Raw genomic sequence first — 243,309 nt, 5'->3', positions numbered from 1 at the left:
AGCTGGTGTGACCCAGCTTCAGGGGGACACGTTGCCTCTGACCCCTTCAGGCACTGTATCCACGTGGTCGCACAGACCCACATAGGACGCATGATTAAAATAAGTAATAAAATGAAAAAAACGTGAGACCCACAAGGCAGTGCCCTACCTATTCCAACCCAGATGTTTGTATGAAGACATTGGGTTGCAGAGACAACTGGTTGCAGACACAGAGGGAAGGTCTCTAGGGATTCCACAGGAGGTGGCCATCAGCAAAGCCAAGGAGAGGCCTCAGAAAAACACCAGCTTGACTACACCTTGAGCGTGAAACTCCAGCCTCCAGAATGGAGGAAACTTTGCTGTTATGCAGCTAAGCTGATGGACACAGCCGCCTGTCCCTTCCACATCCCAGGAACCCCTAGATCGTGGCCACATTCCTGCAATATTTTCCTCTGCCTTCTGAAACCCATAATGCCCTGTTCTCTCCTCCACTGAGATGCCAGGGTAGCACCCAGATGCCATCGGCAGCCTGGCTGGTGGTGTGCGCACCGTGCTTGGGGACACTTGTTACACAGGCCATGTTCTGACCCTGGTTCTGTTCGGTGGGTGGCAGGAACCCCACCCTTCTTCACCCCAGCTCTGCACCCGTGTATGGCCAGGACAGCCCTGGATGCTTGCTGGCTTGTTTGCTTATTTACGGGATAGCTTCCTTGAGGTTTGAAATAGCCACAAAGCCTCTCGCCCTGTCCGGCCAATGGTAGGGCCAGTGTTCTAAGACAGACTTCTAGGTTAGAAAGCACAATTCAGGGCTGGAGACATAGCTTGGTGGTTAAGAGTGCTTGCTGATCCTCTAGAGGACACAAGGTCCTTTCCCAGCACCCATGCTGGGCAGCTCATGACTGGCCATAGCCCCAGCAGACATGACATCTTCTCCTGTCTCTTCAAATACCTGCATGCACATTTGTATACACATATAGAAACACACACACACACACACACACACACACACACACACACACACAGGGGCTGGGGGATAAAAATAAATCTAGCAAGAAACAAAGAAACGGCATCTGGAACAACACAGCATCTGTTTTGCCGCTTAAACACCACTCAGCGGGCCCTGAGCTGCCAGGTGGATTCCTGATACTTCGGTCAGATCAGAAAGGCACCTGCTAGACTGCGGGCAGTGGAGGAGGGGTGCAGTGAAGGTTGGCCATGAAGAGGTGGTTGGGAAAGTTGACTGAAGTCACTCGCAGGAGGAGAGCTGTGGCCCAGCAGGAGTGTCCCGAGTCCAGTGCCCTGTGTGTACCAAGGCCCTGGAGCATGCTATACCTGCCAAGTCTTGAATAGCACTCAGGCTGGCACTCAGAGTGGGCACAGAGGAGTTCTCAGACCCTCAATTAAAAAGATCCCCAGGTTCTGTCCCTCGCCCATGCCCTTGTATCCCTAAAAACCCAGAGGTCTGGCATTGGATTAGTCCATGGGCATTCCCAGAAGAGCCAGTGCCCGGGGAACCTTACACAAGTGTCTCCCCACACTGAGCATGCTCGACCAAATGTACCTAGAGAGAGCAGAGTGCTGCAGGAAGCAGGGGACACAGGGAGGGTCCTTGGCCGAGAACGACTGTCCTACAAAGCTAATCTCCTGATGGACGCCTGTCAGACAGGGAATGGAGGGTTGTGGGGTGAGAGGGGTCAGCTCCCTTCTCCTTCCTCTCCTCTGTCCCCGCCCCCATCCTTCCTCCTTTCATCAGGCACCAAGCCTCCATCCCCCAGTCTAGTGTTCTGAGTTCAGGTGGCCTCAGGAAAATCCCTGCCTGCCACGAATAAACCCCCAGTATAATGGGCACATCCACGTCCCTCCATGGAGTGGCCACTAATCCTGAAGGATGTCTGAGCTTGATATAGGACAGATATGGGCTTTGCTGCCTCTGACTGGCCTGCTTGAGAGGGGCCAGGAACAGGTGACTAGGTCAAGCCTATCCACAAAGACTGATCGCTAACCGCAGATTGGCACCTGAGGGTCTGGACTGTCTTGACTGCAACTGTCCACTGCATGCATGCATTGGTCACCCCAAGAGGATTGCTCAGCACTAGAACACTGACACCCAGGAGAGCCTCAGACGTTGTTTTCAGGGATGCAGTGTTGGCTCTGGTCTCCCAGTCTCCATTGCTCTACAACAGCCTCCCGTGGGGCAGCTGCCAACTTATCCCCACCCTACTCCTGGAGGAAAACACAGACAGACAGACAGACAGACGGACAGACAGACAGACAAAACCTTCTCAACAAAGGTTTGTGGGCCAGTGCCAGATGGGACAGATGGGCTACCCTGTGTCACTGAGGTGGAATGGGTAGACAGAGCAATTGACCACTCGGAAGTAGAGTTCTCAGAAGATCAGAGGCTGCTGGGGAAGAGAACCCACAGTCAGGCGCCCCTGCCTTCTGCTTGCTACTCAATACTCTGCTGTCCTGGGGAGGCTAAGGAGCCTGAGGAAGCCAAGAATGCAAGGGAAGCCAAAAAGGAAGGGAGGAGGCAGAGGAGGCAGAGGAGAGAGCTCCATTGGGTCGCTCCGGGTCAGGGACTGGGGCTGCTCTTATGGAGCTGGCTCTACCCATAAAGAGCCAGGGCTTCTGAGGCTCTCACTCCCCAGCCTGGTTTGCAGCTTAGACTACAGTAGGACCTGCCCTTCACATTGGCTGGGCAAACCTCCCTTTCAGCCTCTTACTGTCCTGACATGGCACGTGAGTGTCTCTCTTAGAGACCCAGCCACCTAGGACAGGGTCACAGAGGGTGTATAGTGACCAGCCATGGGCTCTTACTCAGGGCTGGGGCTTATTTCCAATAGGCCCAGGGCAGCTGGGGAGTGCTCTAAAAAGAAAAATAGCAGTTTCTTAGGAGGCTGGGATAGCAGGGTGGCCTCCTGGAGCTACAGAGAGCATATCTTCAGGACATGTTTGTGACGGTGACCATGCGTGTGCTCAGTCCCTCTGGCACAGAGACCCCTGCTTTCAAGATGGCCCAAACCCCAAATCACCGATATCTTCAGATGTGGCGCGAGACTCACAGCAGCCACTCATAGAACACCACTGGACACAGAAGAGTAAAGAAAAGGAGGCGAATCAGAGGGGTGAAGAGAAAAGCCAGGCAAGGGGGTTATTCAGGGTGGGGCCGGTAAGGTGCTTGCCTATCATGAACAGTGTCCTACAACTTAAGACCACAAGTTCGTAAACCAGGCGATGGCCCATACCTAAGTGCTCAGGAAGTGGAAGCAAAGGACCAGGAGTTCAAGGTCAGTCTAGGGTAAACGAGAGTGTAAAAACAAGGAAGGAGGGAGGGAGGGATGGAGAGGGGGAGGGGAAGGAAGGGGGAGGGGGAGGAAGGGGGAGGGGGAGGGAGGGGAAGGAAGGGGAGGGGGAGGGAGGGAGGGAGAGAGAGAGAGAGAGAGAGAGAGAGAGAGAGAGAGAGAGAGAGAGAGAGAACTGGTGTTGATTCTGACCACAGAATATTCTAGAAAATGCAAACACGGAGACAGAGCAGAGCAGGTCTGCGCAGGGCCTATGGGGCAATGGGGCTGTGAAGACTACCCTAGCAAAGTGTAAGCTGTCGCAGCACCACCTGGGGCCAATTCCAGGTCTTTCCCTTCCAGATGGAGAGAGGCACCGCAGAGGTTTGAATAAGAATGGCCCCTATAGGCCCATATAGTTGAACGCTTAGTCGCCAGGGAGCGGAACTCTTTGAAAAGCTTAGAAGGAGCAGGAGGCATGGCCTTGTTGGAGGAAACATTTCTCTGAGGGTGCTGCACTTAAGAGTTCAAAAGGGGTTGGGGATTTAGCTCAGTGGTAGAGCGCTTGCCTAGGAAGCGCAAGGCCCTGGGTTCCGTCCCCAGCTCCGGAAAAAAAAAAAAAACCAAAAAAAAAAAAAAAAAAGAGTTCAAAAGCTCACACCAGGACTAGGTTCTCTCTCTCTCTCTCTCTCTCTCTCTCTCTCTCTCTCTCTCTCTCTCTCTCTCTCTCTCTCTCTCTCCCTCTCTCCCTCTCTCCCTCTCTCCCTCTCTCCCTCTCTCCCTCTCTCCCTCTCTCCCTCTCTCCCTCTCTCCCTCTCTCCCTCTCTCTCCAGATCAGAATGTAGCTCCCCACCATGATGACTATGGACTAAACCTGAAACCTGTACAATGCGTTCATTTATGAGTCGCCTTTGTCAATGGTCTCCCTTCACAGTAACTAAGACAGTGTTGGCTGCCTTTGGCCCTCGTGCCTCCTAAGGAGAAGGAACTAGGTCAGAAGAGGCTAGGAAACCAAGCGGCCTTCCAGGAGGAACATTAGGCATGAGGTAGGATCGGAGAGCACGTGTCCTAGAGATCAAGTGATGTCAGAAAAGAGAGGTCCTGAGGTCACCCTCTGTTATCTTCCCTTTGCATCCCTGAAGGTCCATCCCTTGGCCCTCAGCCCCGAGGGCTCGTGGGAACAGACTCAAATGCCCCCAGGGTGTCTGCCTCTGGCCAAACATACTGTGGTGTGCCTTCACCTCCCTTCTGGCCCTCTGCCTTCACCCCTCTGCAGTGTCTGGAAGGTGTATGAACACACAGGGTTCGGGCCTTGTGTGGCATTTGGAATTCAGGGACAGTGGATGTTCAGGGAGCAGAACCATGGGCTTGGCTGCGCCCCAGGGAATCAGAGTCACTGCTCTGGAGACTGACTGCAGCTGGGATCTGTGCGCTAATGAAAAAGCCTAAGTTGGAGAGGAAAAGGAAAGCAATTTGCAGCCTAGAGAAAGCAACCCTCTGCCACCATATCCAATAGGATGAACCCCGAAATCTGGAGTTAAGCAAAAGACAGCAGTAGCAGCAGGCAGAGCCCACAGTGTACGACCTTCATGGACCAGACACTCAGCAAGGAGAGCACCCAGGAGCCCATGGAGATACTGCTGCTTGTGAACAGCGCAGACTGGGCCTTGCCGGGGTGGTGGGAGTATAGTGGGGAGGGGAGTGGAGATGGGGGTGGGAGTAATGGGTGGGGGAACCTGATTTAAAATTTTTCTATTGCATCTCTCTCTCTCTCTCTCTCTCTCTCTCTCTGTATTTTTGTTTGCCTGTGTGTTTCTGTGTATGTGCAAGTGTTGCACGTGTGTCTATGTGCATGTGTCTGTACATGAATGTGTATGTATGTCTATGTGGTGTGTGTGTATGTGTGTATGTACATGAGTATGCATGTGTGTGTGCATGTATGTGTATGTTTATGTATGTGTCTGTGTCTAAGTGTGTGTGTGTCTATCTGTGCATGTGTCTCTATGTATATGTGTGTACATATGAGTGTGATGCATGTGTGTGCATGTGCATGTGCATGTGTATGTATGTGTGTGTGATGCGTGTTCAAGTGTATGTGCGTGCGTGTGTGTATGTGCATGTGTGCATGTGTTTGTGTGTGTGTGTGCATGTGTGCATGTGTTTGTGTGTGTGTGCATGTGTGCATGTGTTTGTATGTGTGTATGTGCATGTGTGCGTGTGTTTGCATGTGTGTGTATGTGTGTGAGTGTGTGTGTGGGGGGGGTCAGAGAATAGAAAAGCACAGAGAGTTGGTTCTCCTCTTCCACTATGCAGGTCTCAGGGATTACACTCTGGTTGTCAAGCTCAGTGGTGAGTGCATTTACCCGCTGACCAGTTTCACCAGCCCCACCTGAGGTTTAAGGGTACAGGGAGTAGCCAGGCCTGGCAGTGATGCCTGTGGTTCCAACACTCGGGAGGTAGAGGCAGGAAAGTCAGGGGTTCAAGACCAGTCTCAATTACATAGGGAGGTCAGCCTGGGCTACTTGTCTTTAAAAAACAACAACAAAAAGGCTTAGTGAAAGCAAGCGGTCAGAGCATGAGCACTGCAGACTCTAAACTGGAACTCATTCTGCACGTGCACAGAGGAATGTTACTAGAAACTTCATTTTTAAAAAGCAATGCAAATATCCCCCCCACCCCCGACAGATACAGGTTAAGTTCCCTTCCATTCAATTCTGAGGCCACTTCAATGGCAAGTGCTAGTTTGCACTGAGGGAGCAGTTTCGGGAGGAAACCTGGCTAGCCACATCAGTGACTAATCAGATCATAGAGCTTAAACTCCAAGAGTCTCCCAAATCCTTCTAGGTGCCTAGAACACCAGTCATCCCCTCAGCCAGGCCTGCTGAAACCTCTGTGATCGAGACACACCTGCAAACAGCCCACCCACAGGAGGAAGGGCGGCGGCACCCTTGGTGTGGCTGCGAAGGTGGAGTTGGAGGCCCCAAGGGAGGCTGGCCAGCAGGCACCAGGTTCTACGGCTACCCCTTCATGGCATGTGTCAGCTACAGGCAACAGAGTATTCAGAGTGTTCTAGAACATGAGCACGCCATCCAAGCCGATTTAAAGCTCCCTTTAAAGCTCCCTCCAACACCAAAGAAAGCTAGATGGAGCGAGAAATTACAAAGCAAACAGTGCTCAGGCCTGAGGGAGCTTTTCTAGTCTCTGCCTCTGTTATTGCCTCTGTGGTTCAGGCACCTGCCGCCCAGGCCAGCTGCACTTCTGGCTTCCCATACTCAAAGGAAGTGAAATTAGAGTAGATTGCTGAGGAGAGCAACTCCTCAAGGAGGGTGAGCCTCCAGCCCCATCCTCACAGTCATAAAGAAACCAGGGGCTGCCCTACACACTGGCCCCTTAAAGAGAAAGTGGTTCCAGAAGGGGCTTCCCCACCCAGGCTCTCAGGATGCCTGCCTCTGTGGGTCATTGAATAGTGTGCCGGGTCGTACAGAGACTGGACTCTCCCTTGGAGAACCTTGGTTTCCTGGGGCTGAGGGACCCAGTCTTGATGTAACAGTAGTCAAGGGAGATAGGACTCGGTGCATGAAAGGAAGGGTCACAGACACCTCTAGATCCACCAATCTGAGTTAGGCCTGACTGGAAAATCCCAGTCCTCTTACAGCTGCTGGGTAATGTTGCTGAGCCTCTGGGTGATGTGCAGCAATGCTGACACTTGTGTCTCACCAGAGGCCGAGTGGGTTCTCCGAGGTCACAGGCAGGCCTCGCCTATCCAGGTGTTCAGCAGATGTGCTTCCTGTGTGGTTTGCCGAATTTATTTCTGTTCTGAGAAGCACCTTAAGAAGCAGTCGTAGAGTTTACCAGAGGTGTAAGCGAACCCTCAACATGATGAGGACCCCAATTCTAGCCCAGCCCTCCCATGGGATTAATTCCCCTGCCCAGAGACCCAAAAGCAGGCTTGTCCTCTCCGGATGCACATCTGATGATCACAGTCCCTGTCCCGGATTTCCACGTGTCGCCCAGCCACGGGCTGTATCACCTGCTCTCTGGTTCTGAGTTTGCTCAGCCCCACCCTGCGCTGGGCAGGGTTGGTGGCCAGCACTGGACTGGCTCACCTGTCACCCAGGTGAATGGTTCCTGCTACCCACCCTTACTAGATACACCTCACTTGGGACCTAGAAGCAGAAGTTGGTGGCCTGCCACTTAGCTCACATGGAGTTACACATGTCCCTGCAGCCCTAATCTGGGACTTACAGCCCTCTTTTATGGGTTTAGTGATTAAAGACATCAACCTGCAGGCCCTATCCTTTCTGTGTAAAGTGAGTTGCTGTGAGACTCATCTGTTCATCCGTCTGTCTGTCCACCCATCCATCCATGATCCGTCCATTCATCTTTCTACCCAGCATTCATGGAGTCTCCTAATCCAGGAGAGGAGGCAGCGTAAGTGGCTCCTTGCCTCCCATCTCCACAGCCTCTGCACCCCGACTCTCAGCTCTCTGGCTAGACTGCAGATTCTTAAAGGCCTGGGAAGAAGGCTGCCTGGAGCCCCAACCTGGAATCACTCAGCCACATCATCCGGGAGCTTGGATGGACAGCTGTCTTCTGCAGTTTCCAGAAGGCAGAAGCAAGGCCATCTTGACGTCTGGGCACCCTGGCATGGGAAGATTGTGAGGGAACAGGAGGGAGCCCCCAAGCTCTGGCATAAAGCTAGGTGCAGACTGCAGCCGGCCATGGTTTCTGCAGGGAAGCACGGCCCCTCAAGCTCTTTGCAGCCACTTCCTTCCACACTCTTTATCTATCGGACCACCCAGTGCAGAAAGCCACAACCAACGTCTACTTCCCCACAAACACCAACTGCCCTCCTGGGGGCATAGCGAGCGGATGATCACCCCCAGGTGCTGGGGCAGCCCCCCCACTTGTGAGCAACTTTCTTCTCTTTCAAACCCCACCTCCGTGAGACCCGCTGATTGGAAAAGTATGAGGACGGGGCAGTAAGCAGTTCTGGGCCTCCTCTTGAAAGCGGAAGTGTCCCATCTGCGGCCCCGCAGGTGCAAGCCAGGAACATCTGCCTCAGAGCTGGTGGGGAGCCACCCACTCCCACCAGCCGCACCCTGGGTCTACCCTGCCACCTCATGAGTGAGGGGCTATGTCCCCAAACCCCTCACTGTCCCTGATCCAAAACCTTCCTTGGCTCACTCTCTGTGATATATTGGGGGGCTGTGGCTCACTGCGCTGGTTCCGGGGACTCTGAGCATACACACCTCTCTGTCTCTGCTCTCCAGAGGTCCAGGAGCCTGGCTCTGGCAGGACTGTTGGCATGGAGAACAAAGTGACACAATCCAGTACCCTCAGTTGATCCCATGCTCTGCCCTCACCAGAATACAGGGAACAGAGTGACACTGATAGACTGTCCTAATTCACAGCAGGGTCCTCTCTCCTCAAACCCTGAAGAGTGCCGTCAGCCAGCAGGGTAGAAGGGGCAAGCAGACCCCATGTTCCAGAAGTCCCCAAGTCAAAGCCTACGCATGCAGCTTGTGGTACTACCCTTAACTTCAAGGCACCCAAAGGCCAGGACGATGACATCCAGACATGAAAACATGGGTTTTTTTTAGTAACCAACTTTCTACAAGAACAACCTAAACCTTAAATCAAAGCAAAGCATAGTGATCCTACTAGCATCCTAGGACCACGTCTGGGAGCCCCTACCAGGTTTAAGAGAACACTATTCCTTCCCAGGAAGCCACCCAGCGGTTTCATCTCTGTTCAGTAAGTAGCTTTCTCTGGAACCTATAACAGCATTGTTTCTGCTGGGAGTCAACTAGAAAGGGGCCTGGAGTTCCTCCCAAGTAGACGGCCTTTCCAGCAAGTTCCGGGCTGCCAGGCAGAGAGGCCAACTGCCCATGTGTGGTTTGTTTGGCTTGAGTTTCCCCTAGAGAAGCTAGTAGAGGACTGTGTTTCCACCAGCCGGGAGACCGTGACCCTGCTCCTGTTTGAGGCCAGGCACAAGGTGACAATGGAAACTCTTAGAGGAAAGAGGTGACCAGAGAACCCCCGATGGTGCCACAGAGACCAACCGGAGCCATGGGTGGACAGGAGGCTGGTCAGAGTCCTGACCATGCTCACTCCTGACTCTGTTCCCACAGGCCTTTCATTGGATGGAAAATAGAAGGGGGTTCTGGGGCAAAAAGCCTGACTGAAGGCAGGCACAGTGGGTGGAGTCTCTGGACCTCCCAGGCCACAGGAAGGGCTATGCCCCATAGGAAGACAGACAGTTGAGCCAAAGGCTCTGGCCAAGATGGACATTACCCCAGGGTGGAGGAAACACACTCCATGAGCCACACCAGACTGGGCCCAGTGGGAGGTCTCAGGGCTACAGGCAGGATTAGGAGGAAGTTGTTGGAAAGTCAGACCGGAATGGCATGGCGGAGGGAGAACCGGCAACCGGGCAGATGGTTCCTGCGGAGGAAGCATTGGGCACAGCTGCAGGCCCCCCCGACCCCCACCGCATTATCACGGCGACACAGCTGGCTGCCTCACCCCTGAAGGCTGCAGGAGGACCTCCCCCATGCTGTCCCCAAGCCCGCCCCATGTCACATGAGGCCCTGAAGCCTCCCACCCGCTGTCCAGGGCCACAACCCAGTTCTGCTGGCTGCAGTGACTAGAAGGGCCTGGAGCCTCTGAGGAACAGAGGCACAGGCCCCCACACGACTCCTCCTGTTCTTTCCAGACCCCGAGAAATCAGAAAAGGTACTTCAGGGTGGGCTCTGGAGGCCGGCCATCTCACTCCAGCTGCAGGCACCCATCAGTCTCCTGCTTCCTCGGAGGCTCCATGTCCCAGGCATCTACCACCCTGGAGAGTGGGGCACTCCTGCCAGGACCCCGGGGTCTTCACAATGGAAGTCCAGGTAAGAGGCTAGGCAAGGGGATGGGGAAGATTAAAGGGACAGAAGCTGGAACAGGTGGAGCAGGTGACAGGAAGGGGACATCTCCAAGCTGCTGTGTGTGCGCGTGTGTGCCCGACTTTGTTGACAGCGTGGCTGTGTTGACCTACCTCAAATATCAACACAGTCCCCCCCACCGACAGGGAAGCGTCCCTCACAGCTGGGGCAGGTGGCCCTGTAAGAGCACCAGGTGCCAAGCCTGAGTCCTGGCCCCACCCAGAGGCAGGTGCATGGCTCTGTGTAGGAGGGAATGGACTGTGTCTTCCCTAGTGGGGGCTTAGACTCAGGGGTGCTCAGAGGATTCTAGGCAGGATGGCTGAGGAGGTCAGGGCAGGACAGTGCAGGCCCAGGTACATTAGTTTTCAGCAGAGCTGTGGGCGGAATGAGGACCTGTCTCACCCTCAGGGGTTGCTGGCTTTAAGGGTAGGGGGAGGCTCCACAAACTGTCATTTCCCCTACATCTCTAACCTCACTCCGAGAACCTCAAGGACTCAGAGATGCAAGCAGGTTGCTCCATCCCCAGCCCACGGCCACATGGCCACACTCCAGGTAGCCTTTGGGCCCTGCCTGAGCCCACAGTTCTGAGTCTCCTGGTGCTTGTACTGTGGCAGTCAAATCCATGTCCAGACCCCCGGCCATGGCACCCTTTTCTGCAGAGGGAACCATGGGAGGCTCATCCAAACCTTCGGCTTCCCCAAGGCCCAGACATCCAAACCCCATGTCTCCAGAAACACACACAGTACTCAAACGATGGTGGCCCAACTTCCCCCCAACAGCATGTGTCATTCTTGGCTTTTGCCAGGTGAGGGGATTCTATTCACAGGCCCAGGCGTGATTACCCTGCAGGTGGATGCCAGGGGACTGCCTGCCCCAGAGGATGTCCTCATAGACCCACTGCCCTGAGAGCTGCAGCCAAATCTGTCCCCGTTGCTTCCTGCCCTGAGCCAGGTCCAATCTCCCACACGGCTCCTCTGAGACTGGGAGGAAGGCAAGAAGTGCGCCGGAGGTGGAAGAAAGGCCACCTTTGGATAGAACAGTTTGGGTGGCCCTGAGCTCAGGGCCACAAGATGTGAACTTGGTTGTGCCTCCGATATGGATGTGGTGTTGGTGGAGTGGAGGTGCCCAGAGCAGTCTGTATATGTCCCTGACAGAATATCCACCCACCAGTATAATGTCCCCACTTGGTGCATGCCAGTAACTCCCTAAAAACCCCACCCAAGGAGACAAACGTGAGGTTCTGCAATGCCAGAAAGCACCACTAGGGGCAGCATGGAGCTGGGCCACTGTGGCCTGTGTAGACGATTAAGGTGGTTCTGGGCTGTCTTTACCCTCCAGGAGCTGGAAAATGGGTTAATTGGCTTTGTTGACTGCCAACAACCTCTTGCCCTACAAAGCCAATACATGCAGAACAGCTAAGCCGGGGTCATGGTTAACGGCAAGAGGGTAGTAATCTGCTGTGAGCTGAGACATGGTGGGCTATGGGTGAGGTGGATAGCAAGGGCAAGGACTTTCACCATCCCTGTGACAGAGAAAGTAACAAAGGGACAGAACTGCACAGGGCCACCCCACCCCTTGGAGTGCTGGTGTGGCGTTCCTGTCTGTTGCAGATCCCAGAGTGCAGAGGGGCGGAACAGACCACATAGTGTGTTTTCAGGCTTGTGTGCTTATTAGGCGTCGACCGAGGACACTAAACATAGCATGGGCGCTGTGGGTCTTGGTGGTTTGCATAGGACGGTGGCTTGCTTCCGGGGGGGTGAGGCCAGCAGGGTGCCGCATAGGGAGATCTTGACCGCTACCCATGGACATTGTAGCTAGAGGATCCAGATGGACTTCTCCCCTTTCCCCATCGGGTAGAGACTAAGTCAAATTTGCTGGTGTGGACTTAGGGACACAACCTTGGGCCCGGTTTGTTGAACAGGAGGTAGAGACTGTCACTGAGTGGAGGAGCCCAAGCAGAGGCAAGAGGGACAAGGTACAAAGGGACATTGGCAGCAAGGACCTGGGGCTCTCGGCCCAGAATGAAGTTCTGAGACCAACCCTGGGCCAGTTGGAGTCCTACTAAGCACTCTCTCTTCCCTCACCCCTTCTCCCTCTCCTCTCTCCTTCTCTCTGCTCTGCCTCCTCCTCCTCCTCCTCTTCCTCCTCTTCCTGCTCCTTCTCTTACTAGTCAACCATGGGCCCCTTCCCCATGCGTAGATTAGAGTCTACAAACCCTGAATAGAAAATATTCCAGAAAAAAACACATCTGAACTGGGCCTCTTGTGACTGTTCCTATAGGTCTATCTGCTTATGTTAGAGATCACGTCACCCAGCTCACACAGGACGCGCACACAGGCTCTGTGCAGATGTTGGGCCACTTTGTAGGAATGACTTGGGACCATGTATTTTGGGGTTCTGGTGCAGCCAGCCCTGGAACCGTCCCTGTGATAACAAGGGATGAATGGGGGCGCTGACACAGTAGCCATAGGTTCTCTCACAGGCAGGGACCAGGCTGTCAGAGGGTCAGTCACGCCTCCCCTAGAGCATCCAGCCTGCCTTTCCCAGCTCCTGCTGGATCTAGGCACCCCTCGTCTTTGACAGCCTTGCCCACTCTGCCTGCATCTTTCTAAAGCCACCTCTCTAGCAAGGACACCAACTCCGGGATTTCAGTCATCCTAGTCTGGGTGTAGGATAGAGGGAATGTGTTGTCCAGGTCTGCTGTAAACTGCAGCTACCACTTAAAGGAAACCGGAGCCTTACTTTGGTTTCAGAGAACATCCCAGGGCAACCACAGCAAAGACCAGCACAGAAGCCCACGTATATTTCTGCTTCATACTTAGCCTCCGTGTAGGCTGCCAGCCTCTGTGCTCGTTGGTGGGAACCAGCTTTGCCAGGGATGAGGTGACTCACAAAGGAGGCAGGTTCCCAACAGACGAGAGAAGACTAATGGTGGGGGAAAATGTCTGAGGTGACATGTCCCAAAAAGTGGAACTGTGGGGCCCATGGGAATCCGGAGAAAGCTAACAATGACCTTTGGCCCTCATCTGCTGGCACGATGGTGACCTTTGGCCTGAATCTGTGTGAGTGACTGTGATCTCTCACCCACATCTGCTTGAAATGAGGTGACCTCTGACAATATCTGTGTGAAGTAACAGTGAACCCTGACCGGTATCTGCTTAAGGAGATGGTGGCCTCTGACTCAAGTTTATATGATGTGAAGATGACCTCTGACCCATGTTGTGCCAAAATACCTTCATAGAGACCTTCCTGTTAGACTCACCAGCTCAGGTCCTGTGCTCCACCCTCAACCTCCAGCCCTTCTCCTTCCTCCCTTCCTTCCTTCCTTCCTTCCTTCCTTCCTTCCTTCCTTCCTTCCTTCTTTCCTTCCTTCCTCAGACCTGATGTGCTTAGAAGCCTAAGCATTAGGTTGTGGTCCTGCCTCCATGTTGTCCTCTGTCTTGCTGGCCACATGGTCTCAGGAGCTTCTTTCCGTGTGAGGCTGTGCCTTGAGAGATAGCAGAAGAGGATACAGAGGCTCCCAGGAGCACCCAGCATGCTTTGCTGAGCCTGCAGCCTAGACTCAGGGGCACATGTGATCAAGTGCAAGGATCTCTCCTGTGGTAAATGACACAGCCCCCCAAGCTCAACAAGGGCCAGCACTGGAGCCTGGGGCATCCCTCGGTCCTACCTGGAGCCAGAATTAGACACACGGGAGGAAAAGTGAGAGACCAGCTTGCAAAAGTCAGGCAGAGGGAGGAAGGCAGAGACCCCAGCATGAGCAGGAGAGAATGGAGGGATATGGAGGCTAAGTGGGGGCCCATCACCCGACTTCTTCTTCCTCTTGCTGTCATGATGGACAGTGTCCCCATCCACTCACACAGAGTCCAGGTAGGGTAAGGCAAAGAAAGGCCTCTGCTGCCAATCCTAGTATTCTCTCCTCACACCCCGGGGACAAGAAGACAGTTCCTCCTTCCAGACAGCCCTGTCATTCCCACCCGATGTATCATCTACAACAGTTAGACAAAGATGGAGACCAGGAAGATGGATATCTGTGCAGGGTGTGTGAAGGGATAAGGTGCAGTCCGGGCCAGCTTCCTAGTGAAAGCATCCCTGAGGGGCAGCGGGCGGCTACTCCTCAGGCAAGGGCAGCTTTCAGTTCTTCCTGCAGGTTAGGCAGAAAGCTTGGTGGGCAGGCTAACCTATATAAGCCTCAGGTCTCTGATCTCTGAGGTAATGTCCGTCCTGTGCTTCTTCTAGAACTATCCACCACCTCAGTGAGGGAAGCCAGGGGAAGAGAGAAAGTGCTCTCTCTAAAAATGATCCACCCACATGGGAGCTGGTAAATTCTCCAAGAAATGCCCAGACGCATGAATGCCCAGCCCAGGAGGGCCACTCTGAAGGGCAGGAACCTCGCCCAGGGAGGCTCTAGCTACTGTCTTAACTGAGCAAGACTGTTTGCTGTCACTGGAAGAGCGATGGATCTGGCAAACACGGGCACCTGTCTGGCTGCTGTGAAAACACCCAGGGCCTTTGCACAGTCTTTCCAGCAGCTGGTCCTTGCACTTCCTCTACCCGATCAGCCCCATGCTGTTTCCTAAATTTATCTGCGGCGTATTGTCTGCCCTTCTCAGTTGCATTCGGCTCCATAGGGTTGGGTCTCAGGCTGTCTGGACTGACAGAAGGGTGTGCCTAGCGCTGGTAAGGAAGATGGGCTGTCCGTGGACATTCAGCTATGACAAGATCACGAAACGTAGCTTAGTTTGTGAGTGTCCCTAGATGCAGGAGGCAGACATCACCAGGGGCTGCAGTGCTAGTCGAGAGGGAGAGAGAGAGAGAGAGAGAGAGAGAGAGAGAGAGAGAGAGAGAGAGAGAGAGAGAATGACTTCTTGGTCATGGCTGCAGGGATGCCCCTTCTCCTGTGTCTGCTGTTGGCCTCCAGGTTCTAGCTGAGATGCAGCCTGGAGACACATTGAACCTCTTAGGAAGCAGGTCCCAACCTCCACCAAGGTAAAGCGACAGGAGGCACAGTAGCCTCCTGCAGTTGAGGGACATCTCCCGGGGAGGATATAAGGGGCAGCCGTAACATGGTGATGGTAGTGTCCTTTTGAGGCCCAAGAACACAGTAGACTTTACCTCAAGCTTGGTCTCTCATTTTCCTACCTTCTCATTACCACGTTGCTCACAGAGGAGGACACAGAACCATCGAGAGGAAGTGCCTATGCGGCAGTGAGCTGACACCAGGCTATCCCTACCCAACCCCTGCTCCCTTCCTGCCACCAGCACACAGAAAGGCCAAGTGACCTGCCCAGGCTCAAACAGCAAGTCCTGGTCAGGGTGGACTCAGGGTCCTCCCTGTGGGGCTCATCTATAAGAGAAAAACATGAAGAGGGGTATAATCTTAGGAAAGGGACCTCTTGGCTCTGACTCCTCTGTATGGGAGTCCGTCTCAGCAGCAGCTTGGCTCTAGAAGGTCTCTAGAAGACCAAATAGAGGCAGGTGAACAGAACTGAACTTGGGCCTCTTGAAGCCAGGCTCATACTAATGATGTAGCTTGTGTCCTGGCTCCATGGGCCAGGCTTAGCCCATATCCCGGGGCCCCGCAAGCTTCAGAGACTCTGCAAAGAGAAAGCCACATTGTTTCCATATTCTGTGAGCTGGGCTTCCGGGCCTATAGAGTGTGAAGGTGGACCAGACTTTAAAGATGGGAACCAGTGCCACCTGCCCCCACACCTGACTGGGACACAGATGGTGACAAGCCCGCTCAGAGAGCTTGCAGTGAAACTGGGTGAGGAGAGACCCATCCTGGTACAGGGCCTGGCCCCCTCGTCTCAGCCCCATCTCTCCCTCATCACTTCCTAGGGTTCCCAACTCCCACCCCACCATGACTGGTCCTGAACATATTGGGGAGGAGCCACAAGGCCGTGCCAGAGCCAGGAGGAACTGGGAGTCCACCCCACCCTCCAACCCAGGTGCATTCTGAGTATCTGGAAAGCCCCGACTCTGGAGGGGGAAGGCAGAGGGCTGGTGGAGGGGGTCGGGTGGCCCCGTGCTGTGTCTATGCAGCCTCAGGCACCCTTCACTTTAACCCCTGGGCCAGTGCACCTGTGTTCCCAGGACAGCAGGGCCTGCTGGGCATGTATGGTTCTACCAGAACCCAGAGGTCTTCAGAATGTTCTTTAGCACCCACTGCTCCATCCTATGAAGAGAGAAGGAGTATGGCTTCCACACGGACCCCCAGGGAAAGGAGTAGAGGCCCAGGTGAGGCTGCTGTGTTTGCTGTGGCCACACCCTGAGGCTTGCCTTCCCAGCTACACTGTGGATCTCCCATCTGTTCCGCTTGTTCTGTGGAACCCTTCTAATGCTCTTGACGGCAGGCAGGACTTGCAGGATCATCACGGAACCCCCCGTGCCCAGCCAGTATTCTCATTGTAAAATGGGGACAGTAACTGTGTAGCTTCCCCCCCCCCATCCATGCAAGCCACCAAGTGGGCAGCGCCAGCACCCAGCAGGGCATAAGAACCCTCTGATGGACTGGGGATTTAGCTCAGTGGTAGAGCGCTTACCTAGGAAGCACAAGGCCCTGGGTTCGGTCCCCAGCTCCGAAAAAAAGAACCAAAAAAAAAAAAAAAAAAAAGAACCCTCTGATGCTCCCATTCAGTCTACAGCATTCCTCCCAGGCACTGTAGTGTTAACTTGTCACAGGAAGAGCACTATGTCCTGTGCTTTCTGCCTTCTGTCCTGGTTCCCATGGAGGCTGCTGGTCCCCAGGGTGGGCATACCACATAACCCCACATGTTCTTTCTCTGCTTCCCTGTTGAGAATTGAGCCCCTGACTCGCCTGTCACAAAGATGCTCATATAAGAGTCCTTTTCCTTAAGCCCACATCCAAACACAGAGGCCACATCCTGGCCTTTAGCAGAGGCCCAGGTCTGAAGAGTCTATGGGTATTGACTGCTTTCAGGGGAAAGAGGCTGGATTCAAAAGGTGGTGATGGGAACAGGAGATACGCCCCTGGTCTGTGTGGTCCCGTAAGACAGGAATGCAGAGCCACCATTCACAAAAGGTTTTTACTGTGGCGTCCAAGTGCCCGATGAGAATTTGTGATGATCCTGCAAGCCCTGGCAATAGATCCTCAGGCCTGAAGGACTGGGTACTTGACATTAAGTGGGCTGGATGCCTGGCAAGGCTGGGCAGGCTGAGCCAAAGTCAGCCTGTCCCAGGTGTGGGAGAGCCATGGTGGATGCCCAGCTGTGCTGAGCGGGTGGGAGAGGAGCCAAGCGTTCTATGGGCACACAATCCAATTATCAGGCTCTGCCCACTGGCAGGTTACTCACAGATGTCTTCTGACCCTGCATGGCGTAACCTACCCTGGTCACCCTGTTAGTCAACAGCTCCTGGCTAAGTCACTTCAGGGAGACCCAGCTGGTGGAGCCGAGACTGCAGGCTAGTGCACACCATGCTTAGGGACCTGGGAAAGTCTACGTAGTGGCCTGTGGGAATCACCTCAACCCTGCCCCTAGGGCAGACTAAAGAGGAAAGGCTGCTCACTCCACTGCGTGGGTGGACAAGGGGAATTCTGACCTTCCCGTGGATTCTCTGTGCGGGCCCAGGCCTCCTCTCCACAGGCTATGTTTAGCATTGGTCAGTGGGGGAGGGGCTGCCCATTCCAGGAGCCAGTGGTCCTGTGGTGCTTTTTTAACTTTGGACTTGCACGGTCTCTAAAATATTTGTTCACACAGTTAAAAAATGGCCCCACTTAGCTCGGTCACACAAGATCTTCGGCTGTTTCTCTTTTAGTGGACAACAGTGATCCCAGTGTCCACTGGAGGTTTCATGGGTTCATTATGCTTGTGGTTTCACCACTGAGTCACGTAGATCAAGGTGAAGAGCATCTCACACGCCACACAAAGGCATGCACTGACAAGTGCCACACACCCCATAGGAGATATGACAGTATCCTAGCAGCAGCACGCAGGGACTCCGTTATCCAGGTCAGCATCTTGTGTCAAGTATTGTTCTGAACCAGTGGCTGGACGTAGGACCTTAGTGAGGGTGCCCAGTGGAGTATGGGCAGAAGGGTGGATGTATGTTTGATGAGTGTATGATGTGCGTATGAATATGTACAGAGGGTGGAGAGGTGGATGATGGATGGATGGATATGGAGTGGTAGATGGTAGAGGATGATGGTGTGGATAGGTAGTTGATAATGATTGTATCGATGAATAGATGGATGGACAGAGGATGAATAAGTGAATGGATAGATGGGTGGTTGGGTGATGAATAGGACAGATAGATGATGGCAGATGGATGGATGGATGAGTGGATGGATGGATGGATGAGTGGATGGATGAATGGATGGATGAATGGATGGATGGATGATGGCAGATGGATGGATGGATGGATGATGGCAGAAGGATGGAGAGAGGGACAGATGGATAGATGGATGAGTGGATGGATAGTTGGATAGATGGATAGATGATGAATCTTATATTTTTATCTCCAGTTTGGAAACCAGGAAGACTTTAGACCCTGGTTTAAGCAGGATGCTTTTGAACTGAAGATAGCAGATAGCCTCCTCTGGTATTATACACAGTTTACCTGATGCCACATAGCAAAAGCCCAAAAGCATATAGTCCAGCTGGAAGAGCAACGACACCGTCTGGTACCCAGGTACCTTCATACTGTTGACTTTTCCATCCTCACTCTTGAAGATTCCTAGATATAAACTAGCTACTTGTAGCCTGTTTGTGGCCCACGTGTTACCTTTTCACCAGAGCCATGATCCTCTATGTCGGCGCCAGGTACAAAGACACTCTTACTCACCATCCCGTCTGAACTACGGAGCAATGGCTCTCCACCATTAAAGTCTACTGAAGAGGCACACAAAAGTCTAAAGGTTCCAGAAACCAAAGAAAGGTCTATTTATCCCTCCACCTTGCCTCTACCCACTCCCAACCCCAGACTCTACCACAGGTCTCAGCACACACATACACACACCCCAAGACAACTTCTCCTTCCCTTCCTGGAACAGTTCTCCTCCCAGCAGCCACACTGCCCTCAGCTTCTCCCCAACAGTTTCAGGCCCTGCAGTAATTTTAGATCCCAGCCACACCCAGACCTCCCCCTCAGAGAGGTCACCTTGCCTTGGGGAGGCTGTACTCCCTGAGCACCCTTGAACACACAGAGTCAGAGGCTTCAAGGCGCTCCCTGAAGCCCCGCTTTGACTAAGGTGGTATCACCCAGCTGTTTCTCACAGTGTACCTCAGCTGTCCCTCCCAGGCTGTAGTCAGTACAGGCCGTACCTCTGCCCATCTGTTCTCAGAGCAGTTGCTACTTCAGAAAAGAAGCCCTGTTCCCCTGGCTGTCACTCCTTGTCCCCTCCTTCCCTGACCGCTACTAACTAGCTCTCTGCCTCTGTTGGGTTTTCCTGTTGTGGACAGCTCTCCTTTGTAAAAGATTTATTTGTTTATTTTATGTATTCGAGTACACTGTCACTCTCTTCAGACACACCAGGAGAGGGCATCGGATCCCATTACAGATGGTTGTGAGCCACCATGTGGTTGCTGGGAGTTGAACTCAGGACCTCTGGAAGAGCAGTCAGTTCTCTTAACCACTGAGCCATCTCTCCAGCTCCCTCTGAGCATCTCTTATCAAAGACATCATGTGTCTTCCGTTGGTGGGGGGCGGGGGCACTTCTCATTTCTTTCACCTAGTGCCATGTTTTCAGTGTCACCCATGTGTGGTATCTCGGTGCTTTGTTCCTTTATGAATAGCCTCCCACCTGGTGGGCTATGTCTCTTTTTTTAGTTCATCTGCACTTCACTCTGTCTGAGGAGAAGCCATCCCCACCACCTACAGGCTACGTGTCTCCTTCAGTAGGTCTTTGTTTACCCAGTACGCACAGTGAGGGCAGTGGTCATGGCAGAGTGGTAGGAGGTAGCATTGCAACCTGGCTGTCACCTTTACCTACCCTGCACTGGACGTGGAGGGGCACCACTATCCCTACACAAGCTCTGATTCTGTTGACACTCTGTGAACTGATGGCCATGAATCTGGAATAGGGGGTGCAGCCCTGGAAGTCCATAGTGTTACCGAGCAGGCTGTGAGAGAGAGGTGAGGGGTGGAAACATTTCTGGAGTAGTTCTGACTAGGATCCTTCTCCAAGGACAATGGCTGGGTCTCCAGGCATGTATGTAGGTTAAAAGCTCTTCAGGAAAAAGGTGAGTACCTCTTGAGGGTCCTCAAGGGGTCCCGATGAGCAGATGGCTTTGGACACCCCAACTGGAGCTTCAGAGTCCCAAGAGACCCCTATTCCAGGTTGACCCATACCTGGGTGCTCCAGACCTCAGATTTAGGGCACAGCTATGTGCTGTGTGTCTGAGGCTAAAGCAAACTTGGACATGGTAGTAAACGCCTGTGATAAATCCCAGCACTCAGAAGTCAGAGGACAGAAGCTGGCTGCCGGTTCCAAGCTAGCTAGGATACATAGTTCCAGGATTTGTTACTTACTTTCCTGGTTGCAGTAACAAAATACCCGACAAAAAGCAACTTAAGGGAGGAAAGGTTTGCTTTGTCTCACAGCCTGAGGGTGCAGTCTGTCACCGCCAGTAGTCATGGAGATGAGAGAGAGAGGCAAGAGGTGTCTGGTCACATTGTGTCTGCACCCAGGAAACAGAGCTGTCTGCTGGAGTTCCTCTCACATTCTTCCTGTTTAGTCTGAGACACCTGCCCCTGCACCCACTGTGACTGTGGCCATTGAAGTTGGTGGCAGGAGGAGGGGTATCAAATTGTGAGGCAGAAGCTTTCTAAGGGAGACATCAGAAAATGGTCACGACTCAGCAGGGTTTGTCTTATGCATGTGTCATAAGCTAATTGTCCCAGGTAGCTCAGGATTTAGAAACAGACCTTCTTCCTCAGATGCGGGGCATGGCACAGAAGGGGAGAGTTCCAGCTGTTAGCTGCACAGGGGTGGGACTGGGACAGGCCTCCCTCCCCAGCTCCTGGCTTTCCTAATCCTATCCTCCATATGTTCACCTGCCAACAAACATCAACCCGCACAGACAATGCCCCTAAAATCCCAAATGAGACCCCTAAACTTAACCAGACCCATAGACAGCTTCTCTTGTGACATAGGAAGGTATGACAGTCAGCTCTGGTCAGGATGGTGGTGTCCTTGGGCTGACCATCCCTCTGACATCCTCAGGACACTGAGGGAACTAGGGCAATAGAGAAAATGGGTCCCCTGGAGCTGCTGCAGAGGCTGGACTAAGCCCAGACCAGGCGGGGGAGGCAAGTCAGCCCCTCAGCAAAACCCAGCGTTTTGGATTAACATTCACGGGATGTCGTCAGCCAAACAAACGCAAATGTTTATTTTCCCAGCGGTAAATTACAACTTCAATAGACAGAAATTGAGGTCCTGGGCCTTGAAAAGCAGTGACAGGTGCCTTGTCCCTGGATGGTCACACGGCCTAAAAGTGTTGAATCTAAGTGCCCCCGGCTCATTCACAGCTCCCTGCTGCCTTCTCCCCACACCTCAGATTTGTGCAGCCCACCGAACACATTCCCAGGTCCTCAGCATACCCAGGAAATGGCACAGGAGCCCAGGACCAGCTCTCCAGGCACATAACTACTCTATCGTGTGACTGTCATCATCCCTCCACCACTGGCCTTGTCTCCAGCACCCTTAGAAACTCTAAGAAGGACACAGGACAGAAACCACACAGTCCAGTGTGACCTCCCCTGAGGTGACTGGCAGCAGTACCTAGAGCCTCAGCTCTTGTCTCTGGTCCTTTCTGTGCTCCCACTGATTTGGGAGTGCCTAGGCAGAGCAAGAGAGGGAGGTGGGGTCTTCTGCCATTATGTCTTGACCCCTCAGGCAATACCCCAGAAACCCAGCTCTTGCCCACACGTGACCATCACCGCTGCAAGGCACCCCAGTAAGGCAAGGATAGACATGTGGGGTAGCTCCCGTACACTTTGGATGGTGTTTCTCTAAGCGTGTTCGGTTGTTTCACATAAAAACCCTACAGAGGCTCCTGGCCACTTTGGCTACACGCCCCTCTGACCAGCAGAAGTTATGGTCTTATAAGATTGAGAGTCAGGGGAATTGGGTAGAATACATCATGTCCTAGAGAGCTGGGGTGTATGGGGTGCAGGTTTCCTTGAACCTTCCCTTCTCCAAGGCTCAGTTTCCTTACGTGCAAAGTTAACAAATTGTCTGGGGAGCTCTGTGGTCTCTTCATACTGTAGTGAGCATCCCTGGATGCAGGGCATTGCCTGGGACCCCTTTCCTCTGGACCCACAGCTGGGAGTCCAGGATGAGTCTATGGACTTGCTGGGATTACGAGGGGATCAAGTAGTATAGTGAGCATAGGAAGTGACCTCCTCAACTTAGGCACCAGGTACAGCGCTGTCCTTGCTTGAGCAAGTGGGGACATTATTTGACATAGATCAGGCCAAGCTGGGCTGGCGGATACTTTCTTATTCTGTCATTTTTGTTCAGTGGCACTGCCCTTGCACAGTCCCAGTGCTGAAGGGTCCTGACATTTTTTTGCACCTTGGCACCCAGAAGGGGCAGAAAGCCATAAGCTTTGCTGTTGAGGGCCTCCTCTGAATCAAGAAGAACCCACAGATCTGTGCTCCTGGGGACAAGAGAGAGAAAGGTTTCTCAGGGGATCCGTTGAAGCTGGGCAGGACCCGCGTGGAGAATGTACACCTGCAAAATGTTCTAGCTGGAGTGTCTGTGGAACTGGAGCTGGAGGGGTATGGAGGAGACAGCTCAGGAGCTGGGCCTTATCTGGAGCTGGAGGGGACAGCACCAGCCTCCCGTGTCATACTCTCCCATGCAGATGGATGGAGAGAGAAGCTCCCACCACCAGGTCTGGCTCCAGTGATAACAAACGTCCTGTCAGCGGCAGACACCGTGGGTCGGGAGATCATCAGCTGCCTGGGCTTGATGGATGAGCTGTGGTGGCTTCTTGTGCTCCCAGCAAGTCTGTTCCCATCATAGCAGGCGCCGGGTTCCCAGAGCCTCTCGGCTCTGAGTGTGCAGTGGAAGGACAGACAGGTGTGGGTCTTTCAGGATTCTGGGGCTACAAGTGACAGAAACCAGCTCCAGGGAGTCGGGCAGACATATGTGTAACAGGAGGCTCAGCCCTTGTCCTCCTCCTCTGTCCATTCTGCTCCAAGTTCCAGCAGATAACCCTGGGCAATTCTGCCATTACCTCCCTATACAGCCAGAGCCACGGTGGCTTTTCTTGTTAGTCAAAACAATCCCAGGGAAGGACTGTGAGTGCCCCGGTGGTCACCCTCCCTCCTTCTCTGAACCAAGTGCTCACATATGGTCAAGGAACACGGGCAGAGCTGGGGTTGCTGAAATGGCACCAAGGCAGGTGGTCTCATTGATTAGGGTGAGGTGCAAGCTGGAATTTAAAAGCAAAAATAGTACCAGGGCGGCCATTACAGTTGTGCATACCTGTAACCCTAGCAACCTGGACTACATAGTAAGCACTAGGCTAGATAAGACACTAAATAGCAAGAATGTATGTATGTATATATGTATGTATGCATATGTATGCATGTATATGTGTATGTATGTATATGTATGTGTGTATATGTATGTATGTATGCATGTATGTGTATGTATATATGCATGTATGTGTATGTATATATGTATGTATGTATATATATTAACCACAAGATCACAAACAGGACAGTAGAACAAAGCATGTGCATAAAATATTCTGAAAAGAAGACAGAGTTAGAACAGTTGCTGGGGAGCGGTGTGAAGGGAGATGAGGTCCTGGAGCCCTTTGTGAGTGTGGGGAGTGGTACTGTAGGCCAGAAATGGCAAAGCGGGGGGGGGGGAGCAGCCAAACAGGACCCCGGAGCACAGCAAGGAACAGGCAAGCCATGGACAGACCCAGATGAAGAGGGAGGAATCAGGACACAGTGACAAGGAGGTTCAGGGGGAGCCCCAGCTTAAGGCTGAGGGGTGGCCACCCCACTTTATCTTCTTGTGGAACTTACTTATTCATACACTTTCCCAATTTGTATTTTTGTTTGCACTTAATTCATCCATCATCTACCTATTATGCATCTATTTGTCTGTCTGTCCTCCGTCCGCCCGTCCGTCCATCCATCCATCCGTCCATCCGTCCACCCTCTCGGCATGTGTGTGGAGATGAGAACCGTCTTTTTGTGACAGGGTCTTTCATGGGCCCAGAGTTTGCCAAGTGGGCCTCAGTGGCTGGCTGGTGAGCACCAGGAGTCTGTCTCCCCTCCGATGCTGGGATTACAAGCAACTGCCCCCCACACCTGGCTTCCTTTTATTATTGTTACTTTTTGACGTGGGTCCTGGAGATCAAACTCATGTCCTTATGTTTGTGAGGTGAGTGCTTTACTAAGCACCACCTCAGCCTTCTTCTGCTTTCTCGTCCTGGTGTCCTGTATCCTTTAGTCCTTTGGACTCGAGTCCCAGCCTGTCTCTCATCTTTCACGGTGACTCAAGCCCCTGGGGAGTGCAGAAGCTGCCACCATCACACAGTCAGATGTGTTATTCTTGCGCTGCTGCGATGACTTACAACCGTCCCAGACACCCTTGTCTCCTGATGGGCACGGTGTCTTGTACTTCGCACTGTACCCTTTAGCTATGGGAAGCCCATTTTTGCAAGTGAACTGGGAAACACATAGTATGTTTTTTTTTTCACAGTGGGACCTGGTCCTGATATAGTCTGCAAGAGAGCTCCACATCTCTGGGGACATCACATGATACCCGACCATATCCCCACTTCTTGGCATGCATGTCAGCTGGTTGCCACAAGTGTGCTTGGCAGCGTCTCATCGGACGCTGAGCAAAGACAAGAGATCAGGACCTGTATTTGGTCCTCTTGACACATGTATGGCTGTGGCTCCTACTGACCACAGGGCTTACAGTCACATGCGTTCTCTCTCTCTCTCTCTCTCTCTCTCTCTCTCTCTCTCTCTCTCTCTCACACACACACACACACACACACACACACACACACACACACACACACTCACACACCCTCCAGCCTAGAGGAGAGTGAGAGAAGAAACAGTAGCTTGGGAGCTCTCACAGTGCAGAAAGTGTTCCAAAACGAGAAAAACAGAGCAGGCACACAAGGGACACAGAACGCCACTCAGCAGGGCACTCGAGGGACATGCACAGCCACTCAGCTCCATGGTACTGCTGTGCGCCCCCTTTTCCCAGGGTATCCTCTTGGGTCCTCCCTAATCTTCGTCCTGCTCTCTCCTCTTCATTCGGTGCCATAGCATGGCCCCGTTTCTCCTGTGTTCACTAGAGGACCACCAAGGCACAGTGAGGGTCTGCGTCTTGTTTCACAGCCGGCCAGGGTGGGGGATGGGTCTTCCAAGTTCTCTCATTTTTTTAGACAGTGTCAGGAATGGTAGAGACTTGGGTAGGGGAATCCTAATGCATCACTTTCGGGATCAGTCTCCTGTCTCTTCATAACAATGGCCAAAGTGTCCCACAAACGAGCATCACCCTGGGCATTCCTGCAGAGCCGTCTACAGTGTCAGCACCTGTGGTTTTTCCCAAATCTTGTTCTTGCATACAGATGAGAAGCAGAGTCTAGCTACCTCATCCCACGGGTCTTAGCAGACAAGGGAGGTACATGTCTTCCTGCCATCAGAGGCCATCAGTCCCTCCGAGAGAGAGAGAGAGAGAGAGAGAGAGAGAGAGAGAGAGAGAGAGAGAGAGGTCTGTGGAAGCTTCCTCTCTGACGTCAGAAGATCCTATAGGAAGGTGCATATGGAGAGTTCTGGGTGTGGAACAGGAGTTGCCAATGTGAGAGATCTGTGCTGCAGCTACTGTGGTGTGTGCAGTGCCTCACTAAGGCCATGTCTGAGTCACTCCGCCCCTCACCCTTTTGTCAAGGCTCGTCTTTCCAAAAGCTCACACTTGTTCCTTCTGCTATCTGGAAGGGACAGAGGCAGCCATCTATCTGTCCAGCCTCCTTTCTTGAGACCATCATATGTGGTTGGCTGGTAGATGGCCCTAAGGTTATGGGGTGGGGGGGGGTGAGAGCAGCCACAGGGCTGAAGCTGAGCCAGAAAGGTCAGAAGACAGGTGGGGGAACCAACAGGGTGGAGGTTTCTGGGTGAAGCTATAACCCATCCCAGCCACGACCACAAGGCCTGAGTCTCCCAGGGCCAGCTTCCTCATCTGCAGAAAGACATCATTCCCAAGCCAGTATATGAGAAGCGTCTGAACAGGAGGCACTTTCTAGAGCTGCGCTGTTTGAAGTGGCTTGGCCAGAGGCTGTCTTCTGTCCAGCCTAGAACTGGAATTTCGGCTACGTGGACCTGTACACACTATGATCCATCGTTTTACCTAGAGAACCTGACCACATGACCCCTTCATCTCATCGCCCCCCATCCCCCTCATCCCTCCCCCTTCCTCCCCCTCCCCCTCCTCCTTCTCCTTCTCAGTAGTGACTCTTGAGATAGCCCAGGCTGGCCTGGAATTCACTATCTTCCTGCTTTGGCTCCCAAATGCTGGGATTATAGTCACTGGACACTGCCCCTGGCTAAGCCTTGTTGAACAGAATAGAAAGGTGCATCCCAGAGAGAGGAGCTGTGGAGGCATCCAGGTGCCAGACCTGAGCCCACCCCCCTATGCGTTTTCAATGGCCCCATACCCTTTGCTATGTACATGAGGTGTTTAAAATGTCGTTGATGTCTCTGCTTTACTCTCCCCGGCTTTTTAAAATAAAAAAGTAGATTTGATCTGATTGAGCAGATTTGGACTTACAGAAAGACTGATCCAAAGGCAGAGCTATCCCTGGGTCCCCACAACATCCGTGGTGCCCCTTGTGTAGGGCACTGGCACTGACTGAGGAGGGGATAGAGACACTATTACTCACCAGAACTCACCTTTACCGTGAGGTCCACTCTTTGAGTTGTGAATTCTGTGTGTTTAGTTAAATGTCTAACGATGGTATCCACCAGCAAAATGTCACCCTGAGCTAGGAGTCATGAGAAAAGGAGGTGGCTACCCTTTCAGGGACTCAGGATGGCAAAAGCAACCCAGGTGTAGCTGGAAGTGTTGGGCATTGAGATTGTTTTTCTCAGGGAAAGGGGTGTCTGTTCCAAAGAGAGCCCCCAGCTGCAGGTCAAAGCACCTGGACTTGGTGTCGGCTCTGTGCTGTGAGCCTGGCCAGGCGCAGCCGCTCTCAGAGTCTCTCGGGAAGCAGGGATCAGATAAAGGTAGAGCTGTGCTTTACTGGGGAAAGCCACGATGCCATAAGTAAAAGAAAGTGGCTCCTTTGAACTGAACCAAGCCCTTGCCTCTACAGACACAGTAAAAGCTTCAGGCAGCACCTGGTTTCCTGACCCACTGCCTCTAAAGCGTCCACGTAGTCCCTGATGCTCGCTGATTCTTTGTTGTTCTGAAAAGGTGCGTGCGTCTTGCCGATGGACTGTTTACACAGTGTGAGTTGAGAGCTTCCATAAGGTAACCGGAGAATGCCTAAGAGCACTGTGAGCTAGACAGTTCCACAGGGAACCAGTCCTTCCCGAAGTAGCCAGGAGGCCAAGTGGGCAAGAGACTTGGCTTCTCTGAGTAACAAACGGGTTCTGGAAACATCTTTCCAGCTAGTGGAAAATGGAGGGACAACAGCTGTCAGGACTCATAGTGACTGTGTTGCAGTGGGGCCGGCCCACTCCATACAAAGGAGCCCTCAGGGCCTCCACCATCTCCTCCCTATCCAGGAGACATAGCTGTCTCAGGAGAGCTTCCTGGGTGGGAGGTTTACCTATCACATTGAATTCTGTCCCTCCAGCAGAGGTTGTGAGCATCTTTTTTTTTTTTTTTTTTTTTTTTGGCTTTTTTTTTTCGGAGCTGGGGACCGAACTCAGGGCCTTGCACTTCCTAGGCAAGCGCTCTACCACTGAGCTAAATCCCCAACCCCTGTGAGCACCTTTCTTAAGTCCAAACCACACACTGGCCACTTACCACAAAACAGGCATGCCACCCAGGAGCACGAGGTGGGAAAGCCCACAGCCCAACCTGAGGGCCTGGCTCCAGCATCACCTGAGCTCCCAGAGACAGGCTTAAGAGTTCTGCTGTGAAGTCACTCTGCCTAGCCCACTCACTCTGCACGACAGTGTGTCTCTGGAGAGAACTGTCCTCTGTCTCCCCTGTGCACATGGCACTCTAGCAATCACACGGCTGGTGTCCATAATGCCTGCGGTCTCAAGCCATACAGCCAATCCTTCTAGATCCACATTCCTCTCTGAAATGGACTCAGGACCCTCCAACCCTCTATAAGATACGTGGCCAGGTACGACCCTGAAGAGAGATCTGAAATTGTGGACATTTTTATAGGTGCCAGATGAGCATCCTCCACAAAGGGAGCTCTGGGAGATCAAGGAGGCCAGATCCCACCCTGGGGCGGGGGCGGGGGGTGGGGGGGGATGGTGCAGGAACGATTTTCAAGAAGGCAGAGGTGGACCCCTGAGAGGATCCTCACCTGGGGAAAAACAAGCCATTAAGGCAAGCCTGGAAAGAAAGGGGAAAAAAATTTTTTTGGCACAGTGCTAGATTATTTTATCCTTCGCATGCAAATTTATGCCTAATGAGATGAAAATCAAGGCCCCTGCTGATCTGAAGTTCTGGTCCCTTGTCTCTGCAGACAGTGACCCTGGGTCTCTCCATAGTCTCAAAGAAGCAACGTGTGAGTGAGTGAAACATTGGGAAGGGAAGGAAGTGCAGCGAGTTTGCTCAAATGTACCAACCAGAGGAATGCATAGGACTTGTCTCGAGGCGCCTTAAGGGAAAGTGGGGTAAAGTGGGTGGGGAGCAGGCTCAGAGGAAGAAGAGAAAGTAGGACGCGGACAAGCAGAAGCAGCAGCGGCTGGGGGCTTTTCCTCAGGTTGACATTAAAATGAATGATATGCAAACGAATGCAGAGCATATGCGAACGCCGGCCCCGATGGCAGTGGGGAGAGCGGGATCCTGAGCCCACTTGCCGCAGGTCGCCTGGCGCCTTGGGGACCAAGGCCGAGCGCGGCGGGCGGAGCGCGCCCCCTGCCGGCAGAACGCGCAGGTGGCCCGGGTCCCCCGAAGGGCTTGCGAAGGGGGTGAGGGGGGGTGCGGCGGCCGAAGGAGGGGCGCCCGCTTCCCGTCCCGGAGTAGACACCGCGGCTCCGGGAGCAGCGAGGCCGTCGGGCTGCGACTGCTCCGAGGTGGGTGTGCGCGGTGCGCTCAGCTCGCCCGCCCTCCCGGGGCGCGGCCTGCGCGGGGCGGGGGCGCACAGCGAGGAGTCCGCCCCGCACCGGGTTGCCCCGCGCCACACGCACTGGCTACGCACTGGGACTCCTCGGCCCGCTCCCACTCCACGGCCCCGCTCTCCTGCATCCACATGGGGGTCCCACGCGCGGCCTGGCGCTCCTGGGGTCCCTACGTCCTGAGTCGGATCCCATAGCCAAGTCCACCGGGCGCGTCCCGGGACCCCTCGGCCACCGGGGCGGTGGAGGCGGGAGCCGCTCTGGGCGTTGGGCGGCGCCGGGCGCACGGAACCGGGCCTCTCTCCGGCGGCCGGCGCCCCGGGGCGGAGCGAGCGCGATGGGCGTCGGGCTGGAGGCAGGTGGCGCAGCGGCGGCGGGGCGCGGGAGGCGGGGGCGGAGCGCGCGGGGCGGGGGCCGCGGGGCTCCGTGAGACGCGCGGGCGAGCGCGCGGCAGCAGAGCCGAAGGCACGGCGGCTGGACCCGGCGGCCGCCGAGGCCGAAACCGCCCGGGCGGCGTGCGGGCTTTGTTCCCGCGCTGGGGGCCGAACGCACTCGGCATGGCCCAGGCGGTCGCCCCGCGCGCCAGGACCCCGCCGCGCGCCTGAGCCCCGCGCAGCGCGAGAAGACAGCGTGCGGATCGCCCCCAAGTTATGGAGGTGGCGACCCAGTGAGAAGGAAAAGCCACTTCGGGAGCCGGGTTGCGAGAGAGCTACGGTCCTCTGGAGCTCCAGACCGTAAGTGCCGCCTCTGCCCCGTTCAACACCACCGCTGTCACCCTACTTTGCGGTTGGCTGCCATCACGGGGGTCCTCACTGTGCACCCCCGTTCCAGCCCCGCCACTTTACAAAGTTCGTGCCCACGGTAGGGTGGAGCCAACTCTGCCCACTCATTTGACTGAGTGCAGCCACCCTAGGTGAGCAGACAGCTCGACCTGTCCAGAGTGCGTGTGGTTGATCTTTAGGTGGGAGCTGAGTCGGTGGGGTTGTATGGGCTCCCCAACCACCACCCACAAGCGCCCCCTGGGGTGCTGGGTTTCCTGACAAAGACTGGTAGCCTGAATGACAGGGCTCAGAACTGACGGGAGAAGAGGGCAACCTTCCTGGGAGACAGTGCTGGCAGGAGAGGGTCTGCTGCTTTCTCTAGCCCTTCCCCCTCTGATTTTGGTCCCTGGATCAGCCATTAGGGCCTTGGGGCTGAGCATCCTTCCTGATGGTGGGGAGGGGATCCTGACCGCCCTCCCTGGGGTCCTGACAGCCAGGTGCAGGCACAGCCTCCGGCTCTGATCCTTCTCACAGGCTTTGGGAACGGTCCATCTGTGTGTAGGGCAGGCCCAGAGCCAGGCTGTGGGAACAGCGGGGAGGAGGTGTGAGGAGGTGTGAGCACCGCGGAGGGACAGATGGCTGGAGATTCAGCCGGAGTCGGGCTGACTAAGGTGGAGCAGAAGGCAGCCAAGCTGGCAGCTCCTGGCTTTGAGCCGCTGCCTTTCAACTCAGCCCTGAACTTGGTGTGTTTGGGTTTCTTGACCACAGTGCTGGCTGGACCCCCGGTGTCCCCCACCCCCACCCCGTGAATAGAACTATCTGGTCATGTGAGCTGAAGCTGACTCTCAGAGCCCAATTCCTCAAAATAACAGCCGATCTCATGCTCCCGTTTGTAGGGTTGATCCCAGTAACTGTCACACCCCGTCCCTCCTATCCTGAGGCCAGGATGTGGCTTCATTATGTCTGGCTGGGTGTGTGCTTCCTCCCAGTGCTCAGAAACAGGAGGTTCCCAGGCAGCCACTCAGAGGATGGGGCTGGCAGAAGACAAAAGGAGCGGTCACTATGCCCTGGCATTGCCCTTGCAAGTTGCTGGAAGGTTTCAGAAACTTCTCAAGGCTGGGACTCTCTCATCTCAAGACCCCAGGGGCTGGTCCTAGAGAGTTCAGCCTATACCTGGCCAGAATGCACTTGGCTCCTGGCCTGGGAAGAGGTAGGGAAGCCCTGTGAGAGATTTCTGGTCATGTGCATGGAGGGATCCTGATAGGGCTACCCTGGGGTCATGATGTCACCCCATCTCCGTCCACTGAAGGGCGGAAGCCACAAGATGTGGCTGTCCCCAGTTGGCACTAGGAGCCACTGGTAGAGCACCAAGCTGAGAAAAATGCCACTGTTTGGGACTGGTTTTGGGGGTGGGGGTCACAGCCACTCTTGTGCATTGAGAGGGGAAAGGCAGAGAAAAGAGGAACCCTGTGAACAGAAGGAGCAGATGTGGTGCTCAGTGCTACCCGGGAGCTAGTCAGACACAGGGAGGGAGAATATCACGTTAGGACTGATTTTCTGGCGGAATCCACCCTCCTGGGAGGTGCTGTGATCTTGATGAGAGGGGAGAGAGGGAGGACCGTGTGTGCCTGGCACACCACCATCTTTTGCTGTGTGCCAAGCTGAAGCTGGCATATGGAAGACGCCCCTGGACAGTTCCCTGCAGGGTGCTCTGGGGCTGCTGTGGGCCACCCAGCAGTCCTGGAGGTCAGGCCTCTCCTCCGACACTGGGTTATCCATGTCATTGAGTGACCACTTCCAGGAAATCTCTCTGATTGGGTTCCTCACAGTCTCACCTCTGCACGACTGAAAGAAACTCATGTTCCTTTCCCCACAAGGGTCTGGGAGTGTTGGCGGGCTGGCTCACTGGGCCACACAATCTGGAGCCAGTAGGTTTGCCCACCATGGAGGGTCAGGCTTGGCTTCAGTCTCTTCTGATGCAGACAGGAGGGTGTGTCAGGAGAGGCGTTTCCCACCACTTTCTGGAATGGTCTTCCCTCCCCTCTGCTGCCGGATGAGTTTTGGGGGGCTCTGATTCATTCTCAGCCTCCCACGTGCCAGTAGGATGGTGGCGAATTAAACGGATCTAGATATCCTCCACCACCAGGAGGGAAGAGAACCCACTTAGTTCATTCATGTCTGCACGGCTGTGCGTGTGTCCGCCGGGTGCGTGCCCATAGAATCCAGCACAGGACAAGCGGTGTGCGGGTCGCTGGGCTGGCCATGCCTGGGACGAGGGGACAGGTTCTGTGGGTCTTGCATGCTTGGCCATTGTTGTTCCTTGCACTTGCCAGACTCTAGGTCTGCCTGGTGCACAACAGGGTCACCACATCTTCTTTAGCAGTGACTGTGATCTTCAGAACTTAGCCTATTGTCCTATCCGGATCCCTACACCCAGCCAGACAGGCTTGGTGGGGTGAGTTTGATGATAACCCAGCCCGGCTTTGTAGCGCCCCTGCCTGTGTCCTGGGAGCCTTCTGTCAGGTCTTCTCCTTAGCATCCTTAGAACTCTGGGTATATCCCAAGGGCTGCAAGTGACCAGGGTTGGCACGATGAGTGGGGAGCCCTCTGCTGGGCTGCCTCAGGCAAGTGGGGTATAGCTGCCTTACAGTCCTCGGGTAGCCACATTGCTGACATTGCTGGCCTTCATGAAGCTGGGCCAACCTGGTTCAGACCTCAGAGGACTGAGTGGAGGCTAGATGTCAATCAAAACCATCTGGAAACCACCGGGACCGTGCTTGACTATTACAAAGGACACAGACCCACTGCAGGATAAATCCACATCCACTGGGTAGTGTCACACACACACACACACACACACACACACACACACACACGTCCCCTGAAGGTGGTCAGTAGTGAAGCTTTGCTGAGGCTACCCTGCCTGTACATAGCTGTCCCTGGAGAGTGTTTGCCACTGTGGACTAAAAGCATGCTCCATGCTGTGCAGAAGTGAATGACAAAATAACACAGGGGGAAAGTCCACCTCACCTTTGGGACCAGCACTGGCCCGCCTAATCTCACTGGGGCCTCACAGCATGCCCAGAGTGGTGGCCAACGTCACCCACCCACTTTACAGACTCAAGGAGGCTCTTTGGATACCTGAGGCTGAAGGACACTTGGGGTTCCCGTGAGTTCTGGTCCATCAAATGTGTTGGCTTGCAGCCACGCAGAGTCTGTGTATATCTGGGTTAACCAGCTGTATTCCCTAGAAGGGAAGGACTTTGGGGGACCAAAGAGGTGCAGGACTCTATAGGGATAGGCCGTGGGTCTAAGGCTCCTTTCTACAAGGAGACCAGACCAGGGGTACGGGGTTCAGTTGTGACCCCCAACAAAGTAGTCACTTGCTAAACTGCCTTTGTGGTTCCCAGTCTCCTCAGCTGAGTTGAGTGGATATCCTCCTATCCCGGTGGGCCTGTCACCCTTCCTGGACACAGTGATCAGACACAGTTCTGTTTCTGAGGTCCCCAGACTGGAGAGGGGTGTGAGAGCAAGGTTGAAGGGCTTCTCTTGCATAGAACCTGGTTCTTGGTAGAGATGGCCGTCAGCCCCAGTGGACAAGGCTGGGCAGAACCTGGCATCCGGGTGTGTACCTCAGATGATGGGAGGGAGCGGTAAGCACTCAGTTCCTAGTTTCCACATCCGCGCTCAGCCAGACCAGGTGGAGAGCAGCTTGGCAGAGGCTGCCCCTTCCCTTGAGCGACAGCACACTTCCTGAGGCAATAAAACAGAAGTTCAAGCTCTCGCTCTCTGTAATTTGTGGGACCTCGGGGCAAGCCAGATGTCACCGGGAAAGGAAAACAAAGATGAATTTGGCTATAATAAGGAAGATGTCTCCAGGCCAAGACTCCTAGAGTACAGCCTGCAGCTCCTGAGCTTCTCTGCCTCCCTTTCAGCCTCTCGGGGCCAGTTTACCTCCGTGCTCCAAGTCTCCCAGGCAGATCCTGAGGCCCCTCATAGGGGAGACAGCATAGTCAGTTTACTCAAGGGAGAGGCAAAAGAAGGCATGAGGGGACAGGAACACTCCCTGACACACTCTCAGGGATTTGTGTATCTCAGTAGCCAAGGTTGACAAGGAATCAGAAGGAAGTTCACCCCACTGGATCATCCAGAGGACAGCCCAAAGAACACCTGATTTGGCTGTGACAGGTCCCATATTACATCCAGAGAAGGCAAGTGGCAAGAGATTCGGGGGTGGGGGAATACCCTATCTGTGGAATCTCTCTCCTGTCCTCAGAAAGGAAAGGGAGAACACATTGGCTTTCAGGGACTCACGGCTGTGTGGCATGCTTCAAAGTATTTGCCTTTTCTGTGCCTCTGATTTCAAATATGTCTGTTGGGGGAACAGACTGTCCTATCCACTCATAGCACCTAGTGTGATCTCTGGGTCTGAGGTGGATGAGAGCATCAGGTAGCCATACCTACGTCTCCCTGCTCTCTTCCCGACTCCTGAGCTGGATGCTTGCCCTCTTGTTCTAATGAGCAGTATGGCCTTGGCCTCCCGCATAGCATCTCTCCTCTCATGGAGACAGTGGGCGAACATGGAGCTAAGCCTCGGGGCTACGCGTGTCACACCCTTTGAGCACCCATTTAGTGGGAAGGAAACCAGGAAAAAGCTGGTAGAACATTCCCTGAAACTGCTCAAGTAAGAAAGCTACAGGGTGGGGACATGATGCGCTCACTGACCGCTGTGGCTCTGAGGATGTGATGTGTGCTGCAGGGTGTACTGTACCCAGGGACCCAGGTTTAGCTGAGGGCTCTGCCAAGGAGGACTGTGGCCTCCATCCCCACGGCTCTCCCCAAACTGGGAAAGATCTCTGTGAAGAGCCCAGAGAGGCCCCGCAGCATACAGACAGAAGTCACGGGGCAGTGAGCCAGGTGGGATTGTGAAGGGGTCCTCAGATGATAGTTTGTGTGCCTGAGGACCTGGTCAGTCTGTAGCACACATCCGGCAGAGAGGATGCCTCCAGCTCTTACCAGAGTCCATCAACCTGTCTGCAAGGCCCTGTGTGCTTGTATAGAAGATACAAGGGTATGGCTGCTGCACAGACAATGGACAGCATAGACTTTGGGACAGGGCTGTGAGGACCATTGTGTACACGTGTGCAAGCAAGTGCTGGTGTGCAGGGCAGGGGTGTGTGTGTGTGTGTGTGTGTGTGTGTATGTGTGTGTGTGTGTGTGTGCAGTGCAGACACAGAATGTGTCATTTTGGCTTGTGTTTCCAAGCTCTTCCGGTTATAGCGATATCTGCCCCTCCCTCCTTCTATCCCTCACACAAATAAGTTCTCACCGTGTGGCTCTAGCTAGCCCAGAACTCCCTGTGTAGACCAGGTTGGTCCCAAACTCCTAGAGATCCACTCGCCTCTGCTTCCTAAATTCTGAGATTGAGTGTGCAAGCTCAGTCAGGTAGCCATGCGTGTTGTTTCCATCCCTGACTCACGTTACTGGGGACGCCGGGCAGGTTCTGAGGGGTGGACTTTATGGGTCTATATTCCCTGGCTTTCAAAGGATAAACAGAAGAGAAAAGCCGCTTGCCTGGTGGCTAGGGCTGGTTGTGTGGTTACGTGGTCCTCCCTGCCAGGGACAGGTGCCACCCAAGGTCCCCTGCTGCCTTGGGGACGCCTGACCAGTGCCTGTAGGGGGTTGTTTGAACAGTAGCATTTCTGCCTGCAAGCTGTCACCGTGTTTGATTCCACAAACAGCCACCGGGCTCCCAGGCACCTGCTCTGTGACCAGATGTTCTAAACCCGGTTTTGTTCCTAGCCTCTCTGCTTCTACCCTTGCTCCCAAGTCTATCCTGTGTGAGCAGCCGGGGGGGAGGGGGAGGGTTTGCCACCAATGCCAAGCATGTGCACCCCTCCAGGAAGGAAGCTGAGCTACAGATTGTTAGACCACATAACCCTCAGATCCCGCTGGCCACTCACACTGTTTTGCCCCCTCCTGTTTCCCAGATGTGCCAGGCCTGTGAGACTTTCCCTGGTCCCCTTTGCCTGTAAGACTCTCCTCTCCCCATCTTGTCTTCCCCAAATGTCTCTTTGGTAGCCCCTACCCCCTTTCACCTCCTCTGCTCTGTTTTCTCTGTGGTAGGACTCGCCTTACGCTATGCGGTGTCCTTCGAGTATCTGGACACCAGCTGCCATCCAGATATCTCCCAGGGTCAGGCTTTGCCTGTTCTAAACCATTTCACTTGGAGGTGGAAGGCATTCAGCAATAGGTCTTTGTTTACCTGCAGTGTTCCTGCTGGCTAGGAGCTTCCCGCTGGGGGAGCATCGCTTCCTGAATCCTGTATGTTTGTCATCTCTCTGTCTGCACCCTACCTGGCACCTGCAGGGTGGCACTGGCCTTGGGATTTCAGGCCCACCGTTCCAGGAGGCAGCTTGAACTCACTCAGGATGTTTCTGGAACTGTTGACCTCCCAGATAGACATTTCCCGAGGGATCATTCACTCATTGGTAATAGCCCCTACAGGTACAGAGGAAGAAAAGGTGCAGACAGGGAAACCAGCCGCTCACCGAGGACCCGGAATTCACCTGTTTGCATAGATAGAACAGGTGATCTCACAACATGGCTGTTTTGCTATGGTCACAGTTTCCAGGGCAGGATGAGGACAGAGCCCATGGGGATAGCATCCTTGCCCCATGGCCTCTGGGTATTTCATGTCTTGGCTACCAGGACCATTAGTGCATCAGAACCTCAGCCGGGAGCAAACCTGAGTCATGGCAGGTCAGTGCTGGAGCCACAGTGGTTCCTAAGCTGACCTTGGAGTCTCAAAGCGCCTTCCGTGTGGCCTTGGGTAGATGTCTGAGCAGCTGTGCTGTCTGGAGAGCTGTGCTGGCCTGCTGAGAGGAGAAGCAAGAGTCAGGCTGACCTCTGGGCACACTAGGAAGGTCGGGACAGGCTGGGCCTTGGGCATCCCAGCAGTGTCTGCACCCAGTGTGGGTGATGCCAGGCCTGAGGATGAGGTGGTCTGCTGGGGGAGATAAATGTCTGTTCTCCACCTGCCTCTCAGTCTGTGCCCAGAGGTCAGTCAGTCTTGTAGTCACCCCGGAGCAGCTGAGATCCATCTCTGGCTGGTATGCCCCCCCCCGTGGTCAAGGTTACTGAGTCCCTGGCTACCTGGCTCTGACCCCCACCAAACAGGGAAGCAGGTGGCGAAGAGCAGGTGCCCTCATGGCCCAGACCCTCTCCAGCTCCTGGACAGAGGCAGAACCCCAGGACCAGATCTCCTGGGGACACAGTGAGCTGATTAGTTTTTGCTCTCCCCCAAATATGAAAGCAGTGAACCTCTCAGTGTACAGAGTGACGGGGATGGGGGGAGTTACGTACTCCCTGTGCAACCCTCCATGCAGTAGGGGTGGGGTGAGCTGCACGTGGGAACCCTAGCTAGCATGGCTGTGGAGCAGCTCTAAGGATTTCAGGGAGCCCTTGGCTCCCCTCATCTGAGATATTAGCCTGGAGCTCCACCCACAAGCTCACAGGTGGGCAAGGACTCTACGGATGGATGGAGCACTGTAGCCGCCTGTGCTCCACACTGAGACCCGTCCTCAGTTAAAACAAAATGCAGTGGGTGGAGATTGGTCCTCTGACAGTGATTGGCACCTGCTGCCGGCAGAACCCAGCAAATGCTGGCCCTGTGGGACAGCAAGTGGAGGGGTGAGTGATTGAGTCTCAGCCTGGGCTATGGGAGGTCCCTGGCTGGCTCTGCTCTCCTGGTAAAGGAACTGTGCAGAAACCTGCAGGAGGGGCAGAGCCAGTGACCGCTCTCCAAGGGTTTTTGTGGTTATGTGAAGACCCTGAGGCAGGAACATGCCTGACACACTGGAGGAACAGCAAGGAGATTTAGGGTGCAGAAACACTCGGGGTGAGCAAGAAGAGAGGCGTTGAGACGTGCTTGGGAGACCGCCCCGTGGTGGAGACCCTGCTTCAGCAGGCATAAGTCACAACACGTGAAAAAGGAACAAGTGTTTCCTGTTAGCCCTCTTGGCACTAAAGTCCCCAAGGGCCTGGTGTAGTGACCTCTCGCCAATCTCCAACCCAGAAGGTGCTAACGATATGTTTTACAGATGGGGAAACTGAGGTTTGAGGGACTCATAAACCTCAAGCCAGCAGCTGGCTTGTCCCTAATGAAGATTCCTATCTACTAATCCCCCTGTGGTGGATGCTCACAGATAAAGGGATGGGGTCAACCATGGGTCATGGCTCTGACATTACACGCAATAAACATGTGGCCCAAGGCTTGACCTGGTGACTGCCACCTATCACAGGGACCCAAATGGGTGCCCAGATCTTGAAAATTGCTCTGTGGAACAGGGGTCAGACAACACCAGTATTAGGGAGGTCCGGCTAGGATGCTGTGGCCCTCATGCATCCTGAAGGTGGTGGCAGATTGAAGTTTGTGATGTTCTACTGTACGGGAGGACTGAAAGCCTCGGGCTATACCTCAGTGGTGAGCGCTCTCCTGGTGTAAGCAAGCTCCTCCCTCCCACCTGCAGTACAAAAAGGTGTCAAAGGATCCCGTTGCAGCCTTTAAGCCCCAGAATCACCCTGTCCTGGGTGGCAGTGGGACCCTGAGCCCCCAAGAGTCACCAGGTGTATTGACTATTACTGGTTGTTCTTGGTCCCTTCTGCTCTAATATATAACACCACAGCCAAAAGCAGGGTTTCTTCACATTAGCGATTCCAAGTCATAGTTCATCACAGAGGGTAGAAACTCAAGGCAGGGACTAAAAAGAGGCTTGCTTGCTAGTCCACAAAGTATAACCTCCAAGGACGTACAGCTGGAACCACAGGGAGCACTGCTGGCTGGCTGGCCTGTAGGCTAGCTTACAGACAACTAGCTTTCTTACCTGGTTCCGTGCCACCTGCCTAGGGAATGGTGCCTCCCACAGTGGGCTGTACCTGCTCACCTCTGGTGAAACAATCAGGCATGCCCAAAAGCCTATCTGATCTGAGCAACTCCTCAGTGGAGGAATTCCTCTCAGATGACTTTAGGCTATGTTGAGTTGAGAGTTAAAGCTAACCACAATACCTGACCTCTCAGTGTGGGGCTGCTCCCTTCTCTGATGGGAAAAGTGAGTCTCCAGCATGCAGGTAGTGGTTCTTAACCCAGCAGTAGACAAGAGAGGTGTGGGCAAGGTTAAGAGCCTGCTGAATCAATCAATCAATCTCTCTCTCTCTCTCTCTCTCTCTCTCTCTCTCTCTCTCTCTCTCACACACACACACACACACACACACACACACACACACACACACACACACACACTGGCCTCTATCCTAAGAACATCCACATGAGGACTGTGAGACAGACTGCAACATACCGGTTCCTTGTGCTACCCGCTTCTCTGCTCAGAAAAGTGCCCTGCCAAGTTCCCATGCACGCTTGCGTTCCTGGCTGTTGTATGCACCTGTGGGTCCCTAGCATCTCAGTGGAGTGACCTCAGGCGGCTCCATGCCCTCTGTGACACTCTGTTAGATGGAAGCCATCCCAAAGCCGGATGCCTGGCAGGCGCCTCTTCCCAGGAACGATCCTCAAAGGCTCCGCCCCCAGATCTCAAGGTCCCTTGAGAGCGGTTGGTGGGATGAGTCAAAATACCCATAAGGTTCCCGCTGGAAAGGTAGGCAGCTTCGCCAGCCCCACGGCTCCCCCAGAGCAGCTGTACCAGCATCAACACCAACACCAGGCCCATCTGCCTGCTTGGAACCTTCCCAGGGCCAGGAGGGGAGATTGGCTGGGATGGGCAGGAAACAGTTTCCAACCACTGTGGATCAACCCTTGTCCTAAAGCTGGGAAAGGAGAGGAGTGCAGCTCTGGGGTCTCTGTGTGTGTCCACCATGACGTGGTCTACAGCCGAGATGATATGGACGTCCCCACCCTAAGACATGACCAGTGGGAGACATCTATGCTCAAGACTAGCAAATGTGTCTCTCTACACACAATCCCAGGGTCTTTGGTTTAACTGTGGGGATCGCTGCTTGCCGCCCCCCCAGATCCAGGGCTGGGGAGGTGAGCCTGAGTACCCAAGAGGCTGAGGGCTGAGGTGGGGGCCACTCTGAGCTGCAAAGTGAGTTCCAGGGTGGCTGGGCTAGGATGAGAGCGTGTCTTAAATGAACAGCAAATAAAGCAATGATGTTAACCCAAGAGTGGGTTAGTCCACCTCCCGGTTGTGTCCTAGTCCCCAGAACAGGCCTGCACAATGGGCCAGGTAGGGATTCTATTCTCCCGTTGTCCTGGAGAGGTACACGGTGGACCTTAGGGAGCCCAGTACCCATGTTCAGATGCAGGACTTTATGTCAGGGGTCCTTCCCACCCCACAGCCGCTGTACTGACTGCACGTTGCGCTGAGATCAGTCGTGGCGTGCTGAGCTGTGTTCAGAAGTCACAACCTCCACGTCCTGCGATGCACAGTGTGGCTGCAGTCTCGGCGTCCGTGTAGGGCTTGTGCCTTATGGCTCAGAGCAGAAGCAGATCAGACCCTCACACCCACCAGTTGGTGTTTGCAGGAAGTGTGGCTTGCAGCCGCTCCAGACGGGCACTCCAGCTGCAGCTGCTGTGTGATCCTGCAGCAGGAGGCTGATCTGGACCCCTGCAACTGGGAGCTCAGGAGGCACTGCTTAGCTGAGGCTAGCCCTTAGCAAGGGCAGAGAGGCCTGTGTGCCATGCTCCCAGCAGAAGGGAGAGCCTCCTGTTTCCCAGTAAGAATACCAAGGTTACCCCACTCCACGAGGTCAACACTGACTTCAAACCCTGATGCTGTACCTACTCTCCCTCACCTTCCTTTTCCGTGGTCCATCTCAGCCCTGTAGTCTTGCCAAGGAGGGAGAGAGTGGGAAATTTGGTGGGCACCGTTTAGAGCCGGGTAGCCATGTGGACGAGGGCCCGTGTGGACCAGGTGGGCCCTCTTCGCTGTATGCATGGGCAACATCTCACCCTCCCTGGGCTTCTGTTTCCCTATCTCTGAAATGGAGATTGGAAAAGCCTTTCCTGTCTCATCCTTATCATCTGCCAAGCGCAGGCTGGAAGGGATAGATAAGCTAACGTCTTGCCCAGGGCACAGGCTGTGCTGCCAGAATACGGTCTCCCCTCGACTCTGGCCAGTCCTGGGAATTTGACCTTGGATGGGTCTCAGTACTTGGCAAGCCCAGCTTGGAGGTCATGATGGCTCACTGTGATGCTCCCCAGGGGAGGCCAGCAAGACTTCCTCCTTCCTTGAAAACAAGCAAGCAGAAGATGTCTGCATGACGATGAGGTGGCACTGGAAGAAGGACCAGATGGGGAGATGTGGAGCGGAGGACACCTGCCTCAGGTGCAGGAGAGCGTATTCAAATTGTAAGGGCCGAGGCAGTACCCGTGTGCCCATTCCCGCTGGCCTCCGCAGTAGATCAAACCAGGACTAGCTGGTTCCTGCCCTCCAGCCTTCACCATCCAGCAGGATCTGGGAAGCCGTGTGTGTATGTGCTGTCCCTGAGGCCGTAGCAGCAGAGTCCTAGAGCAACAGAGTAGGAATGGCAGAGGCAGCCCAGGCCAGACCCCCACCCAAGACTCTGAAAAAAGGCGCCTGCTTGGCAGCCTCGGATCAGGAAATCCCGGCTGGCAGGGTGCCACCACCTCCCTGCCACCCTGATCCGTCACCAGCCAGACATATTTCGGATCCTTGCCAGGAAAGGGGGAGGGGTGTTAGGGGGAGGGGGAGGGATGCACCCAGCACCCCCTGCTCCATGCCATCCTTGCTGCTGCCTGTGTGTAATTAACAGAGTAATTAAAAACAGGATGAGTTAATTGGCATTCATTTATGTGGCAGATGTTTTTAATTGAGGCAGGAAACAATTTACCTGTTTACATAAACAATGGCAAAAGCGGGCTTGTAAAACACATTTAAAAAATTTTTTTTTCTCCCTCCCCCTGCCTAAAAAGAAGAATTGAAATCACTGGGTCTCCCCTGTGTAGCCCTGGCCTCACAGTAAGAGTGGGAGCCCCGCAGCGGGGAGGGCGGGTGGCTCCGGTCTGCCAGGAGGAAACATCTGTTTGCCGGTTGCTTCCAGCAAAGACTGTTTCCTTAAATTCTGAGAAAGGATGTGTTGTTCCTAGGGTGTGGGAGTCTGCTTGAGGTGACAGCTGTCCAGGTCACTGTGGCCATTGGGAGGCCTGGCAAAGCAAGGCCCAGACAGATCCGGCCACCCTTCTGGGCTGAGAGGCAGGGCTTCCCTTCCTATGCCTGCGCTGTGAATGTGGTGCTGTGCATGGGTCTGTGAAGAGGGCTACTACCCTTCCCCGTGTGGCAACTGCGATTTAGAGTGAAATAGAAATTACAATTCAGTTCTCTTTCCATAGCCACCTGTCAAAGGCTGGGTACCAAACAAGGGCTCTGGAGCAATAGATGTAGAAGGACTTAGCGATGCAGGGGGACTCAGCAACACATGCGGGGGGAGATCACAGAAAGCTTAGCACATGAGAAAGCCGTCACTCCAGAAGTCGCCTGATTACAGAGACACAGTGCTTACTGTATGCCTCGCCTGCTTTCCACGTTGTAACACGCATGTTAATTACTCTAATTCCACATCGTGTTCCCATGGTAACTCCTGAAAGGGGTAGGATGATTCCCTTGGTGGGGCAGAGCTGAGATCTGAACTCCGGGTCCATACTGGAAAACACCTTGGCTTTGTTGAGTGGAGAAATGCCAAGGTAGGGCAGTTGACTCAGAGACATTTGGTCTGGGGGGTCTTGTTCGGTTTGGTTTGAGACAGTTCTCATTTTGTAGTCCTGGTTGCCCGGGAACTTTCTATGTAGACCAAGCTGACCTCAAATTCATGAAGATCCACCTGCTTGTGCCTCCCAGTGCTGGGATTAAAGGGTGGTTTTCTCTTTTTAAAGAGTAAACATGACCAAAACAGCACTTAGCTAGAAATGCCAGAAAGACCCCAGAGATACAGGAACTGTTAGCTGAGCAGAACCTGGTGGAGGGGACAGGCATGCTGTCCTTGTGTCCAAACACCCAGAAGTCATCTACCCAGGTCACTCACATCTCCTCATTGCCTCCTCACCTGCAGAGGAATGACAGCTTCAGAGGTCGTGTCTGAGGTGACACACTGGCCCAAGGCCAAGCAGGCAGCAAACCCTCAAAATGGTCTTTTCACGAATGTCAAGGGCAGAGGGGACCTGAGGTGTCTAGTGTGCTTTTATGGAATCTGGGCTTTTGGAGACCTTCAGCTGGGAGTTTGCAGATCTCTGGGGACACTTAGGGCAGCATAGAGAATAGAACATTCTGGAGTCCATCAAGCATGAAGGCTTTGATTGGAGAAAGTGCCCCAGGGCTCTACCGTAGAGTGACAGAGGATCCTCCCCAGGTCAGCTTGAATCTGGGCTTCATAGACTAAGCCTTACCTGGAGAGCCAGCCACAGCACTTGTTTGTTTGTTTGTTTGTTTGTTTGTTTGGGGAGATCATGAATAGGGGAGTCAGAGGACAGCATGTGGGAGTCAAATCTCCTTCTCCTCCTGGTTTCGGAGTCGGAACTCAGATCACAGGCATGGGGGCAAGTGTTTTTATCCACTGGGCCATCCCACCAGCCCCACAGACATAAATGTTCAGGTCATCCAGAGGACAACATGCTGGACAAACAGCCTGCAGGGGCTCTGGGCCGGGAGCTGAGTAGCCTTAGAAGAATGTCAGACTTTCAGAGCGCATGGTTGGGGATTGCCCAGGACTGTATAAGCCCTGACCTCGGCAGTAGTGTCCTGACAAGCCCCAACAGAGGCCTAGACCCACGTGGTCTCCCTGGGGCACCTCTGCAAGAGCAGAAAGATCATGGGTTCCCTTTGATGTGGGCTCAGACACAGGTCCTAGGCCTGGATCTTGCTGGGCCTTCTCAGGGCAGCCCTCTATCATGGGTATGGAAGGACAGAATGTTCTCACCTGGGCAAGATAGGAGAATGCTGTAGGCCTGTCCCTTCCGGACTCTTGGGCATTTGGTGCTTGTCCTGTGACCGGGTAGATCATGTCCTCAGGTGGACTCTAAAATTCTAAAGTCCTCTGTGGACTCCAGAGTGTCACCTGCCCTTTGCGTTGTCACTGGAGTGAGCATGAGAACCCTCCAGCGCTTTGGGAAGAATTTCTCCCTGTGCCTTTCACGTACAACCACTAGTCCCTGGTCAGCCTTCAGCATCCACGTGAGCAGTGTCATTATTTTAACGTTGCAGCACACCTCTGTGGGTTCAGGGGGTGTGCCACAGTTCACACGTCTTTAAACAAAAGAAAACACTGGCCATCGGTGGGACCTAGGGCTCCTTGCTTGGCTGGACAGGGCAGTCCTGCTGTTGGCCTCTTCTCAGGGTTTGGGTACTGTCCTGCTTTGGGACATCACAGGGACAGATTTCACTGTTGATGCCAGGCAAAGACCGATTGAGCCAGAGAGGCTTGCCTCACAGTGATGGCGAGGGAGTTCCTTGGGTTTGTCAGTTCCTCATTTTGTCTTGTTTTCCTTTGAAAGAATCCGCACTGGTGTACTCGGGTTTTGTTTTATATCACACTGCTCTGCGGTTCTGATGATTGAACTCGGAGTCTTACCCATGCCAGTACTCAACCACTAGGCTACCACCTCCACTACTCATTTATTCGGGACGAGCCTTTGCTATGTAGTCCTGCCTGGCCTGGAACTCACCTATGTAGATGAGGCAGGCTGTGAACTCACAAAGATCTGCCTGCCTCTCTGCCTTCTGAGTGCTGGGACTAGAAGCATGTACCACCATACCTGGCCTATTATTATTATTTTTTTAAATGTGTGTGTGTGACACATGTTAGTGCCATATGTGGACAGGTACCCACAGAAGCCAGAAGGGAATGTTAGATCTCCTGGAGCTGGAGTTATATAGGTGGCTATGAACCAACCACCCAATACAGGTGCTGGAAACTCCGAGCTTTTAACCATGGAGCAGTCTCTCCAGCTGCTTTGAGACAGGGTGTCACTAAGTTGCCCAGGCTAGCCTTGAACTTGCAATGCTCCCCAGCATCCCAAGTGGCAGCTTGCAATCCTGCACCACCAGGCCCAGGTTCCGGTGCGGTACCTATTTAGTGATTTAAAAACTTTTATTTCATTTTTAAGATTTATTATGTTTAATTATGGGCATGTGGATGTGACTGCAGGCTCCTACAGAGGACAGAGATGTCCGAGCCTCCTGGAGCTGGAGTTATGTGCTGTTCTGAGCCACTTGACATGGATGCTGGGAATCGACCTCCATCCTGTAAACGGGGTGCGTTCCCTTAAGCCCTCTTCTCTCTGAGCCGTCTCTCAGCCCAACTTGCAATGATCTGTTCTCGGTTATCACTGTCCCCCTACTGCCTCCAGCCCAAACAGGGTTCATTCTCCTCCACTACCTAGAGGTGACCCAGGCTTGGCACTGCTGGTGACCGGTGTGAATTATAACAATAAGGACACAATTTAATATAGAGGACAGCGGGGAGGCAGGGGAGGTCCTCACCTGTGCTTTCCACAGCAGCTTCTTCCTCCTCGAACACACACCATGTGTATACATAAGGTCACCTTGTGACCAGCCAGGGTGTTGTGCTTTCTCTCTGGCTTGCATGCCCTTCCCCGGAGAAGACGGACATGTAAACACCAGCCTCCACCACCAGTGCAAGCCTGCTCATACATATAGATACATGCACACACATGCATGCATACATGGATGCATGCACACAGTGCATATATACACAGATACAGGCACATACATGCATGCACACACACATATATACACAGATACAGGCACATACATGCATGCACACACAGATACATGCACATATATGCATGCACACACAGATGCGTGCACACACGCATGTATACACAGATGCGTGCACACATGCATGTATTCACAGACGCATGCACACACTCTGTGTGGGTGTATGTTCAGGTATCTGTGACACAGTATGCATGTGGAGGTCAGAGAACAATCTGGGGTATCAGCGGTCCTCACCTTCTACTTTGCTTGAGACAGAGTCTCTTGTCTGACGGGACATATCAGGCTAGCGGGTCACAAGCTTCTGAGGTTATCTTGCCACCACCCCCATCTTGCTCTAGGGACACCAAGAGGTCAGGCATGCATCAGGGCTTCTAGATCTGAACTCAGATATCCACGCCTTTACATCAAGCCCTTTACTCAATGAGTCATCTCCCCTGCCCCACATTTTTCCTTACTGATGGCGTTTTTCTTGTCCCTCCGCTGGAAGGCTTGGTTCTGGTCTCTTTCAGAGACATAGTGAGGTACCCTTCTAAGTGCCCTGGGTCATAACCTAGCTGGGCACAGTCAGTGCCAATGAAGCAGGTGGGAAGTACCCAGGTAGCCACAACCCAACCTCATTATTCCCATTTGTCCTTATTAAGCTGTGCTGGGCTGCGAGGTGACTTCTTGGTGACATGGCAGGAAGGGTGCAGACCCATCTACATCCCTTGAATGCCAGGACCCATGCTGAGTTAAGGGGGCCCTTCCTCCCTGTCCTTCCCCAAGCCTGGCAGCCTCCCCTGGCAGTGGGCGGCCCAGATGGTGAGGCACCTCCCCCACGGCTCTCTGGGAGTTGTTGGCTGTGCAGCCCTAGCAGCTGGGGGAGGAATGTGTTTCCTTTGCGAGCCAGCCGCAGGGTGAGCAGGCCTGGACATCTGGATCCCATTCGCAGGCTTGTGGACAGTATGGAAGACTTTAATTCCAGTGCTCCCCATCCTCCCCTGCCTTTTAACTCTGTTTGGCCCAGGGTGCTGTGAGCACAGAGCATGCCAGGGTTCTGGGTGCTCTCACAGGTAGGCGTGGCCTTCAGCATCTTCTTTTGGGGAATCAGAGCTCAGATTCTTGCTCTGGAAGCATCACAGCACTCTGTCCTGCAGGAGTGCCACCCCATTTTTTTTTGGACTCACTTTTTCTCCACGTTTTTTTTTTCCTGCAGTTAAGATACACAGTGTCACCTGTATAAATTGTCACTCAGGGGCCACTTCTCCGTATCAGTGAATGGCATTTGTGTGACATGCTTATAAGAGGAGTCCTTGAGGTATAGCCACACAGAAGAAAATAGAAAACCACACAGTCTGAAGACAACTCTGCGTGCACACATGATCAACAGACATTGCCTGATGGGCCCCTCCCGTCCAGGGAAAGTACCTTCCTGTCTTTGAACACCATACTAAGCTGTTTGCAAAACGTCATACCCAGGCACCAGCGCGCGGGGTGTGCTCGTTGGAGTCTGGCTTCTTCACCCAGCTGTGTGTTTCTGAGGTGGAGTCATGATACGTTCCTTTCTCACTGTGGTGTGGATTTTGGCTGTTTAGCTATGGCAGTTCTCGATGGTCGGCTTTTTTGGTTTCCATTTAGGCCTCTTCTGATCAATTCTCTGCTCATGAGTTACAAAGCTGCTACGCCTTGGGTCCGCCAGTATGCTTGACAAATGCTGGCCCGTGGGTTTCCAACACAGGATGTCCCAGTCAGTTGTTGGTGTGTAACAAAGCACCCCAGACTGAGCTCTGGTGCTACCACTGATCTCCTGCAGGGGGCGCCTCGGATGAGCTCCTCAGGCTGCTATTCTGTCCTCAGCGGGTGGTGTGGGAATTTTCTCCGGGGGTGGGGGGGTGGGGGGTGGGGGGATGGGCGGTTGAATCTGTCAGGCAGAGTATGCGTGGGGGTTACAGACAGAGAGCATAGCTGTACCAAAGCAGCTGCAGTGGACTGTCTGCACCCGGCATGGATGAGAGCCGCCCCCAGCCACAGAGATCAAATCTTTCCCTAGTCTCCCCCAGGCGATATATACTCTAGCACCCATCCTAGATCCTGAGGTGCAATTAGGGCAGAACAGCATACAGATGGCTAGGGGGTGACTAGAATATCAGATAAGGGGCCATGACCCTCCCGCCCCATCCTCTGAGGGAATTGTCAGCAGTCCCCAGCCCGATCATGATGGATTCCTGTGAGCAGGCACAGTTGATCTGATGAAGATGGCAGGTCTTTTGCTCAGAAGGTAGTGCGACAGCCGGCCTCGTCTTCAGCTCTATGGTTGGCCTGGCGGAGGCTTGCAGATCTTTTGAGTGCTAGGCACTCTGGACCAGCTGGACCCGTGTGTGTGTGTGTGTGTGTGTGTGTGTGTGTGTGTGTGTGCATGTGGGGTGTGTGTGTGTGTGCATGCATGTGGTGTGTGTGTGTGTGCATGTGTGTGTGTGCATGTGCATGTGGGGGGTGTGTGTGTGGGCATGTGCATGTGGGGTGTGTGTGTGTGTGTGTGCATGTGCATGTGCATGTGGGGGGTGTGTGTGTATGCATGCATGTGGTGTGTGTGTGTGTGCATGTGCATGTGGTGTGTGTGTGGGGTGTGTGTGTGTGCATGTGTGTGTGTGCATGTGCATGTGGGGTGTGTGTGTGTGCATGTGCATGTGGGGTGTGTGTGTGCATGTGGGGGGTGTGTGTGTGTGCATGTGCATGTGGGGTGTGTGTGTGTGCATGTGCATGTGGGGTGTGTGTGTGTGTGCATGTGCATGTGGGGTGTGTGTGTGTGTGCATGTGCATGTGGGGTGTGTGTGTGTATGCATGTGGTGTGTGTGTGTGTGTGCATGTGCATGTGGGGTGTGTGTGTGTATGCATGTGGTGTGTGTGTGTGTGCATGTGCATGTGGGGTGTGTGTGGGGTGTGTGTGTGCATGTGTGTGTGTGTGTGCATGTGCATGTGGGGTGTGTGTATGCATGCATGTGGTGTGTGTGTGTGTGCATGTGCATGTGGTGTGGGGGGTGTGTGTGTGCATGTGTGTGTGTGCATGTGCATGTGGTGTGTGTGTGCATGTGTGTGTGTGCATGTGTGTGTGTGCATGTGCATGTGGGGTGTGTGTGTGTGTGTGTGTGCATGTGCATGTGGGGTGTGTGTGTGTGTGTGTGTGTGTGTCTGTGTGTGTGATGCCCCCCAGTGGTCTGAACCTGTTTACCCATAGTTCCACAAGGGAGCAGGTGGGGCTGGCAGCAGGTGACACCAAGCTGTACTGTCTTACGTCTCTTTCACCGCATCCTGATGGCCAGAGCAGGTCTGAGGCTGAGTCTGTTCAAAGGACCAGCAAGTGGCCGTGTCTCTCCAGAACGAGCTGGTGTCAAGGCCGCAGAGGAATGCTGCTGTGTAATGTGGAGTGACCGGAACAGGATAGGAGAAGTATCCCAGTGCCGTGCTTTCCCCCATGGATAAATGGAGTTCTGACACCCCACAGCTTTATCGTGGAAAACGCTCTCTGTAAAGAGGAACCTGTCTAACGTGTCAGGCATGATGAGGACGGCCTTCTTCCTCTGTGGCCCCACCACCCCCATGTACAAGTCCCGCCCACCCATGGTAGGTACTCGTCCTAGACTCTTCTCTATTTCTCTTCCCTCAGTTTCAGTGGTGATGATACCCAGGGCCTACCACATACTAGGCAAGTACTCTTCCACTAACCTACACCCCCAGGTCATTTCTCTATTTTTTGCTTCTGAAACGGGAGTCTTGCTGCATGGACCAGGCTGGTCTAAAACTTGCAATCCTCCTGCTTCAGACTCTCAAGTAACAAGCTCACGGATGAACACATTGAGCCTCAACTCTGAGCATGTGAGTTGGTGCACATGCCCTGCTGACTCTCGTGAGATGTGCTGGGTTCTACCTCCTTGACTTGTAGGTGAGAAACCTGAAGCTCGGTGTAGGAAACAGCCAGTAATGTTCCCACGGTGAGCTGGAACCCAAGTTGCTCCATTCCTGCCTGCCTCTTGTCCTCCCGGACTTTAAAGATGGGGAAGAGTCAGCCTCCCATCACAGGGAGCAGGGCAGACTTGGCATCTGCGAAACTCTTGCATTTGCTGCCTCAACCAGCCTCACCCCAAAATGCGCTCCCATTTTGCTGGTGGGTACCAAAGATCAGAGTTATTCGAGGTAACCCCTTAGTTTTCACAGTTAGAATAGGAACCAGGTCTCCTGCCTTCCAGCCCTCCCCTATTACTCTGGTGACCTTTTGACCTTCATTGTTACCATGGACCAGGGACCATGGGGTTCTTGGGTTCTTCTTGAGATGACCCAGTGCTGGACCAGAGGAAGGGCAGTGGCAGTGGCAGGCAGGGTTAAAACCAGAGAGTGGCACTGAGTCAGACCTCTGAGAGCAAGGCAGGGCCAAGAAGAACCAACCCTGCTTGACTCGAGGTCCTGTCACCACTGGGGCAGAAGGGCTGCCTGGCCAATAGAACACAGAGCAGGAAACACTAATCCCTGTATTTTGGTATTATTACTTATTCATGGCCGTGAAGGCTGATGGAGACCAGATGTGGGAAGCCACTGAAGCAGACACCTGGGACTCATTAGGGCCGAATCCCACCCACTCCCAAGTTCCTTGCCTGAGGGATCAAAGCTGGGTGCTTCTGATCCTAGCCTTGAACAGGACAGGATGGAGCTCAGCCCCTAGGTCAGACTCCTCTCCTAGACACGGAGTCTCCCAGAGGAAGCCCTCAGCTCTTTGCTGTGTCTTGGGCCTGGGAGCCCAGGTCTAACCCAGCCCTTCTGCTGGAGACCAGCGCCCAAATTCCTCCTGTGAATCCCACAAGAAAGCTCCAGAAGAGAGCCAGTATGTCCTCTGGAAGTTTGTCCTGGGTTGAAAAGATGACAGTCTTACACGAGTCCTCTAATGACCAGATGTTGTAGCTAGGCCTCAGTGTCCAGGACAGGAGCCCCGACGTCCCCACACCAAGACCAGGCCTTGGCCAAGGATGGGGGATGGGAAGGATAGACCAACGCCTGTTAGATCAGTGGCCTCAAAGGACTTGTACCCCAGTGGCTGTGCTGCCTATCAGCCAACACCTTTCATTTTCAAAAGGGCCCATCCGAATGTTAGGCAGTTCGAAACCCCTCAGGACCAGAATTGCTGGGACACGTCCGTGATGCACAACCCATGGCTCTGAGTAGTCAAGGAAGGCAACTCTGTCGGTATGGAGCTGCGGTTCTCTAGCTCCCTTTTGTCCCCAGCCTGTGGGCCTCCCAGCATGTCCCTGTCGCATCGTCCTGATGGTCCTGAGGCATCCTGAAGTGCACCTTTGCTGGGTTGGTTCGCACCATGTCACGATCCCACGTATCTGGGCTCCCTGTCCACTGCTTTGCTTGTGAGTGTGCAGAATGAGAGCTTGCTGTGAAGGGTATCCGGTTATCTGTGATTAGATGAGGCTGTCGGTCTTCGAGGGTTGAAAGACCTCTAATCTCCTATGACATTTGTTTATGTAGTGTATGTGTGTGAGGACATACTCCAGGGTGCATGTGTGAGGGTCAGAGGACAACTTATAGAGTTGGTTCACTGACTTGCACCGTGTTGGTTCTGGGGTTCAGTCGGTCTCAGGTTGTCAGGTTTGGTGGCAAATACCCTTATTCACTGAGTCGTCTTGCCAGCCCTGCAAAGCCATTTTAAATGGAGATCTCTAAATGGATGGATGAGTGAGTGGGTGGATGGCACAGGTAAGTGGGTGGATGGGTTGTGTATGAGTGATACATTCATGGGTTAATGGGTGGGTGCTGGTTAGGGATAGGAGGAATGGGTGGAAAAGTAGATGGATGGATAGATGGACGTGGGCGACCGACCAATGGTGGGTGGGTGGATGGATGGGTGGATGGATGGATGGGTGGATGGATGATGGATGGATAGATGGGTGGGTAGGCAGAAGGATAGAGAGATGAATGGATGGATGATGGATGGATGGATGGGTGGGTAGGTGGATGGATGGGTGGATGGATGGATGGATGGATGGATAGACGAAAGGCCTGTAAATGGATGACTGGGTAGATGGATGAGTAGATGATGGATAGGTGGATGGATGGATAGATGGATGGATGGATGAGTAGATGTGTGGATGAATGGATGGATAGATGAATGGATGGTTGGATGGATGAGTGGGTGGGTAGATGGAAGGCCTGTAAATGGATGACTGGGTAGATGGATGAGTAAATGATGGATAGGTGGATGAATGGATGGGTAGATGTGTGGATGGATGGATGGATGATGGATGGGTGGATTGATAGATGGGTAGATGATGGATGGATAGGTGGATGAATGATGGATAAGTAAGTGGGTGGATGACGGATGGATTATGGATAGGTAGCTGGATGGTGGTTGAGTGGGTGGAATGATGATAGGTGGATGGATAGGTGAATGATGGATGGGTGGGTGGAGATGGATGTAAATACTGCCGGAGACACTTTAGTAGCCTGTGTGGGGGCATCGAAATGCTGCAATATTCCAAACAGTCTTACCGTCTGTGGTCTCTGGCAGCCATGGGACTCCCCGCCTCTCAGTTTTCCCATCTTTCCCATGGGAATGCTGTTGCCCAACTTTCGGGAGCCTCCAGGGAGCAGATTCATCAAAACAAAACAAAAGACCACAGTCACGACAAAGATACGAAGGGAGAGAGTGGAGTTCTGGAGGAGGTAGGGTTTCCACAGAAGGACCCTAGCCAGTGCAAAGGCTCTGGGGCAGGAGCATCTGAGGCAGGAGAGTGAGACTGGATGGTGAGCAGAGAGGGGACAGTCAGCCTTAATTGGCAGGCTTGGGAATGTGTCCTGGGGAGTAGCTGACCCTACTGAGTCTGAGGAAATCCAATCATGTGGGTTTACCTTGGCCTTGGTGGCATAGGATTGGACCACTGCCCAGGCAAACGTAGGGACTAGAATCCAGAGATAAGGGCTCTGTGGTCTTTACACACTGTGGCATTGCAGTGACCTCAAGTGACCTTGAGTATTGGGATAATCTACCAAGTTATGGGGATGCATGAGATGGTGATCTCATCTCTCAGGATCTCCTATCTTTGACCATCTCACATTTCCTACAGGATAGCATAGTATCTCTCATGTCTGTCTCTGACATTCTATCTATCTATCTATCTATCTATCTATCTATCTATCTATCTATCTGTCTATCTCTCTCTCTCTATCTATCTCTCTCTCTCTCCCTCCTTCTGTTAGTGTAAGGGAGATGTGGGGAGGGAGTTTGAGTGCACATGTTGTGGAAGCCAAAATTACAGCCCCGCGTGTCATGCTTCAGGTGTCGCCTACCCCTTTTCACGTTTGAAAACAGGGTCTCTTGAAACTCGCTAAGTAGACTGGCCAGCCAGCAAGCCCCAGGAGCCCTCTCTCCCACTCTGCACCCAGTGCTGGAATTACAAGAAGGTGCCACTGTGCTCAGTTCCCAATACATGGGTACTAGGGATCAAACTCAGAGTCTTGGTTTGATTTCCAGTACCAACTTACCCACAGCCCTAGAACACTGTAGGTTCGTGACCGAAAGAGAAAATAGCCCTTGCTAGCACACAGCTTCCTTCATCCAATGGCATGCTGTATACCTTTGAATTTTCACTGGGGTCCCCAAATCATAGATGTAGAAACAGATAGCCCTCCTAGGTCACAGTGTCCTGTGTCTGAACCTATTGTTGCCAAGCGTGCTTTGGTCTTCTACCTTTGATTGAGGACTTTGCTATGGGACACTGGGTGCCCTCCCCCAGTATTGAGGGGTTACATGGTTAGGCCTGGGAGCCTTGATACCTCCATGTGCTTTCAAGCCCCTGCCTGCCCACGGTCAGCCCAGAAGTAAAGAGACAGTCTGGCCCTTTCAGCAGCTTTGTCCAGTCTCCAAGAAGAAGAAACTTCACATCTGACCTCCTCCTGGAAGAGGTCACACTTACTGTGCCTCAGTTTCCTTATCTGCCAACCACATGGGTTTATGGTGGGTGGGGACAGCAGGAGGTGACACACACAGAGCATCTCGGCTTTGACTTTGTGCTCACACCTGCCTCTGAGACCTGTCGATGTACACAGTGACCTAGGTCACAGCAGGGGTCAGTCAAGCCAGGCTCTGAACTTGGTAGGGACAGAAAGGTCTGAAGAGACCCAGCTAGAAAGATTGTCAGCTCCATGCTGGACCTAGGCCAGTTCCCAGCTGGGAGGGCGGGCTGGGAACCACAGCCGAAGGGGACAGTGATGGATGGAGTGGCCTGTTCCGGCACATTCCGTGTTCTTTCCCACAGGCCCCGCCTGGCTTCCTCTGTGGATGCTCAGCATGGACAACACGGGGCTCCCCTGGGCCCGCAAGCAGCTACAGGGCCTGGGAATTTTCTGGAGGGTGGGAACAGGATGGGAAGTAGCAGAGACTGAGATGGGCTGGGGAGGAGCCAGGCCCTTCTCACCCTCTTTCTCCCCAGAGATTGTCCTAGGCTTTGCGGACTTGAGGCACCAGAGGATGGTGCCACTGCCTGCTGGCTCCCTACTCATTCACGTCCCTCAGGGGATCCCCAAATCCCCTCTGCCAGACCCTATATGCAGTTTCTAGGATCCAGGATAGAGAGACTGAAAAGTCCCTTTCTGGGGAGGATTGGCGGGAAGATACCATCATATATATATGTGTGTGTGTGTGTGTGTGTGTGTGTGTGTGTGTGTGTGTGTGTGTGTGTGTATACATATATATATGTATGTATATTGAAAGGCTGGACATGCTTTAGAGACCTTGGAAACTGGCTGGGGTCACCGGGCTGTAGGGCCTCTGAGACCAGCAGGGCAATCTACCCAAACCTAGTTATATTTCTGGCTTCTCAGCTGGGCTTCACTGGACCACTCTGTGCCTTAGTTTCCCAACCTGTAAGGTGGAGCAGGATTGTAGGGTTGAGGGCTGTTGGGAATATCAAATGAGGCTCTCGTAAAGCAGACATTCCTCTCCACAGAGAAGAGAGCCACGTGTTAGACTGTATGATGCCATGAGAGCCTTACCTCCTTCCCTCGGGATGAAGGAGCTGGGCATGGGGCTCCTCCCACAGCATCCCCGACCTGCGACCTGCATAGCACCAGAAGTGAAATGCTGTCCTAAGTCAAGCAGCAAGCACTAAGGAGCTGGTGACAGATGTTCCCCAGAAACCACTCTAGGTGGGGTGACCACACAACCCTGTGTGCTCTCTGCTGGTATGAAGGTTGACCTGGGGGCACGGGCATGGATGTGGCTCCCTGGGCATCTCTGGGCTTTATCCACATGGTTCTCACTGTGGCTGCACCATGCCAGTTGCCTGTATTAAAAAAACAAAACACACATAAAACAAAAAACAAAAAAAAAAACAAAAACCAAAAAACCACCACAGCAATGGCTTGGCTAAGAGCTGGTGCACAGTACCCATCCTGGATGCCCCACCCACATCCGTGAGCCCTGACAGCATCCTTTGGAACACAGGGTCAACAAGGCTGCACCCAAGACTGCTGTGATGTTTACTCGCACCTGCTCACCCCACAGATCCAACTAAACAGGCAAAAGAACCTCTACCCAGCTACCTGGGAACACAACGTAGAACCTGGGGACACAGGCCTGGGCAGGTGGGGACAGAAAGGACAGCACGGCTTGGGACTGATGGACAAGACCCAGCTCTGTACTGCACAGCTGAGTGGTTTTGGAGAAATCACTTCCTGGGCCTCCCTCAGTTTCCCCTTTGTGGAAAGGTGGAGCTGTAACAGTGCCTCTAGGAGAGTGTGAAGGCAGATTCCAGCAGAAGTATGGCTGAGGCCAGGGGGTTGACCTTGGTGGAACAAAAGGGAAGGACACAGCTCCAAGGTGCCTAGATTTCAGCGTGGTCTGGGTCTCCCCAGCACTGCTCTGGGTACACCGACCTCCCACTAGCACTTACAGGCCTGCTGAAAAGCAAGAACTCCCTCTCGGTGGGTTCCCAGGTCATCCGATAGTGGAGTATGGTACCTGGTCAGTTCTTGCCCAGGCTCACGTGGAATGTGTCTAGAGGGTCCTGGGGGAAGCGGGGCAGGAAGATATAGTCTGGGAAGGACAGGTCTATTGGTCTCAAACCTGCCATTGACTTTTCGGAGCCTGTGGGAGCCACGCCGCCTTCCCAGCCACTGCAGCGCGAAGAGGAACAGTAATGGGAATTAACAGTGAATCTGGAGATGCAGCTCAGTGGGTAGCTCCTGTAGCTTCTGTACTGTGCACAAAACCCTGGGTTCAAACCCCAGCACCCATACACCGGCGCGGCGGCACACACTTGTAATCCCAGCTTTCAAAAAGCAGAAGCAGAAGGATCAGAAGTTCAAGGCCATCTTTGGCCACACAACAAACCTCTAAATAAATAAAATATTGGTGGTACAGGTCCCTATGAATGACACCCCCACCTCTTTTCACACACTCACACACACACACACACAAACACGCACACAAACACTCTCACACACACACTCATACACACAAACACACACACCTGTGAGCACACATGCATATGCACACACACACACACTCACACACACCTGTGAGCACACATGCATACGCACACACACACACACTCACACACACAAACACACACACCTGTGAGAACTCATGCATATTCGTGCACACACACACACACGCACACGCACACACACACACACCCTCAGGAAAGTGAGTGACACACACACACACCACCTCAGGGAAGTGAGTGGTTTTCATACTTTAGAGGTAAGAGACTCAGGCTCTGGGAGATGCCTCTCAGAGCCCGCCCCTCCCACCTGACCTACCCAACTATCAGCTGGCCCTTGAGCACTGACCTCCAGGCTCCCTCTACCCTTTCTCTGAGGGTCCTGGCATGGTACTCCAGAGAGATACTTCCTCATGGAATTCCTTCCCTTAGTCATCACCTCCTGGTGGCTACAATCCACAAGGAAGCCTTGCAGATGGGTTGACCAGGGAGCAAGGTGTCTGCAGTGTGGACAGTCCAGGGGAACTGCCAGGAGGAGTTAAGTTAGAGAAGGAAACAAGATACCCAGGGCATGCTGGGAGGTGGATGCCCTTAGGCTGCTGGGGGAAGGCAAGGAAAGTGTAAAGGCAGAGGGGGAGCAACCCCAGACCTGGAGGCTGCTGACCAGTCCGAAGAAGAGGACCAAGTCCCCACGCTCACTAGCTTTTGATCCAGTGTCTATGTGTGCTGTGTGATTTGGAGCAGATCATGACACTGCAGTGTGCCCCACCCTCTCTGTGAAACGGGCTTTGAGTGGAATCAGGGCCTCAAGACTTCTGTGAGGACAAATGACAGCCGTGAAGTGCTGGGAACAGAGCTCTTCTGGCAATAAACATTTCAGGTTCTGAGGCAGAGGGATGACCCCTGGCCTCTAGGATCCACATCCTATAAACAAGAGGGAAAATTAAGCCTCTATAGGTCACTAGGTGACTAGTGACCCTATGACATCACGGGCATGCAAGTGACAGCCAGTATGTCATGGTACCCTGGCCCGTGGCACCAGTGGGCCTATCGTTATGATACTAACTAGCCATTCTCTCTCTGCACATGTGTGCGGAGAGAGAACGGCTAGTGCCAGTGCTGGCCTAGCTGCCTACGGTGCTGCTACTCGGTTGGCTTTACTTTGGAACCTGAAGTTCAGGTGAAGCCACTTCCCCTCTGTGAAAGGCTTCAGAGACACAGAGTGACCCCAGTGTCCTGGGCCTGTGACCAGAGCCAGCCTGGTACTTGAGACATTTGGCCCTGGCGATACCCTCCCGGGCAACCCCATCTGCCCGAGGGCCCAAGGGCAGACTGGACAGATGAAGGGCTGTTGAGGACGGAGCGCTCCATGCCGAGGCAGCCAGTCCCAGTTGCCTTCTTTGGTTGTTGTCACCGGAGACTGGCCATCAGCCCTACAGCCAGGCATGGTGTTGATAGGTCCCCACAGCTGCGGCCACACATGTGCCCAGCCATCAGCCTTTGGACAGTTGAGGGAGGGGAGGGGCTGAGCGCTGGCAGGAGGGGGGCCAAAGCCACAGCTGGGGGACAGCAGGTGCCGCAGCCTGGGTGGCTTCTGTGTGCCATCTGCTCCCCTTCTGCCCCTCCTCGTGGGCCCAGCAAGATGGGGGCTTCTTGCCTCTTCCATACAGACCCAGACACAGGTCATCATGGACCACTGGGTTTGTCTAAAGTGTCTCTGAGCTTCTCTCCCCCCTGCAGACCAGGCAGGGGGCTAGGGAAGGGCTTCACTGTTTCCAGCCTGCCGCCTGGTAGATGTCACTTCCTAATCACCAGCCACAGAGGTGGGGTGACCTAGACTTACATGAGTCTGCCAACGATGGGACCCTGAAATGGGATGCAGGATGGGAAAGGCTGAGGGGTGGTACCCAGAGTTGCAATGAGGACAGCTAAGAGACTCTGTGACTCTGTCCCCACTCTTCCCTGCCCATGGAAGACCCTGTGGGTATAAGCGTGGAGGGCAAGCAGTAATTGGAGCAGAGAGGTCTGCTTTCTGCTCGTAGCAGGCAGAAGCCCGCCATTGCTGTCTCTGGAGAGCTGGGCTGCTTGACAGAGATAGCTCACACAGGTCTTTTCATCTACCCTGCCTGACCACACCTTATGGTAAAAGGGAAGCCCCAGGGGTTACCATGCTCCCCAAAGTATGCCCAGAGCAAGGCCTGCCCTTTGGTCTTAGGTTGAGCCTGTCTGTGAAGCCCTAGGATGTGCAGGGTCCACCTGACCCTCAGTTCACCCTGGCTTTTATTACTATCTTAGCTTCTTCCTACTCAGCTGCCCCTGAGCTGAGCACCTTGATGGCAGTTGGGTCACTCGAACATAGCTGGTAATGGATGTCCTGAGCCAATGGGTCACATTTCAAGGATCAGGCCCTAGGCACCCTGACATCATCCACAAGCCTCCCATGGGGGTCCCAAGGACCCCAAGGCAGGAGATGGTTAAAATAGTGGCTCCACACCCCAAGCCAGTTCCCCTGTCCCCCTGGGCAGATCCCAGAGGAGAGTCCCAGCATCTAGAAATCTGGGATCATCACCCCTCATATAAATATAGATACTCAAGAGTGGATCAGGAGAATTGAGATGGGGCCTGAGCACGGGGCCTGCATTGTGAGCTCCCACACGGACACTAGTCCCGACGAGCCCACCTTTGGCCTGCGTCTTTGCTCCACCTGTGCTCAGATGCTAGCCACCTGTGAGAACACCTGGGGCTCCCACAGGATGGTTGGCATCAGGAGTCCACCTGGAAGCTCAGGCCTCTGCCCAGGTGCTGGCCAGCCTGTTCTGCCCTCGGCTGCTTAATCTCTTTCTCTCTCTTTCTTTCTCCTTAGCTCACAGGAAGGAGAAGGCTGCAGCAATGCCAGACTCCCCGGCTGAAGTGAAGACGCAGCCCCGGTCCACACCCCCCAGCATGCCGCCCCCTCCTCCCACCTCATCCCAGGGAGCCACACGACCACCCTCCTTCACACCTCACACACGTGAGTCTCTCCCCCTACCCTGCCCATACCTCGAGGGTAGAATAGATGGAGTCATTGGGAATTCTGTACTCGTGTGTCTAACGGAACATGACTGACTCTGTGACCCGTTGGCAGCCTAGTCTTAGGCTCAGAGACGGACACCTCCTACTTGCTGTACAACTTTGGGTAAGCTAGGTGCATTAGCGCTCCGGCCTGGCTTCCTCATTTGTAGAGTGGGGGCCTGCTGGGGTCCCTGCCTTACAGCCATTGTGAAAAGGAAGTAAGGTACCAGACATTAGCACCAGCCTACAAGCGCTGATGTCCGAAGGCCCCAGGTACTTAAACTCAGCTCAGCGGCACAGAGCAGAGGCCACCGTGGGGGACTCCAGGGAGCCTAGCGCAGGAGTGTTGTCTCTCTTCCATAGCCACCTCTTTCCCTCAAAAGATTGCATCTTAAACTGAGCAGTTGGGAAATTCCCAGGGTTGGGCCACTAGAGGGGCCAGCGTCCCATCGCCCTCCCCCAAGGAAGAGGTTTAAGAGTTTGCCCCAAGTGTTCTGGTAGGGAGAAGAAGCCATGCGCTGCCGTCCCCATTGCAACCCTTGATGACATGTACCTGAGGGACCCTTCCTCAGATCTCACACTGAAGCAAGATCCCTCTCTGTGGGAGAGGCTTCAGTAACTCAGCCTGGTGTCACCTACTTTCCGGGGCATGTACGCTTCCTCTGGCCTCTTCATCCCTGGACACGGAGCGCCAACTCTGCCCTTCGAGTTAAAGCTCTTAGTGAAGCTTTGCTGCTTAGAGAAAGGCTGAGGTAAGGAAGGAGCAGCTCAACCCCGGGCTAGCCATGTCCCAGGCTAGCCATGTCCCAGGCTAGCCATGTCCCAGGCTAGCCATGTCCCAGGCTAGCCATGTCCCAGGCTAGCCATGTCCCAGGCTAGCCATGTCCCAGGCTAGCCATATCCCTACTGGTGGGGTTCCGGGCTCCTGCTTCCAGGTATAGCCGCATGGAACCAGGTTCATCTGAGAAATGGCCAGCACACAGCAGGTTGTCTCGTGTAGATAACCATATATACCTTCCAGTCTCCTGGGAGGTGCTACCCCCCCCTACTTCCTACAGTTAACCCAGCACCCATCAGTGGGTGAGCCCTGAGTGAGGACTCCTAGCCCTGCCTCTTGTAGCTGGATCTCTCCCCTAAGCAACCTGATGCTCTCCGAGGACAGATGGCCCTGCCAGGTCCTGGGTCTGCCTTTCCGCCATGCTCCTCCAGGCTGAAGATACCTATGCCTGTTCTCACACTCCTCCTCCCTCAACAATGCAGCTGGCATAGCCACCCTGCGTCCCTCCCTAAGCATCCTTCCCTCTGGGCTGAGCCACAGGTAGACTCTGGCCTCGGAGCTCACCCAGTGATGAGGACTCTGAGGGGACAGTGAGGGGATTCTGTGGGATGGCGCCGATGTCACCAGCCAATGCGTTAACCTAGAAACAACATCATCTGTAGGAGATGCTCTCCCAGCCATGAGGCCATGAAACAAGGGTCCTCCAGAGGTTTGGGGGCCCTGAGCAGGAACGAACAGAGCATCCGACGGGCTGCTTTTGGATGATGGGCTATCACCCATCCTGAGGCTGAGCCTTCCCCAGCCTGCGTTTCCCCCTTGGACCAACTCTTATCTCAAAAGCTACCCAGGGCCCCAGATGTTTCTGGTTTAGAGTGAGGATGGGGTCAGCTGGGGCCCAAATCGAGGCTTTGCTCTCCTGAGGTTTGTAAACAGATGCGCCGGTGAGCAGAACATGTGTGTTCCATGGGGAGGGTTTGTGTCCCTCCTGCCCCTCAGTCGCACCCTGGGGGTCGCAGCTTTGTAGAGCACAAGGCTTTTGTTTTTCTCTTAGCGGACACTTCCAGTTGTGTGTGCGTGGGGGTTTCGGGGTTCAGGTCTTGGGGGTAGTTGTTGTCTGAGGCCCAGGCCTCCTGGGGTCACCTCAGGTTCGTCCCTAATCCACGTGGTTAACCACACCCCCCTGCACCTGGCTGGTGGCAGCCCTGGTAAAGCCTCTGCAGCCGGCTGCAGATTCCTGCCCAGTGCTCCAAGCCAAATGTAGAGAACTGACCTTGAACCTACTTGAGGCCTGTGGTTTTCCTGGCCCAGTGACCACCCTGGGCACAGATTGGTCTGTGGCTGGGGAGATAGGCAGGAGGCTGAGTGTGGAGACCTGGGAAGCATTGACCCAGTTTACACTCCTCTCAGACAGGAAGCCTGTAAGTGAGTTGAGCTCCCATCTGCCCTTGCAAGTTTCTGAGGCAGGGGGTTCACTACTCCTGAAGCTACCACGTGCATCCGCTGACATAGCCCCACCTCACATAACAGACCTGACTGAATCTCTGTCGCTGAACACACACAGTCTGGACCCTCAGGTCCCTCAAGGACAGTGCTGAGGGAGCACTTTCTGGGAAGACAACCTTTACAAGTTAAGTGTCCTGCTGACAGAAACCCAGTGCGACCCATTTTACAGAGGAGAAAACTGAGGCCCAGAGGAGTGGACCAGCCCCCAGTGGCAACAGCATGGTCTCTAGGACTGCCACTAAGCAGCAGAGGGAACAGCCGCTGGGGCTCCCTCCTGACAGCCTGTTCTTCTTATTTTGCTTACAGATGGCGAGGATGGACCTGCGACGTCTCTACCCCACGGCCGTTTCCACGGCTGCTTAAAGTGGTCCATGGTCTGTCTCTGTAAGTAGAATAACAAGAACCGAGGGCTTCAAGAAGGCCACCTGGGTCCTTCTCGTGGCCTCTACACTCCTATTGCTGGATCTCCAGCATCCTTAAAGACAAGAGAGGCCCAGGGGCCTAGGGCTAGAGACCGAGACCCTCAGACCTCGTGCTGGAACTGTGGGGCCTTTGCATGCAAACACCTACTAAGCTTCATCCCCACCCCCAGCCCCACCTCCACCAGCCAGACAGGCTGACTGGAGCAGATGCCAGGGCTGTGAGGAGACAGTAGGACGCTCGTCAACGACAAGTCACAATCCACTGTTTTAAAAGGCCCTAGCTCCCACTGTTGGCAGGGTTGCTAACGACAGGAAGGGAACGGTTGCCTGTGCCTCAGTTTCCCCTCCTGCAAAGCGATGCTACCACAGTCTGGAGCGCTGCCTTGTCTAAGCCACACCACATGCTCTGTGGACATCGGTCACTGGTGTATGCTTCCACCAGAGCTCGGGGTGACACTCAGAATACTTGTCCCCTGGCGGCGGCAGCCTTGACTGGGCCAGTTAGCTGTATATCCCAGGTGTGTGCGGCCGGGTTCTAAGAATGAGGAAGAGGTTACATGGGTTGCCTGTGTTCTGTGTTATCTCTCTTGCTGTGCCATGCTTGGCCACACACTGGAGTCTGGCACACAGCCTGACTGGCCATCAACTGTTGGCCGATTCTTGCCGTGGTGATACTGCTGTTCCCCGTGTCGGGGAGAAAGGGTGGAAGAGCTGTTATCGGGGTCTATGTGCCCCAGGCCAATTCCCACCCAAGCATCAAGGCTGAGGGGAGTAATGGGGGTGCTAGCGTGTGCCCCCAAACATCAGCCGAGGACACGTGTACGGTCTAACTTAGTAACACACCTGTTGTGGTAATGAAAACACTTGTGCTGGGGGCTATTTTTGGCGTCTCTTTAGCTGCTGAGACTGCCCTGCAGCCTCGGGAGGGAAGACAGGCAGTGAGGCGAACGGGCCACGGGGGACCCAGGCGCTCAGAGCAAGGCTGGTAAGCGGGCCTCAGGGAGGACAGGGCCAGGCCAGGCTGGGTCCGGTGGGTGGCGTGGACTAGACAATGTATCCATCGGCATGTCTTAGAAACTACCAGAAGGCCCAGAGTCCTGGTGATAGAACCCTCGGTCTTAAGACACAAGTCCACAGTTATTAGTGAGGTCTCCGTGGCAACAAGCCATCTCCTGGCCTGGCTGAGGTGACAGCAAGTGGATGTCATTAGGGTTGACTGGGGCGTGTGTGGCGGCGGTGGCTGCTGCTGTCAGAGCTCACCAGGAAGAGGGAAATCCTCCCAGTGGGGTCCTCTGGATATGGTCTTAAAGAGCCTAGGAGCCTGGAGTCGTTAGGATGCTGTGTGCCGACATCAATGACCACCCCAGAGCAAGAGGGGTGCTTCCAGACATGGTGCTTATGCCTGCCTGCCTCTACGAGCATGCAGTCATTCTGGAACTGACTGTGTATCCTCGGTCCTAGAAGGGGCTCCCGAGATCATTCTGGGGGAGACAAATGGGAGGTTTCAGCATCCGTGTATGCCCCCCCAATACCAGGAAAGGGGAGCCACTTAGGACCAAATGCAGAGGGTTGCCATTCCTGGTGGCAGCATAAAAATACCAGGTACCCTGGATCCTGCACGTCTCTCCCCACGTGCTTTGAAACGTCTGGTCCTCAGAAGCGGCTATCAAAGGGTGCCTCCCAGAATAACCAACATGTAGGGTCTGTCATGGTTGTGACCTCATGAGGGCCGACGTCCAGGTAAGCTGGCGTCATACACAGGCTCTAGAAGCCATGGCTTGGGAAATGAGCTAGACTGCTATGCTCTGACCTTAAAGCCCACCTCGAAACCTCAGAATGGCTTGGGACCACTGGCAGATAGAGAGACCAACACCAGGCCTAGGTCTGACCTATCTGGACAGGTGCTGTCCCCAGACCCTCACGGATTTATGAAATGGGGATGCCTGAGGACCTGTGAGAACACAACCCTTGTAGCAGGTGACTGTCAGACTGCGGGTGAGGACAGAAGAACAGGGAGGGGTGTTCTCTGAGGGAATTATACCAGCAGCCACACCCACACCATGCCAGAGCATCTCTTGGCTGGGTCTTGTCTTAACTCATGTGGAAGGTGGGGTTCCACCCTAGGATAGGACAGTTGGGGGCCACCAGCTGGCTCAACCTACGAGCTGCTTACTTCGGTCTATGAGGATCAAGACGATGTTTGTGGGGGAGGCCACTAGCCCCAGCCCCAGGGGTTTATCTGGGCTAGAGCCTCGGGCAGGATCTGCACAAGATGGAGCCAGCCACTGCACGAGTTAGCAAGAGAAGGCTATACGGGGCCCACAAGGACAGACTGAAAGCATAAGACTGACAGAGTTGGGTTAGCCCTCTGCCCCCCCCATTCTGTAGTGTGAGCAGAGGTATGACAGGATCCTACAAGAACCATAGCAGCCACAGAGATCTGAGGGCCAGGAAGGAGGGACTCCGGTAAAGCCCCACCTCACGTGTCTGTGCCCAGCCCTTTGGCTACCTCCCAGTACACCTGGCTTGTGTACTTTCCGCCAAGGCAGGAGACAGTGGCATATCCCTAAGGTCAGGGGCATAGGACACAAACAGAAGCCACAGTTGTATGAGCCAGAGGTGTGGGAACATGTCTGTACGCCTAGAGGTAGCATTTGTAACCTGTGATCTCTGACCTGTCTGCAGACCCTGCAAATCATAGCGAGGGCCCACCACCTCAGCTTTTAACCTTTGTCCCTCAGGGCTGAGAGGGCTGAGTGGCAGCCCCTGGCCTTGGCCCTGGGACGCTGAGCCAATGACGGGGCTACCCAGTCAGCCAGGGCTTAGTGACTGGCAGCTGTGATCCTGTAGCACGCTTATCTGCTGTCTCGTTGGTCACTTGATTTGTCCTCGGCATGAGTTAGCCCCTGGACACAGTCTCTTGTGTCAAAACCCCCTGAAGAACCCAACCATCTCCCCCTGGGGGGTCTCAGGCTCTGCTGATGTTGAGTCCCATTGGACCGATTTGCTGGCAATGGTGTTGCTCAAGGTTAGAGAGGCTCAGGGTCCAGGTTGGAGAGGCTCTGGGTACATTGCTCAGAGTTGGGAAGGAGATTGGGTAGAAGGTGTTACTTGAGGCTGTGGGAGCAGGGGGGCTGGGTTGCCAGCCTTTTCTTGGGGTGATGGGGGTGACTTCTCATTTCCCACACCATGGGTGAAGACGCCCTGTGGCTTGCCCATAGTGGAAACCTGAGCCAGTTGGGGAGGATGAACTGGGCGTCTGCGGCATCTAGAATATCAGCTGGCCTGAAGGTCAGGCTCAGGGTAGCCCCCAGGGACAGCGTAAGCCAGCTCCACAAATGTCTGTCCCTGTAGACACTCCCAGTGTGTGAGCCCTACCACCCTCCTGTCTGGGATACCTGGGGGTGAGCCCTGCCACCCTCCTTCTGAGGTACCTGGGGGTGAGCCCTGCCACCCTCCTTCTGAGGTACCTGGGGGTGAGCCCTGCCACCCTCCTGTCTGGGATACCTGGGGGTGAGCCCTGCCATCCTCCTTCTGAGGTACCTGGGGGTGAGCCCTGCCACCCTCCTTCTGAGGTACCTGGGGGTGAGCCCTGCCATCCTCCTTCTGAGGTACCTGGGGGTGAGCCCTGCCACCCTCCTTCTGAGGTACCTGGGAGTGAGCCCTGCCATCCTCCTTCTGAGGTACCTGGGGGTGAGCCCTGCCATCCTCCTATCTGGGGTACCTGTGGGTGAGCCCTGCCACCCTCCTGTCTGTGGTACCTGGGGGTGAGCCCTGCCATCCTCCTTCTGAGGTACCTGGGGGTGAGCCCTGCCACCCTCCTTCTGAGGTACCTGGGGGTGAGCCCTGCCATCCTCCTTCTGAGGTACCCGGGGGTGAGCCCTGCCACCCTCCTTCTGAGGTACCTGGGGGTGAGCCCTGCCACCCTCCTTCTGAGGTACCTGAGGTAAAGAGAGTCACCTTCCCTTTACAAGTTCGCCTATCTATAAAAATGTGTAAGACCCATGAGCACAGAATGGTTGCAGGAACAGAACGTCAGCTGTGTAGGACACCGGCCATCATCGTTGTCGTCGTCGTCGTCGCTGTCCTATGGGGCACCGTCCTTGTTGCGTACTTGCAACCACCAAGTACAGTTGTTATACCTTGCCCTCACGCTCGCACACCCACCGCTCTCCTACAGTGATGAACGGCAGCAGCCACTCACCCACGGCCATCCACGGTGCCCCGTCTACGCCCAATGGCTTCAGCAACGGCCCAGCCACCTCATCCACAGCCTCGCTGTCCACACAGCACCTGCCCCCGGCCTGCGGGGCGCGGCAGCTCAGCAAACTCAAGCGGTTCCTCACCACCCTGCAGCAGTTTGGCAGCGACATCTCGCCCGAGATCGGGGAGCGCGTGCGCACACTGGTGCTGGGACTGGTGGTGAGTCTACGAGCTATCAGGCGCCCATGTTCCCCACGACAGCCTCTGCCACTGGCTCTGTCAGGATGGCCACAACCCCCATCATGTTCTCCCCAGCCCTCAAGCCAGACCTGGAACCTCCTCCTCCTCTCCAAGGTGTGGGTGGGGCATCCCGGTCATGCGCGGGAACCTTTAGATGGGGCGGTCTCTCTGCAGAACTCAACTCTGACGATCGAAGAGTTTCATTCCAAGCTCCAAGAAGCCACCAACTTTCCACTGAGGCCGTTCGTCATCCCCTTTCTGAAGGTAAACAAAGGCAGCACCCTCCAGGCAACAGGGACGGTGTATGCAAAGGCCCCAGGGAGGGAGGGGATACGACTGTCTGTATGGCTGGAATCCAGTGAGGGGAATAGTTGTACATGCAGAGGGTGGAGGACGGGGGATGGACAGGTAGGCATGTGGCTGGACGGTGGGTGGGGTGGCACCAGATGCTGTTCCCATCCCCAGGCAGAACCCTCGGAATGAGGACCCGTGTTTGTTTGTGGGGGGTCGCGTGGCTTTTTTGGTTGGTTGGGTTTTGTCGCTCTGAGGGGTGAGCATAGTCTTGTGCACGTTAGGTGGGTTGTCCTACCACCGAGCTGCGCATCTCTAGCCCTTTTGCATTTTGAGGCAGGGTCTCACTAAGTTTCCCAGGCTGGCCTTGAGCTCTATCCTCCTGCCTCAGCATCCAGTAGTTGGGGTTGCAGGTGTGCACTGCCAGGCTCAGTGAGAGGCTGTGTTTTAAAATCTGGTCGTCTATGCATCGACGCCCAGGAATGAGCCAGGCCCTCACGATGGGCCTGTGACTTCACTGTAGCTCTTCACTCGAGAGGACAGAGGGCGGCACGCTTCCAAAGGTGTTTGCCCACGTGACCCTTTTCTGCTTAGACCTCTCAGGGAGATGCCTGCTTCAGATCATATAAGGGATGTGCTCCAAGGTGTGAGCCCCCACCGAGCTACCTAGGGGGTCACTGGGCTGGCTCCTCCCCTCTCTACTCAGCCCCTGAGGCTGGAGTTCTCCATTCTCACAGAGCAGCTACGTCAGTAAGTTTTATAACTGCCCAGCTTAGACCAAGAATGGATTCTAAGGCTCTCTGCACAGATGCCCTGTTGGCCCCCAGAGGGGGATACACAGCCCTGACACTCTCAAGTTAATCAGAACGGAAGCCTTTTCTTTCCCCGCTGCTAGATTCCCAAGGCTGGGTTCAAGCTTGGGTCTCTCCTGTTCAGGGTGCCCACAACATTCACAGGACATGCCCTACCGGCCTCATCCCCTCTGACACCTCACAGAGGGACCCCACATGACACCCATATCCACTCTCCTCCTCCCTCCCACCCATACCTTGCTGGGTTCACACTGGAGCTAGTGACAACAGAGAAGCCGCGGGTGCCAGCGAGTAGGCCCACCTGGCAGTCACTTGGTGTGCGTCGGAGGCGCCCCGTTCTCCTCACCCTCCGCGTGCTGCTGACTGCCGCCGCCTGTCTTTGGGATACCATGCGCCTGCTTTCTTTGTCAGAGCCGATGTTCGCAACAGATGCTCCCTGCAGCATTAGCCACCCTGTCTGTGCCTGGAATAACCCAGCTTCCACTTCCCGTGGTCCCTTCCCCCCAGGATCCTTCCTACCTAACTTAGTGCGGGATCACCTAAAGCAAACACTAGGTGGATCACCTCGCTAGGCTCTGCCTTCTCAAGAGACCTCCTCCATTTCACTTCTCTGGGCCCGCATTGGCTCACCCAGGACCTCAGTGTCTCATTGTGAGGAACACTGGGTGGTAATTCTGTCTCCTCATGACATGGAGCTCCTGGGGTGGAAGGACTATAAGAGCCAAAGGTAAAACCTGAAAATATAGCCTGGCAGCCAGGATTTCTGACGTTGTTGCCAAGATACCAGCCAGAGCCCACTCTGTCCTCTCAAAGAGGCATGGCTACTTTGGGGGCCTATCCCCAATCATCTAGAAACAGAGAAACTAGGGGAAAGGGTCAGGCAGTTCCAGGTGCCTCCCTGCCCTCGGTGAGTGGAGTGCCCTCTTGGCAGGGCGGAGGGCCACCATAGCACCATCCTGAATAGTTATGGATCTCCTGGCTCCAACGGTGGGGCCCTCTTGAGTCCTTTCCTAGGCAAGATAAAGCTGCCTGCCACCCATGTGATAGGAAGCGCTGAGCTAATTCACACAGGGCTCTCTGGAGCCTAGCACACCAAGGCTTCCAGAGCTCTGGTCTGCCGGTGAGTCAAGAGAGCTTGTGTGACCTTCCCAAGACCACACAACTCCTCCGTAGCCCAGCCGGGGTGAGGTGTACCAAATCTCACTCAACAGCCTGTGGTGGAGAGGCTCTGCAGACCAGAGTGAAGCGCCATAAAAACTCAGGGCTTAGTGGTGGTTCTGTGTGTGTGTGCTGTAGTACTCTTTCACCAGAGTCCCATCCAGGCCAAAGCTGGTTTCGATTTTTTTTTTCTTCTGGGCATCAAAATGTCCATGCCAAGTAAAGTTAGGGCCCAGACCACCCTGTGACCAGCTTGATGTGATCTCCGAATGATGCCTGGGACTTCTGCAAAAGAATGAGGACTGGTTCTTTCTGGGCGAGAAGTGGTCCTGTATCTCCAGCCAAGGGCTGCCTCATATCTGGGCGGTACAACGGGGGGCTACCTGATCCTAGGTCCCCTCCACTCTGCCCCACGCCCGCCTCCATGTAGCTGGACGGAGTGGAGCTTTTCAGAAGCCGCCCCACCCGAGGCTCCAGCTCCCAGCTGGCCCCAGCTGGCCAGGACCCCAGATGTTCCCCCACCCGAACAGCAACCAGATGGTGTTCATGCCCAGCCCCCGCCCCACCATGCTGGCCAAGGAGAGGGTGGGGGACTGGAGAGGGAGGAGACTCCCTGGACTACCGAGACCTCCCAGGACCTCAAACCAGCTCATGCTTCTGACGTGGTCGGCAGATGGTGGGCTGGCCCCTGTTCAGCAACAGAAAAACAAGCCCGACAGCCTCACCGCTCAACAAAAAAACGCATCGGCCGCCTGATGCGCCGGGTGGATGCATTGGGTGGATGTGCCAACAGAGGCTGAGGAGGCGGAGGCTGGAGAAAGCTACCCTGGCGCTTTGAAACACATGGGAAAGTTGTAGATTATTTACCAATACTTAGAGCTGCTGGCTCTCCCAAGAGCCTGCCCCTGGGCCCCTGTCCAGCACGCTGAGGGCCAGCCTGCCCCCTCTACCCACAACAGCTCTGGAAGTCCCCTAGCCCAGCACTTGGGAGAAGCTCACAGAGATAGAGTCTGCGAGCTGTGGCTTCGTCTGCAAAATGCAGAATCTAGTTGTGATGTCATGACTGAGGCTTGGGTTCACGGAGGTCATAAGTCCTTACGTGCTGATGTCCCAAGTTCCAGCTGTGAGCTTTGTTCAGGGCTGAGAGAGGAGCTGGGTCAGTAGGGCTTCTGGACAGTGCATTTTGGGGGTTAGAGCAGAGAGACCCTGCAGCAATACAGCGCTCCTCATTTGAATCCCTATCGTCTCCCATCCCCCATCCCTTCCTCTCTCTCTCTCCCCCTCCCCTCTCCCTTCCCATCTCCCTTCCCCTCTCACTCTCATGCATGTGTGCATAGTCAGTTGTCTGCCCCCTCCAAACCTTGCTTTCTTTCTCCATGCCAAGGATGGTATGGTGCCTGTTTAGACGGGGGTACAGGTAGAGAATATTGGCTGCAGACAGCACTCTAGGAGGTAGCAAAATCCCTACACTGCTCCGTGTCCAGTGGGGCCCAGGCCTGTCATTTCCCACTGTGCCTTCGGAAGGAGAAAGGAACCTGAAGGACCCAGAGCAGCCCTGAGTCACACATAAGCAGCTCTGGGCTGTCTACTACGAACAGGCTCTGTGGGCTTGCACCCCAGCTGGCAGTCAGCTGTGCCTAAAGCCCCTGTCCTACCCGCAGGCTAATCTTCCGCTGCTGCAGCGAGAGCTCCTGCACTGCGCCCGCCTGGCCAAGCAGACGCCTGCCCAGTACCTGGCCCAGCACGAACAGCTGCTGCTGGATGCCAGCGCCACCTCCCCGGTGGACTCGTCTGAGCTCCTGCTGGAAGTCAACGAGAACGGCAAGAGGAAAACACCTGACAGGTAGCAGCCTCTCATAGACCCACAGGACGGGAGGTGACCCCAAGGTGGCCTCTTCCTGCCCACCTGCCCCTGCCGCAGCTCTTCCAGACAGCTGGCCCGGTCCTGTTTTGTAGCAGGACTGATCCAGTGCTGCTGACCCTGATGAACGCTGCAGGGACAGGCTGGTGGGCTGACGACCCTGGGTTCTATGGCATATGCTGTTCAATTAGCTGTGGACCCCAGGGCTTCTGGGATCCCTGGAGGTCAGCAGCCCAGGGAGGGGTCTGTCCACAAGAACTCACTTCCCTCTGTGCTGTTTGTAAACCCTGAGAGACCTGGAGCCTAAGGCTTATGGTATCTGGGCTGGGCCCCTTGACTGGCCAGAGGTACTGGTCTTACCACTATACCACAGTGGGGACCACACCGGTCATGGAACCCCATCCATTCCTTCCCTGGAGCCCCAGAGGAGGTCAGAGGTGGGGAGCAGAGCCCAGTGGGGCTCCTCTGAGTTTCTGCCTCCATCCTGTCTGTCTCTCCTCACCTCCCTTATTGTCCTCTATCCAAGACTGGGGCTGATGTCCATTGGCCACCTATTTTCTTGGTCAGGACCAAAGAGAATGGGTCAGACCGGGACCCTCTGCACCCCGACCACCTCAGTAAGCGGTCCTGCACCCTGAGCCCTGCCCAGCGCTGCAGCCCCAGCAATGGGCTGCCCCACCCTACACCGCCCCCGCCCCCGCACTATCGCCTGGAGGACATGGCCATGGCCCACCACTTCCGGGACTCCTACCGACATCCTGATCCCCGAGAGCTACGGGAACGCCATCGGCCCCTCGGTAAGCAGTGTGAGGGTGCCACCAGCCACTTGAGGTCTGAGAACAGCGCATGACCCTGTGTGTCCGTGAGCCTGCGCACATGGATACGCCTGCGTGTGCTTGGGTTGCAGAGAGTTTGTATGTGTTTATTTAGGGGTTCAGTCAGCAACTGTTTGAACCCCTAGCGGAAGACACTGGAGCTGTCAGCACCGCCTCAGATGCCCAGTAAGGAAATGGGTATAAGGAGCCCATGTAGCCTGACTTGCCCCTCCAGAGACAAGTTGTCCCTCCTCACACACAGAATAGCACTACAGCAGAGGACCCTACCCTAGGGACACCCTCCTGCCTTGGGCAGCCTGAGACCAGCGTAGCTGAGAGTAGGACCACCATCAGAGCTGCCTTCCTTTCCTTGAATTCAGAAGTGACCCTCAAGTGGGCCATGCGACCTCTCTGTGCCTCGGTTTCTTCCTTTGTCAGAACAGGGATTGTGTGAGGACAGGGGTATTGATAGAGCACCTGGCCCACACTCCCCTCCAAGGCCCAGCCACCAGTGACAAGGACAGCACCTGACACAGAGCACATGCCACTGAATCGCACTCTGTCATTTCTCAGTCTGTACCCACACCTCAAAGGAAACTGAGGCCCAAGGAGTGCCCGTGGGGCAGCCACAGCTGGGCACAGCACCACCTGCCTAGCCCAAACGTCCTCTGCAGAAACCCAGAGATGGCCACCCCGGCTGCACCCCGGTGTGTTGGAACGGAATGCTAGAAACGACCATCCAGGGTCACTCAGAACACCACTAGGGTCCCTGAGCAGGGTCAGCAGAGGCCTTTCCCTACCCCCACACCATGGAAGCTTCCAGGGCCCGGTCCTAGGCAGCAGGTGACAGTGTCTGGCTTGCCACAGCCGGGTCAGGCAGGTGCTAATTCCCACCCGCTTCTGCTAATGCAAAAATAAACGACAGCTGTCGCATGGATCTCAGCCTCTATTTTAGTTCGGGCGTTGGCACAGGCCCCTCGTGGGTGCTGGATGACGGTTGTGGCCACTCCCTGCCCTTCTGCAACTCAAGGGAGGCATTTCAGGTTAGGGTAGTAGGAGGTCCCTAGGCGCTGACGGCTGCTTAAAAGAGAGGCTTTGCCCCAGGAAGTCTGGATTGGCGCCAGGTCACCTGCACAGCCCCAGTGAAGACACTAGAAGCATTTGACACTGCAGGAAAACCAAGACGGGGCCATCATGTCCCTCACGCCCCAGCCAGTGGCAACCTACACCCCGTTCCACCCCATTTGGCCATTCCCAAGGTTACAGACCCAGACTGGCTTTACACCCGACACTGCCTCCTCCACTGTCTGCCTGATGACTATGGACAGACATGACCCTTCACCACCCTCAGTTTCCTCATCTGTGGTATGGGAGAATGGACCTTCCCTGCAAGGTCAAGGCAGAGAGAAGGGAGCAGTAGTTAGTGCCAAGCACTGCTTGGGGATACCCCTCAAGTTGCTAGGTCAGCTTGGGGCTTTTCTTTCTAACTACTTACTATGCAAGCACTAGGTAGGGTTGGCAAATGAAGGCAGGGAGTGGCGAGATAAGGGCCCCAGGATCCCACCAAGAATGGGCCATCCTGTGTTGGTGCTTCTATCCTGCTGACAGTCGATCCGATCCCAAGACCATACTGGTAAACACCCAGGTCAGAGTTCAGCCTGGGACACAGAGGTAAACACAGCACGCCATGTTTCTCCATGGAGCTGACAGTCTGGGAGTTGGGGTAGTAGTGAAACAGAGTAAACAGGGAGATCTTGGACCTAGAGCCCAAGAGACACACGTGGCCTGAGGAATTCCAAAGACCGCAGCTGTGGAGGGGCCCTGTGGCCTGGACTTTGAGGAATGCATAGGAGGAGAACAGACATCTGAGAGGAAATCATAAACACACAGACGCTGAGCAGCTGCACAGAGGCCCGGAGGTTTCTGGGCCACAATAAGAGAGACCTTTAAAGTGCATTTAAAGCTGCCTGTCAGAAATGGGTGAAGCGAGAGGAGCTTGGTTAGACAGGCTGGTGGGAGACAATGAGTCACTGAGGTAGAACCCAATGACTTGGTTTTAACCTTTTTCCTGACCCTAGGAGTAGGGGCAGGGCTTGGCAATAGGCAAGCTAGCCTTGGCATCCGCATGGGGGCCTAACTATGCATTGCCCTTTCGGCAGCCATACCTGGGTCTCGACAAGAAGAAGTGATTGACCACCGGCTCACGGAACGTGAGTGGGCAGAAGAGTGGAAGCATCTCAATAGTGTGAGTACCCGGCTGGGGTTGCCAGGCCCTTGTGACTCCCAGAATGTCTGCCCGACTCTGGAGCCTAAGGCTGAGGGGTGCAGACCAACACTGACCGAGTTTGGCCTCCTCTGGGTTCAGCATCTCCTGGCAGGACCTACCGGCATGCCTACTGGCTGCCCACCCTTTGATGTGAGCATCATTGTCCGTTGTTAGCCTATCAGGATGCTGCTAAAGGGTAGAGACGAGGACGCTGAGCCATGCACACACTACTATTTCCTGCTCAGAGGCTCTTGCAGAGTAGAGCCCCAGCGATGTAGGGCACCTTTTTTTTTTTTTTTTTCCGGAGCTGGGGACCGAACCCAGGGCCTTGCGCTTGCTAGGCAAGCGCTCTACCACTGAGCTAAATCCCCAACCCCCAGATGTAGGGCACCTTTGTGGTAGGTGCCTGAGGCCCTGGTCAGGCCAGGAGGACCATGCTTTGATGTTCCTAAGAACGGCCATTTCTCTGGCCACCATGCACCTTTCTTGGCAAGGTTCCCAAGGCAGATTGCAACACCCCGAGCCCCCACCCTGCATCCAGAAAAGCTCCCATTCAAGTCGGGTGCCCGCAGGCAGTGAGAGTCATTTCACTGTGGGGAGCCAAGGCAGATTTCTGTGCCCCCACCTTCAGGAATGAGGAGCTGGCTCCCTGACCATCCCCTCCATATTGGATGGCCACATCTGGCCACAGCCCCGGTTCCAACGTACTGAAGGCCTTGCCACCTGCCTGCAGCTCCTGAACTGTATCATGGACATGGCGGAGAAGACGCGGAGATCCCTCACCGTGCTGCGCCGGTGTCAGGAGGCCGACCGCGAGGAACTCAACCACTGGATCCGGTGCTACAGTGACTCTGAGGAGGGGAAGAAGGGCCCCACTCCCATCTCCGCCCGGTCCCTCAACAGCTGCAGTGGCTCTGAGGGGTCTCAGCTAGGTGTGTACCAAGGAAGAACATGGAGGACCTGCAGTGAGAGGCTGCTAGCCCTACATGGTCTCTGTAGGATGCCACCAATGTCCCCAGGAAGCTAGCCAACACTCAGCCTTACTTAAACAGAGAATTTGCCTGGGAAAGGCTGGACCTCCCAGGTTCTGGTAGGTGCAGGCCAAGCTTGGAAGGAGGCAGCTAGGGGCTTCTATTCCCCCCACCCCGTCACGGTGGTGACCACAGAGATGAGGGGGAGGTCCAGAACATGCCCAGATCCCACCTGAATCCACGTTAACTGTTCGTAGGGTATGCCAATTTGAATCCCCCCATTCTCCTAGCGGCATGTGTTTCCCAAGGGGAAACAACACTTCTTGCCTTCAAACCCGGGCCAGAGTGGAAGGGAACTCATTGTGGAAGAGGGCAACTGATGACCGCATTTTGTGTGTGACACTGTACCCTGCCCCCTTATTTCAGATGTTCACCGGGACTTCACCCCCAGGACCCTGTCTGGCTATATGCCTGAAGAGATCTGGAGGAAGGCTGGTGAGTAAGGGCAGACCCTGGGAACAATCGTGAGAAGTGTCTGTGACTCAGATGGTCTCCACATGTAACAAGTTTACACATTGGGCCACACACAGGGGGTATGTACAAAATGCATGTATGTGAACAGAGAGACAGAGAGAGAGAGAGAGAGAGAGAGAGAGAGAATGAATGAATGAATGAATGAATGAATGAATCAGGGTATTTACAGCCGGGTTCACATAGTATATTCTTCTGGCCCCCTGTGGATAGGCCCAAGCAGACCTGTGGCTCTCAAAGCAGGTCCCTCACAGCAGGGACTTGCCTGAAGCCTGCTAGACCATACTGTGGGTAGGGACTCACACTCCCTGAAGATGCACACCAGAGTCAGAACCATGATGCTGGCAGGTAGACCCACAGCTTTGGAAACCCACAGCTCTGTTCCTCGTGACCAGGGTCGCACATGGACTTGCCCACATACCCTTCAGCAAAGGAGTGGAGTCATCGGCTTGTGCCTTTGTGTGCACACACGCAATGTATGGTAGGCATGTGTGTACACAACTGCATTTAGGCTCCTCCTACCCAAGTCACGAGTGCAGAGGGTCCAGATCCCCAGGGGAGCCAGCCAGGGTGACTACTGGCCAGTGTGACCACCATCCCGCTTTTGCGCTTCACAGAAGAAGCTGTGAATGAGGTGAAGCGTCAGGCGATGTCGGAACTACAGAAAGCCGTGTCTGATGCGGAACGCAAAGCCCACGAACTCATCACCACAGAGCGTGCCAAGATGGAGCGAGCCCTGGCTGAGGCCAAGCGACAGGCCTCGGAGGATGCCCTGACTGTCATCAACCAGCAGGAGGACTCCAGCGAGGTAGGGCCAGCCGCCTCCAGGGGCACTGCAGTCTGAGAGCTCGCCAAACCTGGGTTGGAACGCCCCACGTATACAACCTCTAGGCCTCATAAGCTCTCTGCTCTCCGTGAACTCAACTGTCACGGGGGCCACAAGTGAGCATGCAGTCTCCTCAGCTCCAACGGTCAGTTAATGTAGAGACCCGTGAGACCCGGCAAGGTGACCCTCAGGCCTTCCCAACCTGCGGGAGCAGTGACGGAAGGTCTGGGGCCTGACACGAGATGGGGCTCACGTTCCACTGAAGTGTGTTGATGTCAAACCCTCTCTGTTCTTCAGCTTAAGAAAGCAAGAGGTTTAGGGGACTTTTCAGGACCCCACAGCCTGCCTCAGCTTCTGGCATACACGTAGATGTTCAATGAATGGGAAGAAGAGGAGCCAGGAGATCGGATCGTGTGTGCCTGGACGCTTGGTTGTCAGGACATCAGAGAGAAAGGAAAGGCCATTTCAGGAAAGTCATTCATAGGATGCTTTTAAGAAGGGTCAAGTCTCCGACTTTGGAGAAACAAAGCAAGGTAGATCCTGGGGCCCAGTGGTCCACCATATTAACCCAGTTGCTTAACCAATGAGAGACCCTGTCTTTTTTTTTTTTTAGATTTATTTATTTATTATATATAAGTACACTGTAGCTGTCTTCAGACACACCAGAAGAGGGCATCAGATCTCATTACAGATGGTTATGAGCCACCATGTGGTTGCTGGGAATTGAACTCAGGACCTCTGGAAGAGCAGTCAGTGCTCTCAACCACTGAGCCATCTCTCCAGCCCGAGAGACCCTGTCTTAAAATAAGGTTGACAGCGCTCAGGAATGATATCAGATATTTTCCTCAGGCCTCCACATGCATACATATATGTACCAGTGCACACATGCACACACAGGATCTTGGAGCTGTCACAAGAGGGGCCAAGAGCCAACCAGAGGGTTGGGCATTTGGCGGAGAGGATGGTGCCTCACTAGATGTGACATCCAAGCAGGCCTGGCATAAAGAGCCATCTGGGGCTGGAGAGTTGGCTAAGAGGTTAAGAGCACTGACTGCTCTTCCAGAGGTCCTGAGATCAATTCCCAGCACCCACATGGTGACTCACAACCATCTGTAATGGGATCCGATGCCCTCTTCTGGTGTGTCTGAAGCCAGTGTACTTAGATACATTGTAAGGACAGTAGACTTAACATAAAACAAAAAAAACAAATCTTTAAGAGCCTTCCTGGTGGAGGGGCCAGCAAGGCCTATGTGAGCGGAGCAGGTGAACCGGGGAAGAGCGGAGTGGAGAGGCCAGAGAAGGTGAATAGAGGCGAGAAGTAGGCTTTGACTCCTGAAGCAGGAGCAACCTTCCTCCCAGCTCCACAGCCCTGCCACCTTCCAGAGATCTCCAGCCATCCCCTCAGAGAAATACGGTCAGAAAAGGGAATTCTGATCCATGGCCACCTCTCCTCCCAAAGGGACCGGGGAACTACTTGACAGTTCCGTTGCCTCTAGGGGCCTTGAGTAGTTTTTTTCCCCTGGGTCTTGGCAGCTGGGGGTGGATGCATAGCTCTCCTGTGCAAAACACACACACGCATGCACGCATGCACACGCATACACACTCACACTTCTTTTCATCAGTGGGCAGGTTATCTGAGCACATGAGGTCCTTCCTATTCTTACCATCTCCTTTGCCTTCTTCCACATCCAGAGCTGCTGGAACTGCGGGCGCAAGGCCAGTGAGACTTGCAGTGGCTGTAACGCCGCACGCTACTGCGGGTCCTTCTGTCAGCACAAGGACTGGGAGAAACACCACCATGTGTGTGGCCAGAGTCTGCAGGGCCCTGCAGCTGCGGTGGCTGACCCATTACCTGGACAGCCTGACGCCACTGCCAGCCCCAGCGAAGCCGGCTCAGCAGGACCCTCTCGTCCCTGCTCTCCGGGCCCACCAGTCCCACTGGACACTGCTGTGCCCCGCTGACCTCCAGATCTGCCACTCAGCCCCTGGACGCCCTGCCCTGCCAACCCAACCCCGGCCCCACCGTGGTCCACCAGTTGCCTGGAGCTGGCCTTGTGGAGTCACTGCTGCTACTGCTTCTCTCCAAAATAAAACACAGATCCAACAGAACTGCACCCATGCAGCCCCAGCTACCTGACAAGGTCCACCAGGACCTCTACAGTCTCTCTTCGCAAGCACCCTCAGAAACCACCACGGAGCTGCAGACATCGGCGTCAGCGGAAGTGTGGCCAGCTGTCTGCCCCCTCTGTGTCTGTCTGTGACCGTCTCTCTTTCTGCGTCTGCCTCTCTTCTGCGTGTCTGGATGTCTTCGTCTCCTTCTGCCTCCCTGACTCTCCCGTGTCTCCGTCTCTGTGAAGTCCACGTGGGTTTCTCTGTCAGCAGAGAAACCCCAGTTGGTAGCTTTGGTTTTCCATGAAGAACTTTTGGAGACTTTGTTTTGTTTTGCTGGCAGACAAGCTACTTAGAAACGGACAGAGAAGACTGGGGGGGGCTTCTCCCCCATCCCTCCTCGGTAAGGGAAGAAACTGTGATTTTTTTTTTTCTAGCCGGTGTTGCTCTATCTCCCAGCCAGCCCCGGGGGGGATCGGCGCGCACACAGAAGAGATGCCGAGAAACATTTCAGTTTCCAACTCAAGAAGCAGTTTTTGTTTCAGGTTTTATTTCTTTTCTTTAACGTCAAACTCTTTGGCTTTAAGTGAAGAAGAAAAAAAGAGAGAGAGAGAGAGAGAAAAAATCCAAAAAGTTGTTTGTTTTTTTTTTAAGCAAAAGAAACGTACCTATAAACTACCTTACCAGCTAGCCAGCCAAGGATGCCAGACACACCTCGCTCCAAAGGAAACCCAAAAAAAAAAAAGCAAACTCAAAAAAATCAAAATCCAAAATTTATTTTTATCACTGCCAAAGTATTTTTTTCATGGTCTCTCCACCCTGGGTTGGTTTGGATGTCAGTCTTTGATTTTGGTTTTGATTTTGTCAAGGGGAGGGGGGCGGGTGTCGGGATACTGGGATTTGGTGGGTTGGGCCAAGAAGAAACCTTTCGTTCCTTTTTGACCGGTGGGCAGCATCCTGGCTGGGCAATGTGGTCGGCAGCGAGGCCCTATGGCCCTCAGCACCACATCCAGAAGCCCCAGTCAGCATGAGCCTGAGCATTGTGTGCCCAAGGGCCACGCCCGTGCGTCCCTACACGCAAGGGTGACATCTCCATCTGTCCCCACACCTTCCTGGGACTTCTCATAAGTCATTTCCACTTGTGAAAAAAAAAAGTGCTAACGTGTTCTCCCCAGAGAGAGCACACTTCCTAAATGAAACTGTGACAATCTTTTGGGTTGATTCTTGACTGCTTTCGCGAGCATAAGGAGACGGCAAATCATGCTTTCTCAGTTTCCCTCCTCTACCTCTCTGCTTTTCCACCCCACCCTACCTCCATCTCAACCCCGTCACCCCCGTCCCCAGTGTCTTGCTATGGCTACCCTCATTTCTTTCAAACTTTTACAGAAAAAAAAAAAGAAAAAGAAAAAAAAAAAAAAAACACCACAAAAACCAGCCGCCACCTCACCTAGAAGACTCAAGCCCACCTGTACATAGCCCCAATGTTGGTCTCCAGTCCTAGGGGTGATGGTGTGGCTCGCCCACCTACACTCCAGCCCTTGCCCGCCCTGCCCTCCACCCGCTCGACTCCCTCAAGGATTCAAGGAGGAAATGAAGGAAGAGGGCTCATGCCTGTACCAAACAAAGAGAGACAGCAGACAGAGTCCGGGTCTGCGCCCTCTGTGTGGCTGCAGCAAGCTGCAGGCCTAGCGTGCAATATGGGGGACTGCTCCTGAACCCTGGGCCCAGGGGGCCCTGCCCAGAGCGAGGTGTGCAGCGTGTGTTAATGTGAATGTAAATAGGTCTCCACAGAAGTCCCAACCATGGCATCAGTACCGAGGAGATGTTTGCCAAATAAAAAAAAAAAGAAATTGAGACAAACCACAGACGTGTGTGAAATTCAGGAAACACTTTGGAAGGAATCTGTGGAGGAGCTGTGGTCCTAGGGGCTTGTTTGATGGCTGGTTATCTCTTCACAACTGTGTAATCGTTCTCTAACAGAACATTCTATGGAAGGATCCTGTTGGCCATCATCAACCCGGTGCTGTCCCGGAATGGAGCCTGACAGCAACCCTTGCTCTGAAGGCCGAGGTAGATCTCATTCCCTGGAAGGTTCCTGAGGCCACAGCTCTTCAAGGCCACAGAGGTGTGTTTTGGTGGGTTTCAGAGAAGCCAGGACACACGGCGGCCTCCCAACTTCTAGTGGACGACCGGTCCTCCTGAGCGTCTGCCTTCGAACACTGAGTCCGTGTGCTGGTAGAGACCTGCCTCACGTCACAAGAAGCCCCACTGGATTGATTTCGTTCCCAGCTGTACCCCACGCAGGGCTTCTTGTCTGTGCTGCCCCATAGCACACAGCCTCCTTGACCCTTCCAGAAGGGCAGGCCAGTGACCACTGGCAAGAAAGAGTTCTGGGTGGGGTGGTGGGCACCATGTTTGTGGAGGGGGAACAACGTTAGACCCTCAGGTATGCTGAGGAGCTGTAGTCTCTAGAGGTCTGGGCCAGGAGTCCTGAGGTGGCGTCCCTGATGACCTAAGTCCCTGGTGTCAGGACTTCAGAGTGCCTGCTCCTATGTGGTCCAGCCATTCTGAGGAAGGTCGCAGAGGGCCACCAGTTTGCTTTAGTTGAAATACCTCCTCTCCTCATACCCACCTTTTAGGAACGAGAGGGCTCACCACAGACAACAAAATGCTGCCTAGCCAGATTTGTCTCCATGTTCCAGGCTACATATTTAGGGTTCAGCTGAGAGCCCCATCTATATCCTAGCTGCTGGGAGCGATAGCCCCTCAAGGCAGCTGTCAGATGGCACTGGACCATGTGCATGAGATTTGGCCAGCAATTGTAAACATCAAGGGTGAGCGCCTAGCAGTTTGCTGGGCAGAGCTCAGGGGTCAAGGCGGCCACAGAATCAGGGTGGCAGGGAGAGAGGGCTGTGAAGGGTTGGGTGAGGAAACCAAGGGCTGGAAGCAGCAGAAGGGAGTCCCAGGTGTGTTGATGAGTTCTGGCTGGATGTCAGCAGTGTCGCCTGAGGCAGTGTGGCCTGAGGCCAGGAGGTGGAGGGTAAAGTGAGGTTGCTACACCAGGTCCTGAGGCCCTGGCAAAGCTATGGGTGCTGTGTTTAGACTCCAGCTCTCCAAAGACCTTACAACAAAACCAAACAACCTCACAGCTTTGGAAAGAACAGGATCCATGGGCGTTCTTCACTGGGAGGTATGCCCTGGGTGGCCATAACCACAGCATGCCCTTGGTTTCAACCACCAGTCTGCCTGGGGGCTCTACACAGAGCTAGCAGGGAGGGGCATGGTACTCCATCCCTGACTCCTGCTACCTCCTCTAGTTCACAAACCATGGACCCAGGAACTACCTGCCAGGCCTGCTTCTTGGTAACCCGAGCCAAACATGAACCGGCTCCCTGGAGATGTGGCTCTCACAGAGTCTTGCTCCCCCAAAACCCCAAATTAAAAGGCTACTTTTCTTCCTATTTTATGGCCAAAGCTAAACCAGGAAGGCTGAGTGAGGAGGGCAGGTAGCAGGCAGAACTCTCCAACCCCCCAAGGCCCAGCCCAGATCCCGTCTCATGACCTTATGGCTTCTTGGCACAAGTCCTGTCTCTCCCACCACTCCTCTCATCAACTTGCCCAGCCCTGCCTCAAACCCAGACTGGACTTTCCCCAAGGGCTACCTAAGAGGCTTCTCTCCAGCTCAGTCCTCACATTTGCACAGGAGTGGAGGTCAGTGGCTCTCGTCCCACGTGTGGTCACAGCTGTATAGGATCAGGCTGGATGGTGCCACAGCTCAGGTCCCACTGCCTGACAGGGTGCCAAGGTGAGAAGAGCTAGCTCCCACAGGAGGGCCCAGAAGGAATCAGTCAACGGGGACATCTGTCAGAAAACCTGAGAGGGTCTCTATTGACAGAGAAGGCCAAGAATGGGAGGCAGGGCCTTGGGCAGTTGAGGACACAGTGGACAGGGATCAGGATGGGCCTCAAAGTTCTCATTTAGTTCCTCCAAATAAGCATTAGACTGACACCAAAGTTTCATCTCTGGCATCCATTCTTCTACTCCTCAGCCTAACCTCACGGATAGATCAACGCTTTCCTGAGCTTGTCCTGACTGACACAGCCTCCGCCCATTCATCTTCCTCCGCCTGACCTTCCAGTCAATCACCCCTGTCTGTCAACCTTGACCCATCTGCAAATCCATCTTCCCACCTGTCCATTGCTCCATCCACACTGTCTCTCCACCCCACCATCCCAGCATACCATTCCTACATCCAAATGCCTTCCAGCCCCATGCACACAGCCACCCCCAGGTCCATCATCTCTCTGTCCCTGTATTCAGAGTTTTATCAGCTCCCTCAGTGTACCAAAGACACCAGGTCCTCCCATGCCCTAGACTCTGCTTGCCCTAAACCGGCCAGGGCTGCTCCAGGAATCCCCTACCCATGAGGCAACATCCCGCATCCCCTACCCCAGCACTCTGCCTCACCATGGTGTCCAGACAGCAGGCATTGTGGACAGGTTGGACACGTTCTTGTGGCAGCTGTGACACATCTGGAGCTGCTTGGGGAGAGAAGGGAGTGAAAACTGTGCTGGGAGCGGGTCTGTACATCTGCTCACAAGCTCTGGGAGGCTGCCTTAGGCAGCCCTGTTCCCTGAAAGTAGGGCAGTCCTTGTTTCTAGGAGTCTGTCCAGAAGAGGGATCTCGGAAGAGGAAGGCAAGCCAGGGCCGGCCTCCCTTGGGATAGGAGTGCTGTTAGCCTTGTGCCCCAGGACCCTTGTCTCATCTTCTCTGTTAGGATCCCAAGGAGCTCAGAGTCAGACGTGTCCAGCCTGCCCCTACCAAATCAGCCAATGGTGAGGAATATTTGCTGGGTGTTTGGGGTCATCCGCATCCCCCCATACCTCATTGCTTTTCCTGAACCTCCTACTATGTAGGAAAGTTTCTGAAATGAGGCTGAGGAGAGACCCCTGGGTTACCATCATGCTGGCCAGAGGAAGAGAAAAGAGGGAGAGAAACCTGAGGCGAGCTGGGCTCAGGGGACCAGCCGTCTCTTCCTGGAGACAGCTCGCTGACAAAGCCCAGGACAGTCAACCAGCAACTTGCACAAGTCCCCACATCCTAGAAAACTCTGTCTTGTTTTCCGTTCCTTTTCCTTCAATTCAGTTGGCCCGTAGGGTACCAAGCCAGACTGGGCGATAGGAATGCAGCATCGACTCAAAAGTATGGCCTGCCCATTACATCCTCTAAGGCTCCTGCTCCCAAGCCAGACAAGAGACCCAGCAGCCCTCGGCCCACACTGTATCTGGGGTGGGCACGGCAGCACACAGCCTGCCAGGGAAGCCACTGCTTCTCCCCCTACAGGAGCTGGGGGAAGAGTACTGGATGCTTTGTTCACGAAAAGCTGTGTTCCACAGCCCTACTCATCTGGTGCTGTGTCCCACCACCCACCGTTATCTACTGCTGTCCTATATGTTTGCCCTGTGGGCCACGGACACGGTGATCAGGTTAATTACATCTGTGTAATAAAGTGAGCATTTGCTATGACCGCTCTGCTGCCTCCAGGTCATTGCGCACACCGGATCACCATGATGCACAGACAAGGGCTGTCGTGTTGTTCAGTTGTACCTCAGAAGACTTGGGGCAGACGAAGGAGGGGAACTTCAAGTTCTTCCGCTGATGATCCTTGGCAAGTGGGGTCCATTTTGGATCTTAGCCTTAGGGAGTTCTGGAAAATCTTGGAACCCCACACACACACACAAATGACCCTGCTTTTCGAGGGCCTAGTCTATCTATGTAGCTTACCACCGGGACCAAGTTCTTTGAGCTGTCCACGTGAGGGAGATGGTGAGACCTGACTGAGAAAACCAGCAAAGGCTTGAAGGACACCGAGGGGACAGTTAAGACCTGAGGGGACGCTGAGGGCCTCAGAGCGGCTCAGCAGAAAGACCCTTCTCTCGGTCTGCTCCTGCGGTAGCTGTGTCTCGCCTTAAAGGAGAGCCCCTCTAGGACCAGACACCGGCCACAGTGCTTCAGGCTGCACCAGTAGCTGCCTGGAGGAAGCGACTGTCATTGATACTGCCCCAGCTTGGAACATGGTGTATTTTTGAAGGCATTGTTGGGAAGGCCAGCATCGGGGTAAGCTGTCCCTAGGCCAGCATCGGGGTAAGCTGTCCCTAGGCCAGGCGCCTGGCTGGAGCCCCACTGGGCCTAGTGTGTCAGCGATCTCAGGATAGCACAGAGAGGAGGAGGGTGACAAGGTTTTTCCACTGCAGACACTGAGCTCAGAGGAGAGACTAGCCAGGGCCTGAGCTCCATCCAGACGGTCTCAGCTTGGGAGTAGCCCACCATGTCCTGTCTTCCACATGGAAGAATAGGAGAGATCCAGGCCGGACCCCACCACAGCTTCCTACAGAGAGGTGGAGGACATGCAGGAGGACAGCAGTGGTCACTTGTCTATCCCTGCCCAGCTCGTCCTGTGTGGTCAACTCGTTCTCGGTATAGACGTAGATGCTGCCCTTGAGCCACTCTTGTCTGCCAGGAAAGACCTAGGGAGGCCTGAAGTGACCGAAGCAGGGCCTGGGAGAGGCTAGTGGCCACTCAGTCTACATCTCAGGCCCTGTGACCAGTCTCTCAGGCCATGTGACTATGCCATAGAGTCCTTCCTTTAGGAACCCATGCTGGTTTTTTATTACTATTGAGTTGTTTATGACAGGACCCCACTCTGGATCCCAAGCTGGCCTTGAACTTGTGGTCTTCCTGCCCCAGTATTGAGTATAAGAATGAGCCATCATTTGAAGCCTGATACAGTTTGCAGCCACCTTGGAAAATAGAACTGGTACGTGAGGGGTCAGGCTAGGGTCAGAAGCCCACATCTCCCAGGGCTGCATCAGCACAGCTGCTCCCACCTCGGCCTCCCAACCCCTCTGCCAACCCCAGGATGTGGCGGGTGTCAGCCACCAGACTCTACTTACAATGAAGCTCAGCTAAACCCATCTCCTACCCGAGCCCAGATTCTCAGAGAGACCTTATTGCCTTGCCGGGAGGCAGGGTCACAGAAGGGTAGCTGGGAATGTGAGGCTATGGAGTCGCCTGAAATTCCCCGTGGAGCCCTCTTAGGGTCACGTTAACACATGCAGTTGACCCTGAGGCTCGGCAGAGTAGCCTCAAGGAACATCAGTGTCCGTGTCTAGCCAAAAGCCAGCAATATGCTTCTAGACCAACCCTCTGCTGGAGGCCCCAGGAAGGAGCCAATGGATGCAGCTGAACAGGGCTGGACCTGCCCGCCACCGCCAAGTAACCGCCACCCAATTTGTACGGCTCACCCCGAGCCTTCCTTGTGGCAGAAGGGGCCATCTTAACAAGTGTCTGAGTTCAACAGGCTGGCACTTGAAAGGTGCCCTGAGTGGAAGTGAGAAGTGGAGAGTCTTTGAGAACCTTGGGAAACTCTGCCCTAGATGACCCTAGGCCTGAGCTCTTAGCCCTTCAGGGAGCGTTGCTCAAACTGACCCCGTGTATCCAGACACCCACAGTGCCACCTCTCCCTGAAGTCTGTCCTTTTCGTGGAGCAATTAGGTAACTTGAACAACATCTGGTCATCGGTTAGGTTCTATTGCCAGAGCTGTGGTCAGGGCGAGATGCATGTACCAAGGGACAGGCAGACTCCGGGGAGCTCACAGCGTAGCCACACTCACGTAAGGCCCTACCCAACTTGCTTTGGCCCCATCCATCGTTCTCTAAGTATTCCGGGGATGCTGCTGGTGAGGAGGACAGAGAGGAGATCTGCAACCTTTGACCCCTCTGGTCAGTAGCCTAGCCCAAGCTGGGAGGCCGTCTTAGTCTTTAGTGCTTTAGTGGAAGCAGCTGGTCAGGGGGAGGACTTAAAAGGGAAGGCCACAGGGCAGACGCAGCTGTGGAGGTGAGCAGAGCGCAAAGCCAAGGTTCACCCGACCTGTCCTCATTGTATACCCATGTGGCCCTCCCTGAGCAACGAGCTCTTCCCACCCCCCACTGAAGTCTGGCTCCAGACGGTCTCCTCGGATCCTGAGGCCCAAGGCTGGGGGGCCTGGGGCAGGACTGAAAAGACCTCTTTGGTGCCAAGTGCTGGAAGTGACAAGGAAGCAGAGGAAAATGAAGATTCCAGCTTCCTGCTCTCCTTGCTGGAACCAGAGAACTTAGCCAAGTCCCCAGTCTACAACCAGGTAGCACCCCATCCCAATCTGTGGAGGCGGGTGTGGACCTGGGCATTGAGTGAGGATCCCAGCTGACTAGGAGGTGAAGGGGCCAGTGTTTCAGACCACTGGGGCCTCTCTGACTAAGGGGAGCTATCCTGGGCGGGAGAGGTGTCAGGGGTTCCTGGGGCCTTAGCTCCTAGTCCTGGACTATGTCTACAGGAAGAACAGGGTGAACTAGGTCATCCCCCAATAGCCAAGACTTTCTGCTGGGGCTTGCCGGCCATACCTGCCGTCCATTCTAGAGGGGCCTGCAGGCTACCTCGAGCTTACTGTGGGGTGGCCAACAGGAGCTAGAGGCCATCCGGCTGAAGCTGTGGACCATGGAACATGCTGAGGTCCTGCCGGAACCACCCAGTGTACAGAGAAAGGCCACAGAGGAAGAGAGGGCTGAGGCCAGAGAGCTGCTGAGCCCTGAGACCATAGGTAGGAACCTGAGACCCTTGCTGACCCTGTCCCCAGATGGCAGATGGACAACTGTACTTCCAAGCCCTTGGCCACTCAGCTAAGACTGTAAGCCCGCCTTCTCTCAGTGGAGAGGTACGTGGCATGGGCTCCATATGGGGACTCTTGAGGGAACATTCTGGAATCACACCCACAACCCACAATGTGACCTCGGGAGCCCGGTGACCTTCCTGGGGGTCATGAGGAATGGACTCCTCAGCGAGGTCCTTCTGCTAGTTCTGAGGCTCTCTCTCTTTCTACAGGCTGCTTCTTCCCCGGGGCCCCCAAGGAAAATGTGGAGGCTGACCACAGATCTGTCTACGTAGGCAACGTGAGTGGAAGGGAGGGTGGGGTCACAGCCCTCCTAAGGTGTCTGCCTCCAATTAGGGCATTTAACTGGGCAGACACTTCAGTGACTGCCCTGGGTGGGGCTGGCTATGAGTTTGAGGCAGGAGACTGTAAACCCAAGTGTCTCCAAGCCCAAAGCGGGAGGCCTGGGGCTAACCACAGCAGAGGGAAGGTAGAACCCACAGGCCGAATTGGGCCTAGGCCTTGACCATTCATTCAGCTAAAGGTGAGGTCGAGCATTCGGGTTTTTCGACATGAGCTGAAATTGGGAGTCCCACGAGATTTATTGCCTTTAATGGGCCGCACACCTGGCATGAGCTAATACCTGGGACCCGACCAGCTGTCCACAGAGGAAACACTTAACTGTCTCTCAGCACGCACTAAACCCTGGGCAGGAGTGGGTGAAGCTTCAGCCCATTCCCAGCCAGGGGCCAACCAACCTTGGGGGTCCCTCCAACCCCTTTCTGCCACAACTGCCCTCAGCAGGAGGTGGATGACGGGGATAGCCCAGCCCTTATACCAGGTGCCCTTTCTGAGAGCAGGTGGACTATGGTGGTTCAGCTGCAGAACTGGAGGCCTACTTCAGCCCCTGTGGGGAGATCCACCGGGTCACTATCCTGTGTGACAAGTTCTCTGGACACCCCAAGGGGTCAGTGTGGGGCTCTAGCAGGCTGGGCGGTGTGGGTGGGGCTGGCCCCTCACTCCTGGCTCCATCGTTCGCCGCCCCTATCGTCCTCCAGCTACGCATATATAGAGTTTGCTTCGAAGAGCTCCGTCCAGGCGGCTGTGCGGCTGGATGAGAGCACCTTCCGAGGTCGGGTCATCAAGGTATGTTTCCCCTGGTGTCTCCATGCGCCTGCCGGGGGGGCCCCCACTGAGCCTTGTACGTTAACTCACAAATCCTTCAACAGGCTCAGAGAGGTTAGAGTGTCTGCCCTAGGATACACAACTACCCAACCTTACGCTGGGTGGGCATTGATCAGCTTTAGGAAGTGATGAAAACTCTCAGACCCAGGGGGGGCTTGGTGTGGGCGGAGCTTGTGGGGGCGGGGCTTGGTGTGGGTGGAGCTTTGTATGAGCGAGGCTTGGCGTGGGTGGGCCTGGGAAATGAGCCAGATACATTTGCAGGAAGATGCTGGCCATAAACCTAGTATGTCCTGTGATCACAGCTGCCTCCTAGTGCAGGCGGAGGGATAGTTTCAGCTTAAATGAAATCACAAAGTCAGGAGCCCCAAGCCCTGGTCTCAGCCTGGGCCCTGGCTTCAGGCCACCCTGGCAAGAAGGGTGCAGAACAGTGTCTTGGACCATGGCATGGATTCCATCCAGGTACTTCCCAAAAGAACGAACTTCCCAGGAATCAGCTCCACAGACCGTGGCGGGCTGCGGACACACTCGAGCAGCAGGGCTGCCTTCCTGCAGGGTAGCCTCCAACGAAAACCTCGGTTAAGACCCCATGGACAGAGCCGGTAAGTGGGCCCAAGTGGGAGTCTGAGTCTGGAGATCTGAGCAACAAGGTGATCGGAGCCTGACCCTGATGCTGGCTGTAGCCAATCTCCACAGTGTCATGCTAAGGGAGGATTTTTGTCCCTCACATGGTCAGGGCACTTGGCAAGGGGCTGAGAGGGGAGGACTCATGGCTTCTACCAGCCCCAGCCGTGTAACCTCCCTACCTGATGGGGCTACTTCTTCCTGACCACTAGGACTCTGCAGGTGACAAGCATCCCTGCCGGGGAGGCTGGGATCCACAGCGGGCTCCTCTGGCCTGAAGCATAGGCTAACTAGTACAAATAAGGCTGTAGCTAAGCCCTGCAGCTTAGCCCCTGGGCCACATATAACATTCTAGTCCCAGGCTTCCCTCCTTCTCTGGAGCCACCCCCTCAAGAAAGCAAGGAGCCTGAGAAAGTGTCCCCAACAGTTCCTGGGCAGCTTGGTGGTAACCTTAACCCTTTCCCTGATGTTCTCCAGGCCTATCCCCTCTGAAGGCAACTGAGCTGCCTTTGTTCTCCCTTCCCTACCCCCAACTCTCTGCAGGGGCCGTGGACGAGCCTCACCGTGGTTCTCGCCATATTGAAAAGATAGCCCAGTTTTAAAGTGGGGCCAGGAGCTGGGTCAGGAGTACACTGCTGTCTCTCCGCTTACTCCAAATGGATCTTCAAACCTGGCAGCCCATATGAGCCTTTGAAGGTGCCTAGATCACCAGGTCCCAGTGGGAAGGCGCTGGGCAGGGAGATTCAGAGGGGAGAGGAGGCTTGGGGTAAGCTGGGATTGGCATACTCAAGTACTTTTAAAGAAAAATAGGCATGCGTGTTAATATTAAAACATAAATTATTAAACTTGACTATATTTTAAGAGCATGTAAGCAGTCTCATTTCTTTTTTTTTTTTTTTTTTTTTTTTTTTTTTTGGAGCTGGGGACCGAACCCAGGGCCTTGTGCTTGCTAGGCAAGCGCTCTACCACTGAGCTAAATCCCCAACCCCAGCAGTCTCATTTCTTGATTCTCCCTCAGATTCAGGTTTGCAATGCCCCTTTCTCCACGGCTCTCCACAGAGAGGGTGGCAATGGGCTATGGCCATGAGTCCAGAAAGGGGGCTCTGGCTAGGCCTTCTGATCCAACAAAACATGAGCAAAACTCCAACCCCTAATTCTTTCTTTATTCCCCAAACTGGCTCTCTAGATATACCAGAACTTCACCTCCATCCTGCCCTGGATGGAGCTGGTCAGTTCAAGAAGCAAAACTGTGCTGAACTCTGAGTGTGTGTGTGTGTGTGTGTGTGTGTGTGTGTGTGTGTGTGCGTGCGTGTGTTTTTGTCTGTGTATTTGAGTGTGCGTCTGGGTGTGTGTTTTTGTCTGTGTATCTGAATGTATATGTGTATGTTTGTGTGTCTAAGTATGTGTGTTTGTGTGTGTGTCTTGAGTGTCTGTGTGTGTCTGTGAATGTGTGTGTGTGTCTAAGTGTATGTGAGAGTGTATGAGTATGTCTGAATATGGGTGTCTGTGTGTGTCTGTGAGTGAGTGTGTGTGTGTGTGTATCTCGCAAAGACAGGTTACACTGCTCTACTGTACTCAGGAGGAGAGCTGGCCAGCCCAGGTCTGCTGGTGCACATGTTTGTCTGCACTCACCACCATGCCGTATGTTAACATCATTCTTTTTTTTTTTTTTTTTTCCGGAGCTGAGGACCGAACCCAGGGCCTTGTGCTTGCTAGGCAAGCGCTCTACCACTGAGCTAAATCCCCAACCCCCTTTTTTTTTTAACATCATTCTTTAAGCCCCAGTAGATCGGCCATGTACCCCCTGCTGCCAGGAGACTGCTCTGAGAACAGGCTGTGCCCTCTTCTAGGTTCTATTCATACCTCCCCAAGCCATTCTCACATGTCCCCATCCTCAGTGGATAGCACCTCCCACCCCCTAAAATGCAAGCCTGTGACCTTATTCAAAAGGGGTCTCTGAAGTATAAGAATAAACTCCAGAGTCAGGTGTGGTGGTGCACGCCTTTAATCCCAGCACTCAGGAGGCAGAGACAGTGAGTTTGAGAGTTTGAGGCCAGCCTGGTCTACAGACAGTTCCAGGACAGCCAGGACTACACAGTAAGATCCTGTCATCATATCATCATCACAAGTACTACTACTCCAGGAGCATCTCTGACTGCCCAGCAGACCACACATCCAACAGCAGGTGAGGCTGTGACAACTGAAGAGAGGCAGAGCCTGCGCTGAGACTTGCAATGATGTCTGCGGTCAAAGGTCTGAGTCTGAGTCTGAGTCGCTGCAGCTCCAGGGGCTGGCCAAGGCCTAGAGTAGATTCCCCTGGGCGTGTAGGAAGTAGGCCCTACCTCCAGCCACTGTGCTAACTGGCCACGGCCAAGTCTGCCTATGGTACCAATAGGGGATCAATAACCCTGAGCCTGGATAGATACCCTTGTTTACCTTTGGAAGCAATTGGTTCTGTCCTGACACAGCCAGAAGAGACTGCCACCCAGTGGTCAGATGGTGAACAGCAAATCGGCCCCAGGGTGGCCTTGCAGGAAGAGGGAGGGAGGATTCCTCAGTACCAAAGTGACCTCGCAGGGCCCTTGCCAAGGGTTAAGCCTGCTCATCTCATTCCAGCATCAGGACTTCCAAGTCCTGGCCTGGGTCTCCTGTCGGAATATTTGCTCCTGGGGCTTGGGCATCTTCCACCCAGGGTATGGTTTCACCCTTGACCTCATTGCTGTCCACTCAGTAGTTCCTGGTCCTTTTCTGTTATGTGTATATATTATATATATAATATATTATATGTTATATACAGCAAGTTCAAACACCCCTCAGCACAGCATCTACACAGTAGCGCAAACCCCTCTAGCCCTGAAGCCCCTGCCATGTGCATGGTTAATGCCAAGCCACAGCTTCCTCTCCCATAGAGTAGGGCAGCCAAGCAGCCCTGGACCCAGGTCTGCAGAAGGTACCAGAAGGGAAGACAGGCAGCTAATGGCCCTGCAGCAAATCACAAGCTAACTGGTGCCACCATCTTGGTCCCAGGGTAACAGGCAGGCAGTGACTGTGGTCTCCAAGGCCAATCTCAGGTTGAAATTCGCCTGCAGGCCTGATGCCCACACCCAGACAAGCAGATCGCATTACAAGCTTTGTTTCTTGATACCGAGAAGAATCATAACACGCACAGCAGTGTACTTGCACACAACCTGTCAGAAACCCCAACAGGAGAGGGCTGTATTTTATCGCCTCACATATGAAAAGCTGACATGAGCTGCCCAGGGCTGGCTCGTCAGCCCAGACTCAGGCTCCTTTCTGCTCTGCCCTCATGTCTGCAAGTCCTCATCTTCATGCTCTCATGATTCCAGGCAGGAAGAGAGCAGGGAGCCTTGAGTGTTCTACACATCAGCCGGACCTGCTTTTAAAGTGCCCTTTCCTGCAGGTTTCTCCCAGTACCACCCTTTACACGCCTTAACTACCTGCCCCAGTGTGAAGGGGAGGGGAGCACGTGGCATTTAGCCAAGTTTCTCCAGTAAGCCTGAGGCTCCATCGGTGAGGAGGGAAGAGGGCGTACTGGAGAACGAGAGGCAGTCCCCAGTGCAGCTAATACTCAGGGAGGGTGACCTCCCTTAAAAACTCAAGATCCCAAGATTCCACCTGACTGGTGCTCCTTCCTTCCCCTTCACACCCAACCTCCTGCCAAAGCCTTGAACCAAGCACATCTGGGCTCTGTCCGCGGCAGTCAGCGGCATGTCGAACTTCTCAAAGTGACTTCATTTGCCACTTTTATTGATCAGGTGGGTGGTCTGGCTTCTTTTCTTACCGCATTTTGTAATAACCCTGTGCTCTTGGAGAGGAGCCCTGAGATGCACAGGGATGGACTCTCTCACTCCACCCAGCTTGTGTGGATAAGTCCCAGCCTGCTGGGCCCTGGCATGAGACACTCTGCAGGGACCGGGGAGCACTTTGGTTCATGACTTGGGGAAGCCAGAGACTCTGAAGACAGCATGGAGCCTCGACAGCTAGAGGGGACTCGGGCTCAGGACAGGTCCCCTTGGCCTCTGCCTCTCCCAGGACACCAGTATTTAGCTACACCGTCCAGTGGCACGGAAGAGGCAGCCTCACACCACCTCCACAGTCACGGGACCTTTGACCCGAGGAGAGCTTGGTTTGTCCTCAGGGATGCATGGCCTAGGAACAGCGCCGGGGACCTTGCTGACCACCATGCTCACAGACAGGCAGGACAGGCATCTGAGTTTCCTCCTCTGGCACATGGGAAGCAGCAGTCGCTTTAATGCTGTGTCCCAGGAAGCTTTACAGATTTTACTACCTCCTGAGGCTAGCGCTGGGCACCAGCACTGGGCTAAGATTGCAATGAACGATGGGTCCAGAATGTTGAAGCGCTTACCGAAGAAGGAAGGTGTGTGGCTGTCCGCCTTGGATTGCCTCCGTTCTCTGAAGCTGGCTCTAGGTTCCCCATACCCCGCACCCTTCTGGACCACCCGCCTCCCCACAACCTCCTGCACTCAGCATCCTCCCTCATACCACCCAGCTGTGGTCACACCCCTTCCATCGCTCCAGAGTCTCTGAGACCAGCTGGCAGGTCCTCACTGAGCCCTCTCTCTCTCCTGACAAGAGAAGGACAATGGAGATCTCATCTTGTGAGGCCTTTAGTAGAAAAGCACAGGGCACGAAGCCCTGCCCGCAGGTTACACTCAGGGAGCAGAAAGGGAATAAATAAGTATCATCCAGCTGGGGTGAACACCGGCTTCTCTTCCGGATGGCTGGGGCAGAGGTCAGCACACCTGGACCATCATCGAAGTTACCATGGTATCAAAGGCCCTGAGAAGAGAATCCACAGTTAGAGCAGGACAGGCTATGGCCTTGCCCAACCAGATCCTCAGGACCCTGGGGCTTTTCTAGGGTTCAGGGAAGCAGACTGCATACCCACCATATTGGATAGCGACCCCCACATCCTGACACCACGATCCCTGTACAGCCCCCACGGGCCTATTACTCCACTGACTTTTCCCCAGCATGTCTCCCGGGGTAAGGTCCACAGGGAGCAGGCAGGGGTAAGCAATGAGCAGGCAGTGCTATCTTTGCCCTGCACAACTTAGGGACACCTGGGTTCTCTGTCTTAGGATCTAGGTGGACCCAAAACACTCGACGACTCAGCCAAAGGAAGGTGCCACTGAAGGGCCTACTTGTGCCACCTGGCGACTGAAAGCAACAATTTGGGAACCGTCCTGGAAAAAGAGAATTCTGGGAGCAGGTTTGTAGTGCCTGCATATGAAGTCCATGCCTCCTGACCAAACACCTACTTGAGGTCCATCCAGCTGGAGCGGAGACACCCAAGCCCAACCCAAAAAGCACACCAAGCTACAACAGAAGGACATGGCCTCCGTAAAGGGTATGGTCACAACATGGGCCCTTGCTGAGCCTCCTGTAGGTCCCCAGGTACCCACAGACACACCTGGGAGACCAGATGGGCGAGCTGTGGCCCTTCTGCCCGTACACACTAGAGGTCTGTGTCAGCGCTAATTTAGAAAAGCGAGGCTGGCTGCTTTGAAATAGTGGCCTTAGGACAGCATTTGTGGCTCCCTTACTCCCCTAATGACCATGTTATCAAAGAGCAGGCCCCACCTAGACTGGATTCGGTCTCCCGGGTTGTAGAAGGGGTTGCACATCACATCTGTGTAGGAGTTATGCAGCTTCCGGAACATCTGAAAGAAGAACCGGATGCAGCTTAGAGGAGCATGCATGGCGCTGTTGCAGACTTTTGCATTCCCAGGGAGGAAGGGGAAGGGCAAACACCCACCTCAACCCTCTGCACTTACACTGCGGATCTCATTGTCCCGCAGGGCCGTATTGGAGGAATCCACCACCATGACAAATTTCACCTTGGAATTGGTCACATAGCCGTATCTATGACTAGTTAAGGAATAAGCGTTTGCGTGGAGGCCGTATGACTGTGTATGGCACGCACATCACAACCCAGAGCCTGCTAGCCTGGAGAAGCCTAACACCTGGAATCATGGGAAGTTCCCCGGGCTCAGGTGGCTATGCAGCCACCATGCAGGTGACCACCATGCAGGTGCCACCATGCAGGTGTGCACGTGAACTGGGAACGGCTCAGCCTCTTTTTGAACTGATCCTGGGCCTGGGATATTAACTTCAGAGTGTTAACACAGTGACTCCTACACCAACGTCGCTGTGGGCAGGCTACAACCAGCCCCCACGCAAATGTCCTTGGATTCTATGGTCTTAATAATTTGTCCAGAAGGAATGGCCAAGAGTTTGCAGGGCCACATCAGATTGAGCCTTACAACAGTATCAAGAAACAATCGCCCTTGATTCAAAGTTGGCAGCCTCTAGTGAGCATGGAGAAGCCCAGGTTCGCTCTATGTCAGCTTGCACCCTCCTGGACCCTTGGCCTTGCTTTTCCAGTGACTCTTCCAATTAAAAGGGGCCTCTGTTAGCTTCAGGACACCTGCCTGCCTGAGCAGCTGAAACCCTTCTCCTTGGCCACCGTTTCCTCCCAGAGCCCGCTCTGGGAGCATAGGAACAGTACTGAGCAGTGGTGGATACACCTTGTAGTCCTCGGTTGGGTAGAGCAGGCCCAGGTACAGCTCCCTCTGGTCCACGAGTGCTTTCCCCATCGCAGAGATCTTCTCATCCACCACGTCCAGAGACGTGTGCACCATGTAGTGGAACTTGAGTTCGTTCTCTGTGGGAGTGCTTCGGATGTACAGAGGGTAATTCTGCAAGAAGAGGTGGAGGTCCACCTGGTGAGTTCCCGCTCTCAAGACAACGTCAACGCACTCGTAAGGTGTGCCCTCAGCCTGCCAACCGACTCGACTTCTCTAAGATCCACCGCTTACTGCGCTGCGGCAGACTGCCTTCAGGGGGATAACCCAACCTAAGGAGGGCTGTATGGCATCTGCAGAGAGTGGACTAGAGAGATATAACTGGGGGGTATGGCACTTGCCTGACATGCACAGGGCCCTGAGTCCAATTCCAAGTACCAAAAAGAAAAACATTATTGGGCCAGCGATGTAGCTTGGTGGTGGAGTGCTTGAGTCGCAGCATTAAGCCCTAGTTCTCTCACCTGTACCAGAAAGGAGGAGGAAGGAAAGGAGGAAGAGGAAGAGAGAATGGAAGCAATGTGGGAAGTGAGCAGAAATGACCTCGGAATGCCCACTTCAGCACGGCTTAACGTACCCTGACATTCCTCTTCCTAGGATCATCTCTTTCTCTACCACCAACACACTGCAGTGTCATCCCAACACCAGAGACACTAGCCATTTCTAGGACAGTGGTCTGTTTCTCAGCGCTTCAAGTCTCAGCCCAAATCTTCGCCTCTACACATCTGACCATCCTAAGCCCACAGTCAAAAGCTTCACTCCTGGCCTCCCTCATCCACTGTTCACTATGTCCAGAAGTCATCTGGCTTGCTGTAATTGAGTGAGTCTCCAAATCGGGACGCTTCAGCACAGATACTGGACTTCGTCATGAGTTTATCAAAGCAGCAGCTGCTTTTAAAATTGAGTTTTGATTCTGGTGGGCTTATTGAGGTTGTAACTCCCTCTTTTATACTGACAGCTTCGCAGCAGCAGCCTAATCCCTAATGGCGGGTCTCGGAGAAAGCCTTGTAGGATACAGGCTTCATGCAGCAGGATACTGTGGACCTCTGGAGCTATCTAAGCATCCATCAACAGCTTTCCAGAAGGAAATGAATATCTATTTTGGCCAGCAAGGAGATGACAGTTGGGAAGACGGGATACAAAAGAGAAAGGGACGCTGTCTAGCAGTTTACAGGCCTTCACAGTGGTTGGAGTAGAAGGGTGCAAAAGGCATAAGGGGGACTATCCTAAGGCAAAGAAAATTACTTGGATTCTAGGCTGACTCGAGCCGCGCCAGGCTTATACTTAAATAGCACCGCTGGGCAGCTAGGGGACGGTCCGGAAGGCGGGACAGAAAGACCCGGACGCGGAAGGTAGCTGAGGCCGTGAAAAGAACGCGTAGAGCGAAGGGTGGAAGGCTGCAGCGACCGGCTATGCTTCCCGGTGGATCTCAAATCCCGAAGGCCGAGGCCTGCAAGCTGGCGGCGGACTGTCAGCTGTCAGAGAGAGCCGGCAGGAAGAATCCTGATCCTAGGGCATGGCTGAGGCTTGGGAGCTCGGAGTTGAGAAGATCGAGAGCATGGCTGGAAGGAGGCTCGCCGGCCGCCGCCCGCCGCCCGCCACCCACCACTCGCAGCTTCACACCCACCTCCTTGGCGATCACCGCGATGCACACCGCCATATTGGCAGGCTGTGCGCTGCATCATGTGACCTGATGTGGGGCAGGCTCCGCCCATTCCCCCCACCCCACTCCGGCCATGGCTCAGACTCCGCCTCTCTCTACCATGGCTCTGCCCTATCCCTCAGGTCCGGCCTTGGTCCCGCCCCTTTCCCGTAAGGCCAAGCCCACTCTTGTCACTCAGGCGGCCTTGACCCCACCTCTCCCTCTTTTCTCCGTGGCCCTGCCCCTCCTCTCATTCGGCCGGCAGGGCCCGCCCCACACTCCAAAAGGAACCGCGGCCCGACTGGGACTGAGTCTTGCTTGGCTCTGCAGCCGGAGCTTGGATTGCCATGACGGCCTGTTCCACAGCGATCAGGGCCCAGCAGCTACTGCTGCCGGTACTGAGTGCTCTAGGACTCTTGGCTGCAGGTGCTCCGCAGCCCCCCAACATTGTGCTACTGCTCATGGACGATGTAAGTGGGGCCGCGCGGCGGGGGGAACACGGAAGACACAGGGCAGCCACAAGGCGGTGAGCAGCGACCCGAGGGAGGCCCAGACCCCAGTGTAACATCTCTCATTGTTTCCGCAGTGGGGGTAGGAGTTCAGAGAGGCCCTTTTCCCACTACTTTCCCTCCCGAGAGGGGCCTGACATTCTGCTCCCCTCAACAGGTGGCCCTGCCTTGGTGCCCACCTTCAGCCTGACCTCTGGGGGAACTCTGACCAAAGTCAGGCATGGAATGTCACCTGGGGGCAGGAGTGGGGCAGGTGTGCAGCCTGTGGTCATTTATGAATTCTGCCCTGGGGCAGATCTCTCTCAGTGTCCCCATCTGAGGAATCTGTCTCCCTGGAGTGCCCTGAAAGCTTAGAAATTAGTCGCATAAACACTAGGTCAGATAGAACTATCCAAACTGAACTGGACCCTGTCTTCCTCACAGCCTCAGCCTGCCAGCCTCCCCACCTCTCCCCCCAGACACACTATGGAGTGGCACCTGTCAGCTATTGTTAGAATCAGAGACACATCCAGTTCGGGATGATTTGAAACAAATCAGAGGTTAATGCCTGCAGAGGCTAATTAATAGCCAAGCCAGCTGTCCTCAGGTCTGAAGGCCATACTTAACTCCTCAAAAAAGGGCTGCCGTCTAACAGTCTGCGGGCCCATCAGAATAGAGAGGATTTCAGAGACTTAGTAGAAGAAAAAGGAAGTAAACATCCCACTTGATAAACAGTGGGTTGGTGGTTCTTTATTAGGAAGAAAAATATAGACCTCAAAAGCCCTGCACATCAGTCTCACCTCCCAGAAGCCACTGCAGGAAATCCTTTCCGGCTTTTTCCATTCTATGTGGATGGTGACTGTTCATACTCTGGATGACTGGCTCCTCTAACTCCAGTCCTGGTCGCTGATAGCAGACTTTGCACAGTAATGAGAAGTACTGAAAAGATAGATAGATAGATAGATAGATAGATAGATAGATAGATAGATAGATAGATAGATAGATAGATAGACAGACTGACAGACATAGTCAGACATAGATAATCAGAGAGACAGACAGACAGAGATAGACAGACAGAGATAGACAGACAGACAGAGATAAGAGAGGGAGATTTTATACATAGTGCCTTTCAGTATTAAATCCTTTTAGAGCCAAATCACACTGGTGTGGTTTGTTTGTTTGCACTGGTTTGTTTGATCCAGAAGTACTGACTACAGTCTTGTCCGTCAGCTTTCTGCTCTTCCCTTTTCTAAATGACACCCTGTGAGGGCAGGTCTTCACTGACACTCCATTAGACTACTGAAGAACGTTGAACTAACAGACTTTTGAAAACTGAGTCACTTAAATGTTCTCTTAGCCTTCATGTTTGCATCCTGACTCTTTGTGGGGGAGTGTTGTTTGTTTGTTGTTTTGTTTTTTGTCTGCTTGCTCTCTTGCTTGCTTGAGTCTTGCTAGGTAGTGTTGGCTGGCCTGAAACTCACTCTGTAGCCTAAGCTGGCCTCAAACTCAAGGCAATTCTCCTGCCTTAGCCTCCCTAGTGCTGGGATTACAGGCATGAGTCACACCACACCTAAAGACATAACTGCTTTTCTGATGTGATGACTAGAAAATACAGTTACATGTGAGGCTCACAGTTACATTTGCATTGGGCAGCCCCAGGTGGGTAGAGAGCTTCTAGGTAATGGAATATGAGTAGCAACGATCAATTTACCTGACAGTGGTTGGCCAGGAAGCACCACCTCCTTCCTTCTGGATACCCTGGAGCTGTGGGAGGACGGTTCATTGGAGCTGAGTCCCACAACAGTCTACAAAACCCCGTTCTTGTCCTGTAGAGACTTTTGATACAAATAACGGAAAAGGAACTCAATTAACAGCGGCAGAACTGGGAATCCCTGGCATTACCAACCAGACAACTGGGTCACTCTGGCTTGAAGTAGGTAGGCTCCAGGCTTCCCCTTTCGTAAGGCTGCTGCTATCCGTAAGCTGGCCCCTGGGAGCCCCGTGACAGCCTCCTGACAGCCATTAGGCAACTCCCAGCTCACCTACCCTACTGTCAGCAATCTCAGTGGGACAATGGCTTTTGCTGACTTGGACCTACTTCTGGGACAAGCATAGGGAAGAAGACTATTCCAACTGTCCAACAGGGAAGCTCAGCTCAAAGGACACCAGGGTAGAGAGGCCTCCTGGGTTTATTTATACTTGGCCTACACCAGGTTGCCTGTGCCAGAGAGGCAGGGATATCAGATGTGAGAAAAGTCCTGGGCTGTTCCTTAGGTGGCAGATACGAAGGTACAACCTCAACAGCCCAGGAGCCTCCACCCCTCCCTTTGGCCCTCTCTAGCTGCCTTCACCAGGCTAATTGTGTCTGCATCTGCAACAGGTGCTTATGTGTGTCTGGCTTACCCAGGATGACAGGGCTCCCAGCTCCAGGCTTGGCATTGTCTGACTGTCTAAGGTTGTCTCAAGCTTAAATTCTTCAAGGAAGAGACCACTGACTTTAGAATGGTTGACTATGGTCCTGACCTGCTCTGGTCACATCATGAGTGTCCAGGGGGCATGTTCTAGGTAAAAACCCTGTTCCCAGAGTGCCTTGGGGTCGGGGCTGGGGTGGGGGATGCTCCCCAGGCTGCCTGCACAGGAGATCAGAGTCAGAGGAGATTGGGAGAGGGAGGGAGTCAGGCCATAGTCAGGGAAATTTAGCTTTCTGACAGACTAGCAATCGGGCTTTTTAAAAAAAAAAAAGATTTTGTTTATCTATCTATCTATCTATTTATTTATTTATTATGAGTACACTGTAGCTGCCTTCAGACACACCAGAAGAGGGTATGGGATCCTGTTACAGGTGGTTGTGAGCCACCATGTGGTTGTGGGATTTGAACTCAGGACCTCTGGAAGAGGAGTCAGTGCTCTTAACCATTGAGCCATCCCCCCCAGCCCCAGGGGGCTTTTTTATTTATACAAGTTTCACAGAACAAAAACAGGCTAATGGTTATCCAGAAAGTACAGATCATGTGTTTGATTATTTATAAAACATCCAGGGTTACAAGTTCAGTTACAATTAGAAAATACAAACAAAAAATAAAATTTTATTCGTACTATCAACCCTATAATTCCAATTTAAAGAATCTAAAAGGAATGTCTCTTCCAAGGCAGACACATTTGTTATATAACAGCCTGTGTATAGGCTGGCAGCGCTTGTAGGGTTATTAATTATTATATTTTATTTTGATGTGCATAGGTGAGAGGGTGTCGGATCCCCCGGAAGTATAGTCACAGACAGTTGCAAACTGCCATGTGGGTGCTGGGAACTGAACCTGGGTACTCTAGAAGAGCAGCCAGTGTTCTTAACCACTGAGCCATCTGTCCAGCCTCCTAGTGTCTGTAATTTTAAAGCACTCCAGGCAAACAGAAAATATCGGAACCCATCTTTTTTATGAATAGCAAGTATTACTTCCCAACTTCTTTTTTTTAAAGATTTATTTATTTTATATGTGTAAGTACACTGTAGCTGTCTTCAGACACACCAGAAGAGGGCATCGGATCCCATTACAGATAGTTGTGAGCCACCATGTGGTTGCTGGGATTTGAACTCAGGACCTCTGGAAGAGCAGTCAGTGCTCTTAACCGCTGAGCCATCTCTCCAGCCCCCACTTCCCAACTTCTTTTGCTATATATTTCATCATCTACGCTAAAAATAGGAAACGTTTATTCTAATCAATCTAGGTTATTGAACTGAGGTTCCCCCCCCCCCCAGGGTGCACCCTGTATGACCCCGTATCTTTAAACTGTTTATTCAGCGAGCTCTAAGACTGTAATAAAGAGACCTTGGGTTTGTCAGATTCAGAGTTTATCATTTGTCTCTCTCTACCCTGCACTAATTATAGCTAGAGTTTGCTCAGAATTCCTGGACCAATGGCCTCATCTAGCTCTGCGCTTAGCTGTGCTTAATGATCTCCAGGTCGTGAGGAAGACTTCCAAATAGTGGCCACATAAAGTTATTTTTAGGGGCTGGAAAGATGGCTTAGTGGTTACGAGCACTGACTGCTCTTCCAGAGGTCCTGAGTTCAATCCCTAGCAACCACATGGTGGCTCACAACCATCTGTAATGGGATCCAATGCCCTCTTCTGGTGTGTCTGAAGACAGCAACAGTGTACTCATATACATAAAATAAATAAATCTTTTTTTTTAAAGTTATATTTAGGACTGTCCTAAAGAGATTCAGACATAATTTCCCCAGGAAAAGACATAAAGTGAATCATAATGCAGGAAGTCTTCAAGAATGCAACACGGAGAGGCCAAAACCCGGAAGTGAGAGCTAAAAAGACAATGATTGCAGCTGTGCTGGCTTCCTGACCCTCACCATTTTCAGTGGCTATGTCTGGGCCACCTGAGAAGCTACCATTATAGACTAGGTTCCCAAAACTAGTATACCGAACCGTACAAGACCTAGTCACCTGCCAGTCACATTGACTTGTGAAAGATTCTACAGCGGGTTTGTGCAAACGTTCAGTGCCTGTGCCATCCCTTGCCCCTCCCAACCCATACTGCAAGCCCCGCCCTGCAGCATGGCATGTGGTCATTGCTCACGGCACACTCAGACACGCCTGCCACTGCCTCAGAAGGCACGTGCCCCGCCCCTTTGTCCTTAATTGAGATAAAAATTCACAGAATACTTCTCTTTTCAAAGATTTATTATTATATTCATATGAGCACACTGTCAGTGTCTTCAGACACACCAGAGGAAGGCATCAGATCCCATCACAGATGGTTGTGAGCCACCGTGTGGTTGCTGGGATTTGAACTCAGGACCTCTGGAAGAGCAGTCAGTGCTCTTAACCGCTGAGCCATCTCTTCATTCCTCCCCCTGCTCCCAGAATACTTCTCTTACACTGTGGGTTGTGTAGGCTGATTCTTTAACTCTGGGTAACTGGAGGGAGGAAGGTAGCTTGCTTGTCTTCACAGAAAGAGCTGAGATGGTAAGGAATGGGTTAAACAAGGAGTAGCCGCCTCTGGATGGCCTCCCTCAGGTATCTTGATTCACTCCCCCCCTTTTACTGAGACGGTGCTCTGGATTCTCCTTGACTCTTTGGCTCCTGTGGTCTCTACGGACTGGCTCTAACCCTTATTGTTTGGGATCAGCTTGCCAGGGACACACACATAGTCAGGGAGCACGAGTTTCAGTTCTGTAAGGCACGCTAAGCCAGGCTGTCTGGCCACGTGGCTCTAGGCTCGACTTTCAGAGGAAGCTCATCCTGCTCTTGAAATCTAAATTTGCATAAGAGCTTTAGGTTGAAAATAGATGTGTATTCTTAGACACCAAGACTCTAGGAGTGTACAGAGGTTGATCTTTGCTAGGGAGGAAGGCAAACATGGGTACCATGACGGTGGTCAAACCGATGTAGAGGTGAGAGCCAGCAACTCCTAGTAAGGCCTGGAGCACCTCATGGAAACCGCCAGGGTTTGGGTGAGCTCTTGGCTCTTCCTCATCACAAAAGAACCATTTGCAGAAAGGGTTCACCCCTCATCTCTTTGATCTTCCCTGCAGATGGGGTGGGGTGACCTGGGTGTGTATGGAGAACCTTCCAGAGAGACCCCAAATTTAGACCGGATGGCTGCAGAAGGGATGCTTTTCCCAAGCTTCTATTCTGCCAACCCTTTGTGCTCACCATGTAAGTTGCTGCTGCTCCCCGACCCCACTCTAGAGACCCTGTTAGCCAGCAGAGTCTGACTCACCTGCCCCTCCAGCCCTATTCTAGGTAGAACAGCATTTCCTCAGGAAGGCCGCAGGTAGACGAGGCCTTTGTTACTGATTATACTGGCTGCTGACTCTGAGGTCCACTGGCTTATTGGGGCCCTCGAAGGGCAGTAGCTTGCCCTGGCTTCTGCTGTTGCCTGCCAGCAAGCAAAAGATCATTCTGCTCCAGGACCGATGTCTGTCTCCTAGAACTGCACTGTCTGCACTTCCTGGTCACAGGACGTGGATGTTGTAGGGGGGGGCAGTGAGACCATGTCCTCTTCCCAGGGACTGTCCCTCCCTCCTTCTATAGTGGTGTTACAGAAGTGCTGACCTTAAGGAAGAACAGTAGATAGGGTGAACAGGCAGTAGGAGGCAGGTCATGTGGCCTACAGTCTTGGGGCTGTCCCAGAGCTCGAGAACTGAGCTTAGGAGCAGAGCTGAGTAGCAAAGCTAAAGAACCCTCCCTCAGTCCTCAGGCCATTGTGCCACCTCCCATTGCCGGAGCTTGGCAATACAGAGGGATTGAACCACACAACACAGTAGTGGTGCACACCTTTAATCCCAGCACTCAGGAGGCAGAGGCAGGCGGATCTCTGAGTTCAAGGCCAGCCTGGTCTACAGAGTGAGTTCTAGGACAGCGAGGGCTACACAGAGAAACAAAACCAAAGAAATTGAACAGCTTCAGGATGCATTCAGGACAGACCCGTCCCGGGAGGTGCACATGGGAGGCGCCTCAGAGCTGTCTGAGGGTCCTGCCAGGTTTGTTTCACTGTCTGTTTTTATCCTTCTATGTAGCTAGGGCAGCCCTGCTCACAGGACGGTTGCCCATCCGCAATGGCTTCTACACAACCAACGCACATGCAAGGAATGGTATGCCTCCTACCCCTCCTCACCCCCGTGGCCCTGCAGGTTCTCTGTCTAGACTAAAAAAACGTTGGTGTCCTAGACCTCAGTGTGAGAGGTGTGGGCCCTGGAGTGGTAGATATAGACAGCCTAAGGCAGAACTAAGGACCGCAGTGTAGATCCCATGTCACAAGCTTCCTCCCTGAACCGGCCCAGTGAGAACTAAACTGGCAGTGAGGTCCCTCAGGTACACCACACAGCAGGCTCCCACCACCCTTGACCTGCTCCTGGGGCTCTCAACTTTCTGCTGAGAAAGCTATGGGGTTTTTAGGTCAGAGCAGGGAAGTTCTGGAAACAAGCTCACGTGCTTGGACAGGGGTCTCTCCGGATAGGGTCCCAGACGAGGCAGAATTTCAAGTGGCCTTGAAGGAAAGGGCATGGTAAGGACCAGGAGAACAGTGGGGAACGGTGTGGTGTCAAACGGCAAACCAGGCTGCCGAGGCGAGACAGGTCAGAGTGGAGGCACCACAGCACCATCCTCACCATGTTGGTGCTGACTTGGGGGGTGCTTGGGAACATCCTGGGAAGCGTCCCTACCGTGACCACTGTTCTGCCTGTCTGTCCACCTTAGTGGGGCAGTGTGTGTGTCCATTACAGAGATCTCATACTTGTCCTTCCAGCTTACACACCTCAGGAGATCATGGGCGGGATCCCTAACTCAGAACACCTCCTGCCTGAGCTCCTGAAGAAAGCAGGCTATACCAACAAGATCGTGGGCAAATGGTGAGTCCTACCTCTTGAGAGGAGTAGAATCTCGATTCCAGGTCCATCTAGAATTTTGTGGGGGTTTTTGTTTGTTTGTTTGTTTGTTTTTGTTTTCTGAGGCAAGGTCTCAAGCTGATATGGGGGCTGTGATCCATTGCCTGAGTTATCTATAATCCGTTGTCATGAACCATTGTCACACATTCTCTATAATCTCTGTGGGGAGCTCTCAGGAACACGGTGTTTCAGGAATGCACATAGCACACAGATGTGCATGCAGCTAAAGCATCCATGCACATAAAATAAAATAAAAATGCATCTTTTTTTTAAAAGTCAAAAAAAGCTTGGTGTCTGCAGTACAGAACTCGGTGAGGGTGCACATCTTTTTTTTTTTTTTTTTTTTTTTTTTTTTTTTGGTTCTTTTTTTCGGAGCTGGGGACCGAACCCAGGGCCTTGTGCTTCCTAGGCAAGCGCTCTACCACTGAGCTAAATCCCCAACCCCGAGGGTGCACATCTTTAACCCCCGAGCTCAGGAGGCAGAGACGGGCAGGCCTCTGAGTTCGAGGCCATTTTTGAGGCCATCCTGATCGACATAGAAAGTTCCAGGCCACCCAAAGCAACACAGTGCGGCCCTGTCTCATGTAAACTAAAGAGCTCAAGATCTCAAGTCCAGCAGGAGGTCGAGACACGGGGCTGACTCAACAGGACATTGAGCAAACACTCAGCCATCCCTGCCCACCCGTTCCTTCCCACCATGCTGCCTGCCATCTCGACCCAGCTGTGCCCAGTAAAACGTCACTAAATGGGCCAGCCACATTCTCACGCACAGATGAGACAGGGATGAGGCAGAGAAGAGCCGACAGGCAGGACCTCCTCCCCTGCACAGACCCCCAAGCAGGTGGCACGGAATTCTAGGAAACCATGTTGGGCTAGAGAGAGAGCAAAGAGCCTCAGGCCCCACCATAGCCAGAGATGCCTGTGTCTTGCCTGACGGTTCTGCTACATCCTTAGCTTCCTGCTCTCAGTGACTGGGTGGGCAGAGCTGAACAGGAACAGAGTTTCTACAGAGCTTCCTGGATGGCTTCTGATAGAAAGAGGCGACCAAGAGGAGTGGCACTGATGAACTCTGAGAGACACAGAGAGCAGAGGCCAGCAGTGAGGCCAGGCTCTCAGGCCGCAGGGAGAGCTTCAGTTGGTCTTCTGTGAGCAAGGTTTAGTCCAGTGCTATCAGCTGCAGCCAGGACTGCCCTGCGTCCTTCACGCATACCTCATCTTCCTGAACAAACCCTACCCGGACTAGCCTAGACTGTTGCACAATCTGCCAACAGCCAAAGCGAGTGAGTGAGGCCAGCCCATTCTCCAGTCCTGCTTACGTCCTGGTTAGTGCCAACCACTGTTAGGACCAAGTGCATAGAGTTACAGCTGTTTCCGGGCAGAATTCTAGTCATCCTTCCCCACAAACAGGCTCCAGGATGCTGGACCTGGGCACAAGACCTCTCATCTGCCCTTCGATGCTTAAAAAGGATGAGTAGCTTGCAGTGGGCCCAAGAGTGTAGCCGACATAGAGGCACTGCCCTGAAAGGAGAGGTTAGAGACTGAGTGGGTGAAGGTCAGAGAAGAGCTCTAAAGGCTCTCCGTGTGCAGCCATCAGGCAGAACAAGCCCACAGAGCCATGCTGTGCCAGTCTCACCAAGTGAGGAAACCGAGCCCTAGACAGGTATCCTTCCCTTGAGAGCAGATAGAGTACACACTGACCAGCCAGTCCATCCCCCAAGACTCCTCTGCTGTCCTTAATTCTACCTATGGAATGAGCACATGGCAACCTTGGATCTGCACACACTGCCTGGATCCTCCCTGAAGCCCTTCAACATGGTAGCCTGTCCCAAGCACAGCTGGTAAAAAGGACACGCTCCACCTCAGGACGCTGTGTTGAAAGCTGTCTATGTGTTGGAGGGGGGCAGGTGGGTACAATACAGATAAACAGTTCTGGGTCCCAGGCTGGAGGATAAATGGCATACAGCAGGATTTGGAGTCCCTGATAGTTTAAGGAGTGCTCTGAAGAACAGGTGGGAGCTGGGGTTCCCAGGAAGGGCAGGCTCTGCTTCAGGGATAGCCCAGGACTGCTGACCACTGACGCTAGGAGTTGGAGTTGTCTTGGCAGCGCTCTTTAGCTACCAGTGGATGGAGGACATTCAGTTAAGTGTCCCTGAGAGAAAAGGTGGCAGGATGGGAAAGTGTGAGCTAACACCTGGCTGGCATGGGGTGTGGAGGTGGAAGAAGGGTGGGGCCTCACACAGGGATCCTGCAGCTTTGCCTGAGGGGGGACCTTAACCCCGTGAAGCTTTACTCTGCCGGCCCCTCTCAGAGGAGATGAGCCTCTCTCTCCAAAGAGCTCCCACTATCACCAGAGTAGGCGTGCTGCCGTATTCTCTTCTCCTCATGCCCTAGGCTCTGAGGAGGAGAGTATAGCCCTAAGCCAGTGAACCATCTTCCCTTGCGGCCACCTTCCTGGTGAGCTCCCCTGAGCTGGTGGAATACTCTGACTTTTGTGTAAGAAATGGAGCCGCCACCTGCCTGGCTAGAAACCTAAGGACCTTAGAGTGTCCCTGGGGATAAAGGATAGAGGGTCCAGGAGGAAGCTACTGGAGTCTGGAGATGGCTAACACAGACTTTTGAGTCCAGCTAGTTTCAAGGCATTTGGGAGATTTCTCCCCATGCAATCACCCTTCCGGTTCATCCTTCCAGAATCCTGAAGGGATCCCTAAACTCTCTTTTGGGTCTCACTGTGCCCCGATCCCCCAGATGCCACTGGTTGTGCTGAGACACCCTCAGCTGTGCCCAGAAGCCCTTAGCTTTGCCAGGAGGACACTGTGCTCTGCTGGAATGCCCTGAGTCATGCTTGGACGCCCTTGCATGTGCCTGGAGCTCTAGGTGCTAGCATTATCTGTGGGGTGCAGATAGGTCCCTGTGCTCCCTCTTAAAGTGAGGTCTTAATCTTTTGTGTCTTGGAGTGTCCAGACGGGGGGGGGGGGGGGGTGCTGGAATGCTGACAGGCTGCTTATACAGTTGACAATTGTGATGGTGATGTGTTGTTGATGATCAAACCATTGTAATGTCCCCAGTGAGGAGATCTCTGAAGTTATCTTGGGTTCCTTCCTGTTTCTAGGCATCTGGGTCATAGACCCCAGTTCCACCCCCTGAAGCATGGATTTGATGAGTGGTTTGGATCCCCCAATTGTCATTTTGGACCATACGACAACAAGGTCAAGCCCAACATCCCTGTGTACAGGGACTGGGAAATGGTTGGCAGGTAACAGACAGAACCCCTTCCCTTACCCCCCCCTGTCCCATCCTCTGGTACTTGCTGAAGAATAGGACTGACGTTCTTGAATGGTGTCTAGTATCCTACATGGAGAGAGAGAGAGAGAGAGAGAGAGAGAGAGAGAGAGAGAGAGAGAGAGAGAGCGCTCTGTTTCCTTTTGCCTAGGACCTCCTAAGACTCACCTGAGGTCACTTCTAACCTTTCCGTGATCATAGCTTTGTATTTGGGGGAGGGGATGTCTAGAACCTGTGCACCCTCAAGTAGCTGTCATCTTCATCAATAAGTTGGCCTATTAGCTGTATGCAAGAAAGGAGATGTGAGAGCCACTCCAGGGACTGCCATTGTCACCATGAAAAGAGACCCTAGTCAGGAGGGGAGCCCCCCTGGGCCAGGCCTCAGAGGGTACCTCCAGCCTGTGGCTCTGGGTTCCAGGACCTGACTCATCTTTCTTGAATTTTTTTTTTTTTTTTTTTTGGTTCTTTTTTTCGGAGCTGGGGACCGAATCCAGGGCCTTGCGCTTCCTAGGCAAGCGCTCTACCACTGAGCTAAATCCCCAACCCCCATCTTTCTTGCATTTTGAATGCTTGATTTTTCTTTGCCTTTGTCCTAAGTTGAGTGGAAGTTCTTCTATCTGCAGACCTCAAGGCTAAGCCAAACATTGCCCTCTTAAAAAATGAGTGTTCTTTCTTCAGGAGCTATTGAAGGGCCCTTGGGGTACCCAGGGACAGTTACCTCTCAGCAGGCTGTAGGACATCTTCACCTCTCACAAAGCAGCCTCTGGCGCTGGGAGGATGGCTCTGTGGATAAAGACTTGCCCGGGCTGGGCAAGTCTTTGTAATTGCAGTTCTGGGGAGGCTGAGATAGGAGGTTTCCCCGAGGCCGTGAGTCCAATTGGTGAGCTCAAAGCCAGTTAGAGACTCCAGCCCAGGGTGGAGGCACACCCTCTAATCCTAGCAGTTAGAAGACAAAGGCAGGCAGATCTCTGTGAGCTTGAGGCCACTATGTTTACATAGTGAGCCCCAGGCTAGGCAGGGCAATGCAGTAAATCCGTCTCAAAAACATTAATAAGAGAAGGAGATCCAGCCCAAAGGATACTACCCTCCACTACCCTCCGTCCTCTGCATACATGTGCGCCTACTGCATGCACACCTGAACTTACATGTGTACCCATACACACACACACACACACACACACACACACACACACACACTCAGCTACACCTCCTGACCTTCCCATCCCTGCGGCACACATACCCCCAGCTTGTTCTAACTCATCTGACACACTGGAGCCATCATGGCCTTGTCACTTCAGACAGGATCATCATCACCTAGTTGCTCTGCGTGCTTCACCGACTTTTCAGTGAAATCGAGGAAGGGGCTTCTTTCTTGACTAAATTCTGATATTTGAGTTTTGCTTTCAGATTTTATGAAGAGTTCCCAATCAACCTAAAGACCGGGGAAGCTAACCTCACCCAACTCTACTTACAAGTAAGGCTGAGCAGACTGGGCGAGGCAAGGATTCGGGAGGAAGCTGGGGAGGCAGGGGTATGATGGATTGTCTAGCAGCAGAGGAGAATGGAGGCCTTTCCCACAGGAAGCTCTGGACTTCATCCGGACACAACATGCAAGGCAGAGCCCCTTCTTCCTCTACTGGGCCATCGACGCCACACACGCACCAGTGTATGCCTCAAAACAGTTCCTGGGTACCAGCCTTCGAGGGCGGTGAGTCGTAAGCCCCACGGCGGCCTTCAGTTATACTGAGGATCGCTGAGTGGCTGGTCTGGGCCACTGTGGAAAGTCCAAAGCAGCCTGGATGGTTCCCAATGGTGGAGACGCTTAGAATACATGAGGCCCTGGGTTCAATTCCTAGCACCATAAAAGAAAGATACAAAACATCAATGCCTCTGAAACCCCCTCCAACCTGGGATCATCGATGAAAGGAAACCAAGGTACTTATGTCCACAATGTTTGCAATGAACCAATTGTACTGAGCTGGAACTTCTCTCTGAGGAGCAGCTAGACACCCCACTGGTCACCTCTGAAGTGACAACATTAGTGTTTGGGTCACACTAATTGTTGGGGTAGAAATCTCGGCTCGTGTCTGGACAAACCACACCAGACCAACATGGTTCCACGTGGAGAGGTTTAATGAAAGGACGAGACAAGGGAGGGGAACAAGAGAGAGAAGAGGAGAAGAGGAGAGGAATAGAGGTTGGCCATGAGCACGCGGAGGGAAGTGGGGAGGGGAATGGGGAGAGAAGGGACAAAGGGGAAGAGGGGAAGACCAAGAGCAAGAGAGTGAGGAGGGGGCAAGCAGCCCCTTTTACAGTGTCAGGCAAACCTGGCTGTGGGGGCGGAACTTAGACAGAATGCTAACACTAATGCCCTTTGCTGTCTGATAGAGCGCCATCTTCCCTTGCAGTTATGGCGATGCTGTCCGGGAAATAGATGACAGTGTTGGAAAGATCCTGAGCCTTCTGCAGAACTTGGGCATCAGTAAGAACACATTTGTCTTCTTTACGTCTGACAATGGTGCAGCGCTCATCTCTGCTCCCAAAGAAGGCAAGTTCTGCTTCCCATCCTCAGGCCCCAGGTCACTGGCTATAAAGCGACTCCCAGACCTCCCAGAATACAGTACCCAGCAGCAGTGTCTTGGCCCTGCTGACTCAAGCCTGGCCTGCGTTCACATGATTTTTGAATCCTTTGAGAAAGAAGAACAGGCAAGTGTCAGGGGGAGGGAATGTCTCAGAAAGGTCCTTACCTGCAAGAAGCCAGTTTCCCACAGCCTCAGGCTGCAGGAGACTTTGGCAGCCAGGCAGAACACCTGGTGGTGCTGGGGTAGAGCAGTTTGGCTGCTGCAGAGGTGGCAGGAATAACACCTTCAGCCTTGGGAGCCATCCAATGGACTGATCTGAGACACCTACCCATGATGCTTAGCAACCCATACAAGGCTACCAGTCAAGGCTGAGGGCCCAGTAATCTCCCCAGCCTGTAGGCAGCATTGGCCCTTCAGGTGGCACAGTCAGTCCTACAGCCCAGTGCCCCGGGGCTTCCTGGTTTCAGGTGAACTAACCCAGTGCAGCCTTCATAAACCAAACAAAAGCGGTTTGGTAATAGAACAGAGCACCAGGTGGAGCCAGGCTGACCCGGAGTCTCTCAACGCCCAGCTCAATGGGCAACCTTAGTTCTTCTTCAGTGAGTGTCCCCATACATCTCAGAGAAAAGAACAGGACCCTATCCCCTCCCAGAAGATGCCCAGAGCTCAACTGTTACCCATTTGGCCAACTCTCAGGGTGCGAAGGAAGGTGCCTGGCATTTCTAACAATTACCTCAAGATTGTGGCTCCTGCTCTCCTGTGTGGAAGGTCGGAGGCCATCCTGCATCTAAGGTAGAAGACGGTAGCCACAGAAATGATGGAAAAGGTCTCTGCAGTCTGTCAGCCCCAGGCTCCCACTTGCTATAAAAAATGCAAGTATATCCTAAGATACCAGCGGACTCCGAAGATGGTCAGACAGGGCCAAGCAAAACTGGTTCTCCTCACCGACAACTGCCCAGCTTTGAGGAAACCTAAAATAGAATCCTATGCCAGGTCGGCCAAAACTGGTGTCCATCCCTACAGTGGTAATAATATGGAGCTGGGCACCCGTTCAAATTTCAAGTATTCAGCTCCATTATTTCAGAGCGGAAAATACGACGGAGTATACACACTGGCTATCACTGACCCGGGTGATCCTAGTGTTACTAGAATCATGCCCGAACAGATTGATGCAAAGTGAACCAGGAAAGTTTTTCCTTGAACAAAACTTGCTAGAGTTTGATTTTTAAAACACTTTAAAAAAATTTAAAGCCCCATATGCCCGTACCTAACCTAAGAAGTAGAAAAAGAATGGCTGCCTTCAGGCCCAGTGCCCTCCCCTGACACACATCTCCTTACTGGTGCCCGCACCTATGTCTCATCCATGTAGTCAGCCTGGTTCGGGTGAGCAAAGCCGCTGGGCTTCTGATCTGACGGCTTTTCATGCTGCATATGGAGAGGAAACACAGTCCACGGAAGCCACAGAGCACAGTGACATTTCCACGGGATGAGAGTTCTGTTTGACTTTTCCTTTGTTTCTCCCTGCCCCTGAATTTGGGGGCCTGAGATGGACCTCAGCAGCTCACGCTATGACACCTATCCCTATGGAACAGGCCCACCCCCCTCCAAGACCATGGGATCCAGATCGAAGGGGGCTTCATCCCCGATAGCTTCCCACAAGCTTGTTTAGGGCCCAGTGGCTTCAAACTCCAGCTGTGTGCCCTGCCCCTATAGACTGAGTAAAGACCACAGGGCATCTGGGGTAGACCATGTTTTAAGTAGGACCCTCCCCAGTACATGATGCCTGTGAATCTTAGCATCTAAGAACACTAACTGAAAGCTTCAGTCAGTGTCTGTAGCCTGTGACAGGTGACAGGAAGGGGCTTCTGCGGCTGTTCCTTGTTTCTGAGCTGTGGCTCCTGGTGGGCTGGTGGCTTTAGTGAGGCAAGAGTAGTTTGCTCTCTTCAGAAAACTGCAGCCAGAGCTTCTTAACTGCCTGGGTCAGGGTCACCCAGGTTTCCCCACTTGTGTCTGCAGCCTGACCTCATCCTGCTAGTCCTTTGTCTCCGTGACCTCAGGACTCAAATGTGCCTAACAATGAGTTCAGAAGTCAGGGTAGGCCACTTGCCAGCCAGGGGCGCTGTGTGTCCCTGATTTCCCGGAGGACCTGGGCCCTGACATCTTAAGCTGATGGGTGGTGACTCTCATCCTCAGGTGGCAGCAATGGTCCCTTCCTGTGTGGGAAGCAGACTACGTTTGAAGGCGGGATGAGGGAGCCTGCAATCGCTTGGTGGCCAGGGCACATTGCCGCAGGCCAGGTGAGTCACACAGAAGTCACACACGGTGCCACACTGAAGCTGTATCTGCTACAAGGTCTCAGGGACATTGGTGCCCGGGTGGTAAGGAAGCTTCTGTAGTCTGTTGGCTGCCCATGTTCTGTGGACTTACTACAAGGGGCAGGTGCGGCCCTACAGAGAACCCTGATGCCTTTGTGACAAAGACCAGAAGTGGGGCCTCACATGGATGCAGTGTGTATCCTTCTGAGACCTCAGTCTGACCACCTTCATGCCAGACAGCACCCTCAACCCCAGGCCTTGGCTCCAACCAGGCCACCCCTTGTCCAAGAATCCACTGTGATACTTGTAGTCAGAACACTAAGTGCTCGAGGTTGAGAGGAGTTTTGATGTCACTGCTCCTCAGCTGGCCTCTTTCCCCCGTGACCTTGGAGACAGTCTGGGCTCCTCAGTTCACCCTGCAGTGGCGAATCCTCCCTCCGTATACTTGGGGCTGGAGAGAATAGCTGACAGTCAGGAGCCAGGATCTGCTGGCCTCTTGACAAGTCATGGAGCTGGCTCCTCAGAGAGTCTGGGACAGATCTGTTCCATAGCTCTTGGCCTCTGGAGTTAAGTACTGGGCTAGCCTTCATCCACCTCCTTACCTCCACCCTCCGCTTCTCCATTAGTGTGTTGTGAATACTGGATCACATGGGCAGTACAAGCCAGCCTCCTAGAGGCCAGATGATACACATCCTTAGTCCCTCCTACTCTCTTATGTCCCCTTTGCTGAGTGGGATCTTGTAGCCACAGAGTCCAGGGATGGTAATGCAAATGTCCCTGGCAGCTGTCATTCTGCCAGCCACAACAGTGCTCACCAACAGTCCTTACCTAATTGTACATGTCTGGAAAGGGAAACCCAAAGAGCTCACCTGTCCAGCCTGCCAGCCACTCAGGCAGAACTGGCAACAAGATCCAGCCATGGGACAGTCTCCATGTGTCCCCAGCAACAACTGGGACCTACCCTCAGTGCCTAGCCTCTAAAACTAGACCCGACTGAGTCTCTGCCCCTCGTTACCCACCCTCTCCCTAAGACCTCTTGACACAGGACTTCCAGGTCACACTGGTCGGCAGAGCCTTGCAGCTTGGTGGCTCTCCCAGTTGGTTGAACAGGCCTGCCTGCCTGTCATCTGGCCAGCCCCCTCTATAGAACAGAGTGCCGTGGCAGTAAACATCACACGTGGAAGAAGTGTGCCTAGTGGGATACTAGTGGACACTCAGATTAGCTATGACCCTTAGGAGAGGGACCTGGCCCACAGCTGCACCTGTTCTTCATGTCCTGGTGCTGTCTCTGCCAGCCCTCATGTAGCTGAGGAAGCTGAGGAAGCACTGGTTCAGTTGTCAATGAGTGAGAGATGGGAAATAGCCTCATGCCCACGAGGAACCACATCCGATCCTGGGTTGCGCCCCTGACGTGGCACTGACAAGGCTCCCACAACCCAGGGTCCCTAACCTGCTCTGCTATGTCCAGTGGGTTCACAGCATCTGCTTCCACAGCTCTTCCTGCCAGATAACCTCAGGAAGCACCAGCTAAGGAGAGAGGTCTGACGCAAATCAGCCTTGCCTTCCGAGGAAAGCGTAGCGTGCTCCAGAGCGGTTGGCTTTCTTTTCACTATGCTCCCCACAAACTAGGATGGGATCACCTGGGGTCTGGGCTGCGCTCTGTGACACCCTGACATCCATCACCTTCAAGCAGACACGTAGCCTCCCTGGTGCTGCACCTGGCAACCGTGGTGTAATTGCAGCCTTTGATCCAGCTTTGTCTCAAAGGAGCTGAGAGCATCCTCCTGCTGTCTGGTACACAAGCAGCGCCTGTGCACTCAGACGCATGCACTGCCTGTCAGACCCCGCCCCTTCCAATCACCTCAGGCATGCAACACGCTCCCTTCCTTCCCCTTCCCTCTTTTCTGGAGGGAAATACCTGGAAGGGGTTTGGAAGTGAGGAGACAGGTTCTACAGCAGAGAGTGCATGCAGGTCTCTCCCAGGGCTGTTTGTCCGGACACGGCCATTTTATCTTTAGAAACTGCCTCCTCCCCAAGCCCCATCAGAACACCAGGGCTATGGGACTGAGTTAGGCAAGGGCAGAAAGGGGTTTCAACATGGACATGGCGGATTTCAGCCAGCCTTAGGGTCTGGTCAAGTTCAAGGTTAATTCGACAGGGTATCCAGCTGGCACAGTCGAATGAGGGCCAAGCAAGGAGCAATAAAGAAAGTCTGTCCAAACCGGACTCCAGCTGAGGTCCTGACCGGCTGCTGTGGAATCATTGTCTTCCTAGAAAGCCACATATATATCTTCTCAGGGGCTGTGCTTACCCTGCACTGACCATCCCAAGCCACAGAGGTCAGGGAAAAGAGATGAGCACACTTCTATCTCCAGCACAGCAGCACTTAGAGGGTACCGGGGGTGGGCGAGCCAATGAGGGAACTCACTGTACAGAGGAGGCAGAGCCACAAAAGAACCCCGGCCACTCACTTATGTCAGGGCGTGAGCAGAAAACAGCTAGGTACACTTTCCATGGGGCCAGTACATCCACGGATGAACAGTAGTGGCCTCAGCCTCTCTTGGAACTGCCTTCTGACTGGGTGAAGCAGAAGACTGGACCCTTTCTTTTGTGCCTTTCCACCTGGCTTCCTTGCTACTTCTGGGTCTTTCCCGACCTTTTCTCCTTTGATACACAAAGCTCACAGTAGCTTTCAGGTGTCAAAATGAACACTGTCGACTCTTTTGGGACAGCTAAGCCTTGAGAAGTGGGACCCCTATGTGTGTCTCTGTGAGGAGGAGCAGGGGCTCTAGCATTCTGGGTCTAGCTATGACAGCTGATCCATATGTGGTAGGGGCAGTGGGACATGAGGTGTGTCCTGACTCTGGGGTCAGATGTTCAGTTTAAGTCCCATCTGCCACCTACCAGCCCCATGACTCCACTTAACCTGGCTGTGCTCCCACCCATGGCATGTGCCAGGTGTAAGTGTTGGGCGTTCGTGCACATTTGCATACCCAGAGGAGAACCAGGTGCTTACCACTCCAAGCTCCAGCCCACAAACACCATCGGGTCAGGATGGAGCGCCTGAAGGACTCCTGCATCCATTTCAGGTCAGCCACCAGCTGGGAAGCATCATGGACCTCTTCACCACCAGCCTGTCCCTTGCAGGCCTGAAGCCCCCCAGTGACAGGGTAATTGATGGCCTTGACCTCCTCCCCACCATGCTCCAGGGCCACATCATAGACAGGTTGGTACTAGACGACGTCTGTCCCACCTCTAGTCCTGCCTCCTTGCCCCAGCTCCTCATGACTTCCTGCATTGGCTAAACCTTCCTCACTGGCTGGCTATGACCATATGAGAGGAAACAGTGTAGATGCTGGGGTGGAGGGAAACAAGGTGGAACTGGAACCTTAGAGCTACACCTGGGATGTGCACCTGGGAAAGAGACCAACCTGGTCCATCAGGGCCCCTGGAAGCCCTGAGTCTTAGGAAAGCATCTTAAGACTTCGGAGATGGGCGGTGTCCTTCCAACACGTGTTGGCTTTTTTCCCAGTCCCAGATCCATCTTACTTCCAAGAAGGGGATCTCAGTGTTAGCAGCTCTATGCCTTTGTCAGCCCCATTTCCTAGGGCCTGGCTTTGCCTCCACAGGGATGAGGGCCTGCCAGGGGATGACTCAGGTCAGTTCCTGTAGCCTTGTTGTCACACATACCAGGCCAGTAGGACCCAGGACCTCATGCGTGCTGGGAAATCACCCTCCTGAGCTGTGCACCCCAATTCCCCCCTGCCTTTTGTTCTCTGTGGCCTTAGCACATCTTTAAAGTATCGGGTGATACTTTAAAGTGGGCAACTTGCCACTCCCAGCCAGGAGCTCCACATGTAAACACACAGACTTGATCTCTACTCTTTCTCTCCTCAACACAACAGGCCCATATTTTATTACCGTGGCAACACACTGATGGCAGTCACTCTTGGCCAGTACAAAGCACACCTCTGGACTTGGACCAACTCCTGGGAGGAGTTCAGACAGGTACAGGCCTCTGAATACAGCTTCTTTGGGAGGGGGCACCACTGGGAGGCCGCTGGAGAACTGGGTTGAATCTCTCAGCTACCAACAAAGGAGGCACCATTTTCCTCACAGCCTCCCTCCCTTGTGTGTCCCTATGGGTCCTGCCCAGTCTTAGTTTTCACGTCCAGATGTCTAGATGGAGATGGAGATTGGGCACATGGCTCTGGAAAATTCTAGGGGTGTTTGAGTGGTACCCTGCTAGGGGCAAATATTCTCTCCTAGGATGCACTGCCCTCATAGGTGGTCTTCAGAGAGCGCAAGGTCCAGGTTCAGGCAGAGGGCCTCTCTACCCACCATACCCCTAAGGCTCCACTTAGCACTCTTCTCTTGCTCCCTCCAGGCTGGCAGCATCAGGGGTGGCCTGCCCAGGTCCAGATGCTGCCGGCCACAACTGAGACATCAGTGTCTACATCCTGGTGCCTGCTCAAGGCCAGAAGGTGAATGGTCACACCACACATAACCTAGGCCTCTGCTGGTCCCCCAGCCCACGTGGGGCTGCCCTGGGCCTGTGTCCTGCAGTCCTGCAGGCTGTCAGTCCTACCTCCTCCATCCCCTCAGGCTCGGTAAGGGCCTTAAGCACCACATGAAAACCTTCTAATGTGCCTTAATAGGGAAGGCAATCACTTAATGAAAGGCCTAAATGCTAGAACATTCTGAACAAGCAAATGTCTCAGCTCAGGAGGCTCCAGCTAGGCAGGGCTTCGGGCTGGGCAGAACGCCAGGCTGGACTGGGTGCGTGTGGGCAGGTGAACGGTGCATACCGAGGTGGACATGTGGCTATGACCCAAAGGCACTGACTCCCCGGTGCCTTGTTTGGAAGTTTGGGGAAGCCTAGGACAGTGTCCATGACCCCTGCTTTGCCCATCTTTCCCACCTGTGCTGCCTGAGAGCCATCCTAGACATTCGTCTGCCATGCCTCAGAGATGGTGTCCTGATTCGGGTTTCTACTGCTGTGATGAAACACCACGACCAGAAACCAAACTGGGGAGGAGAGGGAGTAGTTGGCGCTCACACTTGCACATTGTACGCTACGGAAGGAAGCAAGGACAGGAATCAAGATAGGAACCTAGAGGCAGGAGCTGATGCGGAGGCCATGGAGGGGTGCTGCTTACTGGCTTGCTACCCATGGCTTGCTCAGCCTGCTCTCTTATAGAACCCAGGACCACCACCCCAGGGATAGCACCACCCACCATGGGCTGAGCCCTCCATCACTGATCACTAATTAAGAAAATGCCCCAAAGGCTTGCCCACAGCCTGATCTTATGGAAGCATTTTCTCAACTGAGGTTCCCTTCGCCCGGATGACTTTAGCTTGTGTCTAGTTGATATAAAACTGTCCAGTACAGGCAGCCAGTATCCTAGAGACACCTGTCTTGTGGGTGTTCATGAATGCTTCTGGTCCCTGTGACCCAGAAGTGCTTTTGAAAGTCCCTCAAGGGTTCTGAAGTGATAGTGAGTAGAACCTTAGGGTTGTCAGGGGTTTTCTCTGGGGCACCCATTGTTGGCTCCTCAAGAGTCAGAAGGAAGGAGTTCCCTCTCGTGCCTGTGTGGCTCCCTCTCTGGACCACCACAAGGCCACATGGGTGCTCTGCCCCTGCCCTGTGGTCTCCTTAAGGCAGGGTCCAGAAAAACCTATCTCTGCTTCTGCCAGACCAGCACCCATCCTGTCAGCGCCAGTGAGTGTCTGGAAGGTTCTCCAGGCAGAACTCATATCCGCACGGCCCGTTGGGTACCAATTGGTCCTGATGTGGTCCTGTTTGCACAAGGGATTAGAAGGTGTCATGAGGAACCTGCAGTGACACCAACAGTGCCGTACTCTGCTCCAGCAGGTGGCATGGGACCCACAAGGGTTTTCACAGCTTCTAGCTTCTCAGAACATGAAGTCTGTGAATATTAATGTCTGGAACATGTGTAGCTCTTGCTATTAGCAGAATCTCTCCATTGTGGGACGATGATTCCAAAGAACCCAGGTCTTAGGTCCTCATCCCTCATGGACCAGAGTTAGATTGCTGAAAGTCAGTCTCTTGCTGGAGCCCGGTCTAAAGAGAATCATCCTGGAGCCTAAGCCATGGCTACTCCAGCCAAGTCAGGAGATCCGTGTCCATCACCCCCTCCCTCCTAATCTTAAACTGAGGTCTATACGGTGGGTTACCTGCTAAAGGTCACAGCCAGGCCCAGAAGAGCCAGCATCAACCTTGGGCTTCCCTAGCCCCTAGCATCCATCCCCTCCTCCATGGCCCTGGGTTGCCCACCTGGGCCCCAGTTTCTTAGCTTTATGTCCCCTGCATGGTTTTGCAGGTCAGCCTGTGGAGGCCTCGTACTTCACAAGTCCCTCCACACCCTTTTTATGAGAGCGTAGTATTTTTATTTCAATTGCTAGAGTCTCCACAGGCTGTTCTGTAGGCAAGGCAGAGTCCCGCAAAAGATGACAAATTCATCCAAGCTGCTTGTGGGCACAGATCACACAATTCAAGGCCTAGAGGCCACAGGCCTGCTCACTGTCCCCTCAAAATGGCAAACACACTGGGAGGTTTATCCAGAGCTTCTGTGACTACCATGCTAGCTAGGGTCACTCTGTACCTTAGACACGCTTTTCCTCTAAAGGCCAGGCCTTAGGGAGGGTGTCATAGCCTGCTTACCTTGTTCCCGGTCACTTGAATATCTTGCTCCACTTCCTTCTTGGGTCTGGGGACTGGTAGAACCCAGTATTCCTTGGTGTGACTACTCCATATCGACCGATGGGCAGGTAGTGCAGTGTGGCCTGTAGACCCCCGCCCTTAACATCCCTTGTGTATGAGAAAAGAAAGAAAAAAGTAAAAGGAAGGGACATGAGTATTCTCAGGTAGAGTGAAGGAGAGAGTTTATCATAAGCAAGAGGGAGAACACAGCCAGAGGCAGGGACCTCTCTCTGTGAGAGCCAGAGTGGACCTGACCCTGAGCCTTGTGAGGAGATCTGAGGCTGCCACCTCAGCTGTTTGTCTGGTTTGAAACTTTACACCTCCCTCCAAACCCAGTGCTAGAGGTCAGGCAGACCTGGAGGGAGAGGAGAAAACACACAGATGGACAAGGGTGCCAGACCCGTTAGTGTCAGGGTCCTGTAGAAGGCGTCGGAGGACAGACGCTAGGTGCCTGCCTGCCCAATAAGATGGCTGTAGGGGCGGGCTGGAGAGATGGCTCAGCGGTTAAGAGCACTGACTGCTCTTCCTGAGGTCCTGAGTTCAAATCCCAGCAACCACATGGTGGCTCACAACCATCTGAAGTGAGGTCTGATGCCCTCTCCTGGTGTGTCTGAAGACAGTGACAGTGTACTCACATACATGAAATAAATAAATCTTAAAAAAAAAAAAAAAAAAAAAAAAAGATGGCTGTAGGGACAGAGGACACCTGGTGTTCCAGTGAGGTCACTAGGCCTAGGGCTTTTCCTCCCACTCACTGCCAGGTCTAGCAGCAGCTCCTCATGGACACCGATTCACCCAGCCCTCTCCTGTCCTTCTCTGCCTTGAGTCTGATTAGCCTGGTAGTCTGGTCTCCACTGCCCATACCCAATCCTTCTCTGGGTGTCCATCTTGAGCACAGTCCTTTCGTATACAGAGCACTTCCTCTTCTAGCCCCGCCCTATATTACTGAGTGCCTAGGGTCCCGTGCGCTGTAAACTCGCTGACCACCACCCTCACCACATGCCTGTCAAGCCTGCCTATGTCACAAGTAGGGAGCCTGTTCTTCCACTCATTTGTAATCAGTGGTGGTGTTGATGGAGGGCAAACCGATGTGCCAGCCAGAACCACGTCCAGGGTTCCGCACCACACTGCCCATGTTGAAGGAGGCCTCGGCAGCATCCACGGTGTGAGGAGAGACCATCTGGTTAAAGAGTTAGAAAACACTGAGGCCGAGGTCACCTGAACTATAGAGTTGTCATTAGCCGAACTTTTTTCTTGTACGCTGCAGCTGTCCTTGGGTCCCGTGGTCTGATTCAGCTCTAAGGCCCAGTTAAACGGTGGGTTTTTTTTTTAAGACAAAAGGCTACAGTCTGCTCTGGCTGATGTGCACTTGAGAAGGTGTGAGAAAACACCCAGGTCTTTGGCCTTCACTCCTGGATTCCTGGTGTTGTCTTAACAGCCTCAGGTTCTAGCTTCAGACCTAAGATAGAGGCCTCAGCTGCTACCCCTGAGCTCTCATCTCCCAGGAGAGTGAGACGACCTGAGGGTCATGTCCCTCAATCAGCATGTGATTTCTAGCAGCCTGCCTGACCCCATTCCACCGTGGATCCATAGTCAGGCCTGAGTCCAGCTCTGTGGGGAAGATAAGACGTGACTTTCCTGCAGTGCCCTGAGGGTGAGGCACTCAGACAACAGCAGCTGTAAGAGAAACCCTAGACCAATTAGCGGGATCTTAATTAAATAGCTTATTTGATTTGCATCCAAATTATAATTTACGAGTTCCATCCAGACTTACCCATTAACTGTTTGGTATTTTCACCACCTAACTGTGGCGGTTCCCTGCTGTGTGCTGCCTGTTTGTCCTCTGGCGGGACCTCCAGGAGGCCTAGATTCTGGAACCCACTCTGACTGTAGCGTAACCTGTCCTTCCAGTCCCCAGCTTGGCTCTGTAGCTCAGTGCAAATGGGACTCTGTAGTCTATGACCTCCCTGCTTTACAGACTGTAAACTGCTACACCGGCCAGTTGTCCATCACAGGGGTGCTATACTGGGTGTCACAGACATTCGCTTAGTGAACTGCACTGCACATCAAATGTAAACAAACCCTACAGTGAGGTCTCTCATTGACCAGCTGGCTGACACTAGAGCACTTGAGTCACATCTCCCGTCTGGGACATTTGGAGGCAGGACTAGGGGCGTTCTCCATCCCTACACCTGTCCACCCCAAGTAGTAAGCAGAGAGATCTGCTAGGGGAGGTCAAGGGCAAAGGATAAGCTTGTACACAGGAACAACAGTAATGGAATCAGGCTGCTCCCCCGGAGAGGTAGCCGCAGCCCAAGCTCTCCGAGAAGAAGCTTCAGGGACTGGCTCCGTGTGGCCTGAGTGTGTGTCAGCCTTCACCCTGTACTCTGAATGCAGTGGTCATGATTACACAGCCTGTGCCCTTCTCTGGAGCCCGTTCACGACTGTTTTGTCCCTTGCTCTTAGCTCCCATGTTTAGCTCTGGGTCTATGCTCTCAGCTTTCAAGCAAAAGACTCGTCTTCCTGTCTGGTCTAGTGACTCATCGCTTTCTGAGAGGCCCACTTTTCTCCCTGGCCACACACTGAGAGGGCTTTAAGGTGCTCTCGGAGCTCTTCTCTGCACACCATTGGTCAAAATCAAAGCCCTAGACAGGAGACTGTTTCATCTGTTTTGAGGCAGGGTCTCTTGTGTAGCCCAGGCTGACTCCAAGCTCATGACATCCCTACTTCTATCTCCTCCCAAGTGCTGAGATTACAGCCTGCTGCTCAGACCATTATAAAGGAAACTTAGGGAGACACCCAGAGTGAGCTGCCTGAAGCTTTCCTCCTCAGCCCGGAGGTAGCCATACTCTGCCTGACTCATGCCCACTCCCCAGTGAACAGTGCAGTATGGGTGTGTGTGAGAGAAGCTGAACTATGGGTGTCTCTGCAGCATGGGCTTCTGGCTCCGGGACGCTCACTGGCTCTCTGTGCCTCTCATTACAGGGCATTGACTTCTGCCCCGGGCAGAATGTTTCAGGAGTCACAACCCACACCCAGGAAGAGCACACGGAGCTACCCCTGATCTTCCACCTGGGACGTGACCCAGGGGAGAGATTCCCACTCAGGTGAGGCAGGGGCAGGGTCTCCACACTGCAGAAGAGACACTGGCCAGACAGGCCAAAGGTGAGAACCACACCTGGGTGCTCTGTCTTCCATGGAGTTACTCCTCTGCTCTCACAGGGCATGTATGCCTTTGTGAGGTAACGAAAGATACGGTCATGGAACCCAACCAAGGCTGACGTAGAGCCTACCGGCTCCCAGAAACCGCCATCTTCACCTTAGACGATGGCTGCCTTGCTCTCTTCCTGGGTGCCTCTTATCCCTACCCCTTCTGGGTCCAGTTCTCTGACAACCCCAGCAATGGATTCTATACTCTAAGCTACGTTCAGGGATGGCTGAGGGCAAGAGCTAGGGAGCCAGGCACAGGATCCATCCATCCACACCAACCAGCCATGAGACCAATAGGAGGGAAAGACTGAGGGTGGGGATACTCAAGGACTCGACCCCAGATTCTGGAGTAAAGTGCTTCAGACGAAGTCACTGTGCCTGGCTATACCACTATGACCAGTGACGGTGAGTTAAATGGCCGCTGCAGGGTTCAAGAGCACCCCCCTTCCCCTATTCACAGCGAGACTCAAAGGTCCCTGTACCCACGACCAGTGACTGGCATCATGTCCACCAAAGTCCAGCTCCTAACAGTCCTCAGCTGACTGGAGTCTAATTCATTCTCACCCTCCCCAGGAGACTGACACGGCTCCCCTAGCAGGATGGCAAGTGCCTTGGGTCCTGGAATACAAGTCCTGTGTCCCATAGCCTTTCTGCCAGGTTGGAAAACACAGCCTTCTTCTGCTCAGTGACAGCCCATGACTTGCTAACGGGAGACAGAGAGGGCTTTGAGACAATAGAAAGGTCCCCGAGGTTGCTCCTAAATCTTGCATGGGTACCTGTGTGTCTTCAGCACTTCAGAAGACACGCTTTTGGAAATATGGTCTTACAGGTACCGTTAAGATCAAGATGACAGTGAGGTCATCCAGGATAGGGGTGGGACATTATTCTGAGAGAAGAAGGGACACAGACACCAAGGGGGAGAGACACCTTAGGACAAGGCAGAGATAAGCCAAGAGGCTGGGCCAGGCAGGAACGTGCCTCTCAGATCCTCTAGAACTTCAGTGCGTTAACCTTCTAGCCACCAGGCTGTGGCTGTGTAGAGCTTCCTTTCCCTTCCCTTGGGCAGAGACTGGTATTTCCTCAAGGCCCACTAGAACGTAAATGTTGCCACCAACCAAAGGAGCTCTGGTGGCATGGGGTGGTAGTCTGCAGGGTTGATAGGCAGGGCTGTCCTTTGAGATAGTGTGTGTGTGATTTGCCACCACTGGCCTCATGCCCAAAGTCCATAGTGCCTCTTAGTGATGCCAGCTTCATTGAGGACATCTAGCTGGTACTCAGCAGTTTGGGTCCTTGGGGAATTGCTCATCCCAGATGCCTCTGCCCCAGGCCTGTCACTTCCTAGAGGTAGCCAGACTCTGTAGGCTGTGAGTTCCACTCCCTGCCCTAAATCCACTTCCTCCCTCGCCTGAGAGCATGCCTCTCCCAAGACGGGGCATAAGGAAAGACAGAGGTGAATTTCTGGAGAGAACATCCCCATGAAGACACTATGTAAAACTGTACCTGCCTCTTGCTTCCCTGCATTGAGTCTCTCAAATACTGAGGTGATAGTCACAGACTGGGAGCCTTGGAACACAGTCCATAGGACGACAGATATATTTGACCACAGAACCTACAGAGAGTTTGAAATGCCCAAGACTTGTCTTGAAGGTAACAACAGACCATGAACATAGTAGCACACAGGGAGAAGGGCCCTCACAGACAAGCATAAGGAGGCACCACATAGGGCTGGGGGGTGGGGTGAGCAGAGAGGCTAGCTTCTGAAGATCCAACTAGACCAACAAGGAATTCATCATGTGCTCCCGTCCTATGTGTGTCTCAAAGCTACTCTATCTGTGCCTGTTGAAATCTTCGGGGGCTAGACTAGGACATAGCTGGTTCTCAGGAACCTAAGTCCCCTTCCTAGGAGGCTGCAGTGCTAGAAGTGGACCCAGAACTATCGGGGAGCAGCCAACCCCAGCATAAGGGCAGAGTGGCCTAAGCACCGAAGGCCTTCAGGCCCCTTGGCGTTACAATCATGGTGGGGAACTTACAGGATAACGGGCATATGGCCGACTTCTAATGAGTCCTCCTGAGACATGAAGAAATCTAAGGACTTGCATGCAGAATTCTCTCCCTGAAAGGCCTGTCAGAGCCCAAGTTGCAGATGCCTGAGACCTGCCTGCAGCCTGAGCTCGGCATGCACACAGCCCAGGCTCTACCCTCTCTACTCCATTGTGTGCATCAGTGGTGTGCATCCGCTGAGCCATCGTCACAGAGAGTGGGCTGAGTGCTTGACGCTCAGCTAAAGGCTCCCTGACAGTCCAGCCGATGGCTATGACACAGGTATTCGGGTGGACATCAGCATGGTCAGGGAGGTACACAGGTTGGGACAAGACAGGACAGACTGGGTATGTAGCTCAGTGTAGAGTGTTTGCTGAGTGCCTCCATCCCTAACACCTCCAGAAAAAAAAATATTTAATCGGTCTTCTCTGGGAGGGAAATTTAACATTACATTTATTTTTATTTTTATTTTTCGAGAAAGGGTCTCAGTATGTAGCCCTGGCCTGAAGCTCACTATGTAGACAAGGTTGGTCTCAAACTCACAGAAATTGACCTGCCTCTGTCTCTTGAGTACTGGCTTTAAAGGTGTGGGCTGCCATCTTCCCCTTAGCAATAAACACCTCCTAGGGTGGGGACCTTGGCTCCTCCAGTCCTCCCCATGCTTTCTAGGTACAGACTTGTTCCCAAGGGATGTAGAAGCCTACAGGTTTTCATTTATAGTTCCCTGAGGACATATAGTGTAGGCAACAGTGACACGATTTAAAATGACAGAAAGATTTGATCGGCATAGATGTCCTTGCAACTTCATGGTGGTACCACAGTTGGCGACAGTAGAGAGGTGAACATATGCCAACTGCATCCGTTAATGTGTCTTCTAATCCCAGCACTCAGGAGGCAGAGGCAGACGGATCTCTGTGAGTTCGAGGCCAGCCTGGTCTACACAGTGAGTTCTAAGACAGCCAGGGCTACAGAGAGAAACCTGTCTCAAAAGAACAAAAACACATCTTCTTAGTGAAAAATTAATCAAAATATCACACGTGCCTGTGCTGGAGCCTCAGGGTCATGGGCATTATCTCCTCTCTGCCTGTTCCCGCCTCTGAACATAAGACAGTGCTTGCTAAGGAGAAACCAAGTGTCATAGGCAGATATGTTTCAAATTAGTACCTGCTGCTGTGGCAGTTCCCACAGAGGCCCCAGTCATCGTCATCGGGACCCTGATTCTCCAAGCCACACTCCCCGGGTTCCCTTCACACACAGGTCACATTGGCAGTACCAGGAGGCCTTTTGGCCACAGCTCAGCTTCCCGGGTCCCCATGCCCCCCTCCTGACAGAGTCTGACAACAAGAGAGCTGTCCACAGTGCAGACAGCTAGCTGTCCAGGAAGGCTCAAGGTGGGAGCCCATAGCCCATTCCGGCTTCAGACTGCTGTCTTTGCTCTTCCCACCTCTAGCAGGCCTCAAGGGCTCAGGCTTCCCAGGTTAGACCACTTCATGTCCTAGAATGTCTGTGAGCCTCCCGAGCTGCCTTCTAGGAGCTGATTGGCCCTGGGCAGGACAGCCTTGTAACCAAAGCTGCCTTCTCTGCAGGTTCACCAGCAATGAGTACCAGGATGCCCTCAGCAGGACCACCCAGGTCATCCAGCAACACCAAAAGTCTTTGGTCCCTGGACAGCCCCAGCTCAATGTGTGTAACCAGGCTGTCATGGTGAGTGACGTGTGTGTGCTGGGGCTTGCCTGTGCTTGGCTACTACTACTGCCCATGCTAGGCGTCCGTCTCATCCAGTTTTGAGGACACCTCGGCTCCCCGTACACATGCAGTATGGGAGGGAAAATATACAGCATCCTCTGAACACTGAGGATTGTTGGAGGGTGAGTAGCCTTGGTCAGGACTGAGGTGGGCATAGCACCCACCTCAGAGGGTCCCAGTGGGGAATAGCTTCACTGCATTCTGACTGCTGCCTGTATTGCTCGTTAATTGTAAACCTTCCCGCGGGGAGATGTAAACATCTACCCTCCTCCTGAGGTCCCGGTAGCCAACAGAGGTACAATTTACCAATGTTCACTCTGGGGAACTAAAGAATTTATAGACTTTCTTATGCCATAGTGAGTGAAGAGTTACAGGCCGAAGCATGGCACTTAAATCACCCATGCTGGAACCAGGATCTGTAGCCAGTCGATTCCCTTCCCTTTTCCTTCCCCACCTGCATACTCTCGCCCCTCCCCAAGGCTGCCTGGAATTAGGGACTAGGAGGAATGGCCGCACAATCTGACTAGAGTTCCATGGTCCTCCTTGAGAAGAGTCAATAGTCAACAATCCAAGCTGTGACGACCTTTTTGTGACAACAGCAGCAGTTTGGCTCAGGGGACAGTCCCACACTGTATGCTGAGCTGTAACCAGCAGTGGTAGATCAGGGGCTCCTTCTTAGATTGCTGGGTTTCTGGGGCCTCAGGAGCCTGAGCGTCCCCACTGTGGGGCATTGCTGTTCCCATCCAGGCTGCAGCCCACTTAGCACAGGCTTAGTCCATTGAGTGGCTAGCAAGCTTTGATCAGGTTCACTTTCTCTGCCAGTTAAATAATTAAAAGGCAGGAAAAACCTGGAGTGCAAGGGGCAGAGGCAGCAGCGGAGAAATCGCAAGGACCATGCAGAATCGGCAGCTGAGGAAAGGCACTTCTTGGGGGCAAGGAGACACATGTGCAGCAGACACACAGAAGAAAGATTTTAAAGTCCCGGGAACATTTTTCTTCAATAATTTAGAGTTGGTCAGTTTGAAGGAAGCTAGGACGGTTGATTGACCCGGAGCTGTGCCTGTCATGTCCTGAGCGGGCCTTGAACTCACTGAGCCCATCCACCAGCAGGGGTCTGCTGCTGGGAGACCAAAACCTTCATCTAAAGCTAGCAAGCTTCTGTCTCAAGTCAGGAGGATGAAAAAGAAGTCAGGCCGGCCACTTGGAAATTCAGCTCCTTTGTGACCTAGACATGGCCGGTCTTCCCGACTACCAGGGAATCTGTCTAACTCCTAGACTGTGGTGTGGCGGCCTCTTTTCCCCAGCCTCCCCCACTTGGAAGCTGGCTGAGATGCAGGCTGTTCGGGGAAGTTCTGCCCCAAGGCTCGGCTTACTGTGCTCGGCTTCCTAGGGTGCAGCCCCACCCACCCCCTTTCCTGCAGAGCCAGCGCTGCTGTTTAAAGCCGGTCCTGGGGCTCCTCATTCCTAGGATCCCGGAAGGCAGGGAGATAGGATTATCTCCGAGCTGCAGCCAAGTGGGCGGGTGGGGCGGGAGGTCCACGTCGTCATGTTAACTATGCCCAGACCAGAAAAGTCTGAATAAATTACTGTAGTTCACTCTCTTAAACTTCATTTTCCAGAATTGGGCGCCTCCAGGCTGTGAAAAACTAGGGAAGTGTCTGACACCTCCTGAGTCTGTCCCCGAGAAGTGTTTCTGGGCCCATTAGCCAAGACCGAGATCGCCAGACAGCCAGCCCGCCCCCACAGGAGCCCGGAAGGCCTCTGCCTGGGGACGGATGGATGGAAGCCACCAGCTGCCCTTGCCCTCCCATCACTGGATGGGCGGCCCCTGCAACCAGTAACAAGGCTCCAAGACTGCCCCTCCCGGAGCCCCGACCCTGGAGTCCGTTCTCTGGCACTGTGGCCCTTCTTGCCAACTGGATACTGAAAAAGAAGAGGCTCTCCTGCCCCGGTGGCCTTGGTCACCATGCGTGTTCCAGCCCGGTGTCTGAAGCGCTGTCACTTTGCCACCTCACTGTCCCTGCATACATTTCAACCTTGTAGACAAAAGTGAGGGTTTCAGCGTGATGCCAAGGAGCCACCATCTTCCTGGCCATCCGTCCTCAGCCCCAGGCGGCCAACCCCCTGAGCCACCCTGCCTCTTTTCCCACTGGTTACAAACAAAAGACAAGGAGCACATTTTCCAGTCAAGGCGATGCTGTCACCACCCCATGGAGATAGGAAAACGATATCCTAAATTTCTGGCCCTGGCTCAGTGCACTGTGGGGCCACTTCTTTTTTTTTTTTTTTTTTTGGTTCTTTTTTTCGGAGCTGGGGACCGAACCCAGGGCCTTGCACTTCCTAGGCAAGCGCTCTACCACTGAGCTAAATCCCCAGCCCCTGTGGGGCCACTTCTATACCTGCCACCTGCCAGTCATGTGCTCCACATAACCTCCTCATCCTATCTCTGAAGGCTCGTGGGAGCTGTCCACCATGAACAGGTTTGCACATCTGGGCAACAGCTGCAGTGCCAAAGCTGAGCTGTAAGGTTGGGAACTGAGGGTGAAGAGATTGAGTGAGAATAAGGAACAGGAGGGAGCCTCAGGTTTTTTTTTTTTTTTTTGGTTTTTTGTTTTTTTTTTGGTTCTTTTTTTCGGAGCTGGGGACCGAACCCAGGTCCTTGCGCTTCCTAGGTAAGCGCTCTACCACTGAGCTAAATCCCCAGCCCCGGAGCCTCAGTTTTGTTTGGGGGTTGGTTGTCTGCTTGTTTGTTTTAATACAAGGTCTCTCTGTGTAGCCCTGGCTCTTCTGGAACTTACTCTGTGGAATAGGCTGGCCTTGAACTCAGAGATCTGCCTGCCTCCTCCTCGTCGAGCACTGGGATTAAAGGCCTGTGCCATCATGGCCACCTATCCTGGTTTTTACACTAGAGATTATGATGGGAGACTGTGTTAGATGTCCGTGTACCTATGGCATGAACGTTCCCTGGGGAGACAGAAACATGTGCTCCAGATAAGATTCCAATGGCCGCCTAAAGGAACCATTTCATCCAATGAGTTCATTGCTTACAAGAACAGGAATGACCCCCAAAGCAGCTCCATCGCCCGACTGAAAAGTCTCAGCCCAGAATGGATGACAAGCTCCCTCTAACAGAGGCTCCCTTCAGTTAGCCGTCCCCCCTGCACATATACTCCAGTGCCTCCACAGATCACCTCGGATGGAAGAACTGCCGCTCACAGGGAGGGTCCGGGAAGCACTGGTTAGAAGCCACTGGACCTTCCCCACACCTCCATTGATGAAGCATAGGTCAATCTGCAGGGTGTCCTTTGAGTAATCACAACTGCCCTGAAGATGATAATGGCTATTATACGCAAGAGGACGGTCTTCCACACCATTACCTGTAGACTCAGGTACCGTGCTAGGAAGGTAGATCTCCGTTCTGTCTCTGGCTATCTGGATCTTATGGTCCCCACCCCAAAACGAGGACGCATTCTGTTGCAATGCACAGGAGTATCTGTGGCTTCAGAGTATGCATTCCTTACCCCGCCATGCGACCCTGATTCCTTCTCCCGCACTCCCACTCTAGCCCATACACAATGCACTTCCACTTATAGACCTGAGAGTATCCATTAAACTCCCTTCCTGGCTAATTCCAGGAAAGCAGGGACGAATCTCAGGCCCCTCGCACTGCGCGCCGGAGCACAGTACACGGAGCGAAGGGACGCGAGGCCAAACCATGCCAGGGGACCTGGGCAAGACCGGTCCCTGCTCCCTCAGGTCCAGACGGCTGGCCCCGGGGAAAGCCTGACTGGAAAGGCGTGGGGGAGGCAAAACCAAAGAAAAGGGTGATGACAGGACGCCCATCCCCTTTCCACCCATCTATCTTTGAGGTAGGGATGCTTGTGTTTAGGCAGCTCAAGAAATTTAACCCCGGGGCTGGAGAGATGGCTCAGCGGTTAAGAGCACTGACTGCTCTTCCAAAGGTCATGAGTTCAAATCCCAGCAACCACATGGTGGCTCACAACCATCTGTAACGAGATCCGATGCCCTCTTCTGCTGTGTCTGAAGGCAGCAGCTACAGTGTACTCGTCATATATAAAATGAATAAATAAAATCTTAAAAAAAAAAGAAATTTAACCCCAGGTTTTCCTTTGATGTCACACAGGATTGGAGTAAATGTATTACTTCCTGACTGAGGCCACACACCCAACCTCGCAGAGGCCACGCCTCTCTGCCGGCCCCGCCCATCCCGCCCCTCGTGCTTGCCCTCTTTGGACCCAGGAGCCCCGCCCATCGGGGGACGCCCCGCCCTTGTTTCCCGGATTGACTTGCCCCTGGCCTGCAGACACCCACCTCCTCCCTTCCTCTTACATGCATGCGGCCATGTCCGAATCTGAGTTGCAGCTGGTGGCGCGGCGCATCCGCAGCTTCCCGGACTTCCCCATCCCGGGCGTGCTGTTCAGGTGCGGTCAGGAGCCCGCGAGGCGTTGACGCCGTACTCTCAGCCCCAGGCGCAGGCGCGTGGGCAGTCTCGGGGATCTTGCGGGGCCTCTGCCCGGCCACACGCGGGTCACTCTCCTGTCCTTGTTCCCAGGGATATCTCGCCCCTCTTGAAAGATCCGGACTCCTTCCGAGCTTCCATCCGCCTCCTGGCCGGTCACCTGAAGTCCACGCACGGCGGCAAGATCGACTACATCGCAGGCGAGTGGCCTTACTAGGCCGTGCTTGTCCCCAGGGTCCAGACCCACAACCCTTTTCCCCTTCGTGTCACCTATAGTCTACCCCACACCCATCCCTTTTTCCTTCAACCTCTGACCTTTGGTTCCTCCCTGCCTTGGGGTCTTGTTCATCCTGGATGACTACAGAGGCTCGCTCTCCTGCTAGGTACCCTAAGGCATCTGCCCTCCCTGCTTAATCCTCCTAGAGATGAACTCTGCTCTGTCCTTGTGCCCAGAACCAGTCCTTCCTCTTTTAGGGTACAAGGCTGGCCAGAACCCTGACAGCAGGCTGGGAGGCGCACATGTGTGCTTTGAGAGGACCTTTGAGTGAGGCCCAGGAACCTCCAGATGACGGACATCCTTGCTTAGGCCTCTGGGATGAGCTAGATGTTAAATTCGGCAGTCTGGGGCGTGCCTGGGCAGACCTCAAACCTGGTAGCCTCAGGGGCTGCTTTTCCCCCAAGACTACACCAGAGCACCTTTCTCTTGTTCCCCTGCACAAGCTTGTGCTAAACATGTGCACACCAGGCTCTGTGACTGAGATTCAGAAACACCCTGGGGTAGCTGAATGTCCACCAGGAGTGTCCAGAGGGAGGTGAACACCCCAGAGAACAGAGTGGCCCTCACAAGTGCTCAGGGACCACAGTCCTTTTGCCCACTTCACTTCCTATTGGTACCCCCTGACCATGCTGTAGAAATTAGGGTCCAGGCTTCCTGGAAATGGCCTGTTAGAGAAAGTGCTCATGGGCAGATGCTGCATTTGACAGATGGCAAGAGCCACCATAGGTGACCCTGAGCTGTAAAGAAGGCAGGTAAGATCCCCACGGCTAAGATACTACCCAGTAGCCATCAACATTCTAGCTATAGTCAGCAAGGCCTAGTGTTCCTAGCCAATGTTGACCTCTCCATCCCTGGCCTGGAGATCCCTATGCCTCTGGGCTCCCCTCCAACACCCTTCTCTCCTTACCCTAACAGGTCTGGACTCCAGGGGCTTCCTGTTTGGCCCTTCCCTTGCTCAGGAGCTGGGGGTGGGCTGTGTGCTCATCCGTAAGCGCGGGAAGCTACCAGGCCCCACTGTATCAGCCTCCTATTCTCTAGAGTATGGGAAGGTAAGCAAGCCGTGGGTGGAGGAAGGGCAGGGTCAAACCACTGCTGCCAGTGTCTAGGAGTAAAAGTGGGTGCCCGGAGAGGTTGGGACATCGGGCCAGGTTTACACCACCAGGAAACACTAGAGGCTAGGGAGAGGTCCAGTAGCCACTTGTCCGCACCTAGACTCTCTCTTACACTACTTCCTGTCTGCAGGCTGAGCTGGAAATCCAGAAAGATGCCTTAGAACCGGGGCAGAAAGTGGTCATTGTGGATGATCTCCTGGCCACTGGAGGTAAGGACTACCCCAAGACGTAAACTGGTTTCAAAGGGTCAGGCCCTGTCCGGGGTGCTGACTCAGCAAAGCGCTTTAACACCTTCTCCTTCCTTGTCCCCTTGCCCCAGGAACCATGTGTGCAGCCTGTGAGCTGCTGAGCCAGCTGCGGGCTGAGGTGGTGGAGTGTGTGAGCCTGGTGGAGCTGACCTCCCTGAAGGGCAGGGAGAAGCTGGGACCTGTGCCATTCTTCTCTCTCCTGCAGTATGAGTGAGGAGCTGGCAAGGTGGACACACCCCTTGATAATTAAGTACACAGTGGCTGGGCCCAGGGCACCTAAGTGACCTTTGTAAGCTACCGGCTGCCCTTTCGTGAATGAGGGCATTCCATTGGTCAGCAGATAGCCATGCCTATGGATCACCTGGAACCTTGCATTTTGTACGCTTGCCACACCCTCGAGTAAAGCAGAGCTGTGCTACTGGAGGTCAATAAACTGCTTTGATATACACGCTGCCTCTCTCCTCACCTTGTTGCATGGGTCACATTGCGTGGCCTCCAGAGTGACACTGTAGGGACAGGGGGCTCAGCGTCACTCTGGATGGACCTCCTCAAACAGGTGGACGCCTACCTAGGAAGTCTAACAGCTTCATTAACTCACTTTTCCAGTGGCCCACAGCCGCCATCTTTTTTCTGTTGCTTTTTAGAGACAGGGTTTCTTAATATAACCAGCCCCGGCTATCCTGATTTGTAGCTCAGGCTGGGCCTCAAACTTAAGAGATCCACCTGCCTCTGCCTCTGGAGTGCTGGGACCAAAAGTGTGCATCACCACGCCCAACTCAGTCACTATCCCCAAAACCCTATTTTGTTGCAGGACATGGTGGGGTACACCTTTAATCCCAGCGCTTTGGAGGCAGGCAGACTTCATAAATCCAAAGCCAACCCTGGTCTATATAATTCAAAGAGCCAGAGTTACATAAACTTTCAGAAAAATAAATACTGCACAACAGCCTGGCACCATTTAAAGAGATTTTATGGTGACAGATTCAGTTTAATCTCAGTAGTATTTTATTTAAATCTTACATGACTTTATTAAAAAGCCAAAACTAGCAGTCACATGCAGGGCCGTGTAAGTATAGAAGGTTTAAAAAGAAACCAAACTCCACATGTTTACAGAAGGTCCAACTTCACTCTCAGATCACCACCGTCCTGCGAAATCAGGCCAGAGGTCCAAGTTCTGTGCAACTCTTAAGGCTCCGAGCTCTCGCAGCTTTCCCAAGCCCGGAGAGCCGAGGCTATGCTGGCCTCACCTTCCACCTGGCCCTTGATGAGTACTTGAGCAGTTTGTGGAAAGGGCATTCAACATTCCCTACTCTCCAGAGTCTACGTCCCCTATAGCTGAGTCTGGGGTACCCCAAGGCCCCAGGAACCCCTGCAACAACAGCACTTTGAGATCCATGGGCACCGTAGCCGCCCATACTGGGCGACAGGCCCTCCTTGGACCCGTGATGCAGACAGGGAAGCTTAAGTGCGTTGTCTACCGATGAAAGAAAACAGGCCATCAGGCAAGGAATTCAAAGTCACAGCCCCTCGGCGTGGACCTGGCGGGCCAGCTTCGCGGTGAGGCCAGCCAGGTCAGCGGCTTTGTCCAGCTTGACGTAGGTATCGGTGCGAACGCGGTGCAGGCTGAGCCAGTCTGGCAGCAACTCGGCCAGGAGCAACAGGTGTTTCTCCATCTCCCCTGCGCAAGTGGATTGTGGGTTTAAGCCAAGGTGGCTTACTCGGCTCACTCACCCAGCCAGGCGCCCGATACCCCACACCAGGCCTTCGTCAAGGCTTATCCACTGCTATGTAGTGGATCCAAGCAGAACCATGGGGTCCCTGGACACCGTTCAAGCACCAGGAGAATGAGAAGCAAAGAGGCAAGACCATGCGCTGAGCCTGGTGAGCAGGCTTACACGTGGCAGAATTGGGGGGCCAAACAAGACCACGGCAGACCAACTGACCCTGGTCAGAAATGGGCCCAGCTCCTTGCCAAGAATACAGGGAGCACAACCATACCCACCCTCACCCCTATCTTGCTTTGCACAAACCTGGGCTCAGGGCGGCTCGGGAACTGTCTACCATCCTTGCACAGACCACTTCCATGGTGAGCGCCGGCTTCCGCTCAGACACGAAGACACCGCGCAGCACACGGGCCAGCTCTGGCAAACGTTCTAACCGCTGCAGCCGAAGCTCCTTCTCAGGGCACCTTGTCATCCGTGCCAACTGCTTCTGGACCTCCTTGGCTCTTATCTGCGTAGGGATGGGTCAGCAGCAAGTGGTCACCAAGGGCCCCTTCCTGTCGCCAAGCCCCACTACCTACAACCCAGGACTCACCCGCTCCAGCAGTGCTTGTGACACACCCTTCAGGGCACTAGGAGAGGCAGCGGGCGGGGTGGCTGGTGGAGTGGCTGGGAGGGCTGGACTAGAGGTCCCAGGGCTACCAGGCTCAGCTGAGCGCAGGGCCAGGTTACTCAACGCCTTCTCCATCTGCAGAGTAGGCACAGGTCAGCGGTTGCAAAAGGTTCAGGAACTTCTCAGCCCTGAGGGCAGCTCTTTGCACGGGCTCCCCCCTAACACATATATGCACACAGCTGGGTGAGCTGCTTGTGTGCCCACAGAGCACATCTTTCTGCCCTTAGCTGAGGAGGTACCTCCACCCAAGGGGGTCAGGCTGTCATACTCCCTGAGGAGAAAGGACTGAAACTGAGGCCAGAAGAGTCTCACCTTGGGCGTCATCAAGTTCCGGGCACGGGCCAACACTTCCTGGGCAGTAGTGAGCTTCTCTGTCACGGGAGGCTGGGGCAGTTCGGCCGGCTCAATATCAGGCACCTCATCCACATTGAAACGCGGGTGCCAGCGTGTCAGCTGGTCTTCGGGCACCGTCATGGGGGGGTTTAAGGACGCCAGGAAAACCTGGAGGAAAGAATGTTGGGCAACTCCATTTCACTTCCAACTAGCAAATTGTTAGCCATCAACTTAGCTTTTGTGTGTCTAGATACACAGCCAGGTATCAAGAAAGACATCTTTGGGGTTGGGGATTTAGCTCAGTGGTAGAGCGCTTGCCTAGCAACCGCAAGGCCCTGGGTTCGGTATATGATCCGCCCAGGGAGTGGCACTATTGGGTGTGGCCTTGAGTAGCTGTGTCACTGTGGGTATGGCCTTGTTGGAGTGTGTGTGAGCTTTAAGACTCTCATCCTAGGTTGGGGATTTAGCTCAGTGGTAGAGCACTTACCTAGGAAGTGTAAGGCCCTGGGTTCGGTCCCCAGCTCCGAAAAAAAGAACCAAAAAAAAAAAAAAAAACCCTCATCCTAGCTGCCTGGAAGTCAGTATTCTGCTAGCAGCCTTCAGATAAAGATGTAGAACTCCCAGTTCCTCCCGCACCACGCCTGCCTGGATGCTGCCATGTTCCTACCTTGATGATAATGTACTGAACCTCTGACCCTGTAGGCCAGCCCCAATTAAATGTCCTTATAAGAGTTGCCTTTGCCTTGGTCATGGTGTCTGCTCACAGCAGTAAAACCCTAACTAAGGGCCTGAGAGGAACCTTTGTATTTAAGGGCAGAACAGCGGCTGAATAGGGAGCAGAGTAATTAAGACCACCGTCCACTTAGAGCGGGGATGGAAGCCCCTTAATTGCCTCCACAAACTCGGGCACTCACCTTGTGATGCTCCTTAACACGTTCCACCAGGTTCTGCCGGAAGACTTGCCGGCGCTGCAGGAGACCCGTGGCTGTGAGCTGGGTGGCACCACCAGCCTCTGTAAGGAGAAACCGTGGTGAGGCCAGGCCCATCCAACTGTCCAGCCCATTACTGAGATCAAGAACCCCGCCTGGGGGGCTGGGGATTTAGCTCAGTGGTAGAGCGCTTACCTAGGAAGCGCAAGGCCCTGGGTTCGGTCCCCAGCTCCGAAAAAAAGAACAACAACAAAAAAAAAAAACCAAAACACCCCGCCTGGAACCAACACCTCGAGCTCACCCAAGAAGGATGAACGAGAACACCCAGGGCCTCGCCAAAGACTCACCCTGGCCCAGCAAGGGCTCGATGGTGAGCTGGTAATCAGATCTCTTGATGCTGTCCTTGAAAGTGGGGACGTTGCACTCCTGGCGGAAGGAATACGACTCGGGGTACACGGTTTTGATCTGGCCCATATTGCGCTCTTCAAAGCGCCTACAGGAGAGGGCAGAGTGAGAAGGACGGGGCAGATGGACACGGGGGTGGGGGGGCCGGCGGGCAGCTAGGCTCCCTCCCCCACACCACTCACTTGCGTATCATCTCCTGAACCCCTTGCTTGACTTTAGCAAAGGTGACGGTCTCAGAGCGGTTGTGAAGCATGCTCACGATGGTGTCCATGCTGCGGAACATCTCGGCCAGCACCTGATACTTGTATGGTAGGACAAGGCCGGGGAGGCCAGGCTGGGCCAGGGCATGGAAGCGCTGGTAGGCAGGAGCTTTGTCGACACTGTCAAAAGGGGGGAGCGCTACCATCAGACTATCAAACCACACGGTTTGACCCGCAACCTCAAAGCGGCCAGCAGACCTAATGCCGCCTGTGAGGGCAGCCTCAGAAAGGGACGGGAAGCATGATACACACACTAGCAATGCTCTCTGCTTGGAGAGGCAGGCAGAGCTGCAGACAGGCACAGAATACAGAGCTGTTCATGGTATTTAGAGAGGGCCAGGGGCAGGAGTGACAATGTCCCTTTCAGGTGTGGGAAGTGCCAGGGAGGAGGAGACTGGGATATCTAGGCAAAATGGCCCCTTGGCCATCTACCCATTCAGACCCCACATTGCCTCCCAAAGGCCTGTCCTCTCCTGGACCTCGTGGCCCACCAGGACTCACCATGGTTGTTCTGTGGGCTCCTTGGTATCTGGGGTAGAAGGCTCCACAACATTCTCTTGGACTCTCGCTCTCAGGGCCCTTGCCTGGGCTCCCAACTTACGTGCCTGCCTCAGGCAGGACTGGAGCTCGGAGATGGAGTCCTGGGAGGGGACCTGGGGACATAGGCATTGTCAGTTCTGCAAGTTACACACATCCCTGCCCACAGCCCACCCTCAGTCCAGCCTCCTCACCTTGCTCTGCTGTGGACCTCTAGAAACTGTAGTACTCTTTGTTCTCTTGACGGGGGATGGGCAGACGGGGGATGGGCAAACGGAGGAGCTGGGGTCAGCTGGGGAGCTGGGGTCAGCTGGAGAGCTGGGGTCAGCTGGGAAACTGGGACAAGAATCCTGGTGATTAAGACACAGAACAATAAATTGGTGGGGGTTGGGGGATTACCTGCTCGGCCTGCAGAGCCAGAACTAGACTCTTGTCAGTTCACTGGACCCGGAGGGCAGGAGTCAGGTGCTAAGGGGTGCCTATCTATTGCTTTACCTGACGCAGCAGTTAAGAAAGATCCACCTGGTCTATTGGGCTTGTTCCCCCCTTGAAGCAGCTGCCAGGCTTGACTCTCCAGTGCCCTCTCTCCATTTCAGGAGCTCCAGCCTAATCTTTTGCGTAACACCCACACCACCACGATCACCCCTGCCAGTTGCAACTTCCCAGCAAGCCCAGGTGCCCTGTGCACACGTCTAGGGAAGGGAAGGATCGCCTAGCCTCTTCGCGACTCTTCCTCCCTCTATCTTGGCGCCTAGACCCCTGCTTCGGCGCCCGATAACCAGGATCTCCTGCCCTAACCAAGGGTCCTCTAGGGTCCCTCACCAATCCAGGTAGCCGTAGCCTCCGGCGCGCGGGCGGCGCGGGCTGGTCGCTCCCGGGTTCGGCGTGGGGCCGGACGCGCTTGCGGCTGCTGCTCCGGGTGAACTCAGGAGCCACGAGCCCACCAGGGCTCGGGGTGAGACAGGTCGACTTGGCTCGCGGAATCGCAAGGCCCGGACGACGGCACGCATAGAAATCGGTAACACGACTCTGCGCCATGGCGCCAAAAAGCTACTTCCCGCGGATTTCGCGCAATTTTCGCGGCTTCTGCCTTGCCCCGCCCGGGCCGTACCATCAGGTACAGCTCTGGGAGGGGGAAAATGTGCTCGCTCCGGAGCATGCGCTCCAGTGTGCACCAAGACACGCATGCGCCATGCCGGGCCACCTCCCCGCTGCGGCTTTGGATTGAGTGACCCAGAACGGGAGCCGCCGGAGGGTGGGGTGGGGGTGGAAGGTTCGGGACAGGATACTGTTTGACTCCTGTGCACTGGCGCGCTGACGTGCGGCGTAATACATCCGCTAGCCGCATCTTTTCCGCGCGCTGTTGGGCTGTGGCGCGTAAGGGTCTCAAACCCACTTGGCGCGCAGCGTGGAGAGCGGCGGCTGCGGCCCGACAGCTCTTGGCCCAGCAAAAAGATGATCACGTGAAGGGAGACGCTTGTGCTCCTGTTGCTCACAAAATAATAGCCTAGTCTCGAAGGCTAGCGGAGTAGCTCGGTCTGAGTCATACGCAACTGCTGAGTGTCTGGTCGCGAGCGCGAGATGAGTACACAGGACGACTCATGCTGCCGAACAGGCTCCAAAAGCATCTCATTTTCCTTGCCACATCCGGGCTAAGGAGTGCAGAGGCTGGAGTTACGCCATGGCAGGAAGCGGCCTAGAGACTTGGGAAATCCAGAGAGGCCGCGCAGGTCTGCTTTTCTCATCACCAGGCAGTCGCCCAATGCTCCCAACACTCCTGGAGGAAGTGGCCGTGGAGACAGTGCTGTCATTTCGGGCAAAGGTGGGGGGCGGGGGGCGGAGCAGGACCTGGGAAACCTTGGTAGTTGTAAGCGCAAGCTGCACCGAAGACTTCTCCGGAGGCGAGAGCGTGCACAGTCCGGAGAGCATCAGTCTAAACTGCATGTGCAGCTGTGGAGTAAAGGGGCAGGATTTAGAAGCAGTAAGTTTGGAGACATATGTTCCTTCCTCCTGAGTGTGAGCCTCAGGGCCAGGTCCTTTCTGGAGGCTTAGGTGTAGCCATATTGTAAAACCACCCCTGCAAAGTCGGCCTTTGAGAGGACCCAGCATTGGAACCCCTCAGGAATTCTTGGTTTGGCCCAGTGACAAGGCAAAGCCAGCTAACGCCTGGTCACAGCTGATTAGTAAGTGACCCGTGGCTGAGCTGATTGCATGTTCTAGGATCGACCAGAGAATGCTCTGGAGAAGGAACTACCGCCCTGCTTGCTAGTGGTCCCCCTTAATGTAGGACAGCGGCAAACAAGGGCAGTTCCAGAGGCAGCGAGCCAGACACAACAACTTGGGAGTTTGGGAATAGAGTCCTTTCTTTGATATTTGCAGCGATGAGGAATGGAGGCCATGCCTCTGGGCATGTCCAGGAAGGATTTTCTAGTTTGGGCTAGGGTGGAAGGCCCACCCTAATTTGGATGTGACCATTCCATGGGCTGGGATCCCTGACTGAAATTAACTTAAAAGGAGAAAGGGCATAGGTGTGGAAACCTGGCAGCACTTCAGAGGCTGAGGGAGGAGACTCTAGTTCAACCCCGGTCTGCGGATACATGAAACCCTGTCAAATAACTTTTTAAAAATTAAACTAGGCCAGGTGGTGGTGGCAAACCTTTAATCTTGGTTCTTGGGAGGCAGAGGCAGGTGGATCTCTGAGTTCAAAGCCAGCCTGGTCAACAAAGTAAGTTCCAGGACAGTCAAGGCTACATAGAAAAACCCTGTCTCAGAAAATAAATAAAAATCTTCCTGCTTCTTGACTTTAATCCCAGCAGATCTAAATATCAATTTCCATGTCAGCCAGAACTACATTGAGAAACCCTGCGTTTTTTCTTTCTTTCTTTTTCTTTTTTCTTTTTTTTCTTTTTCTTGAGACTTTGTAACTAGGGCTGTCCAAGAAACCCTGTTTCAAAAAAAAAAAAAAGAAAGAAAGAAAAAGAAAAATCCACATGGGAGGTGGTTAAAGCAACTTGAGGAAGAAAGGGTTCATATATGTGTGTGTGTGTGTGTGTGTGTGTGTGTGTGTATACACACACCAGAAGAGGACATCAGATCCCATTACAGATGGTTGTGAGCCACCATGTGGTTGCTGGGATTTGAACACAGGACCTCTGGAAGAGCAGCCAGTGCTCTTAACCACTGAGCCATCTCTCTAGTTTTCAGCTTTTAACGCCTGATTTGATAGTACAGTTCATCACGTTCATCACAGCAGCAGGCACAGTGGGGCACAGTGAGCCACAGTCAGAAGAGATGAGGGGCTGATTCCCAGCTTTTCTTATTTAGTTCATTCAGCGGTGCCACCCACACACAGAATGGGTCTTCCCTCCTCAGTTCAAGCTTTTTGGAAACATCCTCAGAGACACACCCAAAGGTCTGTATGAGTTCACAGCGATTCTAAATCCAGTTACGTTCGGTTGGGTTTGCATTGTTCTGCCGCAACAATGAAAAAAGTAACCCTCTCTCCATCTTCACCCTCACCCCCACCTTCACCATCCTCCTCACCACGTGAGGATGGATAAAGTCGCCACAGATCCTCAGTATTGATGACAGCCATGTTCCGGCCTTGCCTGACTTGCTTGACCCACCCTGGTCGCACCAGACCTGCTCTCTGCCGAGCTACAATGTCGATACAGTTACAGAATGAATTGCAGGCCCTGCTCTTCTGCTGCTACATCCCGGTGTCATCCATAAGAAACAGTGACAAGAAGTGAGTCTCTGCAGCACTCCCGCTGCCTTCAGATGCATTGCATGAGAGAGCACAGCTTCCATCCATGTTTGCTAAACACAGCTTCCATCCATGTTGGCTGAACAGCCGGCCCCTCACCCTGCGGTTGCCATGGCTCCTGGGTTCATTCAAAGGGCTTCTCTGGGTCAAACCAACATGCGGGGAAGGCGGGGGGCAGAGACTCTAGCCATACAGCAGGTTAGCCAGGGAGCTGGGCCTTCACTCCGACTTCCAGCTCTCTCCCTGCTGCTCACCGTCACTGTCCCAGACAGCAAAGAGTAACTGACTCAGGAAAACAGGCTCGTGGATGCCCTCGGGGACCTGCCCGCTGAGGATCTCTTAGTCACCGGCAGGCAGCCAAGGAGGAGCCCTTTGTGGTCTTGGCTTTTCACTCAAGGTTTGTGGCCAAGTCTAGAAAGGCAGCTTTCACCTTCAACGAAGGTATCTGGGTCTCAGTCAAGACTGATCTACACTTGACTCCCTGTCTGCCAGACAACTATGGAATGCATCGTGGACGGGATAAAGCAGGATGGAGAGGAAGACGCTCATGCTCACCGCATGTCAGGTGACACCACCAGTTTCTGCCCCCTCCAAGACTCAGATTCCTTGACATTCCGGGTTGTCTTGTCCTATGGAACCCACTCCACAGCAAGGTTGCTGTGAGGCTCCCGGGAGGAAGAACTGAGAGCCCTATTTTATCTCAGGGATGGCAAACACCTTCTCCTTATGCATATTTTGTTTGGGAAAGTATTAGGGGGGTAGGGGGAGGCTAAGGCTGCCTTCTTCACCGCTCTCTTAGTTTCTTTTCTGTTGCTGTGCTAAAATATCCTGACAAAAGCAGCTCCAGAGAGAAAGAAGTTATTTGGCTCACAATTTCACAGCAATAGAGGGACAGAGAGGGAGCTGGTCACATCACAGCCGGAGTCAAGCACACAAGCACAGGGAGCAATGAAGCAGTGGATGCTAACGCTCAGCTTGCTTTCTTCACTTATTCAGTCTAAGCTCTCCTGCCAAGGGAATGGTGTCACCCATAGTGGGCAGGTCTTCCAATGAACTTTAATGTAATTAAGATTATTCTTTCTAGGACTGGAGAGATGGCTCAGCGGTTAAGAGCACTGACTGCTCTTCCAGAGGTCTTGAGTTCAATTCCCAGCAACCACGTGGTGGCTCACAACCATCTGTAATGGGATCCAATGTCCCCTTCTGGTGTGTCTGAAGACAGCTACAGTCTTATCATGTATATAAAATAAATAAATCTTTTTAAAAAAGATTATTCTTTCTAGGCACGCCTAGTGGTTTCTCTCTTGGGGGATTCTGCATTCTGTCAAGCTGACAAGTAACCATTGATTTCCTTGTGTGGGCATCTAACATTGCTCTGTTCAATGGAGACATGGTGCAAGCTGGGTGGTTTCAAGTTTTCAAGACCTTACAAAAAGTAGTAAGAATCAGTTGGCAATAATTTTTTCAAACTTTTATTTTGTTTTCAGTTGTGTTCTGGTTTTATTTTTATACGTGCACTGGTGTTTTGCTTGCATGTATGTCTGTACGAGGGTGTCAGGTCCCCTGGAAGAGGAGTTACAGATAATTGTGAACTGCCCTGTGGGTGCTGGGAATTGAACCTGGGTCCTCTGGAAGAACAGCCAGAGCTCTTAACCACTGAGACATCTTTCCAGTTTGGGTCCTTTACCTGTGTGTATGTCTATCACATGCACGCACTGCCAGTGGAGGCCAGAAGATATCAGATCCCCTGGGACTGTAATTACAAATAGCTGTGAGCTGCCGTTTGGGTGCTGGGGATCAAACCCAAGTCCCCTGAAAGAGCAGCCAGTGTTCATAACCACCGAGCCATCTCTCCAGCACCAGGGCGCAGTACTTGCAATAATTACGTTCTGTCAGTTACGCCCTCCAAATGTCTCTCGAAATAAAATAAAACATTTATTTATGTATTTGGTTTGTTTGAGACACAGTCTCTTCATAGCCCTGGCTGTCCTGGAGCTCACGCTGCAGACAGGGCTGGCCTCAAACTCACAAGAGGTCCACCTGGCCTCTGCCTTTTTTTTTTTTTAAAGATTTTTTTTTCTTTTCTTTTTTTTCGGAGCTGGGGACCAAACCCAGGGCCTTGTGCTTGCTAGGCAAGCACTCTTAAAGATTTATTTTTATTTATATGAGTCCACTGTAGCTGTCTTCAGACTCACCAGAAGAGGGCATTGGCTCCCATTACAGATGGTTGTGAGCTACCATATGATTGCTGGGATTTGAACTCAGGACCTCTGAAAGAGCAACCAGTACTCTTAACCGCTGAGCCATCCCTCTAGCCCTGGCCTCTGCCTTATAAGGGCTGGGATTAAAGGTGTTTACCACCATGCCTGGATAATACAATTTTTTTTAATGAGACATTTTCCTTTATTGCCAACCACCAAGCTCATTGCCTTGATCGTCCTCAGCCTCAGGACCAGCACCGTTATCGTCCTGGTGATGTTGACAGGTCCATCTCTGCTGATTGCATGGCCTGTGGTAGAGGGCAGATTCTCCCCTCAGGATTCAGTTCCTCTCCTGTCTCTCCTGTTCTAGATGGAGCAGTAGGACTTGGTGGAAGTAGGGCTTGGTGAGAAGCCTAGCATAGACTCTGTCAACAGGAAATGAAGACTTGTGACTGTCAGCCTATATGGCGAACCGTCCTGGCCACAGGTAGAGCCATAAAAGTTCCAAGGCCACAGAGTCCTCCCTAGCTACACAGCCAGCAAACACCATGACCCAGGGCCCCGAGGGCACAGCCGCTCCGTTTGGTGGAAGGTCGCACAGTCATAGACTTGATGAAGCAGGGCGTGTGGGGACCCTGCTTGAAGAGCACTGGTCAGCTGGGCTAAGCTACCCTCTGTCGTACCAGCTGCCTGCTACCCTCTGCTGCCCACCGATGGCCACATCATTAGCCCTCCCTTCCTGGCAAAGGGTCTTTGAATTATTTGTAAGAACTCAAGAGAATATGCCTGAATCGGTCTGAATAACTCAGTAAAGCCCTGACCTCCAACATTTCCCCAACCTGCACGGCTCATTCTAGGAAGAAGCCAGGCCCCATGCATGATGACACAAGCAGATTCATCCCAGGATCCCTTCCCAACAGCCCCTCTGGGCTGCCATTGCTTTGCCACTCCTCTGCCTATGCCTTCATTGTCCCTGGAGGAAGAGCAGACACTCCTGAAGGCCCAGGAGATCTCACAGTGCGCCTCCCTCAGTACCATGACCTAAACAGAATACGAGGAGCCATTTTGACCTTCCTCCTGAGGCTGGGGCGAAGGGGAGGGGACTGACAGTAGCAGCTGAATCGTGTGGGGCATGGGCAGGGGAAGCCACACAGAAGGTGGAAAGCACGATATGGCCACATGGTGACCAGCACAGAGCCTTTAGGCCTTTGGAGAAGCCCTGCCTGTGGTAAGGAGAAAGAGACAGACACTTCTTAAGGAAAGAGGAAGATCCTAGACCGTGGGAGGGACCTAAATGGGCAGATGGCAGACAGCAGGGGGCAGTGGTGGATCCCACCTCTGAGAACACATTCTGATGTTCCCGACAGTCCATCCCCAGCGAGGAATCTAGGCGGGAATTCTCAGCATTCCTTCACCAAGCTGTGCCTGAGGCCTGAGAGGGAATCTGTCTACCTCTCCTCAGGACTTATTCCCCTTTCAGTTGTACCCCCACAGAAGGAGAAGATGAAGGCAGCCTGCAGGCGAGCTTATCCCTCAGTGACCTGACTAAAAGGCCAGCTCAGGGCCGAGGAAATGGGATTTCACAGGACCGGTCTTTCATTGGCAGGGATATCTTCATAGGCTGCAGGAATGAGGCAGGCTGGTTGCTGGCCGAGGCCCGAGGCCTTTTGACTGATAGCCCTGTCTTCAGTCTCCCCCGATAATAAGAAACCCATTATAATTAGAGACCAGCCTAGTGAAGGGCTTAAAGAATCCAGAGGTGAGAGGGAAGTCCGGTGGGAGAGTGAGGGGCCTCAGGTCCATGTAGTGGGGTGAGGTGTTGAAGCCCAGGGACCCTGGCTTTGGGGTTTATTTTTTCCTTCCTCAACAACTGCTATAGTAGGCAACTGAAAAAAGTGACAACCTGGCGGCTCCTAGGTGTGGTTGAGGAGGAGGTTTATTGCAGATACGAGGGAGAGCATAGCCAGAGGCATCCAGAAGGGTCCAGACTCCGCTAGGCCAGCATACCGACCTGGGCCATGAGAGGAGAGGGGTGGGAGGAAAGAAAAAGAGGAAGAGAAGAGAGGGACTGGGAAGAAGGCCAAGGGAGTACTGAGGTTACAGAGGATCAGAAGGTGGGGGAAGGGAGGCAGAAGCCTCACCCCTAGGGGAGAAGGGGAGGTTTATGGTCTGGGAGAAGCCCGCAGGTGCTGAGCGAAACCTAACAGTAGGAATTACAGGAACTACATCAGGGACAGGACAGTGTACACACACACACACCCATAAAAGCCAGAGCTACACACATGACAGGCTGGCACTTTACCACTGAGCCACAGCCCCCAACCAAGGACTGGGGACCAAAGGCTCCGGCAAGGATTGTTCTTGGGCCAGGCCCGACAAGGAACAGCATGAGAGGCAGGAGGACCAAGTGGGCAGACGGGGCTCCAGAGGCCTCGGCTGAGCTATCTGAATAAAGCTAGGCACTCAGTCACAGTTAAGGGTACTCGGTGAGCTGGCCACACCTCAGGCCTTGGGTATTTACCCAAAACGGTCACAGGCAGCTATGCCCCTTTAGAAGCAGACACATGTGGGCACAGGTGTACCAGTCATGTTATTTTCCATGCCAACAAAGAGCTATAGCAGGAGGTATGCACAGGAGATAGGCACAGAGGCGCGTGGTTAACATTGGGATTGTCATGAACTCCTTATTGTTTATGGACACAGGAGTGCGATTTGATGGTTAGGGCCAGCAGTCAGCACGTCGCCATGGTGTCTGACCTCTGACTTAAGGATTCTCTGGGATCGGATGATTCTCTGTGTTGGCCCTGGAGATGCCAAGTCACTAAGATAGCCCAGGAGCTCTCAGACTTGTGGTCATGATGCTTATACCCAGGAGGTAGGGCTGTCACAGGGAGATGCTCCAGGTTTCTCCACCTTAGCTGCGCAGACATGGCAGTGACCAGTGGACAGTTAAAGAGTTCATGCGTCGGGCTGGAGAGATGACTCAATGGTTAAGAGTATTGACTGCTCTTCCAGAGGTCCTGAGTTCAATTCCTAGCAACCACATGGTGGCTCACAACCATCTGTAATGGGATCCGATGCCCTCTTCTGGTGTGTCTGAAGACAGCTATAGTGTGCTCATATACATAAAATAAATAAATAAATCTTTAAAAAAAAAAAAAGAGTTCATGCATCATTCAGAAGAATCAGGAGTTTGAGGTGGCATCCAGGTAGCTGTACGATAGAGGGAGACACTCTGGGTACTCTCTGGGGTGCTACTGGGCAGGTGCACAGTAGTTACACAGTAAAGACTATTTACCCTGAGATCTGTAAGTACTGGTCATTGTCACTGAAAGGAGTGACATACAATCAGCGGATATGCCCTGAATACCCAAGTCTTTTTCTCTCACCTCTCCTCCTGACCTAGGCCCATGGGGCATGGGAAGAGGACCATCCTCACTGTGGCCAGCCTGAGTATACTTTCTGCCCTCCCTGAGAAGCATGCGACATCTGTCTGGGGGAGTGGGAGTGCTGGGAGACACCTGGGCACCCTCAGCCAGAAGAAAGCCAGGTCGTGAAGGGATAAGACAGGCTTCCTGAGTGCCGCTGGGCCTTTCTTTGTAACCCCTCTTGGAGCTTCCTGAAAAGGAGGAAGGGGCGGAGTTAGCAGTTTCATCCCTGAGTAGGGCCCGCCCCCACACCCAGCTATGGGCAGGAAAAGGGTGAGAGGGTGCGGGGCATGGGTAGCCAAGTCTGCGCACAGGCTACTGCTGGCTCTGTTCAGGTCTTGGAAGAGGCCAGGCCGCGGTTCCCTGCCTCTAAGGGCCAGGATGCGGGAGCCAGCCCTAGGAAGGAGGCCAGGAACCCTTACGGGGCTGGAGAGCAGATGGTCGAGATGGTAACACCCTCTGGCTCTGGCTCACTTTGTTGGCCGGTACTGGAAGGCCTGCCCAGGGGAAGTAAGCCACTGCTGCTTCTAGAGACAGTGCAATGGTTCAGGACTCTGGAAGGCTGGCCAGGGGCTGTCAGTTATAGCTCATCTGTGGCCTGCCTGGAGACAACTTCACTGGGACGTTTGTGTGGTTCAGTGCAGCCCTAGGCTTGGATCTGGGTCATTGACTTCCCGTTGGTTTGAGTTTATCCCTCCAAATTCCCCCATTCCAGTCCCGATCTGTTTTCACTGCCTAGATGGGCTAGAATGACCACAGACATCCTTCTGATGCCGAACTCGCTTGGAAAACGCTGATGACTAATCTGGCTGCCTTCCCCCATCTTCCTCACATGAGTGTGGGCTGAACCCTCAGCTCCTGCCCCAGCCCACTCCTGTTAATTGGCCAAAGGCTCCTGACCACAAGCCCTACTGGCATGCTTCCCAGAGGGGTCTCAACTACCAACCTCATTTTTCTCTAGTTTGTGAAAAACATCTATGTATGTTGAAATCAGAGGACAACTTCTGGGAACCAATCCTTTCCTTTCCCCATGTGGGTTCTCAGGGAACAAATTCAGGTAGTCAGACCCATCCTCACCCCTGAGCTGAACTGTCTCTCTGGCCTTTAGACCCTTAACTGTGTTTGTTTGTTTGTTTATATATTTATTTGAGACTTAGTTTCAGGTAGCCCAGACTGGCCTTGAATCCTCCCACTTCAATATCCAAGTGCTGGGATTAAAACCACCACATCGGGGTTGGGGATTTAGCTCAGTGGTAGAGCGCTTGCCTAGCAAGCGCAAGGCCCTGGGTTCGGTCCCCAGCTCTGTAAAAAAGAAAAAGAAAAAAAAACAAAACAAAACAAAACAAAAAACCACCACATCTAGCTTCTTATTTGTTTTAAGACAAGATCTTAGTTGGGTAGTGATTGTGTGCACTTTTAATCCCAGCACTAGGGGGCAGAGCCAGGTGGATCTCTGTGAGTTTAAAGTCAGTCTTGTCTACAAAGCAAGTTCCAGGACAGCCAGGACTGTCACACAGAGAAACCCTGTCTCAAAAAACAAAAACAAGGGGTTGGGGATTTAGCTCAGTGGTAGAGCGCTTGCCTAGGAAGTGCAAGGCCCTGGGTTCGGTCCCCAGCTCCGAGAAAAAAGAAAAAAGAAAAAAAAGAAAAAGAAAAAGAAAAACAAAACAAAACCCAAAAAACAAAACCAAACAACAACACCCAAAAAAACAAACAAAAAAAAAACAGACAAACAAAAGGCATGTTTGTACTCTGAAGCCCAGCGGTGAGTTTGCTGTAACTCTCCCGCCCCTGCCCCCAGAATGCTGGGTTTACAATGTGTACTACTGTGCCCTGTGCCCAACTTCAATGACCAACCTTCTAATTCCGCCTGGCGTTTAGGAAACAGGAAGGTTCTAGCTACAACTCCAAGGAATAGACATTGACTTGGGGTCCTCGAGACTCTTGCCCAGTGTTAGCATGGGGACAGACTTGAGACAGGTTTTCAAGTGAGGAAAAGTGGACAGAGGACTCTGGGCTACTACCAGGCTCTGGAAGGTGAGGGTGTCTATAAACCTGTGTAGTGACTGGCTGGTGTGAATCCTTTAAACTTATGTGTCCCTGGAAGGGAGAGGGGACAAGTGGTACTCCAGATATGTTCCCCAACATGTCCCAGGTCCTCTCAACCTAGAGAGGCCATCAGGGGGCCACCAGCTGCTGGTGACTTAGATGGAGGGCGGAAGAGATGGGAATGGCCTATCTTGTGGGGGTGACATCTAGATGGAGCCAGTTTCTGTGCCCAGGCCAAAACAGCCCTTTGGAGTAGTCCTGCAATCTGCGATCTGCAGGCAAAGGCAGGTACAAGCCAGCTTTCTCGATGAATTTTTTCCTGTTTCCAAGAATGGGAACTGGCACTTGGTAGAAATGTACTCAGGGAGCTGAAGTAATAGCTCCCCAAATATCACATTTGCTAGCCAGGAGTCAAGGAAGCAAGGTGCTGGGGAAGCTGGCAACATGGCTGACTCTGGGAGTGGGTGGAGGGGGCTTAGGATGTACTATTTGAAACTTGTGTCAACAGGCGTGTGTGTGTGTGTGTGTGTGTGTGTGTGTGTGTGTGTGTGTGTTCTCTTCATACAATACATCACAACCTCAGTTTCCTTCTCTTCACTTCTTCCAGTCCCTCCCAACCCCCCATCCACTCCTCCTCTGTTTCCCTTCAGAATAGAGCATGCCTCCCAGAGATAGAAACCACAGAGCATAACGAGGTATGATAAAACAAGGCACAAAAAGCAAAACAAAACAGCAAAACCCAGCAACAACAAAAACCTGTTGCTATAGTAAATCTCACAGCATCAATTTGGCCCTTTAACCTTTTTTTTTCCTTTTTTTTTTTTTTTTTTTTCAAGACAGGGTTTCTCTGTGTAGCCCTGGCTGTCCTGGAACTCACACTGTAGACCAGGTTAGTCTGGAGCTCAGAAATCTGCCTGCCTCTCTCTGCCTTCTGAGAGCCGGGGCTAAAGATGTGGAGCACCACCCTTGGTCATTTTAACCATTCTGAAGTGTGCAATTGAGGGACTTACACAATCTTCCTCTTCTTTCTCTTTCTTCTTCATTTTTGGAGGTAAAATGGCCCAGCCTGGCCTCAAACTTGCAATTCTCCAGCCTCCCAAGACCTGGTATGACTGGTTTGTGCCACCATGCCTAGCTCTAGAACCTTCTAAACTCCCATTCACCAATCTCCTTCCTCCCATACCCTTCTCTGGCAGCCGGTCTTCTTAGTCTCTCTGTCTGACTCCCTAACTGACTTAATTTAGATACTTTTATGAAGTCAGATGGGATCCCAGCACTCAGACAAGCCAGGCACAGCTCTATAAGCTGGTGGCCAGCCTGGTCTACACTGCAAGTTCTAGGCCAGCTACTGAGACACTGTCTCAAATCATAAAGAATGGCCAGTTGGCACTGGATAGATAGTTTGTTTCCCGGTCCTTGGCTGATGACCTTTGGCCTATTTTTACCTTTTGCCCACTGAGGATAGTTTTGTTTTCAACACTCAAATTCCAACTTCTGTTTGATCATCCGTTTTTTGAGTCTTCAAAAGCCAACCAACCAACCAACAAACAAACAAAAAACAAAATAAAACAAAACCCTGGAATCACACGCCATTTATTCTTTGTGTCAGACTCTCACCACTTGGCTCAGTGTTTTCCAGATGTTTGGTGCTGTGGTGCCATAATTTGGTTCCCTTCTATGGCCAGGTACAACCCGACTGCATGAAGAGTCATGTTTGCCCACCCATTCACCCACTAATAGGCATTTGGGTGTTTCTGCATACTGGACTTAACACTCCAGTATAGACAAGTGAGGGTGACTGGTCACCTCTCAGAAAACGTGGGGACTCTACTGGCACAGCTGAATCCCTGTCTACTCTGGCCCTGTGCCATCCTCTCCACCTAGGGAACAGTCCTCAGTGTGAGGTCCTCACCTGAGATCCTATATACTTCCTGTTGGCTGCAGGAAGATCAGTTTGAGGTTATCCTTGGCTCTACAGCACGTTTGAAGCCATGGCAAAAGAGAGAGGAAGAGAGAGAGGGAGAAAGGTGAACCAGAGGTACCAGGGCTGGGGGCTAGGCTGGCAGTTGCTGGTTCTGCCGGCTTGACAAGCGACAAGTAGGAAAGTTCCGATACTAAGGATCTGGTCCATTTTGTGAGTTTTATTTGGCCTAGGTAATACATGTGTGTGACTGACCTGGACATCAAAGGGAAGGAGGCTCGCATGTAGGCTAAGGCCGCATGTTTGCTCTTGCAGACGAGGGCCACGCCTGTTTTTTCAATGGTAACATTTTATCTTAGAAGCTGCTCCTACAAGGCAGGGAATCTTCAGATGCTCTTTAAATTGTGACAGAGAACAATACGGTAGGATACATTGTAGTTTCTTTGAGAGTTCCTGTGTTTGTTCCTTTCCATTTTCAATTTTTTTTTCTTTTTTTTCGGAGCTGGGGACCGAACCCAGGGCCTTGCGCTCTCTAGGCAAGCGCTCTACCATTGAGCTAAATCCCCAACCCTCCTTTCCATTTTCAAACCCCTTTGCTACTTTGATAGTTGTGAGACACAAACATTTCAGGTCCTCTAGAACAGTGGTTCTCAACCTTCCTAATATTGTGAACCCCCTCTCCCCTTAAGACAGTTCCTCATGTGGTAATCCCCCACCCATAAAATTATTTTGTTGCTACTTCATAACTGTAATTTTGCTACTCTTATATGAGTCATAATGTAACTATCTGTTGTGCAGGGTATTTAATATGCAACCCCTATAAAAGGGTCGTTCAAACTCCCAAAGGGGTCGCGACCCACAGGTTGAGAACTTCTAAAGAAGCCTGACTATTCTGACGCTTCAGACCCCTTCAGAGCCAGACTATTGGCAAGCCTTGGAGATAAAGCTAGGCAATGTTTTAAACACTGGATGTCCAGGGAAAGCCTGCGTTTCAGGTGGTTTTGGAAAATTGAAGGTTCTGAAATGTGATTGATTGACTTTAGCCAGCTAGTGCCTTGAGGCTCAAAAGTGGTCACACCATCGTTCCCGGTCCCTAAGCCTCTGCCCTAATGCCACACATTTCCCAGGGCAGCTGAGTCGGGCCTTCCTAAACTTGGTGCAGCTGTACAGTTCTTGGCTCCTTTTCATTTTGTCTTTCCTATCCACCTTAATACGGAAGACTGAGCCAAACCAAGGCGGTTTGGGTGAGGTACCCGGCACATGCAGGACTCAGACCTTGTTTGGTCACCAACAGGACAGCAGGTGCTCTGACAGCTTTTGCTACTGTCCATAGCACACTGGTTAAGGTCAAGCCACGCAGTGGGGGCACGTATGACTGGAAGCAGTCCCAAAGCCCCAATGCAGACCACAGTGGGATCCAGCTGTCCGATGGAACTCTCAGTACAGTGTCTCTCCACCCCAACCACCAAGGCCTAGCCAGCGTGGCCGCCAGTACCACAGTCCGGAACTCCGAACGACTGACAGCCCCCAGGGGGCGCTGCGCCCTCACGGCTTGGGGAGCAAAGCGAAAGTTGCTCTAGCCACGAGGGGCGCAGTTGCGCGTGGGTGCTACAGGGGGTCAGGGAAATCAGGTCCTTGGGAGTCATTCTGTATTGCCCCTAATCCGAGTCCCAGGCCCCGGCGCCCCAGGGAGAAGCGCCCCACTGGCACTGTGCGAGTGACTGCGCTAGACTGCTGGGGGGCTTCGGGGGCGCGCGGACCAAAGTCTCCGGCTCACCGGCACTAGCCAGGCTGGGAGGGTCGGCGGGCGCGGACTGCGCTAGGCAGCGAGGGGTGCCTGGGCGCGCTTGGCCGTCGGGGGAAGCGCGGAGGCGGGCACTCCAAGGAGGGCGGGGGCCGAGCTTATAAAGGCCCGCAGGCGGGAGCAGGGAGAGAGCCGCTGTGTCGCCGTCCGGCCCAGCACGGCCTCCGCGAGCAACCGTGAGTTCCGAGCCGAGCGGGCTGCGCCCCAGCGCGCGCGGGCTCCGGCCGTCGGGAACCAGAGGGAGCGGCCGGGCCGGCTGGCGACCGGAGATCGAGGCCCGCGGGAGGTCGGAGCAGCGGCGCGCCGCACGTGCGGAGACCCGCCCTGAGTGCCATGGCGCGCGGTTCCTCCGGCCCTCGCACCTCCCTTTAGCCACGGCGGCGCGACCCGGGGCGGTCCCCCGGCCGCGGGGCATGGAGCCGCACGTGCTGGGCGCCGGGCTCTACTGGCTGTTGCTACCCTGCACACTCCTGGCGGGTGAGTGGAGGGCGCGGGCGGGAAGACTGCATCCGTGTACCCCTGCGCGTGCCGCCCGGCCCCGCGAGGGTGTGCGCGGGCGAGCATAGGCGAGGAGATTCCGCGGGACTCGAGGCCCAGGGCGCCCGCATTCCTGAGGCGTGAGCGCGCTGGCGGCCTCGGCGAGCCGGGCTGGGGCACTGAGTGGAAAGCCCGGGAGGCAGCGGCGAGGCGCGGGTCCCGGAGAGCCCCAGATAGCGCTGAGCGTCTCTGCGCCGGCTGGGAGGAGAGGCCCCGGCGAGGGGCTGTTAGTGTCTGAGATGTAAGGGGAGCGTGACTTTCTATTCTCTTTCGTGGTTAAGAAAAAAAGAAAGAAGAAGAAAAAAAAAATCAAACTTGCATCATGACTTCCTGACCAATCTGGGAGAAGGTGGCGTTCTGCCTGGAGCTTTTCAACTCAGAAATTTCCTACCAGAACTAATAATGTTCCAGCCCCAGGCGCAGTCCCCAGTGTTCTTAGCCCCAATTCCGAGGCTGTCTGTCCAAAGCCTTGGAAAAAGTTCCTGTCTTGCTTGTGCCCTACTTGGTTACCTTCCAGAGGTACTGGGGCACAGGGCGCCCCAGGAGGCTCTGCCTGATGTCAGAACTGAAGATCCCTACTGTGGCATTTGTCCCTTGCTTGCAAAGAGCTTCTCCCCTTTGGCCCTGGGCTCCATTACAGCTCTACCAGCCTTACCCAGGGCCCGGTGTCCAGCTGCCCACCCCCTTACACCTCCTGAAGTGATCGGCACCCCTCCACGTGTGACTTTCCTCGGGGTCTGATTAAGTTAGCCTACAGAGAGACATTGAACCCACTGTGAATGTTTGTCTGCCTCATGGAAATCCATCTGTTGGAGGTGGGGGATTGTCTATGATTCCTTCCAGGGAATCACTGCTTATCACCCTGTTTTAGGAACAGGCTCCCGGGGTGTTGGGTAACCTGGGCAAACCCTACTGGAACTTCCACACAGGCCGAGTTTTGATTTGTAGGACCAAAATGTGGTGAGTCGTAGGGGAATTTTTCAAGGCAGGAATCAATGAAAACCATTGAGCTTGGAGAGGAGCGGCCAGCGGCCAGCCTTAGGAGAGCCAAGGTCTAGGGCCATTTGTGGCTTCTTTTCCTCACTGGCTTGTAGACTGGCAGAGTGTAAATATAAGCAAAATGGGTGGATGAGAATGGGGAAGACAGGTACCTTAAAGGGGTAGCCTCAACAGGAGGCTTCTCAGGCTCCTTAACGTACTGTTAATGCTTGGGGACAAGAAGAGCAGGGCAGGGAATAGGTGGTCCTGTTGTGTGGGAAGAAAGGCTTCTTCATCTTCACAGAGGAGGTCCTCTTCCACAGACAGGGGCTGCACTTAAACAAAACTGACAGACTTTTTCTCTGGCAGACCAGATGGTAAATGTTTTCACATCATGAAATACTCTGATTATTTTTTCCAGCAGTTAAAAAAAATGCAAAAAACATTCTTAGCTCGTGGGCAGTACTGAAATCGACCGTAAGCTGGGGTCCAGCCTGCGACTTGCCAGAGCTTATGACGCCTCCGAGGATCAGTCAGGGCTCTGAGGTCCCCTGGCTTTTCAGCTGTAGTGTGTGGGTGGCAGAGGAAGCTTCCAGTCTGGTTAGGATGTAAAGGAGGCTTTGCTGGCTTTGGGGGTTCCCACCCAGCCTGTGTGTTAGTCACCTGGGGAGCTTTCAAAAGAATATTGATGACTCATGCTCCCAGCCTTCCTTAGGCCCAAAACTGTCCCCCCAATAAAGTCCATTCATGAGAACATTTCCAGGCGCAGGCCACACCTACCCTGACACTGAGCCTGGGTGTGGGCTTGGCCACCAACAGTTTTCTTTATGCCTGGGGAGGTGGGCAAGGGACACAGAGCCAGCCAAGGGCTCTGTGTGGTGACATAGGAGAGGTTGGCATCCTGTTCACGTCTGTGGGTGTAGTCATCGCTGAGGGACCTCTCGCTGGAGGTGAAACATTCACCCCATCTCTTGTGAGGGCTCCCTCACCCTCTGGCCTCTGAACAGTTTGAGTCCTGTGTTTTGGAAACGAGACCTTCACAGGTTAGTCATCCTAAATGCTGGGTGCTGGCTCAGGCCTTCCTGAAGGTTTGAATCATCCCGGGGTGCTTAGCCTCTTTGCCACTCCCCTAACAGGACATCAATCTGGAAAGTCAGGCAAGGTGATGCCCTAGTCCCAAGGGAATAGTAACCAACCAGCCCAGGCAGACTTAACCTGGTGACCTGGAGATCTAGGGATCAGGACCTGGAAGGGATGTTTTGTGCTTGGGAGAGAAAGGACCAGGTCTCCTGATTCTTGGCCCCACAGAGGAACCAAGAGCTTAAAATCCAAGCAAAAGCCAGGTATCGAGAAAGTCCCTTCTCTCACAGTGAGGAAGACCTGTGTGTAGTAAGGCAACTCGGTCTCTGCCCCCTCCTTCCCCCCTCCTCCCCATAGCATGGGAGGCGCCTTCATGATGGAGTGGCACCTAGGCTTGACAGACTGCCTCTGAGAAGTATCGTTGTTTACAGTGGGTACGTGTCACCCTTCTCAGGATGTTGTCACCATTACCTGCCCACTTGTGAGCCTGGAGGTGGGAAGGACTATCATCAGGCTTGCCCACCCGCCAGCTTCAGACAGGAGCTGGTCAGCCCTCACTCGGTGGTCAGAGCTATTGTTGAAACTGAGGGCCAGAGGGAGCAGTAGGATGATGGAGAACCTAGCCTTTCCTGCCACCCATACTGCAGTCTTGGTAGCCACGGAATGGGTGAGGTCCCACTTCCCCCTGCCGCGCTGTGGGGGACTCCCTGCTGAGCCTCAGCCACCAGGCTTGGCAGAGGGGTGGGACCCTGCCTTGTGCAGGGTCCAGGAGGGAATGAGTAAGCAGGACAGGGAACCCACTGGGTCCCAGTGTGTTTGGGGGAGGAGCTAGGGACCACTCAAGAGCTGAGGGAGGATCCCTCCCTGTCATACCATATTCTTGGTTCTTTTTTTTTTTCGGAGCTGGGGACCGAACCCAGGGCCTTTGTCATACCATATTCTTAATGCAGGTGGTCACTGGCAGCCAGGGGGAGGGTCCTGCAGAGGAAGTGACCTTGCTGGGGTGGGCAGAAGTGCTGACTTCTCATCCTGGCCCCAGGCTACTTCCTGGGCGGTGTCTGCCTGCTCGTACTGATGACACTTAAGTTTGCTCTCTTACTGTCTAGAGTTGGGGAGGGCAAGCCCTTCGACTCGGCGTCTGGGCCCCATGTGAGCCGCCTCCCTGTGCCTCTAAGATCCCCTTTCAGTTCTGTTACCTATTTTAGAAGTGTAATTAGATGTTTACTTTTTCATATACATCCCGTTCTTGTTTCTAAAGTTCAGCTTTTACACCCACTTTCTACCTCGCTGTTAGCTTTTGGTCTCTCTGTCAGAATGCAGCCATTGAGAATGAAGAAGAATTCACGGGACTAATTCACAGGCCCAAGAGCATATGGATGGGAAGGGACAGCCCTGGGAGGACATTTTCTTTGCCCTCTTTGCTGGCGGGTACCTATTTCAGGTCACTCAGAGGACAAAGGAAGGTTGCTGGCGTATGTGCTGTGGGTGGACGAGTTTGTGGGTGGAAGACATCAGTCGGTGGTGGCCTTCGTCTCCCTCTGAACTCACCTGGCCTTTAACCTCTTTCTAGGCCTCACCTCCTCCCCTGTAAGTAGGCCTATAAAAGCTTTAAGGCCACTTCCAGACTCTGCTCTCTGGTCCCCGGGCTGTGATTTCACACCCAGGCTGGAGAAGTGGATGGGTCAGCTGTGTTTGGAGAAAGGCCAGTCCTTCATCCGGTGATTCCTCTTTGGCCTTGGTGGCTAGGCGCCCCTGAGTGCTTTCCCATGTGTGCTGCATGCGTACTGCGTGCTGACATTGGCCTTCAGCAGCTAGGCTGGGTCTCTGGGGCTTCCCACCACTACGTTCCCTTCAGCCCAGAGGACTCTTCTAAGGAAAGGCAGGGACTGGCGCCCTCACTTTCCATGCACAAGCCCTGTCTCTGAGGGGTCTACAGTCCTGTACCCTTTGTGTACTGTACCCTGTGTATAACACCAAGCTGTGCTCTGCGTGCAGCTCCCCGAAATCCTCCAAGTTCATTCATGCATCCTCTCATCTAGGTCTTGTGGGACAAAGTACTGGGTAGCAGCCAGGAGCCCAGTGCTGGTTCCAGGTCAGCGGTTCCTGGGCATGGGGTGGGGGTGGGAGACGGGATTGATGCATGAGGTAGAGGTAAGAGGCTTACCTCTTCCCCACCAGGCCTGAGGGCACTGTGAGCCCCTGCAGCTCTTCATAGGTGGAGGAACAAAGGCAGCAGTTACACCTACCAACGGGCTCTGGTTAGCTTCTCCATACGGGCGCTATGATGCCATTCGTATTCCCCAGAAACGGCCTCTAAACCAGAGCCCCCAAATAGTGCCACCCCAAGGGACTCTCTAACAATGACACTCCAAACAGGTTTCCCTAACAAATGCCTCTAAGTGGGCCCCCAGAAGTGCCTTCCAAAGTCTGCTCCCGCCTTATCTCATCAGAACAGGATGAGTGAACAGGGCCGATGCCCTAGCCCCCTGGTGCTGGGCTCTGAAGGCTTGGGAGGCAGAGAGAACCTGGGATGGGGCCATGAGTTGCAGGAAGAGGAGGATATAGGATGGGGTCGGGGGATGGGTAGCCAGTCCAGAGGGAAGGAATAGGTCGCCAGGCTTGAGGATGAGGTCACTGTAGCATTCCAGGGCCCTCTGCCTCCTTAGAAGGACACCAGCTAGGGGTTGGTAAGTGTTGAGCTGCCAGAGTTAGTGTCATTGGGATTGGTTGGGGCCAGGAGAGCCCTCCCTGTGCCTATCCCCACCCCTTTTTGTAGAGAGGCCTCCAGGAGCAAGAGCAGAGAGTGGCTACATGGGAGGGAGGTTTGGCAGAGCCTAAAGCTCCCCCCACGATCAAGTTTTCATTTATAATTGTCTCCTTATCTGCATGGTCCATGGTCTATGATGAGCTTGTCTTGGTGACCAAAGCCTGTAATCCCAACTCCCTTGAAGACTGAGACAGGAGGGTCATAGGTTCAAGGCCCATATGGGTCACTTATCAGACCCTGTTTCAAAGTAAAAGGCAGAAAGAGGGGCTGGTGGAGTACCCCAGTGATATGATGGTAGCCTGGGATGGGGACCCTGGCTTCAGTCCCCAGCACCAGGAAAGGCAAACAAAACCTTGGTGGACCTCTTGTAGTGTAGTCAATAAACTGTTTTTCCAGCCATTTTTTCCTAAAACATACATCTAGAGTAGATGTTGGGAACCCGCCATTGGACCAAACAAACTCTTCATCTCTATGTAGGCACCTATGGTAAGATTTAATTTATATACGAGGCACAGAGGTCAACCCAATAGTAATAAGATTAAATATTTACACCGTATAATGCGTTAAAATTTATATACGCCAAGCTTGGTGGCACACACCTTTATTCCTAGCACTAGGGAGGCAGAGACAGGGAGATCTCTGTGAGTTCAAGGCCAGCCTGGTTGTAGGTGTCAGAGCTCCAGGGCAGCCAGTCTGAAACACTGCTTCAGAAAGAAAAAAAAAAAAAGGGTAAGGATTGGCAAGATGGCTCACTGGGTGAAGGCTCACAAAAGTAGTTAGTTGTCCTCTGAATCACATTACAGGTATTTCGTGTGTACAACCCGCATGTGTACACACACACACACACACAAACACACACACATAAAATATTTTTAAGACTTATGAAATGCATACTTGTGGAATATTTTGGACTGTGGCTGGGCGTGGCTCAGGTCAGCTAGGCATAAACTCCCCTTGAACCCTTTGAATTTCCAACCCCCACCCCCATTCCCAAGGCCTTGGTCCTTCCTAGATCTTTCTGGTCTCAGCGTGGGTGGCATCTGCTGCCTGTCACCTACTTCTACGGTCTTGTCACCTCATCTCTTTTGTAGTTGGAACATCCGTGGAGTTGTTTTGGGGTTCCCCTTAAGGCCTTCCCTTCGATTGCTCCTAGGTTTCTGGTGTCAGGGACACCTCTGCCTTTCATGTGTCCTGGGGTGGATGCTGGGTGGGTCCTGTTGCATTTTTTATGCATGAAGATCACAGGCTGTCCAGGTAGCCACTCCCACTGGTCCCTTGGGGAACTGGCCACCCTGGGAAGCAAGCATCATCTTATACGCGACAAGGATAGCTGCCCAGCCAGACCAGCCCCTTGGGTGATATCAGATGCCTTAGCCAATATATGCAGCCTGCTGACTCCCTGTAGCTGTCCCAGGAACCCTTGCTGAGTGGGGTGGGTCCGTTTTTCTGGTATGTTTTAATAGCATAATTATAGGGGTATTTTTGGTTCTCTCTAACAGGCTGACAGGGTCAGCCACGACTGTTTACCAGGCTGCAATGTGCACGCTATTTTTCTCTGTGAGTATATATAGCTGGGACCATTCCTTCCCTGGGTTCAGGCTGCAGAGGGATGGTGGCCACCTCGGCCTCCTGTGGTTTCCTTAGCCGTTGAATGGGAGCCTAAAATGGGCCTAAGGGGACAGCTGCTGGGCTCTGAGGAACATGAAGCTGGGCTGGCCTATCTCAGTTACTGTATTATTGCTGTGAAGAGATAACCATGACCAAGGCAACTTATAGAAAAAAAAATAATTGGGGGCTTGCTTACAGTTTCAGACGGTTAATGTCTGTTGTGGTGGGAACCATGGGATGGGGTCAGGCCGGCAGCACAGCACCGGAGCAGTCTCTGAAAGCTTGCGTCTGATCCACCAAGCTAGAGGCAGAGAGAGAGCATTGCGACTGGGCCCGGTGTGGGCTTTTGAAACCTCAGAGCCCACCCTCAGTGACACACTTCTTCCAACAAAGCCACGCCTCCTAATCCTTCCTATACCGTCCACCAAGTGGAGACCAGATTTTCAAATATCTAAGCCTATGGGGGCCATCCTCATTCAAACCACCATATTTCCTGTCCATCTCCCTGAACTGTACAGATAGACTTCCTGCCCAGCCTGGTAAAGAAAGCCCTTAAGAGGGCGAGCGTTAGGCTTTCTCCCAGATGCCTGGTTCTCCTCCTGTGTCTAGAAGCCAACTTCATCTTCCAAGCCTTGGCCATCCTTCCTAGAATCTTCCGAGGGGGAATCGAACTGCTAAGGAAGTAAACCCCAGGGTCTGCACTGGGAATCTGAGGATGAGGTACGGGTCCTGAGGTTTGCTTTGGAGACGGCAAGCATAGGGTTTGGTATTCACCTCCTGGAACCCCCCAAGCCTGCTGCTGTCTGCTGACACCTTGCACCCTGGCTCCCAGAGGGCAGTGCTGCGTCTGCCTCTGCTGTGACTCCAGCTCCTGGCCCAACCCCTTCTCATTTACTTGATTTCTGTTTATAGTTGAGAGGCTGTTTAACAGCGGCATCCAGACAACATTCCAGGGAGTTTTAAAAGGGAAGTGAGGGAGCGGGAGAGAGATGGCCCAGCAGTTAAGGGTGTGCGCTGCTCTTGCTGAGGGCCTGTGGAAACTCAGGTCCGAGCGCCCATACTGAGTCAAGAGACTCAGACATCCTCTTTGGGGTTTTAGGGGCACCTGCCCTCAGGTGTACTTCCTCCTGTCCTCCACATATACATTCTGTGAACCAAGCTGACCTCGAACTCACAGAGATCCGCTTGCCTCTGCCTCCCAAGTGCTAGGGTAAAAGGCGTGTGGCATCGCCACTTGGCTTCTTGCATATACACATAAATCTTCCTTTCCCTCGCTAGCACATCTGGGGGATAGTGACACTAATGACCTTCGTGAACCCTGTACGCTCTGTGCTGAGTCTTGTAATTATGGCCCTGCATAGGGTTTTTCTTGTCCTGTTTGTGAAGGAACAGGTGGGCAGGTTATCCCAGTTGCCCAAGATCACTCTGAGGAGAGCTGAGTACACCTGGTCCTGGCCAACCTCCTCTAACCCACATCACCTACAGTGAGAAGATCCTATGCATCCTTCAGCAGCCATCACCCAGCCCGGTGTCCTGTGTCTTGAGTGGGGCCGGGACTGTTTTCCTTCCCTCTAATGTAGTCTACCTTGAGTAGCTACCTTGAGTGGCCAGTCTCTTGGGTGCATGGCTTCTTCTAGCTCCATTCAGATCCTTTCCTGCCTGTGCTGCTGAGGCCTGTGGCATCCGCTGCTGTCCCTGCCTTCCCAAGCAGTGCCCCCCCCCCCCCGCCCCAGCAGCATTGCCTACTATGAGAGCCTTGGACCTCTGGCTTTCCAGTCTCTCCGACCTCCCCAAGCCGTGACGTCAGGCACTGCTGGTGGGAGAGTGGCTTCTAAGTGGGCAAGGTCTTGTTTCTTTTTTTTTTTTTAAGTTTATTTTTGTGGTTGAATGTGCATGTGTGTACATGTTCATGTGCAAGGGCACTCGTGTGTACTATGGCACATACGTGGAGGTCAGAGGTCAACCTCATATATTGGTATATATTCAACCTCATATCTTGTTTGAAGCAAGGTCTATCTTGTTCGCCACTGTAGTGTGTCCTCCGGGCTGGTTGAGTTGTGAGCTTGGGAAAGATTCTCCTGTCTCCGCCTCTCATCCCTGTTCTGTCCTTGCAACGTGGCCTCCTTGGTCTGCTGGACCTGGAGCCTTGTGTGTAGGTGTCCTGACTCCTCTTGTCCTTGTTCCCAGGGGTTGCCATGACTACCTCTATATCCCACCTACTCTTCCCCTTTTCCATGAGGACACCCAGGCATCAGTCTGAAGGATAGGATGGCTCCTGTTTGGCAGATGCTGCACCAGGGGCTCACAAGGTATAGGTGTGAGTCCTCTAAGTAGCCCAAGCAGTCCATGGCCCCCAGTCTTCCCAGAGGCTGTGTGCTTAACCAGCTGAGTTGTCCTTCAGTCCCCCTCGGTCCCTGTCCTTGTCCGTGATGGCATGCCTCATAGGATCTGGGTGCAACCTCTTGCTTCCTTTTCTGCCTCCAGAAGGCATGACCCTTGACTGGCCCCATAGGGCTGTCCGCTTCTGCTCCACGATGTGGAGGTAGTTGGACCTATTGTCTGAAGCTTGGACCTGGGGAGAGCTTGCAAAACTGCAGCCCATGTTACACTCCAGCCTGCCTGTGCCCAGTGTCATACATCTGTGATTTCTTGTTGATATTGGCTTAGTAGGGTCAAGGAAGGCTGGGAGTTGCCATCCTGTAGGTGGGAAGGGAATGTCCGCAGAGGCCAGAAGGAGGTAACAAGGTGGATGTTGCTCCAGATCTCAGAGGTCACACCTGTCCAGTCTCGCCTGGTGACATGGTCTCGTGGTGACCACATTCTAAACTGTCCTAATTTCATCTCTGTTGCTGTGATACAGGATCCAGACCAAAAAAAGCAATTTAGGGAAGAAAGGGATTTATTTTTAGCTCATGATTCCGGGTTACAGTTCATCACTGTGGGGAATGTCGCCTCAGCAGGAGCCTGAGACAGCTGGTCACATCACCTCCACAATTAAGAGTAGAGAAAACGAATACATTGATAGTCACTTGCTTGTGCTCAGCTTGATTTCCCCACTCTTACACAGTTCAGCACCCTCTGCCTAGGGAATAGTTCTGCCCACATTGGGCTGGGTCTTCCTCACACCAATTAGTAATCAAGTCAATCCCCCCATAGACATACCCACAGGACATCCTTATTTAGACAACTTCTCAGACTTTCTTCCCAGGTGATTCTAGCTTCTGTCACGTTGACAGTTAAGGCTAACCATCACACAGACCTTATCAGTGAGCACAGACCTTCCCAGCTAGGTGGGGAAAGCCGGGTAGGTCCTAATCTCCAAGGATCAGGGGTGTGGGGTAGAAGCTCAGAGTGCTGTGGAAACAGAGACCTAAGAAAGCTGTTGAGGATCAAAGGGTGAGTACTGCTTGGGGGAGGCTTGACGGAACCTGAAGCCTTAGGCAGCCTTCCTTGAGCAGCCTCTAAGCTGTTGGCTCCGTGACCTCTGTAAAGGGCCTCCTGCATCCGTTTCCAGTTCTCAGGGTGAAAACAAGCCTAGAGAGTGGATACGTGAAGTGAGGGGTGGGGCAGCTCTGTGTGGTGGTGGGTATAGGTGTTTCCTTTGCTGCCTGTCCTTACACCGACAATCAGTGGTCATCCCCTGCGTTCTGGGACTCGATCCTCCAGCCTGGGGAAGCATCAGGCACCGTCTTCATTGAGCACTCTGGGTGAGGCTGGGTTTTGCAGGACCACACAGCAGAGAGTCTTCACTGTGAGTTTCTGTGCCCCCGACTTTCAAGACAAGCTTCTCCGCTTCTTCCCCCTCCCACCTCTACCCTTGACTCACAGTAGGTGGGCAAACCTCTCCCACCCCCTCCAGTCAGACCCCTCTCCACCTTTCCTACAACCTGCTCCCCCACAACTACAGAAAGCACAGGGCTAGAAACCAAGTAAAACCCCAAACAGTCTAAATCAGAGAGACTCAGGTGACTGGAGACAGCTTGGCCTTGGGGCTGTGGGAGGAGCTAGAATCATCATTGCTCTCAGGAATAAGGAACTCTGAGCTCCTAGGAGCTTCTGGACCAGCAGGCTGAGTTACATTCCAGAGATGACCGAGCCCTTCCAGAGAGGCCCATGAGGAAGCACTGGTACTCATGGCCCCAAGTGTGGCTGGAGAGTTGAGACGCAGTGATCTCTCTCTCTCACCAGGGGAAGCCTGGCCCTGCGGAGTGGCCTCAACTGCTTGTAGTTTTGCTTTTGGGGGTGGTGGTGGTGGTGACAGACCTAGGTGGGAGCTACTGGGGACTTCAGGAGATGGTGATGAATTAGGTGTCTCCTATCTTAGGGGATAAAAAGCAAAGCCTTCACCCTCTGTCAGACTCAGGCTCAGCTGCCTCCCTGAGGTACAGTAGATCACGAAGCCCACCTGCATGTGGTCAGGGCCTGGTGGTGTGAGTATCAGCGAAGGCCATCTGTTCCCCCTGCTAAATCTCCAGGTCACTCAGGATCGTTCTCTTGTACTTGGTTATTTGGGAAATCTTCACTGAACTGTGTTCTGAGTTACATTAGCTCTCGGGTTGTGGCATTAGCCACAAGAGTCCCCCTGGGCTATGTAGAACCCAGTGGGTTCTGGGTAACTTTTTTTTTCTTTTTTCTTTTTTTCGGAGCTGGGGACCAAACCCAGGGCCTTGTGCTTGCTAGGCAAGTGCTCTATCACTGAGCTAAATCCCCAACCCCTCTGGGTAACGTTTTAGAACTGTGGTTGCTGACACTCCGGGATAATGGCTTCCTCCTGCGAGGTAGGAAGAGCACAGTTCCAGGCTCAGCCTCTTGTTGAATCTTACGGTCCACAGAAGTTCTAACTCTTGGCTGTGCTGTTGTATGCCTTTGGGCAGTCCCATAGCTTCTCTGAGTTCTGAACCCTTCATCTTTAAGAAAAATAATAAATTAACATAATCTTTTTTTTTTTTAAATTTATATCCAGGGCTAGAGTAGGGCTCAGAGGTTAGGACCACTTTTTGCTTTTTCTAAAGGACCTGAGTTTAGTTCCCAACTCTCACGTTGTTTTACTGCTGTGAACAGACACCGTGACCAAGGCAAGTCTTATAAGGACAGCATTTAATTGGGGCTGGCTTACAGGTTCAGAGGTTCAGGCCATTATCATCAAGGTGGGAACATGGCAGCATCCAGGCAGACACGGTGCAGGCAGAGCTGAGAGTTCTACATCTTCATCTGAAGGAAGCCAGGAACAGACTGGGCACCCTCAGGCAGCTAGGAGGAAGATCTCCAAGCCAGCCCCACAGTGACACACTTCCTCCGACAAGGCCACACCTTCTAATAGTGCCACTCCCTGGGCTAAGCATATGCAAACCATCACACACCTCAAGTACTCACGAGCACCTGGGACTCAGTCTGTGGCCCCTACTCTTGTGCATACATAGATGTGCACATATACACATAATTAAAGATAAAGATTAAATATTTAAACTAGCAATAAGGTATAGATATCATTACTGCATTTTTTGAACAGAGGTTTTCATTTTTTTTAGGGGGTGAATTTTATTTTAAAAGATTTATTATGGGGTTGGGGATTTAGCTCAGTGGTAGAGCGCTTGCCTAGCAAGCGCAAGGCCCTGGGTTCGGTTCTCAGCTCCGAAAAAAAAAGATTTATTATATATAAAAAGATTTATATATAAGTACACTGTAGCTGTCTTCAGACACACCAGAAGAGGGTATCAGGTCCCATTACCGATGGTTGTGAGCCACCATGTGGTTGCTGGGATTTGAACTCAGGACCCCTGGAAGAGCAGTCAATGCTCCCAACCACTGAGCCATCTCTCCAACCCCGTTTGTTTCTTAGTTTTTCAAGACAGGGTTTTATTTTTTTTTTTTATGTGACTGTGTGTGGATGGATGGTTTGCATGTGGAGGTCAGAGGACAAGTTGGGGGAGTCAGTTTCTTCTTCTACTGTATAGGCCCTGGGGATCAAACTTCGGCTGTCAGGCTTGGCAATAAAGCTCCTTTATCCTCTGCGCCATCCGGTCAGCCATGAACCCTGCATCCTTGAAAGTGGGGCTGGCCATCCGGCAATGGCAGCTCACATCTGTAATCCCAGCACGTAGGAGGCCGAGGCAGAAGGATTGCTGCTAATTTAAGGCCAGCCTGGACTACCTAATTCCAGGTCAGCCTGGGCAACAGTGTGAGACCCTGACTCAAAAAACAACAGCAAAACTGTATGCCTTTAATCCCAACACTCAGGAGGCAAAGGAGGTGTGGATCTCTGAGTTCAAGGCCAGCCTCATCTACATAGTCCCTCAGGGCAGTCAGAGCAATTTAGCAAGACCCTGCCTCCAAACTTACAATCAAGGACGGCAACAAAACCAACAGATAACAAAGAAAAGCAGTGTCCGCTGCACTGCTCGGGATGTCCCTCAGCTCCTGTGGGACCAAGAGTCTGGCCAGAGGTCCCAGTAACAGTTGTCCAGCACTGTAACTGTTCATGGTAGAGATTTCCTCCCCCAGCCGGTCCTTTTTAAAGTCTTCAGATGTAAGATTACCATCTGTACTTCTTGGCCCCACACCTCTCCGGGAAGAGCCCTGCAGGTGACATGGGTGGAAATGCCTTTATGAAATCCAACTTGAGGGAGGCAGGGCTGGTGCACGGCCGGATATCTATCTCACTCTGCAGGCCAGATTGCAGCTATAGTGAGATGGACATCTCAAGGAGGGCAAAGGTTAGCTATCTGCTCACATCGCCTGTTGGCAGTGTGTTTGCCTTGGAGCGTTCTGTTGGCCGGCCAGGTGAGGAGAGCCTGAAGACAGGGGTGATGTGAGATGCCCTTTGCTGGGTGCCTTTATAGGCAAGTTACAGTTTCTCTGTACTTTGAACCCTTCATCTTGAAAACTGGGCTTGGATCAGTGAGATGCCTGCCTCAGTGGCCAAGGAATGGAGGCAGAACTCACTGATAAAAGGAGCAAGGCCACGGTGCCCTGTATGACTCTATCCACTTTGGAGGCCCTCTGGCTGAATGTCTGTGGGAAAGTCCTGCTTTGTGGTCTCTCTGTACTACATTGTCATAGCCGCTTCATGGGCAACTGCACAGGTCACAGACCTGGGGAAGCTGAGTAAGGCCTTCTGTCCACGGGATGTGGCCAGCTGCAGGGTAGGTGGGTATGACTGCTGTTAGCTTCAGGCCCTGAGACACAGAATCTGAGCTGAGTGCTAGCTGTCTCATGGTGCCTGTATCATCTGTTCCCCCTGGGCTTAGAAGGTGAAGACCAAACCGTGCATCTTTCTTTGAAAGGGAAAGTGGTGGGTAGACTTTCAAGCATCTTGGTTAGCGTTATCTCTGACCTAGCGGGAAGGATGCTGGAGGTGTCAGGCTCCCTTTGCCCAGGCCTGACGGTGAACTGATGTTGCAATGGGTCTTAGAAGACAATGTGTGGGGTTGGGGATTTAGCTCAGTGGTAGAGCGCTTGCCTAGAAAGCTCAAGGCCCTGGGTTCGGTCCTCAGCTCTGAAAAAAAAGAAAGAAGAAGAAGAAGAAAAAAAGAAGACAATGTGTGTCAGGGATGAAATATAGATTTTTAAAAGATGTTAATTCAGGAATACCGGAAGCGTGTGTGTGTGCTGGCTGTAGGGAGGTTTAGAAGTGCCCAACCATTGATGGGAATTCTTTAGTGTCAATCAAAGCTAGCTGAGGGCAGGGACCCTCGGCATCTGGAAGTTTGGCTTTTGGGAGCCAAATGAGGACAAAGCATTAGAACCAATTCCCAACATATGTCTGCTGTCAGGAATGGTGATTAGGACCCAGGACCCCCAGTGATCTGTCCATCACCTTCTGCTCACACTGGCTTCAGTAGAAGCAGGGTGTGGCAACCGTGTTAGACAGTCACTTCCATTCTGTCTATTTAAGAAGTAGAGGTAACTAAGGCCTGCCCTCTCCCCTCCCACCACTCAAAATTCTTGCCCGTGGAGTCCCTTAGGAAGCCCACCTGTTGTTCTTCCTATGTTACCCCTGCAGCCTGGCCCATGGGAAGGGCTTGATCTGTTGTCTTTAGGCCTTTTTCTTCCTCTGAAGAGACTGAGACCAGCCTTGACCCTTCAGAGTGACCCTTCCAGGCCCACAGGAAGGGCTCTCTGTGGTCAAAAGCCATGGGAGTCAAAAGTCAATCCCAGAATTCCAGGCCTGCTCGGAGGCTCTGCGGCCTCAGCACGCCCGCCCAGTGGACGGTCTCCAGGAGGTGCAGTTACAGAGCCAACAACAGTTGTCAGCATGTCAAGTGCCTACCGTGACTCTAGTTTGGTAGTCGGTAAGGCACATAGAATTGTCAACACACTTTACAGATGAGGAAACTGAGACCCGGAGATCATTCAGAAGCTGAGCTAGGACTCAGCTGTTCTGGCCACAAGGCTCCCCGACACAGCCTAGGTCCTGGGAATACACAATGACACAGTGCCTCTGATCTGTCTGTCCTGAGTGACATCCCCAGGTGACAGCTGTCCTCACCCCAGACCCACTGAGGCCATGTGGGACATAGTCTGGTTCCAGCTTGGGCCGAGGGTAAAAATCAGCCTGTGTTTCACTGGGAGGGAGGCCCACTGATGTGGCTTCTCCCTGGGAGGGGAGAGCGTGGCTAAAACAGAGCTCCACCTTCCAGGGTGGGGCTGGCAGGGAGGGTAGGCACTCTGGACACTGGGCAAAGGGGCCTGACCCTACGGGGCTGACACTGAGGCCCCTGGAGACCCCCAGGGGATATCTGCTGCTGGCTTCACCATCAGGAATTAGATTAGTTTTCCATAAAAACAGGATACAGCGGGAGGAGGACTACCCGCCCGGCATTTTTCTCACCCTTTTTTCCAGGAACTGAACATATAGCTCTTGGCCGGCACTGTCCCTGTCCCCACCCTGCCTGCTTGTGCAGGGAACAGCCCACATTCTCTCTTAAGTGGCTTCTTTTTTTTTTTTTTTTTTCTTTTTTTTTTATTAACTTGAGTATTTCTTATTTACATTTTTTTTTTTTTATTAACTTGAGTATTTCTTATATACATTTCAAGTGTTATTCCCTTTCCCGGTTTCCGGGCAAATCCCCCTCCCCCCTCCCCTTCCTTATGGGTGTTCCCCTCCCAACCCTCCCCCCTTAAGTGGCTTCTTAATTGGCTTCTCTTGCTGGCCAGGGGAGCTCACGCTTCTCCCGGAGCCAGTAAGTCTCTGTGGGGATATTCTGTCAGTGTTCAAGGGCCAGACAGGGAGGAAAGTTGGATCACTGGGAATGACTGACCTCCTTGTGTCCCGTCCCTGGGGACATCACTGGGCACAGAATTAGGGTTCTTTGGGTCCCTCCAGTGAGCCTCTGCTCCAGAGGTCACAGACTTAGAGAATCAATGCCTACTGTAAGCCGCTGGGGTTTGCTGAGGAAGACTCTCCCAGCCATGGTCTGAACCTGGAGAAAGTTACAGAAAGTGATGTGTGCAGGCTCCCGCCCATGTTCAGACAGTCCAGACATTCGATGGGAGCATGGGGCGAGCTGGGTTCTGTTCTGTGGCTAGTAGGTCCCACGAGAGAAGCCAGTGGGAGCTGAGTTCCAGTCTTCCTCACTCTACTTCTGCCTCCTGCAGGGTGGGGGCAAGGTCGCTGGGGTTGAAGCTGGCTTAGTGGTACATTCTAGGTAGCTCTGTCCCTCCCAGCACAGTTCATCCTGTATAGGTGGGGACAGCGGTAGCCCCCCACCTCCTAGGTGTCCCAGGTTTGTCCTGTGAGTGCAGGACTAGCTCCCAGGCTGAGAGTTGGTCCTGCTGCTGTGAGGCTCTGAGATTTAAAGAGAAGAAGGGTGGAGCCTCCTGGAAGTAGAATGGCCACCACTCAGCACTTAGCACCTCGGCATCCTCCAGGGGTGGTGATCAGAGCCAGAGAGAGCCTCTCAGGAGCTGTGGAACACTGGACTGCTCACCAGTCTCTTCCCTTCCCTGGCAGGTCTGGGGCTCCTGCGGCCTCTGTGTCCTGGTCTTGGAATGGCTGTCAGGGGTTGGGTAACACAGCTCTTCTGCCAGGCTCTGCTGGGCCCTCTTTGGGCCAGGGATCCAGCTGTTTTCATCTGTTCCAGTCCCAAATACCCTGCAGTCATGGGCCTGGAATACCCTTGGAACTGGCCCTGGGTAAAACTCATTGTCAAAGCAATTCCCTGGAAGGGGTCTGGGGAGGCAAGAGGACCATGGCACCCAGGTAGAGAGCAGCGGCTTCAGTTGGTTCTGATGGGGAAGGTATGGTAGCAGGGAGTACGTCCCACTCTTTTTTCCTCTATGTTTTAAAGTCTTTCTTTTAAAGATTTATTTATTTATTATATATAAGTACACTGTTGCTGTCTTCAGACACACCAGAAGAGGGCATCAGATCTCATTACAGATGGTAGTGAGCCACCGTGTGGTTGCTGGGATTTGAACTCAGGACCTCTGGAAGAGTGGAAGAGCAGCCAGTGCTTTTTTTTTTTTTTTTTTTTGAATCAGGAACAGGTCCTGATTTTTTTTTTTTAAAGATTTATTCATTTATTTTTATGTACAGCATTCTGCCTGCATATGTGACTGCAGGCCAGAAGAGGGCACCAGATCTCATTACAGATGGTTGTGAGCCACCATGTGGTTGCTGGGAATTGAACTCAGGACCTCTGGGAGAGCAGTCAGTGCTCTTAACCGCTGAGCCGTCTCTCCAGCCATCTCTCCTGTTTTAAAGTCTTGAAAATTAAGGCCACAAAGTGCGCTGAGAGTTGGTCAGGGGCCTTTCACGAAAGGGGAAACTGAGGCACAGCTGAGCACAGGCCTCCAGCTGTCTGTCAGTGGCCATCTACGCACCCATGTGTTGGGGTGGGGCCGGGCATGGCCACCAGTGTGGTGGTTACGGCTGGCCTTGTTGGCTTTTCCCCTTGGTCACTTGCCTTCCATAGCCCGTGTGGAGCCCAGCACTTGGCCACCCTGCCTGTGGCCACAGCTGTTGAGAGCAGAACTCGGCTCTAGGCCTCCTTCTGGATGGTTGGTACTGCTCCTCCGGGAGGTCACGTTGGGGTGCTGGGTCTAGAGAGGGGTCACCTGCTGCAGAGTATCAGATGGAAGGGTTTCATCTTCCATCCGTCTATATCCGTCTCTATCTGTTCATCCATCCATCTTCTATCTCTTCTCTCATCTAGCATTCACCCATCTGTCACCTCTACATCCACTATCTGTCATCTCTTGATATTTATGTCATCTGCCCATCTGTCCTTGTGCTACCACGGTGTGGCTGGGAGAAGTCGGACCAGATGCCATTTTGCTGCTGTGAAAACACAGAGGTGCTGTATGTAGAGGCTCGGGCTCAGAAGGGGTCAGGGAACTCCCCTCACCTGGCTGCTCCCTGGGACAGTGACTATTTCCTGCTTGTGCTAACAGCAAGAGGCACCTGGGTAACATTCTTCCAAGGTGGCCCTGGAGAGCTGGGTAGCCTATGACCAGGCCCTGGATGGCTTATGTAAGGGCCAAGAGGTGCTGTGGTGAATCACAGGGTGTTGGTCTGAGTCAGTGCATAACCTGGAGTCTCAGCCAACGCCACGTGGGAATGTGGGGTAACTGGAGCTCTTTAGGCCAGGTACCCACATGTACTAAGGAAACTATGACCCTAATGAGTGGGAGCCAGAGGGCTTCCAGGTACCAGAGCTCCTGTGGAGCCCACTACCTTTCTGAGACAAAATGTTACAGATCATTGCTAGTGGAGTTAATCAGAGCTGGCCATGGTCTCTGATCCTCCCAACAGCTGTAGTTCAGAGCAGCTCGCTGTGGGATGTGCTGCTAATACCATGCATTTATACAGGTTGTAGCAGGCAGAGCTAGTTGGCTAGAGGCGTGGCCTCTCTCTTCCTCAAGGGAGCCCTGAAATCTGCAATTACAGGGAGGGTCCCCCAGGACCGGACTGTCTAGGCAAGACTGAGTATGGTGATTTGAATGAGAATGGCCCTTCAAGCTCATGGATTTGAATACTTGGTCCCTAGTTGGTGGACGTGTTTGGGAAGGATTGGGAGGTGTGGCCTTGTTGGAGTGGGTATGTCACTGGGTGTAGGCTTTGAGTCCCCACCCCTACCCTCACCCCCACCCCCACCCCCACCCCCGGAGCTGAGGACCGAACCCAGGGCCTTGCGCTTGCTAGGCAAGCGTTCTACCACTGAGCTAAATCCCCAACCCCGGCTTTGAGGTTTCAAAAGGCCATTTCCAGTCAGCTGTCTGCCTCATGCTTGCAGATCAGATGTAAGTTACTGCTCCAGTGCCATACCTGCCTGTCTGCCTGTTACCACGCTCCTTGCTTTGATGGTCGTGGACTCTAACCCTCTGAAAGTAAGCCTCAGTAAACTCTTCTATGCTTTGCCTTGGTTGTGGTGTCTCACAGCAACAGCACACTGACTAAGACATTAAGATTTCGTATTTCCATGGGTTGTCATGTGAGCCTGAAGGCATGGTTGGAAACCCCACCTGGAGGACTTGTGTTCTGCACGATGGGTGACACTTAACCTGGACGTAGCAAAACAGAGAGTGGGGCATGTATGTGGCCATGTGTCCAGTGAGGGGTCCTGCTCTGTGATTGACACCCAGTGCCTCACGGCAGTTCCTGCCCTATCCTCTTTGCATAGAGCTCCCTCTGCTGAAGTCCCACAGTCCAGACCCACCCTCCCACCATGTCTAGCTCTAGTGCCCCCAGAAGACTCCTCCTGTCTGAAGCTTCCTATATGTACTGGTTTATTGTCCACAATGGTTCTGGGAAACAGATTTCTGAAGGAGGGTCCTGGCCCTTCTTGTTCACCCTCTACTTACCTCCCCCTAGGCAGGGTTGCTTTGTGTAGCTCTGGTTGTCCTGGAACTCATTCTGTAGACCAGACTGGCCTCAAACCCAGATTTGCTTGTCTCTGCCTCCCAAGTACTAGGATTAAAGTTGAGCGCCACCATGCCTGGCTGTCCTGGTTCTTAGTACTTTGTGATCACATGACCCATTGGGCATCTGTCTCCTGTGTTGTCGGGCCTCATATAAGCAAATTCTGCATGTGTGGACCTCGAGTCTCGTTCCTGTGCTCTGAGGTCACGGTAATTGCCTCTCTACTAAACTGTACAGACTGTTTTTGTTGTCTTTATTCCTGAACAACTCAGTCTAATGATTGCTTGCGTAGCATTTATGTCGTGTTATCTGGAGAAGGGAAGATGGCCGTAGGCTCTGTGCAAAATATTTTATTAAAGGGACATCAACGGGGTTGTAGAAGTGGCTCAGTGGTTAGGAGCACTGACTGCTTTTCCAGAGGTCCTGAGTTCAAATCCCAGCAACCACATGGTGGCTCACAACCATCTGTAATGGGATCTGATGCCCTCTTCTGGTGTGTCTGAAGACAGATACAGTGTACTTATATTTGATAATAAATAAATCTTTTTAAAAAGGGGGAGGGCATGAACATCACGTTCCATGCATTCACGAGTCCCGGAACCAGTCTGTCCTGGGTATTGAGGTTACCCATATTGTTTTTGTTTGGGGACAGGGTCTCACTTTGTATCCCAAGCTTGCTTGGCCCTCTCCATGTAGATTAGGCTAGCTTTAAACTCACAACAGTCCTCCTGTCTCAACTTCCCTAGCGCCCATGTGACAGGTGTGCACAGCCACACCTGACCTGTATTTGTGGCAGATCTAGATCTCTTATGACCCATATATGTTCTCCCTGCTGTTTGTGAGAAAGCTTCCTCTGGGCTACAGATATCTGGGGTTAGAGCGGTGCCCAGTCTTTGGTGACTTCCACAGACTGGCCTAGGCACTGCAGGTGGGCACGTGCCCTCTCTGGGAGGAAAGGGGGCAGCTGCTCTTGCGGTCTCACCAGTGTAGTTCTCAGGGACACTGTTTGCTGTCAGTCTCAGGGAGGTCTCTGCTGTGAGAATTGTGGGGCCCAGACTTGTGCCACAGCCTCAGAATGAGTGTGGAGGTATGGTGACAGAGGAGCTAGTCTGGCTCAGAGAGGTCCAGAGGGCAGGGCTGGGCACTGCAGAGTGTTGTCTAGGTTTCCTAAGCCTCCCCACCCTCCTCAGGTACCTTGCTTAGCTGGCAGTGAGGAATCCTGCCTTCTGGCAGCTTGGAATTCTGGGGGCTGTGCCTCCAGGCCAGGAACTGTGTTGTTTACCCAGAGCGAAAGGCCAGCCCTTCCGTGCTAATCAGTGTGGTTCAAGAGGCTTCTGGAATGTGCTGTCCACTCTGTAGGGAAATTGCCTGTGGTAACCTATCCCCTGGCTAGCAAGTGAAGCACCCCAACCCCCTTCAAGAGAAGAGGTGAGGGGACTGGAGAGATGGCTCAGTGGTTAAGAGCACTGACTGCTCTTCTAGAGGTTCTGAGTTCAATTCCCAGCAACCACATAGTGGCTCACAACCATCTGTAATGGGATCTGATGCCCTCTTCTGGTGTGTGTGAAGAGAGCAACGGTGTACTCACATATATTAAATAAATAAATAAATAAATAAATAAATAAATAAATAAATAAATCGAGAGAGAGAGAGAGAGAGAGGTGAGACCAGAGCTGTGTTTCCCAGGTTCACAGAGACAGAGACTCGGGGGCTTACCCTGAGTTTGGATCCTGGCCTGCTCACCTAGGAGCCTCTTATGTGCTTGGGCTGGCAGTCACCAAAGCCTAGGGGCCTGGGACCCTGAACTACTGTGTTGACTTTATCCTGTTGGTTGCAACTTAATAGGTGGGCACTGGGCAGGTTTGAACTGGAACTCCAGGTGACATCAGGACCCACACGCATACTCCAGTCCTGTGGCGGTGTCTATGGCCACCCTGCTTCAGTTTGCTTCTTCCAGGTCACCTCTGTGGCACTCTGAGATGGCTCTAGTTGGAGAATTATGGAGTCGCAATTGGCCACTGACTGCACTAACCCGGGGCTGTATGAATGTCCAGCTGGGGGTGTATAGTGGGGTCTCAGGGTCTCTCTCTGTGTTCTAGGAAAGAGCCCGAGGCAAGTGTGTGCTTTCTTTTTTGTTTTGTTTGAGCGTCTGGAGGAGCAGGTGAAACCCTGGAGGGGCCATGCCCACAGTGCCTCAGTTTCCCCCATCTGTAGATTGCCAGGTCCTTGCTTCTCCATGTGGAGCCTTTGCAGCTCAGCCCTGCACCCTTCACAGCTCAGCGGGAAGGCCCAGATAACATTTTTATTCCAGGTAGTGGGAGCTCTTGTACCTGTGGTCAGGTTGAGGGAAGTGGGGAGGGCTGACCCTACTGGAGGCTCTCTGAGCGGCTCACCCAACTTGATCTAGGCTCTGGAGAGCTCATGGTATATTAAGGGAAGAACTGACGGTCTGAGGCTAAGTTTGTCAGTGGCACACAGTGTACAGGGTCAGCTGTGGCCCCTTCCTAGCTTGACTTCCTGCTGAGGCCAAAGACCCCTGAGCTCCAAGTGGTCTGTGAGGAGGGCATCACCTTCAGAAGGGACAGTTCTGCAGGCCAACTCCCTCCCAAATGGGATAGGGACTATTCTGGACCCATGTACTTCCTGGGGCCCTGCCCATGGGGTACCCTGCCTGTTTACCTGTGACAGAGATGACTGCAGATAGGTCTGGCTTCCTCCCTCCAGGGACGAGTGGGTGGGGATGGCTGATACGGGAACAGGGCTCACCCTGTACACTGAGTTCTCTTTTGTTGATAGTTGTCACCTGTGGGTAGGTCAGCTTGGGGTGGCTCCAGTCCTGAACCTCCAAGGACCAGTGTGGAGTAGAGACGTGCCTCTGTATAATGGGCAGTGTGGGTTGTTTCGGGGAGGCTGTGAGCAGGGTCCCCAGTTAGTTAGCCAGTCAGGGTCAGCTTGAGTTTCTCCTCAGGTCTTCTCTATCTCTGGTCTCTGGCTGCCCTGAGAAGTTTGGGGTGGGAGGCAAACAGCACTTGACTCTGCTGCCAGTGCCAAGCCGTGACTGTATCATCCTCGGTCTCTGGTGCAGCCCTGTTGGAGAGCTCGGGCTCATCACCAAGCCATTTCCTGCTGGTCTTCTGGGCGACCCCCTCCTTCAGCGCTTCTGCTCTGCTCTCCTAGGAGAGTGGGTGCTGTGGAGTTGCTCCAGGTTAGTTAGAAGCCGACAGGCAAGTAACCACAGTGCCTTGCGGTCCTCGCCGGGCAGTGGACATCCCTCCCACCTCCTCCAGTCTTCCATGTTCGGCTGTACCTACTGTTTTTGTTTGTTACCTTGCATAAACTATCTCCTCTCTGCCGGTCCCCTCTTACCCCGCAACTCCCTCAAAGTATCACAAGGTCACCGTGGGCTGAGGGAAACATAAAAGTTGGCTAGCTGTTCAGATTGGGCATATGTGACTATGTGTCCCCTGCCCCTCTTACTTCATGTAGTATGGCCACCAGGCCACCCTCGGTGTTGGCCATTTGACTGTGGTGTAGAGAGAGAGAGACAGGATGATTGGGCCTGCCTGCCCCATGCAGGTCAGCTGAGCCGAGAAACCACATTTCCCAGACATCACACTAATTAACCCCCCAACACTACGGTAATTAAATGCTCTAAGCGCTCCCAGAGCCCCGGGCAGTTTGGCCGAGCTCCCAGTAGGTAACTTGATGTTCCTGTGCCTTTCCCAACCCCAGCTTCTCAGGCTGGGGCAGCTCTCAACTTGACCCTTCTCCCCACTCAGCCAGGACGTGCCCACATGCCCTCCTGACGCTGCTGTTGTCTGTTTCCCCCGCCATGGGTATCAGTTTCTCTCTAGCAGAAGGAAAGTCCAGATCCATGTAGAGCTCTCTATCCTCAGTGTGCTTTGAAACTGTCCCTGCGCCTCAGGCTCTGGAGCCTGAAGAGGTGTCAGCTAGGCATTCTCAACCCCCTTGTCTTCCGTTTCCAGCAGATCAGGAATGACTCTGAGAAGGGGCCAGCCAGATCGGATGTAGCTGTGAATGGTTGGTGGCCAGCGCTTGGAAGTTGAAACCTAGACCCCATGGACTTCTCTGGGGAACTCACTTGACTGCCAGGCTCAGTGTCTAGCTGGGGCTGTGGAAGTGACAAGTGAGGACATCTTCAAAGGAACAAGGAAGTTGTACATTCGGTCTGACCCTCTTTCCTGCTGGCTGCACCTGGGCCTGATCTCAAGCACTAAGATATCCAGCCACATTGCCTAGGCTAACCCAGTCTAAGAGCCCTAGTCCCAAGCCTTAGAGACAAGTCCAGGCAACTGGCTTCCTCATGTGCCCTCAGCTGACTGTACCAACCCTCCTCTTCCAGGAAGGGGGATTGACCAGAGCCTTCTGGGCCTGGTTTGGCTTCAGTTTGTGCTTTTAGCCTCCCTGGAGGTGGCAGGTGTGGCCACTGGGCTTCATTGACACCGAGGCTTAATGCAGTTCCAGCCAAGAGTGGAGCTGACCTAGCTGCCGCTGGAATCCTCTGCCACACAAATCCTCCTCCTTCCTCTTCCTCCTCTGCCTGGCCCCACCCACTGGCAGGAACCTCACACAGAAGTGTTTATAGTTGCAGACCAGGCCGAATAAGGCAGACAGGAATCCCAGTGGGTTGCAGGGAGGGGAGCAGCCGGGATGTGGATCAGGACCCCCCAGTCCTGCAGCTGTCTTTCTCAGTAGCAGTTACCTGGTCCCCTCCTTTGTGTGTCACATAGCTAACTGGCACGGCAGAAGGAAGGATCCAGCAGGGCGCTTCTACCAGACTTACCTGTTTTCCAGTCAGTGTTCACTACTCTGGTCATGTGGGGCAGCATTTTTTTTTTTAAGATTTATTTATTTATTATATATAAGTACACCGTAGCTGTCTTCAGACACACCAGAAGAGAAGATCTGGGTTTTAGTGTGGTTAATATACTCATGTATTTTGCAGTGGTTGACCCTAACCCCAGAGCCTCACACATGCCAGGCAAGTGGTCTACCACTGAGGTACTAGGCCACAACTCCAGTCTGGTTTTGTATGATCTAAGCTGCCCTTGAATTCCCTAGGTAGCTGAGGTTGGCCTCACCTGATCCGGCCTTGACCTCCCAAGTGCTTACAGTATAGGCATGCACCTCCACCTCTGGCCTTTTAGCCTTTTTTATTGTGAGACAAGGCCTTGCTGAGTATCCCAGGCCATGCTGGAACTTGTGATCCTCCTGCCTCAGCTGAGACCCCAGGCCTGAGCCACCAGGCCCACCTAGGAGTCTAATCTGGTAGCCTCTGTATGCTCTGGGAGGAAGCTAGCTTGTGGGCCCTCCCTGCTCTTCACTTCTGTGAAGGACAGACAGAGCCAGACGCCCCAGTCTGACCAGACTTAGCTGGTTTTCCAGTCAGTTTATGTATCAACTACTCTGGTAATGTGTGGCAGCATTCTTTTTCTTTTTTTTTTTCAAAGATTTAATTATTTATTATATATAAGTATAATAAATACTTCAGCAACCATTTTACAAGCCCCAAGGGCTGTGTCTTAGTTATGGTTTCTATTGCCACAACGAAACATTATGACCAAAAAGCAAGCTGGGGAGGAAAGGGTTGATTCAGCTTACATACACCCCATGGAGGGGTGCTGCTTACTGGCTTGCTCCTCATGGCTTGCTCAGCCTGCTTTCTTATAGAACCCAGGACCACCCAGCCTAGGGATTGTACCGCCCACAGTGGGCTGGGCCCTCTCCCATCAATTACTGATTGAGACAATTCCCTGTAGTTGAGTTTCATGGAAACATTTCCTCAACTGAGGCTCCTTCCTCTGTGATGACTCTTAACTTGTGTTAAGTTGACACACAAAACCAGCCAGTACAGAGAGAGATTCATGAGATGACTCTGGTCCCCCTCATACAGAGATCTTGTGGACCCCCAGAGCCTTCCTCTCTCTTTACAAAGATCAGATACATGGGCAGTTTCTTGGTTACATTTATTTATTTTCAATAACAGTTCTTATTATGTTATGTGTATGGATGTGTTGCCCGCATATATATCTGTGCACCATATGCCTTCTTGGTGCCCGCAGAGGCTAGAAGAGGGCATCAGATCCTCTGAAACTGGAGTTACAGGTAGTTGTAAGCCACCATGTGGGTGCTGAGAGCTGAACTTGGGTCTTCTGGAAAAGCAGCCAGTGCTTTTAACTGCTGAGCCATTTCTCCAGGCCCCTGGTTTACTTTTAGAATCTTTGTTTGCTTGTTTGTTTGTTTTTTAGATTTATTTATTTTATGCACATGAGTACGTTGTCACTGACACATCAGAAGAGGGCGTCAGATCCCATTACAGATGGTTGTGAGCCACCATGTGGTTGCTGGGATTTGAACTCAGGACCTCTGGAAGAGCAGTCAGTGCTCTTAACCACTGAGCCATCTCTCCAGCCCCAATTTATTCTACTTATTACAAGTGCACGTAAATCACACTAGGGATAGGCACACACCTCAGAGCACTTACCACAGAAACCGGTGACTAGGCTCTCCGTGGTGTGTCCGTCGTGTGGCAGGTGCCCAGTTCCTGAGATCAGATCTGTCAGACGCTCAGCTCCAATGGTGGTCAGTGTTGGCCATTGATGCGTCCAGGACCCTGGTCAGGTAGACTCTGGGGCATGGAGATTGCTTCTTCTGATCCCTTTCTCTGATCCCCGAAAAACCAAGTTTTCGGGGGGCACTTGTGAGACTGATACCTACCCCAGGACTGTGCCAGACACTGGGTTGCACGTGGCATTGTACAGGCCTTTGTGCAATGCCATGAGATGGGGCAGATGCTGCCCTTCTGAGAAGTAGCCTTCTGCGGGTGTAGGCTACACCTGGGTCTCAAACACACCTTGCTGAGCCCCTCCCAGCCTGGCATCTATGGCCTCTGTAGACAGCATGCTCATCTGTGAGAACCAGGGTCTCAGAGGAGTCCACTCCACCACTGGACAAGGCTGTTGCATAGCTAGGCTGCTGCCCCCTCCCCCCGTCCCCCACCTTTTTAAAAAATATTTATTATATATAAGTACACTGCAGCTGTCTCCAGACACACCAGAAGAGGGCATCAGATCTCATTACAGATGGTTGTGAGCTGCCATGTGGTTGCTGGGACTTGAACTCAGGGCCTCTGGAAGAGCAGTCAGTGCTCTTAACCACTGAGCCATCTCTCCAGCCCTAGGCTGCTGCCCTTAAAGACTCCAGGCTCCGCTCTGCCTTGCAGTTTTTTGCCTGTCTAAGCACTATTTCCTCCAGGGCTGAGACTGTGGCTACCCCGGGGTCCCAAGCAGGCCCTGCCCTACCCTACCCTACCCTGCCCTGCCCTAGAGATGGGATACAGTCCTTTCGGTTAGCCTAATCTCTCCTGCCCTCTGCCTGGGCCTCTGCCCAGCTCTCCCTGCTCATGGAGGACTTTCTTTTGGCCTAGAAATACTCTCCCCCTGTGGTACATTCTGTCTCATTCTCAGGCAGGTAGCCTAGAGGTTGGGAGGGCAGGCATCTATCTCCTCTCTTGTGAAGACAGGAGTGACAATGGTGGGGTGGGGGATTATATGACAACCTTGTGTCTGTGCCAGGCTGAGGTGGTAGGGTGAAGTGTGTTTGCTCCTCACTAGGTCTTCCCTCGAAGAGACCACGCTGTTTTTACACATGACACTTGTCTCTGCCTGGGCCAGTTGGCCCCTGTGTTGGTGCAGACTAGTGTGACCCCTCAGTATGCTGTCTCTGCTGTTACAGCTATTCTCTAAAGGAGCCAGCCCTCTCTAGCACACACTGCCTCTCTGCACCTTTCCTTCTGTCTGTCCAGCACTGGCTGTGGCAAGGGAAGCTCCCTGCAGATGGGCCTTGTGCCCCAGACCCATTTCCAGAGCCATTTATGAATGAGTCTGGCATTTGCCTTGGGGTAAGGGTAAGGCTTCTTTGACCAGAGACGTATGGGGGCAGCTTGCTCAAAGAGCCTCCATGGAGTGGCAAACCACTGGATTCTTGTCTCCTACCTAGCCCTTGGGCCAGGCTGGGTGGATCAGGAGTAGCTGAGGTCATTGGCAGCCCTATCTGCAGGCCTCACGGTGGGAGGTGTACTCTAAAAGTTGTGTGTGGTCCTATTACCGTTAAGCCTCCCTCGCTGACCCAGTTCCCACTAAGAGCAGACATTGCTCTGCTCCGGGTCAGGAGTCCAGGGAAGCCTGGCTTTGTTACCCCCAGCCATGGCTTGAGGGCCCCAGCGTGGATGTCAGCAAGGGTCTTGAGCTTTGCGCTGTAGGATGAGGGTTTATAAAGGGTTAAGCGTGTGCTAGCTTGCAAGGGGCCCTTCCTGCCTCTGTCCTATTGTTGCTGGCTCAGGAAAGGCTATTTCCTGTGAAATCACAGGCTTTGCCCAGCAGCCCCACCACAGCTGGCCGAGGCTCTTCCCTCTCTGTCAACCACGGCCCCTCAACCCCTCGACCCCTCCTCCGGCACTCAGGTTGCAGCTAACCTTCAAGGACAAAGGCGAGGCTGTCCCTCTCAGCTGCTTGCAGTGAATGATGTCTCACCTCTGGCCTTGGCCCAAACTAAAGTCTTATGACAGTCACATCAGTGTGCTTCAACCAATACCCCATCGGACCGGGGGAGCACCCGGCAAGCCTGGTGTTCTGACACAGCCTGGCTATGTTGCCTCTTAGTGTTCTTTCCCTCTCTTCTCAGAAGCAAGGGCTGTACCCAGGCGGGGCTCGCTCTCCTGGCTGGCTTCTCGCTCGTGAGGTGTAATAATCTGGGAGGGATGACGGCTGTGCCTCTGAGCCTGTTTCCTTCAGTCTCAGGACATATCCTTTATTTATCTGTACAGCAATGGGGCCAGCTCGGCGCTGAGGGGAAGGAAGGAACAAAGGAAGGAAGGAAAAGATGCAGGAGAAAGGGAAAAACACACGGCGCGCGCATCTCCCAAACGGACCTGTGTGACTGAGGCAGGGCTGGGTGTTGCCCTCCGCCAGGTCCCTGGTACTTGCTTCACCCTGCTTTTCCTACTTTTGGCATAGCTATTTAGGGTTCTCCTGGCCCCACCAGGGGTTGGGAGAAGTGGGGGAGGCCAGGCCTCAAGCTCCGTAGCCCATATCACATTTCCACAAGCATGCAGGTCTATTTATTTATTTTACGTGAGTGCACTGCAGCTGTCTTCAGACACACCAGAAGAGGGCATCAGATCTCATTACAGATGGTTGTGGGCCACCATGTGGTTGCTGGGATTTGAACTCAGGACCTCTGGAAGAGCAGCCAGCGCTCTAACCACTGAACCATCTCTCCAGCCCGAAGTTTGCCACCTTAATCTATTTTTGATAGTGCAGTGGCATTAGGCATATCCTCCTATGTCACTAATGGCCACCTTAGGACCATCTCATTTTCCTGACTAAAACTTGATAGCAGTTAAACTTCAGCCTCTGGGCTGGAGAGATGGCTCAGCGGTTAAGAGCACTAGCTGCTCTTCCAGAGGTCCTGAGTTCAATTCCCAGCAACCACATGGTGGCTCACACCCATCTGTCATGGGATCCTATGCCCTCTTCTGGTGTGTCTGAAGACAGCTACAGTGTACTCATACACATAAAATAAATAATTCTTAAAAAAATAAATATACAACAATGCCAAGCAACCAGAGCTTCCAGGGACTAAGCCACTACCTAAAGACTATACATGGGGTTGGGGATTTAGCTCAGTGGTAGAGCGCTTGCCTAGGAAGCACAAGGCCCTGGGTTCGGTCCCCAGCTCCGAAAAAAAAAAAAAAAAAAAAAGACTATACATGGACTGACCCTGGACTCTGACCTCATAGGTAGCAATGAATATCCTAGTAAGAGTACCAGTGGAAGGGGAAGCTCTGGGTCCTGCTAAGACTGAACCCCCAGTGAACTAGTCTATGGGGGGAGGGTGGCAATGGGGGGAGGGTTGGGAGGGGAACACCCATAAGGAAGGGGAGGGGGGAGGGGGATGTTTGCCCGGAAACCAAAGAATTATTATTAAGTATTAAATAAATTTTAAAAATAAATAAATAAACTTCGCCTCCACCTCCAACACACACAAAGAGCCTCAGGGTCTGAACTTTAAGCTTACCAAGCAGGGCGTAGGGTAATTATCCGTCCCCACTCCCCAGGGCCCATCCGTGCTGGCCGCCCTACACGGTCTGTGCTTGTGGAGTCTTCTTCAGTTGCGTTCCACCTTATTTAGGAGTTTATTGGTTGGCTTGATTGGCCAGCAAGCTCTGGGGATCCACCCGTCGCTGTTTCCATAGCCACCCGCCTCCCCATGAAGTTAGAGGTGCATGCTGCCTACCACACACAGCGTTTCACACCTGCATCAGTCTACCGTGTATTATCCAAGTGTGCATACGTGTGTGAACACAGCTACGTGCATGTCACGGCGTGCTGGTGGAAGTCAAAGGGCGAGCTTGGGTGTCGGTCCTCACCTTCTGCCTTGTTTGGCACAGGCTTTCTCTGCAAGTCCCTGTTTGCTTTTGCTAAGCTAGCCGGCCTGATCACTTCTGGCGAGTCTCTTCTCTTTCCCTCCCATCATCTCCCGGTTCAGGTGGGATGGAATTGCAGGGACAAGTAGTTCTGCATCTGCCTTTTGCACAATTCCCGGGACCTAAACTTGGGTCATCAGGCTTCTGAGGCAAGCCACCAAGACTCCGTCCTTAGCCTGGTGTTTCATCTCTTTACATGGGTTCTGGTGATCTGAACTTAGGTCCCTGTGCTCATATGGCACATGTCACAGGCTTTTGATCACAGCCCCTCACATACTTGGACTGGTTCAGTGCTGGCATTCCTGGTTCATGAGATCAAACCAATGTCCTCAGAGGCAGGACCTGTCACATCAGAGATGTTGGATAGGAAAGAGTTCATCGTGGGCCCATGGATGGAGGGACTGGTGGGTAGGTGGCTGGATAGATATGGCTGGCTACATAGACAGGTGGACAGCTGGGCAGACATCCACCTGACTGGAAGCAGCCACCAGCTAGTCTGAGGGAGGATGCTGTCTCTGTGACGCTGGGCTGGCCTGCCCTGGTTGGGTTGAGAAGTGAAGCCCTTCAGACAGCTTTGCCACAAATGCACTTCCCTCCTGCCTCTTGGGCCAGAGGAGATTGATTTTTTTCTTTTAAATGTATCATTGTTGAAAACTTGAGATTTGATTTGAGAGAACTGAGCCGTGCGTGGTAGCCAATGTATGTCAGGAAGAAGACAGCACCCTGACTCCAGGAAAGCCCTTGGGAGCCAAGAGAAGTGCAGCCATGGCCATCACCCCACCCCCAGTCCCTGCAGGCTCCTTGGGGAAGCAAGTGCCCTTGGAAGTTTGGATACATCTTATGTCCACTGTGATCCTGGAGGAAGACTGTGTCAGGGTACAAGCTGAATTCAGATGGAGTCCCTCACCCAAAGTGGGCAATGTCACCTGAGGAGGTGACTGGTTCCACTTAGGTTTGTTTATTTGGTTTGGTTTTGGCACTGGCAATGTCTTAGTTAGGGTTTTACTGCTGTGAACAGACACCATGACCAAGGCAAGTCTTCTAAGGACAACATTTAATTGGGGCTGGCTTACAGGTTCAGAGGTTCAGTCCATTATCACCAAGGGGAACATGGCAGCATCCAGGCAGGCATGGTGCAGGAGGAGCTGAGAGTTCTACATCTTCATCTGAAGGCTGCTAGTGGAAGACTCAATTCCAGGCAGCTAGGATGAGGGTCTTAAAGCCCACACCCTCAGTGACACACCTACTCCAACAAGGCCACACCCACTCCAAAAAGACCACACCCACTCCAACAAGACCACACCCACTCCAACAAGACCATACCTTCTAAGAATGCCATTCCCTAGGCCAAGCATATACAAACCATCACAGGCAATATCACTTATAGTATAATATTTTAATTTTTTAACCTGTGCTCTCTGAGTCTCTGCCACTTTCTTCTGGAGGAGCCTGTTTCTGAGGCCAGTTTCTGTCCCCAAGCTCAGGTCTACCCTGGCCATCCAGGTCTGTTGTCGGTTCTGCGTGGTTCTCATAGCTGAGGAGGATGAGTGGAGGAGGCCCACTCTGAGGAGAGTACTCTCAGCGGGATACTGAAGTAGGGTTAACGCTCCTGGTCACAGAAAGTCCAGTCTTGGGATTACTTTGTCCAGGAGGGAATCGGGGTTCCTGATACACCCTGGCTCCTTGCTCATGGTCTGCTAACCTTAGTTGTCTAGGGCAGTCGGTTTCTGAAAATAGCAATTGCCGGAGGGGGGTGGGAGGTGGACAGCATGGAGACAACTTGTAGTGAGTGGTACTGTGTGTGGCCGGGCTCTCTCACACAGCATGTAGACCTTCTTTGTCCTGGCTCCTTTCGAAACCCATAACACAGGTAGAAATGGCTGGGACTGAGGACTAAACAGGGTCCCAGAACCTCATCTCCCGGAAAACCCCATGTTTCTGGGAAGAAACTTACTCATTTGGGAAATGGCCAGCCACGTTATCTGCCTAGGGCTTCAGGTCCTTTGGCTTCCCTGGCAGACGTCAGCAGGACGGTGTAGGGCAGCAGGTTATCAGGGAAGTCCTCAGAGAGAAGCTATGCTGTATCGGGGACACGTGCAGGCAGAGTGGTGGGAAGCCAAGTTCAGAACCGCATCGTTCTGCCAGTGACTCAGGAGGGGTGCCAGAGCTCTGTCCCAGTGACTTCCCACATGGTAGTATGTGGAACCATTCCTCAGTTGAGCCGCCTGCCAATCAATAAACGGAACTTCAAACAGACGGCAAAGCAAGTGAAGGAGGGACGGGTGCCAGAGCCCTGCGTGGGTAGGATTATGTCGAGTGGCCAGAACCTTGTGTGTGTACATGTATGAGTATGCAGATTGCTTTGGGACCGTCCTGCGGTATCATGGAACCTGGGCGTCTGATGACCAGAACATGGGTTTTCTGTCTGTTGTGCACAAGCCTTATGTAAGCAGGCTTACAAGGGCGAGGAAGGGGAACCGGGGAGGTACTGCTCCCTCACGTGAGGGCTGCCCCTACTGTTTGTTGGTGTACTAACCATTTGTCTCCCCTCTAGCCTCCCTGTTACGCTTCAATGCTCTCTCGTTGGTCTATTTGCTGTTTCTACTGCTGCTACCCTGGCTTCCAGGCCCCTCAAGACACAGCATACCAGGTAAGGGGCAGGATGGGGATGGAGCCCAGCTCCTTGGGGGGCTCTGACCACAGGGTAGGGGCTGGGTATTTGGAGAGGTACCCTACAGAAAGCTACAGGCTTGGCTCAGTTTTAGCAGCCTGGGTAACTCCTCCGGCTACACTTGTAGCTAGTTCAGTTTGTTTCTTACTGCTGGTTGCTTGCCACAGGTGGCCCTATTTCCTTGATGTGGATCCCCATCTGTCACTGAGCATCCCTCAAGAGGCAGAGGGAAGGGCTGGAGAGATGGCTCAGTGGTTAAGAGCACTGGCTGCACTTCCAGAGGTCCTGAGTTCAATTCCCAGCAACCACATGGTGGCTCACAACCATCTGTCATGGGATCCGATGCCCTCTTCTGGTGTCTGAAGACAGCTACAGTGTGCTCATATAAATAGAATAAAAAAATCTTAAAAAAAAAAAAGGAAGGCAGAGGGAATCAGTAGGTCCTTAGGTCCTAGTTGTCCTGTGCAGGTAGAAGGTTTAGGGATCTGCACTGCGGTCCATTCCTTCAGGCAAGTTACCAGGACTGACCATGTTGTTCTGCCCAGAGAGGCTCTGGCCAGCTTGTCTTTCTCACCCTGTAAAGCCACGTCCTACCTTGGACCATCTTGCTATGTGGAATTGGGCCACAGTGGGTTTCATCAGGGTCTGAGCTGGGCAGGGGTATGTTTTACTGTTTTCTGCCTTCCGAACAGTAGATGATATGCAGGCCAGTCCCAACGTTGTGCCCATACGTGGGAGTGGACAGTGATACCACAGGAAAGTCTGCTGGGCCTCAGGTCTCCATGTAAGATGATGTGGGACTGGTTAGGACCACTGTGTCCTCTCAGCCCAGGCAGCTGAGGCAGTGGCCTCAGAGGGGCAGAACATCCTGAAACCCTTCATCCCAGGTCTGGTATCTATGTCGTAGGTGCCTAGAGTCTGTTTTGTGGTGTTCGGTACGTGCTCAGTGACCCGTCCCCTAGTGGACCTGCATTCCTAAAGTAGGGAAGCCCCTCTCTTGCCTTCTGAGTTTGTGTGGTTCAGATCCTCAAGGCAGTGACCTGGGGGACATCAGCACTGAAGTGAAAGACCCTGCCTCAGGAGACACTGCGAGCGTCACAGCCAAGTGTCTGAGGGTCAGCAGAGGTCAGGGCTGGGACTGATGTGACAGCCTGGGGCCTGGGAAGGCACTTACAGCCTTGGCACTGCCCTCGAGTGCTGGATTCAGCATGCGTGGGTCCCAGTAAGAGTGGACTTTCTGTAACAAGTCGCCCTGCCGAGAGCCACACCCACCGGCTTACAGGGCTGCAGTCAGGTTGTGAGCCCAGTTGTGCCTTTTCAGAGGGCTTCGGGGATCAGCTTCCTTGCTCTTCCTCCATTGGAGCATCTTTGGATCATGGCGCCTTCTACCTCAAAGCCACGATGGCTAACTGAATTCTCTCCACATCCCATGGCTCTGTAGCTCTCCTCACTGCTAATGCTCTGTGAAGACAGCCACTGGTGCTCCAGGACAGACTCCTCTTGTTGTTAGCTGTGACATCAGACTGACCACTCTGCCTTGGTCTCTTTGCCATGTGAGTCACATGTGTTTAAGGGCAGAGATTGGGCAGGGCTGCCTCTGGGTTCACCGTTCTGCCAACCGTCGCAGGGAGGTGCCCAGCCCGGTGTGCTTTGGAACCAGAAGGTCTTAGAGAGTGGGTAGGATCTGGAGATGCAGGGACAGATATTTGAAGAGTTCAGCCTAAACAGTGTGCGGGCAGCCACTGGGCATGAAGCCAGCCAGACACTGGGCCCCTCTAAGACACATAGCCTAGGTACAGGGTCCTTTTTCCTGTGTTGAGCCTTCGGTGAAGGTCTGGCTTCCATACTCTGCTCACCATAGAGCCCAGGCCTTCTTGTCCACAGGCCCTCTTTGGAAACAACTTGTGTGTCAAGGCTGTTTCATGCCCTGTGAACAGCTGGAAATACTCCTGATCGGCCGTGGGAGGCACAGACTCCCAGCCAGGCAGGACGGATCATGAGGGAGACTCGGAAAGCAGGGTGGGAAGTCTTTTTCCCTCTCGACCCTCCAAGTCTCTATCTGTCCAGCCTCAGAGGCCCTTCAGGGACATGATGCTGCCCGGTTTTTCCGGGTGTGAGAGGAAAATGTGAGGTCCGGCGGTGCAGAATGGAGCTCCCTGTGTGCCTTTATGATTTGCACAGCTGCTGCCCTGGCACTGGCTTCTGGAAGGTCTGACACGGCTGGGCCCTGTTCCCCATGTAGTAGGCGGCTGCCTAATTCTCAGAGGCTGGGTCTAAGCTGGGCTACACGAGAAGGAGATGCTAGGCCAGCTTAGGGCTGACTTTCCAGGTAGGACAAGGCAGGACGGGACAGAGTTGGGATGTATCAGAACCTAGGGTGTGTGGGATCTGCTCCCAGCCGCCTGCTTGTAATTTAGAGTTAGGAAGCTGACTCCCTGCCCTAGCGGAATTACCTCCCAGGATGCCCCTGAGAACTGGCCGCCCTCCATTTATTCCTCTCCCTCAGGGGGCCTGCTCCAGCCTTAGCCTTACCAGTCTGTTGGCAACACACACACACACACACACACACACACACACACACACACACACACTCATCTCTGTGGCTCTTAGCTGTTAGGTACTGTGTGACTGGGGGAGGGATAGCAGGGTGACAAACAGTTGATTGGTAGGTTACTGGGGTCCTTGCCCTCTCAGGACAGACTCCTGCACCCTGGGAAGCTGGGTCACAGCTGGCTTCTTGTTCTCTAGGTTTATCCGAGCTTTTCTCCAAAGTAGACGGAGAGAAACCTTCCCCAACTTCTCCTTGCCCGGGTGATCCTCAGCTCAGACTCTTGGGCTCATTCTCCACCATATCCTTTCTTTGTCCTGTCAGTGTGTGGAATCAGATGTACAAACGACATTCCTCCTCTCTCTAGGACCCTAGGCAGCACACCCTGGCCAGCTCACATTAGAAGGACAGTGTTTGCCAACAGCTCATGAGATATTGTTGAGGGAACCTGTTTAGGGGCCGGGAGTGCTCAAGAATCCAGCCTGCATGAGTCCTGGGAGGGCTGTGGTCACTGGGGATGGGGCATGAAGGTGGGAAGGAGGCAAGAATACAGGGAAGCAAAGGAGAGAGTGAGAGGCACCCATGAGCCCGAGCTGACCCATCGGTGGTTTTAGGAGTTCCAGCAGGGTCAAGGCACAGGTCAGGTGACGAGTCTGCTACTCTCTCTACTGTTAGAATGTCTGGAGGGGAGAGGGGCAGCTCACTTCCTGTTTTTTCTAGGAAGCACCTATAACAGTGCACACTTTTAACAATTTATTTATTTTATGTATGTGAGTGCACCGCTGCTGTCTTCAGACACACCAGAAGAGGTCAGGCTTGTCTCTCCTTCACTCTCTGATACACTTCCAGAGGTTGGGCACTGGAGAGTAGCTGGACCTACTCTCCTGCTCAAGGCTTAGCTCAGGTAGCCAGCGAGACAGGGCACTGGGCCAGGTGCACAGTGTGGCTGAGCGCTAGACCCTTCCGGGGTGGGACCTACAGGGAGGAAAAAAGGAGTGGATGTCATCAATGAAGCTAGCCCAGCGGGGACCAAGGTCAGTGCTATATGTGAGAGACCCATGGCTCTGAGGTTTGCAATGACAATGACCTCCTTAGCCTTGGAGCCTGATTTGACAGAAGCTGCTACAGTGGGCTGACTGCTCGCCCACAAGCGAAGAGCTAGAGGCTAGCCCCAGACTGTCCACCCCACAGGTGAAGAGCTAGAGGCTAACCCCAGTGTCCACCTAGGTCTCATAGGGCAGTCGTCCCTGAGGAGGCTATGGTCTGCAGCCAAGGGCCTCTCTGCTGGGTGGGCTAGCTGGAGTGGTTGGTGGCAGAATCCGGCTGTGGAACAAATTTAGCATGAATGTACAACCCGCCAAGCACAGCGTGTCCCTGTGTGACAAGGGTCCCCTGGTTTGATGACTCCCAGCCTGTCTTTCCCATGAAGTGATCAGTGGAACAAGATCTTAGAGGGCTGCTACTCTGGGCCCTGAAGTTGGGGACTCTCTCCTGTTTGCCATGGCTTTGTGTGACTATGAGTGCTGGAGGCTTTGGCTCTGCAGCACCCCAAATGGAGGCGGCTGGAAGCCCACATTTTTGGAGGCATTTGGTCCCCACCGCCCGGGCCCCTTCTCTGGGATAGCACCCTCCTTGTGACTTCATGTCCAGCCTCCACACAGGGACAGGCGAGCATAGCTGTGGTAGATAGGGTTTCTTGTTTTTCTGTTTGCTTCTCCTCGTTCCCAAGACCTAGCAGGGATCCCTATACGCTAACTGAATAAGAAAATTCGATGGTGTCCCACCTGTTCAGGGGCTTGGACAGTGTTGGTCTTTGGGAACAGGGTGCCTCTGTGTGTGCCAGGATAGTAGGGAACAAGGCCAGTGTAGCGTCTGTGCCAAGGTTGCTCCCTAAACTTCCCTGAACAGTCTCTGCCAGTCCCTTCCCCATTCTAGGCTGACATTCTCCATTAGAAACCAGAGTCACAAGAGTGTCTGTCAACCAAGCACCAGTAGGTGCCCCCCGGTAGGTCGCAAGCCCCCCTGTGGGTCACTCTCATCACTGGTGGCTTCCGATGCCTCCTGGAAGGCACTGAGTCCTGGTTCCTCGCAGCTGGTCCCCTTGCTCAGAGCCTGTGTGCACGCTGAGCGTGTGTCTCAGGCACGTGGACAGCGCACGGTCTACCTGGAGGCTATCAGGGTAAGCAGTATCCCGCTGATCCGTGCTCTGCCCATTCCGTCACAGGTCACACAGGTCGCCTGCTTCGTGCACTACTCTGCCTCAGCCTCCTCTTCCTGGTGGCCCATGTTGCCTTCCAGATATGCCTACATACCATGCCTCGCCTGAACCAGCTTCTGGGACAAAACTGTAAGTGATCGAGGAGCGACTGGGGTGTGGGGTGGGGAAAACATGAGTCCTGGGGCAGAGCGGATGAGGGTACCAGCTGGGAACCTCCCATCTCCAGCCTCATTGGGCCACCCTGCCTTACCCAGGCTTCACCCAATATGGGCTGCACCCAGGCGCCTGACCATGATTTATGCGCGACTCAGATGGCCAAGTCCGCATGCTCCTGGCAGTGATGTGGTCAGTGGGGCCGTGCCAGTCCCAGAAGGGCATCGGGTGGAACAGTCTCAGGGCTTCTGGTGTCTACCTGTCAACATCTTCCTCCTATGCCTGCCTGTAGCCTACTTGTGTGTCTGGATAACACCAGGGCTCCACCGTGTCCCTGTCTGTCCTTCGTGTCCCTGCCCTTGTACCTGTGCACAGCGTCTCCAGGGGCACCTGTCTTCTCGTCAGTGATACCAGCACCCTAGCTTTATGTGTCAAAGTCCTGGGCTTCAAGTCTCTACCACTCTGGAGTCCGGTCCGGCTTCCTGGACCATTTCCAGCCCCACCTACCCTGAGACTTCCTGCCACTCACAGCCAGTACACCAACCAGTCAGCATGAGTCTACCTGGCTGCCTTCTGTTCCCCTGTCCATAAAGATGGCATTTCCAGGGGCCAGAGAGATGGCTCAGCGGTTAAGAGCACCCGACTGCTCTTCCAGAGGCCCTGAGTTCAAGTCCCAGCAACCACATGGTGGCTCACAACCATCTGTAAAGAGATCCAGTGCCCTCTTCTGGTGTATCTGAAGACAGCTACAGTGTACTTATATATAATAAATGAATAAATCTTAAAAAAAAAAAAAGATGGCATTTCCAGCCAAGAATGGCACTTGGGAGGTAGAAAAGCAGGAGGATAGCTGTAAGTTTGAGGCCAGCTTGGTCTTCATAGCAACTTCTAGCCAGGATTATAACAGAGAGACCCAGGGCTGGAGAGATGGCTCAGCGGTTAAGAGCACTGACTACTCTTCCAGAGGTCCTGAGTTCAATTCCCAGCAACCACATGGTGGCTCACACCCATCTGTCATGGGATCTGATGTCCTCTTCTGGTATGTCTGAAGACAGCTACAGTGTGCTAATATACAATAAATAAATAAATCTTAAATATAATAGACCCTGTCTCAAAAAGGGGTGGGGAGAGGTCACATTCTGGAATCACTGATACTCTATCCTATGTGAGATCCCCAGCTGCCATGCCCGCAGGGTCCCCAGATCTCACGAGAACAACCACTGGGCACCCTGCCTGGTCTCAAACCTCCTTCTTTAATCCTTTTCTCTACAGGCAGCAGCCTTTGGGCAAACGTGTCTCAACACATAGGGGTTACAAGGTAAGAACCTCATTCCCTCTGCACCCCTGTGAGCCCCCCACCCACACGGGTTTCTGAGTCCCAGGGACGGCCTCACATCTCCTCACCTCCCTCTCTCACTCTGCTCTCCCTGCCCTTCACAGGCTGGACCTGAAGGACATCTTTAACACCACCAGACTGGTGGCACCTGACCTGGGAGTGCTGGTGGCATCTTCCCTTTGCCTTGGCCTCTGTGGACGCCTCACAAGGAAAGCCCGGCAGAGCCAGCGCACTCAGGAGCTGGTAAGGGACTGCAGCAGCCGAGATGGTGGTGAGGGTGTTAGGGTTCAAGTCCCACTGTGGCGGTTTAGATGTATTTTATTTGATTTTATTTGTCTTGTTTTGTTTGAGACAGGGTTTCTCTGTGTAACAGAGCCCTGGCTGTCCTAGAATTTGATTTGTAGACCAGGCTAGCCTCAAACTCAGAGAGATCTGTCTGCTTCTGCCTCCTGAGTGCTGGGATTAAAGGTGTGTGCCCTCCACCACTGCCCAGTGACAGTTTTGATTTTAACACTTTAGACATTTTTAGACTTTTGTAGTTGTTTGGAGGATGTTTATATATTGCAAGTGAGGAGGGACATGGAAGAGGAAACCGTGGTCTGCCATTCTCCTGCTCTCAGACCTGTGGCTCTGTCCACTGGAGCCTGCTCTGCAGGACCCCGGTTCTTAGACACCAGAAACCCCAATAGATCTGTGCTATGGGAACTGTCACTTGTGGGTATCGGGCAAGCTGAAGTATGCCAAACTGGGTTAGGGCCTGAGGGGGTCATGGTTGCCTCCCTGCATGACCTGAGGCTGTCTCAAACTTATTTCTGGGGTGAGATGGGTTCCCAGGGGCCACAGCCGACACTCAGCTGAGCCCTGTTCCAGGGCTGTGGTCCAGCTTCCCCACACCATGACAGGCTTAGCCTGTTCCCCCATCCCCCGAGCTGAGATAGGATTTATGGCCACCCAGGTGTCTTAGTGCAGGCACACCCTGCTATTCTCACACAACAGGTCCCAGAACCCATTTATCAACACCTGACACTTGCTGGGCTCTAGAGGAAACCAGAGAGGGGTAGGGACTCCAGGAGCCTCAGGAGGTTGGGGGCTGGGTGGAGCAGTGAGGATCAGGTAGCTTGGGGGGGGGGCATCTATCCCTGTCATCAGCTGTCCCTCTCCTCCTTTGCCTGGAATTACTCATTTGTCTCAGTGATTCTCAAGAGGTTCCCGGGGCCTAGGCCAGGTCATCTTATCTCTCCCCCCCACCCCCCGCCGGGGCATGCTCTCCCCCTAGACTAGCACAGGAAGGATAGCTATGCCTCCATCCTTCGCCCACATCCTCATTGGCCTTAGTCCTAGCTTCTCTGGGCTTGTAGGAGTGAGCTCAGAGACCAACCATTCTGTCTCCTGACCTGGCCTCTAATCTTCATGCTTCTAGTCTATGAACTCTGGGACCCTGATAGCCGCCTCAGCTGATGGCCTGTGAGGACAGGCAGGCTCTTCAGGCTCCTCTTTATGCCCAGACTCCCCACCTTGCTCTGCAGATGGGAAGCCGCCTGAGAGGTTAAGTCACTTTCTTAAGGCTAGACAGTATGGAGCCTATTGGAGGTGCCCATGCCATCTATCTAGCTCCAGAGTCAGGACACTCAGCCTAAGAACCCAGGATCCCCTCAACTGTGCCCACAGGCACAGCTGGGGACATGGGCTGCCAGAAGCTGGCTTGAGCTAAGGCTGCTGACGACAGCCCACGTTCTTTTCTGCCATACCCTGGCCTTTTCTGAGACCTAGGATCCAACTCTGTTCTGGGAAACCTTCTATCAGTGCCAGGGAAAACAGGTCCCGTTGAGTGTCGGTCTCCTGCCCCAGACAGGGACTGTCCCATTTCATCCCACGTAACTAATCACTTCTGTCATTCTGGAGGGTCAAAGCTAGCGGCAGTCCTAAACGCGGCATCTTCTGAGCTACAGAAAGGCTGGGAAGTGCTCAGTTGGAGAGCTGGAGGTGCTGATGCTGCTGTGTCCCCCAGAGTCCCCTTCACCCCCTAGAAGCCCCACAGGGTACAAATGTAGCCCCTTGCTCTCCCTGATCTATGGGATTGGGGGAGTCATCTGTCATCTCTGGATCAAGGATTGTGGCTCTGAAAAATGAGTGTTCAACCTTTTCCCCCTCTGTCTTAAAAGAGCCCCTTCCCAGGAACCCCACAAAACTGACACAGGATCTTCAGGGGCAGATCTGGGACCTGGGTGGCTGTCTTGTCTTTTAGGGCATCCTGGCCCTGACGGGGCAGAAAGATATGTTCCACGTGTTCCAGGATAGCTGGGATATCCCATACCCCGCCTGACAGGATTTTGTGACTCAGATAGGATGGGGCTTTGGGGGTGCGCACTCTGAGAAGGGAGAAAGGCTCGTTTCAGGCTGTGGGTGACATCAGTGGGGCAGCTGTGGGACAGGCCTCATCTCTTACTTCAACTGGGCAGAAGAGGCTGGAGCAGCCTCCGTGGTGATGACTTTGACGTCACTTCCCCATGACTTTTTAGCAGGAGGAGGATGACATAGATGCTGCCCCCGCCGCAGGGCTGCAGGGAGCCCCCACCCTGGCAACCAAACGCAGGCTGTGGCTGGCCCCTCGCTTCCGGATCACGGCGCACTGGCTGCTGGTGACCTCCGGACGGATGCTGGTCATCGTGCTACTGGCACTCGCAGGTACCCTGGGCACCCTGGGGTAGGGGATAGCATCTTGGCACTGCCTGGAACCGAGGTGCTGGTGGGGGGGGGTGACTCCGCTTCCTGATGGGCCAGGCCAGGAGTGACGCAGAGCGCCTGTGCCCACCCCCACCCCCCCTGTAGGCATAGCCCATCCTTCGGCCTTCTCCAGCGTCTACCTGATGGTGTTCCTGGCCATCTGCACCTGGTGGTCTTGCCACTTTCCTCTCAGCTCCCTGGGCTTTAACACCCTCTGCGTCATGGTGAGCTGCTTTGGCGCCGGCCATCTTGTTTGTTTATACTGCTATCAGACACCATTTGTCCAGAGCGTGCTACTTCCTGGCAGCCTCTGGGCCAGGTAAGGCTCTCACGTAGGCCCTCCCATCCAGCCGTACGTAGCTCTGCTGCCCACAGACCCGGCAGTCAGTGGCGTGCCCTCTCCGAACAGGCTATTTGGTCTCAAGAACTTCGTAGACATCCCTAACTGCTCCAGCCCCAACGTGCTGGTACTCAACACTAAGCATGCTTGGCCCATCTACGTGAGCCCCGGTATCCTGCTGCTGTTGTACTACACAGCCACCTCTCTCCTGAAGCTCCGCAAGGGCCGCTTCTCAGAGCTGGTGAGTCCCCGCTGTCACCTTTGTTGGCATCTGGCACACCAGTGAGGCGTCCTGGGAACTCCCAGCCCCGGCACTGCACTCAGGGTTGTGATCTCTACAGAGGAAGGAGATCCCGAGGGAGGATGAGGAGCATGAACTGGAACTGGACCAGCTGGAGCCAGAGCCCCAGGCTAGGGGCACCACCCAGGTGAGCAGGTCTCACCCAGCAAGGGTTTTGGAAAGTCATGGGGAGCCAGCTGCAGCGGCTGTCTGACCCATGTATCCTCTGCAGGGTGCGACGCCCACGACCACTGGACCCGACATTGACAACTGCACCGTGCATGTACTAACCAGCCAGAGCCCCGTCCGCCAGCGTCCTGGTGAGTTACAGGCTCTGTGGCCGTGGGATGCACGCCCTCCTGTGAACATTTACTAGTAGGCGCCCATTCGCTCTGATCTCTCTGTGGGCAAGTCTAGGCTGCCCCCTGGTGGCCACAGGTATTATACGCATACGCTTGAACCTCTTAGGGCCAGTCCTATGACTGAATAGCGGACCTCTTAGACCCTTTGGGTGGCCCGCCAGGTTTCCCATTTTCTGCTCTCAGGTGGGAAGCAGCCACCCATGGCTCAAGGCCCCAGGAGCCTCTGTCATTCTGAGAGTGCTGGCCTGGTGGGTTCGCTGGTCTGCATTACTGTGGAGACTGCTAGGTCTTTTTCTAGGTCCTTATTTCTTTTCCTTGAACTAAAAAAAAAAAAAAAAAAAAAAAATCCTTAATTACATTTTTAATTAATTAATTAATCAATTAAATTAGCAGGGGTGTTAGCATGTGGAAGTCAGAGAATAACTTACAGATTTGGCTCTTTTTTTTTTAAGATTTATTTATTTATTTATTTATTTCACGGTCACTGTCTTCAGACACACCAGAAGGGGGCATCGGATCCCATTACAGATGGGTGTGAGCCACCATGTGGTTGCTGGGAATTGAACTCAGGACCTCTGGATGAGCAGTCAGTGCTCCTAACCGCTGAGCCATTTCTCCAGCCAGGCGCCCTCTTTCTACTGTGGGGTTTCAATGCTGGTCCTCAGACTTGGTGCCAGGCACTCACCCTGCTGAGGAGGCCCCTCGCAGTTCTCTCTCCTTTGAACTTCGGCGTTGCGATTGTTTTCTGATATTGGGGGATCGGCTACGGCACCTTGAGTGCCAGGCTGACATGATACTATTGAGCTACAGTCCGTCTCTCCAGCCTTGCATCAGGCTCTTAAACAGTGAGGCCAGGCTCACACGACATTCCAGAAGGGTCAGATTCTTCTGTTGCTTTTTGGCCAGCATTCATTGTGGCTGCCTGGCGGGGGGGCCCCCCTCCCACCCGTAAAGCCCTGCCTCTGCAGATAGTCAGCTCCATCCTTTAGGCCCACGTTGAGAATGGGGGAGGGACTCCACGTGGTTCTTTTGTGGTAGCTAATATCAGTGCCGCCCCCAGTACGCCCCAGGCTGGCTGAGCTGAAAGAGATGTCACCACTACATGGCCTGGGCCACCTCATCCTGGACCAGAGCTATGTGTGTGCTCTGATCGCCATGATGGTAAGGAGCAGCCCTGGCCCGGCCCCGCCCCCGGCCAGGCCCGCCCCCGGCCAGGCCCGCCCCCGGCCAGGCCCCGCCCCACCCTGGCCCCTCCCCCATCCCGCCCCCGGGGCCACTGCAGTCTTATAGAAAGCAGGAGGTGGGATGTAGTTCATTTCAAAAACTGAGACCCAGTCACCAGAAACAGTGCTGGAACTGCCACTGTCAGTCACCAACATCCCATAACTATGCAGTGTGTGTGTGTGCGCACGTTGTGTGTGGGCTACCTCATTGGAGCCCAGTTTGGGGGTGTGGGGGCCTGAAGATCTGGCCAGGTATCCCATGCAGTCCCTGCTGACTAACCCTGGCTGTCCAGGTGTGGAGCATCATGTACCACAGCTGGCTGACCTTCGTCTTGCTGCTCTGGGCCTGCCTCATCTGGACCGTGCGCAGCCGCCACCAGTTGGCTATGCTGTGCTCACCCTGCATCCTGCTGTACGGACTGACACTCTGCTGCCTGCGGTACGTGTGGGCCATGGAGCTCCCCGAGCTGCCCACCACCCTGGGCCCTGTCAGTCTACATCAGTTGGGATTGGAGCATACACGCTACCCCTGCCTGGACCTTGGTGCCATGGTGAGTGTCACCCGCTGTATCTGGTTAGCGGTTGGGTTTCTCCCTGGGAGCCCAGGAAGATACCAGTGCTCTGCTGATTGGCCCTTGGCTTAGTTGAGTGGAGACTGAAGGAGAGAGTGTGTCAGAAGCCAACATTGGGTTCCTGTGGGTCCACCCTACGCTACAGATGTTGTGAGGAGTGGTATGCGGTCACAATGTCCTCCATGCTGAGTGCCTGTGTGTATTCTGCATGCCTGACAGGGCTCCATTGTGTGTGGCACTGAGTGTTCATGACTCAGGTCTAGTCCGTTTGGCTCTTGGATCACCCAAACATCCCTGCATGAGGCAGGTGTAGCATTTCCTGCCCACCATAACCCGGCGGACTTTAATACATCTCACGTGTGTGCCAGCATGAGCGACTGTAAGCGTCTGTACGCCTGCGAGCGTAAACTCGGGAGTCTGGCTGAAGGATGAAAGGTTTCGAGCCTGTGTCTGTGAGGCTTTCGGTCGGGTACGTCCTTGGATCTGTGACCATGTAGTCCTACGAGTGTTAGTGAGGTGGAATCTGAGGTTGCGAAGAGGCTGAGGGCTTTCCGCAGGCCCTGAGTCATGGGCTGGGCCCTCGGTGACGCCCCTGCTCCCCGCAGCTGCTGTATCTGCTCACGTTCTGGCTGCTCCTGCGTCAGTTCGTGAAGGAGAAGCTGCTGAAGAAGAGAAAGGCACCTTCGACGCTGCTGGAGGTCACAGTGTCCGACACAGGTGAGTAGCATGCAAGGGTGGCATGGGGGTGGGAAGTGGGAGGGTGGGGGGATGGAGCCTGCACACACACACACACACAGTATTCCCTGTCCTCACTTCGCCTTTCTTCCTGCTCTGCAGAGCCCACACAGACCCAGACACTGCTGAGGAGCCTGGGGGAGCTGGTCACGGGCATCTACGTCAAGTACTGGATCTACGTGTGCGCTGGGATGTTCATTGTGGTCAGCTTCGCTGGCCGCCTGGTGGTCTACAAAATCGTCTACATGTTCCTTTTCCTGCTGTGCCTCACGTTGTTCCAGGTGCCCACAGCGATGGGCAGGTAGGGCTTGTGTTGGGGGTGGGCTCTGTCCCTCACCTGCCCCGCTCACCAGTCGCCACCCGCAGGTCTACTACACTCTGTGGAGGAAGCTGCTCCGAGTTTTCTGGTGGCTCGTGGTGGCCTACACCATGCTCGTGCTCATCGCCGTGTACACTTTCCAGTTCCAGGACTTCCCCACCTACTGGCGCAACCTCACGGGCTTCACAGATGAACAGTGAGTAGGCAGTAGCGGCACCTTCCTTGTCCCTGTCCCGAGCTCAGACTCTCCGCTCCCGTTCACGATGGCTGCCCGGGGCAGGCCCGAGTTGAGGGGCTGATGGCTCTCTTCTGCCAGGTTGGGCGACCTGGGCCTGGAGCAGTTCAGCGTGTCGGAGCTCTTTTCCAGCATCCTCATCCCTGGCTTCTTCCTGCTGGCCTGCATCCTGCAGCTGCACTACTTCCACAGGCCGTTCATGCAGCTCACCGACCTGGAGCACGTGCCCCCGCCAGGCACACGCCGCCTTCGCTGGGCTCACAGGTTTTCTGCCTTCAAGGGCCACGGGTGTTTTTGTGGGATTGGGCGTGACGCTGGGGGCTGTGTCACAGAGTTAGCCGACCATCCTGAGCTTGAGCGGAAGCCGTGAGGCTGCTTTAACCCGTGCAGGCTTGGCCTAGAGTTTACAGGTGGACCAGTAGAGATGTTGTACGGGGGACAGGGGCCTGCCTCGGGGAAGCAGGAGACAGGAACGAGGGCAGGAAGTGACTCTTGGGCTTTCCCAGGCAGGATACAGTGAGCGAGGCCCCTCTGCTTCAGCATCAGGAGGAGGAGGAAGTCTTCAGGGATGACGGGCAGAGCATGGATGGGCCCCACCAGACCACACAGGTCCCTGAGGGTGAGTCTGGAAGGGGTGGGCAGTACACAGCCCCACGAGGCCCACAGGGTGCTAAGAAGCCTATCTCTGTTCAGTTTTACTACCTCTTGGATATCGGTTGGAGGAAGGCAGACAGGAACCCCAAGAGCTCCAGCCCTCCCTCCTTTGTGGCCCTTACCCTTTCTTGTTGAGCTCGGTCCCCTCCTCACCAAGGTCTACCTGCTTTATACCAAGCTGCACCACATCCCCATCCTCCTCACCAAGCCACATACATCCCTCTCTCTGAATCTTGCCTCTCCTCACTGAACCCCATTCTCTCCACCCCCCCTTATTACTGAGTCCCTCTCCCCTTTTACTCCACCCCCTTACTAAATCCCACCCAGCCTCCCCTTCCTTACTAAGCCTCACCGCCTATCCCTCCTGTCTGTCTCTTCATCAAGGCCTATCCCTCCTCACTGAGCCCCACCACCACAGGTACAGCCAGCAAGTGGGGCCTGGTGGCCGACCGGCTGCTGGACCTAGCGTCCAGCTTCTCCGCCGTCCTCACCCGCATCCAGGTGTTCGTACGATGTTTGCTCGAGCTTCACGTCTTCAAGCTGGTGGCTCTCTACACTGTCTGGGTGGCCCTGAAAGAAGTGAGTGTTCCAGTCTGGGCTGTTTCCTTGTCTGAGGCAGGATTGCTCCTGCCCTGGCGGCGTTGGTGGCTGCCCTAGACCAGGCCCTGCTGGGTTATAGCAGTCTAGTCCCGGTGCCACCTGGTCTGCCCGCTGCCTTCTGTTCTCCACAGGTGTCCGTGATGAACCTGCTGCTGGTGGTGCTGTGGGCCTTCGCCCTGCCCTACCCGCGCTTCCGGCCCATGGCCTCCTGCCTGTCCACCGTGTGGACCTGTATCATCATCGTGTGCAAGATGCTGTATCAGCTGAAGATTGTCAACCCACACGAGTACTCCAGTAACTGCACCGAGGTACAGGCATGGGGGCGCCCCTAGGGCCCAGGGGCCGCCTGAGGAGTTGCCGCAGCTCCAGTGATTCCTTATGGAACGTAGCGATGGGGTCAGTGGCTCCTGCAGGGAGAGCCAAGGGGGCCCTCAGGACAGCTGTGCCTAGGTTCACCTGGCTTCATTCTTCCTATTCACACCTGGCCTTGACCCACCCCCTTCCCCATCGAGGTGGCCCCGAGACTGACAGCCCTGTGAACCTCTAGCAGAGCAGCTCCTGTCTGCCCTGGACCCGACCTGGTGCTTCAGCTGTGGGATGGGCTTAAGATAGCACCTGTGGGGGCGGGGGTGGGGGTGGGGGTGGGGGTGAAGAGATGGCTCAGCGGTTAAGAGCAGTGGCTGCTCTTCCAGAGGTCCTGAGTTCAATTCCCAGCAACCACATGGTGGTTCACAACCATCTGTAATGGGATTCAGAGCCCTCTTCTGGTGTGTCTGAGGACAGTGATGGTGTACTCATACAATGAGTAAATAAGTAAATAAATCTTAAAAATAGAAAGGATAGGGGCTGGGGATTTAGCTCAGTGGTAGAGCCCTTACCTAGGAAGCGCAAGGCCCTGGGTTCGGTCCCCAGCTCTGAAAAAAAGAACCAAAAAACAAACAAACAAACAAAAAAAATAGAAAGGATAGCGCCTACAATCCCCATTCCACCCACGCCTCTTTGCAGCCCTTTCCCAACAATACCAACTTGCAGCCCTTGGAGATCAGCCAGTCTCTGCTGTACCGTGGCCCCGTTGACCCTGCCAACTGGTTTGGGGTGCGGAAGGGTTACCCAAACTTGGGCTATATCCAGGTGAGTGAGGACTGCCAGCCAGGGCGGATGGTCCTTGATGGCCCCAGATGGTCCCCACTGATCCCTGACCCCCGCCTTCACAGAACCACCTGCAGATCCTTCTGCTGCTGGTGTTTGAGGCTGTGGTGTACCGGCGCCAAGAGCACTACCGCCGGCAGCACCAGCAGGCCCCTCTGCCCGCCCAGGCTTTGTGCGCTGATGGCACCCGCCAGAGGCTGGACCAGGACCTACTCAGCTGCCTCAAATATTTCATCAACTTCTTCTTCTACAAATTCGGGCTGGAGGTGAGCTGGGTGTCCTTTTGGCGGGAATGACAGCAGGGGGTTCCACTGAGCAGCTCTAATGATGCCCGGGTACTCTAAGCACAGCCTACCCTGAGGCTAGCCCAGATGTTTGCCACATGCCCAGGAAGGTCAAGAAGGTTGGATTGGGGCCTCCCTGGCAGGAGTAGACCTGAGGCTAAGGTCTTCCCCAGCTATGGGGCCCCTCATCCCTGAGCCTTGGCTTCCGATGGAGATATGTCTCGCCTCCGCTGTCCTAGGACGGCGGGTGGACCTGGAGTCATATCTACCCCCTTATATCCCCCTCCAGATCTGCTTCTTGATGGCCGTGAATGTCATCGGACAACGCATGAACTTCATGGTGATCTTACACGGCTGCTGGTTGGTGGCCATCCTTACACGCCGGCGCCGTGAGGCCATCGCCCGCCTCTGGCCCAATTACTGTCTGTTCCTCACGCTGTTCCTGCTGTACCAGTACCTGCTGTGCCTGGGCATGCCTCCCGCACTGTGCATCGGTAAGCCACAGGCCGAGGGGCTCGGTGTATGTGGTGGCACAGAAACTCCTGGGCTGTCTCCTCCTCGCTCTCCTAACCTTGGCACAGCTCCACGTCTACATTCCCGCCAAGGGAGCCCGCTATATCCTCTGTAGCCTGTACATTCTCTTCGGACCATTGGAGCTAGAGCTGTGATATTTCACACGGTCCTGGCTCGAGGTTGGCTTCCTGAGGGCAGAGTGACACAGCCCCTCCTGACAGCCTACGGCAGCAGTATCCTCGTCAAGTGTGTAGTCTGTAGCGAAATGGCCCCAGCTCTTTTTCGTAGCTGTTCTCAGTTCGGCCTTTCTCCTGTGCTCTCTTGTCTCTTTCATGAAGCTTCTCCCATCCTGTGACATTTCTGGACAGCCAGGTTGGTGGCTTTGCCACATGCCTCAGAGGTTGAATGTGCCCGGTTAAGCATGAGGGACTTTATGGGCACATAGTTCATGGCGGTGCTGCGGACCTGGTGTGGCCCATGACTGCTCATTTGACCTGTTCAAAAGCAACCTCGCCTGCCCACATCTGGGTGCAGCAGGCACCTGGTTAACACAAGGTGACCGTCTGCTGCTCCAGGGAAGGCTTTTTAGTTTCTCAGTGGGGGAGAGCTTGCATTTTTCTTTTTTGTTTCTAAGATTTATTTATTTTTTTTATTTATATGAATGTTTTCCCCAAGGCTTTGTCTGTGTACCATGTGTATACAGTGATATTAGATCCCCTAGAAGTGTAGTTACAGATAGTTGTGAGCCACCATGTGGGAGATGGGATTTGAACTCAGGACCTCTGGAAGAGCAGCCACTGCTCTTTGCCACTGAGCCATCTCTCCAGCCCAAGCTTGAATTTCTCAACTATGTATTTAAAGTTTTTTAATCATCCTAAGGGCGGGGGTGGAGCCCACAGTTTACACATTAGGCAAGCGCTCAGTCACCGAGCTCCACCCCAGTGCCCACTCTTTGTTTTGAACAGAGTGGAAAGTGTTTCAGGTCCCCAGATTGTCCTCCTGTCCCAGTTTGTGACCATTCAGTAAATATCCCCGGCTCACCCTGCTCCCTCTTCCAAGCTGGGTGATTCCTGGGGTTTTTCTTGTCCTCCGTGTCCTGGGTGAATGGACAGTCTTTCTTCCCTGTGAGATTTCCTGGGAGGTCCCCCGCTTGAGTGGGCTGTGTACCTGGGACAGTTCCACACATTTCAGATGTGTTCTTAGAGGGCTCTGGTTCTCCAGAAGCATGCCCAACCCCGCATGTCCCTTCTCTCTCCTCCTCCATAAATCTGCTGGGTTCAGTAATGTCACAGAGTGGAGTGGTGTAGTATGTCTCTGTTGCAATTAGCTTCTTTTTCTTGATGTTGTGCTTTCTGTGAGAGGTTATGGCGGGGCCCTTGAGGTGTTCCTGTTCACTCTGGAGCCTGTCAGGCATGGTTGCCTCGGCAACCACATCCAGGTTGTATAGTAGCTGAGGGGGTGTCTGGTTAGTTCTCACTTTGTGTTTTATTATTTCTTGTTGTTAAGTCGTATGAACCATAATATATCCCAGACACTGGCATCTCCTTGGGAGGTACCTGCCCTGTCTCAGGTGAGGCTCACCATGGTCTTCTGGTGTAGCTTCTGCTTAGAAATCATGGCCTGTTAGACTCTCTGAATCTGAGGGTCAGGTCCCAGAGACTGAGAGTGAGGTGAGAACAGGTTCTGACCACACGTGAATATATGATATGGTAGCGGGCCTCCGGGGCTCCTAGCAGCAGAAGGGATAAGGACAGCCTTTGCCCTGGCTGACACGTTCCCTACCCACAGACTACCCGTGGCGCTGGAGCCAGGCCATCCCCATGAATTCTGCGCTCATCAAGTGGCTGTACCTCCCTGACTTCTTCAGGGCCCCCAACTCCACCAACCTTATCAGTAAGTGCCCCCCCATCCTTACCTCAGGGTACCTGCCGAGAGAGTGTGTAAGGACTCACAGGCGGGGCGTTCGTTGGATGCTCAGGGACCTTTGCCTGGAACCAGCAAGAGGACAGTTGTTCCGATTGTTGACAGCTGAGTGTTGCTTCACTCCATGGGAGAGCCATGTCACCCGCAGCCTCCCCGAGATGGGACTGAGGTCTGATCCTCACACACACAAAACATGTCCTGGAGTGTATGTGCGCACACACAGTGATTCAGACCCGTGTGTTCTCGGGCGTGCACGCAATGGCCTCACGGGTGCAGGGGGCATCCGCGGCAGCCTGTATTCCCTGACACATGTGCCTGTGTACAGTACACCCACAGACTGGTGTGTCCTCAGTGTGATGCCTCCCCGTTCCCAGCTTTCATGGATAGACGCTTTCTCGGTTGTGAAGTGGGAGTTCTTCCTCCTCTGCCTGCAGGCCCCAGGCCCCTGAACACCTCTCCTGTCCTGCAGGTGACTTCCTCCTGCTACTCTGCGCCTCCCAACAGTGGCAGGTGTTCTCCGCAGAGCAAACGGAAGAATGGCAGCGCATGGCTGGCGTTAACACTGACCACCTGGAGCCCCTGCGTGGGGAGCCCAACCCTATCCCCAACTTCATCCACTGCAGGTGGGTCCTACACTGACCACTCTGAGGCACTTGCCAAGGGGCTTGTCTGGGGCGAGCCGGTAACCTCAGTAACATCCCCCTTTGCCAGGTCCTATCTGGATATGCTGAAGGTGGCCGTCTTCCGCTACCTGTTCTGGCTGGTGCTGGTGGTCGTGTTTGTCACAGGGGCCACCCGCATCAGCATCTTTGGGCTGGGGTACCTGCTGGCCTGCTTCTACCTGCTGCTCTTTGGCACCACCCTGCTGCAGAAGGACACACGAGCCCAGCTCGTGCTGTGGGACTGCCTCATCCTCTACAACGTCACCGTCATCATCTCTAAGAATATGTTGTCGGTGAGCAGTTCGCCCACACAGCCCGGCCCCAGCCCACCCCAGCGCCCCCCCCCCCCCCGGTTAACCTGTCCTCCTCACTCCCGCCCCCACCCCCCCAGCTCCTGTCCTGTGTCTTCGTGGAGCAAATGCAGAGCAACTTCTGCTGGGTCATCCAGCTCTTCAGCCTCGTGTGCACAGTCAAAGGCTACTATGACCGTGAGTGTGGACGAGGGATGTGGGGGAGGGGCAGGCGCAAGGAGAGCCACTGCTTCCCGTGCTGACTCCTAGCCATGCTGGCCTCTAACCCACAGCCAAAGAGATGAAGACCAGGGACCGGGATTGCCTGCTGCCTGTGGAGGAGGCCGGGATCATCTGGGACAGCATCTGCTTCTTCTTCCTGCTCCTACAACGGCGCGTCTTTCTCAGCCACTACTTCCTGCACGTCAGTGCTGACCTGAAGGCCACGGCCCTGCAGGCCTCCAGGTCCGCCCAGATGCTCCTCCTTGGGGTGGAGAAGAGCTTTCCCCCATCCATCCTCAGCAGGGGTTTCTTCTACATTAGCGTCTCCACTTGATCCCAGCACCAAAAGGGACATGAAAGGACCCCTGGTGCCTTGGTATTATCATGGCCACCCTTTCTGCCCATGGCTGGACACACTAGAAGGTAGCAGCGTGTCCTGAGTGTCCCCCGGCTGGAGGGCTGAGACATGGTATCATGCTCCCAGCACAGGTCTCTGCCCCTGGAGCTAAACTTAGGGTCAGCAGTGTCACCTACCAACCCCAATGCTCTTTTCTGTGATGGTTTTCTGCCCCTGATAAAGAGGTGACAGGTACTGACTCTTAATGGCTGTGGGTGGCAGGTGAGCTCTCTAGGCACTGGGGCTGAGCCCAGCCAGTCCCGGAGGTGGAGAGAACACACGTGTCTGAGATCAGTGCTAAGCTCTTGCTCCTCCCTGCAGGGGTTTTGCTCTCTACAATGCGGCCAACATAAAGAACATCAACTTCCACCGTCAGACCGAGGAGAGGTCCCTGGCCCAGCTGAAAAGACAGTAGGTGTTATCTGGGCTCGGGACCCTTCGGCTCCTCTCTGGCCAGCCTGGCACTCAGAGCTCCTTCCTACCTGCAGGATGAAGCGCATCCGTGCCAAACAGGAGAAATACCGGCAGAGCCAGGCAAGCCGTGGTCAACTCCAGTCCACAGACCCTCAGGAGCCAGGTAAGTGCTGACAGGACTCCCCACCTCAGAGGGTATCCCCGACACACCCACACTCCATCCAGGCATGTGTGCTGCTCAAGTCTCCCTGCACCTGTGCAAGCGGTGTGCAACAAGGTCCCACTCCCTTGTCTTGTGCTATCACGGGGCCCCGCCCCAACCCAAGTCCTGTGCTATGCAGTGTGTTCCCCTTTGTCCCTGCAGGCCATATGGCCACCTGGGACCGTCTACCTGCACTTGTGGCCCCTCTCCATCCCTCCAGGGCTCTGAGACATGTGGCACCACAGGGAACCTTGCTACTGCAGGAGTCCTGTGTTTCTTTCTGTCCCTGCCATGTGCCCTTGTGCCCAAGACAGGCTGCTGTCACAGCCTCCCCTGCTTGTTCACGCTTGCCTTGCCCCTCCACAGGGCCTGACAGCCCAGGGGGTTCCTCCCCGCCACGGACACAGTGGTGGCGCCCCTGGCAGGACCACGCCACAGGTACCCCGCCTTGACCCCTCTGCACTCCTGCTGTTGACCCTCCTGCCTAATAGCTTCTCCTCGTCCTGTCTGGTCGTGTCAGGCCCTCTAACCCGTGTGTGGCTCTCAGTTCTGTGCATGGACTGCCTTCCCCATCCTGCTGAAACTTGCATAGGATTGTCCCAGTGGGAAGGGTGGCATTCAAGCGAGAGGGTGGAAGATACTGAGGGGGAGTTTCATACTTAATGGATTTGCTACCACCCAACTCAAAACCAGACCCGGGAACTCCAGAGCTTTTTGGGGTCCTGGTGTGGAGACTGGCTCTCTCACACATACTCTTCCCTACCCTGTGACTATAGTCATCCACTCTGGTGACTACTTCCTGTTTGAGTCGGACAGTGAGGAGGAAGAGGAGGCCCTGCCTGAGGACCCCAGGCCTGCAGCTCAGAGTGCCTTCCAGGTGAGGTAGAGCCATGCCTTCCTGCTCTGTCTGTGGAGTTTCTGAGTGGGGCAGTGTGCAGGGACAGACATCAGAGGGACGTGGGATCCATTTCCTTCCTATCAGGAAGTCGACCTAGCCCTTCAGACCTGCTCAGGCAGCTAGAGAAACAGGCTGCGGTGTGAGGCTCACCAATTGCTCCTCTGCTCTTACACCTTCCTCCTTACCTGATGGGCTCTATGACTGCCACCAGCTCTAAGAGAAAGGCCACATGTGCTCACTGGAAACTGCTATCGCGGGACCAGGAGAGGCCTTGTCTGTCTTTGAGGCCCTGGCACTGGTCATGCCAGGTAGCTACATGTCCATCTCTGGAGTCCATTTCCAGAGAGGGCTTGGAGAACTGAAGCCCCACAGACAGACAGAGAGCAGGCTCTGGTTCCTGGCCGGCCATATCTGGTACACGGCTGGCTCTCCATCATCTTCCTTGGGAGGGGACCATGATGCCAGGCTGAATGGATGTCTGGTCTAGAGGTGCCAGACTCCTAACCAAGAAATCTGGCTGGCAGATGGCATACCAGGCATGGGTAACCAACGCCCAGACAGTGCTAAGGCAGCGTCGTGAACAGGCACGGCGGGATCGGGCAGAACAGCTGGCTTCTGGTGAGTTGTACCTGGGGGTTCCGGGAGGAAAGGTATAGGACTGCCTGATACTAATTACGTCTGTGGCCAGGAGGCGACTTGAGTCCTGAGGTGGAGCCGGTAGACGTCCCAGAGAATGAGATGGCAGGTGTGTGGGCTTGCTGGGAAGGGGGCAGAGGGTTGAGGGCTCCTGTGGCTAGCCAGCCCTCCAGCACTGTCCTGCCCTCTCTGCAGGCCGTAGCCATGTGATGCAGCGCGTGCTGAGTACCATGCAGTTCCTGTGGGTGCTGGGCCAGGCCACAGTGGACGGGCTGACGCGCTGGTTGCGTACGTTCACGAAGGACCACCGCACCATGAGTGATGTGCTGTGTGCAGAGCGTTACCTGCTCACCCAGGAGCTTCTTCGGGTAAGCGCCCCTCGGGCCGAGCCCCTCCTATACCTCATCAAGGCCACATCCCTAACTGCAGCCCGCTGGGCACATGTGGGACAGAGCTGGGCCAATCCCAGGGGCCTGAGAGCTTCTCCATCCTCCCTGCAGGGTGGAGAGGTACACCGAGGGGTACTGGACCAGCTTTACGTGAGCGAAGATGAGATCGCACTGTCAGGTCCTGTGGAGAACCGTGATGGACCCAGCACAGCCTCTAGGTCAGTGCAGGGTTTGGGGTGAGTCAGGTGTCCCCATTTCTGCTTGTCCCTGGAGGAGCCATCGAGGAACAGCATTGTTCTGTCTCAGTTACTCCTGTCCTCCCGGCACCAGTCCTCCAAACTTTCTCTCTGTAACCTTTTCTCCCACAGCGGGCTGGGAGCTGAAGAGCCTTTGAGTAGCATGACAGACGACACCGGCAGCCCCCTTAGCACTGGCTACAACACTCGCAGTGGTAGTGAGGAGATTATCACCGACACTGGGGGCCTCCAGGCTGGGACCTCCCTGCACGGCTCCCAAGAGCTTCTAGCCAATGCTCGTACCCGGATGCGCACAGCCAGTGAGCTGCTGCTGGACAGGTGGGACGGGGTTAGGCTGTGTGCAGGTTTCCAAGGGAATTCTCCTGAGTAGGAAAAAGCTGGTGAGGGAGGAGGGAACAGGCTAGGCCCAGGCCTGTGGGATCAGAGTCTGTCTGTTGCCCTGGCTCTGGGGTGAGCCTCTATACCCCAGGGGTGCTCTTGTCCCCAAACTCCTGTGGTCCCGTGGCAGGCGCCTGCGTATCCCTGAGCTGGAGGAGGCCGAGCAGTTTGAGGCACAGCAGGGCCGGACGCTGCGGCTGCTCAGAGCCATGTACCAGTGTGTGGCGGCCCACTCAGAGCTTCTCTGTTACTTCATCATCATCCTTAACCACATGGTGACAGCCTCGGCTGCCTCCCTGGTGCTGCCTGTGCTTGTGTTCCTCTGGGCCATGCTGACCATCCCGAGGCCTAGCAAGCGCTTCTGGATGACAGCTATCGTCTTCACTGAGGTGGGTTAGCAGCTTGTAGGGTAGGGGCTGGGCCACATGATCCATGCTGAGTGCCCTGTCCTGCAGGTCATGGTGGTCACCAAATACTTGTTCCAGTTTGGCTTCTTCCCCTGGAACAGCTACATAGTGCTTCGACGCTACGAGAACAAGCCCTACTTCCCTCCGCGCATCCTGGGCCTCGAGAAAACGGACAGCTATATCAAGTACGACCTGGTGCAACTCATGGCCCTCTTCTTCCACCGCTCGCAGTTACTGGTGAGCAGGCCCGCCAGTGCAGGGGTGGCAGCGCTGCAACTCCAGGCATTGAGCCTGATCACCCAGTCTGGTCTAAGCATGACCTGGGTCAGGCTCCTCACCAACCTGTGTTCTCCGTAGTGCTATGGCCTCTGGGACCATGAGGAGGATGGTGTCCCCAAGGACCATTGCAGGAGTAGCGAAAAGGACCAAGAAGCTGAGGAAGAGTCAGAGGCTAAGCTGGAATCGCAGCCTGAGACGGGCACTGGGCATCCTGAGGAGCCCGTGTTGACTGGTACCCCCAAGGACCACATCCAAGGGAAAGGAAGTGTTAGGTCCAAGGATGAGATCCAAGATCCCCCAGAGGACCTTAAGCCCCAGCACAGGAGACACATCAGCATACGCTTCAGGAGGAGGAAGGAGACTCAAGGACCCAAAGGAGCAGCAGTCGTGGGTGAGAGCCCAGGCTAGATCCCTGCCAAGTTCCTGGGAGGGGAGGGGACACAGATGACCCCCTCAGTTGGAGATGGCCAACCCAGCACATGGACAACCCATTGGGAAGCACACAACCGCTCAGTGCTTTCCCTGTATCCGTCCTTGGAGTTGTTCCTACACGCAGGATGGGTATCTATGGGCTGAAGTCTCAAGGCCACCCCAAGAGAGGTCACTGAGGTAGTTGCCCCTCACTGGTGACTGTGGGGAGTTTTCTGTGCTGTCCACGGAATGGGGTGAAGTCAGCCTGTTGGATCGGACACCCAGTCCCTGATAGGCTCAATGGCACTTCCCTGGATATACGTACCCACAGAGGCTGAGCACGAGGAGGGAGAGGAAGGAAGAGAAGCTGCAGGGAGAAAGAGGCTGCGTCGCCCTCGAGAAGGGTTGAAGATTCGGGAGAAAATGAAGGCAGCTGGACGCCGGCTGCAGAGCTTCTGTCTGTCACTGTGAGTGGCCTGGCTAGGAGTGATAGGGGCGTTGGGGCAAGAAGGCAGTCCCTGGCTCTATACCTTCTGAGGCTGTCCGTCCCCAGGGCCCAGAGCTTTTACCAACCCCTGCGGCGTTTCTTCCATGACATTCTGCACACCAAGTACCGAGCGGCCACCGACGTCTATGCCCTCATGTTCCTGGCTGACATTGTCGACATTGTCGTCATCATCTTCGGTTTTTGGGCTTTTGGGGTGAGTTGACTTGGGACCCCAGAGTGGACGGCCGGCACTCCGGGTCTTTGGAGTGCATGGGCTTAGAACCCCGAGGTGTGGGGGCTAGAGAGATGGCTCAGTGGTTAAGAGCACTGACTGCTCTTCCAAAGGTCCTGAGTTCGATTCCCAGCAACCACATGGTAGCTCACAACCATCTATAAATAAAGTAAATAATTTAAAAAAAAAAAAAAAAAGAACCCCGAGGTGTCCTGCGGCTCAAATCTCCCCAACCTGTGCCCTCTACTACAGAAGCACTCCGCGGCCACGGACATTGCATCCTCACTGTCAGATGACCAGGTGCCACAGGCCTTCCTGTTCATGCTGCTGGTCCAGTTCGGCACCATGGTCATAGACCGCGCCCTCTACCTGCGTAAGACTGTACTGGGCAAGCTGGCCTTTCAGGTGGTCCTGGTGGTGGCCATTCACCTCTGGATGTTTTTCATCTTACCGGCTGTCACCGAGAGGTGGGTGATGTGGGGCACTGCACGCTGGGACCTCAGCCTGTCCTGAGGTACCGTATTCTCTGGGTTGGCCTCCGGAATTGCCATGTTTGCCTTCCCTGACGCCCTGTCGTGTCCCATTCAGGATGTTCAGACAGAACGCGGTGGCCCAGCTGTGGTACTTCGTGAAGTGCATTTACTTTGCCCTGTCCGCCTACCAGATCCGCTGTGGCTACCCCACCCGTATCTTGGGCAACTTCCTCACCAAGAAGTACAATCATCTAAACCTCTTCCTTTTCCAGGGGTGAGTGTGGTCTACCTAGGGATCGTGAAGAACAGTCAGAAGCCATTGCAGGCTGTCCCTGCTGATGGAATCCTGGCCTTGGCAGGTTCCGTCTAGTGCCATTCCTGGTGGAGCTGCGGGCCGTCATGGACTGGGTATGGACTGACACCACGCTGTCCCTGTCCAACTGGATGTGTGTGGAAGACATCTATGCCAACATCTTTATCATCAAGTGCAGCCGAGAGACAGAGAAGGTGCCAGGGCAGAGGGCGGATGGGCACTGCTTGGGAATTCACGGTCTACATGTGCAGCAGCTCAGAGAAGGGAGCTTTCTAGCCCTCCTGGGGACAGCTGCAGTGGTTCTGTTGGGCAGTAAGGGACAGTGGACTGGGCCATTGGGTTTGGGCTGTTTGTTACCAGACTGTTTCATGGTTAGAATATACAGAGTATATGTGCTCAGCACTGCAGTCAGCTTTAGGCTGTCACCTAATGTCCTCTTTATGACTCTCCATTTTCCCTCTCCACCCCTGGAGAACCATTTCGTACCAGGCTTCCTCACCTCAGCAGCGCCCCTCCACCTAGCAGTGCTCCCAAGGTTCTTCCTTGTGGCAGGTCAATACACCTCTTTAGAGCCACGTATCCTGTGCAGTGCAGAACCCGGCATGTCTGCCACTCTTCTGTGGACGGATTGCTGCCATTCTCACTGTGTCTCCCTACACACGGCACGTGTGAGCTCACCATCCAATCATTTCAAACTGTTGTGTGAGGTGGCTGCAGGCCTGTCACCAGCAGGCAGAGGTTTCAATGTCTGATGGTTCCTGTGCCTGAGAAACAATGCTCAGATCACACCCTGCACGTACTCAGGCCATCGGTTCCGTCTGAAAGATTTGTCTCTGTGTGTGTGTGTGTGCATGTGTGTGTGTTTGTATGTGTTTGTGTGTGCTTGTGTGTATGTGTGCTTGTGTGTATGTGTGTGTATCTGTTTGCGGGTATATGTGTTTGCGGGTGTGTTTGTGTGTATGTGTGTGCTTGTATGTGTGTGTGCTCGTGTGTGTGTGCTTGTGTGCACATGTATGTGTGTGCTTGTATGTGCGTGTATGTGTATGTATGTGTTTGTGCGTGCGTGCACGCATTTGCGTGTGTGCTTATGTGTGTGTGTTTGTATGTGTATGTGTGTGTTTGTTCGTGCACGTGTGTGTTTGCGTGTGGGCTTGTGTGTATGTGCGTGTGTGTGCGTGTGTGGTGTGTGTGTGTATATGTCAACACACGCAGGTGCCCACAGAAGAGGGCATCAGATGCCTCGGAGCTGGAGGTACAGGCAACTGTAATCCACCAACTTGAGTTCTGGAAACTGAACTCTGGTCTTCTAGCAGAGCAGACACACGATCACTTCTAAAATGACATCTTTAAAGTGTCTTCCTTTTCTTGCTCACTTCTGGTCTCCCCAAGTGTCCTGGCCATGTCTATGGTTGTCACACCAAGCTCTCTGCTCCAACGCCCCCATGTGCTGCTGTGTAAAGAATAGGCTCCCTCTCTTTGTGAGTGTGGCGAGTAGCTAGCGCCCCAGCTGACCCCACTGACGGTCATTTCGGGGTGTTAGTCCTATTCGGTGACACCAGGTTGAGCCTTAGAGCCTGTGGCTAAGCAGGGATGGGAAGGTAACCAGTGTCTCCCTTCCAGAAATACCCCCAGCCCAAGGGACAGAAGAAGAAGAAAATCGTCAAGTATGGCATGGGAGGTCTCATCATCCTCTTCCTCATTGCCATCATCTGGTTCCCTCTGCTCTTCATGTCACTGATCCGCTCTGTGGTTGGTGTCGTCAACCAGCCCATTGATGTCACTGTTACCCTCAAGTTAGGTGGCTACGAGGTGAGTAGCGGGCCAGCAGCCTGCCCAGTCCTCTCAGCCTGTGGGGCTCGTGCTGACTGTGCTTTCATCCCCAGCCACTGTTCACCATGAGCGCCCAGCAGCCATCCATAGTGCCATTCACTCCCGAGGACTATGAGGAGCTGTCCCAGCAGTTTGACCCCTACCCAGTGAGTGACCTGCACTGGACCCACTTGGTGTGAGGTGGGCTGGCAGGGGAAAGGAGGCCTGCTGCTCCTAACTGAGCGTGTCCCACACAGCTAGCCATGCAGTTCATTAGCCAGTACAGTCCTGAGGACATCGTCACTGCACAGATTGAGGGCAGCTCGGGGGCCCTGTGGCGCATCAGCCCGCCCAGCCGGGCCCAGATGAAGCACGAGCTGTACAACGGCACAGCCGACATCACACTGCGCTTCACCTGGAATTTCCAAAGGTGGGTCCTGTCCTTATGGGGGGCTGGGGGATGCCCCATGCCGCCTAACACTGCCTGCTCCCCAGGGACCTGGCCAAGGGCGGCTCTGTGGAGTATACCAACGAGAAGCACACCTTGGAGCTGGCCCCCAACAGTACGGCACGAAGGCAGCTGGCCCAACTGCTCGAGGGCAGACCTGACCAGTCAGTGTGAGTGGAGGCCACTGAGGGGCATGTGGGCAGGAGGGCTAAGATGTCCCTGACTTGCTGACTCCTCCCACAGGGTCATTCCCCACCTCTTCCCCAAGTACATTCGTGCACCCAATGGGCCTGAAGCCAATCCTGTGAAGCAACTGCAGCCAGGTGGGTGTGGGAGCGGGGTGCTGGGGACACAGCCCAGGCCGGGGATGGGCTATAGCCCGATTCTAATGCCCCACTCGACTCAGACGAGGAAGAGGACTACCTTGGTGTGCGTATCCAGCTGCGGAGAGAGCAAGTGGGCACAGGAACCTCTGGGGAGCAAGCAGGCACAAAGGCCTCCGACTTCCTCGAGTGGTGGGTGATTGAGCTGCAGGACTGCCAGGCCGAGTGCAACCTGCTGCCCATGGTCATCTTCAGTGACAAGGTCAGCCCGCCTAGCCTGGGCTTCCTGGCCGGCTACGGGTGAGTACCGCAGAGGGATCTCCTGTAGCCCCAGGGCAGCTGAGTGGGCTTGGCTCACACGCCTCTCCTGACAGGATTGTGGGGCTCTACGTCTCTATCGTGCTGGTCGTTGGCAAGTTTGTGCGGGGCTTCTTCAGTGATATCTCACACTCCATCATGTTCGAGGAGCTGCCGTGCGTGGACCGCATCCTCAAGCTGTGCCAGGACATCTTCTTGGTACGGGAGACCCGAGAGCTGGAGCTGGAGGAGGAACTCTATGCCAAGCTCATATTCCTGTACCGATCACCAGAGACCATGATCAAGTGGACGCGTGAGAAGGAGTAGGAGCCCAGCCCCTGGGCACCGGGAATGAAGGAGCTGCCCCAGGGCAGCACGGCCACCAGGGCTGGCAGAGTGTCTGCCTGAGGCCGCGAGCTGTGACACGTCCTGGCCTACGTCAACCCTGATGATGCTGCTGTCAAAGGGACGCTCTGTCCCTACCTGTTGCGTCCCTGCCAGTTGGGCTGGAGGCCCAGTGTAGCCCAGGGCTAGACACACTGGGTCCGGGGGCCTGGCTATCCCTTCCCACAAGTACTGTAGGGTTTTCTAAGTAAAACATTTTTATTTATACAAATGGACGGTCATAGCCCAATCCCTTTGTCCTCAGCTTCTTGCTTCATGGCTTCACATGGCTCAGCTCTGTCTTCCTCTTCCTCCTCCTCAATCAGATATTCCTGGATTTCCTCAGAGACGGAGCCCCTATGGGAGAGTGCAGTGAGAACCAGTCCTACTGGTATCCCCAGAGGTCTCCCCAAAGAGCAGGCATTACCTCTGGCTGCGGAGTTGAGCCTCAGTCAGGACGTAGGGTGGCAATGGGTCCAGGGAGGGCTACAAGAGATGGAGTGTGAGAAACCATGGGACCATGGGCATAGGTCCCAAGGACAGATGGACAGTCACTCACCAGGTCCTTCATGTTCACCCGGCAGCTGTAACATAACTGCTCTATGATGCAGGCCCATGCATCCTCCCTGTGGAAGCAGAACTGGACTGTGTACCTGGTCTCAAATGCAATCAGTCTTCCTGCTCCCTCCCCACAGCCCACGGGGCGGGACACAGGCAGGGCCTCACCTCCTGCCGACTGCCCTGTGGCAGCTCTGGGTCTGACCCTCCCCTGCACCACAGCAGGGCCGGGTAGGCGTCCCAGCCTCAGCAGTCAGCATCTGGGAGAGATGTGAGGAGGACTGAGCCCCAAAGGCCGTGGCACTGTCTGCAACAGAGAGGGGCTGAGGGGACCCTGGGGCAGCCAGTTAACCACCCCACACAAAATCCAAGAAGGCCCTGCACGCACCAGCATTGTCAACGTCTAAGGCACACATGCAGAGGAGGCAGTTGGGGCCTGAGGGGCCAGTGGCACAGCCCTCCCGGGGAGCTTTGACCAACTTCTCACTTGTCCTGTGGGCAGGTATGTAGGCAAACAGGGAGGGGGAACAATAAGCAGCAGCAGCTAAAATACCCCCAGGGTATACACACCTGTACACAGGGCTACACATCACCCCCCAGGGTGCACACACACCTGTACACAGGGTACACATCACCCCCCCAGGGTGCACACACACCTGTACACAGGGTACACATCACCCCCGAGGGTGCACACACACCTGTACACAGGGCTACACATCACCCCCGAGGGTGCACACACACCTGTACACAGGGCTACACATCACCCCCCAGGGTGCACACACACCTGTACACAGGGTACACATCACCCCCCCCAGGGTGCACACACACCTGTACACAGGGTACACATCACCCCCCCCAGGGTGCACACACACCTGTACACAGGGTACACATCACCCCCGAGGGTGCACACACACCTGTACACAGGGCTACACATCACCCCTCAGAGTACACACACACCTGTACACAGGGCTACACATCACCCCTCAGAGTACACACACACCTGTACACAGGGCTACACATCACCCCTCAGAGTACACACACACCTGTACACGGTGCTGACCGTAGAGGGAAAGAGAGTCTGCAGCTTCAAGATAAAGGCCTCCATCAGCCGGTGGATACTAGCCTTTTCTGGAGCCTAGGAACAATCAGATGGGGATTTCAGAAGGACCCAGGGGACCTAAAACAAGTACCATAGGCTTCACATGGCCAGCACAGGACTCACACAGTGTCACCTTGCCACCTTTCACCTCAGGGACAGACCCTCCTCCCTCCAAGCCACTTCTTTAGCCAGCCTGCTCTTCCAGGATGCAGGTCATGCTTGAAGGAGCCCTGGGAATATGGACACTGCTGTTGACCTTCTCAGAGGCTGAGTGGTGGGTACTAAGGTCACAGAGAACCAGCTAGGTCCTCAGGGCCATCCCTTGGGGAGGAAGGGATGAAGCTGCCTGGTGGGGATTGGAGGCCCTGAAGATGCACTGGGGGTTTCTGAGGCTGTGGGAGAGGCTGTCCCACCAGCCCATGTAGTTCTCCGAAGGCCCACCTTGGTATCAATGGCTGGTGTGAAGACAGAGGGGACACCAAACAGGCGGTTGTAGAAGGCCACTTCCTTCAGCGTGTGGTCCCGCATGGGCCTCACCAATACCACATCCCCATGCCGCTCATCTGAGAAGCCCTGGGAGCAGACACCATGTGCTGGATCAGATCCTAGCAGTGGGGCCTCCTACTGCCACCACCATCTGTGCCTGGGTCGCATGCCTCTCCATTTGGGAAACCCCAGGATAACCCAAAGGTGCCTTCAGATGGAGGAGGCCAAAGAGTCAGGGGACTCTGACCTTTAGACTGGCCTAGCCTTTAGACCCTGCATACCGTGTCCCAAGCGAGGAAGGCGCCTCTCCCCAGGGCCAGGTTGGTCATAAGCTTGATGGCCAAACGGGTGCAGCTCTCCCCTGTCATCACCTTGCGGTAGCCATGGCTTCGGGCCACGTGCACAGTCAGATGGGTCCTGGCATGGGGTGAATTACAGGAGCTGGAGGCCCTCCCATGAGCCGGGCAGGGCTAGCGGCAGTGCGTGCACTCACCTTAGGGTCTGCAGAAGCTCCTCTTTGGCTGTGAGTGTCTTTATGGACTTGAACAACCTAGACAAGGCCTCAGTCTGAGCATCTTTGGGGTGCCCAACCGTGCCTGAGGGTTCCTGGCTGTGGGATGGACGCAGCTGACCCTGTCCCTGAGCCGGGCTGGCGCAGGCCTCCGTCCCTAGCACATGTTGCTGCTGCAGGAAGCTGTCCACAGCTGCCTTGTAGGCCTCCTCTGTCCCTGCTGGCTCCTGGGAAGCACGGCGCAGCACTGATGGCGGCAGGCTGAACACCTTCCCAACGACAGAAGGGACACTGAGTCCACGGTCCCTGGAGCCTCATGGGTATTCTCTCCAAGGCCACCACAGGACCATTTATCAGGGGCAGACCCGCCTACCTCTTCCAAGGCAACCACATGAAATGGGAAACCAGTGTTCCCTAAGATCCGCTTCACCTCAGCCAATGTCTTCACTCTGTCCTCTAAGCTCTGGCCACAGGCTGCCCCCTCTGTCAGGTGGGAAGCATGGAGGTTTCAGGGAGGAAACCCTGATGGGACAGGCTGAGGGGTCAGTGCCACACATAAAAGTCCCACCCGGGCCCACCCTGTAAGAACAAGATTAGCCTTTTCTTTGGAGTGTTTTCACACAGGCTCCCCTCACAGCTAAAGAAACTCCTAGTCTTCTTGCCCCAAAGATGAGATCTAAGATCACCTTCTTCAACCCTGGGCCCTTCAATACAATTGGGAAGGCACCTCTGTCCCCAGTCTGTCCCCTGGAAAGTCTGTGGAGTACACCCACTGCTGGGGACTGAGGACCACACATACCATCAACATAGATAACTCCTGGCACAAAGCGAAGCCGTTTTGCAGAATCCTGACTCAGGCCCTAGAAGGGAAGTGTCAGGATTTAGCTCTGGCCAAAAGCACTTCTCTGGACCTCAGACTCTCCAGGCAGTGGACCAAACTGCCTAGGTCTTCTCTCCTCACAGGGGTGTGTGGGTAGGGCCTAGTCTTCCTTCCTGCATGTTCTATCTGGATCAGAAACTTCACAACTCCCCCAACCCCCAGCCTGTCTCTGACACCCAAGCAGCTTGAGATATGGCTGAGCCATGAGGGTGCTTTACCATCTGCTGGGTACCCCAGAACACTCGGAAAGTGTTTTGGAACATAAGAACAGAGGTTACAATATGTGGAGAGCAGGGGCAGAGTCTCCCAAGAGTAATGGCGTCAGACACTGAAAAATGGCTTCACAGTGATCTCTCACCTCCATGTGTAGGTCTAGGGGATCAGCAGGTGTGACAAAAGCCATACAAGTACCACACAGGTCATACATACTGGAGCAGCACTGCCACTGCCACCCACCCTACTAAGGCAGCCTCTCCACTGGCCCCTCTAACTGGTACCCCACAGAGAGAGAGCATGTAGGTCCCTCTTCTGTGCGGGGTCCCTCAAGGAAACCCTGTATACCCTCTGCAGGTTCAGATATTATCAACTCGAGTCCCCGTCCCATCTGCCTCACTCCCTTCTACCTAGGCTGCTTCTCCCTTTGTTTTTGGCAAACACGTCTCTCCGTTCAGTCATGACTGGCCAGACTTTGAAACCATGTTCTAACAAATAAAACTAAAGAATGATGTAGCCTGGGACCTTGCATTGGGCTTCTGCGTCGCATGCCTGCTGAATACACATGGGACATCCTAAAGGTGTCCCAGCTGGGGTTGGGGATGCTGTCTAGTGTCAACCAAGAACTTGGGAGTACAGGCTGAGGAAGGAGGCCCCTGCTAATTCAATCCAGAAGCCTAGGCCCACAAGACGGTGCAGATGTACCTCAAGGACTTGCCAGACCATGGAGCTAGACGAAGGACCCCCAGACCACGACAAGAGCACCTGGGGGTGAGGAGAGAGCATCAGCAAGGACATGTACCTTCAACATGAGCATGTCTGGTCCATTTCGTGGACACCCCCAGACACCAAGAATACCCTCAAAGTCCAGAGGCTAGCTGAAGAGAGGAACTTAAAGGGAGACAGCAGGGCTGACAGCCAAGTGCCCAGGCCCTGCATGTACCTTCTCGCCGGGAAAGATGACTCGGTTCTTCCCAAGCATGGCTCTGAACTTGTGGACATAGAATGCCTTGAAACAATCCCTGTAACAGAAGCAAAGGGAGGCTGGCTGTACCTGCCCAAGGGATTGTGGGATTCTGTTTGACAGGGTCTCTCTGTAGCCCAAGCCGGCCTCAAATCGGAGGTAATTCTCCTGTCATGGAATCTGTAGTGTTCAGTGGACAGGTGTGAGCCGAGTTTAGATGACAAGGGTCGTTACCAATGGTCCCCAAAACTACTTACGGTGAGGGTCAATGGGACAAGCACATGCAAAGTAACAAAGTATGAAGTTACAAGGAAAAGGTGAGCCGGGAAAGGAGAGTGGGGTGGGGGCTGTGTGTGCCAAGATCTCACCTGCAGAAGGCATCTCCCGCTCGTATCACCACCACCGGTAGGCCTTCTGCGCACTTCACACATTTCTGCTCCCGGCTTTGAGAGAATAAGAACATACATGGCGGATTCTCACACCACTGAGGGCTTGGGGGAGTCAGGCCTGACCTGACCGGGGAAGCGCCAGGCTTACTCGCCAGGGGCTAGGTTTAGTTCTAGCTCCCTGGAACTCTGGTCGGTGGCTGCGAGGGCCGAAGGGAACTGTCCCGGACCTGGTGGTGAAAAGCTCTTACCTCGGCCGCGGCACGGGCGGAGGCTCCCGCTGCGCCGGTCCCGCGTAATCCTCACCGGCCTGACACATGGAGGGGCTGGGACAGACTGCAGTAGTGGAGAGCCGGCGCGTCGAGATGACGTCACGAAAAGCGGGCGCTGTAGTGACGCAATACGGGGCTGAGCGGTGACGCCAGCGCGGCGCCGTCGCGGCAGTGACGCCAGTCTGCCGGCCTGGATAGGGGGCGGCGGCGGCGGCGGCGGCGGCGGCCTGCCCCGGCATGGCGATGTTCCGCAGCTTGGTGGCCTCCGCGCAGCAACGGCAGCCACCGGCTGGGCCCGCGGGCGGTGACAGCGGCCTGGAGGCTCAGTTCAGCTGTCCTATCTGCCTGGAGGTGTACCATCGGCCAGTGGCCATCGGCAGCTGCGGCCACACGTGAGCGCGCGCGCGCCGGGAGCCCGCGGGAGGGGGGTCCGGGCCGGGGTCGTGACTGGCGGCCAAACGGGGACGTGGGGGAAGCAGTCCCTGCCCCTACCCACCGACCGCACGCGCGCCCTGCACCCGCCCCGGCCCCGCGCGTTGCCAACGGCCGCCGGCTGTTTCGAGGGCCGTGGACGCGGCCGCTGCGCCGAGCGCGGGGGTCCGGGCTTGCAGAGATCGGGCGGGCCGTTATAAATAAACGACTTGTGGCTTTTGCAACCCACTCTATGCACCCCATGTCTGCTCGTTTTGACTGTTGAGGAAATGAGTTCCCTAAAGTTAGGGGAGGGACTCGTTTGGAGCCTGTTGTTTTGTTTTGATGGATTTGGCCTATTCTGAACGTGAAGCTTCCAGGCAGCAGGGCCTAAAGGAACCAAACAAGCGCTTCTTTAGGTGCCCAGCTGAGCCAAGACCTCCCCCAATCTGGCTCCTCCTCCTCCTGTGTTTCGGGAGCAGAAACTTGAGGATGTGACTCTAAACGGGAGCGAGCAGTGCTCAGGGCCTTCACAGCCCCAGCCTAGTTGGGAGGGAGCCAAGATAAAATGTCTGCTTCATGACCTCCCCACAGTACAGCTCTTGAGATTAGCAGATGGAGAAAGGACAGGAGGACTTCTCAGCAGAGGGCCAGGCTGCTGAGGTGATGGGGCTCTCCGCTGCTTGGGGCTGGACAAAGTGCACCCAGATTGGTGGGAGGCATTTTGCAAACAAGAGGCAGCTGATTTTGGAGGCTCTAACGCAGAGGGAACTGGAACTGTTTTGGTGGGCGTGTGCCTGCTAGTCATACAGGGAGGTGGCAGAGACCTTGTCTTCATCCAGAGCTGCCTTCACTTTTCCCTGCCCCCGGTGTCAGACTGAACAGAAGACTCACTCGATCCCTCTGGAGGGTTCTACTAGGTTGTTTTGTAAGAACACAGCCAGCTCCTGCTCACTCTAATGCTACTGTGACATTCTAGCAGGAAGCCGTAGATCAGGACCCTTTTTTTTTTGTATGCATGCACGGGTGGGCGTTTTATGGTGTGTTCTGTGAGGTGTCGTTTTTTTAACAAGACCCTTCACTCTGTGCACATGGGCCACTGCATTCTTTGGTTCTCTAGTATTCACCTGTCAGTGTCTATTGTCCTGGCAAGGTAGAACACAGGATTGCACCTTTCCTGTGAACCCGTTCCCATCAATCCCTCTGCAGGCTTTTGTCCAGACAACTTCCCCATGGGAAGGTGGTCCTGCTTTCTTTGCTGGTTCCATTTCCCCAGCTGTTCAATCCTACCTTTAATTTGCAGTGTCTTTTGGTGCAGCCTATAAGTGTGAGTGTTAAGCTTTTACGTCACCTTTTAAAATTTCACCGATTCCTCCTGTCTTTGAGCCACCTGACCAGAAGCTGTTTCCTTCTTGAGATTTTCTTGTGAGTAGAACCCTGCAGAATTGCTGCCCTGGACCTGGACAGGAGAGGAAGTGGGGAGGCTCTGAGCCTGCAGATACAGGCAAGAGGCCTGCCAGTGGGGCCACTGTAGAGGCGTGCTCAAGGAACTATTCCAAGGCCACAGAGGAACTGGGCAGAGGATGAGTGCAATCTTGAGACTTCACAAGGCAACTTTGAGGGGACTGGCTACCTTGAGGGTGTCTGAATGTTTGCCTATCCAAGAACACAGGAAGGGGCAATACAATTGGTGGCTCTCTCCCACACTCATGCCCTTGGTTGCTTCACTGCCTGTCACCAGCCTCTGTAGATGCAGGCAAGAATGCTCTGTGGGAGAAGTGTGGTCTGGAAACCAGGCCAAGAGCTGTGCCCAGTGTTTCGTTCTACTTCCTCTTGGGGAGAGTCAGGGTGTAACAAGCAATGTCCTTGAGACCTCCCTGCATTCTTAGAGGAGAAAGCACCTTCCTCTCTGTCAGCGCCAGCATCTTTGAAGGCCTGCTCTTCTGGAACACTTCCTCTTTGCCACTGTGGCTTTTTTCTCCCTGTGGGTTTCCTTGAGGTAGAATTCAGTGCTGCATAGTTTGTCCATGCAGAGTGTGGACACCGGTGGCTCCTACCTGTAAGTTGGTAGCACTCCTAGTATTCAAAGACTGAGGGCAGACAGTAATGAATTCAAGGCCCAGCATAGGCCACAGAGTGATTAGTGTTTTTAGAGTTTTTGTGTTTTGTTTATGGGTATTTTGCCTGCATGTCTGCATCGTGTATGCACTGCCCCTGAAGGCCAGAGATGGTGTTGGATCACCTTGGGACTGTGGCTACAGACAGGTGATAGCTATCATGTGGGTGCTGGGGATCAACCCAACAGCCTCTGCAAGAGCAGTTAGCGTTCTTAGCCAGTGAGTCACTGAGCCGTCTCCAGCCTCATGTCTCAAAGTTTTCAGAAACTGTAGAATCCATTGGTTTCTCTCCGGCTCAGTCACACACTCTTCAGCGCCATTTAGAACATTCCCCACCCCCAAAAGAAGCCACTCTTCCCAGTGCTGGCATCTGCTCACCAGCTGTGTCTCTCTGGATTGGCCCATGCTGCACATTTCGTATAAATGGTACTGGGATTCCAAGGCTGGGTCTGTGGCTACTGGTGCCATCTCCCCTGCTCTGCGAGGGTGAGGTAGGAGACAGAGCCACCCTGACTGCAGAAAAGCGCTGCCGCGGCCTTCCTGCGCACCTGCTCAGTGTCAGGGCTCAGGCTGATCTTGCTTCTCGGCTCGGTTAAACAGGACTTGCCAGGAAAGTGGTTCCGTCAAGAACAGGAACCTTTGACACTGCCTAGTGAGCCATCTTCCTCACTGCTGCAAAGAGGACATTTTCTTGAGATCTCAAAATGCCAGAAAGGACACTGGCTGAGTCACCTGCAAATTCAGGGACATTGTGACTTCTCTTCTGACCAATGTGGTTCCTCACCCTGACCCCGCAGGCTGCAGAAAAGGTTCAGGAGAAGTAAAACTGCACACTGTCTTCTCATAGCCACTTCCTTCAGTCTTGGAGGTTGCCATCTTTCTGGAGGCTGAATCACTTCCCCTCCTCCTACCAGGGGCTGTTAATGAGCAGAGGAGAGCATAACCAGTGCAGAGGTCACCTCTTAAAACCGAGTTTCCACATTAGACCTAGAATCTTCACCACGGGGCCCATATCAATGAACTCAGCCTGATCCAGTTTTATGTTCCTTCCACCATTGTCCCACACCCTTAAAATCCATTCCCATACATTCCCCAGACTTCTGCTTAATGAATTAGCAAACTCAGTAAGCTCTATAGCAGTGTGGCTCATGTCCTCAGGGACTACACTTTTTACCTCCTGTCTAGGAAGGAGCCTGCTAGCCTTAAGTCTGGTTATGGGTCTAGAGGTACCTGTTGGTGGGCACTGAGGAACATGAATGCTGTCTCGCCTGGCATTTACTTAAGTCACTGCTGGCTTAGCAAGCAGTGAGCAATTAGTCTCTTCAATCAGAGGTGGAAGAAGCAACATTTCAGGCCGTCAGGGGTGGGAGTCCATCTGCAGAGGGTGGAGAGCCTTCCTCAGGAGAGTGAGACCTTTGAGGATCCGAGGCTTTAACGTTCTCCGCTTCAATACCTCCCCCTCCCCATCTTCATCCCAAGTTCCAGGATTCCATTCATCACCAGCCTATGCCCACATAGACTGTGTTTGTTGTAATTTAGCCAACTTTATGAGGTTCAGTTTTCTTCAACATGTGCTCTGGCTGCTGGAAGAAGGTTCTCTCCATGGCGACCTGGAACCTTTACACTCTGTTCCCTTTTGGAGCTGGTCAGCTTTGTCCTTCTCCATTGTTTCCTTTACCATGTTCTGGGTGCTAGAGGTCAGCTAACCGCACAGCTCATTCTTTCGCTTTTTATCTGGGGATGCGAGGAGCAGCCAGCCAGCAGCATCATTCTCTTTGGTTTTTATATCCAGAGTCACCAAATCCATTGCCTCTCACAGTTGGTGAACAAGAATAATCCAATCCATTCTTCAGTTTATAAAATAGTTCACACTATGGGCTTTCAGTGCTCTATATGAGCTCCCAGGAGCGGCTCTAATAACTGTAGGTGCTGGCAAATTGAAAGGTCTATTTCAGATACTTAAAAATCCATCCTGAGAGATGGCTCAATGGTTAAGAGCACAGCCTGCTCTTCCAGAGGTCCTAAGTTCAATTCCCAGCAACTACATGGTGGCTCACAGCCATCTGTGATGGGATCCAATGCCCTCTTCTGGTGACTGAAGACAGCTGCAGTGTACTTATATGTAATAAATGAATCTTTAGTGGCGCACACCTTTAAACCTAGCACTCAGAAGGCAGAGGCAAGTAGCTCTGTGAATTCCAGGACAGTCAAGGCTACACAGAGAATCCATGTCTCAATATCAATCTGTCCTTATTCTCCTCCTCTTGCTTTAGAGACAGTTCTGACACCAACATCTGTGTTAGCAGTGTTATCTAGAGAAGCAGAAGTTAATAGAATGAATGTATAGATGGGGTTGATTTACTAGAATGGCTTACAAGCCACAGTCCAGCTGGTCTAACAGTGGCTGTCCACAATGGATGGTCCGAGAATCCAATACTTGTTCAGTCTGTAGCGACAGATGTCTCAGCTAGCCTTCACTATACTCCAGAATCCCAAAACAGTCGGCTCTCGAGCAAGTGAAGGAATGGACTGGCCAGTGAGAGCGAGGGCAAGCAGGCAGTGAGAGCAAGCTTCCTCCTCTGTCCTTTACATTGGCTGCCTGCAGAAGGGGTGGCCAGATTAAAGGTGCATCTTCCCGCCTCAGAGATCTGGATTAGAAGTGGATCTTCCAACTTCAAATAATTTCATTAGGAAAAATCCCTCACAGGTGTGCCCAGCCATTTGGTTTTAGTTAATTCCAGGTGTAGCCAAGAACAGCCATCAGCGTGCACAATTACACTCCTTTCCTATCTGTTCCCCACTGGTGTGCAGCTGAATGGGGACACCACAAACACCCGTCAGGCTGTGGGTAGGCAAAGACAACTCATTCTGCTAGCATCTGGGAGCATGCCAGCAAGGGATTGCACAGACCCTCTCTGTCCTTTAGAACCCTGGCCCTGGCCAGCAGCTCTGACCATCTGGTAAACCAGGACTCCAGGCCTGGCATTTTCTTCTCTACGGTTGTCAGTGATTTACTCCCTGGCCCCCTGGACTGATACCTTAACCACTAAGGTTCTTGTCAATCACCACACGATCAGGAGACTTTCAGGAAAGAGCCCACATCCTGCTCTTTCTAGGGGTGCAGGTGGCAGGGCAAAGGTACTGCTGGGGGGACAGCTCACCTCCTAGCTGTGTCCAGCTGGGGGTGGGTGGGGGTGGGATATGAACACAAGAATGTCTGCAGAAGTATCAGTAGCAACCGGGGACCGCTGTTTATACTGGATGGAGGAGTAGCCTCAGGTCCATGTCACCTGCAGGTTCTGCGGGGAGTGCCTCCAGCCATGTCTGCAGGTGCCGTCCCCTCTGTGCCCGCTCTGCCGTCTGCCCTTCGACCCCAAGAAAGTGGACAAAGCCACCCATGTAGAGAAGCAGCTCTCATCTTACAAAGCACCCTGTCGGGGTTGCAACAAGAAGGTACCGGCCCTGCTCAGGTTTCCTCAGGCTGGGGTGGGTGGGGCTCTGGGTGGGGCAACTTCCGACAACAGGTTCCACTGTCCTGTAGAGGAACTGGGTGCATGGGTTCACACCCCTTTCCTCCTGAACCACATCTGCTCCAGTGTGAAGCCACTTACCTCAGAGCCCAGAGCTCTAAGGGAGCAATGATGTCAAAGCTGCCTGACTCAGGCTCGACCGACGGCACTGTGGCAGATGCAGACTGTGCACTCAGGCTGTGGCAAATCTGGCGGAAGCTGAGATAATTCTTGGGGCTTTGAGGTGGAAGGTGCACCCAGACAACGACAGGGCCTTTTGCCCCTTGCCTTTAGCCCCTTGCACCTGGTGCCTTCGTGTCTGTCCTGAGCAGAGTGGCCTGGGCACTATTCACTGTGTCTTCTCACAAGGTCCTGCTCCCTGTGATGGGCTCACAGTCCCCGGAACCCGCTCCATCCCACCTTCTTCCTTTGTCCCTAGGAAATAAGCAGCCGTGAGCACACTGCAGCTTTGTCTCAGACATCCCTGTGTCTAGTTAATAAACTGCGACCGTGTTAACCTGTCCCAATGTCCCGAAGGTCACCAGGCAGATGAACTGGAGTGACCTTGGGCTGAGTCAGCTGCTGTGGCCCCCTTGGTGCTTGGGTGCCCGAGTTAGACTTCCCCAGGGAGATTTGAGGACAGAATCCTGTCAGTGAAAATGTGAAGGGTCTGCACACCTCACCTGAACACCTCACGTGTATGATCTGTCTCCGGAGAAATTCCCTACATGGAAACCCAGCTGTCACAGGTGACTTCAGGAGGGCCTTCTTGGACCCTACTAGTCTTAGGCTCAAACTCTGGCTGCTGAGGACATGTGCTGTACCCACCGCCAAGGGCAGTGTACTGACATGAGCTCTTTCCTCGGTCTTGTGGAGTGTCTACCCTGGCCTTGATGTGTAAGGGTCAGGACCTGTGTCCACCCCTCAGGGGACATGAAGCGATGGCTTCTTTTCTCTCTTCAGGGTTACTCATGAGCCCATGCTGGGGTGAGGCTCTAAGGCAAGGGATTCATGCCTTCAGGCCAGGCTGCGCCCTTGGCCAGCTCTCTCTGGCATGGTTGTGTTGACTTAATAGGACTAGCTCGGTGGTAAGGTCCTTTTTTCCTAATAAGCACTAATCCTGTCCACTCATGGGGATAGCAGGCCTTTCTAGGGACTCAGCATGGGGCCTACTAGTCCTGTCCTAAGGGGCTAGTGGCTTACAACTGTTCTACACAGCTAGCTACCCTAAGGGCTACAGATACTGCTGTGTCTGTCTGTGTGGCTCTGAAGAAAGCCATGTACCTTCATGTGTTATCTCTTCCTCGCCAGGGTCCCTTCCAGAAGCCCCAGCTGTAGGCTGCTCCTCAGAAGCTCTGCATGCTCTAAGAGCAGAAGGGGCGGGTCTTAGGCCTTCTGGTCATGCTGGCTCTGCTGCCTGAGGTCATAACCTGTGCAGCTCTGCTTCTCCTATCTCACAGGTGACACTGGCAAAGATGAGAGCCCACATCTCCTCCTGCCTGAAGGTCCAGGAGCAGATGGCTAACTGCCCCAAGTTCGTCCCTGTGGTGCCCACATCCCAGCCCATCCCCAGGTAGGCAAACCCAGGGTGGGGACCCAAGATGGGCACCCAGAGCAAGGGTTCTGCCTAGGCCAAGGGGCACAGAGTCACCTCCCCTCCGCTGTGGTGTGGGGCAAAGGAGAGGACAGGAGTTTCCTTACTCGACATAGACAGATTGTTCTCCCTTGGGCTGCAGGGGAGGGGTCAGCACCTGCCTGTCTACAGAGGGGAGGGTAAGTTTTGAAAGAAGCCAGGGTGGCTTCTTAGCCCCAGGCACACTCAGTGTCCTCCCACCCTAGCAATATCCCCAACCGGTCTACCTTCGCTTGTCCCTACTGTGGAGCCCGCAATCTGGATCAGCAGGAGCTGGTGAAGCACTGCGTGGAAAGTCACCGTAGCGACCCCAACCGTGTGGTGAGCATTGGCAGCATAAATAGGGCTTCTGCCTGAGGGAAGCCGAGTCTGGGTAATGGGAGGGTGCTCTGCATGCCGTCCTATGAGTGGGGCCGGCAAGCAGGCAGGAGAGGGCCGCTCCCTACTACCCCCAACTTCTTTTCTAGGTATGCCCCATCTGCTCAGCAATGCCCTGGGGGGACCCCAGCTACAAAAGCGCCAACTTCCTGCAGCACCTGCTGCACCGGCACAAGTTCTCCTACGACACCTTTGTGGTAGGTGTCTCCTGCTGAGCCACAGCCAAGCCAAGGTTCAGGGGCCACTCGGGCCTGCATGAGGCTAGCTGCTGGCTCCCTCGGTGCCGCCCCAGGCCTCCTGTGGCGTCACCTTAGTTCTATAGCAGCTGCACAGACTGAGTCCCTGGTAAGGTGTCTCCTTCAAGGTGACTGAAGGGAAGCTGGAAGGATTTTCTCAGGAGCACCTGCCTACTCCTAACTAGGTCAGAAACCCCCACCCCCATCTCATCACCTCCTGCAGCCTCTAGCCAAGTAGGTTTGGCTGGCCTTCTTCCTAGTCCCCAAGGCTGGAGATCTTGTGGTCCTGACTAAACCATCTCAGAAAACCCAGTTCTTGTCTAAGCTTGACAACTTGAGCTCAATCCCTGGTACACATATGACGAATGAGAAAGTCCTCTGTCATGCCCACACTTGGCCCACATGTCTGTACGTACTCACCGAACACCTAAGCTGTAGAAAGAAAGATTCTCACCATCTGAAGGGGAAAGCTATTCATGCACCCACGCCTCATGGTCAGAAACCTGCAGAGCGCTGGCCTGCACACATGATCCAAGGCTACCTTTGGGAACCCCCATAAGAAATGGAGAGGCATGCAGTGAGGAGGTGTGGGACACAGGTGACAGTGGGTGCTTGGGTGGACTGGCCTGGGAAGTCTGTCTTTTGGAGCCACCTGCTCCTCCCACATGCATCTCTGCTTGTTCCCAGGACTACAGCATCGACGAAGAAGCTGCCTTCCAGGCCGCCCTGGCTCTGTCCCTCTCTGAGAACTGAGGCACAGCCTAGCCACCTGCCTTGTCTGGGGCAGAAGACACACTCCAGCCTCAAGGGATAGGGCCGTTGCCCTTCTGCCCTGGCACCTGCACAGGAGCGCACCTCACCGGGCCAAGTGGAATTTTCCACAAGGAGAGCTGGTCTCAGAACCCCCAGGGCTGGGATCCTGGCTAGCTGGCCCCTTGTCATCAAGCAGGGCCACTGGGTCCTGGCCAGCAGCAGTACTGGGTCCTCGGTGCTTCAAGGGGCAGGTGCTGGCTGCTGGGTTAGAGCCGTTGTCTGCCTTTCCCAGCCTTGATGTCTGTGTGTGGAAAAGGATAAGGTGCCCTAAGCTGCCAGCCCACCCGGTCCCTAGCTTCGCTTCCACCGTGAGCATTTGGTACTGGCTTTTGTGATATTTAGGAACCCTGCGTTTTTCTATCTTATCCTGTGTGATAATCTTTTCACATTTTCTAGAGCAAAGACAAAGCAGTTACTCTTCTATCGCAATACCTGTGTTTGACTAGGCAGAGCAGTATTTTTATGGAGCATTTACAAAGTTATATTTTTTAAAAAAAATCAAAAATAAACACTTGTGGGATCAGTTTAGAGGGAGGAGTATGGGTGTAGCCAGGACTTCATTAGTGTGACAGGTGGAATCCCCAAGCCATGTGCTTTCTGAGGAGGTGGCCCAAGTCTGCTGTGTGGTTTTTTGGTTGTTTTGTTTTTTTGATGATGACCCAGAAGAAATCCTAGCATCCCAGCCAATTGTTGTGGCTGCTCTCAGCAGACATAGGACAGCCCAGGTAGAATGGAGCCGTTCTGTCCCCTGTCACCTGCCAGAGCCAACCACAGATGGGGACTTCCCTCACCAGTGGTGGAGCCCTTGAGGACCAGAGAGACCTGCTTGGTGGCAGGTCAGGCCAGAAAACATTTGTCAGATCTTGTTCTGTTCATGGCATAAGTTGCTGTCTTTTCAAAAGAGTTTAAATAAAGTGTTTCCCAGCACCCACAGGAGCCTTGGTCCTGGGTTTTACTACACCAGTGTCGGTGTGAGCAGGGCTGCTGGGGTCCTCAGCTTCTAGTCTCAGGATGCTTTTTCCCTGGTGAGTATGCACCACATGCCCTTGCTGGAGACATCACTGCCAGTTCCTTCTCTCGGTCTCTGGCTCCAGATCTCACCCTTCCGAGGCTGGAGCCTGGATCTTGTGAAGTAGGCCAGCTGCTGTGACTCTCCCAGGGCCCACCTCCAGGACAGAGTGCCCTGCTGTCTCCGGCTCACCAGGGGTTTCTAATAGTGGAAGAGAGCTGGGCATGGTGGTTCAAGAGGGCTGAGGCGGTATTGCTCTGAATTCAAGGCCAGCCTATGCTGCATGGCCAGCCCGGGAGGTCAGCAGGGACTACAGAGAAGACGCTGTCTCAGAACATAAGAAGAAGCTGACAAGTCACTCAGGAGCCAGGCTCATGAGAGCAGCTGCTATGGGTATGTCTACCCACAGAGACCCCTTACTGCCCCGCTGTTCACAGGTGACACCCGTTGGCACGTCTCTGTTGTGATGCTTAACACTTAAGTGGGACATGGCAAGCAAGTCAGGGCCCTCCCCAACTCCCACCTACACACAGGCTGTAACCTAAGAGGAGTTGGTTGCTGGACAAACATACCTTATAAGAGGCAGTCCCCTCCAGACTTCATTTGGGTGTTTCCCATGGCTGGGGCCCTTGCAGGCAGTGTCAGGCTCTGGATCCGCAGTGCTGCAGCAAGGCCGCTCTCTCCATTCATTTCCAGAAGGGGGTCTTCACTGAGCTCTCAGCTACTTCCGAGAGGCTCAGCAGGGCTGGCCTGTGCTCACCCCCTGGCTGCCAGCTCAGCCTACCACTTGTTGGGCAGTTGCTCACTGTCCTGAGCTGAAGTGGTGCTCCTACAGGCCCAGGCCTGTGTTATGACTGACCACAGTGACACAGTCATGTCACATGGAGGGCATGATCTCTGGGTGCCCAGGAAACTCAGGAGGCAGCTCCAAGCCAGTCACAGCAGGCCCTGACCTCAGCAGCAGCCCTGCACTTGGCCTGCTTCCTGAGTTCTCTGTTGCATCCGTGAAGGCCCCAGGGTAACGCCAGTCAGTCTCAAAACTACAGGACCCGAAAACCTGTGGGGGTTGGGGAAAGCGAAGGAGGAATGGAAGGTTGGGAAGCCATTAGTCCACTGTGGTCACGTTGCACATCTTGGCAAGGGGTACAGGGCTGTGGTCTGCTTCCTGGACAGCATAGGCAGTAATAGATCTTTGAGCTCACCAGTTAAGTGTGGACTCATTAGCCCCTGTACACTGTGGTATCTGGTCTCAACCCTCAAGAGGCCTGGGGGATGGGGAGTATACTGGTCTTTGGTCCTTTGTTGGGGATTGTTTACGTACCCTTTATCTCTCCCCACCCCTTTTCACCCCCTAACGCTAGATAGGAGAGAAACAAGGACAGAGGGGAGATACCTGAATCTAGTTTCTTTCCTCTTGTCTCCTCTTTGAGCAGACTTACAAACCTCAGCCAACCCCGTCATCAATCACCAACTCTTGGAGGCCCTAGCATTTATATACACTCTGAAAAGTTCCCAGAGTTCCAAGCGTCTCACACCCTCGAAGGAACTATCTGCAGCTGGCAAAACCAGGCCTCTGCTAGAGCACGGCCAATCATAGCGGCTGTGGATAATCTGAGGCAGCCCACATCCCCACACCTGGGATTAAAACGCAAGCACATTCTTAACAATATTTCTGTGTAATTTGAAGAAATCAAAAGTCCACGATTGCCACTACAGGAAAGGAAGAGCCACACCTAACTGCCCCTGCTGCTGCTGGGAGCAGAAGCAAAAGGGCAGGAAGGGATCGCTTTCCTGTGTCCCACATGACTAGCCACTGTCCTTTTTGAGGACATGGTTCCCACTTCCTGCCCCAGGGAAAGCAGTCCCCCAGTGGAGAGAGCAAAAGGAGGAGGTGTCTCCTTACCATTCTCACACACCTTCCTAGGTGTCCACTATCTTCACAACATCCCACTTCATGATAAAGTTCAGCCCATAGCTTCTCCTTCCCGGCCTGCAGAACTCCTGATTCCTTTGATGCTGTCCACAGAAGCCCTGAGGCTACCATGGGACATGACAGACATCTCCCGTGCCCAGAAGAGCCTACAACCTTCTCAGCTCTGAATCTGGGCTTTGAGGGTCATCACCCGCTCAAGCTGAAGTACCACCTCATTCTTGCCCCCAAATTGGCCTTGTCATCTTCAGGTGACTCTACATCTAGGACTGGCAGGAGAGCCATCAGAGTCAATGAGGATAGGAAACCCAGAACAAGGCAGATGTCAACAGACCCATTTCCAGGTGAGGCAGTCTTAGATCACAAAGCAGCCAACCGTTGCCTTGTATTGTCTGGAGGGGAAAAATAATCTCCCTGGAGACAAGTAGCTGGAATCTGCAATGCTAACTCGTGGCCCCTGAGAGCGAGTATCACACACAGACCTATTACCACATAGTCATTTGTGAAGCTTGCCAGAGGGAGGGACAGGCTGCCCAGGCAGAAAGCATCGTGTCTACAATCATAGAACTCCCGCCCTTAGGCGTGCCTCACCCTCCATAGGCTGCAGATTCAGCAAGCTAAGGGTTTTTGTTTTTCCCCCACCATGGACTACTCTAGGAACAGCAGGAGGCCACCTAGAACTCTATAACTCTCCCTCCCACTCAACCATCCTCCCCCAGCCCATACTACCGTGCCCTACCTCATCTAAGGTGTCAGAAACCTGGGCTGGTGGCAACATGCCTGTAGTTTCAAGTTATGCAACAGCACCGGAAGCTAGCATCCTGCTTCCTAGAAAGCAAGCACCCTTGTCACAGGCTCCTGGACCTTCTTCTTAGGAAAGGGTCATGTGGCCAACCAGAGGCAAAAGCCAGAGCAAGGTGGTCTTCAGCCTTGGGCCTCTGAGGAACTGGCCAGTGATCCCTGGGTCTTAGGGATCTATGTGTTCCCCCCAGCACCAGAACCGACTGTGTGTGATTTTAAGTCTTTAGCACTGTATGCCTCAGAGCCTCACTTCTGAACCAACCAACCAGTGCCTAGCCACACTTCATCCATCCATCACCCTATTCAGCTGCAGGAGGCTTGCCTTCCCAGAATCCTTCACGCAATGTGTGTGGTATGTGGTATCCCCTGCTTAGCGCAGGAATCCCTCCTTTCCCAATTTGAGCTCACGAGGCCTTGTTCCCATCAGAAGAAGGGATTTTGGAGGCCCTATTTCAAGCTCGTATGGGGGGCAGGGTACAGAGTGGAGCCTTCCTACTCAGCTCGCCTGGAAACCAAGGCCGCCTGCAGAGGACCCAGAAACTCAGCTGACGATCTGATGTCAGGAGGAAGTTGAGAAAGGTTTCCTGTATATGAAATACTGGGGCGGGCCAGGCCTGTGTGAGGGACAGTAACACAGTCTGTCCTGTTGGGCCCTGTTCTGCAAGATGTCAGCCCTCTCTGCCCTCTTTGGGAACACTCAAAACACTGGAGAAAAAGGCTTCATCTACACATGATAGGTGTCAAGGCCCAGAGCAGTTCAAGGACTCCCTACAAAGGCCAAAGGCTATTTCCAACTGAAATCGCTTGATAGCAAAAATGTCTTCCATATATCAAAGACCCTCTCCAACGGCCCTTGCTCTCAGTGTCGGCCCAAGGAAGTGGGAAGGTTGACCTACTTCATCCTCATCCTGAGCTTTTCCTCAGGTAAGAGCAGGGGGAAGATAGACTGGTGGAGGCTGTTTGCAGATCACACTTCCCTTAACCAATCCACAGTTCTGGACTTCAGAAACCCTGGGAAACCACAGGGAAGTCTGTGTGCCTGGGAGGGTGAGAGCAGGAGCAGGGACGGCAGTGTGCCCCATGAGCTCTCAGCCATGCGCCGGGAAGCTGAAGGCTGTGATGGGTTCATCCACACGTCTGCTGTGTTTCTACAGGGCAGACGAAGCCTGCTGCTCCAATGTTTTCAGGATATCACCTGTGCAAGCATCATGGGCCTCTGGAATGGCGCACCCCAGAGTGTTTCTCAGGGAGAACACCAGAAACAGGTTTGGAGGCCAGAAGACCAGTATGGAGGTATGTTCAAGCTGCAAGGCAAGGGGACAGGGACCCCCTCGTTGCTGACCACTCAGACCTTAAGCCTCTCTCTGGACTCTCCAACCACCTCTATGCACACCAAGTTCCCATTGCCTTCTCTGTTAGGACGTTAATCAGTGGATTAGAGCCCATTGGAATGGCCTCTTCTTGAATCAGCAACATCGGTCAAGACTGAATTAAATGACACAATTATATACATTGAATAGACACAATCTAACCCATGACACCATCAATTAGCAATATATTAGGGACTAAGGCATAAACAAACTATATCTTCTTCTTCTTGTGGGTGGAACCCCCAGTGAGGTAGCATGTAGAGTTACTTGTTACTGTGGTACAGGGTGAGTGTCTGCCTCGCTTCTGTCACAGCTGCTGTTTCCTTGTGGCCTGCTCCTCCGGTGCCTCTGGGGGTGGCTGAGATCTGCGTGGGGCCCCCCCGAATGAAACCTGTGAGTTGGTTTCCAAACCTGTACTTCTGCTGAAGGAGGTTAATGAGCAGCATAGCACGTAGGCAGCAGACAAGGTGCGGGGATCCAAACAGCTTGTCTCAGCGTCTTTAGGAAAAGTCCTGAAGAGGCTTTTGTTGGCTGGGGCAAGCCCTTCTTCTGTGGGGGGAGGCTTCCTGCTGCAGTGGGCTTAGAATTTTAAACACTAGTCCTGGAGACAAGTACTCCCTCTTCCTGGGGCTGCATGGGATCTGCTGTTTGGAACTGTGAGTCACAGCAGAAGAATGAGTTTGCACAGCAGCAAGGTGAGGGGGTCCAGAGAATCTCCAATTTCCTTCAGGGTAATGGCTTGTAATGGCTTGTGAATGCCGGAAGCCTATTGGCCCTGCCTCAGAGAGATTCCCCTCTGGTATGCCAGATCATCTCTCATTAGGGGTGTTAGGAGACAGGCTACTACACATTGTGTGGGTGGGCAGGAAGGATAAGGCAGGTAGGAGCTGGATCCACTCTGTCTGTGCCTGGGACGGGAGAGGTTACAAAAGGCTACAATTGGTACCTTATAGATCCAAGGAACAGGGGAATGGGCAGCCAGCAGGACTGTCTCCTCAGAGAGCCTTCCCACAGATGCCCTATTTCCACACTCTTACACTGTAACAAACGAGTGCTTGCAGTCACTTCTGACCAGCCAGGAGGGTGAGTTAGTCCCAGTTCTGTTGACCACAGAACTCTCAGAACCTTGGTTTTTCTCCTAGAAACGGAATGACACCAGCTACCGTGCCCTGCAACCGTGAACACGAACGCCAGGGTGACTCAGCCCCCTCCCCCCACTGTCTCCTACGCTGCAGACTCACCTTCTCTTCCCACCTCAGCCCCCACACGCCAAGGAACATGGGGTTAGAGGGTAAAGCTGAGTTCTAGTCACAGGGCCCTGCTACTCAGTCACAGACACACCCAGTCGGTGCTATGTCCACCTACCCCAGAGACTGTCCCACCTGACTCTAAAGTCCTAAACATTCACACGGAGAACCTGACCGGGATGCTTCGGCTCTCCGGGGCATGGATTACAAAGGATGCTGGAGAGGATAGGGCCTAGGCTTATCCAAGCTGGCTGGCCTCTGTCACCCAACCCTGAACTCTGCTCTTTCATCCAGGGCAGGTCGATGGCCAAGCCCCCGCGGGGTCGGTGCGTGACCATGACGCGGGCCAGCCGAGTCCCGTGGGGCAGACACCGCCGACCACGCGGCGGGTTCCCGGCCCGCGCACCTGTCCTGGGCGTGGCTTCGCGGCCCCGCCCCGCCGTGCTCCGCGCTGGTTGGCCGAGGTGGTGCGCTATGCTAATGAGCCTGACCCTTCTCGCACCTGCCGGCTGCGCTGCCCGAGGGCGCCGCCAGACGCTACACTCGGTGTCCCGCCGCAGGCTCTAGACTCTGCCTGCTCTCGGGAGGGGACAATGCCGCGCTCCTTCCTGGTGAAAACGCACTCCAGTCACAGGGTCCCCAACTACGGGAAACTGGAGACACTGAGAGGTAGGGGTTGGCCGGGCCTCCGCCCCCCAGCACTTAATGCTTCGGGGCTCGAGGCTGCTGGGAAGTCCTTGGGAGCTGGGTCCCACCTGGCCCAGGTGAGAGGGGAAGGGGACAGAGTTTTCCATTTCAGCAGGGGATGAGGTTCCCTTCTGGCCTAAGACTGGGGCTCCAAGAGGGATGTGCCTAGGGCAACTAACATCTCTGCTTCTGAAGACTCTGGCATGCCTTGGGCTCCCCACTTGGAAAAGTTTCCAGAGCCCCGAGTCTCCCTAGAGCTCTCCCTGTAGACTGCCAACACTACAGCTTCAGCTAAGCAGACCCCGAGGATCTCTCCGTGCAGGCCTGGAAAGGTCCAAACTTAAAATATGTCCCAGGAGCTGTATACACCCACCCAAAGAAGGCCTCACTGACCACAACGCCAGGAAACTTGTCCTGCCCGCAGATGGTGGCTGGTGAGAAAAGGCAGGACTTCCCCAAAGCATCCTGCCTCGTGGGTGAGCTCACTGATGAAGCAAGCAACCTCTGGTGGTCTTCCCTCTTCCCAGAAGCCCCCTTGCTCGCTCTCTCTCTCCTGGTGCAGCGGCCTCCACGCACAGGCTCGGGCGTCCACCATTCCTGCTAGGCTCAGGGGTTTTAGGTCTGAGCACCTGAGAAGAGAAACCTTAATCTTCAGAGCCAGCCTGCTGCAGTAGGTCAGGACTATCCCCACTCAGGTGGGCAGCTTTTTGGAGACAGACCTACTGGGGGATTGCCCAGTGCCTAGGGACACCTTGAATGTCAGAGCTGAGGCCCGCAACCCTCACACAGTGAATCCCCAGTTGGTGGGAATTCTACAGATCAGCCCCCATCACCTACACTGCCACCAGGGGGTGCTATCTAGGACCCTGCTCTGGCGGGGGTTGGGGTGGTGGTGGTGGTGCATTTTGAATTCAATTTAATGAGTCACCACGGGCAATGTTCTCTTCAGAAGCTACTCAAGTGTGGTGAGACTTTTCGTTCAGCTGGGTGGTGGGTCTCCTTACAGAAAGGGTGGAAAGTTGTACTTACAGTGAGTGGTGTTTTATTTCCCTTCTTGAATGGAGGATGGACTCAATGCTTCACATAAGACTAGCCACACTCACCGTTGAACCATGCCTCTGGCCCTAGGCCATAGTTTTACACGTTTAAAACCTTAGGCTGCACTTCTGCAGCACACGCCAGCTTACCACTTCAATGGGCAAACCGGGTGCCCTGCAGGGCCCTGTTGGGGACAGGAGGTTGCCCAGAGTAGTCTTGGTGGCCTTTAGCATTCCTTCTTGGCTTTCCCAGGCCCCCATGGTTCCAGTGACTCTCTCTTCCTGTTAGGGTGTCACCCTGGAGTATACCTGAGGTGCTGAGATCTGGGGTTCCCTCTCCCTCCCTCTGGGGCCTTAGGGATTCCTTGAGCCACAGGGCATGAGACTCTCATCTCCCCTGAACCAGAGCTTCAGAAATCACAAAAGTGCAAGAGAACATAGGAAAGGCACTTGCAGAAGCCATGGCCGCTCCCCACCTGGCATGAGGTCCCTTTCCCTCTGCCTGTGGAGTGGACAACAGAACCTTGTAGGCAGAAGTGAAGACTTTCCTGCAGACAGGACCTCAGAGAATCTCCCCAAGACGGTGGACACATTCTGTTGTCCAGAACGCTGCTGACAGAGTCTCTTGGCTGTTCTGCTCACTCCTCCTCCAATCCAGAGAATGACATGCTGGCTGGCTAATCAGGAACAACGTGTTGAAGAACTCAGGGAGAAAGTAAAGGAGTTAACTTCCTGGTTCTCCACATCCTCACCAGCGCCTGTCTCTTCTTGCAAGTTCTAGCCATTCTTGCAGTATGACAGGTGCCTTGACGTTGGTTTTTTTTTTTTAAAGAATTATTTATTTCAGGTATAGGATACATTGTAGCTGTCTTCAGACACACCAGAAGAGGGGCATGGAATCCCATAACAGATGGTTGTGAGCCACCATGTGGTTGCTGGGAATTGAACTCAGGACCTCTGGAAGATCAGCTAGTGCTCTTAACCGCTGAGCCATCTCTCCAGCCCTTGACGTTGGTTTTTAATTTGCATTTTCCAGTGTCTAACATTGGGCATTTTCTTGTGAGCACATTGCCCACCTACCTGTAGGTGCTTTTTAAAACGTTAGTCTCTCTCTCTCTCTCTCTCTCTCTCTCTCTCTCTCTCTCTTTTTTTTAACAAAGGGTGTTTTACTGTGCTTTAATTCTGATACTAACAGCGCTGGGGAAGAAATCAACCACTTCCAGGTCATTCGAGGATATGAATTTTATTCATTCATGAGAATCTTACAGACATTTTTACTGTAGGATTTGTTTTTCCCTCGGAGCTGAGGACCAAACCCAGGACCTTGCACTTGCTAGCTCTACCACTGAGCTAAATCCCCAACCCTAACGTTAGTCTTTTTTAATTAGGGAAACTTTATTTTTTGTGAGTGGGTGCAGAGCAGACACATGCATCACAGTGAGAGAGAGAGAGAGAGAGAGAAAGAGAGAGAGAGAGAGAGAGAACGAGAACATGCAGGTAGCTTCCCCTTCATCTTATGGACTGGGGATATAAAGCTCAGGTGGGCAGGCTTGGCTGCAAGCGCTCCACCAGCCAAGCTGTGCTCCTACCCTTTTCCCACCTATTTTTAAATTGTGCCATGAGACTTTTTCCATAGTGGAGCTGTGAACTTTCTTTGTACCTAGGCTAGTTTCTAATCAAACATTTCATTTGGGAATATTCCCTCCCAACCTGTGAACAACCATTTCTACCCAACGCCTTGGCATCAAGGTAGACACAGGGGTAGAGGTCTGTCTCAGCGGGTGTGGAAGAGGAAGCGGATGGAGGGCTGATTGGTGCTTCTGTCTTTGGGAGAACCCGGAATTTGTCTCATATCTGCAGCCTGGTCTCTTGTGTGTGTGTGTGTGTGTCCAGGGGGATGCCAGCAATTTTTTTTTTTGATTAAACACATGAAATTCTGGCCACAAATACAGGAGCCACAGCCAAAGGGGACACAAAGCCAGGACTGGATCTGATGCAGCCACAAGCTGCAGCCACCTGCCTGGCTGGGCGTGTTCGTGCATGAGAACAGGGTAGCAAGTGTGTGCTGTTGAGTGGCCAGGGGTGTGTCCGAGCACAGCACATCATGACACACGCAAGGAGACGCCACAAGGGTGACCCTGCAGTGAGCAGAGGCTGACTGCTCTGTGGGTGGCTGGCTGGTTTTACCAGGTTCTTTTTGTTCTGAGAGCATATGTCTGTGTGGGAGCCCAGGAATGCTAGCTCCAGCTGCTACCCGCTGTCCAGAAGTGAGACTGGGGCTCCTTAGACAAGCTGTCCATACTTAGAGCTAGGAGTCCTGTGAGGAGCTGACTTTTGAGGTCTCCATATGAAGCCCAGGCTGGCTCAGATTTGAAGTCCTCAGACTTAAGACTCCCGAATGCTGGGGTTGGGGATTTAGCTCAGTGGTAGAGCGCTTGCCTAGCAAGTGCAAGGCCCTGGGTTCGGTCCCCAGCTCCAAAAAAAAGAAAAGAAAAAAAAAAAAAAGACTCCCGAATGCTAGGTTTGCAGGTATCTACTCGTGAGCCTGCTCTATGTTTATGTTTGTTTCTGAGCATCGGGGGTCCTGGAAGATGCTTTCCTCATTTTGAACAAGTTCAGGTCACCTTCTAGTGACTGGACTTGTCTAGTTCGTGCATTCTGCAGTCCTTCCCTCCCCTCCCCACCTCTGTGGCCCAGAACAGTGGAGGAAGGTGAGAACTCTGGCTGCTGCACATATGACTGGTTCAGGGTAGGCATCCGTACCTCTGGCTTCCTGCTGGCTGCTGATGTCCCATAAGGCAGGCCAGACTACGGTCAGATAAGTGAACAGAAATTTGAAAGCCTTAGACAAGCTGAGTCTTGGAACCTCACCCCTCACTCTGTGTTGTCTCTCCCCTCTGCCCTTCTAGAAGCTAATGGTTCCTGCTCTGCCTGTGAGGAGCTGGTGGGATCCTGCCACCTGCCAGATAAGGAGGCCTCTTCCAATCCCAGTGACCCTCTGCAGCCTTGGGACAGTACCTCGGCCATTGCCTGCGTCTCCCTGCCTCTTCTGCCCCATCATGGAGAAACTCTGGGAACCTCTGGACCAGAACCCCAGGAAACCAGCTTGGTGGGCCCTCGGGCTGGCCAGGCCCCTAGTGTGACTCTCAAAGACAGCTTCAATCTGCCCCCGGTGTTGGTGCTGCCCACACGATGGCCCCCAATCCTGGGCTCAGACGGAGCTCTAGATGAACACCTCAGGGCTGAGGGAACATCTCGGGTCCCAGGTAGTTTTGAATGCATCCACTGCCATCGGCCATATCAGACTCTGGCTGGCCTGGCCAGGCACCAGCAGCTGCACTGCCACCTGCCGACTGGGTGTGCCTTCACCTGCAGGTACTGTGACAAGGAGTATGCCAGCCTGGGTGCCCTCAAGATGCATATCCGCACCCACACGTTGCCCTGCGTCTGTAAGGTGTGTGGCAAGGCCTTCTCGAGGCCCTGGCTGCTCCAGGGCCACATCCGCACCCATACAGGTAGGAGGGGCAAGGCTGCAATCCCGGGAAAGGATCCAGGTTGGGGGAGGGGCTGGTCTCCTCCTCGGCAGGGTCCTTGCACCTCCTGCAGCTGCTGACACACATCCCCACAGGTAGAGGGCACAGGCATGTCTCCTCAAGGTCCTGAGGTCAGAAACCTGAACTCGAGGCATGGCCAGGCCACATTCTCTGCGAAGGCTTTAGGAAAGATACTTCTTGCCTCTCTGGTCTCCTGGCAGCCGCCCTACTCACTGGGAAATGGCCACATCTGTGTATCTGCCTCTGCCTCTGCTTTCCTAATGCCTTCTCCCCCGTGTGTGTCTCTGCTGTAAGGGGAGGGAGACCCCTGTAAGTCATAGTTAGGATTCACCCAGGTAGCCTCATCTTAACTGTTATCTTTGCAAAGGCCCGATTTCTGCGTAGGGTTGGAAGGGAGCTAAGGAAGCAGGTGTCTCTGAAGGACAACACTGAGAACTGCAGGGCTTCTTCGGAGCCTGTTTGCCCACGTCTGTGGCTTCAGGGCCAGGGAGGTCTGTGAAGGCGGGGAAGCATGGTCACCGTGGAAACTCCCACAAGAAGGGCAGACTCTGGCCTTGGAGAACTGTGACCAGTTAGGGTACAAGTGCCTCTTGCGGGCTGAAGAACCAGACAGACAATTCTCAATGGCCCCCTTCCCTTCCACTTGGGAGGGTTGTCCTGGAAGCCAAGGTCTTTGCAGAAAGATTCTGTCCCAACCCTTGGTGGTGCTGATTGGAGATGGTGCCTGTGTCTAGGAGTATAGCTTACTCCATCCAGTTCGGCCTTCACAGTGGCTCAGTATTACACCTGCCAGTGGCCAGGAAGTGCTAGCAGGGGTGGGGGTTGGGGTAGGGGGGTTTAGGGGGTGGGAGGGCTCCGGCTACTTCTCATGGTCAGAACTGAGCACCTCGGCATTGGCAGAGACATAGCGGCCACACTGCCTTTGCCTCAGAAGATCCTCTGATCCTGCCCTGAGTGACTGTCTGACTGTCCAAAGGGCTCTGACCTTGGGTGCTTGGGCTGTGGTGAGGACAAGGGCAAGTTACTTATTGGCCAATGGTGACATTTCGCCTTTGGCCACCATCTGTGGACTTGTCCTAGCGGTGTCCACTCACCTGACCGCCTTTCTTCCTCCCACAGGTGAGAAGCCTTATACCTGTTCTCACTGCAGCAGGGCCTTTGCTGACCGCTCCAACCTGAGGGCTCATCTGCAGACTCACGCTGGTACCAAGAAGTACAGGTGCGCCTTGTGCCCCAAGGCCTTCTCCCGAATGTCTCTCTTGGTGAGGCACGAGGATGCCGGCTGCTGTCCTGGCCCCTAAGGGGACACAGCAGGGTGGATGGGCCAAGCCTGACAATACTCTCAGTGGTGCTGTCACCCAGGACAGGGCCCAGATCACTGTTGCTTGTGTCCTGCCAGAGCAAAGCCCAGTGGGGCCTTCGGGCAGCTTTCCCTGAGGCCTGTGTTCAGAGGAGACTTATCACCACAAGTCTCACCAAAATAAGAACCAACTGTTCCCGTTTTCAGTTCTGCCTGTCTGCTGGACCTGTTTCAAAAAGGAGCATCTATTGGGAAATAGCTAACATTGGGCAAAAACCACCATGACGCCAATGAACCTGGCCACCTGGGTGCCTTTGTGTGCAACTTGAAATGACGGTTTTTACTTGAGAGCACAGTGTGTGTATAACCTTGAAAAACACAGCTACCTCTCAGCCAGTCTCAGTACCTTTACCTTGGGGTTGGAGACACATTTCCTCCTGCCCCTTATGTACACATATGTGTGTATATACACAAGTACACATACACCCTGGCTCCTCCCCATAAGATGAGGCAGGGCCAGGGGGGATTGGGTTGAAGCCAGGTACCACCTCACCTGTCCTCAGCACTTGTTGTCCAGCTTGGAGCTGGCCTCGATGGCTGGTTAACGTCTCAGGAGAGCAGCTGTGGGTAATAAAGAACCTCCACACTCAGGCCTCCTGTCTTGAGTCTTTACCAAGCCCCTGGATCTATGGAGGAGGCAGAATTCTCCAGGGGCAACAGGATTGGGGATGACTTGGGCCCTCCTGGGCACGGAGCAGACAGGAGACAGAGGGCATTGTGTCAGAGCATCTCAGGTGAGCCTGTGGCCTTTGAGGGAAGAGAAGCTGCATGCAGTGACTTGGTGGACTGTTGCCAGGGCTATACCAGCAGCAGGGTTAAGGGTCCATGAAGGATGCTTGGTTGGGACCAAGGTTGAGAACTGGTAGGGTGGCTATGGCAGCTGAGTAGCGTCCCAAGCCAGCAGAGAGCAGGGCTTGGTTCTTCCAGTAGATCTCACTGACTGGAGTTGGCATTCGGGCAGAGAAAGGAGACCCACAGAACCCGGCAGAGAGGATCCATGACATATTTTTAGGTAACAGTCTATCAGCTGCTCCACTTCTGGCCCAGAACAAAGGACACGAGTCAGCTACCTTTGTCCAGGCCCAGTCAT

The 243,309-nt window shown here is 53.8% G+C and overlaps 10 protein-coding genes and 1 long non-coding RNA gene across 23 annotated transcripts; 8 read left to right on the top strand and 3 right to left on the bottom strand.

Moving 5' to 3' along the window:
• Window positions 1–9,892: 9,892 nt before the first annotated feature.
• Cbfa2t3 (CBFA2/RUNX1 partner transcriptional co-repressor 3) lies at window positions 9,893–83,812 on the top strand. 7 transcript variants are annotated; one of them, NM_001108453.1, is made up of 12 exons: window positions 9,994–10,159; window positions 59,313–59,459; window positions 62,088–62,165; window positions 66,384–66,625; window positions 66,821–66,910; window positions 70,569–70,750; window positions 71,336–71,565; window positions 73,743–73,828; window positions 74,583–74,781; window positions 75,247–75,315; window positions 75,969–76,159; window positions 77,870–78,873. In NM_001108453.1, exons 1-12 carry the CDS (start codon window positions 10,084–10,086, stop codon window positions 78,137–78,139), a joined length of 1,860 nt encoding a protein of 619 aa, NP_001101923.1. In that variant the 5' UTR covers window positions 9,994–10,083; the 3' UTR covers window positions 78,140–78,873. The 7 variants fall into 7 exon arrangements, with proteins under 7 accessions (XP_087451039.1, NP_001101923.1, XP_087451042.1 ...); XM_087594916.1 differs by lacking the exon at window positions 9,994–10,159 and adding an exon at window positions 29,353–29,404 and having other exon boundaries at window positions 77,870–83,812; XM_087594915.1 differs by lacking the exon at window positions 9,994–10,159 and adding an exon at window positions 29,873–30,180 and having other exon boundaries at window positions 77,870–83,812.
• A 2,338-nt stretch (window positions 83,813–86,150) lies between these two features.
• On the top strand, window positions 86,151–89,637 carry Pabpn1l (PABPN1 like). 2 transcript variants are annotated; one of them, XM_087594706.1, is made up of 7 exons: window positions 86,151–86,496; window positions 86,787–86,922; window positions 87,204–87,271; window positions 87,831–87,937; window positions 88,029–88,116; window positions 88,615–88,754; window positions 89,320–89,631. In XM_087594706.1, exons 1-7 carry the CDS (start codon window positions 86,236–86,238, stop codon window positions 89,357–89,359), a joined length of 840 nt encoding a protein of 279 aa, XP_087450832.1. In that variant the 5' UTR covers window positions 86,151–86,235; the 3' UTR covers window positions 89,360–89,631. The 2 variants fall into 2 exon arrangements, with proteins under 2 accessions (XP_087450832.1, NP_001107251.1); NM_001113779.1 differs by having other exon boundaries at window positions 86,193–86,466; window positions 89,320–89,637.
• Window positions 89,638–93,408: 3,771 nt separating this feature from the next.
• Trappc2l (trafficking protein particle complex subunit 2L) lies at window positions 93,409–97,094 on the bottom strand. Of its 2 annotated transcripts, none has more exons than NM_001106193.1 (5): window positions 97,030–97,094; window positions 95,347–95,519; window positions 94,596–94,683; window positions 94,402–94,481; window positions 93,409–93,597 (listed from the first exon to the last, which is right to left on the bottom strand). In NM_001106193.1, the coding sequence occupies exons 1-5, from the start codon at window positions 97,060–97,062 to the stop codon at window positions 93,552–93,554; spliced, it is 420 nt and encodes a 139-aa protein (NP_001099663.1). In that variant the 5' UTR covers window positions 97,063–97,094; the 3' UTR covers window positions 93,409–93,551. The 2 variants fall into 2 exon arrangements, with proteins under 2 accessions (NP_001099663.1, XP_087450416.1); XM_087594290.1 differs by having other exon boundaries at window positions 93,410–93,597; window positions 95,747–97,089.
• Window positions 97,095–97,296: 202 nt separating this feature from the next.
• Galns (galactosamine (N-acetyl)-6-sulfatase) lies at window positions 97,297–130,956 on the top strand. 2 transcript variants are annotated; one of them, NM_001047851.3, is made up of 14 exons: window positions 97,302–97,514; window positions 103,079–103,202; window positions 104,066–104,140; window positions 104,794–104,896; window positions 108,042–108,185; window positions 109,619–109,685; window positions 109,792–109,919; window positions 110,620–110,759; window positions 112,987–113,090; window positions 116,198–116,334; window positions 117,014–117,116; window positions 122,818–122,939; window positions 126,669–126,786; window positions 128,448–130,956. In NM_001047851.3, the coding sequence occupies exons 1-14, from the start codon at window positions 97,392–97,394 to the stop codon at window positions 128,532–128,534; spliced, it is 1,575 nt and encodes a 524-aa protein (NP_001041316.1). In that variant the 5' UTR covers window positions 97,302–97,391; the 3' UTR covers window positions 128,535–130,956. The 2 variants fall into 2 exon arrangements, with proteins under 2 accessions (XP_087450415.1, NP_001041316.1); XM_087594289.1 differs by lacking the exon at window positions 103,079–103,202 and having other exon boundaries at window positions 97,297–97,514; window positions 128,448–130,939.
• A 147-nt stretch (window positions 130,957–131,103) lies between these two features.
• Window positions 131,104–133,394, top strand: Aprt (adenine phosphoribosyl transferase). The gene is made up of 5 exons (NM_001013061.2): window positions 131,104–131,270; window positions 131,402–131,508; window positions 132,501–132,634; window positions 132,828–132,906; window positions 133,017–133,394. Exons 1-5 carry the CDS (start codon window positions 131,191–131,193, stop codon window positions 133,157–133,159), a joined length of 543 nt encoding a protein of 180 aa, NP_001013079.1. The 5' UTR covers window positions 131,104–131,190; the 3' UTR covers window positions 133,160–133,394.
• Window positions 133,395–133,935: 541 nt separating this feature from the next.
• Cdt1 (chromatin licensing and DNA replication factor 1) lies at window positions 133,936–138,882 on the bottom strand. Its single transcript, NM_001106192.1, has 10 exons — window positions 138,626–138,882; window positions 137,998–138,153; window positions 137,768–137,919; window positions 137,189–137,386; window positions 136,949–137,094; window positions 136,587–136,684; window positions 135,652–135,840; window positions 135,262–135,414; window positions 134,976–135,177; window positions 133,936–134,623 (listed from the first exon to the last, which is right to left on the bottom strand). The coding sequence occupies exons 1-10, from the start codon at window positions 138,839–138,841 to the stop codon at window positions 134,463–134,465; spliced, it is 1,671 nt and encodes a 556-aa protein (NP_001099662.1). The 5' UTR covers window positions 138,842–138,882; the 3' UTR covers window positions 133,936–134,462.
• A 162-nt stretch (window positions 138,883–139,044) lies between these two features.
• On the top strand, window positions 139,045–142,842 carry LOC103694354 (uncharacterized). The gene is made up of 4 exons (XR_015644228.1): window positions 139,045–139,784; window positions 141,355–141,551; window positions 141,805–142,134; window positions 142,654–142,842. It is a non-coding gene; the product is annotated as an uncharacterized LOC103694354 (long non-coding RNA).
• Window positions 142,843–152,798: 9,956 nt separating this feature from the next.
• On the top strand, window positions 152,799–214,990 carry Piezo1 (piezo-type mechanosensitive ion channel component 1). Of its 3 annotated transcripts, XM_087594912.1 has the most exons (52): window positions 153,100–153,449; window positions 185,866–185,961; window positions 187,424–187,535; window positions 190,755–190,877; window positions 192,174–192,219; window positions 192,342–192,480; window positions 194,757–194,922; window positions 195,067–195,280; window positions 195,371–195,542; window positions 195,643–195,729; window positions 195,814–195,901; window positions 197,004–197,104; window positions 197,460–197,717; window positions 198,344–198,455; window positions 198,576–198,754; window positions 198,840–198,988; window positions 199,109–199,291; window positions 199,534–199,646; window positions 200,100–200,260; window positions 200,413–200,589; window positions 201,287–201,412; window positions 201,496–201,696; window positions 202,004–202,208; window positions 204,016–204,120; window positions 204,620–204,773; window positions 204,862–205,105; window positions 205,204–205,300; window positions 205,396–205,567; window positions 206,043–206,132; window positions 206,210–206,298; window positions 206,704–206,775; window positions 207,114–207,214; window positions 207,760–207,853; window positions 207,924–207,980; window positions 208,067–208,239; window positions 208,372–208,478; window positions 208,629–208,835; window positions 209,026–209,284; window positions 209,351–209,539; window positions 209,660–209,972; window positions 210,324–210,459; window positions 210,546–210,693; window positions 210,964–211,178; window positions 211,300–211,458; window positions 211,544–211,691; window positions 213,118–213,306; window positions 213,381–213,473; window positions 213,564–213,736; window positions 213,802–213,924; window positions 213,998–214,077; window positions 214,161–214,377; window positions 214,452–214,990. In XM_087594912.1, exons 4-52 carry the CDS (start codon window positions 190,844–190,846, stop codon window positions 214,699–214,701), a joined length of 7,365 nt encoding a protein of 2,454 aa, XP_087451038.1. In that variant the 5' UTR covers window positions 153,100–153,449; window positions 185,866–185,961; window positions 187,424–187,535; window positions 190,755–190,843; the 3' UTR covers window positions 214,702–214,990. The 3 variants fall into 3 exon arrangements, with proteins under 3 accessions (NP_001421512.1, NP_001421513.1, XP_087451038.1); NM_001434583.1 differs by lacking the exon at window positions 187,424–187,535 and having other exon boundaries at window positions 152,799–153,449; NM_001434584.1 differs by lacking the exons at window positions 187,424–187,535; window positions 206,704–206,775 and having other exon boundaries at window positions 152,799–153,449.
• Ctu2 (cytosolic thiouridylase subunit 2) lies at window positions 214,959–220,195 on the bottom strand. Of its 2 annotated transcripts, none has more exons than XR_015643336.1 (15): window positions 220,107–220,195; window positions 219,838–219,912; window positions 219,449–219,527; window positions 219,211–219,270; window positions 218,212–218,272; window positions 217,786–217,895; window positions 217,395–217,681; window positions 217,183–217,318; window positions 216,857–216,988; window positions 216,360–216,451; window positions 215,705–215,808; window positions 215,485–215,576; window positions 215,318–215,384; window positions 215,186–215,244; window positions 214,959–215,115 (listed from the first exon to the last, which is right to left on the bottom strand). XR_015643336.1 is itself a non-coding variant. In NM_001037094.1 (15 exons), exons 1-15 carry the CDS (start codon window positions 220,172–220,174, stop codon window positions 214,998–215,000), a joined length of 1,587 nt encoding a protein of 528 aa, NP_001032171.1. In that variant the 5' UTR covers window positions 220,175–220,186; the 3' UTR covers window positions 214,959–214,997. The 2 variants fall into 2 exon arrangements, 1 of the variants encoding a protein (NP_001032171.1); NM_001037094.1 differs by having other exon boundaries at window positions 215,485–215,623; window positions 220,107–220,186.
• A 118-nt stretch (window positions 220,196–220,313) lies between these two features.
• Rnf166 (ring finger protein 166) lies at window positions 220,314–230,154 on the top strand. Its single transcript, NM_001002279.1, has 6 exons — window positions 220,314–220,519; window positions 225,952–226,108; window positions 227,625–227,737; window positions 228,004–228,118; window positions 228,265–228,372; window positions 229,099–230,154. Exons 1-6 carry the CDS (start codon window positions 220,365–220,367, stop codon window positions 229,162–229,164), a joined length of 714 nt encoding a protein of 237 aa, NP_001002279.1. The 5' UTR covers window positions 220,314–220,364; the 3' UTR covers window positions 229,165–230,154.
• Window positions 230,155–236,101: 5,947 nt separating this feature from the next.
• Snai3 (snail family transcriptional repressor 3) lies at window positions 236,102–242,817 on the top strand. The gene is made up of 3 exons (NM_001107439.1): window positions 236,102–236,250; window positions 240,215–240,820; window positions 241,979–242,817. Exons 1-3 carry the CDS (start codon window positions 236,175–236,177, stop codon window positions 242,158–242,160), a joined length of 864 nt encoding a protein of 287 aa, NP_001100909.1. The 5' UTR covers window positions 236,102–236,174; the 3' UTR covers window positions 242,161–242,817.
• Window positions 242,818–243,309: the final 492 nt, after the last annotated feature.

This window comes from Rattus norvegicus, chromosome 19 (assembly GCF_021556685.1).
Source record: "Rattus norvegicus strain SHRSP/BbbUtx chromosome 19, alternate assembly SHRSP_T2T, whole genome shotgun sequence".
Taxonomy (NCBI): domain Eukaryota; kingdom Metazoa; phylum Chordata; class Mammalia; order Rodentia; family Muridae; genus Rattus; species Rattus norvegicus.
The sequence above is the reverse complement of the archived record's forward strand: the minus strand, read 5'-3'. Positions and strand labels throughout refer to the sequence as shown.

What these genes read in the sequence shown, in the direction of transcription:
- Cbfa2t3 (NM_001108453.1), top strand. Translation starts at nt 10,084, where the DNA reads ATGTCCCAGGCATCTACCACCCTGGAGAGTGGGGCACTCCTGCCAGGA. An exon ending in CACTGGTGCTGGGACTGGTG is followed by an intron (nt 66,626 to 66,820) that starts GTGAGTCTACGA and finishes GTCTCTCTGCAG; the next exon opens with AACTCAACTCTGACGATCGA. An exon ending in AAGAGGAAAACACCTGACAG is followed by an intron (nt 70,751 to 71,335) that starts GTAGCAGCCTCT and finishes TTTCTTGGTCAG; the next exon opens with GACCAAAGAGAATGGGTCAG.
- Pabpn1l (XM_087594706.1), top strand. Translation starts at nt 86,236, where the DNA reads ATGTGGCCCTCCCTGAGCAACGAGCTCTTCCCACCCCCCACTGAAGTC. An exon ending in TTCTCTGGACACCCCAAGGG is followed by an intron (nt 87,938 to 88,028) that starts GTCAGTGTGGGG and finishes ATCGTCCTCCAG; the next exon opens with CTACGCATATATAGAGTTTG. An exon ending in TCCGAGGTCGGGTCATCAAG is followed by an intron (nt 88,117 to 88,614) that starts GTATGTTTCCCC and finishes GATTCCATCCAG; the next exon opens with GTACTTCCCAAAAGAACGAA.
- Trappc2l (NM_001106193.1), bottom strand. Translation starts at nt 97,062, where the DNA reads ATGGCGGTGTGCATCGCGGTGATCGCCAAGGAG. An exon ending in TCGCGGTGATCGCCAAGGAG is followed by an intron (nt 95,520 to 97,029) that starts GTGGGTGTGAAG and finishes CTCTTCTTGCAG; the next exon opens with AATTACCCTCTGTACATCCG. An exon ending in GGGACAATGAGATCCGCAGT is followed by an intron (nt 94,482 to 94,595) that starts GTAAGTGCAGAG and finishes TTCTTCTTTCAG; the next exon opens with ATGTTCCGGAAGCTGCATAA.
- Galns (NM_001047851.3), top strand. Translation starts at nt 97,392, where the DNA reads ATGACGGCCTGTTCCACAGCGATCAGGGCCCAGCAGCTACTGCTGCCG. An exon ending in TGCTACTGCTCATGGACGAT is followed by an intron (nt 97,515 to 103,078) that starts GTAAGTGGGGCC and finishes TCTTCCCTGCAG; the next exon opens with ATGGGGTGGGGTGACCTGGG. An exon ending in TCACCCAACTCTACTTACAA is followed by an intron (nt 109,686 to 109,791) that starts GTAAGGCTGAGC and finishes CCTTTCCCACAG; the next exon opens with GAAGCTCTGGACTTCATCCG.
- Aprt (NM_001013061.2), top strand. Translation starts at nt 131,191, where the DNA reads ATGTCCGAATCTGAGTTGCAGCTGGTGGCGCGGCGCATCCGCAGCTTC. An exon ending in ATTCTCTAGAGTATGGGAAG is followed by an intron (nt 132,635 to 132,827) that starts GTAAGCAAGCCG and finishes TCCTGTCTGCAG; the next exon opens with GCTGAGCTGGAAATCCAGAA. An exon ending in TGATCTCCTGGCCACTGGAG is followed by an intron (nt 132,907 to 133,016) that starts GTAAGGACTACC and finishes CCCTTGCCCCAG; the next exon opens with GAACCATGTGTGCAGCCTGT.
- Cdt1 (NM_001106192.1), bottom strand. Translation starts at nt 138,841, where the DNA reads ATGGCGCAGAGTCGTGTTACCGATTTCTATGCGTGCCGTCGTCCGGGC. An exon ending in GAGGTCCACAGCAGAGCAAG is followed by an intron (nt 137,920 to 137,997) that starts GTGAGGAGGCTG and finishes CTATGTCCCCAG; the next exon opens with GTCCCCTCCCAGGACTCCAT. An exon ending in CCGAGCCGCCCTGAGCCCAG is followed by an intron (nt 134,624 to 134,975) that starts GTTTGTGCAAAG and finishes CCACTTGCGCAG; the next exon opens with GGGAGATGGAGAAACACCTG.
- Piezo1 (NM_001434583.1), top strand. Translation starts at nt 153,386, where the DNA reads ATGGAGCCGCACGTGCTGGGCGCCGGGCTCTACTGGCTGTTGCTACCC. An exon ending in ACCCTGCACACTCCTGGCGG is followed by an intron (nt 153,450 to 185,865) that starts GTGAGTGGAGGG and finishes TCTCCCCTCTAG; the next exon opens with CCTCCCTGTTACGCTTCAAT. An exon ending in AGGGCCGCTTCTCAGAGCTG is followed by an intron (nt 195,543 to 195,642) that starts GTGAGTCCCCGC and finishes TGATCTCTACAG; the next exon opens with AGGAAGGAGATCCCGAGGGA.
- Ctu2 (NM_001037094.1), bottom strand. Translation starts at nt 220,174, where the DNA reads ATGTGTCAGGCCGGTGAGGATTACGCGGGACCGGCGCAGCGGGAGCCT. An exon ending in AGGAGTTATCTATGTTGATG is followed by an intron (nt 217,896 to 218,211) that starts GTATGTGTGGTC and finishes CCCACCTGACAG; the next exon opens with AGGGGGCAGCCTGTGGCCAG. An exon ending in ACGGTCAGCACCGTGTACAG is followed by an intron (nt 215,809 to 216,359) that starts GTGTGTGTGTAC and finishes ACCTGCCCACAG; the next exon opens with GACAAGTGAGAAGTTGGTCA.
- Rnf166 (NM_001002279.1), top strand. Translation starts at nt 220,365, where the DNA reads ATGGCGATGTTCCGCAGCTTGGTGGCCTCCGCGCAGCAACGGCAGCCA. An exon ending in ACATCCCAGCCCATCCCCAG is followed by an intron (nt 227,738 to 228,003) that starts GTAGGCAAACCC and finishes CTCCCACCCTAG; the next exon opens with CAATATCCCCAACCGGTCTA. An exon ending in GTAGCGACCCCAACCGTGTG is followed by an intron (nt 228,119 to 228,264) that starts GTGAGCATTGGC and finishes CTTCTTTTCTAG; the next exon opens with GTATGCCCCATCTGCTCAGC.
- Snai3 (NM_001107439.1), top strand. Translation starts at nt 236,175, where the DNA reads ATGCCGCGCTCCTTCCTGGTGAAAACGCACTCCAGTCACAGGGTCCCC. An exon ending in GAAACTGGAGACACTGAGAG is followed by an intron (nt 236,251 to 240,214) that starts GTAGGGGTTGGC and finishes CTGCCCTTCTAG; the next exon opens with AAGCTAATGGTTCCTGCTCT. An exon ending in CCACATCCGCACCCATACAG is followed by an intron (nt 240,821 to 241,978) that starts GTAGGAGGGGCA and finishes TTCCTCCCACAG; the next exon opens with GTGAGAAGCCTTATACCTGT.